General features: G+C 46.5%; 3 protein-coding genes and 1 long non-coding RNA gene across 8 annotated transcripts; 3 read left to right on the plus strand and 1 right to left on the minus strand.

The window, feature by feature from the left end:
• The first annotated feature begins 28,687 nt into the window (after nucleotides 1-28,687).
• On the plus strand, nucleotides 28,688-65,885 carry LOC309331916. The gene is made up of 3 exons (XR_014152012.1): nucleotides 28,688-28,792; nucleotides 55,544-55,667; nucleotides 65,738-65,885. It is a non-coding gene; the product is annotated as an uncharacterized lncRNA (long non-coding RNA).
• A 73,856-nt stretch (nucleotides 65,886-139,741) lies between these two features.
• Nucleotides 139,742-179,049, plus strand: CEP164 (centrosomal protein 164). Of its 4 annotated transcripts, none has more exons than XM_081844355.1 (31): nucleotides 139,742-139,875; nucleotides 140,226-140,337; nucleotides 140,497-140,608; nucleotides 141,655-141,868; nucleotides 143,307-144,863; nucleotides 147,014-147,166; nucleotides 147,301-147,408; nucleotides 148,125-148,202; nucleotides 149,231-149,305; nucleotides 150,232-150,333; nucleotides 151,646-151,725; nucleotides 152,851-152,991; nucleotides 156,756-156,971; nucleotides 158,144-158,275; nucleotides 159,301-159,517; nucleotides 160,333-160,410; nucleotides 160,970-161,101; nucleotides 162,266-162,388; nucleotides 162,541-162,684; nucleotides 164,111-164,194; nucleotides 165,923-165,991; nucleotides 166,694-166,872; nucleotides 167,746-167,875; nucleotides 169,557-169,618; nucleotides 169,846-170,053; nucleotides 170,852-170,956; nucleotides 172,129-172,243; nucleotides 174,297-174,650; nucleotides 175,747-175,813; nucleotides 176,606-176,713; nucleotides 177,623-179,049. In XM_081844355.1, the coding sequence occupies exons 2-31, from the start codon at nucleotides 140,250-140,252 to the stop codon at nucleotides 177,720-177,722; spliced, it is 5,331 nt and encodes a 1,776-aa protein (XP_081700481.1). In that variant the 5' UTR covers nucleotides 139,742-139,875; nucleotides 140,226-140,249; the 3' UTR covers nucleotides 177,723-179,049. The 4 variants fall into 4 exon arrangements, with proteins under 4 accessions (XP_081700481.1, XP_081700483.1, XP_081700482.1 ...); XM_081844357.1 differs by having other exon boundaries at nucleotides 175,751-175,813; XM_081844356.1 differs by lacking the exon at nucleotides 147,014-147,166.
• Nucleotides 179,050-179,180: 131 nt separating this feature from the next.
• Nucleotides 179,181-185,520, plus strand: LOC309331900 (uncharacterized protein). The gene is made up of 4 exons (XM_081844485.1): nucleotides 179,181-179,799; nucleotides 180,614-180,724; nucleotides 181,503-181,554; nucleotides 183,800-185,520. The coding sequence occupies exons 1-4, from the start codon at nucleotides 179,746-179,748 to the stop codon at nucleotides 183,916-183,918; spliced, it is 336 nt and encodes a 111-aa protein (XP_081700611.1). The 5' UTR covers nucleotides 179,181-179,745; the 3' UTR covers nucleotides 183,919-185,520.
• Nucleotides 185,462-241,707, minus strand: DSCAML1 (DS cell adhesion molecule like 1). 2 transcript variants are annotated; one of them, XM_081844361.1, is made up of 30 exons: nucleotides 241,561-241,707; nucleotides 239,643-239,921; nucleotides 237,859-238,134; nucleotides 236,309-236,605; nucleotides 233,643-233,915; nucleotides 229,932-230,210; nucleotides 226,256-226,375; nucleotides 225,745-225,921; nucleotides 214,548-214,747; nucleotides 214,148-214,244; nucleotides 213,139-213,267; nucleotides 211,508-211,675; nucleotides 210,136-210,206; nucleotides 206,924-207,164; nucleotides 204,877-205,023; nucleotides 203,632-203,787; nucleotides 198,678-198,817; nucleotides 196,918-197,071; nucleotides 196,699-196,816; nucleotides 196,450-196,613; nucleotides 195,968-196,066; nucleotides 192,785-192,973; nucleotides 191,257-191,544; nucleotides 191,001-191,156; nucleotides 190,366-190,396; nucleotides 189,897-190,015; nucleotides 189,076-189,228; nucleotides 187,391-187,585; nucleotides 186,597-186,908; nucleotides 185,462-186,044 (listed from the first exon to the last, which is right to left on the minus strand). In XM_081844361.1, exons 4-30 carry the CDS (start codon nucleotides 236,535-236,537, stop codon nucleotides 185,545-185,547), a joined length of 4,905 nt encoding a protein of 1,634 aa, XP_081700487.1. In that variant the 5' UTR covers nucleotides 236,538-236,605; nucleotides 237,859-238,134; nucleotides 239,643-239,921; nucleotides 241,561-241,707; the 3' UTR covers nucleotides 185,462-185,544. The 2 variants fall into 2 exon arrangements, with proteins under 2 accessions (XP_081700487.1, XP_081700488.1); XM_081844362.1 differs by lacking the exons at nucleotides 237,859-238,134; nucleotides 239,643-239,921; nucleotides 241,561-241,707 and having other exon boundaries at nucleotides 236,316-236,448.
• Between the last annotated feature and the right edge of the window lie 2,980 nt (nucleotides 241,708-244,687).

The following is a 244,687-nucleotide window of genomic DNA, read 5'->3' on the forward strand; positions in this document are numbered from 1 at the left end:
AGCCTCAGCTGTAGCCAGCGGCATTAGCGTATGGCACCAAGATCAGGGGTGGGGGTGGGATTGAACAATTGGCAGAGGTGGCATGGAGTGAGAGAGAGAGAAATTAATCGTCATTTAGGAAAGAGTCGAAAAAGGCTGCCAGGCTCCGTCAGCGCTGGCCAGTTTCCCTGCTCTCCAGAGTGCTGTCTGTGCCAGACCCATCCGTGCAAAGCTGCCTTGGGCTGGGTCCGCCGGGGCTCTCTATCCTCCTCTCAGCAGTCTGTTGTCACTTGGCATATTTTCACCCTATTACGGAGGCACGTGAGCAGCCTAACAATGATGCTCGAGGGTCTTCTCAAAAACAATAATTCCCAACTTGGTGGATCGATGTTATTTATTTTACAAAAAGTTGTTCCTCTGCAGCCATTAAGTTGTCAAGATTCTTCTCTCCTCGTCGTATTCATCTGCAGATGTGCCTACTGCTTCAATAAGACTACAGCTCTCCCCTCTCTTTTTTTATTCCATTTGAAAGTAATGAGATATAATCTGTTTAATTCTAGTCTTTGAGCTCATTTAGCGGCCCACTTTTTACTCCTCTCCTTCGATTTATTTTTTCATTTGAAAAGGAAAACTTCATGGCCGTGTTAAAAAAGATTCACTAATCACTGGCTCTAATTACAAAGTTGAGCAAATTGCTATTTTCCCCCTTCTTTTTCCTTTTCTTTTCCTTTCTCTCTTTCTTTCCTCTCTCTCTCTCTCTCTCTCACACACACACACATAAAACTTGTTCTATAATTAAAGATCAAATGGGCAGCTGTGGATTTGTCTGTGCTCCATGTAGGTCAGGCCACAGGAGACTGGATGGTGTTGGAGATTAGCAACTGGCTACAGACACTTTTCTTTGGGAGAGAAGGAGGTGACAGAAGAATCTATATTATGCCAAATAGCAGAAAAGTTGGGCTGGAGGTGATATGAAAGCCACAAACCTTGATCCACTAATGTGGGCTGTTCACGTGTCCAGCTGTTTGTGTGAATAACTGTACATGTAAGGAATTTAAAAGTAAAAAGATGGAGTAAACTAAAACATGTGGAGACTAGACATACAGCTGCACATGTGTTAAGTGCACTCATGCATGATTGTGTGCCTTGTTCTACAGAGATGGGGGAAATGTGTTTTCGATTTTGCTCTACTGGATGTTGAAGATCATAATTTGGTCAGGTCCATTAATTTCAGTGGGTCTACCTTGAGTAAGACTAGCACTGGATACAACCCTATTTTATGTATTGCATTTCTTTGGGTGACCTTCCCTATGACCATTGTTGATGAAGGGCAGGATATAAATCTTACAATTAATTAATAATAGAGAGGATTGGTCATTGTGTGCCCAGACTGCATGTGAGATCACATATGGCTGCACAGCGATGTACATCAGTTATGATGCGGATCTGCGTAAAAATAGACAGGCTTATAACACAGTCCTGAACATGTCTGCCCAGAAGTAAAGCCTACTGAGGCTTATGACCAAGTAAGTGGGCGTAGGTTTACAGCAATTCAGCTTAAAGCATAAATCTCCCTAGAGGCTTTACATTGCACACTGTATTCACAGCATTCTCCTCATTCCTCCAAGCCGGAACTAAATCACACTGTTCCAAGCTGGAGTTATTTATTAGCAAAAACACAAGCCTCCACAGACTTGGTTGGGTGTCTGGTCTAATGAGCAGAGCAGCTCATTCCCAGTGGTCTTACTCCATGAAAATCAGTTGCTGAGACCGAAAGTCCCCACCTCCTCACACAGCCATCAGTAAGCTCTCCACTATCCAGGGTTGTCCCCCCCCCCCCAAGCAATCAGACACTGCATCTGTATGAAGCCAACCTCTCTTCCAACCTTTTCATGACCCTTCTGCTTCTGGGAGACAAGTGGGGAGAGAACCTTGTCACAGAAGGAGAGGGGAGGCAACCACAACTCTTTACCAGCCTGGCTCATCTTTAGCTCTTGGCCTTCCTCCTCCCATGCTCCTTCTTCAGCTTCTGCCTCCGATTCTGGATTTCTCTCTGCTGCAGACTCTCCCAGCTCACTAAGCCCTGTTACCTCTTCAGCTTCCGACACCACTCCTTCCCAACCTTCTCCCTCTTCTCCCTGTGACCACTCAACATTGTCCCACCACTACTGGCTTCTTCTTTTAGTGGTTCCCCAGCTGGTTTCTCCCACCATTCCTTTGTGTCCTACCTATCCATGGCAACTGGGCTTTGCAAGCTCCTACAATGTATGTTTTGCAGCCTCCAGTCCTGCTTCTTACAATGCCACCAAATGTGCTAGCTGGAGCTGCTCTAAGAGGCTAGCCCATCCCATCCCAAGCAAAAGGGCCTTATGTTAAAGGGCCCACTATCTGTAAGCGAAGTAATTTAATGCACTACATTCTGCCGAATGTCAGCGAGGTTCTAAAATACAGCCAAATAAATTTAGAGACAGGGTTGTATAGGTTTATTACATGCATTGATAGTTTCATAAGGTTCATAAATCAATCCATTTCACAGGTGTCAAGGCCCTCTTTGGAACAGGTAAGTGATAGTGATTGTGTCCTTGCAAAGGATCAGGTGACCCAATTAAATTTCATATCCCCCTTTTCACTGGTGATATGATTCTGCAATTTCATTTGCTTAGTAAAGTCTGAAAGGGAGTTCGGCTATAATCCTGTCCTCCACTCCTCTCATATAACTCATATTCCAGAAGTATAAAGTTCCTCAAAAAAAAAAAAAAATTCTAAGCGAAAATAATGTAAGGGAACATGGCTGGATTGTGATACAATATGCAATTGATAATGTTAGTTGTGGCTAGTTGTTAAAGTGTCACAGGTGTGTTTGCTATTTTTCCACAACAGACCAACATGGATACCGCTAGGGCAAAGGTTTTCAACATTTGGGGGTCCATGGCGCCCTTGACTGACTACATTCTTCCTGTGGCACTCCTGTGGGGCCCAGAAGCCCAGTTATGTCACCCCTTGCCTGCAGAGCTGACAGCCCCTCACCCCTCCCTTGTGGAGTGTTCCCTCAGCCTCATGTCTTCTCCCCTTTTCTTGGGAGTCCTCTGGGCAGCTGCAGCTGCTGCCCCTGATCTGAGCTGCCCCCCTCCACAAAGAGAGGTGCCTCCTCTCAATGCCCCCACAGGGGCCTGAGAAGCACCCCCTGGCCAGCCCCAGGGGCACCATTCACCTGGGGAGCTTGTATCCAGGCAGTGGCGTAGTGTGGGGGTGCAGGGGGGCCGGCCGCACCAGGCGCAACATCTGGGGGGGCGCGCTCACCGCCTCCGGAGTCGCCGAAGGGCCTTGGGCGCAGGCTGTAGCAGAGCCCCATGTCTCGCGGAACCGACGAGCTGTGCGTGCGTCCGGGCTGAAGGTGTCCGGCAGGCAGCGGCTCTCAGCGCTCGCCGTGGTCCCCGTGCGTCAGGGCCGCGGAGGGCGCGCCAGGCAGCCCCTCCTCACAGCCCCGCCGCCGCTGCTGCTGCTGCAACTGCTGGGCCATGTTGCATTTTCCTCGCCTCTCTGCCCTCCTCCTCCGGGCAAGCGGTGTTGTTTGGGCGGCAGCGCCAGCGGCAACTCGCCTCAGATCACCTGACACAGACCCGCCGCCACCGCCGTGGCTACCTTACCGTAAATACCGCAGCCCAGGCAGCAGCAAGAAGAAGCTGGCAGCGGCGGCAGGTCAGGGGTTAGGGGCGCAAATTACTTGCCTTGCCCGGGTTAGGGGGCGCAAATTACTTGCCTTGCCCCGGGTGCTGACAACCCACGCTACGCCGCTGTAGCCAGGGTTGCTGCAGCAAACAGCTGTGCCTTTGGGAGGCAGAGATGCGAGAGGGCGTCAGAGGATGGAGGGAAGGAAAGAGGGACAGATGTCAGGGTTGCCCATGGCACCCTGACCATCATTCAAGGCACCCCAGGGTGCCACAGCACACTGGTTGAAACCCACTGCCCTAGGGGATTCCTTAGTGTGGCAGCTCTTCCCCCATCATCAGAATTCTGAGACTCAGCTTGTTACAGAGGAGAAAGCATGGAAGAAAGAAACTTAGCTGTTTCTGTGATGTGTCTTGCTTTCGTCCATAAAAGCCTTCTGTTCGAGGCACATATTAACAGACCCTGGGTTTATTTGGAAAGTTTGATATCTGTGGATGCCAGTTTAATACCACGTGGTTTCATGTAATTTAAAGGCATGCTTGCAATTTCTTTTTTCTTTTCTTTTCTTTTCTTTTCTTTTCTTTTCTTTTCTTTTCTTTTCTTTTCTTTTCTTTTCTTCTTTTAAGGAACAACAGCAGCTTCTAAGGCCCCCTCTGCATAATACATTTAAAACCATATCATACTATTTCAAGACATCATGGTTTCCCCCATATATTCCTGGGAGCTGTACTTTATGAAGGGTGTTAAGAAGAGACCCCCAATCCTCATCACAGAGATACAATTCACAGAGCAGTTTAACAATCAATCCTTTGTCAAAGGACATTTTGGGAACTGTAGCTTTGTGAGGGGAAAGGGGGCCTCCTAACTTCTCTCATCACCCTTAACAAGCTGCAGTTTCCAGGATTCTTTGGAGGGAAACCAGCAAAGTGTTATGATACTGCGTCAAATAGTGCTAGGGATTCTCCTTTGTAGTGTATAACTATTGACCTGGATTAGGGATGCCTCCAAATTTAGGACCACCTGAATTTGGTGCTCAGTTTTGACAAAAGCCAGCAAAAAATGGAATCAAGGCTTTCCAGAATCTATCAGCAGCTTGTGCGGTGAATCACTCAGGACCACGTTACTTGAAAGGCTGCCTGCCACTGTTTATGCCTATAATCATCTCTCCCTATATGAATGGACCCAAACCCTATGATCATCAGCTGAGGACCTTCTTCAGGTGGCTTCTCCATGGCAACACAAGAATGGGCCTGTTCTGTGGTGGCTCCCCATTTGTGGAATGCCTTCCCCAAAGCGGCTTGCCTGGCACTATATATATACAGTGGTACCTCAGGTTATGTACTTAATTCGTTCTGGAGGTCCTTTCTTAACCTGAAACTGTTCTTAACCTGAAGCACCACTTTAGTTAATGGGGCCTCCTGCTGCCGCCGCGCCACCGGAGCACGATTTCTGTTCTCATCCTGAAGCAAAGTTCTTAACCTGAAACACTATTTCTGGGTTAGCGGAGTCTGTAACCTGAAGCGTATGTAACCTGAAGCGTATGTAACCCAAGGTACCAATATATATATATAATCACCAGGCAAAAACATTTCTCTTCAACCAGGTAACATTATTTGGTTTTTTAAAATGTGTGTGTGCAGGGGGGTGGGGTTATTGTTTTGTTTTTGTTTTATTACATATTTTGCATTTTCCTGTTGTGATCTTCAGATGATCTGGGATCTTCGGATGAAGAGAGGTATACAAATTCAATCAATAATTATGATGGTGATGTCACTTAGAGCATACTCTCCAACATGTTGAGACTCAAAAGCAGGACACACATCTTCCCTTCCATGTTTACACGCAAATCACATGACCTGCACAAAATCACAGAGCTCAAAAGACATGCTTTTTCAGGGCCATGCTCTCACAGCTCCCAGAAATGTGTGTTGGGGGGCACCACGTCAGATGCTGAATTGGGAAGGGGGGGGATGATGTAGAATTTGACAGCAGGAGAAAAGAAAATCTGGTATCCTTAATGCATGGATTTTTCCTTTTTCCTTCTTGAAGGGATAGCTTCCTTCTTATGTGTATTCCTTCCCTGGGGGGGGGGGGTGGTTGGGGAGATAACAAAATCTCTGGTGGAGGATGTCAAAAGTTACTTTATAATCCGAGGATAATCAAGAAGGCCCTTCTATTCCAGCTTAGTGGTTCCGCCACCCTCAGACCTTGTAATTGCAGGCAAAAATGCTTTCCATTTTCAGGTCAGTTTTTGATAGAAATTAAATGTAACAATTAAAGAGGCCTGAGTCAGGGTTGCCATGGAAACAGGGTTTGTTTTTAGCCGTCATCTGGGTGTTCGGCAGTCTTAGCAGACCCCTTCTGGCTTTCTTTGCTGCCACTTCCAGCTCCAGCTAGACTTTTGGATGGGTGGGAGGGCTGGAAGAAGCAAGTTATTTTTCCCCCCCATATCTAAGAGGAAGGTTGATGCAAGGGCATGCAAGGGTAGGGAACTGTGCTGAGGATGGGGCAGAAATTCACTTCAGTTTGCATTTAAAGGGAAACCTCTTTAATTCTCACTTCCCATAACAACATGCAAACCGAGACACAGCCAGCCTTCAAAACCACATTTCGCCTAATTTTGCAAAGTAGTTTGCCCAGCCAAGTAGTGTGTACAAAAGTACATATACTTTGATAGCTGTGCATTTTAAAAAGCCTACATCAGTGAAAATTAGAGAGAGAGAGAGAGAGAGAGAGAGAGAGAGAGAGAGAGAGAGAGATAACATAATAAAAATATTTATTATATTAGGGGAAATTGCTTAGCAAAAGTGTGTGTATTAGGCGAAACTGCATTTAAAAATGTGATTGTTGGGAGAAATTTGCACTAAAAGACTGGTGAATTTTCATAAGGACCTGTTTAAAAAGAAGAATTGAAGATTGATGTGGAAATATGGGAGAATGGAATTGAAGACTGAAAATGCAAAATGCAGACCCTCCAAGTGCCTCTGTTTTCCAGGGATAGTCCCAGATTTACAGAAGCCATCCCAGTTTCTGATTTGATCCCTGAATATCACATTTCTCCTTAGGAAGTCCCCATTTTCATTTGAGAAATGTTGGAGGGTATGGAGTTATGTGACCATCAAGCCAAGGAGATAAATAACTATACAGTAGTACCTCTGTTGCGGATGGGATCTGTTCTGGAACTCCGGTCATATCCTGAGGTTTCCGCAACCAGAGGGACCGCTTCTATGCATGCGTGGAACGCGGTAGACCGCTGATGCACATGTGCGCGGTGTGGTAGAGTGCTTCTATGCATGCACGCGTGGTGAAACCCAGAAAAATACTTCCGGGTTTGCCACATTCGCATCCTAAAGGATACACAACCAGTGGTGTGCATATCCGGGGGTACCACTGTACAACCTTTAGAAGACATGTGAAGGCAGCCCTGTATAGGGAATGGGTTTTTTGTTTAATGTTTAATGTTTTATTATGTTTTTATATATGTTGGAAGCTGCCCAGAGTGGCTGAGGCAACCCAGTCAGATGGGCAGGGTATAAATAATAAAATTATTATTATTGTTATTGAATAGGACGTCCCTATTTTCATCAGAGAAATGTTGGGTGGTTTGGAAATGGAGAGAAACCAAAACTGACAGCTTTCAGTTTGGTTTCTAACTTGGCTTTGGAACAGAATGAACCTTGGTCTGCTTGGTAAATGATTTACAGGGAGATTAGACAGGGAGAGTGTGACCTCCTTTCAATACCATTGACCATGGCATCCTTGTGTCACACCTGCCTTCTCCAGGGATGCGATAGACCATGTGATAGGCCAGAAACACATCAATCTGCAGATCTGGGACTCCTCTTCCCAAGCAAGTCCCACCTCCGTAGTTTGTTCCTATTGGCCAGCTTATACAAGAAATGACATAAGAAGCCCAAAGAAACCTGGGGACAGTGTTGGGTCAATGGCAACTCTCCTGTTGCTCCTGAATAAGCAGATTACTTCCTCCCATCATGTATCAACTTTGATCTATGTTCCTGCTTAGTAGTTCTACTCAATCCCAGGTTCTGAGGCCTTTGAAAGGTGCTCTGTCTTATGCTTTCCGCCAGTTCTCATATGCGAGCTGCTCTGCCATGTCTGGAAAAGATGGGTAATGAAAGCACTGTAAGGTGTTAGGATGCTTCTGGTCATTCTTGAAGGGTAGGTCTTATGCAGGATTCTACTTTAAGGACTAATCTGATTTAAGAACTAAAGTTGAGGGTTTTCATCCAATCTACCGGTATAATTTTTCCTGCAAAAAGTTCCCTCAACTTCACTGCATTGGCCTCGTTTCTCCTCAGACACGAGAAATAGATTGTAAAAAGTATTTCCATAATGAAGAATTATCCCTGATACAGAAGTACAGAAATACAGTGGGTGGCGCTGTGGTCTAAACCACTGAGTCTCTTGAGGTTGCCGATCAGAAGGTCTGCAGTTCAAATCCATGCAACGGTGGTGAGCTCCCGTTGCTCTGTCCCAGCTTCTGCCAACCTAGCAGTTCGAAAGCATGCCAGGAAGCGCTGCAGCGGGAAAGTAAACAGTGTTTCCATGCACTCTGGTTTCCGTCACAGTGTTCCATTGCGCCATAAGCGGTTTAGTCATGCTGGCCTCATGACTCAGAAAGCTGTCTGTGGACAAACGCTGGCTCCCTCAGCCTGAAAGCGAGATGAGCGCCGCAACCCCATAGTCATCTTTGACTGGACTTAACTGTCTAGGGGTCAAAACAAAATAAAAAAATTCCTTCCAGTAGCACCTTAAAGACCAACTGAGTTAGTTCTAGGTATGAGCTTTCGTGTGCATGCACACTTCTTCAGATACACTGAAACAGAAGTCACCGGACCTTTCTATATAGTGAGAAGGTGGGGAGGGGTATTACTCAGAAGGGTGGTGGGAATGGGTGATTGGCAGATAGCTGCGATGAGCCTGTTGACGACTCTTAACGACTGCAATAGGTCTAACAGGAAAAAGCAAGGGGTGAGAAGGTGAAAAATGGCTTTGTCATGTATAATGAGATAAGAATCCAATGTCTTTATTCAAACCAGGTCTCTCCATAGTTTTAAGTTAACTTAAAACTATGGAGAGACCTGGTTTGAATAAAGACATTGGATTCTTATCTCATTATACATGACAAAGCCATTTTTCACCTTCTCACCCCTTGCTTTTTCCTGTTAGACCTATTGCAGTCGTTAAGAGTCGTCAACAGGCTCATCGCAGCTATCTGCCAATCACCCATTCCCACCACCCTTCTGAGTAATACCCCTCCCCACCTTCTCACTATATAGAAAGGTCCGGTGACTTCTGTTTCAGTGTATCTGAAGAAGTGTGCATGCACACGAAAGCTCATGCCTAGAACTAACTCAGTTGGTCTTTAAGGTGCTACTGGAAGGAATTTTTTTATTTTGTTTTGACCATGGCAGACCAACACGGCTACCTATCTGTAACTGTCTAGGGGTCCTTTATCTTTACCTTTTTTACCTGTATTCTATCAAATCAAATGCATTATAGTTACAACCAACAACAAAGCAACGTAGCATCTATGGGTGATGGGAATCCAGTCCCAGAATAGGGAGCTCTGAAAACCACCTCTCGTTCCTACCCCTGTTCCTTTAATCCCCTGCAAATCTATCAGCCTCACCCTTTCTAAGGTATGCAAGTCATTACACTAGCTTCCAGCATCTCATTGGTCAAACAATGCTAATCTAACAACAATTTAAGGTAATAACTTAGGCTCATTAATTTCCACATGTCTACTCTGAGTAGAACTTAGTGGGTTTTGAGAACTATTTGCATCCTTGAAAATGTGCAGAAATCTGGCAATACTTTGGGTGGTGATCTGGGGCCAATACTCATAAATTGCACTGGAAAGAGCAACTGAAGCAATGAGGCATGGAAACCTCCTCCTCGAAAAGAAATTAACTAAAAGTGGCACCAATCATTTTATTTACTTCGGCCATTTTTCTGCCCTACTCCGCAGACTTGGAGTGGGTCACAAATAAAAAATATTAATGTCAGCACCAGAAGCAGACATAAACATTGAGATTTAAAAAGGTCCTGTTGCACTCTCAGCCCTCTTGCCACATCAGTTGAACTCCATCCATTAAAAGCTGGCCAACATACACATGGCTAACATAGCTAGAGGAAGATGTTCAGATTCAGGGTTTGACAGATCTCCAAACATATTAATCTCACATGGCTTTACAGTAGTTACTGAGTATTCCAAGGAAGGGCCATAGCTCAGGGGATGAGCATCTGTTATGCAGGCAAAAGGTCCCTGGCTATTGAACTCTGGCGTCTCTTAGCAGGACCGGGAGAGAAGCCTGCTTCAATCCTGCTTTCAGGAGTGAAGCCTTGTCAGCAGATAACACCTATGCTCAGAGATCTGCGCTGGTTGCCGATCTGCTGTTGGGCCAAGTTCAAGGTGTTGCTATTAGTATACAGTAACTTGGGACCATTTTACCTGCAAAATCCCCTTACCCCACATGTGCCCACTCAACCACTTCAACTGGTGGAATTGAAATTGCTGCAGGTGCCACCTAATACCTAATACCTGATCCACATTTGTAAGAACTCAGTCATTGGTGTGGCAGCACCTGCACTTTGGAACTCCCTGCCTGTTGATCTCAAACTGGCGCCTTCACTGTATTTTCCTGCTAAAAATGCTCTTGTCTAGATGACCCTACCCAGATGCTTAGAAATGCTGCAAGTAGATAAATAGGTACCACTCTGGTGGTAAGGTAAATGGTGTTTCCGTGCACTGCTTTGGTTCGCCAGAAGCAGCTTAGTCATGCTGGCCACATGACCCGGAAGCTGTATGCCAGCTCCCTCGGCCAATAAAGCGAGATGAGCGCCGCAACCCCAGAGTTGGTCACGACTGGACCTAATGGTCAGGGGTCCCTTTACCTTTACTATGTTTTACTTATTGTCAAATTTTCCTGCTTTTATGATTTTATATTTTTGTAAACCGCTTTGAGGTGGGGTTTGCTTTTTTTACAATCAAGTGGTGCATAAATTTTATGAAATAATACAAACAAACAAACAAACAAACCCTGGGAGCCACTGCCAATAGATGGACCAATGGTCTGGTAAGGCAGTTTCCTGTGTTCCTGTTTATACACAATGATTTGGAGATAATTACTCAATAACTACCCCTTCCCTCCTTTTCATTGCTTGCTTGAGAAATGAAGTGCAGAATTTAGTGAGCGGTGGGCAACATCAGGTAGCCTGTTAGGTGATTGACCATTACAGTTTGCCAAAAAACAAAAAAAAACAAAAAAAACTGGAGAGGGTTTTTGTACTCCCTACTTCTCCTGTTCAGGTTTTTGTTACATTAAAAAATAAAATCTGCTGTGCATGTTTGCATACGGATAACCAATGAACTAAGATGTTGGGTGGATGGAATTCATGGGTTAGTCTACCAATAACCAAGAGAATCTATTGTCACCAGAACTTTCTGGATCAAAGACCCATCTAACTTTGAAGAGTGTCCTGTCGCTGATACACAAGAAGCTCACAATGCATAATGCAGGTAGCCCTTCTCACTTGATTTTTGTCTCCAGCATCTGACGTTTGAAGGTATACCACCTTTCAGCATTGTGGTTCCATTCTTCTGAAGCAGCCTTCTCCAATCTGATGATGTTCTAGATGTTCTTGGACTTCAGCTCCCATCATCCTTGACTATCGACCATGCTGGCTGAGGCTGATGGGAGTTGTGGTATAAAACATCCAGAGGACACCAGGTTGGGGAAGGCTGGTCTGGAGTCATGTGAGGCCTTCACTTAGCTCAAGCTGAGCTGGTCTGGATCTGGTTGACGCCTCAATCACCTGGAAACCACATGCATGCTAGCTTGGGTTCCATGATGGAAGAAAGGTGGAATAGAGTGTTAATGCATTCCTCACTAGTAATGTGGACCTGTAGAATGCTGGTCACCCCAAAAAAGATGTCCAACACCTGGGAGGAGAAGTGGGAAGCTGAAAACAGTATAATTATAAATTTCATAAGTGGTTTGGGCATAATAATGCATAATCAGTTTCATTGGGATTCTCCCAAGTTCTCATGTTTTGAAATTATCATGATGATTAGCTCTAGTACTCAAAAAACAAAAAAACAAAAAAGCTCTAGTAAAGTTGATGATATTTCTGGGGCAGATCCAGGAACATAAGTTAATGTTAAAGCATTCGTTTTAAATGTATGTATATTAGTTGGTTTATTTATTTATTTCTTTATTTAAAATAATAATAATAATAATAATTTATTATTTGTACCCCGCCCATCTGGCTGGGTTTCCCCAGCCACTCTGGGCGGCTTCCAACAGAGATAAAAAATACACTAAAATGTCACATATTAAAAACTTCCCTGAACAGGGCTGCCTTCAGATGTCTTCTGAATGTCAGGTAGTTGTCCATCGCCTTGACATCCGATGGGAGGGCATTCCACAGGGCGGGCGCCACCACCGAGAAGGCCCTCTGCCTGGTTCCCTGCAACTTGGCCTCTCGCAGTGAGGGAACCGCCAGAAGGCCCTCGGAGCTGGACCTCAGTGTCCGGGCAGAACGATGGGGGAGGAGACGCTCCTTCAGATATACTGGACCGAGGCCATTTAGGGCTTTAAAGGTCAACACCAACACTTTGAATTGTGCTCGGAAACGTACTGGGAGCCAATGTAGGTCTTTCAAGACCGGTGTTATATGGTCTCGGCGGCCGCTCCCAGTCACCAGTCTAGCTGCCGCATTCTGGATTAGTTGTAGTTTCTGGGTCACCTTCAAAGGTAGCCCCACGTAGAGCGCATTGCAGTAGTCCAAGCGGGAGATAACCAGAGCATGTACCACTCTGGCGAGACAGTCCGCAGGCAGATAGGGTCTCAGCCTACGTACCAGATGGAGCTGGTAAACAGCTGCCCTGGATACAGATTTGACCTGTGCCTCCATGGACAGCTGTGAGTCCAAAATGACTCCCAGGCTGCGCACCTGGTCCTTCAGGGGCACAGTTACCCCATTCAGGACCAGGGAATCCTCCACACCTGCCCACCTCCTGTCCCCCAAAAACAGTACTTCTGTCTTGTCAGGATTCAACCTCAATCTGTTAGCCGCCATCCATCCTCCAACCGCTTCCAGACACTCACACAGGACCTTTACCGCCTTCACTGGTTCTGATTTAAAAGAGAGGTAGAGCTGGGTATCATCTGCATACTGATGAACACCCAGCCCAAACCTCCTGATGATCCCTCCCAGCGGCTGCATGTAGATGTTGAAAAGCATGGGGGAGAGGACAGAACCCTGAGGCACCCCACAAGTGAGCGGCCAGGGGTCTGAACACTCATCCCCCACCACCACTTTCTGAACACGGCCCAGGAGGAAGGAGCGGAACCACTGTATGACAGTGCCCCCAATTCCCAGCCCCTCAAGACGGTCCAGCAGGATGTCATGGTCGATGGTATCAAACGCCGCTGAGAGATCCAGCAGAACTAGGAAACAGCTCTCACCTTTGTCCCTAGCCCGCCGGAGATCATCAACCAGTGCGACCAAGGCAGTTTCAGTCCCATGATGAGGCCTGAATCCCGACTGGAAGGGATCCAAATGGTCCGCTTCTTCCAGGCGTGCCTGGAGTTGTTCAGCAACCACTCGCTCAATCACCTTGCCCAAGAATGGGAGGTTTGAGACTGGGCGATAATTGGCCATCGTGGCCGCATCTAAAAAAAAGTAGACTGGCGATACATCTAAAAGAAGTAGACTGGGGGGGAGAGATTGAGAAACCCATATTTGTGACTGGTGGTGGAGATATCCTATTGGTGATGCGATGTTATATGCAGCAAACAAAAAGGTAACCGAAGCTGATAGCTTTTAAGGCTTTTGACAATTGGAGAAGTGATCCCCCCCTTTTTTTTTCCTTCAGCAATTTTTCTGTGAAAATTAGAAGCAGGAGGGGGTAGCATGTTAAGCAAACTGAGAGTGTGTTCCTTTGTTTTATGCACATTGGTTGTAGAGTCCATATCATAAAAAATAGATAAAAAGGAAAACAGCTTTGTTATCACTTCTAAATTGAACTTTGAATATATTTGCATAGAAATACTCCAAACAGAGACCTGATTTATACATTACGGATGCCAGCATGCAAGCAACATTGGGGGGGCACGTCCTACATGTTAGCACAACTGTAGTGACAAAGACAGGAACCATGCGGTGAGTGAAGTTTCCTTGTCAGCGTAAAGCTTCTCTGAGGGCCAACTGCGTTTGGCATGGGAAACAATGGTTGATAATTCCACAGAGGCAAGAGGAAATTGAAGTGCCACTCGGCTTGACCTATTGCCCTTGCTAAGCCCCTGAGCAAGCTGTTATTGAGTGTTTTATTGCCTTGAAAGCATACTCTGTTATACTTACAAGAAAGCACTACGTAATTATTTTCACAGCTAATATATGACATGATATCTGATGCCTCTTTTATAATCCCTGTTGAAATGATGGGGGAAATTCTCCCAAGCAGATGCAAATCTGATTAGGGGAACAGATCTGTCTTCCTCAAACTTCAGAAAGTGGTTCAGCTTATTCCACGCCCAAATCAGGTTCTGCTGTGTGCCCCAAATGATGTCATCAGGAGTTCCACATTGTTGCACGCCCAACAAAACCTGCTCCCAGTTAACCTCCAAGTACCGTGCCTCCTACCTACATAGCCACACTGCTGCTTGGGTGATATGCTTAGCTAAAGGGTGAAGCAGGTTCTGTGGTCAGGTGAGTAGAAACAAAGCTCAGTGTTTGAACAGACAGTTTTATCTCAGGCTAAAGAAAGCATTTGAACCAGAATCACTTATGCAATATGTAAATATGAATTTCCTCCAGTTTGCATGAATTATTTTGAACACAGAATCAAATTAATCTTGGTGCCTAATTCAGATTTCCCACCCCCCTCTTCCATACAAAAGTCTCACTGGCATAAACAAGTAGAAACATTAGGCTGAGCAGACCAGAAAGCTTGTTGTTTGGCTCTGATAAATATGGATGGCGTGTATCGCCAGGAAACACAAAGCCCACATCAATACAACTTGCCATATTAAGGAAAGTCATTTTGCAAATAAGATTTTAAAGTGGTATAATACACATCAAGATTTTTCAATACCTAATCAGCAATGTAGTCATTTGAAGTAACAGCAAAGGTAATTCTGCAATGGAAAGATGGGGCTGGGGCTTTAAACAAATGGCCTTTGAGTGGCAATATATCATTACATTAATCAATTGTTGGCACCTTGTTGCTTTCCCCTGTCTTCTCTCATCCAAATCTCATGCATTTGCTCTTTGCTTGTAACCACATGTGAGGGGGAAACCCTGAGCAAACCAAAGAAGAAATTTTACTGAATGCACGCTGGATAATTGAATGCACAGTGGATATCTGCAAGCAATTGAGTATACAAGGCTGCTATCTAGCATGTACAGTAATAAAAGCCATCAAGTCCAGGTCATGACCTGGTGAGTGATGGTCATGGACCTCCATGGTTCGTGGAGAAAAACCCTATCAATTGTAAAGCAGCTAAATTGCTGCAATGTACTCTGTGTTGAGCTTCTCTTAAGCCTGGCCCTGAAGCTTCAGCTAGTGCAGAATATATAGTGGCTGGACTGCTAATGGGGTAGATCGTTGGGTAGCACAGTGTTTCCCAACCTTGTGCCTACAGCTGTTTTTGGACTACAATTCCCATCATCCCTTGCCGCTGGTCTTGCTAGTCAGGGATGATGGGAGTTGTAGTTCAAAAACAGCTGGAGGCACAAGGTTGGGAAACACTGGGGTAGCATATGATACCTCTGTTGAAACATCTGCACTGGCTGCCCATATGCTACCAAGCCAAGGATCCTTGGGTCCAGGATACCTTAAGGCAGGCATCCCCAACCTTTGCCCCTCCAGATGTTTTGGCCTACAACTCCCATTATCCCCAGCTAACAGGACCAGTGGTCAGGGATGATGGGAATTGTAGTCCAAAACATCTGGAGGGCCGAAGGTTGGGGATGCCTGCCTTAAGGTGAGCCTTTATACCCCACCTCAATCACTGATATCATCCCAGTATCATCTTTTGTTACAGAGACCTCCTTGTCCTCACCCAAAAGAGAGCCATTTAGTGTTGCTGGTTCAATGCCATGGAAGCATTCTTCCAGCAGAAATTCAAAAAACATTCTTGCTTCTGACTTTCAGTGATGTCTTTTAGATTTTTTTTTTATGCCAACAAGCCCATGCAGCTGTTTAAAATTCTCTTGAGAAGCCTTCCATTTTAATGATTGTTTTGCACAATTTTTAATGGTTCTTTAATGCTTTTCTGTCACTGCACACAGCCCTGATATTTTATGAGAGGGAGGTATGTGTGTAAATAAATAGGACCACAGAGCTCCTTAAACTGAGTCAGACCATTGGTCCATCTAGCCGTGTGTTGTTTGTTTTAACTGGCAGCAGCTCTCCATCCTTTCTACTCAAGATGTTTCTGAACAGTGAAATCATGGATTAAGGCAGGCACCATGGACAAGCAGCCAAAGCCTGGGCTCTGTCACTGAACAATGTTCCCTTCCCCGAAAGCAGCAGACCTTTCATTATCAGAATATGTGGGCACACAAGAATGAGTGGCTCCAGCCAGCATTATCCTACGCTTTTCAGAGCTTCGTGGTATTGTGTGCTCACATGACCGTTCCCAGAATAGCTCCCCAGCTAGAAGCTGGATGCAAAGAGCTCTGCAGCCTTTGTGAGCAAACACAGAGCTTTCCTACATCTACTTTGAGGATGGAGAAAGGCCCCCTAGTGGGGATGGACAAATATGTCAATTCAAGTTCTCTCTGTTTATCGTAAAATAAAATAAAAATTTAGTTAAGTTCTCCACATTCCCACATCAATTTCCAATTTTTAAACCCTCGTGAAAATTCATCAGTATATTAGCATGAATTTTTCCTAATATGCATATTTTCGTATGCAATTTTGCCTGATATACACATTTTTGCAAAGCAATTCTCCCTAACATAATGCATCTCTGTATGTTATGTATGTGCATTCTTGTACACATTACTTAGATCTGAGAACTGCACTGGAAAATTTGGAGAAGTGTGAATTTTGAAGGGTGGCTGTCCTTCAACTCTTCTATTTCGGAAAGTGTGAATTCAGTAAGTTCACTTTCCAATGCAAATTGAATTTCTCCCCATCTCTACCCCTTGGTCACCTTGTTACTCCTACTCCAATTGGGTTGAACAATTTGTGGTGGTGGTTGGAATTCCTTGCTCCTCATGGAAGAAGCAGGAAAAAAGGATGATTATTTTGTGGAGAGTGAAGATCTTCCCAGGATGGATTGATGTGGGGATTGGTACAGGACTCAACCAGATAGGCCAGGGTTTCCCAAACTTGGATCTCCAGCTGTTTTTGGACTACAACTCCCATCATCCCTAGCTAGCCAGGGATGATGGGAACAGTAGTTCAAAAACAGCTGGAGACCCAAGTTTGGGAAACCCTGAGATAGACCCTTGGGTCTAATCCAACACAGCACTATTCAAGGGCAGATTATCATTAGGTGGCGTGAGGTGACAGCCTTAGGCAGCAGATTCTGGAGGCTGGTGGTGAGGTGTTGAAGGGCACCTGGTGGTTCCAGGGTATGGAAGGCCCATGGGCAAGACACTCTCTATGCCCCTCTCAACGAGTCAACCTAACCACCCTCCTTACCAGGTGTTGCTGTTGCTGTTCCTCATCGTTATTCCTACCTGCTTCTTTGCCAGGCAGAGAGAAACTCAGGGAAACCCTGGTCCCTCTAACTCACTATTGCGGACTGGCAGCTTCAGGCAAGAGTCACTCCCAGCCCTATCTGAAGATGCTGGGGATTGAACCTGAGACCTTCTGCATGAAAAGCAGATGGTCCACTGCTGCTGAGTGGTGGTCCTTCCCAGCCAGTAAACAGGCAAAGCAGAATGTGTTGTTTTTGCCGCAGGTGCTCATGCAGATTACAATGGTGATGAGGTAGTGTAGGTTCAGGGGGAAGGGCTCTTAACCGTGGGCCCCATGTAGGTATGTAGGACCTTGACAAATGCTCAACCATGCTACCCCTTGATGCTAGCCCCGAACTTGTGAACCAGCTCTAGTATCCTGAAGTTTGATTGCGGATGCTGTCACATTGTGAATGTTGAAGTGAGATGCAGCTGCCAGTCTGGTTGGCTTATGTGTCTAGAATGGTGGTTGTGGGGTGTGTGTGCATGTGTGTGTGTGTGTGTGCGTGCGTGTCAGTGTCAGTGTCACCTTGTCCTTCACCTCCAGCAATAAAATGTCTTTGGATGGTCCTGACAATTTCTTTCGGCTTCATATCCTTCGGAAGGAATTGCATTGCAGGATGAAGAAAAAAGCATGTTGGTTTTGAATGTGGGGGATCCATTTTCCAATTCCCATTCAGCCATGAACCCAGTCAGTAACCTTCAGCAAATTGTGAGAGTTAATAGGTCCAATAAAAATGGCTAATAATAATAATAAATTAGTTTGACAGCAACAGAAGAGGCAGCTGATCAGAGCTCATATGACTGATGGTTCAATCTAGAGATCCTGGAAGAGGAGGAGGATCAGCTACTATTATATTCAGTGCTATTTTTCTGGAAAAAGAGGTGCCGGAACTCACCATCAACACCTCCCTCATTCTCTTAGAATGGCAATGGTGCCCACCTGAGAGGTGCTGGAACTGAGTTCTGGCAGGTTCTGGCAGAAAAAAAGCCCTGATTATATTACTGTTCCCCCTTTGCAGTGATATGGTACGTATGGCATGGGAAAATCTAGAATAAAGCTGCAGGGGACCCTAAACTGAGTGGGTGGGCTGTGATCTATTATTATCGTTATTATTTGTTACATTTGTTAGTCTCTCTCTCTCTCTCTCTCTCTCTATATATATATATACACACACAGAGAGAGAGAGAGAGAGAGAGAGAGTATGAATTGATGTAATTAGATAAAATACAAACAGATAAAGAGCCATTAAACACCAGAACATTTTAAAAAATAAATGCAAAATTCATAAAATGCTCTTCCAACAGCACAATAAGGTCTATCCTGCCCCACAAAAGATGAACACCACACTAGAGGCTAACTTAACTACCAAAAAGCTGTGTATAATAATTAAAAGATGTCTTAACAGGGCATCTAAAAAATGGCAATGATGGTGTCTGGTGCTTCACTGGGGAAAACATTCCCCAAATGAAAAGGCTCATTCTTATGTGAGTGAGGGACACAGAGAAGGACCTCTGGTGAAGATCATAGAGTTTGGGCTGGTTCATGGGGGGAGAGGTGATCCTTGAGGTATTGGGGAAACTGAGCTCTTTAAGGCTTTATAGGTCAAAACCAGCACTTGAATCAAGCTGGAAAATTAATTGGCAGCCATGCAGTTAGGCCAGAATCAGAGTAATATGCTCAGAACCTCTGTTCTCAGTCAACAGCACTCAGACAATAGCCCTTATGGAGAATAACTCAGGTAAGGTCTCTGGATTCTGTTGAATGTATTTTTATTTTATTAATCCCGACTTTCCTTTTCAAGTGTGAAACATCCAAGGCAGCTGACATCAACAACATTTTTAAAAATCATTCACATAATATTATACAGCTGCCCCGCCCCGCCCCCCCCCAAAAAACCTCAAGATAAACTCAATCAGCAGATAAAATCATATTTTTTGCATTTCTGGGGAAATAGTCACAATCCCATATCCCTGTTTAAGCAATAGTTTAAGCAATAGTTAGTCATCAATAGGAGGAGACATAAATGAGTAGAGACAGAAAATATTCCATTAAGCTATGAAGCTAATTGATTGGGATATTTTACAAAGATGTAATTCAGCTTGTTGACTCTTCTGGCAGTCCTCTTTGCTGACTGGGCAATAGGGACAGTCTGGAGGTATCCTGGACTTATCAAAGCATTGAGAGAAAATGAAATCCTACATGCCTAAGTACCTAGTGACTGAGCGATGCAACACCCCCACCCCACCCCCCAGTGGGCAGCAGCAGAGCTTAACAGAGCAAAAGAGCCACTTTGCAGCCCATACCAGCTAGGGTGTTAGTAGGGTAGTAAAATAATAGAATCGTAGAATTGTAGAGTTGTAAGGGACCCCAATGGTCATTAGTCCAATCCCCTGCAATGCAGGAATCTCAGCCAAATTATCCATGACAGATGGCCACCCAACCTCTGCTTAGAAACCTCAAAGGAAGGAGATATTATAATATCTCCAAATCCTAGAGTTCTGCTGTGATAGAAGTCTTCCAAGTGAACCCCATCCCTTGAGGTTTTTCTCCAGATCCAGAAACAGCGAGTAACCATTCATATTCAAAACAAAGAGTTCACCACACTTTTTTTTCAGTTTGGGTAAGTTTGTGGCCAATGTTCTAAGTTAGTTATTTTACTTCTTTTATATTAGGCACCATATTCACTGTGCATTTAAAGTGGTAGTCTCATACCACTTTAAACAGCCATGGCTTTCCACGAAGAATTTCACAGTTCCTTCCTGAGAACTGTAGCAAAGATTGCTGCAAGTTGTTAGGAGAACCTCTATTCCCTTCTACCTGGCGGGGATTCCTCTTCCTAGGAAATTAGGAATTGTAGTTCTCTATGGTGAATAGGGACACAGGTGGCACTGTGGGTAAAACCTCAGAGCCTACGGCTTGCCGATCGCATGGTCGGCGGTTCGAATCCCTGCGGCGGGGTGAGCTCCCGTCGTTCGGTCCCAGCTCCTGCCCACCTAGCAGTTCGAAAGCACCCCTAAGTGCAAGTAGATAAATAGGGACCGCTTTCTAGCGGGAAGGTAAACAGCGTTTCCGTGTGCTGCGCTGGTGCCGGCTCGCCAGAGCAGCTTCGTCACGCTGGCCACGTGACCCGGAAGTGTCTCCGGACAGCGCTGGCCCCCGGCCTCTTAAGTGAGATGGGCGCACAACCCTAGAGTCAGACACGACTGGCCCGTACGGGCAGGGGTACCTTTACCTTTACCTATGGTGAATAGGGGCCTCCCAACAGCTCTCAGCACCAAACTACAGCTCCCTGGGTTCTTTGGAGGAAGCCATGACTGTTTAAAGTGGTAATCAGGTGGGTTCCTACTGTTCCCCAAGAACTAGGAACAGCACAATGCTATTTCCTCACTGGGAACATGATCCTGCTCATAGGATTGGCTCCATCACAAAATGATTGAAATCTGCTTCATTCGTTTCTTTTAAATATGTCTATTCAGCCTTTGAGAGTAAAAGGGGGGGGGGACTCTCCCAAGGTGACTTGCATACAAACAAAAAAACATAAAACTATAATATCCCATTCCAATAAAGTGCAAAGTCGTTTTAAGAACCAGCAGTTTAAAACATTTCACAACCCAGCAACCGACTGATATAAAAGTAGCTTAAATACTTGAAGAGGAAACAATTTAACGACAGCAAGTAATATAAAACCATTTACACCCAGAAATTCAGTTCAGTGTCTCAGCTAAAGTCATCTTAGAATAGATAGGTTTTCAAGGCCATTAAAAAGTTAATACTGAGCCAAATGTTTATCTCATGAGAGGAAATTTCACAGATGTGAGGTCACCACCAAAAAGACTCCTGCGAGCAAATTGAGACTGATGCAGTGCTCCCTGTATTATGAACCACAGTTGGAAACAGTTGTATGCTAGTAACACTTTATTATGCAGGGATACAGAAAACATGGCCCTGCAGATACTGTTGGGTGGCAAATCCCATCTTCCCATGCTAGCTGGGGCTGATGGGAGATGGAACCCAACAACACACCGTAGCCACAGGTTGCCCAGCCCTTCTTTATCAGGAGAGTACCCCAACTTCTCTCTCCCACTCCCATGTTCTGCAGCTCTCTACAACCCTTCCTTTGTAATCTCTCTCTGCCCATCTCAAAGGAGCATTACCCTCACTAATGGGCCAGTTAGTCTTGCAAGAGCCTAATGATTATTGGCTTGGGGTGATGCCACGGAGGTGGTCTTTTCCCTGGTGGCACTGCTGTTATGGAATGCATTACCGGCTGAAATACAAGAGGCCCCATCTGTATTGACATTTTGAGGTTGCACCTGTTTACACAGGCATTCTCTTGATCTCTCAACCTAAATCTTCTGTTTTAATTACTCTGTTATTTTAGTGGGATTATTGCATGTTTTAATCATGGAAGTTTTATATGATGATGCTTATGTACTTGGTTTTTAGACTTGTGAACCATTTAGATGTAATAATAAACATAAAATAATAATAGACATAGAGTAAGGTTACCAGATGTCCTCGTTTCGCGGGGACAGTCCCCAGATTTACAAATCAGTCCCCATACAAAATCCATTGAAGTTGAAAAGTGTCCCCTGATTCACTGAAAAAAATCTGGTAACCTTAACATAGAGTCAGGCAATAGCTGTTATCATCTGTTACTTGCATTACATGAGAAAGTAACAAACAGTAAGCTTTGACTATAGGATTAAGCCCATCTGAAGCCATTCAGCACCTGGAACTGGGAATGGACCTCGTAACATGGCTGAAAGCTATAGACAAACTTATTACACAACTTCCACTTTGTGAACTTTAAGCAACCATTCCTTATAATCAGAATTCACCCTTGGTCTGGCCTTCCAAAAGCAGAATCGTTTAGAACAAGGGTGGGGAACACGTGGCCCTCCAGATGTTGTTGGACTCCAACTCTCATCAGTCCTATCCAGCCTGGTTGATGCTCATGGATGATGGGAGTTGTAGTCCAACAGTGTGTTTGGACAGGTTCTCCCGTCTGGTTTAGAATGAAATAGCCTCCAGCATATCACAGTTAATTCCTGTAATTTTGGTGATAATTTTTTAAGTGGTCAGCAAACATCAATTTCACCCAGTATCATTCTTCCTGCACTGTGGGAAAACATGAGAAAGAGAGCATGGTTGTGCTTGTGTCCTATTTGTGGGATTCCCGTAGGTTGAGAACAGAATGCAGGTCTACATAGGCATCAAGTTCCACAGGTTGTCGGATCATTCCTCGCAGTAACGGCACAAATTCTCTAAAAGCTGGCTGAAGTCATAGAACTGGTTCACGCATACTTTGATACATATCACTCAATTATTTAGCACCTGATGATTCACAGCTTAATATTTTATCTCATTTCATTTCATTTATGAATTGCTGCTCATGAACCATCCCGAAGCAATTAATATGTGAACGGACTCCATTACAAAGTTTGGTTACAGGTGATGTGCAGTGATACAAATATCGAAGTGTTTCCAATGTAGCACTAAGTTAAAGTCCGTGTGCGGAATGTTGTTGTGAAAGGGATCTCTTGATGAAGGGCGGTATATAAATTTAATAAACAAACAAACAAGGAACAAACACCAGTATGCTACCAAAGATTGTCGTGCAACTGTTGCACAAGAAAAAGAACATTATCAAATATGGTTGGGCAACAGAATCAGCTGTTGCACCCAAGCTTCCAGTAGCACAACCGTTGCACTGAATTCCCATGTTGTGCAGCCTTTAAACTCTGCCATCTGCTTGCTGAAGGGCTCTTGCACTAGTGGACATAGAAAGTTGGATACTGCCCATTCTGTGGTTTATGAGCTGTGGTGGCTTATTCTAGAGATTAATTGGGTTGTTTTAGTTTGTGTGTGTTCATTATAAAGTCAATTTTCCATTTCTGCCTTAATCTGCTATTTTCCCCCTAAGAAACTTTTTTATGAAAAGGGTTTTTTAATGGTTAATATTTGAATATGTGTTTTCTGCATTTATAAATGTCTTTTTCTCTTCAAGTATGCATTTATAAATACATATCCTTAAAAGATGTGTTTTGTTCTTTTCAACATGCATTTTGGTACTTTCATTTTTGAACCACAAATACATGACAAAAATTTGGGGGGGGGGTGGCAGCATGCCTAATGATTTCACAGGGATGGGTGGATACTTCATCAATTACTTTAGAGAACGAGTATAAAAAGCTGTATTTATAGCAGTTTCTGAGAAATGTATTCACTATTTGTGCACCATAAGAGGGCAAACAGAACCAAAAGTGTGGTGGAAATTTATGCTACATATGAATAATCAACCTGTTCAATTTCTTATACCCTATAAATACACATTTGTTCAGAGAACTTTGTAGTAATCTACTTCTCTCTCTCTCTCTCTCTCTCTCTCTCTCTCTCTCTCTCGTGTGTGTGTGTGTAATTATAATCTGTTGTTGCTGTTGTTATTTTTCAGATAGTATGTACTTGCATTTTCCTTTATCATATAAAAATATATATTTTCCGGATGAGGAGGCAGGAAGTGCAGAATCCAAAGTATAATTGCAGAGGCAGATTTAGGGGAGTGCAACCGGTTCACCCACACTGGGCACCAAACCAATGGGGCACCACAGAGGGCACAGCCACAATGTCAAACAGTGGAAGGCAAGAAGCAGGGGGCACTGAATTTTGGCGTCACTCAGGGCGCCAATGGAATTTTAAAGCCCAACGTCCGCTTTATAACTGCTTTCTAATTCACTTACTAATTCTGGAGGCATGGAACAAACTCTTAAAGCTCCCCAAGCTTACGTTCCATCTTCCCTATCCTTTTAAAGCAGTCTTATACTGCTTATATGGTTATGGCTTTCTTAAAGAACCCTGGGAACTGCAGTTTGTTAAAGGTGCTGAGAATTGTTAGGAGATCCCTAGTCCCCTCCCAAAGCTACAATCCCCAGAGGGATTGATGGTTAATGAGAATTATAGCTCTGTGAGGCAAGGGGATAGGAGTCTCTTAAAGGCTCTCATCCTTAACAAGCTACAGTTTCCAGAATGCTTTGACAGAAGTCATGACTGTTCAGAATGATATGGGGACTACTTTAAATGTACAGTGCAGAAGGGGTCTTACTGCCAAATTCAAGTCATCAGATGATGCAGTCATCCATTGAGGAATATGCATGTATGAAAGCCACTTCCGAGCTAGAGAGGAGGTGAGGTTGCAGGCCCCACCCACTCCCTACGCACGTGGGGGCTGACTCACAGCCCCCACGAGAATGAGGGAATCCTTGGGCGTGTCATCGACCCGACCAGCCAATCGGCTGGCCGGGGAGGTGTGGCCAGGGTTATTTAGGGCTGGCGCGCCCGAGGATTCTCCTCTCTTCCACATTCCAGCTTCTCCGGTTTCCCGCCCCACCCACCCTCAGGTTTAGCTCTCTGACATTGCTATGGACTTTGGTTGGTCGCCGTCAACGGGCCTGGTAGGAATTTTTTTCACTTGGCAAATTGGCACCAGCCATTTGGTTTTTTGCCTACCTCGTAGCAAATCATCACAACTTTTTCGACATTGGCGGTTAGGCATTGGTAGGGGTATTGTTATGCAAATGAGGGGGGAAGGAAACGCCATCACCTTCCCCCATGTCAAAGGGTAGTCCGGTAAAGGATTTCGGGGGGCGTTGCCCTGTCTGAAGCTATTGGAGGTGTGGGCCTAAGGCACGCCCCTGAGCGGTGACCCCGGGGGAGCTCCTAGTTGATGTGCATCAGCAGGACTCCCCCTACTGGTGGTTAACCCTTGCCGGTCTTCATGCAATCGGGCTGAAGCCGGTTAGTTGATAGGACCAATGCCTAAGACAATACCGCTAAATTCCTGCAATCAATAAAGTTGTGGCCTTTTACGCCCATTAACCTTAATACTGTGTCCTATGTCTTATTTCACAAGGGGGGAGGGGGACTCACCACACAACCAGTCCGTGGTGAAGTGCAGTTGGGTTCTCATGCAGTTAACATCAGCTTAGGTTGCCACATCAAACCAGGGAACCCAAAGAGATGTGATGATCAGTTGAAAAATAGCCAGAAAAAGTCCAAACTTCACTTGGGGATGTCTTGCTTGAAGTGCGCAGCAGTTGTGCTGTCATTAGCAGATCCACCACCATCAGAAAACATCCTTCCACTGCCAGAAAGCTTTCTGTGTGCTTCTGAGGCTGTCTAAGCATTTCCTGCACACACACAAAGCCCCTGTAACCATTTGGGATTCTCCACGCTCAAGAGTAATGAAGATGTAACTTGCAATATTTCAAAGCAGTTACATTACTTTTAAGTCCAAGCGCAGGTGCGTTTGACATGATTGTGATATTCATTTAATGTGTGTGCCTGTAATTAGGTTGATTTAATGGGGAAGAAGGGCAGCAAATTGCTTTGGGGAAAAGTAATCACATTGTTTTATTAAATTCCTCTTTTGTATCCATTTCCTTCCAGGGCTTCTTGCTCAAGAAGAAAAAGGCAGAGTTTGACTTGGCACACCCCAGTTATGTCTATTTATTAATATTATAATTTTATAAATCCAGTGGAATTTGGGTTTGCATGCTGAGTGCAATACAGCCTGTACCTATTGATCTTTGCAATGATTGATCAGATGTCAGGGACTGGCTGGATGAGGAAGAGTGGTGGGAGCTGCCCACCCAAGAGCCCCCTAGGGCACAGAAGAAGATGACTTAGATCCTGGATCCTGGTGGTGGGACACTGAAGAAGAAGAAGAGTTTGGATTTGATATCCCGCTTTATCACTACCCTAAGGAGTCTCAAAGTGGCTAACATTCTCCTTCCCCTTCCTCCCCCACAACAAACACTCTGTGAGGTGAGTGAGGCTGAGAGACTTCAGAGAAGTGTGACTAGCCCAAGGTCACCCAGCAGCTGCATGTGGAGCGGGGACACGAACCCGGTTCACCAGATTACAAGTCTGCCACTCTTAACCACTACACCACACTACACCACTACACCACACTGGCTGAAGACTGAAGAGCAGTCTGAAGAAGGGACAAGCTGAGAGGTCTGAGAAGGAAGGGGTCTGAGTGATCAAGGGGTGTCAGGAGAAGGAGAGCCTTCCAGGACAGAGGCTAAGAGTCACAGTGTGAGCACAGACTCTAAGAGGAGTCAAAGGTTGGTCCTGCCACATAACAGCAGGACAGTCCCAGTCCTGCTGGCTCGCTTCCCTCACTGACACCCCACATGAGTCCTGCACGCTACTGAGCAATGAGCTGGACAAGCCCAGAGGAGAAGCCCTTGATGCAGCCTTCGTCTGCTTGGGAGGGATCCAGAGTGAGAGGCATAGAAATATACACAGCAGCCCTACTCATTGCTGTAAAGAAGGAATGGAGAAGCTAGGGTCCTCCAGATGCTGTTGGACTACAAGTCACACCATCCCTGACCTTTGGCCATGCTGGCTGGCACAGATGGGAGCTGAAGTTATACAACATCTGGAAGTTTGAGTCCAACAGCAGACTCACTAGCTTGACAGCATCACATGGTGATGACCACTAGATAGTTTGTTTAGGAGACATTAGTGGAAGGTAGACCTACCCCTGAATATTAACCATAGCTATCCAAATTGAGCCCCCATCATCAGAGGCAATGTGTCTCTGTTTCATGGATGCTGGGAGGAAGAAACAAGGCATCTTTCTATCCACTTTTCGAAAGACAATCCTGCGCTAGATGAAGCATTGGTGTGATTCACCGATCTAAGAAAGAAGAGCTCTGTTCCCTTCCCCACTAAAAAAAATAATGCAAAGCAAAGCAAAGCAAAAAAAGAAAATGTCTCTGCCTCCCATTGTACAACACATTTTTTAAAAATTATTGTAAGCTGTCAATTTTTTCTAGAACATGATGAGAAATAATTAAAGGCTTGAGATATCTTTAGGAAACTCCAAGATCACATTGGTTGAGTGGGCGATTGCTTTGTCCCCTGCCTTCCTCCTCCCAACACATGCCTCTCCTTGTAATGTTAAACTCTGGTTGCTCTGTTACTGACATCTTATATCAACACACACAGTCCTCCTCCCTCCCTCCCTCTTTTTCTTTCTCTCCCTCTCTCTCTCCCCAGAAAAGCTCGTCAAAGCCCTTGAGCTCATGAATAATTCAAGCTGACACGGTGCTTGGTTCAAATTAGTTTGGAGGAAATGCAAAACCTACAGAATGGGCAAGCGTAGGTGGCATTCACAGATGTGCGAATCCCCCCTCCTGATTCCTCCAGCAGCCTCCAGGACTTGCAGATCTCTCCACTTTGTCTGTCCATACCTCTGATTCAATATCGCCCTTCTCGTTGTGTTAGTAATGGGCAAGCACCGGACACGAGACAATGGGGTTTTCCTTTGCTTTTCGCTCGCCATCCCCAGATCTCCCAGATGAACAGCTCCATCATTTTTACTGCACGCACACCTACGCTGTTTTTGTACAAGACACACATCTCCTCCTGTCTCTTCTTTCTTAGGTAACTTCGGGAATGGATTTGTTAGGAGAGGCAAATTTAACCAAATATTTAGAGCAGTATTGGTGTCAGGGTCTCTCTCCTAAGGATGGGCAACCCCATGCATTCCATCTTGATTCACCTGGGCAAACTCAGTGCCCACCAACCAGAAAATAGCTCAATGAACACAGATGGGTGCATGCTGTGTTCCAAAGACATCATTGGGTCTGGTTCTCTCCATCCATGACTTGCCAACCCCCCATACTTGGTTGCTGAGCTGGTGGTGGCATTCTACTGCTTGGGAGTAGGTTGGATCTGGACTTGGTTTTGATTGTCATTCTGCTCAAAGTTGACCATTTGCCATTGGGTGGTAGTGGTGGTGTGTGGGCAGGTGGAAAAGAATCCAGATTAAATGTTACAAGGGGGCAGAGGAAACATCAAGCATTGCACATGTGTGTAATGTGTAGGTTTCCCTCCAGACCTTCTATGGACCATTGTTTCTAGCTACCACTGTGCCCGCTTGCATCCACACCATACATTTTAAAAGCCCTAATTAAACATTAGCCCTGCTCCTCAAATTAATTGAGTAGATCAGGACAGGAGAGCTTCTTCACACAGCTTTGGTATAAGACACTTTCTGCTCAGTAATTGAAAGCCAAACTCTCCATAGTTCTCATACAGTTCTGTACTTAAGGGGAATATTTCCTCCTTCCCCTCCACCCCCCATACACACAAATTACTAATTAGGGGACTTGATCCATATTCTAATACCGAATCTCTTTCCAGATTGCTCATCTTCCTGTATCTACAAATTGTATTGCCCAATTTGTCCCATAAAAATGAATGGGACCTTGCCCTGATCTGCATCTATGTTAAAAATATTTTTCTACTATTAAAGCTTTGTTTCGTATATATACTTGAGCTGTTTACTTCACTGGATGAAAAGACAAACTCTGCTAAAGAAGGAGAATGTGGAATATCTTATACTGGGTGTGTAAGGAGATATTTCCCTGACATGAGGACTGGTTTTTAGTTGCACACAACCTCCACAACAAAAACCTGAGTCGCATGTGGTTTGGCCCTAACCCGCTGTTATTACAAGCCCATTTGGGCACCCCCATTCTGCTCACATGGGAATCGGGTGTTATAAGCTCCACCTGGGCTTGCAACAGGGCGTAAATTTCTTTTATGACCTGTGTTCATCGCTTGGAGCAGCGTTTCCCTTCCACTGCAGTTCAGCTTCTGACAAAAAAAATAATCCATTATTTGTCTTGCTGTCATCTGTAGTGGAGTTTTACACATTTCATTTCATTATAATTATGTTATTCCACCCCATTCATTTCAGTGCAAAGGAAATGCGATGCAAATAGATGAGGGAGTCATTATGTGTGATTTGAGGACTGAAAGCAACTACTACTGATTGCATTTGCTGGATTGATTTCTGTTCGAGACATGGCATACATAAGCAAATACCTGCAATTTCTACTCCTGATTCTGTTTTGATAAGAACTTTCCAGCATCCCTAGGTCCACCCTCATGCATTGCTACCTGCATTGCGCTCCAACTCATGGAGAGCAAAGTCGGAAAGGAGGAGCTTGTTGCCGTACTCACAGAGGTCCCTGCACATTTTCAAACCCTGCGAGATCAGGATTCTAAATTGCATAAAGGTAAAGGTAAAGGGACCCCTGACCATTAGATCCAGTTGTGGCCGACTCTGGGGTTGCAGCGCTCATCTCGCTTTATTGGCCGAGGGAGCCGGTTTACAGCTTCCAGGTCATGTGGCCAGCATGACAAAGCCACTTCTGGTGAACCAGAGCAGTGCACGGAAATGCTGTTTACCTTCCTGCCGGAGCGGTACCTATTTATCTAATTGCACTTTGATGTGCTTTTGAACTGCTAGGTTGGCAGGAGCAGGGACCGAGCAACGGGAGCTCACCCCGTCGCAGGGATTTGAACCACCGACCTTCTGATCGGCAAGTCCTAGGCTCTGTGGTTTAACCCACAGCGCCACCCGCATCCCTCTAAATTGCATAGGGGATAGTAATATAGGAGTGGGTGGCAGAACTTAACATGCTTATCCCTGCTTGTTTGTTTCCGTGCAGGATTTAGACACAAGCAGAATGCCTAAATAGGACTACAGTCTTAAGAAATTATCAGTAATGATGATGTTGTGATAAGATGGTAAAATGGTGACATTTCCAACCATTTCCCCACTTCCCTTTGAGCTCCCCAACCTCATCTTCAGAAGCACAGAGAGCCCGAAGGGTGAGAAGATGAAGCTTAATGAGACAAGTTTTAAAGGTTACTCAGTGTAATAAACCCACACATTTTACTATTGTAACTTTTGAGGCATTTAAAACTTCAGGGCCATCCCAAGATGAGCTGTGTTGGCGCCAGCCTGACCCGCCAATTGCCACTAAGTGTTTTGCCTCTGGCATTATCTGGTTTCTCACATGGTAATGAAAGGTGGTGGAGTTTTCTCCTGCCACGAGGCTTTCTGCAACTCACCCGCCAACATTGCAAGATGAGAAAAGGGTGCCAGAAATAATTATCCATCTAATGGCACTGAGAGATAAATATTCAAACTTCAGTGCAAGGATGACTTAAAGTGAGGATGACTGGTGGCTTTAAAATGTTGGGAACTGTACGTGAGAAACCACTGGCTGAAGGTGGGTGGGATGCTGGCTTCAAAACTGTACCCACTGTGAAGCTTGCTGGTTCATTTTGTTTAGCTTGGATTCATTTCTAGTGCTGTGTCTGGCTTTTGAAGAGCCACTGTGAATTCTGGCTACAATCAATGGTGCCTGGTGCTCATGAGGACTGGTAGGGTCAGAGGCAAGGAGCTCAACAGCAGGTGGCGCCAGAGCCAATGTCAGGCAGAGCCAACTAATTCTAGCATTGTCCTCCCTGCTAAGTTCTACAAGAGCCACACTAAGACTAAGCTCACAAGCAGTGCCACCATACTTACAGCTAATCCAGGAGGAGACAGGGAAATGGGGTCTGGTTGGGGGCAGACAGAGGTTGGTGGGGCAGTGCCCAGTTCACCCCAGTGGGCCAGCCTCCACTGGCTGCAAAAAAATAAATAAATGACTGGGTATAAGGCAGGTGGGACTTGGATTACGCAGGGGTCAGCAAACATTTTCAGCAGGGGGCCAGTCCACTGTCCCTCAGACCTTGTGGGGGGCCAGACTATATTGGGGGGGGGTGAAATGAATGAATTCCTATGCCCCACAAATAACCCAGAGATGCATTTTAAATAAAAGCACACATTCTACTCATGTAAATACACACTGATTCCCGGACCATCCACGGGCCGGATTTAGAAGGCGATTGGGCTGGATCTGGCCCCCAGGCCTTAGTTTGCATACCCATGGATTAGAGGACACAGCCCTAGTAGCACAGAGCTGTGCGTCGGTGGCAAGGGATGTCAACTGAGCCTCCCTCGTGTAAGAGAACATTGACTTTCACTTCCAACAGACTCCTAGAACCTGCAACTAGAAATGGATAAATCTGACATTTTCAGGTTTTTTCAGCTTCTAATTTTTCCAATCTTAAATGCAGTCGGGCACATTTCTGCTTTGCAATTTTTTAAAAAAGTTCTTATTAAATTCATCTGCATTTTAGTGTGCATTTCTTCTGATATACAGTACACAAATTTTGTATGCAATTTCACTTAATATATGCATTTTTGCAAGTGTATGTGTCATTTTTTGTTATATATACATGTATATGTAGTTTGCCTAATACAGTCATACCTGTTGTTACGTTTGCTTCATGATACGGTCTTTCAGGTTGCATCCCGCGGCAACCCGGAATTACTGGAAAGGGTTACTTCAGGGTTTCACCACTCACACATGCGCAGGTGTGCAAAATGACGTCATGCACATGCGCAGAAGCGGCGAATTGCTAGCCGCGCATGCGCAGATGCGCAGACATGGGTTGCGTTCCTCTCTGGTTGCAAACGGAGCTCCGGAACGGATCCCGTTCGCAACCAGAGGCACCACTGTATAAGCATTATTGTACACATTATTCAGTGTGAATTTCTAAGGATATGTGAATTTTCGTTTTATGTATTGTTTGGGGAAGGGTGAATTAGGTAGACTTGGGTTAAGTTATGAACCAAACTAAATTTATCCCAGTTGATCATTGCTTCCTAAAGGGATGGCAAAGCCAGATTTTTTAGGGGGGGGGGACAGAGTGGTGTGGTGATTTCTGTGTTAGACTAGGACCTCTGAGACCAGGGTTCAAATCCCTGCTCAGCCATGAAACTCATTGGGTGACCTGGAGCCACTCACTGTCTCTCAACCTAACCTAACTCACTGGATTGTTGCAAGGAAAAAATAGAACCATGTATGCCACCTTGAGTTCCTTGGAGGACAGATAGGATATAAATTCGATAAATAAAATAAAATGTTTAGAGTGTGCTTCAGAGTTGTGAGACTGTAAGCTGTTACAAAGTTTTTTTATACTCCCTCTCGCCATTCTTAAACTGACACTGATAGGAATGCTGTATAACATTTGTGCCGAACTTTCCAACACAGCTGTCAATCACATTAAAAAGTGATACAGATATATTGATGTGGAAAGTATGCTGCAAGGGAAATAAATTTCAGATTCCAGAGATGTAACTGAACAATCCAGTTTTGTTTGTGTGTCTTTCCCCTCCTTTTGGCTTGATCAAATACTGGAATGACAAAGCTATGCTGCGGGATCAAATGAGGTCAACTGTAGCTTAGAAGTATGTGGTCTGGTAATGCCGAAGCCGACAAGGAAGTCTAGAACAGTGTGATGGGGTAGGGGGCCTTAGGGATGATAATAATAATTTCTCCACTCTATTCCTCTGTGGTTCCACTGGCTTGATCTTCTCCGAGTCCCATCCCTGCTGAGCCAGGAGAATTTCTGCAATTTGTTCTCAAACTGGCACCTGCGCAGTTTGACACCACTTTCAGTTCCTTTACATTCATTTGCATCTTCTTAAGGAAGCTTCCTCTTGATTATGAACAGGCAGATGAGTTTACCAAAACACTGCAATGAAGCAACTGGGTTGGGATTGTACTCAGAAGCTACTTGTAGGGTGGGAAGGAGCTAGTAATCTAGCTTCCCAGCAGGTGGGGTACTGTGGTTCACTGGGAGGGAGGGGTGAGGCAGTGAAGAGATCTTGATGGTGCAAACACACCAGCAGAACCAGTCCAGCACTCCTGCTGGTGGAGTTAACAACAACAACAACAACAACCATTTTTTCTCATGCCCAGGGCAACCCAAACCAGCTTGTTGTTTAGTTGTTTAGTGTTGTCCAACTCTTCATGACCCCATGGACCAGAGCACGCCAGGCACTCCTGTCTTCCACTGCCTCCCACAGTTTGGTCAAACTCATGCTGGTAGCTTCAAGAACACTATCCAACCATCTCATCCTCTGTCGTCCCCTTCTCCTTGTGCCCTCCATCTTTCCCAACATCAGGGTCTTTTCCAGGGAGTCTTCTCTTCTCATGAGGTGGCCAAAGTATTGGAGCCTCTGCTTCATGATCTGTCCTTCCAGTGAGCACTCAGGGCTGATTTTCTTAAGAATGGAGAGGTTTGATCTTCTTGCAGTCCAAGAGTCTCCTGCAGCACCATAATTGAAAAGCATCAATTCTTCGGCGATCAGTCTTCTTTATGGTCCAGCTCTCACTTCCATACATCACTACTGGGAAAACTATAGCTTTAACTATACGGACCTTTGTTGGCAAGGTGATGTCTCTGCTTTTTAAGGTGCTGCCTAGGTTTGTCATTGCTTTTCTCCCAAGAAGCAGGCATCTTTTAATTTTGTGGCTGCTGTCACCATCTGCAGTGATCATGGAGCCCAAGAAAGTAAAATCTCTCACTGCCTCCATCTCTTCCCCTTCTATTTGCCAGGAGGTGATGGGCCCAGTGGCCATGATCTTCGTTTTTTTTTATGTTGAGCTTCAGACCATATTTTGCGCTCTCCTCTTTCTCCTCACTGTTTTGCACGTCTCCCTCCCTGTATGCAATAGTGATGTACCTGCCAGGAAACCCCACCCAGTGAGCCATTTTTGATTCATCATCTTAGGTTCTGTTTTCTACATTTTGGGGGGGGGGTGTTTTTTGTTTTTTGTTTTTCATTTTAAGAAGTCCTCATGAAAATTTACCAACATTTTAGTGCAAATTTCTTTTTATACATATAGTTTTGTATGGCATTTTGCCCAATACACACATTTGCAAGCAATTTGTTGGGTAGCAATACGTTTCATTTTTGTATATTCTTTTCACTAACTAGCTACATTTCTATGCACACTTTATTTACCATATACATTTTTTGGACAAATGGCTTTGCAAAATGTGGAGAAGTGCACATTTTGAAGGATAACTGTGTTTCTGTTAGTTAGATTTGCCTTTAACTGGAAACGGGATCAAATTTCTCCTCTGTCCCTCCCTGCTTCTACTCAGGTAGATTCCTATCACAAGGTAGAGGTATGATTTTCCAGGGTTCTGCATTGCAGAGGGACCCTGCATAGCTTCACCCTCCAACTTGCAGAGGGGCAAGGGCAGAGCTAGTGAAATTATCCCCACAGGGCTGCCCCCATGTCATCTTCCTTCGTTTACAGAATGCCTCGAGAGGGCTCCCATTAAAATTCTTTCTAGGTCATTGCTTCAATGGATACTGGAATTCCAGATTCAGGGTTTTGCATATTCTTTAACTTGTTGGTTTTAAAGCAGAGAGTCTGGCCTACAGGTTTAGTAATGGCTTTCCATGTGATGTCAATGGCTTCTATTGGAAATGTATGCAGACCTTTTTATTTCTTTACCTGAAGGCTTTGTAAGTGATTGACAGTCTCCCTGGTGACTGGAAACTTGTGGAGCTTATCACTGATCCCAGGCAGGACAATTAAGAGCAGAAGGCCTCTAAAATATGTCCACCTACACAGAAAGAAACCTTGCTTTGCATAGGTCTATCATTCATGGTTGGTAGATAGGTAGGTAGGTAGATGATAGGTAGATGATAGATAGAGATAGATAGATGATAGATAGATAGATAGATAGATAGATAGATAGATAGATAGACAGACAGACAGACAGACAGATAGATAGATAGATGATAGATAGATAGATAGATAGATAGATAGATAGATAGATAGATAGATATAGATGATAGATAGATGATAGATAGATAGATGATAGATAGATAGATAGATAGATAGATAGATAGATAGATAGATAGATAGATAGATAGATATAGATGATAGATAGATGATAGATAGATAGATAGATAGATAGATAGATAGATAGATAGATAGATAGATAGATAGATAGATGATAGATAGATGATATACCTATTTTCAGTCAGAAATATGCCTTTCACTGCATTCAGCTCCCCTTAACATGCTATCTATGTACTTGCCTTGCATTAAGCTAAGAAGAACACTGTTAACTTTGAATCTAGCTGCATTATTTCAACACAAGCCTCACGCCTGTTGAGCAAGCAACTGTTGCAAAACTATTTGTGTTTAGATTTTTTTTTAAAAAAAAAATTGCAATTTGTGGGGGTGAAAAGAAAGTGTTTTTTAAAAAATATTTTTTATTAATAATTTCAACACACAAACTCTCAAAACATATAATATTCATTATTTTTTTCCTCCCCTCCTTTCAAACCCTCCTCCTCCTCCCCCCCCCCGACTTCCCTCAGCTCCTCTCTCTGATTTCTCAGCACATATTGTTCTCTGCATGTTATAAAATTATACATATCCTGACGTTATCTCTCTATCATGTTATCAGCCAATAAATTTGTGAAAAGAAACTGTTCTTGAAACAAAGGGGGAAGGAATAACACAAAGAATCTGAGGACAGGGGAATGGTTTCATCGGGTTCTCTCATATAAAAAAAGGAGGGACTTTTTCACAATCGCAGGCGGGTGGCGCTGTGGGTTAAACCACAGAGCCTAGGACTTGCCAATCAGAAGGGCGGTGGTTCAAATCTCCGCGACGGGGTGAGCTCCCATTGCTCGGTCATTGCTCCTCCCAACCTAGCAGTTCGAAAGCACGTCAGAGTGCAAGTAGATGAATAGGTACCACTCCGGCGGGAAGGTAAACGGCGTTTCCATGTGCTGCTCTGGTTTGCCAGAAGCGGTTTTGTCATGCTGGCCACATGACCCGGAAGCTGTACACCGGCTCCCTCGGCCAATAAAGTGAGATGAGCGCCGCAACCCCAGAGTCGGTCACGACTGGACCTAATGGTCAGGGGTCCCTTTACCTTTAACCACAAGGGAAGTTTGGGCCTGGTCTCACTTAGCCGAGGATGGAACAAGCAGATTTACGGTTCTAGGCAGTAGGTTCTTTTGAGGCAAGAGCTGGTCAGCAGGTCTCACCCAGCCCTAAATGGAGTGCACACTTCATAGAAGCCTAGAAACTTAGAAGTGGAAGGGACCCAAGGGTCATCTAGTCCAACCCCCCACAATGCAGGAATCTCAGCTAAATCATCCATGACAGATGGCTATCCAGCCTCTGCTTAAACACATCCAAGGACGGAGAGTCCACAACCTCTCAAAGGAGACTGTTCCACTGTCAAACAGCTCTTACTGTCAGAAAGTTTTTCTGTATGTCTAGTCGGAATCTCCTTTCCTGCAACTTGAAGTCCTAACTTCCAGAGCAGGAGAAAACAAATTTGCTCCATCCACAAGTTTTCGACTTTAAAAAAAAAAAAAAAAAAAGATTTCCTGTATCATAAAGGGATGGAAACACTGAAAAGGGGACTAATTCTTCTCAGTTGTGAAAAAAGGTCACCCCCAAAATGAAAAATTGTAAATCACCATATATGTAACATTACTCCTCAATGAAAATGACTTGCAGAACTTGTCAGAAATATTGAAACCTTAAAAAAAGCATTGTGGGTATTGGAGAATCACTGGAAGCAGCAGCCACCCATATTCCAGATACCAAGAAGTAATCCCCGTGGAACGCCCTCCCTTCAGATATCAAGGAGATGAAGAAGTACACAACTTTTAGAAGACATCTGAAGGCAGCCCTGTATCAAGAAGTTTTTAATGCTTAATATTTTACTGTGTTTTTATATATGCTGTAAGCTGCCCAGAGTGGTTGGGGAAACCCAACCAGATGGACGGGTATAAATAATAAAATTGTTGTTGTTTTTGATGTTGTTGTTCACAACGCACAACTTGATGCAGGAACTTTATGGTGCTTGCAGCAGAAACCAATATTTATTATGGTCACAGACCAGAAATACACAAAGACAAACTCCAACCTCAATTTATTCTAAGCAATAAGAAGTGATATACAACGTACAAAACATTGTACAAGTATTTGAAAAATTGCAAGCTCTATTTTTCCTGTACTGCAATACATAATTACAATTATTATGTATAATTACATGATACATTACACATTTACATATACAAAAATTGATTCATTGATTTTTTGGGGGGTGACCTTTTTTCAAAAGATTTGGAAATGACAGTTCATTCCTTTGTTTTTAGGCAAAAGTTCGTCTAACTAAACTACAGGAACATGAGGTTGTAAAAAAGTTATAACACACTCTCTTAAGGGGTCTCATTTCTCAGCTGTCACCACTCGGAAGGAGGAGGTGGGCTCTCATTCACTGGGGTTATTTAATCAAAGATTGTACAGCCATCTCTCAGATCTGCTGTAGCCGGATTTGATACGTCAAATAAAAAATTGGTTAGCTTATAGTACACATGCACAGACAGACACACATAAATATCAGATTTAAGCTTAGACCCACCACCCATTCTGTCTCATTCACATCTCACTAGCATTGCTTAAAATGGGGAAGTAAAACACATGAGTCCCATTAGTAAATAAAAATAACAATTCTTTACTTATGCAGTGGTACCTTGGTTCTCAAACTTGATCCCTTCCGGGAGTCCATTTGACTCCCGAAACCGTTCGAAAACCAAGGTGTGGCTTCCGACTGGCTGCAGGAGCTTCCTGCACTCAAGCAGAAGCCACATCAGATGTTCGGCTTCCGAAAAATGTTCGCAAACCAGAACACTTACTTCCGGGTTTGCGGCATTCGGGAGCCAATTTGTTCGGGAGCCAAGTCGCTCGACAACCAAGGTACCACTGTAGTTAAAAGAATGGCTTTGGTTTCTAACTCTACATCACTGGAGGATGTTCCATGGATGGGGAGAGGGAGAGCAGGAGGAAGGGTTGGAGTTTAGGTGTTTTGTGGGAAACCATAAAAGTGTATTTTCAGCCGTACCTTCTACTGACCAGAGGCATGCAAATTTGCTTATATCCAACAGGATTCTGCGTTGGCGTTTCCTGCACTAGATGCACTAGATGAACTACAAGTTACCTTCCAACTTTATAATTCTGATTAAACGGGAGCCAGAAAGCAGTAAACCTGGCCTATTAGTGCGCCCATAAGCTGTACCGATAAGTAAATTCGGTAGTGTTGGGTGGTTTTCTTTTTTTCTTTTTAACAGCACAGGAGTTTATTTCATCCCTAGAAGCTGAATTGATCCTTAATTGCTCTGTAGCTTAAGTGTGAAAAGTAATTAGAGCTTTGCAGCCTGACGCATATAGGCCAAATGTCAGAAGCAATATGAACTCCATCCTTGCATTGCAGTCTGCCTGTTTCGACACCCATCCACTCACCCCTTTCAAAGGGGAAGCAAAGTGGATGTGAATACAAATAGGTTTACATAGTTTACATAATTTTGGTCAGGTCTAAGCTGCAAACAGACGTGAAAGGCAAGGGAGAGATGTGTCCCAGCACATAAGAGAAAGCATTGGGAGTGCATTCATTGTTGTCTGCTGGTTCATTCACATCCATGTGGCTCTAGCACTGGGGTCGCCAGCGCTTTTTGAGGGCGGTCCAGTCCACTCCCCAGCAGACCTCTCCGTGGGCCGGAGCGTGCGCACCCGTGTGTGCCCATGCATGCACTCAAGCTTTTTGCAGCGCTCTTCCAGGTTGGAAGAGTGACAGAAATAGCATGTGTGCACATGCTATTTCCAGCGCATGTCCAGGATGGAGGAGCACCCATGTGCATGCGCACACACTATTTCTGGCACTCTTCCGACCCAGAAGTCGGTCCCCATGGCAAGAAAAAAAATGGCGCTGCAAAAAAAAAAGCACAGAATCCCCACGCCGATCCATGGAACAGCCGTGGGCCGGTTCCAGGAAGCTCATGGGCCGGAAATGGCCCATGGGCCTTAGGTTGCCAACCTCTGCTCTAGCACATGGGTAGGCAAACTAAGGCCCAGGGTCCGGATTCAGCCCAATCGCCTTCTAAATCCAGCCCGTGGACGATCTGGGAATCAGCATGTTTTTACATGTGTTCTTTTATTTAAAATGCATCTCTGGGTTATTTGTGAGGCATAGGAATTCCTTCTTCTTCTTTTCCAAAATATGGAATATTTGCTCTAGTAAAACGTGATGACTTGAATGTGTGAATGAATGAACCAGGGGAAATTCAAAGAGCAGGAGCCAAAGAGGAAACACCCACGGCACACACAGGTGGTGACGGCTCAGTGACACTTCAGGTTCCCAAACGAAACTGGCAATGAAAGGTGAGGCCCAGTGCAAAGACAATGAGCAGGGACCTAATAGCTTTGGATGCAAAGCAGACCCTCCCAGTTGTGTGCGATGTTGCTGAGCGTGCAAATGAGAACTCAAAGTAGGTTGCTACTTCTCTCTTTCCCTGACCAGGAGATGAATGAATGAATGAAAAAGGTGGAGAAAGATTTAAGGTTTTTTGAGGTGGGAGGAGGAAAGGCTTGGATTTTGGAACTTGGGGCTCTGTGTGACAAAGTGAGAAGCTGTAATGGCTTAAGGCATTTTCGTGATGGCCCAGCATTTTTGTGGCAATTGGAGACTATGGAGTGGTGGAGGAAGGAATGCAGGATCCACTCATTTGCAGTTCTGTTTGTTTTGCTGCCTGTCAGCTACATGGAGCAGTAGGCAGGCAGCTATTTTAATGAATGTATGTGCTGGGGGTGCGGGTGGGGGAAATCTCCTCTCATTCATTTTGCTCCCTGCCAGTCATGTAACAGGCAGCTGCTTGAGGGACTTTTGAAAGGGGGAGTTGGAGGAAGAAATGTGGGAAATGGCTTTGTTGTTGCGTTTCTTTTGTTACCTGCCAACAGGTGGCACAAGCGGCTGCTTGAAGGAGGCCTCAGTTGATTATGTGAGTGAGGGGAGAATATGGCAACTGTTTACTGTTTCTACTTTATACAGCCATGGTTGTTCCCCAAAAGAAGAGAGGGTTAAAAAAAAACCTCTGTCTTTTTTGGGTCCTTGTGTGTTTGTGAAGTTTCTCTCTAAATTGGAGTTTGGCATTTGGGACAGCATTCATTATGAAAACATGAATGATTGTGGCCAGATCATGTTTTCTTCTCCAGAAAAAGGAGCAGCTAGCACAGCCTTCAAAACTCCTTAAAGGTACTTGGAGATACTGAGAACACTTGTCAATCCATCAACAATGCTTGATTTAGTAGTACTTGCAAACTGCAGACCATCATTTAGGGAAAATATGACCCCATTCAGAATAGGATAACCCCCTACACACACACTTTCAGAGAGACAACCAAGAGAACCTATGTTTCATCTGGACTCATATGGTGAGTTATGATCCTGACAAACATTGAAAGAGGATTTAACATACCAAAACACACAGAAAGGGGGTGGGGAAGGGAATTAACATGTATTGACTGTCTAAAAATGATTGGGCAAATCAGTCCTAATTGGATGAAATTATAACTCCATCTTAAGCACAGTAGTATGATTACTATTGATGGTATACCAGGGGGAGTAATCAGAGAATTGGTTGTGGACGTACTTCCTTTGAAGAGTTAATATCAGTAGTACTATAAGTAGCATAACATCAAATTATCGTAATCAGTTCACATAACAAGCTTAACAAGGGAGTCATCAATAGTACTCGCCCCTGTTGCTGTCATGTAAATTGAAGCTGAATCCTGGTAAGACAGACGTGTTAAGTATTCTGAGTTATTGGACCTGAGAGGGCAGGTGTCTATTTTGGATGGGGCTGCACTTTCTGGAAAGAGCAGATCTGCAGCTGAGGGATACTCCTAAATTCAGTGCTGTTGCTGGATGCTCAGGTGGCCTCAGTTGCTAGCCCTTTTAGGACAGAGATGACTTGGCCACTGCACTCCCATGCCCTGGTAACTTCCGGATTTGATTTTTGCAATGCGTTCTATGTTTGGCTGCCCTTGAAGATGACTTGGAAATTTCATCTGATCCAAAAAACACAGCTGCCAGATTATTGTCTGGGGTTCCATTTAAAGCTCAAATAAGCCCTGTTTTGAAACAAAGGTGCTCGTGTTGGTTTTTAAAGCCTCGAATGATTTAGACCCCAAATATCTTAAAGACCAACTCCTTCCTTAAAAACCCTTTGGGTTGCTAAGATTGGCAGAGGGACCCTCTTGGTAGTCCCACCAGCCTTGGACATGTGGGGAATGTTGACCCGGGAGGGCATTTTCTGGGTTGTGGCAGCCCCTACATTGTGGAATTCCATCACCAAGAGGTGCATCTAGAACCGTCACTGTATAGCTTTGGTTGTATACTGCAGACACCTTGGCTTTGACACCTGACAATAGGTAGGTAGGTAGGTAGGTAGGTACTGGTAGGTAGGTAGGTAGGTAGGTATATAGATAAGGACTCTCCATTCTTCTGACTGTAATATTTAAATCTGATTTATAAATTGTATTTTTATATTGTTGCAACCTGCCTTGGTTTGTTATAGTGAAGGGTGGGTAAGAAATCCAGTCATGATGAGGTGATAATGATGATTATTTTTACAATAAGATGTATTGTAGTTTTACAATAAGATGTAAAACCACTAATGCAACGGTTTGACTTCACCCCTCAAGGCTCATTCCATTGTCTCTCAAGACAGATGGATGCCAACAACAAGGAAGAGTTTAAAAATCCAAATGATATGTTCCGTGGCTACAGAATGCTTACATAGGACACTGGTCATTTATAACGCTAAAAGTGAATTAACAAAACATAACACCAGATGGTGCTGTAGAGCAGCAAGCCTTCGACAATGGGAAACTGCATTGAGAGTTATATAATGTTATATTTAATAATGTCTTTGCAGATCAATGTAGATCCATCCTTAATGCTGCTAATTGCATTCCAAAGGAAGTCCCCTTTGAAATGAACTGGGAAAAATGAAAACACCTCTCTGAAGTCTTGATATCCTCCCCAAATACTGGCAAAAGGGAGAAAAAAAATAATCTGCTGCTCTACATTAGATCCCCAGAAAGAAGGAACACAGGAAGTGGCCTTATACTAAGCCACACCCATTTTGGCCACCCAGCTCAGTATTGTCTACACCAGGGGTCAGCAAACTTTTTCAGCAGGGGGCCGGTCCACTGTCCCTCAGACCTTGTGGAGGGCCAGACTATATGGGGGGGGTGAATGAATTCCTATGCCCCACAAATAACCCAGAGGTGCATTTTAAATAAAAGCACACATTCTACTCATGTAAAAACACCAGACAGGCCCCACAAATAACCCAGAGATGCATTTTAAATAAAAGGACACATTCTACTCATGTAAAAACATGCTGATTCCCGGACCATCCGCGGGCCAGATTTAGAAGGCAATTGGGCCAAATATGGCCCCCGGGCCTTAGTTTGCCTGCCCATGGTCTACACGGACTGGTAGCAGCTCTTCGGGATTTCAGACATGGACATTCCCAGCCTGGAATGTCAGCCTAGATAGCACAGTTGGTTAGAGCACGGTGCTGACAATGCCATGGTTGCAAGTTTGAACCCCGTATGGGACAGGTGCATATTCCTGCATTGCAGGCAGTTGGATTAGATGATCGTCAGTGTCCCTTCCAACTCTACAATTCTATGATTCTACCTGGAGATGCTCAGGATTGAACTGGGTACCTTCTACATGCAAAGCAGATGCTTTGCCACTGAGCTACACATGGAACGCAGAAACTGTTCTCTGTCTCCTCTCCCTTGTCTCTGCATGTGGACAAGCAAAACGAGGAAGGAGGGAGAGGGCTTGGAGACCTGAGGGGTTGTCAGTGGGCCCCTACAGAGGTGTGGGCCTTGGCACGTGCCTAATTATGCCCTCTCCTAACCCATTCAGTAACTTCACAAAACTTAAAACTGGGGAGCTCAGCAAGTCAAATCAAAGGGAGAATATCATAATGCCTTTAAGCAGAGGTGGCAAGGAAAATGACCTGCAGGCAGCCTCAATTATCTGATATGAATTTTTGCCTGCCTGGATCCCTCAACTCCTTAGGGTCTCCTAAAAAAATAAAAATAATGGTTATCACTCTAAGTCCATGTCCCACATTACAGTTTGTAATTATAAGAATAGGTTCACATGCCATAGAACAAATTTGAACCAGAACCTTCCTGGGTCACAGAGTTCACGTTGTTAGCTCACCGTGCTTGTATCAAATGTAAGTTTTTTGCATATCCCAGAGCTACCACCCCAAGAGTATAAAAGGCTTCCCAGAAGCCTTCTGAATTCTGTATGTTCTCTGGGCCTCATGAAGTGAGCCAGCTCTGCTCAGATATGCACTTTTATCTGCTCAGCTAATGAAGCCCAGGGATCATAATGGGAGTGTGGAGATGTATCCTAGGTGACTCTCCCCCTTAGGGTCCTCCTCATTGTTGAATGGGAAATGGGAAACAAAAACTAGGCAATGAAAGCCAAGAGTCTGCACATTCAAAAAAAAGCACGTGCATCAGCCCCTCCTGATTCTAACTCAGCCTTCCCCTGATGTGCCAATGCAGGGAATTGCTAGAAAACATGAGTGGTGGAAAGGGATGCAGGTGGCACTGTGGGTTAAACCACAGAGCCTAGGACTTGCTGATCAGAAGGTCAGCGGTTTGAATCCCCGCGACAGGGTGAGCTCCCGTTGCTCAGTCCCAGCTCCTGCCAACCTAGCAGTTCGAAAGTGCAAGTAGATAAATAGGTACCGCTCCGGCAGGAAGGTAAACGGCATTTCCATGTGCTGCTCTGGTTCGCCAGAAGTGGCTTAGTCATGCTGGCCACATGACCCAGAAGCTGTACGTCGGCTCCCTCGGCCAATAAAGCAAGATGAGCGCCGCAATCCCAGAGTCAGTCATGACTGGACCTAATGGTCAGGGGTCCCTTTACCTTTATGAGTGATGGAAGGAGTTCATAGCTCAGTGGTTAGCACATATCTTGCATGCAGGCAGCCCCAGCTTCCATCGCCAGAACCTCAGATTCAAAGGCTCAGGAGAGAAGCGATGGGAAAGACCCCTAGCTACACCCAGAACAGACCAAAGAGACATCTAGTCCATTACTCTTTTCTCACAGTGACTAGCCAGATGCCTATAGGAAGCACACAAGCAGGACTCGAGCACAGCAGCACTCTCCATACCTGACATTTCCAGCAAGGCATACTGCCTCTGACAGTGGAGGTACAGCATAGCCATCTTGCCTATGAGCCATGCATTTGCCCTGTGCTACTTTGCCCCCCACTTCCTAGCAGGGTAGATCACAAGCAAAAATGACCACACTCACTGCACTTGGGTGTGAGTCTGTGCACAAGGAAGCATTGCACCATGGACTTGAGTGGTTCCCACCTCATACCTTGGAACTGATTTGTGGAAATCTTTCCAAAATGGCTGCTCAATGGAAGCCATAAGACTTGTGCCAGTTAAAGCCGGATTCTGGCAGTGCCAAATACCTCTAGTTGCCACATACTACTGAACAAAATCTGATTCATTTATGAATAATGTACAGTATTCTGCACTCCATTTAGACTTTTTTTAAAAAAAAATGAGTACAGAAGAAAGGCTTCAACAGTATATATGGATGCATAGCATTTATGTCCTGCCTTTCACCAAAAGGCTGCTGGGTAGCTTACAATATCTTGCCAAATATACAATAAGTAATACAGTGGTAGCTTGGGTTACATACGCTTCAGGTTACAGACGCTTCAGGTTACAGACTCCACTAACCCAGAAACCTCGGGTTAAGAACTTTGCTTCAGGATGAGAACAGAATTCGTGCTCCGGCGGCACGGCGGCAACAGGAGGCCCCATTAGCTAAATTGGTGCTTCAGGTTAAGAACAGTTTCAGGTTAAGAACGGACCTCTGGAACGAATTAAGTTCTTAACCCGAGGTACCACTGTATCAAAATGCACAATACACATATTAAAATTACAAACTGGTGTGTTTCAAAATGCCTCGCATAGCTGAAAAGTAACAAGTGCGATACTACTAGCACTGAAAGGCACAGCAAAAGAAAAACAGGTTTTATCTACCACTAAAATCCTATCTAGTTCTCTCCATCCTCGATGTGGTATCTGGTTCAAGCAAGTATCTGCGAGAAGTGATGGTGATTTCTCACTCCCCAGTTGGGCCTGTTTTGATAGCTATCCTGCTGGAGGTTGGGGTGGCTGCTAAAGGAGAAGGACCCCATCAATCTGTGAAAATGCATTTAATGTGGCACATGTAACAACAAAGAGGCTATTTTAGCACATCATTTCCATAGCAACAGATGATGCTACTAACATACTTATTAGAGTTGGGAAAAGCTATTCCAACTTCAGTGCAAGGAGAGGAGATGGTTAGCTACAAATGAAGACAACTTAAAAGTTAGGTGGGCTGCCCAGGCTTTAGCTCGTGGTTTTTGGTTTTTGTTTAAAACGGATGAAGAGTTGAAAGGCCTTAGGAGACCCTCTTTCTCCCTTTCTCTCCCAGTCCTTCTTCCCAGGGAACTCTGGGACTTGTAGCTCTGTGGGATAAATAGGAGTATCCTAACACATATCAACGGGACGCGGGTGGCGCTGTGGGTTAAACCACAGAGCCTAGGGCTTGACAATCAGAAGGTCAGCAGTTCGAATCCCCACTACGGGGTGAGCTCCCGTTGCTCAGTCCCTGCTCCTGCCAACCTAGCAGTTCAAAAGCACGTCAAAGTGCAAGTAGATAAATAGGTACCACTCCGGTGGGAAGGTAAACGGCATTTCCGTGCACTGCTCTGGTTCGCCAGAAGTGGCTTAGTCATGCTGGCCACATGACCTGGAAGCTGTACGCTGGCTCCCTCGGCCAATAAAGCGAGATGAGCGCCACAACTCCAGAGTCGGCCACGACCAGACCTAATTGTTCAGGGGTCCCTTTACCTTTCCCTTTAACACATATCAACACCCTTAACAAACTACAGTTTGTTCCCAGAATTCTTTGGGGAAGTCATGGCTGTTAAAAGTGGCATGACGCTGCTTTCAGTGCGTGGTGTGGATGTGGTCTGAGGCAGGCTGTCTCCCAAAGCATCATACTGGGATCTGAACCAAATCTTGAGCTTGCTGCACATTCCTTATAATTATGGTTAGTCCCATCTCATAATGAAGTTTATATTCAATATATATTCTCCTGGGCATAAGTTGCAAGAGAGCAAATTTTGGATGGATATTAGGCGAGATGCCTCGATGGGTGGCACACAGTTTGACAATGAAACCAGCCACCGGTGGGTTTTTTTCTAGGAAAAAAAGTGCAGGTACTCACCAGCAAGCAGGGGGAGGGGTCAGCACATGAAGGAGGCACATGGCCTGATACCAAAACTGGACGGTGATGGCGGGTTAGCTGCTTGATGCTTCCTTGCCTTCCCACCCACCTGCCATCCAGGTGAAGAGGCCTCTTCCGCCCAGCTTTTAGAAGGAGGTGGCAGGTCTCCAGGACCCTGTCAGAGCATCGTGCCTCCTTCCCTAAGCTGGGCAAATGTTTCCTGGATTCGGGGAAGAAAGAGCAATGTTCTGATGGAGTCTGAGAGCCTTCCTGCCATCTTCCCACCCACCCATCCCCAAAGGTGGAGGTACAGTGTATCGCTGTGCACCGCCAGGAAAGAAGCACTGCCAACTACCATAGGTGAGTGGTGGTGACTTTTCTCTTGGTGGAGGTGTTCATAGAGAGGTGGGACAGACATCTGTTGGGGATGCACTATCTCTGGTTGGACTTGATTAGTGTGTAATTGAAATTCTACTCAATATTGATCCAGAGCAGATTCCAGTGTATAGTTAGCAGAGTAAACACTTGCAGGATTCCCAGAAATAGACCAGAGGCAGAGCTTTACTGATACTGAAGGCAAATGAGCATAATGGTTACAGATCCAATACATTCAGGATTGGCCCTGTCCATAAGAAATCCAGTTGCAGCAGACTTAAACTTACAATAACTTATAATAAGACTAAAGCATAACCCTATAGCATACTATGAACAGAACACCACACCAGAAGGAAAAGAGACAGAAAGAGAAAGGTGAAACCCAGGCTCCTTCTGGCCTATTATTATAGCCACCATGACCTTGACAGAAAGAGATAAGAGAACCAGTTTAAACCAGCTGCACTCAGCTTCTCTGAAGAAATAACCCAAACATCATGAACCTTCTGCTTGCTTCTTTCACACAGAGAAGCTTCCAGAAGCCTCTTGGATTAAGTAGAATAGGAAAGATCTCTGCACATCTGATCAATACTTTCTGTACCAAGAAATGAAAACTGACATAGTGTCCTTCAATCTTGGGTATCCAGATATTATTGGACTACAACTCTCATCAGCCCTGACAATTGGCTAAGCCTGGTGTGGATTATGAGTTATAATTCAACAACATCGGGGTGGGGGCTGAACTTTACTTGACTAAATGGCCTATAAAGTCCTCTCTCCAACTCCATGATCTTTCTACCAAAGTTCAGAGAAATTCTGCTTTTTTTCCATATCCTTTTGGCTGTTGGCAAGAGAGTTTGTATCCCGAGTAGGGCTGCAGGGGATTTAATTCACATCTCATTTGAGGCCAGATCTATCAGATTCACATTTTCAGAAACAATATGAGAACTAAAACTCAGCTATTCTTTGACATTCACACTCATCCAACTTTTGCTATACAGTTCACCTACCAAACCATGTGCACGGAAGTGCATGTATTAGGGGAAAGTGTGCATAAAACTAAATATATTGGTGAAATTAACAGATAAAAAATGTATATATTAGTCAAAGCAGCATATGAAAATGTGTTTGCACTAAAATACTGAATCACAAAATGTTGCAGAACGTGGAGAACTGAATCTAAGATCAGGAAACTGAGAAACTAAGAGAACTAAAATTGACAGATCCTTCCATTCCTGCTCTGGAAAGCAAAGTACAGATCAGCTGTTTGAACAAGTTCTCCCCACCCTGTGCATCCCCAGTCATTGGGCACCAGCAACTGAATCTCAGAATTTGCATCTGAGCCCCAGTTGCTGCATGCTTGCTCTTCCTCAGCATCACATCAAGGCGGGGGGAGGGGGGTCAGAAGTGCTAGTTGAATGATTTTGCTAACAAACTTGTGGGGAGGGGAGATGCTTGTGTGAACAGATGGCTGCTGCTTATTGTGTCAGGAGTCAACTTGCATCATTTCTGCGGAGGCTGTTAAAAGGATGTGAAAAACACACCCAATGAATAATTCAATGTGATTGTTTGTCAGAAAGGTAGTTCAGAATATTGTTCCCATTGTGAGTCTTGGGGAATGATAAGAATCCAGTACCTAGGAAGGAATGATCTCCTCTATCATACATATATATGCACACGAATGAGCACACACACAAACCAGAAAAGAAAATCCCAAGGTCTCTCTTCATGTACTTTACTTTGGAACAAATGTTCCAAACATTTAAAAGACTGTGGAGGAAGAAAAGACCCAGCTACACTAAGTGGGGAGTTTATTAGCATTTTAAAAGGTAGGCAAGAATTTTGTTCCCTAGTACATGCACACGCCAGATGCTAACACATTTATTCTCTAACAACCAAACCACTTTTCGAAACAATTGGTTTTAAAATGAGAAGGAATTGCTGCGACATGATCTGACAGATGCAAACTTTGGGATGCTGTCAGGTTTTCCTCCTTCACTTTTCTTTGGCTGTCCTCTGCAGTCAGGATTTAAGGAAGGGAAAGGAGGCTGCAGCCAGAGAACCTGCCATCCCACTTAGATTCATGTGACTTAAGGAGCACAAAGCAGTTTACATACAGTAGTGCCGGGGGGGGCGGGGAGGAACCCAATTTAGGGGCAGTTCCCCAAATCTGAAGCAACAACAAAAGGGAAGACTGGAGAAGGGAGTTCAGTGAGCAATCTCGACAAGGCACATGCCAGTTTAGCTTGGAATTGCCTGAGTTCAGGAGACTCAGGATCTGAGGCTCCAGAGAATTAACCCCACCTATGCATACCCTTCAACATTTCTCTGATGAAAATAGGGATGTCCTATTAAATGGTCTTCATCATCATCATAATTTTTTACTTATACCTTGCCTATCTGGCTGGGCCTATCAGCCACTCTGGGCAGCTTCCAACAGAATATTAAAAACACAATAAAACATCAAACATTAAAAACTTCCCTAAACAGGGCTGCCTTCAGATGTCTTCTAAAAGTCGGATAGTTGTTAATTTCATTGACATCTGATGGGAGGGTGTGGCATTTGCCCTCCCAGGTGTGTGACATCATACTGGGTTCATAAGGAAAGGGTTAACTAATTGTAAAATGAACCCAAGGGGAGGAGTTAGAGTTAGGGTTAGAGTTGTTAAGAAGTCAGTCTAGAGTTAGAGAAGAGAGAGGGAGGATAAGTCTGTGGGTTGAGTTACCGTAGTCTGATGTGAGAGACTGAGAGAATCTGTTAAGAGGAGTCAGTCAGACAGTTGAGATAATCAGACAGACGGTATTAGGAAGGTATAGGCCAGTAAAGAAACTAAGGTTAAGAAACTGACAAGAAAATTATCTGAAACCATAAACTTGTTAATGCTTATAAAATAAACTTGTTTAATTGGTTTAATTTTAACAACTGTCTGGACTCAGTGTGTACCCAAGAGAAACAGGTTGGTGGCAGCGGGGAAGCGAGCACAGTGGTGGCACAGGGGTCAATAGACCGTCAAATGTCCGGGAGGTCAGCACCAACACTTTGAATTGTGCTCAGAAATGTACTGGGAGCCAATGTAGGTCTTTCAGGAGCAATGTTATATGATCTCAGCAGCCACTCCCAGTCACCACTCTATCTGCCGCATTCTGGATTAATAATACTAGTAGTAGTAATAATAATAATCTCATCTTTTGTTTTATCTTCCAAGTTTGCCAAAGTGTTTCCTTTCCAACAGAGTGCTCCTGGATGTCTTAAAGGTAAAGTAAAGGGACCCCTGACCATTAGGTCCAGTCGTGACCGACTCTGGGGTTGCGGCACTCATCTCGCTTTATTAGCCGAGGGAGCCGGCGTACAGCTTCCGGGTCATGTGGCCAGCATGACTAAGCTGCTTCTGGCAAACCAGCTGGAGTGGTACCTATTTATCTACTTGCACTTGGACATGTTTTCAAATGGCTAGGTTGGCAGGAGCAGGGACCGAGCAACGGGAGCTCACCCCATCGCAGGGATTCAAACCACCAACCTTCTGATCGGCAAGTCCTAGGCTCTGTGGTTTAAGCCACAGCACCACCCGCATCCCTCCCTGGAGGTATTAGGCAGGAACAAATTCCAAGGAGAGGGGTAGGGAGCAAAGGGCATAGGGAGGATGCATAGGGAGAATAACACAGTCAGTCTCCCAATATACTTCAAGTACCAAAACAAACTGACATCATTAAATAGCCATGTTGAGAAAGATACAATAAGAATTGACACACACACCCCCGGGTGCAAACCTTTTGAGCTCTCTTGCACACTGGAGCCAGGCACCAATGAGGGAGTATGCCATGAGGGCTCCTGGTTGCGCCTCCTCCAAAAAATGCACCCGGGATCACAGCCACCCTCCCCCATGCTACGCCACTGCCATAGTGCGAACACAGATTAAAACCCAAAAAGTGGAAACACAGAGAGTACACAGTAAACAGAATTGTGAACACAGCCTGTCACTGAAAATGATTCTGGTGATCTTTAGGCAGTTGATAACTATCAGCTTCTGGGCCAAACCTCCCATTTCCTTTCCAGCAAGTTTCAAGTGAACATGCAGATTTCATTTTGGCTTTGTGAAATCCAAGCCTCCGCTTTTGAACAAAAGACGCAGAGCTCAATGGAAACTGATGGATTTTCTTGAGTTACAACTAGTTTGCTGTTGTTGTTTTCAGCTCAAAGAAGGAAATCAAAGCCAAAGTAGAAGAGGAGGCAAACTCAGCTGGACCTGAACCAAAGTGAATATTTGCACATCCCCCTGAGAAGGAAAATTGCTGAGCTCTGCCTGGCTCTAATGGCTTGTAATTTGCTAACAACGCCTTGAGGCTTGCAAAAGGCACGACATACATCATGTCATAATAATAGCACCTGTCGATGTGAAATATACAACTGCCGCTCCTTTCGGAATCCTTGACACAGAACCTAGTTAGGCAGCAGGAGTATATACCATAGCAGCAGTCACCTCCTCCACCTCTCCTTCCTATTTCTTCTAAATAGCTGCTAACAAAAGCTGGCGCCTGGTCAGGTTGCCCAGGCTTCCCATTGAGCTGGGGGGCCCATTTGCCAGTCATGCAAATTGAAGCTGGAAGACATAATGCTCTCCCAGACTAGACACTGATGTAAATTAAGTTCAGCAAGAATTAGCTCTGTCCCTATTCATGGAAGCATTATGTTGAATTAAGATATATACGGAATTAGGCTCGTAAGAGGCTTGGAGATGTCAGCTCCCTTAAGTTGCTATTATTTGTGTGTCATTTTGCATGGCAAAAAACACTCCACAGTAGCGGGTCTGTTCTGTTTAATCACAAGGAAAGGCACGGGTTCAGTAGAACTCTTATTCCCCACCCCCACCCCGTCTTCTCCACATACCAGATTTGATTAATCTAACAGAATAGCTGAAAGTCAGAAAATATTCTCAAAACTTGGAAAGCTCTGCCTTCCATCTGTTTTCTCTCCTTTCTCTGCTACAGCCTCTGAGAACTTCCAGGTCCTGCATTGAGAAGACACAGTGAAAAACCAGGGCTGAACCAGGATCCCAAGCTAAAGAAGCCATTCCTAACCAGATGCCCTACATTGGCCATACTAACTAGGGATGATGGCAGCTGTGGTCCTAAACATCTGGAGGGCACCAGGTTGAGGATGTTGGTGCAAGGAAAAAACAAGTATAAAAAGGAGAATTCCTTGGATGCCAAGATCGAGGTTTGGGGCAAGTACTCTTTGGTGAGAGAACCCCAGGAGAGATTTAGAATCACAAAATATTCAGCAAAGCATGGAAACGTAGGCTGTTAGACCTATAATATATATCCAAGTTTATTCAAAAGTTTCCTACTTCCACCTAGCATAAAAAAGACCACACATTTGGCAAGTTAAAAATGGTTTACAAATTCTCCAAAGATCAGATTCATATGCTTTTCCATACAACATTCAGAAAACATTACACAGGCAGTAAAACAGTGGTGAAAGTTCCTAAATTATAGTGGCTTTTAAGAGCCAAGTGGTTTGAGCTGCAGCAACCAGGTAAGCCTCTTCACACACTGAGCTGCTCAGGTTTACTGGAGGGGAGCAATCATTTGATTAACTCGTCCATATTGAAGTGAATTAAACCTGGCAGGACAGCTTACTCTATGGTCTTAACCCCTTCATGCATTAATTAGTCTTAAGAGTGTGGTTAAATGAGGGTGGTTATCCCACAGAGGAAGGCTGGTATGAAGGGACATGGGCTGGATCCTTTTGAAGCTACACAGGTCTGGGTTTGGTAAATTCCTGGATGGAATTGACAGCCTGAAAACCATATGAATGCCAACTTTGGTTCCATGTTGAAAGAAAGATGGCATAAATAATAATAATAAGTAAGTAAACAACAAAAAAACATATTCCCTTTGGATATGGACCAAAATAATACTACAGTAGATAGTCTTCTATTGGAATAGTTTTACTCTATTTGTAGAAGAGGCATGCATCCTGCCCACCTGATCTTGTTTGACTCCAGTTCCCATCATCCCAGCCAGCATGGCCAATAGCCAAGAATGATGGGAGTTTAATCCATTGCCCAGCCCAGCCAAACTCTCTTTCTGTTCTGTGCCAACAAGTATGAATGAGGAGTTAAGATCATAAACTGACTTCCTGCACTTCTGGTTTGGCTGTAACACTACTGAATTAATGGTATGAATTCATTTTGAAAATGAAATGAGAATGAAATGAATGAGCCCTATGGATTTCATTTGTTTCGTTCATGAAAATAAATAAATGCATTCTAAATGAAAATCCTTTCTTTCTTTCTTTCTTTCTTTCTTTCTTTCTTTCTTTCTTTCTTTCTTTCTCCAATCTGTTATACATTTGTTTAATGGGATAAAAATATGAAAGTCACTGCAACAGGTCACAATGCAGGGGGAGGGCAGTGAAAAGGATCCTTTATCTATCTGAAATCCAATCCCCTATAGTGATAAGAGAATTCACGGCAATGTCATGCTATTTGGATGAGAAAGACCAAGTTACTGGTAGCAGAACATTAACTAGGGCTCCCATGAAAATCAATGGGGGGGAAACAAAAAATGAAATGGATGCAATTGAAACAACTGGAAAACTAAATGAATTAAATGCCTAAAGTGAAAACTAATTGGGAAATGAAATTATTTTTCCCTTGTGCACTTCTGTGCTGAGCTAAGACTGCAGGAAGCTCCAATAGAGATGTGTCTTTGGTGCTCCATTACATTATAAGCATTTAACCCACTCCTCAGGAATAAAGATGCTCCCAAAGTAGCTCTCAAATGTCAGTGATAAGGGAGGTTTGCAAGCTAAAAGACATGACACAAAAGGCAATGGGAATGGGAGGAAGGAAGAAAAAAGTAAACTCAGGTGCCACTTCTTGGTTACAACAGGAGGTTAAAGCCACAGTGTAATTTCAGTGTGGTGTGTAGTCCTATGTGTTAAGTGTGGGCAATACTAAGTGGCGGCAGCAAGAATGGATAAAAGTTCGTCAATGCACACCCTTTCCTAAATACAGTGGTACCTCGGTTTACAAACTTAATCCGTTCTGGAAGTCCGTTCTTAAACCAAAACCGTTCTTAAACCGAGGCGCGCTTTCCCTAATGAGGCATCCCGCCACCGGTGCCCTTCCACCATTTGGATTCCATTCTTAGACCAATGTAAAGTTCTCAAACCAAGACACTATTTCCAGTTTTGTAGAGTGTATAAAGCAAATCGTTCTTAGACCGGACTGTTCTTAAACCGAGGTACCACTGTAGATAGCTGAGTGAACTCCAGATTTTCTCGTCTAATGAGATTACTGTTTGTATCACTTCTGTGATCCCTAACTCAGTTTCTGTTCTGGCCTCCGAAGCACTGGAAAAGAAGCAAGGAGTATAAATCATAACAGAGTTTACTGAGTACGGACTACACTCAGTTCTTGCTCATATGATAATTTCCTGCATGTCAAATCAGTTGCTGTGCTGCTCAAAGAGAAGCATGAGAACACAAAAACTTAAAATTCCTCTCATCCAAGTTCTGTTAATCCAGAGGTATGTCATAGATTCTCCCCAAACATTTCAGATCCACACTGAGCTTCTTACATCTGCACTGCATCATGAGATTTGCAGTGTTCACAATAGACTAGAAGTTAAAATGGATCTCGCAGCAAATGGTAAAACAATGAGCTTTGAGGAGATTGACATGAAAGGGGGGGTTAGTTTATAGGATTAGACTAGTTATTATATAGCTACTTTAGCTAAATTGTGTGTGTGTGTAAGAAAATGGATCAAGGGACGCGGGTGGCGCTGTGGGTTAAACCACAGAGCCTAGGACTTGCTGATCAGAAGGTTGGTGGTTCGAATCCCCGTGACGGGGTGAGCTCCTGTTGCTCGCTCCCTGCTCCTGCCAACCTAGCAGTTCGAAAGCACATCAAAGTGCAAGTAGATAAATAGGTACCACTCCAGCGGGAAGGTAAACGGCGTTTCTGTGCGCTGCTCTGATTTGCCAGAAGCAGCTTAGTCATGCTGGCCACATGACCCGGAAGCTGTACGCCGGCTCCCTTGACCAATAAAGCGAGATGAGCGCTGCAACCCCAGAGTTGGTCACGACTGGATCTAATGGTCAGGGGTCCCTTTACCTTTACCTTAAGAAAATGGATCAGGTATAGGAATGGAGGTCAGGAGGCCAATGTGCCTCAGTTGATGGACAGGAGCCCTCACAGGCGCCTTCCCCTGAGTCTGAGCAAACAAATGCCTCCCACCACATTTCACCAGTCCAGGAGGTAGCTATGGCCCAAGGAGGTAACTATGGAACAGAGGAGGGCTGCCTGTCTTCAAGCCAGAGGGTTGACCCTTGAAATCTGGACCACAGCCTAAACAGTTGGCCCTGGAGAAGTCTGGACCACAGTCTGCTCCCATCCTTTGTCAGAGCAAACTGCTCACTTGGAACTATCCATGGTCCTGAAACTTCTGGCCAGCCTCACCTCTTCCTCCATAAGATCCAACGTGGAACTTGAACTTGACAATACTATTACAGTAAATGGCAGTATATAAAGTACCCGGAATAAATTAATAAAATGTGTAAATCCAAGACTGAAGATATAATGAGGATGTATCATGTACTTGAAAGTCAGACTTGACACAAGTGACCCCAGATGTACTTGTTTTGTATTGTTAATCACATTTTTATCCCTTATTTATCCAAGGAGTTCAGGGTAGCATCCCTGTTCTATGTTTAACACTCTACTTACATGACCACATTGATTCTCAATTTGACAGGTGCACCATTTGGAAACATTTTTCTGAAAGTAAGACTTTTCAGACACGGAAATATTCTGGGAACAACTGCACTATCATTGCTTATACAGAATTATTTTATTGCAGTTGACCAAAGCACCTAATGCTTCATGGAAACATTTACAGCTGATAATAACAGTTGTAGCAAAAGAGGCCAGGGATAAGGACAACAAGACTTCGTCCTTCAGGGCATGAACTCATTATTGAAAGGGTAAGGGATCACTTTTAATCTCTGTAGAGCACTACACAATTGCTTAGGTACATTATAATGATTTGCTATATTGTCTTCTTTGATACTGGCTGGTACAGAAAACAAAACAAACCAGAACTGAGGGCTTATTCTCATTTTGCATGGACCAACATAAATGTGGAGAATCTAAGTTCCATCTGCTATGAGCATATCAACAGTTGCTGCTAAATTCTATCGAAAATACAACTTGGCAGCACAGTTTTAGCTTACATTAGCTTTTCAATTGTGTTCCAAAATTAGAGGAGGCTCACCAAAATCCAGATGGACTGCACAGTATCTATTGAGTGCTTCTTATTGAGTGTTTTGCTATTTGTGCTAGCTTAAGATTACAAAACCCATAATGTGCTGCGCTGTTTAGGAGCGGAAACACATCCACAAGAGCTACTGTTTATACTGCTTGGAGATCACAAAGGTGTGATTAAATGTGATTCTAAGCATGCAGAAAACATCCAAGGCTTAAAGCAGAAACAAACAGGCAGAACAAGACATTAGGAAGTTACCAAATGATTCCAAGATCTAAATTTAATCACCTGTTTTGTATTCAGCAGGTTGTATTCTTTCTGATACCATCTGCACTATACATTTAAAGCAGTATCACACCACTTTAAATAGTCATGGCTTTCTCCAAAGAATTCTGGGATGTGTAGTTTGTTAAGGGTGTTGAGAGTTGTTAGGAGACCTCTATTCCCCTCGCAGAGCTTGAATGTCCAGAATGGTTAAACAATTCAGGGAGGTCTTCCCAGGGAATACTCGGTCTAACAACTCTCAGCACTCTTAACAAACTACTTCCCAGATGGGGCCCCCTCCAGCCAGTTCTAAAGATGTTGCACAAGGATAATTTTAGGACAAAGGCACAATACTAAAGAGGAACACGTTTCTGAAGCTGCTATTATTTATTGTTATTGCTGTTTATGGAATAAAGGTAAAAGTGTTAATTATAACATTGTCCCACATTTTAAAAAACCACTGAAGGTTTTGCATAAGTTTCCTTCAGGGGTTTTGAATTTGGAATGATTGAGCAAACTTTGGTTGTAAATATTTGTGGGGAAAAGGGGGAAGTATTTATTACCCTGGCTCATGCATTGATTGATCTGATTGATCTTGAGCTTTGCCTCAAAGGCTCGAAACAGGAAACGAATCAGCAAAACAAAATAAGATTTGTTCCAAATCAAATAAATATACTTGCTCTTTCATTACTTCATTCCCATCCTCTAAAACCTAGGCCAAATAAGTAGATAAATGAGAGTGGTCACTTTGAGTCAACCTGTTTGTTGCTCTTTCATACTGATTTGTTTGCACATCAGCTGCTTATTGAACATTCATTTGGATCTGTTTGTGGGATTGCATTACAAAATCTTAAGCAACTGTCATCCTACCCTTTCCAATGCATTTCTCCATTATTTTCCTTTCAAAAAAAGAGTCTGATTTTGAGGGGAAGCAGGCTTGTTACACAAGAACACCAAATCAACTTGAATTGTGCAACTTGAATTTGTCAGTGTGTGATTGGACCCCATCTCCAAAAGAGTGACATTTGGAAAGCACCCAAAGTCACTGCCCCAAAACACTGATGGAGTATGTGTCAGGGTTCAGTCATGTCCAGGCCTGAAACCTCAAGTTACCTCAGAGGAGGAGCAGGGGGAGCAGGACAACGCATACCCTAGATTGCTTTGCAGATGCAGGGAACCCTTCATACCTTTTAGCTACATGACTTAAAGTCTTCACACCGCTTTCCTGGGTTCCCAGCCAACACTAGACACACATTCCTTACCTCTAGGATCAGAGGGGATGACACACCAAGCAGGAGCTCTTGGGCCACTGGAGAAGTGCCCAATTGGCTACAGATGTGTCTACTTAGGAGGAAAGGAAAGCTCATGTAAGCAACAGCCTGGATGACAACCATAAACAGGTGGTGCCTCCAGCTCAGTCTAAACCAAGTCATTGCTGAAGCAACAGCAACCTTGAAGCTCTGGTCCACAGCATTTTCTGAACCGGATACAGTGGTGTAGCGTGGGTTGCCAGTACCCGGGGGTTGGGAAGTGGACGGAGCACGCATGCACATTCAACGGCCTAATGGTCTCTGTGTCGCCACAAGATAGTAGCCACAGAGATAAGAAGAATCATTCTGTTGTCTGAAGAGGTCATTTCCTAGTTTACATGGAGAAGCCATTTTCCATGGAGCCCAGTGATGGAAGCACACACAACTTTATTGAGGCAGCACTGCATGTTGAAATTTTGTGCAATGTGCTTTGTTACATACATAGGTGAGACAGTGGTGTTGTAGTTGTTGTTGTGTTTATTGATGTGTGGCATGGTTTTGATGCTTACTTTTGTAAAACTGAATAAAAACATTCAGAAAGAATAAAAGAAAAGAAATTTTGTTCCCCCTAACAATTTTGAACCCAAGGCAGCCACCCCTGTGCTACACCACTGACTGGATAGCAAACAACATACCATTCAAAAACACAGAGAGATCTCCATCTATTTGCTCCCATGGATGAAATATCAGCCAGTCACCCTAAGACAGAGGTGAGGAACCTCAGACCGCAGAGGTGGGGAACCTCCGGGTCTCTCTAACTGCCCCTCAGAACTCTTTTCAGAACTGCCAAACCCCTCCCTAGCCCTGTTTCAGTTTTTGCCTGGACGAAATGTGCCTTTGAACTCTGATAACACCTCTTGCTTGTCTGCATGGAGGATAGGGGTGTGTGTGTGTAGAAACTAGCCTACTATACAAAGGTAAAAATCACATCCATTGCTCCACTCCTTTTTCCTCTAGGTACCCACCATTAGCACATGGCCCTCAGAAGGTTGCCTAGAAAGCAGTGTGGTCTCCAGGATGAAAAGGGTTCCCTGCCCCCTGGCCCTGCCCTAGACTATTAAATAGCAATCGAACCAGCAAGGGGATGGTTGGCTAACAAAGGAATGGTTGACCAACAGCTGAAACACAGTCTTTAATAGGTCATTACTGATGGATCCCAGAGATTGCAACAGGAATCAGTATAGATGCACTGGGCATTGAGATTTCTCTCCCTCTCTATTTTCTTCTCAATACAAGAGCAAAATTTTGTATCAGCAAGAAAACAGCTCTGGGGTGTACAGTTATAATGAGACTATTATTGCAGTGTCCCGTATCGCTTTTAAAGCTTGCCCTGTGGATCTGATTTCACGACCTCTCTGACCACCATGACCAGTGGTTAGCTCATTTAAGAGAAATTAAAAGTGCAAAGTTAATTGAGTAATATTTTGAAGGCACAAATTCTCTGTTCCCCACATTTTTTTATCCATGTGATTAGATTGGCTACTGCTGTTCTTCACATTTTACTTGTGAGCGTCTGAGATGTGCAGTAGAAACCTATCCCCAAAGGTGAGGGAAAGAATGCAATTCAATTAGGTCAAATCTTTGCAGTTTCATAAATGGAAGTAGGGCAGTCAATTCCAAGAGGGATCCAGGAATTTACTTCTATGAAGCCAGATAAGATTTAGAGTTGATTGCAAGCAGTCAAAACTCTTACTACCAGGACAAATCAGGTGCTTAAAATGAACAGGGCTTTTCCAATGACGATTCAGCCTAACATCTGCAGTGTTTTTTGAGACAGCCTTGGTTGGAATGGGATATAAGAACCAGGAATATTACTGAGATTTGTAATTACCCGATTTGGCACGCAAATTTACTCCTTTCATAATGGTTGAGTGTATTTCAACCCTGGGGCGCAGGAAGGGGGTGCGGACCACCCCCACTGAGGGGGGTGACAATATGCTGGGTAACACTCATCGTGGGGCCTGCAGCACGCCCAAGCCACATGTCTCTCCTGGGAGAGACATGGTGGCTTGGGCACTCGCAGGCTCCGCACTGCCCAAACGGTCCGCCCACTGCCTCCCCACCCCCCAGCTGTAGGGCGGCTGAGTGGAAGGAGGCAGGCAGACTCCAGAGGGCCCGTGGTGCACCCCACCCCATGGGCGACTCATCCCGCCCTCACCCCACCCCTATGGGCAGCTCGCCCCGCCACTGGGTGCACCGCCCCAGGTGCCCAAGCTGCTTCCTCTGCCACTGTTTGAACTCAAGCATCATTTTCCCAAGTCCTACTCTGACTATGAATGCAAAGTGAGATTGTTTGATGTGCGTGGTTGATGTTCAAGGCCTGTCAGGCTGTTTTGTAGGTGCATGCACAAAAGTAATTTAACATTAGCCCCATATACCACATAATTAATTTGTGGGATTCATTACTGTAAGGTGTGTTGATAGCCTCTAGCTTGCGTAGCAACATGGATCACACACACTTATGGAGAATAAATCTATCAATGACTAGGAGCTCCTGCTTGGGATAGTTACAGTGGTACCTCGAGTTAAGTACTTAATTCGTTCCAGAGGTCCGTTCTTAACCTGAAACTGTTCTTAACCTGAAGCACCACTTTAGCTAATGGGGCCTCCTGCTGCTCCCGCACCGCCGGAGCACGATTTCTGTTCTCATCCTGAAGCAAAGTTCTTAACCCGAGGTACTATTTCTGGGCTAGCGGAGTCTGTAACCTGAAGCGTATGTAACCTGAAGCATATGTAACCTGAGGTACCACTGTATATGCAACATCCAGGTTCAGAGGCCATATGCCAATCAATGCAAGCTGCTAGGAGCAATAATTGGAAATAGATCTTGCCTCCATGCCCTGTTTCTGGGAATCCCAGGAACATCTGGATCACTATGAGAAAGCTGCTGGACTGGATGGGCCTTCGGACTAAATCAAGCAGGATTCTTGTTATGTTGTTACATTATTCTTGATGGAAAATCTCATTTAAATTCATGCTGATTGTTGTGAAACTACATAAACTAAATAGCTTTGTAGCTCTATGCTATGAATTGCATTAGCTTGGTGAGCATTTCTTCTCTATTTGAGCCCATTCCCTTATTTGTTTCTTGCCAAGATTTGGTATGGTTGCTGTACTCAGCTGGTGCCAAAACACACACCCAGAGAAAGAGAGAGGCAGAGACAGATAGGTCTTTCAATAGCAGTGAATGTGAATTTGTGTGTGTATGTAGAACAGAGGACTCGGGTGGCACTGTGGGTTAAACCACAGAGCCTAGGACTTGCCGATCAGAAGGTCAGCAGTTCGAATCCCCGCGAAGTGGTCAACTCCCATTGCTCGGTCCCTGATCCTGCCAGCCTAGCAGTTCCAAAGCACATCAAAGTACAAGTAGATAAATAGGTACCGCTCTGGCGGGAAGGTAAACGGCGTTTACATGCGCTGCTCTGGTTCGCCAGAAGCGGCTTAGTCATGCTGGCCACATGACCCAGAAGCTGTACACCAGCTCCCTCGGCCAATAAAGCGAGATGATAATACAGTGGTACCTTGGGTAACATATGCTTCAGGTTACATATGCTTCAGGTTACAGACTCCGCTAACCAAGAAATAGTGCTTCAGGTTAAGAACTTTGCTTCAGGATGAGAACAGAAATCATGCTTTGGTGGTGCGGCGGCAGCAGGAGCCCCATTAGCTAAAGTGGTGCTTCAGGTTAAGAAGTGTTTCAGGTTAAGAACGGACCTCTGGAACAAATTAAGTACTTAACCCGAGGTACCACTGTAAACCCCAGAGTCGGCCATGACTGGACCTAATGGTCAGGTGCCCTTTACCTTTTAGAACAGAGGCAGAAGTATTTGAATGTCTGGCATTTCCCAGACTAGTATTTCCTCATCATGGTGGGTATGTGGCAAGTTTGGATAGAAATATTTCTCCAGTTTTGTAGACATGCTGCCTACCGCGTGTTTTCAATTACTGAATCTCCAAAGTGCCTTGGATTGCTTCACAGGTTCCTGCTTCAGTTCAACACACTTTGGAGAGACCCTGCTTCAAATTGGAGGAGCCCCAAATCTATCTGAAGTGGCACACTTTGGTTCAGAATTGGGGATTCATCTGCATCTGATGCAAATCACTACCCTTACTTCCACCTGCCATCCCTCTGCGGTCCTAGTCTGCATTTGGGAAAAGCTGTATTGGAAAGGGAAGACTTTTTTTCCTGAGACATTCCTTTTCTTCACCTCCATCATGGAAAAAGAAATGAACTTTGCAGAATTTTCTCACTTGCAGCAGCAGCAACAATAGCATCAAAAATGTAGAAAAAATAAGTTGTGAATTATAGGCAAGTAATGTCTACTTAGAGTAGATCCATTTACATTAATGGATTTAATTTAGCCAAGTTATTATTTTTCAGTGGAAAGGTATGACTAGTGTTGGATACCCCTGGAGAAATTCAACAAACTGATAATTCAACAAACTGAATTATCCAATTTATCTACTCACAAACAGAGAATTTCAAGAGGCTACTTGGATGCAGGATACATTCACAATACATGCCCACTGAACATCTGGAAAGGGCTATAGTTTTTCACTCAAAATGCATTTCAAGCAATCAAAATAATCTCTGCCGTGTGTGTGTGTTATGAGAGCTGGATTTTTGTCTGCATCCAAATTTATGACAACCCTGAAAAGATAAAACCCTATTAAAATAATTTGCATATCCACAAAACGGTGATAACATCATCAGACTTCCCACTGATATATTAACCAGGCATAACACTTATTCTTTCTACTCCGAGTCTTAGATAAGAATGTGTGGGAGTTAATAAGGTGTCAACATGACCTGTGTTTCTACTGCATATTAGAGGGGGGGCTTCAAGGAAAAGTTCCAAGTTTCTAAGTAGAAAAGCAGGAATAATGTTGCTAGGAAAAAATATAAAAATCAATCAGTTACAGCAAGAGCAACCCCTCCAAGTGTCCCTACTTTCCAAGGACAGTCCCGGATATACAGAAGCTGTCCTGTTTTTTGATTTGATCTCAGAATGTCCCATTTCTCCTTAGGACATCCCTGTTTTCATTGAAGAAATGTTGGAGGGTATGGAGTTAGACAGGGGCGCGAGTTGCACTGTGGGTTAAACCACAGAGCCTAGGACTTGCCGATCAGAAGGTCGGCGGTTTGAATCCCCGCAACGGGGTGAGCTCGTTCCTTGCTCCTGCCAATCTAGCAGTTTGAAAGCATGAAGTGCAAGTAGATAAATAGGTACCGCTCCAGTGGGAAGTTAAACGGCGTTTCCGTGCACTGCTCTGGTTTGCCAGAAGCAGCTTAGTCATGCTGGCCACATGACCTGTACACCGGCTCACTCGGCCAATAAAGCAAGATGAGCGCAGCAATCCCAGAGTCGGTCATGACTGGACCTAATGGTCAGGGGTCCCTTTACCTTTACCTTTATGGAGTTAGAAGGCATCTGAAGCTATCCCTATATAGGAAAGTTTCTTAATGTTTAATTTTTTTAATGTTTTTATATATGTTGGAAGCTACCCAGAGTGGCTGGAGCAACGCAGTCAGTTGGGCAGGGTATAAATAAATAACAATATTACTGTTGTTGCTGTTATGGAATAGGTAAAAAGGTAAAGGTACCCCTGCCCGTACAGGCCAGTCTTGCCAGACTCTAGGGTTGTGCGCTCATCTCACTCTAGAGGCCGGGAGCCAGCGCTGTCCGCAGACACTTCCGGGTCACGTGGCCAGCGTGACAAGCTGCATCTGGCGAGCCAGCGCAGCACACGGAAACGCTGTTTACCTTCCCACTGGTAAGCGGTCCCTATTTATCTACTTGCACCCGGGGGTGCTTTCGAACTGCTAGGTTGGCAGGCGCTGGGACCGAACAACGGGAGCGCACCCCGCCGTGGGGATTCGAACCACCGACCATGCAATCGGCAAGTCCTAGGCACTGAGGTTTTACCCACAGTGCCACCCGCGTCCCTATTTTCATCTGATAAATGTCATGACATGGAATCTGTGTGGATCAGATTCAGCCAGATACTGAATCTTGAGGTGAGTGGGCTTGTCAGGGACAAAAAGGGATCTCTACAAGGCCAGACATTGGGGTCATCCAATGTAGCTGAATGTTGAAAGATTCAGAACACACAGAAGGAAAAACTTTGTCCCACAGAGCATTGTTAAAATGTGTAATTCAGTACCAAGAGATGTAGTGATGGCTGCTCTTATGTTTCCAGGCATTGTAGCCAGGTCTTCAGGCCTCCTGGAGCTCAGGGGCTTCATCTGCATAACAAAGGACAGAGAGGATTCTAAAACCCACCATTGACATTGTTAGTAGCTGGCAGGCAGCCAATCCCTGCTGAGATAGGGCCAGTGTTGTGATTTGCTAACTGCAGCATTAAGGCGACCTATCACAGGTGGTGTTTGTGTTTTGCCTGGGCCAGCTTAAGGTATATATACTGGGCCAAGTGCTCCTGTTTGTCATTCTAGTTCTTCTGGTTCCTGATGTTCCAATAAATCCTTTTTGAGCTGAATCTCAGTCTTGGGACATGCCTGAAGCTACCTACACTTCAGCTGCAAGTTTTAAAACAGGGATGACAAAGGCATGGAGGGTAAGGCTATCAAATGGCTATATTGCCTCCAGTATCAGGGACAGATTGCCTCTGAATACCAACACAGGCCATTCTTATATTTTTACATTGTGATTATCACATTCATAAACAACAGTGAAAGGGGGGGCGGAGAAATGTTAATTCTTTCCTTCAGTCACAGTGCTGCAGGCAATTAGCATACAATGTACACCATTGTGGCTTTAGTATTTAACATGGATGCAATATTGAGAATTTATAGCGGCTTGTGGACAATAACAGCATTTAAGAGAGAATTTGATGAGGCACTATGGATCTACATTATGCAAATTTATTGCTTGGTTAACATGATTCGGATGGTACACGCTGGCACTTTAAAAAGAAACTGCAATCCAGTCAGAAAGCATAACTGTGCGACCCAAGCATTACAGACAACAAAAAGGGACAATTATAAAAAGGAAAATCTTGGGGGGGGGAGAGATGTCTAACGAGTGGGACAGAAGAAATCTTTGAACCAACTGAAATTGCATCTCACCAAGAAAGAACGGGGAAAGGATACTTTGGTGAGTGAGTTGCTTACTTGATATCTTTTTTGAATCTTCTTTTTCAGTTTCAGTTTATTTGATCTACAGAACTTAAACATCAAATGCAGAATAGCGTCTTAATGGTGTCTTAAGTAGAGATGGGAAGGCCTGGGGACAAACCAAGAAAATAGGGGGGGTAGGGTTTTTTTCTCAAAGCCGTTTTTTGTCTGGAAAAAGTGGGGGGAGGACCAGTTTGATATAGTTTGAATATTCCAAACACTCCCCCCCCCCCAGTTTTTCCAGAAAAAAATGGGGGAAATGGGTTTCCCCCCCCAATTTTTCCGGGGTTTTTCCAGACCTTCCCATCTCTATTCTTAAGCCAACCACAGCACACAAATTGTGTCTTTTAAAATAAAACAAAGTAAAATCCATTTAGCATTGAATGCCAGGGAAACTAAATCTTCCTTCAACAAATTCAGTTTTACTTTATATATATATATATATATATATATATATATATATATATATATATAATAAATCTGTGCCTAAGATTCATTTGCGCTAGCTATCCCATACCTCTTGGTGAGGCTACTGAGGGAGTGGAACCATCCATACACAAGCAGGTCATTTGATAGGATTTTTTGGACCCACCGTGATTCCTGGGGTGGGAGGGTGTTGATTTTTTTCAGGGGTTTCATCTGCAATATGTGCAGCAACTCCTTAAAGTGTGGGGATCCCTACACTCTGTCTTCAAACTAGATCCTTCACTGCACACATTTTATTTGCTTGTTCTTTCCATTTATATCCTGCCTTTGTTCCATTATGAACTACAAAACAGCATACAAAGTGGTTGGTTCCTAGGCAGTCACCCATCCAGACATTGACCAGGTGCAGACCTGCTTAGCTTCAGAAAGATGCTGGATGCACATACCTTCAGACTATACCCAGTTTACCCTCACAATGAGCCTGCAAGGGAGGATTGGGGGTGGATAGTGAGAGATGCTTCATGATGAGGAGGAAGGTCACACTTGAACCCATGTCTCCCTTTTTCTAGTTCAGTTCATCTGCTACATCTTGCTGGTAGCTCCTGGTGTTTGACTATTGCAGCTAAGGAAGCTATTCTATTTCTTATTTTTCAGGTTTGCTACTCTGCCAACAGGACACAAGCAACAACAATAACAGCGACAATAGAAAATAAAACCAACCTGCCTGTAAACCAGCAAAATATAATAGAATCCCAGTTTATATAACCTCACGTATTCTCTGCAAAACAAGGATACACAGTCTGATTTCCTCAACACAGCCCTACCTCCTAATAAACTATGAATGCAGCAGAACTGAGCAATATCTTCTTTACAAAATGCACAATGTAAATTGCGCATAATAAAACCAAACCCCCAAACCCCTCACACAGATTATATTCCCAAGCATAAAGCAAATGGCATGCCTACCATATAACTCAGCAGTTATATGGATTCCTGGGTTGTTAAGGAGGGGAGCCTTTCTCAGACTGCACACCTGTGTTTCTGTCACAAATTTACTTCTGATGGTGAGCAATTTAGTATCAAATGAAGGTTAATTGAGGAATATTTTAATTGCATTATATATGTTCCTCATGAGAACATTGTTGTGACAGAACCCAGGAAAAAAATTAAGGAAAAGATAAGTTGATTGGAACCGTACACACAATGCATACTGGGTAAATGCATAGTAATGAAGTCATAGTAATGAAGTTTTTTTCCATTTATATTGCTTATTAGTCATAGAGTAGTTCAGTTCCACTGAGCAATGGGCCTCCTGCTGAAGCTGCTTTACGGGCCAGTGGTCCTTCTTGCCAAGGGATGGGGAGCCTGTGGTCCTCCAAATGATGCAGGACTCCAGCTCTCATCCTTTATGAACTTTGGCTGTGCTGGCTGATGCTGATGAGGGTTATGGTCCAACAACTTCAGCAGGGCCCTGTCCTCATCCTATTGTCTAGTCTGGCTGGTATTCAGAACCAGAAGTCTTTCTCAGCCAGCACTACTACCCAAAATACTTCTTTAACATTAAACCTGGGATTAAACCTGGGATTTCTGTATGCAAAGCATATAGATTTTCCATATAGGCCATTGCATCAGGGTCAGCCAATGTGATGCCCTCAATATGTTGAACTAGAACTCCAATGAACCCCAGCCAGGGATGGTGTGAAGTGTAGTTCAGCAACATCAGAGAGCCGGAGGTTCCCCACACCTGTTCTAGATGCTGTTGGACTACAACTCCCATCAGCCTCAGCCAGCATGGCCAGTTGTCGAGGATTATTGGCATTGTAGTCCAACATCATCTGGAGGGTGCCATGTTGGTTATCTGTGCCTTAAATATTCAAATCAAAACCCATGCAAAACTGATTTAGAAAGATTTGATGCAGTCATTTATGAGCAGGGGGCATTTATACAGTTATTTACCTCTGCCTGGAAGCAACAGTAAAATCTCAGTAAGAAATAAAGAAAATATTGTGGTTAAACTTTCATGCATCCACTTATGCACTTGATGCAAGGCATTACTCTGCTGTCCTTCCCATTTAAGCATTCTCCCTACCAAGAATGAAGTTTGTAGATCAAGACGCTTTCTAAGCACAAGGTCATTGATTAGTAGTTAGAGCCCTTCTTTCTTTAGAACTACAAAATTCTCTTTAATGTACCATATTTTTCCGTGTATAAGACTAGGTTTCCCCCCCAAAAATAGTGTCAAAAATCAGTGGGCATCTTATACAGGGATAGTGCCAAGGGTGGACCGGCGATTGGTTGTTGCCCCCAAAATAAGGGGCGTCTTATACATGGGGGCATCTTATAGATGGAAAAATACGGTATTTGTGAACATTAAAATTTCCAGAGCATTTCTAATCACAGTTCTAAGTCTTCTGCATTTCTAATTTCTTATACATTTTATGGGCACGGACAAACTTAATTTATTTCAGAATAGAATATATTGTTTAGGCACCAAGACTTCCTAAACGTCTTCCAGGGAGTGGGGACATGTTTCTTTAAAATCTGAGAATATTTCACATCATCTTTTCCTAGCGCCATTTATTATATAAGGTTGGAGTTTGACTTTGGGGAAAACAACACTCAATAACAGTACCAATGAATGCATATTATATCAAGCAGAGAAAGACAAAATATTCCCACCCACCCCCCAGTTGTTCCTGGACTACAAATCCCAACACTCCCCTGACTTTCAGACATTCTGGTTAGGACTGACTGGGGTTGTAGTCCAACAATATCTGAAAGGATCAGAGACCTAGCTTGTAGCTTCCTTCCACTATAAGGAGTTTAAAGCACAGTACAGTGGTACCTCGGGTTAAGAACTTAATTCGTTCCGGAGGTCCATTCTTAACCTGAAACTGTTCTTAACCTGAGGTACCACTTTAGCTAACGGGGCCTCCTGCTGCTGCCACGCCTCCAGAGCCCAATTTCTGTTCTCATCCTGAAGCAAAGTTCTTAACCCGAGGTACTATTTCTGGGTCAGCGGAGTCTGTAACCTGAAGCGTACGTAACCTGACGTGTATGTAACCTGAGGTACCACTGTAATACCCCAGATACTCCATCCTGTTAGGAAACCAGGCAGCTGCCTATACAGAGTCAGACCATTGATGCATCTAGCTTAGCATCATCTATGGTGACTGGAAGAGGCTCAGGGTTTCAGTGGGAGGAACATTCCCAGCCCTACCTGGAGATGCCAGGATTGAACCTGGGACATTCTGCATGCAAAGCAGATGCTCTGCCACTAAGTTACAACCCTCAGACCCCAAATTCATAGTCAGAGAACTTTTTGTGGGGTGGGAGGAGGAGGTGGTCACCAAAATTCTCCAACCATTTTCAGGCAACCTGGAAAAGCAAATTATCCAAGAATTTGTCCAAGAATTTCTCATGAGGAGAATTTCCAGGGGAAATTCAGTCTTGATCTCTTTCCAGCAGATAGATGTCAAAGGTTTGACATGAGAAATCAATAGCAGTAAGTTTGAGTGGAATCCTGTGGTTCCTGCTTAATTTCGCTATTCATTTGCACAGCAGAAAGTGCTGAGATAGGTTGAGATGCTTCAGGACCTAGTCATGGTAGCTATGGAAACCCACCTGAGACTGGCTTTGGGCCCAGTGCTTTGGAACTGTCACTGTGGAGGATGACTGGTCCTGGTGCTTTACATGAGAGTGGTCTGTACTTCAGAGCTGTTGATCATGACTTCAACCCGAAAGCATGAACTCTGGGCACGTTCCAGACATAATGAGCAATTAGCTAACATTTGTAAAGGGCTTTGGAAGACGGTAAGTGCTGCATCAGTGTTAAGTATTGTTATTATCAGGGTGGATTATTTGCCATAACATTAGAGCTGTGTCAAAAGGGCTCGGCAGACCTGGATGAGCATCTTATGCAAGCATACTTAAAAACCTTCAATTGCCAAAGGCCTCAAAGGGGAGACTCTTTGCAGAGTGCTTCTCAAAACAAAGAGCAGGGTAAGGAGGAAATCTGGCTCAGACTCTTGTCAAACATTGGTGCTGAAACCAAATGGATGGCTAAGAATTTATAAAAATGGAAGAAGAAGGCATGCAAGGCTCGATCAGTTCAGCTCCTGGGCTCCTCTGCCAACCAAACAGAATGGCTAATGGCATTCAGCTCGCGTGAGGCAGCATAAAGATGAAACTTTACAATCTGGGGGAAGAGAGTGTACCAAGGCTAGTCTTGAAAGAGACACTTCTGAGGAAAGAACTCAGTGTGCCCCTTGAATGGGTGTTTCATTTGGAAGTGCCCTGGCAGGTCCCTGTGAAGCAGCAATGAGAAGATAATAAATTCCATGCTAGGGGACTCAATTTAAAAGTATTCTTGCCCATCAGCTTCTGAAGTCTACTATGAAAGGGACTAGGAGTCTCCGATCTTTTGTTAGGGAGCTCATTGACCAGCCAGTTCTGCAGCTATAGGTCAAATGCCTGATGGTAATTTTATCTTGGTATATGATTAGATATGATACAAAATAAATCATTCCAGGTTCCCTTCCTCTTCCCATGAATCGACCTGACCTTCTCTCCTGCACCTCTTCTCTCTCCCTCTGTTTCTCCTCTTCTCCTTTAAAACCTGTGTGTGGCATCTTCAGTCCATTCAGCCAGGTCACAGAGATGAAGCTGTCAGGGAATGCCTGCAGACATTGGCTGCTGCCCGACTTTCTGCATTGCCTTGTAGGCCTGTTGGGATACAATAAAAGCCCAGCCCAGACTCTTGGATTTTCCAGCAAAGAACATTTGCCAGCAGTTAAATCAAAGCACTTATGCTCCTTCCTTGGGTACTGACGCTATAATATCAAAAGCCACACAGACATCCAAGAGAGTTTTAAACAACTAGGGGATGCAAACAGTTATATCATTCTCTTTATTGTTTGGCTGCCTTATATTTTGACATCGTTGCTTGAATGGTGCTCCTGTGGCCCTGAGACTGATTGGTGTACAGGTAAAAAAAAAGCTTTCCCTTTTCCTTGATGTGGTCTCAGTTCAGGAAGAACAGGGGTCTTGAAGTTGTCTGTGAGCAGGTACACCATTCACTCATTCGCTTTCCCCTTTACAGGGGAGTTATTGTATTTCTATTAATATTTTAGTGATTATTTCTAAATTTGTCTCTCCATAAATCAGCATATGAAATTTTAATGTAAATCTGTACACTATATATAGGCAGGCTTTTTTTTCCCAGCCAGAACTTGTCGGAACTCAGTTCCAGCACCTCTCAGGTGGGCGCCATTGCCATTATAAAAGAACAAGAGTTTGTGGTGAGTTCTGGCACCTCTTTTTCTGGAAAAAATAGCACTGGATGTAGGTATGTCAGGAGGAAGTCATTTGCATCCTGTCCTGTGTTGCAGTCAGTGCTGTATCACTATTTGCTGTGGCCAAAACAAACATAACTGATCATGTAATTAATTAATTACGTAATTCGTTTCAATGTATTTCAATGTAAGGGAAACACCAAAAGCAATGCAGAAAACAATGCAATGAATTGCATAACATTTGCAAACTGAAAAGGAGGGAGGAAACCACATTGTGATAACAAATATCATCCCTATTTGCTTCTGTGATTTTCTTTCCTCATCTCAGATAAACATGCAAACTGTGGCAATTCCTACTCCCATCTCCATTTCTGATTGAATTTTCCAACACTCCTACTCTTCTGCATTGGTGGGTTGTTATTGTTTTGTAAAATGCAAATAACCACCTTGTGATCTACACTGGAGGATTCACAGTTGGGCTTTAAGAAACACATTCTTGCCCTCTGATTTGGTTTAGGGCATTTCTGTGGTTCTCATCCCCTGACTCAGAAGCTGCAGTCAGGTGCTTCTCCCCTGAATTTATCCTCCATCCCAGCATCTTCTTCCTCCCTGAGCATCTGACCAAGGCTGTCACTGATAAATAGAATCTGACTGAGGCTACATGCATGCAGCCCCAGCATGCAGCTGCATGCACGACTGGCTGTATCTAAATCATGGAGTGTGACATTCTGTCTGATTAAGAACTAGGCACTGGGCAGTCCATCTATAAGAAGGGGGAGCAGGTTCTCCTTGAAATGTTTGTTTACATGATGGGATTCTTTGAGACAGAGGTCGCTGAGATCTCCCAAATGGTTGTCATGGTCTTCTGAATTCTAATTATCTGCTCCATGATCCAATGAAGCTCAGACTGAATCTACTGGCCCAAACACAACCTTCAAATGTAGACTGAAGCACTGTTGATTGAGCTTTGAAGAGAGTGTAGGTGTATGAGAGAGAGATCTGCCCTAAGCTCTACCTCCAGCCGCTGATACCTTCCAAAGTGGGCTCTAACAAGCCAGCCCCATGCTTTTCATCCCCGCCATCAACACCCAATTAAAGGTAATTCTGCAGGTGGACTTGTTGAGCGCTTCCTGGCCATGCTCTTTATCGTATGCCGATGATTCTGAAAAGAAATCCAGCAGAACTAGAATACTGTTTGAGCACAATGGTCAAAGCTAATAGGCAGGCAAGCGTGTGTGACTAAAAGAGATCAGTGTCTGTGTTCAGGATACAGTGGAGGACCAGACTTCTCTTGGTGATGAAGGAGACAACACAGGCATGCAATTGAGGAGAGCTGTCGGAATAGTTGTGTAGAGGTAGACCGGGTGGCTTCTGCCTTTGCTTTCATTTTGTTACTCTTATGTTAATCTTTCTTTGCCCGTTTCAAAATGTTCTCATTCACTTTGACAGAAGGCTTCTGACTTCAGTCCAAGGGAATCCTAGAGGTATCGCCAAAGGGCCATGTACAAGGGTCAATCTACACAAAATGTTTAATATGTTGCCTACAACTCTGTGTGTGTGTGTTTTCTCAATCAAAGTAAGTGGCAGAGGGCCTGATCTGGATTAAGACCACAGAACACAGAGAGCTTTCGTCCTTCACTCCCCAGCTATGACCTGCCCCCTGAACCCCCCCCCATATGTCACTTAGCAGCGGGGGGGGGGGGGCTTCCATGGGTGCCAATGAGGACTTATTTATTATTGCTGGCTGTTGCACAGGGGTAGCATGACTGGGAAGGAAAACAGTAAACCTCCCATTCATTCCCTTATGCACAAGAAGTCCAATCCAGTTTAGGATTGGAGAGAAAGGTAAAGGTTTAATCCTCCGCATTCCAGCTGTGACATCCCTGTAATTCTACTGATGGTAAGCAATCCCCCCACTGACACCACGGTGAAGAAGGTCTCTTTGTACCTACTTTTGGGTAAACAAAAATCGCATGCATAGCTGAAGGCTATTAAAAGAAACGTGTCATTTGACCTTACCAAAATTCCCAAGATAAACAAAGGAAGCTGTACAGAGAGCTCGCCCATTTCCCTTCTCCCATAGATCTGACTGATGAGGTTTAAAATCCCCCTCCTTTGGAAAGATATAATAAACCTCTGCTCAATCATCGCTGCAGGAATACAGCATCTTCTCAAAACCAAAGGCAATCAAGAGGCATTAAGCAAAAGCTGGCAAGAAGGATTGAATGTAACATAACAAACAATTAGAGAAAATGTAGAAGAGATGCATGTTGCACCAGGTCATAGAAGACCAGAATACAAATCCATGCTTTGACATTAAGCTTGGACCAGTCAACATCTTTCAGTCTAACCTACCACACGGGGGGCGGGGAGGGAGAGGGAGAGGGAGAGGGAGAGGGAGAGGGAGAGGGAGAGGGAGAGAGAGAGAGAGAGATTGGGATAATATGTACATGTCTGCTACCTTGACTCCTTGTCTAGAGGATCAATGTGATTAAAACGCAATTAACAAATTAGGTGATATTAGGAAATATAAGCAAGGGCTAATACAAGAGGAAGCAACCCTTTACTATATCATGTGGATGTGACAATCTTCCCCCCATTTCTTACAATGTACCCTAAGGACATCTAACCCCAAAGTTCTTCTCCTGAAGGAGGAGTGAGCAATTGCTAATGTGGACAGAATCTCTGCCATTATTCCTTTCATCCTATTGTTGTGTCATTGATTTGGTTAGCAGTCAAGTGGTCTAATCTTAAACTACACTGGCAGATGTGTGGTTACTCTCTAGATGCTTCAAATGTCCCTTCTTGCTACATGCTAGCTCTGATTCCAGAGGTAATCCAAAACAAATTGACTGGACAGGAGTATTGATGAACAATATTTCATTACAGATAGGTAGCCGTGTTGGTCTGCCATGGTCAAAACAAAATAAAAAAATTCCTTCCAGTAGCACCTTAAAGACCAACTGAGTTAGTTCTAGGTATGAGCTTTCGTGTGCATGCACACTTCTTCAGAAGAAGTGTCTGAAGAAATCTGAAGAAGTGTGCATGCACACGAAAGCTCATACCTAGAACTAACTCAGTTAATATTTCATTAGGTAGCTTTATTCCATTATCTAGATTAGCACCCTGAAGGGATGGGAGCTATCATGATTCTAGAAGTTCATGGAATCAGGCAGTAGTTTGGAGACATGAGCAAATGGTGCCATCACAAATTGCAAAGTCCATAAGAAATAAGTCAGAACAGCATTGTTTGCAACGTTAGTTCCCTAACATTCATTACACTAATACTGGGTCTAAAGTCTAGTTTAGATGCTTATTATCCTCATATGAAAACAAGAAGATCCCTGCTGCATCAGGGCTACCAGGCTAAAGGGCAACCTATTCTCACAGTGGCCAAGTAGATGTCTATGGAAAACAACAGCAGTTCCCCCTCCAGTCATTTCCAGTAACTGGTATTCAGAGGCATACTGCCTCCAACAGTAGAGGCAAAACACAGCCATCACGTCTAGGAACCAACGATAGTCTTATCATTCATGAATTTGTATTATCCTCTTTTAAAATTAATCCAGGTTGGTGGCCATCACCACCTCTTGTGGGAGAGAATTCTATAATTGTGCATTGTGAAGAAGTCCTTTCTTTTGCCTGTCCAGAACTAACTATCCAATATTCAACTTCACTAGATGTTCAGCATCTCCCAATTGACTTTCTCCACATAATTTTATACACCTCTATCATATCTCCCACCCCTTATGCTCCTCTTTTTCCAAACTAAAAAGCCCAAATGCCAACAACCTTGCCTCATTTTGGTTGCTCTTTTCAGAAACTTTCTGGCTCTACTATCCTTTTTTGAAAAGGTGAGGAAAGCAGAGCTGTTCCATGTGCAGTCTCACCTTAGATATGTATAACTGCATTATGATGCTTGCGGTTTTATGTACAAGCCCTTTCCTGATGATCCCAACATGGAATTGCCCTCCATCCATGTGATGACTTGCATAAGCAAGGTCATTGCGGTAGATCATATGGATGCACTGATTGTACCCACTGGTGTCGCCACAACAGACCTATATGCATAGGCAGCACATCATTGTATTAGCCTGTGCTGGGCCTGGGGGTAACCCGTGAAACGCAGTCCAGGACCGGTCCAGAATCCAAAGGTTCCACTGAGAGTCAGTCCGACAGGGCCAAGGCAGGACACAAGGCAGGAAACCAGGCAAGGACAGGTACAGTATCTAGCATACAGCAATGTTGCTCCCGCAACCTGGGAGGGGGGTCCAACAGCCTTTTATCTTTGTTGGGGTAACGGCCTGTCCTGATCCCCCGGTGACTCACCTCCCTGTTTCACCTGAAGGCGAGCACTCCTCCTGCGACTACTCAGGTCTCTCCTTCTATCAGACCTTAGTCTCTGCAGCTCGGGAGACGTCGGTGGGTTACTACCGTGCTGAGGTTCCCATGAGGTTCTCCAAGTTCTTCCCCTACCACTGACACAGCCTAGGGGTAGCTGGTATTCACTTATTTTCCTTCAGAAGCTGCTTAATGGCTTCCTCTTCTGTTAGACAGCTGTCAGCTGGAGCTAATGTATTACTTATGCTATAGGCAGACTGACCCTGAATGCCACACTCTTATTATCGAGATCCTTGATACGATTCTGATTGGCTGTACCTAGCACTAGTGAGCCCGGCAATCAATGATGTGGAAGTAGCTCTATGAAACACTGCAGGCATCTGTTCGACACAGAGATGCATCTGGCTGGATCTTGCTGTTTGCTGCATATATTAAATGTTGAAGCTCAGGTTCGTTGAGTGAGATGCCAAATTCTACCTGGTGAGCAGCAATTTCAGAATGTTTTTCAAAATGAATAGACTAATTGGCAAAACCTCTTATTTTGATGTCCCACACTCCTGTGCACTGCTCAGCCTGTTCGCTTGCATCACATTAAATGCTTTGTTCATGCAGATGGAAGAGACATCATCTGAATGCTAAAATGGGGGAGTAAGGCAATAGCGCTTGGGGTACGTGCAATCTTTCACCTGGAAGGGAGCCGCCCAATTTTCCCTTCCCTCCACATACTAGTGCTCTGCACTGAATTTGACCAAGGCCTGAGTTCCGAGCCAAACTGAGTAAATTAGGAGGGAGAGATTTTACTTTCTTGGGTTCCATGATCACTGCAGATGGTGACAGCAGCCACGAAATTAAAAGACTCCTGCTTCTTGAGAGAAAAGCAATGACAAACCTAGACAGCATGTTAAAAAGCAGAGAAATCACCTTGCCAACAAAGGTCCGTATAGTTAAAGCTATGGTTTTCCCAGTAGTGATGTATGGAAGTGAGAGCTGGACCATCAAGAAGGCTGATCGCTGAACAATTGATGCTTTTGAATTATGGTGCTGGAGGAGACTCCTGAGAGTCCCATGGACTGCAAGAAGATCAAACCTATCCATTCTTAAGGAAATCAGCCCTGAGTGCTCACTGGAAGGATAGATCCTGAAGCTGAGACTCCAGTACTTTCGTCACCTCATGAGAAGAGAAGACTCCCTGGAAAAGAACCTGATGTTGGGAAAGATTGAGGGCACAAGGAGAAGGGGACGACAGAGGACGAGATGGTTGGATAGTGTTCTCGAAGCTACCAGCATGAGTTTGACCAAACTGTGGGAGGCAGTGGAAGACAGCAGTGCCTGGCGTGCTCTGGTCCATGGGGTCACGAAAAGTCGGACATGACTAAACAACAACAACTGGCATTGGGCGAGTCAGGTATAGACAGCCATGGATTGATACAGGTTGGGGAGGAGGGCCCAGAGTGATCCATTGCTGTCAAATGGTGGGGCATCAGGCAAGAAGAAGAGGGAAGCACTGATTATAAGGGGATAAGAAAAGCCTGCTGGATCAGGCCAATGGCCCATCTAGTCTAGCATCCTGTTCTCACAGTGGCCAACCACTGTGACTGTGGGAAACCCTCAAGCAGCAGTTGCGCAGTAGAGCCCTCTCTGCTCAAGTATTTTCCAGGAACTGGTACCCAGAGGCATTACAGCCCCCTACTGTGAAGGCAGAGCATAACCATCATGGCCATTGATAGCCTAATTTGTCTAGTCCTCTTTTAAAGCCATGTAGGTTGGTGGCCATCACTGTCTCCTGTGCAAGCAAGTTCCTTAGTTTAACTATGTGCTGTATGAATCAGGTGGCGCTGTGGTCTAAAACACTGAGCCTCTTGGGTTTGCAAATCAGAAGGTCGGCGGTTTGTATCCCCGCGACGGGGTGAGCTCCCATTGCCCTGTCCAACCTAGCTGTTCGAAAGCACGCCAGTGCAAGTAGATTAATAGGTACCACTGCAGTGAGAAGTTAAACGACATTTCCATGTGCTCTGGTTTCCGTCACAGTGTTCTGTTACGCCAGAAGTGGTTTAGTCATGTGGGCCACATGACCCAGAAAGCTGTCTGTGGACAAACACCAGGTCCCTTAGCCTGAAAGCAATATGAGCACCACAACCCCATAGTTTCCTTTGACTGGACTTAGCCGTCCACGGGACCTTTACCTTTTATGAAGAAGTACTTTATTATTTTTCTGCCCTTCATCTTCCAACATTCAGCTCTGCTGGTTGTCCATGATTCCTAGCGTTATGAGAGAAAGAGAAATAATTTTCTCTGTCTACTTTCCCCATGACTTGCATAATGTTATAAACTTCTATCATGTTGCCTCTTACTCCCATTTTCTCTAAACTAAAAAGTCTCAAATATTGTAACCTTATTTTCCTAGGGGAGCCACTCCACCCCCCCCCCCAAATCATTTTAGTGGCCCTTTTATGAACTTTTTTCCAAGTCTAGATTATTCTTCAGGTGGGAAAGCCCCACCTACCCTAGCTTCCAGAAGAAGGGAGCAGCCTGCCACCTGACTCTCTTTGCTGCATAGGCTGTTATGTACTGAAGTTCTCACCCTGGGCCAGCAGGGGGATACTGTAGATAGTTTTCACTCAGGTCCACATATGCGAATAAGGGATTGAAAGTGACGTTCAGTGATTGGATAGTTACAGAAAGTGTTACAGTTGCGTTGTAGTGGAGCTCTATATAAGCAGGCTGGCTGAACCCTTCAGTTCAGTTCTGTTCTGACCTCTGAATAAACAAGAGCTGTTTGAAGAATCACTGTGTCGTCTGATATGTTCACCCACAACTTAACATAGGCAAAGGAGCAGGATTGGTCCCAGGCCATTCCTTTGGAAGTGGCTTCCCTGAAGGGAATGTGTTAATTTGTGGGAAACAATGCACAAAATTTTGCTGTGTTGGGGGGCACCTATAAATTACACGGTAAGTTACATACAAAAAATGCACATGAAGAGAAACATGCAAGAAAATGTGTTTGGGTTTTCAGGTGAAATGAGGTGAACTGAACATATGATTGGGGGAAATGAGAATATGGAGAAGAGAGGAGGGGAGAAGGCAGAAGAGAGCTCAGCATTTTGCAGGCACAGCAGTGGAGGCATACTGACATCGTGCTGTGCCTGCATCCCACGGAGCTCCCTGTTGCCTTGCCTTGCCCCCTTCCCAGTAACAGGCAGTGATGTGCAGCAACAGGAAGCCAGGTCAGCAAGGCTGTCTCTGCCTTTGCAGTCCCACCAGCTGCTACTGCATCCTAATAACTTGGTGGGCATCTTACTAAAGACCAGCGATGGCTGGGAAAGATGCTATGTGTGCCTGTATTCTATTTATAAAGAGGGGAAAATAGAAATGGGTGAAAACAACCTAGAGGGGTTAATTGGAAATAGAAGACAATTTTTCAGTGGTGACAGTAAAGCTTTCTTTGTCATTTGAGAACATGTTCTTCTCTGTCTGACCCCACTATGTTAAAAGTTGCCATACCTACCTAACATCCTTTCTGGTAAAAATGTGTTGGTTCATTGCACCTTTTAAATTATTCACATATAATACTTTCCCTTTGATAAAGCACTTGAACCTGGAGAGAGTAGAGAAAGACCTCTATGATCTGTGCACTTTTCATAACATTATGGGTGAGTTTAGGCAAAAGATTCTTTTTTTAAAAAAAAAATTAAGTCAAAGATTTTTAAAATTACCATTCAGCAGAACAGTAAAGACAGATCTTATATTGATGTAGCTCTGTGAATGTGTGCTTTGATCCGTCAATGTAACTGATCTGCAAAGATCATATGTGCCAAACCATAGGAGCTGCATACTGAAATCTTTGCAGAAACTTTCTTGAATTCCTTAGGCTACCTGGAAAGTTGCATATCACTCCAGAATATATTGTTTCACAGTAGGGCAGGGATGGGTAACCTGTGTGGCCATTCCATGCTATTGGACTACAACTCCCATCATCCCTGACCTTTGGGCGTGCTGGCTGGGATTAATGGGATTTGGAGTCCAACAACATCTCGTAGCCACAAGTTTACCAAACCCGAAGAAGAGTAGCCAGATCCTCCTGATTAAGTGGTACAAAGCAAGGATGAGCACATTTGAGGCTTGCAGGAATTACTTTGGTTTTTTAAAGCTAAGTTTTGTTTTGGGGTTCACAAGCCAAAATGGTGGTTCAGAGGGTGGGGCCAATTTCCAACTCCACCCCATGAGACCAACCCATGAGGGACTTGCATAACAAAGCACACGTGTACATCTGAATGGCTAATAATCAGGGACTTTGGGTTAGTCAAGAGATGCACAAACACTTGTTTGAAGACACCCAATGAATGCTAACATCTTTAGGTGGGGAACGCTCAAGCTGAAAGACAAATGATGGGCACAAGACCCACCACGGCTGAGTTTAATAATAACAATGCTTGCAAGACCATAAGCACATTTCAAGTATAAAGTCCCTGTGAAGATTAGACTCAACTGGCACTGGCTTAGGGACATCTTTATCATCACCTTTATCATCATCAGTAGCAGCCTTGTTAAATGTACATATTGCTGAACGCTGAAACAGGATTCTTAGCAGTTCAAAAAGTATAAAAATCAGTCACACAACATTAAAATATAAACATGGATCATTAAAATGCACAATAAAACAATCATATTAAAATATAAGCATTCATCATTAAACTATGGAATAAAACATAGGAAGATGTCTTATACTGAGTCAGACCGATGGTCCGTGTTGCTCAGTACTGCCTGTGCTGACTAGCTGTGGTACACCAGGATTGCAGACAGCTTGTCCTGGAAATGCTAAGAATTTAACCCAGGGCCTTCTGTTTGCAAAGCAGGTGCCCTACTACTGAGCTAAGGCCTTTTGCATAAGAGGAGTGGGAATGAAGAGGGCATTTCCTGGGTTCTGTTTTCTTAGCAATAGCTATAGCAGAGCCCAAGGGCACAGCTGAAGTAGGAGCAGGAATTTAAGGAGGCCAGGTTTCTGAACTCATTGGCAAGCCGAGAGAGTGAGGAGCTGGATGCTAAAAGGGAGTGATGGACTTAAGTGGGGTTCTGTGTGGAAGGAGCTCCCTCGATGAGAAGGGTATTTGAACACTGGCTAAAAGATGGATGGACCCACCACATCTCCCCTGAGGTAAGGGGTGGTGTGGGGCTCTGAGGTTTCCCCAGTTCTCCTCACTCCACCCCACACCCACAATCATAGTGAATACCAACATTCCCATTTTACAGCTGGAAACACTGGGGCCCAGGGATTTTTTCCCCAATTATATTTTAGTAAGTTTCAACATTTCAAACATATACAAATCAAATACAATTTTGTCTCTTATTTTTGTCGACTTCCCACCAGTTTTCTATGGAGTTGTTGTTTCTCCCTTTCTGCTGCACCCTATCTATTAAATCATAAGCGCAATATTATAATCTAATTACTTCTGTTGCTCATAGCTCATATCCTGCTTGCGAGTTCATCATACTATAATATTTCTTTACGTAATCAGAAAAAGGCATCCATTCTTCCATAAAACACTCATCATTAGATTCTCTTAATTTTGCTGAGGCTCAGGGATATAAAACGTAGAATTAATTGACAGGATGTCTTTGTGGTCTCTGTCCCTTCATAGAAAAATCCATTCCTGTTTCCCTCCCACCACTGGCTGCCTTTGCTTCAGCAGCCTCACTGAGGGCCAGCACAGCGCCCTCTTCCATGGAAACCCACTTAGACCCACCAGTGAATGAAGGTTGGGACTCCCAGAGGGCGCATTACTCAGAACGCCCTCAAATCTGAAGCCAGCCCTGATCCCACCACTGATGTGCTGGGACACAAAATAGAAAGAGGCGGGGAGTCCAGATGCTACTTTAACAGCTCCCCATTTCCTTGCACGAGGGAGAAAAAGCCCAAACAAAAGAAGTAAACTCAACTGCAATGGAAACAAAGACAATCCTTATGGTAAATAAAGAGGAGAGGGGAACAAAGCAATATTACAAGCCTCTAATCTTTTCTGAGATTGATGTGTGGGAGAAAAAGGAGGAGGAAAGATTATGAACAGAGCTGACCTGCTGTTCAACACTGGTCAGCCACTGATGTAAGTGTGACCTCCACAAGACAGACACATCGCTCATATTAAGAGAGTCTTAAGTAACAAAAGCAGAAACAGATCAGGCCCCGGTTGGAGCTGCACTGGTCTGATAAGGCTTCCTTGTCACCCTCCTGCACAATTCCCAGCTTAAGCCTAGGCTTATAGTCCTTCTCTGTACTTGAACCTTTTGGAGATGCCTTGGCAGGTGGGATATGGGGTATTGGCTGAGAGACACCAACATAAATCCTGCATTTTCAAACGGCAGCTCAATTTTCTTTTCAGTGTCTCTATTGCCATTGAAAAGAAAAGGCTTATTTTTAATGTGTGTGCATGTGTGCACACGGCGCGCATATGTATACACACATGCACATACGGATAGATTTTAATTGCAAAAGCTTAATGCAAAATAAACACTATTGCACAAAGGGGGAAAAATGAAAAAGGAACCATGGGGATGAGAGATGACACAAATCACATACATTCTGTAGCAAAAGAAAAGTAAATTCAAGGGTTCACGATCCCATAGGAAGATAATGTAAGTTGTTCTGAGTGGTGTTCATTCATGTACAAGATAAAAGTCTACCAGATGGCCTAAAAATTTTCCAATGTAATTGTGTCTTGCAATGTTCAAAGATGGGAGTGTAACTTGTTCCAAGATGACAATATTGCAAACATTCTCTTACCAAAGTGTAAGTTCCAAGTCCTGTCATGCTTTCCCATTTCTGTGCAATGGACTTCTTCTTCTTCTTTGGCGATCACTCATAGCCGAGTAAGATTTTCTTCCATAAACACAGTTTTAACAATGAGTCCGTAAGTGACTGTGGAGGCCAATTCTGGATCTACACATCCTTCCACAGTGGGGACATTGGTTTCTGGGCGGGAGTTGATCACGGTGTAGATTTGCCAAGCGTGCCTTCCTCTTAGCACGTTTCTCCCTTGCGTCCTGAGTTCAAGTTTCTTCAAAGCTCATGACACCTTTGGTAAAGGCTGTTCTCCAACTGGAGCACTCGCAGGCCAGTGTTTCCCAGTTGTCAGTGTTTATACTACATTTTTTTAGATTTGCCTTGAGACAGGAATATGCAAAGCCTACTGAGAAATGTTAGATGATACAATTACAAGTCCTGTTTTGGGGATGAAAATGACCCATGGGGGAAAGTGGGTTTCACTGTACACCATGCACAAAAGCATGTAGAATCTTAATATTATGGGCATTACTAAGAAATGTGCTTCAAATATGTCAATGGACCACTGTTTCGGACATGGGGAGGCAACAGGAGAGTGGCTACACTGAAGATGAAAGGGAAGTGGAGTTGGGGTCTATTTAGTCATGGCAATAAGGGGGCTGTTGGAAGAAGCATAAATTGAGCAAGAAGAAGGGAAAGAGTTGGCAGAGGCAACAAAAAGACAGGGGAAAAGTCACCCCGCGTTATTGACAAGTTCTCTTATTTAAAGTGAGGGCTGCCATTTCTCAGTCAGTTCTGCCTCCTGGCAAGATTTTAATCTGCTGTTTTCTTCCCCACCCACCCTTTCACCCCCTTTCAGCCTGGCCCCAAGTTGTAATTTCAAGGAGGACAAAATGCAAAGTCTCTTTCCCTGCTGGCCTGCTTTCACTGTACATTTCACGTGGTGCAAGAAAGAAAGGTCAATCACTCATACATGATGCATGTGCTACCTTTGGAAGGTTGGAGGACATATTTATTTATTTATTGTGACTGCTCTCCACCTGAGGGTCCCAGGATGGAAAGTATATAGATATTTAAAAGCAGGACTTAAAAGTATAAAATAAAGAAATAACTATATTTTTGTGAAAGTAGTTATAATTGTCATGTTTTTCCTGTTTTGAATTGTTATAACCTGCCCTGTGGTGTTAGGATGAAGGGTGTGTATTATTATTATTATTATTATTATTATTATTAACAATCCTGGTACCAATCTATGCATGCAAGTTGTCCCACAGCCCAGTGGCTCTGTTCTTGCTCCTCTACACTAAAAAATGAAGCTGAGAAGTATTGCATTTGCTGTGGTCTAGTGGAGGGGTGCACTGCTCTGGTACTTTTTCCACAGCAGGTGCAATGATATCTACTGCAGCAATAGGATAAATAATGGCTCCTCCATGCTCTGGCAAGGAGGAATGAAGCGGCAGTGAGGTTTTCAAGTTTGTTTGTGACAGATTAGCATAGAGAGAAAAGGAAGAAAATAATCAAGCAGAGTCTATATACTTCTTTTCTTTTACTGGGTCCCTAATTCATACTAGCAGTTTAGATGGTGACACTTTTTGAAAGATTCTTCACATTTCTAACTAATAGCTAAAGGTTGCATTTCAACGGGCTACTTTTTTGTTAAACCTCAATGTGTTTGGCAAGGTGAATGTACACCGTCGGAAGTAAGCAGCACTGAGTTTGATGGCACTTACACCCAGGAAACAATGCATAGGGTTGCAGTCATGTTGACCCTAATAAGGTGGGTAATTGGGGCATGGCTATGAAAACTCATTGGGGTGTGTCTACTGGGGCTATCGTGATAAGCACACTTCAAAATGTACTGCTACTCCACTGTGCATTTGAGGAGACATCTGCTACAATGGGATTAATGATGAACTATGGTATTATTGGTGCAGGTTTGGTCCTCTGCACTCCACCCTCCTTCTGACCCTCTACAAGGAAGGAAGAATTTGGCAACTTTATATTCAGTGTTTGATTAACCATAGTTTAGTGTTACATGCCAAAACCTAAACTGTGGTTAGTCTAATTATAGTTTATTATAGCTTCTGATAGCCTCTTGTGCATGCTAGAGCAGAAAAGGTGAGGGGGGAGCGTAAATGAGCTGAGGGAGTAAATAGGCTGAGGCTAAACTCAGTTACTTAATGCTAAAACAGAATGCCATCTTTACTGGCCTTTACACAGTGTGGTGAAGATTTTTCTGTTCATCTGGGACTCTTACATTCAACAGTGCAGGCCTCTCGGTTTTAACTGTGTTTTAATTGTGTTTCAGTTTTAAATTGATTTTTAATAGTGTTTGACTCCTTTTTTCCAGTTCCATAGGGGTGTGCAAGGGTGCTGGCAGTATCTGGTCAATACTGCAGTCTAGATTAGACAGCAGACAGGAACAGTACCTTGGGTCCAGTTGTGATCGACTCTGGGGTTGCGGCGCTCATCTCGCTTTACTGGCTGAGGGAGCCAGCGTACAGCTTCTGGGTCATGTGGCCAGCATGATTAAGCCACTTCTGGCGAACCAGAGCAGCACACAGAAACACCGTTTACCTTCCCGCCGGAGTGGTACCTATTTATCTACTTGCACTTTGACGTGCTTTCGAACTGCTAGGTTGGCAGGAGCAGGGACCGAGCAATGGGAGCTCACCCCATCACGGGGATTCGAACCGCCGACCTTCTGATTGGCAAGTCCTAGGCTCTGTGGTTTAACCCACAGCACCACCTGCGTCCCTGTGTACTGTATGTTGTCATATCTAAGCAGTTTGAATCATCAGAATAAAAAATTAAAACCATAATTCTATATAAGCCTGTACTGATCACCAGGGAAGTATAATGCATTATATGCTGACCTCTTGTGTAAAATGGTCTGTGGTATTGTGATGAAACATATCCAGTCTATTCCAGTAGGATAGAAAAGAGGAGGAAGGGTCAGGAGGGAAGAACTCACTCACATTAGTAATATCTACCATATTTTTCGCTCTATAAGACGCACCGGACCACAAGACGCACCTAGTTTTTGGAGGAGGAAAACAAGGAAAAAAATACTCTGAATCCCAGAAGCCAGACAAGCAAGAGGGATCGCTGCACAGTGAAAGCAGCAATCCCTCTTGCTGTTCTGGCTTCTGTGATAGCTGCGCATCCTGCATTCCCTCCATAAGACGCACACACATTTCCACTTACTTTTTAGGAGGGAAAAAGTGAGTCTTATAGAGCAAAAAATACGGTATTTGGAGCCTGAACATACTCTTCAGTATCTGTACATGTTACAAAGTTGTACTACACAAATATAAATTTCTTTCTTTTGTTTTGTCCCTACAAAACCCTAACTTTTCAGACCAGCTTTTCCAATAAGGCTATTTCCCAGACCACTCGATAAAAGCATTCAATAGTCAGAGAGATTTCCGCAATGCCTGGATATGATGCTCTTTTTAATTAATACTGTATATTATACCATTTTATGCAAACTGCTTACAGATTTTTTTGCTATTACTAAGAGCCATATAAATCGTGTTAAATAAAAAATATATATGAATATATGAATAAGTAAGTATAAGCAGAGGAGTCTTGGCTAGCTCAGGATTCTGTGTAGCTTACATTCTCCTTTTCCTCCAGTGCTATGTTGAGCAGAGATGAACTGGGCTCCCTGCCTGAATCCAGGATGCCTGTCAGGGCTGTCCCACGAATATGTCACTATGACAAGTGCTCAGCATGGCAGCCAGTCTGTGTCTTGTTACCGTCAGAGGAATGTGCCGCTGTTGCTCTGCCGGGAGCGTTCTTCCTCACGCCTGCTCCCTCCTCATCCCTGCACTCCAAATGCGCTTGCCTTTCTTCTTTGGAGATGTTATGCTGAACACTCTTTTGCTTGTAGCCCAGGGACAAACCTCACATTTTGCTCTCTGCCATCTAATTAGAAGCAGGTTGCACAGCCCATGCCAAAAGAGCGCTCAGATGTCAATATGAGCTCCTCTTGTTGCAAATCAACGTGTCCTAGTTTGGCTTTTGACACTTGAATGTGCAATTAGTCATCCCAAGCCCTCTTCTCCACTTTCCTCCCCAGTTCTCTGATCACCCAGCAAAGCCTGCTCTATGTTACCCTCTGCATGGAATCCCAACCCCTTCCCCAATCATTCCATGTATGGGGCGGAGAAAATGGATGGTGCAGGGTGTTTTTTCCTCCCTCTCTCATAATGCTAGAACCCAAGGCCATCCAATGAAGTGGAATGGCAGGAGATTTGGGACAGACCAAAAAATGTTCTTCTTCATACAGCACAGTTAAACAATGGAGGACGCTACCACGAGATACTCATTAATTTAGCATTCTCTAATGGTGGATTTGGCAAATTCATGGAGGCTCAGGCTATCAATGACTACTAGCAATACCGTGGTACCTCAGGTTTCAGATGCTTCAGGTTACAGACTCTGCTAACCCAGAAATAGTACCTCGGGTTAAGAACTTTGCTTCAGGATGAGAACAGAAATCGTGCGGTGGTGGCATGGCGGCAGCAGGAGGCCCCATTTGCTAAAGTGGTACCTTAGGTTAAGAACAGTTTCAGGTTAAGAACGGACCTCCAGAACAAATTAAGTTTGTAACCCAAGGTACCACTGTATATTATCTCCAGCATCATAGGCCATATGTCTAAATATCACTTGCCAGGGGATGTAAGTGGGAGAGTGCTATTATGCTCATACCCTGCTTGTGGGCTTCCAAAACATCTTCTGTTGGCCACTGTGAGAACAGAATGCTGGGCTAGGCAGACCTTTAGTCCATTCCAGTAGTGGTTTCCTTATTGTCAGGGACTGGGCAGAGGAGGAATGGTGGACACTGCCTCCCCAGCCTGACCCATCCAGAGAAGAAGGAGACAGTTCAGAATTACAGTACAACAGGGGTTTGAGGGAGGTCACAGCTCAGAGGAAGATGAGGGGGAAATAATGGGAGAGGAGGAGGAGGCAAAGCCAGAGCAGCTGGCTGACACGTTATCACTAGAAAGCATTCCAGACCCACCATCTCCCAGAACCCGGCGAGTCCTAAAGGTAGGAGAGCAAAGAGCTCAAAGACAGAAGGGGTGGTGCTGTTGATGAATGACGGAAGTGGGAGAGAAGGGCCGTGGAGATTTACTTCGGACAATACCATTATTCCGAGAGGCTGCATTCCCAAGCCTCTCTCTGTAAATATTGAATAAAAAGCAGGTGGTAAGGACTTTTCCTTGTCTTATCCATTCCTGGCAACCTGCCATGGGGGTTGGTTCCTCTGCTGCCTGACATGCTCTTATATTCTCTACAGTTCTTCCATCTTGTTTCCCATATCATTTGACATACCAGATTTGACCTCCTCAGGTGAGCTTCATGCTACTGTACAGTGCCATGGTTAGAGTACTGAACTAGAACTGGGTCTCGCCAAATTCAAAGTCACACACAGCCATTAAACTCATTGAGTGACCTTGGGCCAGCCACTATCTCTCAACCTAACCTATCTTACACAGGCTAAGGCATGATAAGCTACTTTATAATCATAATAATTTTTATTTATACCCTGCCCTTCCCAGCCAAGGCCGGGCTCAGGGCGGCTAACAAGCAATAATAAAAACAAGCTGAATTAATACAACTTAAAAACAAGATTAAAATACAACATTAAAATATTGAAACATTAAAATATTAAAATGCAGTCTCATCACAGGAGGAGAAAGGAAAAAGAAAGAGGGGGAGGGAATCAAACTGGCTCCAAGCCAAAGGCCAGGCGGAACAACTCTGTCTTACAGGCCCTGCGGAAAGAAATCAGATCCTGCAGAGCCCTGGTCTCATGAGACAGAGTGTTCCACCAGCCCGGAGCCAGTGTTGAAAAGGCCCTGGCTCTGGTTGAAGCTAATCTAACTTCCTTAGGGCCCAAGACCACAAGGGTGTTGCTATTTATGGACCTTAAGGTCCACCGTGGGGCATACCGGGAGAGGCGGTCCCGTAGGTACGAGGGTCCTAGGCCCACTTTGCACTAAGCATCTGGCCAACTAGCTCAGCGCTGCCTACAATGACTGGCAGCAGCTCTCCAAGGTTTCAGATGCAAGCCTATGAGCCAGCTCCTAGGAGCTGAGGTCCCTTGCCCCACCCCACCCCATAAAATATTTGAGGGGTTATGTCTCCAAAACATAACAAATCTAGAATTCTTACAAGGGATTTTGATCCTTCTCTCTCCTATAGTTTGTAGAGGAAGCTCATTATTGGTGTTCAATGCTACTTGAGCAGAGGGGGCTTCACACATCATGAACCCTTTCAGGGGATATTAAATAGGACTTATGGAGTCACAGTCTGAGTACCTTCAGGTTGTACTCAGGTTCTGCTTGCAGGCTTCGAATGGGCATCTAGTTGGTCAATGTGAGAACCGGGCGCTGGACTAGGTGAGTCTTTGGCCTGATCCAGCAGAGCTCTTCCTATGTTCCTACATGTCAAAATATTCCCACATGTCTAAAGTTCCTGTAAATGCCCACTCATGTCCACGTCACCGCAATGTGTGTGTGTGTTGTGGGATGGACGAGCGCTGGTGTGATTCATGTTTGAATGGAGCAATCTCCTCCTTTGTTTCACAATTAGGACAACCCATGCCCAATGCAACGCTTTCACATCCAGGCTGGAGAAAAGAAACTTCCATTAATTAGATAAATTGAGCCACAACTGCAAGTCGGAACTCTGCTGTGTTGACATCTGCTGAAAATCTGGTCGGTCATGCTGAGTGAGGAGAGACTGGCTTGCCTTTCTGGATGTGAGGAGGAGGAGAATCTAAGATGCAGGCAGGCTCCAAGCTGAGAAGATCCGTGTACGCAGCAAGCGGTTGGTATACTGAGTGGAAGTGAGACAGCTCAAAGGCTGTCTCAAAATATCCAAGTGAAAAGCCAGAAATGATTATTGATTTATTCGTAGCACTGGCCAGATAAGTAGCAGGTGGGCAGGCGGGCAGCTTTCTTGAAGCTTTCCCAGAACAGAGTTGGGAGAAATCCTCAAATTTTCAGTGCCTTTAACCCATTGGGTTGTTGACACTTGGGCAGGTAAGTTGCTTTCTTCACGCTATTACAAGCTGGCAACAATCACACAATGCGAAACATCATAGCTAGTTTGTTATTTTGCAGAAGAGCTGTCTCGACAAGAGCAGAAGTTGAAAACCAGCCCAGCTTGTTTCCTGGCAATCACCTGTGTAACTGGATGGCTCTGCGGGGCTTGTAGGCATCCATGCATCTTACTTCCCATGACCTTCTGCAGAAAGCCTACTCTGCATACAGAACGTCTTAGATTCAGTACCCAGGTAGGACTGGGAGAGATTATCCCAGTTGGCATAGACAACAGTGAGCTAGACAGATAAATGACTGGTTTAGGTGTGTAAACAGGGGTGGGGAAGAAGTTTGATTCGGTTCAATTTTAAAGGCAAACATACCTAATTCATGTTTTCTGAAACAATGTGTGAACCAAAATGCAAGCATCCTTCAAAAGGGATAGGACTTAGCATGTAAGGCTTAGAACCCCTTCTCTCAAGCAACTGGAAAGCGTAGGGTTTGTCAAGAGATTCAGTCTGACTAATGGCAGCCTATCATACATATAGCTGACAAAAATAGAATCTGCCAGTGGTGAGTCTACCAATACGGGAAAATCTTCCACCTCCCAATCTACACACATAACTCCTTCCTCAGTTTATCTGCAGCAGCATTAGAGATCTGGCTATCATACACATAGACTATTTCTCATCTTTGGCTGGAGGCAGCTTTCTTCTTGCTCCTGGACCACTATTTGATGTTCAACCCAGACAATGTGCTTTGCATGCCAAGCTGTAAAATCAGTATGAGGAAATTATTATGGTATTTGTTCTAGTACCGTTGCTGGTTGGGTTTGGGGGGGGCAGTACTTTGTATGCTGATCCTATATGGTTTGTTATGTTCTTTATAGCAAATAAAATCCAATAATAATAATAGTAATACCGTGGTACCTCAGAAGTCAAATGGAATCCATTCCGGAAGTCTGTTCGACTTCCAAAACATTTGGAAACCAAGGCGCAGCTTCTGATTGGCTGCAGGAAGCTCCTGCAGCCAATCAGAAGTGGCAGAAGTCACGTCGGACATTTGGGTTCCAAAAAACGTTTGCAAATCGGAACACTCACTTCCAGGTTTGCGGCGTTCAGGAGCCAAAACGTTCAACTCGCAAGGTATTCGAGATCCAAGGTACGACTGTATTGAATAACATAAACTCCACTCCCAGTAACTCTGTGTAGAAAATGAAACCAAATATGCATTACCAGTTGTTCAAGAAGTCAAGACTCAAAAAGCAGAGTGCGCATTCCATAAAATGAGTAAGTAAAGGTAATGAGATAAATATTGTCCACAAGAGGATAACTTCTGTTGTATTCAGTGCTAGCCCTACTCAACATAGACCCATGGAAATCAATAGGCATAGCTAACATAAGTAGCAGTGAGTAACAACGTTGGGGGAACCTCACCCCCCCTTAAGGAGGATGTCAACGACCCGACCCCCCTCCTCCCAGAAAAAGCTAATCCGTCCAAGAGGGCAAGAGCAGGAACAGGAGGGATTCCTCCCACTCCTAACGCTGACCCACCTATGCCTCTAGAACAAGATATCAGAGGAGCCTGCTTTCAACCAATTCAGGATATGCACCCCTACCAAGAGATTTGCATGTTGTCTGCAGAAACTATGGTTCTGGTTCTCCAAACACTGGATGAAATCCTCACCAGATTAGTTAACATTGAGAAACAATTGGATACTAGTTCCTCCCCTTTAAATGCCCAAGGGCTTAAAAGGATGATAAGAAATGACTCTGTTAACAACTCACCAACTCAAACTATGGATGAAGTGAGGTCCTGTCAAGTCTTGCAAACAAACCAGATAATGCTTGAGATTCACCGATACACTCATAGGTGGATGAACCGCAGACAAATTACTATGTCCTTGTCTCAGCTCCTGAATTACCATTACCGAAATGTAGATCTAGAAAATTTCCACTTCCTGCCTACCTTGAGAAACACCATGCGCCTATTTATGACCTTTAGGTCATCAACCCTCCCATCTCGACTCATGGAGATAAAGGATACCCTATGGTGGTTCCATTCTCTCCGCCCAGTGAGGGTATTTAAGGACGAAACTAGGAGGCAATTGGTCCCTTGCACAGAGTCAAAGCTAATGCGGATAAAGGAAACCAAGCTCAACACTAGAAATACTAATTGCCCGAAGGAAGAAAAGAACTCTGTAAGCCTAGAATTACAAGACCTGAAGAAGAGGCTAATGAGTATAAAGACTGAGATTTCTACCCAAAATATAAGGACAGTAGAGCCTAGAGCACAATATTTAAAGACGTCCAACAGCTCTTTATCCCATCGAAAGACATCAGTGCAACTCCCTGTTCCCTTTTCAAACGACACCAAATTAGATGAGGAATTTGGCGCCTCCGACATTTCTATGGCAACAACACATAAAGAACTCTATGTTGCTGACAATCTGGAGATATCCAGCACCAAATCTACATCTGGACCTTTGCCTAATGTTCCAAAAACTTACCAGAATGATCAGCCTTCTCTACTGTACTCCTGGCGAGACAGGATTGACAGATCTTCCGAATTCGAATCTGGCTCTTTGTTGGCCAGTGATCCACATTTTATAACACATACCTCATTAATACTTCCACAGCCACAGATAGAACCAACAGTCCTCCAATTAACCCAGGAGGGAGAGGGGGATTGACAGTTAATGAAACACCATGGGACTGTCCCCCCCGCTTGGGGTGCGGTTGGTTGGGTTTTATCTTCTAGGGATACTTACCCTATCAGACCTCCACCTCTTTCCCATACCATTTTGACCCATGAGTCCTGGCCCAAGGATGACTTGTTATTGAGGGGATGTTACCCATTTATTGGGGACGCTAGTATGGGATCTGGGATTTCCACAATTGAAGGGCTAGGGAGGAATGGCGGTGGGGCTGGATATCTCTATCGGTGAAGGGTTTCGAGATGCAGTGATCCTCGAACCCCTTCCAATCTACGCCCCATCCCAAGGGATGAGGGTAGGAAGAGCAAGGATTACACACCTCCGTCATTGGTGCTGTGCAATGCCAGGTCCATAGGCAACAAAACCGCCACCATGCGTGACTTTTTTGTCTCGCAGGGGATTGACCTGGCTCGCGTGACGGAGACCTGGGTACGGGAAGGCGAAGTAGTCTCCCTACATGAGATAACACCCCCAGGTTTCTCTGTCCCCCATCAACCGCGGACTGTGGGTCGGGGGGGAGGAGTAGCGTTGTTATTCCGGGAGGGTTGCTCTTTCAGAGCTCTGCCATCACCGGCGATCTCCGGCATTGAATTTGTTGGTCTCGTGTGGGGCACCAAGGAGAGCTTGGCTGTCTGGCTGGTGTACCGACCACCCAGCACACCTGCAGCCACCCTGTCAGACCTGCTGGAGGTGGTGGCAGGCTGGGCCTTGGAGTTCCCAAACCTACTGGTTTTGGGAGACTTCAACGTCCATGCCGATGCCCCTCCCTCCTCACAGGCTCTGGACCTAGTGACTTCCATGGCAACACTAGGGCTCTCCCAGGTTGTTTTGGGCCCCACTCATCAAGCAGGCCACACGCTGGATCTGATCTTTGGGGCTGGCATAGATGTGATCATGCTCCCTGCTGTGGAAGTGCCATGGTCTGATCACTACACTCTGAAAGCCAAGATTGACTTCCTGCTCCTCCCCGGCTCGGGTGTCGAACCTATTTGGGCTCATCCGTGAAAACTGATGGATCCTGATAGATTCCCACAAGCCTTGCAGAACCCTGCTCCTCCTGGCGACTCATTAGATGACCTTGTTGAGGACTGGAATAACCGGCTCTTGGCAGCCATTGATGAGATCGCGCCTAAGCGCCCTCTGCGACCCCGTCGAAACCGGGCCCCTTGGTTTACTGAGGAGCTCCGGAAAATGAAGCGGGATCTCAGACGGCTAGAGCGAGTATGGCGACGGACTCGTGACGGAGCCTCAAGAACATCTTATAGGACGCTTATGAAAGCCTATGAGATGGCTATGAAAGCTGCTAAGAAATCTTACTTTGCAGCTTCCATTGCATCCGCTAGCTCTCGCCCGGCACAACTTTTTAGAATAATTAGGTCAATAACGTCCTTAGGAGGACAACCAAATTTAAGCACAAATTCGACCCACAGCTGTGAGGCATTCGCGAGTTTTTTTGCGGAGAAAGTCCTATTGCTCCGCCGTGACCTCCCTGCCAATTTAGATACAGTGACTGAACTGGAGGCCCCTCGACTGACTTCAGGTCCAGTGTTGGACCATTTCGATCGGATACTCCCTACTGATGTGGATAGATTCCTCCAAGTTGGTAGGCCCACCACCTGCCTCCTTGATCCGTGCCCGTCTTGGCTGATTAGGGAGTGTCCAGATGTTGCGCGGACCCCCCTGGTTGAAATTATCAATTTGTCCCTTGACACGGGGACATTCCCAGGGGAACTGAAGGAAGCAGTGGTGTGTCCACTCTTAAAAAAAACTTCATTAGATCCCTTAGACCTATCCAATTACCGCCCAGTTTCAAATCTTCCATACCTGGGTAAGGTAATTGAGAGAGCAGTTGCTGAACAGCTTGGTAGGTTTCTGGAGGAGACATCGGCATTAGATCCATTTCAGTCCGGTTTCTGTCCTGGTTTTGGGATGGAGACGGCTCTGGTTGCCCTAACAGATGATCTCCGTAGACAACTGGATCGAGGCGGGTCAGGACTGCTGATCCTTTTAGATTTGTCAGCTGCCTTTGACATGGTCGATCATGATCTTCTGGACCACTGCCTCACAGACGTGGGGATACAGGGCATAGCCCGTAACTGGTTGTGCTCTTTTATCTCTGGTCAGGGACAGAGGGTGGCACTAGGGAGGGAAATGTCGTCGCGCCACTCCTTGGTGTGTGGAGTGCCGCAGGGCGCAATTCTCTCCCCGATGCTTTTTAACATCTTTATGCGCCCCCTTGCCCAGATTATCCGGAGCTTTGGGCTGGGCTGTCACCAATATGCTGATGACACTCAGCTCTATCTGCTGATGGATGGCCACACCGACTCGACCCCGAACACACTGACCAGATGCTTGGAAGCTGTGGCTGAATGGTTTCGTGGGAGCCGATTGAAACTAAATCCTTCAAAGACAGAGGTCCTATGGCTAGGTCGGGATGGCATGGGGATGAGGGACCAACTCCCTTCTCTTGCGGGGGCCCAATTAGTGCCATTGCCTTCCATTAAGAGTTTGGGTGTAATCCTTGACACCTCCCTTTCCATGGAGGCGCAGGTTACAGCAACAGCCAAAGCGACATTTTTCCACCTTCGCCGCATCAAGCAGTTGGTCCCTTACCTTTCCCACCCTGACTTGGCCACAGTGATCCATGTGACGGTCATCTCCAGGCTTGACTACTGTAATTCGCTCTACGCGGGGCTGCCCTTGAAGCTGTCCCAGAAACTCCAGCGGGTGCAGAATGCTGCAGCGAGGCTCCTCACGGGGTCTCTGCCATGGGAGCATATTCACCCAGTGCTTTTCAAGCTGCACTGGCTCCCGGTGGAGTACAGGGTCAGATTTAAGGTGCTGCTTTTGACCTTTAAAGCCCTTCACGGCCTAGGACCTCGTACTTACAGGACCGCCTCTCCTGGTATGCCCCACGGAGAGCCTCAAGGTCCATAAATAACAACACCCTAGTGGTCCCGGGCCCTAAGGAAGTTAGATTGGCTTCGACCAGAGCCAGGGCCTTTTCAACTCTGGCTCCGGCCTGGTGGAACGCTCTGCCTCATGAGACCAGGGCCCTGCAGGATCTGATTTCTTTCTGCAGGGCCTGTAAGACAGAGTTGTTCCGCCTGGCCTTTGGCTTGGAGCCAATTTGATTCCCTCCCTCCCTCTCTCTTTTTTTTTTTTTTTTTTCCTTCTCCTCCTGCGATGAGGCTACATTTTAATATTTTAATGTTCCATTATTTTAATGTTGTATTTTATTTTTGTTTTTAAGTTTGTAATCATCCATCTTGTTTTTATTATTGCTTGTAAGCCACTCTGAGCCCAGCCTTGGCTGGGGAGGGCGGGGTATAAATAAAAAAAATATTAATTATTATTATTATTATTAACATAGGCCCTTTAATTTCAATGGATCTACTCTGGGTAGAAGTTGTATCTATCGACTTCCGGGTTAGCGCCTCCGGTAATGGCGGAATTCCTCTGATCGGGAGGAATTTGCTTTGTAGGAATCCGGGTCTGGCCGCCACGGCGAAGGCAGAGACCCACTAGAAATCACAGGCGGGTGAAGCCTGTGAATGTGGGATTCGGCTGGCACCTTTTGCGTCTCCCCTACTCGCGGGGAAACCCGGTTTCAGGGATCCGGAGCGACGTGGGGTGAGCGGCGCGGTGCTTTGAATTGACTGCTTCTTCCACGGAGCGAAGCCACATAGCTGTTGCCGGAGAGCGCTGACTTTTTCCTATGGACAATTTGATCTTAAAGCAACTACCCGTGAGTAGAGCGGAGAATTGGATTTTTAAACGTCTTAATTTGGTGCCGAAACGGGGAGGTCTAAAACAGGAAGTCCACCTTCCCCTTTTGTAAATAGATTGAAGCAATGAGGATGCAAGCTGAAGCCTCGGAAAGCCTATTGTAAAGGACTAAATTTCCATCAGTAAAAAATACTAAACCCCCCTTGGTGGCAGGAGAAGAGGGGGGGGAAAGTCTTGGACTGAGTATACCTGCAGGAGAGAGCGAACAGAGTTAATAGACCACCGCTCCGATCCTGGAAACGGGCTGCCAACAGGACTGACCGTGATTAGAACGTTCACTGACAGTTAGTTAAATAAGAGGAATACATTGTTTCCATGGTCTCCGTCTATGTTTAAAAAGGAGTAAAAGTAACAGAAAATTGAAACTAACTTTATTGTTTGAATTGAGCTTAAAAGGACTAATACAAATAGAAACTGTTTCCCTCTAGAGGAAGCTTTTGAAACTGTCACAAGAGTTGAGCTGGGGGAATTTCCAGCTGCAAGATAAAAACCTGTGAGATTCTGGGGACCTTGAATCGGTTAAGAATGTTGACAGAAGAGGCCTTAGTGGTTGTATTATGTAAGATAAGTGACTCACTGGAACAGCTTCACAAAAAGGTGGATCTGGTAACTACCAAAATTGACAATTTGGGACAAAAAGTGAACACCAATATAGAAACTATTCAGAAACTGACACAGGAATCTATTTTGACATGGCAAACTGCGGAGAAGGCTAGGGAGAAAGTTATTGCCGTTGAACCTAAAGTGACACAATTGGAGAGAGAGAGAGTCCCAGCCTTACAGATGCAATTTGATGACCATAACTTGATGCCTGCTATGATTGAATTTAAAGAAAATCAGATTTCGAGGATCAGAGCCCTACCTGAACTGGAGAAGGAAACCTTGATAGATTTCCTTACACAGGAATTTGATGACTTTTGGGACCGGGATTTGGGTCAAGAAGAGATTAAAACTGTGAGGGCTCTCGGACTTGGAAGAGGAGGGAAAAAAGAGAAGAACAAAATAAGAGACTGTTGGAACTACCAGAGGAACTTAGAAGAACAACAGTCAAGAGTGGAAATTTTGAAAGACGTCCTGAAATACCTTTCGGATCCTCGATTTAACTACGGAGATTTGGTTGCCCTGTCGAGAAGGAATAAAATCATCTTTAGGTGGGAGTTTCTCCGAGATCTACTCTTTAGTCTCAAAGGAAGGAAAATGAAAATAAGATCAGTGGAAGACAAAGTAAAGTTCATGTATAAATATGAAGAAGACTCGCAGAAGGGACTTGGAAAAGAGTTAAGAGCATCGGATAGAAGATCACCAGGTTGATGGACTATAGGGAATTGGTGGATATGACTGGCAGAATCCGGGACCAGGGAGAAGAGTCGGTGGAAGAAGATTGGAAAAAGTTTAAAGACTATTTATAAAAATATTGTAAAATTAATGAGTGTTAGAAAAATGTTGGAAAGGAGCTATATGGCTTTAGTAGAAATGTTACAAGGAATTAAGTACAAATAGATTATTAGAGTATTAAAGGGAAAATAAAGTTAAAATATGTTAAGACAATTATATATTAAAGGGAAAAATAAGGTTAGAATATGTTAAGATAAATTACAGGACAGAAAACAGAGAAAGATGGAAAGGAATTGCTGAAACAGTTAATTAAAGTGGAATACAAAAAGGGAGGTGTGAGGAGGTAATTGAAACAAGTAAATGAAAGTTAAGATACTGAACTTATTAGATGTGTTTTAAATTGTGTTTGTTTGGTTTTGTTAATTTAATGTTTGGGGGTTGGTGTTGTGTGGTGTTTTTGTTTTTGTATTGTATTGTATTGTATTGTATTGTATTGTTTAATTCTTTGTCTTTCTTTTGCAGTCTTTAAAATGTTAATAAATATTATTTTTTTAAAAAATAGAAGTTGTATCTATCCAGCTCCCAAAAATCTCGTTTTTTCTTTCCTTCCAGTGCATCACAGACAATGAAACAGACATGCATATAACAAGAGCAGGCAGAAGTGTTTGTGTGTGGGAGAAAGAATGAGAAAAAAAAAACCAAAAAAAACTAGAATAAAAAGCAAAAGGAGAATTCTTTTAGAACTGATAAATATGGCAATTCAAAACCACCTTTCCTTGCTTTCACATAATGGCCAGTCAGAATGTAGACACCATGAAGTTGATGCAAGTCGCAGCCCAAAGCGCAGGAACTTTCCAATTTCCCTGCAAAGCACCAAAGGCTGCATCCTGCAGGGCTGATTTTTAAGAGGCATCAAGCAGGCCGGTCTATCTGCCACTTTGGCATTCTCATTATGGCTAAGCAGTCATGTTGGGGGAAATGGATGGAAAATCTCTAAGGAAAGCCATGTGATCTGCAGAAATAAACCACTTGGGGACCATCTTCCCTGCTGCAATCTGGATTAAAGCACATCTGAGACACAGAATGGTTATGCTGAGGAAATAATGGGACAGGACAAATGGAAGAGAAGCTGAAAGAGGTGGATGAAAGTCAGCTGGCTAGATCCATGCAGAGTTCAATAAATGCCGAAGCGCTGGCAGGATTGCTTGGCAATTTACTTACTATTTATTATACAGGTCCCGCTCTGCTTCCCAGAAACTTATCTGTAGCTTACATGTGCTCCTGCTTCCAAGCAGCTGAACAGGACCCTATCCTTGTACTTGAAAATAGGCAAGGGCAATGTGTTTGTCTTTCCTCCCCTCTGCCAGAATTGTTTTTGGCAGCAGAAGCAAAAAGTAAAAGATAGCATCGCAGACTGATACAGATGCAAATGACCCCTTACCTGGTCAGCGGATTGGTCATTTAATGATGAGAAGGGAGGGAATTGATAGCACCCTCTCCACAAATGATCTGCTTGGAACAGCTGAGGAAGAGGGGCTGTGTGTCTCTGTGCATGCAAAGAGTGTAGTGGTGGCCACGCCCACTGTTAGCCGCACCTATCACTGGGATGTGGCCTCCAGAACCATTGACATTGGGTGCAAGTAGCCCTCGGGCCATCCATGATTTAAGTTTGACAAAAGAGCATTAGTTTTGCACATAAAAGGGCCCGTGCTCAGTCCCTGGTATCTGCAGTTCAAGGATAATGAGTGGCCAAGTTGGAAAACACCACTGTCTGGGACCTTTGAGAGGTCACTGCCAGCTGGGGAGATCATACTAGGCCAGACAGATCGGTGAGCTGACCCCATATAAGGCTGCTTCTTATAGTCATATATCATTTATGAACCTTCTTCCCCTCGCTAATAATTCTCCCAGTAACTTTCCATTTTTGTTAGCCTTCTACAAACTGCTTTCTTCCACAGAGTCCATGTGAGGCTTTAATCCCAATCAAGCGAACAACTGTCCCTTCCTTCACAGAGGCTGGACTGCGATTCATTTTAGCGCATGTGTTGTTGCCAGCAGCTTGTTTCATGAGCAGTTGGGATATTCATGGACATTCTGCAGCAGCTCAGCAGAGACTTCCCTGCTGCAGGTGCAATATAGACGTCAGAGTTCAGCCTATCAGCCGTGAGTGACTGCATTTTGCAAAGATAAAGCCCATTAGAATCCAAGAACCATCCTAATAATTTTAGTCTTACAATGTCTCGGCATCCTCAGACTGAAGCAAATTGCTTGCCATATTTCCCTACGTTTCATGTTTAGTTCAGTTGAGCTTAGCAAAAGCAGAAACAAAATTGCCCTTCAACTTAGACCATTTCCAATTATTACTGAAACATATCAAATCATGAAAACAAAGCCATCTTTGTGGAGGGAGATAGGGAGGGGGAAACAATACTATTGTTCCTTCCTAACATGAATAACATCAGAGAATCTTCCGTATCACATGGTGACAATTTCAAGAGCCGAGCTGGTGATAAAATATATTACATTAAAGGAAGGGAAAAGGGGGAGAGGGGATAGAGAGACTTCCCCTTCCCTTTCCTGCTGAGCTTGTCTGTTTGTTAATAATTTAAACTTGACAATTTCTAAACCAAATTATGTGCCGCTTGGAGCAGCCATCATCAACGGGCCTTTCATGTCAAGGCAATGATGCCAGGCACAGTCAGGTTTTTTTAATTGTGACACTGGCAGGCTGAATCACTAAACATTCCACCTCCAGGGGAAATGACAAAGCTACACATTTTTACCTTTCCAGGTGGGCCCTGCCGTAGCCTTCAGGAGGCAGGAAGCGGGAGGGACCCATCAGATCTGCAGGAGATTTCCATGTGTCTGCCTGAATGTGTGCTGAGAGAGAAGTGGGATCCTGTGAGCTTAATAAAATGGGGAGGACTATGTAGACCAATATTTAACTTATATGCAGAATTCATCATGCGAAAGGCTGGGCTGGATGAATCCCAAGCCGGAATTAAGATTGCCAGAAGAAATATCAACAACCTCAGATATGCAGATGACACAACCTTGATGGCAGAAAGTGAGGAGGAATTAAAGAACCTGTTAATGAGGGTGAAAGAGGAGAGTGCAAAATAGGGTCTGAAGCTCAACATCAAAAAACCGAAGATCATGGCCATTGGGCCCATCACCTCCTGGCAAATAGAAGGGGAAGAAATGGAGGCAGTGAGAGATTTTACTTTCTTAGGCTCCATGATCACTGCAGATGGTAACAGCAGTCATGAAATTAAAAGACGGCTGCTTCTTGGGAGGAAAGCAATGGCAAATCTAGACAGCATCTTAAAAAGCAGAGACATCACCTTGCCAACAAAGGTCCGTAGAGTTCAAGCTATGGTTTTCCCAGTAGTGATGTATGGAAGTGAGAGCTGGACCATAAAGAAGGCTGATTGCCAAAGAATTGATGCTTTTGAATTATGGTGCTGGAGGAGGCTCTTGAGAGTCCCATGGACTGCAAGAAGATCAAACGCATCCATTCTTAAGGAAATCAGCCCTGAGTGCTCACTGGAAGGACCGATCGTGAAGCTGAGGCTCCAATACTTTGGCCACCTCATGAGAAGAGAAGACTCCCTGGAAAAGACCCTGATGTTGGGAAAGATGGAGGGCACAAGGAGAAGGGGACGACAGAGGACGAGATGGTTGGATAGTGTTCTCGAAGCTACCAGCATGAGTTTGACTAAACTGTGGGAGGCAGTGGAAGACAGGAGTGCCTGGCATGCTCTGGTCCATGGGGTCATGAAGAGTCGGACATGACTGAACGACTAAACAACAACAATGTAGACCACCTTGAGCTCCTCGGAATAATAAAATAAAAATAAGTGATTAAGTGAATTTACTACTTATAGCCTGGGTGAGGAAACTGTGGCCTGCCAGATCTTGTTGGACTCCAGCTCCCATCATCCCTGAACATTGGCCATGCTGTGACTGATGGGAGTTGGAGTCCATACCTAGGCTACATTTGCACCGTACATTCAAAGCACTATGATGTGACTTTAAACACAAGAAAAAGAATGAGGGGGTCATCAAGGCTTTACTTATGGAGACCATAAGTAAAATCCTGGATTCTAGACCAAATTTTGATTAAAGCAGGGTGGGATTGCTCCGGTTGGATAGGGTTCACCTGGAGTGACCGAGGTGTGTCAAAAGGGGGACTGTCTGGCACTACGGAGAGGGTGGAGAAGGAGACATGCAGCAAGCTTGTATGCATTTCCTCTCCCCCCCCCCCAGTCCTCATGTACAACACCCTAAATTGATTTGGTGGCCAGATCTGGGTCAGGTCAGCCCTAGATCATCCCCAGATCAGATCACAACCACACTGAAGTATCAGATGAGGACCAGAATTGAATGTGGGGACCCGCACACAGCCCCAGTGAAAATTGGGGCGTCCCATTCCGTAATGATAATTTAGCTATTTATACCCCACACATCTTACTGGGTTGCCCCAGCCACTGTGGGCAGCTTCCAATAGGGACACCCTAAAGAAAAGTGGGACATTTCAGGATCAAATTAGAAACCGGGACAGCTTCTCTATATCAGGGATGTCCCTGGAAAATAGGGTCTGGTGTACAATTAATTAACTGTGCATGAATATACCACCCATATAGGGTTTTGCATGGTCCTCACCCTCTTCACATTCTCCGCCATTTGCCTCTTTCAGCAACTCAAAGGGGTAGGTCAAATTTGAGGCTGCTGCCATGTTAGGCTTACTTTGGGAGCACATGAAGGGATGCTTAGACACACTCTGTGTCATTCTTTCCTCAAGGCACTCCTTGCAAGAACCTGAATATCTGCTGGTATACAGTACAAATGGCCTCTCCATAAAAGCAGAGAGAAATTATCCTGTGATCAGTTCCTTCTTAAGGGGCCGGGGCTAATCTTTGCTTTCCAGAAGGACACAGTAAGACTGGGTGATTTCTTACCCCTTTTATGTTTTGATTAATTTTTGCTTTTTACTTGAATGTAATGAAGCTCTTTTTTCCCTTTGTTCTAATTGTGCTTTAATCCATTGTGTCATTAAACTAATGAACATTAAAGAGGCTTCTAAATCACTGTCTGGAACTGAGGGGGCACTGGAAATGGCAGAGCAAAAGTCAGGAAAAGTTATTCACTTTGCAACGACAGCAAGGGAATCCTTAGGCAAATACGTAGGCACTTCTAATTAGTGCTGTACCATAAAACTGGCCTCCGGTTTCTCCAGCTTCTTCACCTGCAAAAGAGGCTTCCATTTTCCTGCCAGTTTTGAATGAGCTTTAGAATTGTTTTACAGTGGGTGCAGTGCTGAGGTTACCTTACAGGTACAAAACGGATGTGGAGATGGTATGTGTGTTTTGCGGGGCCCAGTGCACCTGTGGGCAGTGAGACCCAAGCATGGCAGAACTGGAATAAATGCAGGACAACCACGTGGGATGTAAACAGGCTGCAACTTTATTGATTACAGATGTCAACAGGTTTGGGGGTAGGCGTTGGGTAGGCATCCCGAATCAACCAACCCATCTGGTGGTTGATTATTTTTGCAGGTATAACCAAGGTTACGGATCCCACTATGACATTCACCAAATCAGGGTGAGCCCACCCAGGATCACCATGGCGGAGCTATGGCCCCTGTCTGTGCATGTGGACAGAAGCACTTCACCCCTGGATCCCTTTAATAGGATACCCTGATTCCTTAGACCCATGGGGTGATTTGAAGAAGTGAAGAAAGGATGAGCCTACCTGGACCCTGAGATCATCTTCTGAGGCCCTCCCTTTGTGTGCCTCCTCCTCGAGAGGTCCGGAGGGTGGCAACACGAGAACGGGGCCTTCTCTACAGTGGCTCCCCGTCTAGGGAATGTTCTCCCCAGGGAAGTTCACCTAATGCTTTCATTATATACCTTTAGGCACCAGGAAAAAACGTTCCTTTTTAACCAGGCCTTTGGTTTATCTTATTGACATCCAACACCCTTTTAGAATGTGGCTTTTGGGGGGTGTTATTGGGTTATTGCTTTTGGTTTGATTTTATATGTTGTCGTCTTGTTGTGAACTGCCCTGAGACCTCCGGGTTTTTGGCAGTGTATAAGCTGAATAAATAAATAAGAAATAAAACAAATTAAAGAAAGGATGCTTGCAGGCATACCTTAGCCACTTTGAAAATAGCTACGCACAGCAGCTGCAACAACAACAGCCCTGCCTACCCATGAGAATTCCTTTCCCTCGTCCATATATAGATCCTTTGTCATTTTTAAATGCATTTTCTTTTCTCATTTGTTGATGGAGAACTGACAAAACGAATGCAGAATAAAGGCTTGGAGCAGCTCCATTTGTAACCCCTGGTATGACTTACCGAAACGACTCTATTTATGGTGCTGCCCTTTGAGAAGGTTTAAAAACTGCAGCTGAACCAAACCATGATTCATTACAAGTGTGGAAAGCATTAACATTTAGTACTTGAGCAGTTGAACTGGCTTCCAGTGAGCCAGTATTAGGTAGATTCCTATGTTCCTAGGCTGGGAGTTATATTTTCAATATCTGGAGGCCACCATGTTTGTTACCCCTAGTCTAGACTGGCAGTGATGCTCCAGGGTTTCCCACAAGGCCCTCTCCTTGCCCTGCCTGGAGAGGTGGAATTGGTGACTTCCTACATGAAAAGAATATGCCCAGCAAATGAACTGTGTCTGCTCTAGATTTTTTGCAGCTCTGCTCTTCACGGAGCCTCTGTCTATTAAAAGAATTAATAGCCCCTACTATTTTCACCCAGAGTGGAATTCCCAATGCTTATTTCTGCATGTTCCGTGTTGTTTTGGGGTTGTGGTTGTTGTTTTTTTTACTCTGAAAGCCACAAGCTGAAGGTTAACTCAGATGGGAACATTCACTAATGCTGCTTTTCATGCTGAATATTTACAGACAGCTCTGAATCCTCCGGCACCACCATTTGCAATTTGTCCAGAAGAGCGTATAAATAAATATGGAATACCTTTTAATATGATTACCTGAACTGACACTCTGCATTTAAAGAGGGCAAAATCAATGCAGCGTCAAGAGATCTTTCAGCTCAATTGACAGCCCTGCCTGGTGATATTTTTTTTTTCCTCTTGAACTAGCAGAATTAAAAAAAAAAAAAGCCCTAAAAGCTGCATTAGTTTTTAATTAAGACTCCGGCATTATCAGGCTTTACAAGACAGTGCCAATGCACAGATGAATTACCATTTAATTAAGCTTTCCAAGAAACTTTTGAAGACTTCAGATTAAATATGGACTCAGATTTCTTGCAGCTTTTTTTTTTGTAACCCAGCTGGGGTTTTTTTTTTCTTTATTTCTTTCTGAAAAACACACTTTTAATTGTTTTCTCTCTGCTTGGTAAATAATCAGGGAAAAGTCATTATCACGGAGATGATGGTTAGATCCTCAGTATACATTGGGGTGGGGGGGAGGCCTGCATGCTGCTACAGAGAAAGAGGCCCATTGCTGGATATTTGATACTAAGCTGCTAATTGAGGGAGAAAAGAAGTTCAGTCGCTTGGTGATAGACCCATAATAGCCTTTTATTTATTTCCATATTTTAAAAAGGAACAGACCAGAGTTTGCTGTGAAATGAAAACTCAATAGGCACCTTCAACAAATTCAGAGCCCCCTTCAAGAATTTTAGCCTGGACACATGAGAGCAAAAGTGTGTAGGGGGCATTGCTGGACCCCACACATTTTGCCGCCAGAAGCAAAGGACAAGATGGAGCCCCTGCTCTATTCCAAACACAGAATCCAACTGGACTGGCAGCTGAATCTTACTTCAACCCGAGTGATGGGATAGCATCCACCTTTGCATCTATAGGCTACACAGGCTAGCTTAGGAGATGTGCCACAGGCCACATGACACACACACAGCTCTGTCTTCCAATCTGTTAACACCACTCACTGGCGCCCAGTTTCTGTTGCATGAAGCTTCACTCACTCTCGTGGCAGGGCGGCCCTAGTAGAGGGCTAGGGGTACAGATGTCAGCCTCATCTCCAGGATCTCCTTACATACCAGTGACATCTACGCCACTCCAACATTTTAATATGTAGCACAAAGATTAGGGGGTGCACCCTGTGGCAGTGGGAGCTGGGTCAACATATGCATCCACATCTATACGTTTTTGCCGTCAAGTGTGCAGACTCAGCGCCTGGAGAAGGCTCCAGTGTGGGTCACATTCATGCTTCATATTGGGCAAGGCAGACATTTTCAGTTCCCCCAGTGCCCCCAGATGTTATACCCGGCAAGTTTGGAGAAAATAAAAATGGCAGCTAGACTCCATTCATAAAAGGGGGCAGGAATCAATAGTGGGTTGTCAGGGCTCTGGCAAGGCTTCAGGGAATTATGATCCCGCCCCCAGTAGTAATCAATAGACGAATAGTAAACAGATAGACGAAAAGGAGTTCTTACCACATAATTTATTCAGTATTCACATAGAGCAACAAAGGAACGCTGTCTCTGTAATGATGGCATTGCTCCAAGTAAAGTCCCACCCCTTCAGTGTCTCCTAATATACATCACCCCTGCGCATTTCTGCCTCTCAGATTTCTGTTCTGCTACTCGCACAGCCTGTCTAGTTTTGGGAGAAGCCGGGTCAGGAATGCTTTCAAAAGACACTGAGTCTGTTAACTGCTTATCCCCCAATGCTTCTCCTTCCTCCTGTTTCAGTGCCAGATTTACGTACAAGCTAAACAAGCTATAGCTTAGGACCCCACTCTCTTGGGGCAGCCCCCAAAAATTTCACTATTACTATACTACTTCTTAATTGTATTTCAGTTCAACAATTACTTTGATAAAATACATATTTTGTTATGTGCAAATGGCTTCAGATACCTATTAGGGCCATAAATTACCATATAGCATATATTCAACACAAAAAACAGTGACAATTTGTTGTTGACAAAGGACAGCTGGACATATAAAGGGCCCCATTACCTTCAGTAGCTTAGGGCCTCATCAAACATAAATCCGGCCCTGTCCTGCTCCCCCAATATATCCCAGCTTTTCCCCTCCTCAGCCTCTGAACTATGCCCTTCAGCAACCGCTGTTCTAAATCTACACTGTCCTGCTCTTCCTGAGGAGGTGCCGATAAAGGGGGGGGCTCCCACCATTCCTCCTCAGTCCAGCCCCTGACTTGGGTCCTGCTTGGGACCATCGTGCTGGCACCAGCCCTGGCATTAGAGGTAGGGTAGATTGCTCACCATTTTTTGAGCCTGGTCCAGAAATAGTATGGGAGTCAAGTGTCATAGTGACTAGGACTAGGGCGTCCCCAGACTGTGCAATACCCAGTTCTTACATTTCCAACACACCAAGGAGGTAGTTAGATTGACCACTCTCCTGATGCACAGGTAGGACCTGGTGTGGTCCAGAGTTTTCCCTCTCTGCCCCCCAGAAACCCTGTGTGCCAGACATTACTTATTTTTTTCTACAATTTTTATTAAATTTTCTGTTTTACATTTTAGAATGTTCATTTAAACAACCTTAAAATATCAATGACTTCCCTTCTTCTCTTTCCATGGTTCATTTTGCATAACAAATCCCTGCATATTTTATATAAACTAAACCATTCAGTATTCCATCCATCAAAACTTATTTATCTTAATGCTGCCCACGTTTTCAAATATACACAATTTCCCCCCATATATTCAACAAACATTTTCCAATCTTCTTTAAACGGATGTTCTTCTTGTTCCCTTATTCTATATGTTAGGTCCGCAAGCTGTGCATAATCTATCCATTTAGGCTGCCATTCTTCTTTAGCTGGGACTTTGCTCATTTTCCATTTTGGGGCTAACAGAAAGTCCAGAGATTACTTATTATTTATATTATTAATTAACTAACTAACTAACTAATTACATTTCTACACCAGTCTTCATTCAAAGATCACAGGGTGGTTTACAACACAAAAATACAAAATGAGAACACAAAACACATAATCAAACAGAAACAAACCAAATGGACTTTTCCATATGGAGCAATGTCACAGCAAACAAGGACCCATCAAGAACCCTTTGTGGTGATCACACAGGGTCCCCGGACGTTTCACCATCTATTGATGCCTGTGCCACCCTTTATTTCTCGCTGCCACCACCCAGGCCCTACCTGGTACAATACTGAGTCCAGTCAGGGTTAGATTGGAACATAAACTTCTGTTTATTTATTGCAGTTTAACAAGCGTGTGGTTTCATAAACGGTATAGGTCAATTACAATCATAGGGTGCCTATCCAGACCTATAACTTCCGCTACCTGCTCTCACTCACTAAACCACTTCTCAGATATTTACTCGTCTTCCTAGCTCCTAACTGTTCCTGACTCAACTTATTTCGCTACACTAACTCAACCTACCCACAGACTCTATCCCAATTCACTCCCACTCCAACCAACCACCCAACTCCCAACAAACATCCCTTTCGCCGCTCCCAGAGCTGGTTTTATAGTCCCTCTGACTCCACCCCCCCACGTTCTGATTGGGTAACTTGTTTAACTATTTCACCTCCAGCACTCTCATATGCTAATGTCACATACCTCCCCTCAGCTGCTTCGTAAACATCCAAGACCCAGAAACAGAAACACAATTTGCTTCTGTTTCAACAAACTCGGAGATGACCCAGAGATGAATTGGCTAGCTTGAGCCACTGGCATCGGAAGGGGGGTGCAGTGGGTGCGGGCCAACCCGGATGTCATCACTGAGGGGTGTGTGTGACAAAATAGAAAAAAATATGTGTGGTTTTTTTTTAAAAAAAAACTGGGCTCACGGCACTTTCTTTTTAAAATTTTTTATTTAAAACGAGTTTATTAGTTTCTTAATAATAATTTATTTCTCCCTTTATTAACTTTATTAACTTATTTCTCCATTTATTAATAATTAATTTCTCCCTTTATTAACTTCGTTTGACAATTAATTAACCTCAACAAGTCAACATAACACGTATTGAAACTTTTTAGTTCAGTCAAGAAACTCAACGAAACGGGGCTGCGAATGGGCAGCAGCACTGCTGCGCACCATCCTTGGCATTGGTGCCTTGCACCCAGCTGCAGTAGCTCCGCCAGCGGGTCATGTCTGACCCGACTGCGGAGAGCAGGAGGAGACTGAGCAGCAGGAGCAGCAGGAGGCTTCCCTGCCCCTCTCCTATCCTGAACTGTGGCACGTGGAAGGGCACCTTCCTGTTAGAATTCCTGCTCCGTGATTGCAGTCATAGGATTGTTGTCTATCACATGACGGTATATGTTTTGACTCCACAGAGTGGGAAATGACAGAGACAGGATGTTTGTGTTCTGTGAAGTGGGACTATTATCCTTTGTCCTTTCTCTTTGCTGTCTGATGCTAGAGAGAGAGGGAGCCATGTGGCAGTGCTCTGTGTGTGTTTATGTGTAAATAAAGTAGATTAGCCAACATGCTGAGTTGCTGAGGTCTGTGGCGCAAGTTGCGAAGACTCTGAGGATCCCTAAGTGTGCTGGTATCTGTTGGCATTGATCACTGTGATGTTCGGGCAGAAGAAAGCTTTTGAAGCTCCTGAACAAACAACCAGGAGGGAGAGAACATACCAGTCGGATGTCTCTACCAAGGTCCTACTCGAGTGTAGGCTGAGCTCCTGACACTTTCGTCCCCGCCCCCCTCATGGGTGTGCCCCATTTTCCCAACCCAGGCAGTGTGGGCATATGCTCCACCACTGGCTTGAGTTATGTATAGTCAGCTGGAAGCCTGAATATGAACATTCCTAGTGGGGCGGGGAAGTACAATGCAACAATTTCTTGCAGGTGCCGCTGGTTACAGTTTAAGCATTAAGTCCACCTGGCAAAATGTTATATAATCAATCTACCAACATTGGAGGCTGATCCACAAGGGCAAGTGGGGCAATGCCCCATCAACCTCCCTCCAACATTTCTCCAATGAAAATAGGGTACGCAGGTGGCCCTGTGGTTTAAACCACAGAGCCTAGGACTTGCCGATCAGAAGGTCGGTGGTTCAAATCCCCACGACGGGGTGAGCTCCCATTGCTCGGTCTCTGCTCCTGCCAACCTAGCAGTTCAAAAGCACGTCAAAGTGCAAGTAGATAAATAGGTACCACTCTGGTGGGAAGGTAAACAGCATTTCCGTGTGCTGCTCTGGTTCACCAGAAGCGGCTTAGTCTTGCTGGCCACATGACCTGGAAGCTGTATGCCGGCTCCCTCGGCCAATAAAGTGAGATGAGCGCCGCAACCCCAGAGTCGGTCACGACTGGACCTAATGGTCAGGGGTCCCTCTACCTTTTCAAGGAAAATGAGGACATTCCAAGATCAAATCAGAAACTGGGACTGCTTCTGTAAATCTGGGGCTGTCCCTGGAAAAGAGGGACACTTGGAGGGTCTTTGTGTACTATAAAGCATGGAATGCAATCCAGCAGAGGACAACGAGGTGGAGAAGTCGCAGCAGCAAGCTCTGAACAGAAGTGAGGGGAACCTCAGCCATGCAAAAATGGCAATGGCTGCAGGGGAAAGCCTGTGAGATGGGAGTAGGAAGGACACAGTTTCAAGCAAAGAGAACATTTAAGCAACCCAAAATAGACCTGCTGCACCCCACCCAGATGCAAAGGCTCAAAATGGGATTTGGAAAGGAAAATCCCAGCATATTGCTGGCATTTAATGTCTTTATTGTACCTGTCTTGCGCTCCCATCTCGTTTGCATTAAGATTCAGCCTGGGACAGTACAGAGGCTTGGGTGGAATTGCATTAGCTGTCCCCTGGGTGCAGCGTGGTGTGTGGTAAGCCCTCCAAGATATTGAATGGATAGCAGAGTATTCACTGTGCAGTGTATAATATCATTTGTCCCAGAGGCAGTTCCCTGATGTGGGTTTTTGGTTGGCATGATATTTTTTTCCACCTCCTCCCTCTTTGATAAAAATGCTTTAGATATGTGTTTTTTTCCCGAGCAGGATTTCTTTTTTCATCCTGGTGAGAAAACACTTTTTTAAAAATATAGATAAAAAATCACCTTATTAGTAAAAGTAACACTATCTGATCTGCCAAAAGAAAGAGGGAAACCTGAGGAATGAGAGTTGACTTGGATTCATGCTTTCAACATGCTGGGTAGGAATGCGCCTTGCTCTGCCCAAACTCTGGCATGTTGTTGTTGTTTAGTCATTTAGTCGTGTCCAACTTTTCGTGACCCCATGGACCAGAGCACGCCAGGCACTCCTGTCTTCCACTGCCTCCCACAGTGTGGTCAAACTCATGCTGGTAGCTTCGAGAACACTGTCCAACCATCTCGTCATCTGTTGTCCCCTTTTCCTTGTGCCCTCAATCTTTCCCAACATCAGGGTCTTTTCCAGGGAGTCTTCTCTTCTCATGAGGTGGCCAAAGTATTGGAGCCTCAGCTTCACGATCTGTCCTTCCAGTGAGCACCCGTGCCAGTGAGCACTGGCATGTTAGGTCTGCTCAACAACTCTGTCCGGATTTTCACTTTTGGAAACATGGCAACCCTAGACTAGGATTCTGTTGACCATGTTGGGCACCCATCCAGGTTTGGCTATCCTAGCATGGGCATGCCTTCCTGTACAAATGCTGGTACTTCAAGCATGGCACAAGATTTCAGGGACGGGGAACCCTTTTCAGCTGAAGGGTCACATTCTGAGGAGTGGGCAGATGTCAATGGTTTCCAGTGCCAAGGGGTGGAAATGGGTGGAGCAATAAATGTATATGTAGTTTTTAGTTTGGGTCTAGTTTATACAGACATTCACATGTCCTTCTCTATACAGGCAAATAAGAAGCTTTCTCTGAGTTCTAGAACACATCCCAACATCCTGTGATAAAGTGTTTTTATTCTGGAAAAAAGCTCTCCAAACAATCTCACTAAAAAATATGCCTGAACTGCTATTATGTCCTAAACTTGTTCTTCTTTTGATTTCCGATGTGGACCTTCCATTCATGGCTTCCAAAGAACTCATTATCCATCTTATTACCGCCGCCTGACTAGTAATCGTGAAACATTGGAGATCACTCTCTGGAGACAATGCTGGAACGGCCCTCTCAGGATTGGCAGGTTACATTTATGGAAATATTGACTTATGAAATAAGAGCGAGATGGAAAAACAGTACAACCAACAACTTTTATTTTGCATTGGCCTGGTTTTTATTTCATACGCAGTGATGAAAGAACATGGTGTTGGACCACCTATTGCTCATGGAAATTTATGGAATATCACATTGGTATAAGAATAGTTATGGGTATATTTATTGTCTCGGGAGAGGGGGAGGGAAGGAAGGAGGATGGAAGGGATACAAATGTTTGCTGTTGTTGTTCATATATGTGCAAAATTAATAAAAACTTTTTTAAAATACCCCATTCAGGGAAAAATACTCAAGGAGGGCTTGAGAGGGGTCTGACTAAGGGGGGTGTCTGGGGAGAGTCCTGGGGGCCAATTAAGACCCATCCCTGCTCTATCTGCTCCCATGGGTGCTTGTGGGATCTTCCTCTGCTGCCTTTTGGGAAATGGTGTTTGACACTAATACTCAAAGGAGGCAACTGCTTTTTCAAGTGAGCACACCTAACCAGAACCCAAGCACCTTCCCCAAGCTGGTGCCCATCCCTGCCCATTGACCATGCTGGATGGGCTGGATGGGTGTTCTAGAGCTTGGGAAGAACTGCTTCTGCCTCTTTCCTTGTTAGGAAGGTGTTCCAACCCCTTAATCATGTGGCTTCCCTTTCGGTGTGTGTTGCTTTTGCCCATGTGACTCCAGGAGGTTGAAGGAGGATTACAAAATATTGGACGTTGAGAAATTGTTTGCAATATGTATGTATGTATGTATGTATGTATGTATGTATGTACAGTGGTACCTCGGGTTAAGTACTTAATTCATTCCGGAGGTCCATATGTAACCTGAAACTGTTCTTAACCTGAAGCACCACTTTAGCTAATGGGGCCTCCTGCTGCTGCTGCGCCACCAGAGCACGATTTCTGTTCTCATCCTGAAGCAAAGTTCTTAACTTGAAGCAATATTTCTGGGTTAGCAATATCCTGAAGCAAAGTTCTTAACTTGAAGCAATATTTCTGGGTCTGTAACCTGAAGCGTATGTAACCTGAAGCGTATGTAACCCGAGGTATCACTATATGTATCATAGTCCATGCTGCTGCTAACTCATGAGCTCAGGGTGCCATTGTTGCAATTATTATATCAAAACAATCCCCTCCAAAAGGTTTGCAATCTAATTCAGTGATTTTCTAAGTATGTTCTGGGGAATCCTGACATTCTCTGGGAATTTATCCAGGGATGTTTGGTGGAAACAAAATCAATAGTAATGGAGAAGCTTATTCTGTAATGCTCAACCCCAAAAGAGTATTGAGCTTGTTCTAGGATATGCTCTCCATTTGCATGTGGCCGGGGTGAAGTGCAACAAGCCTGACAGAAATCCTGTGCATGAATTAAGTCTGCACTTTAGAATGTGCCTTGAGTCCCATGCAGTGCACAGGGCTACGGTGGAAGAGGTGCAGGAATTCATTGGCAGGCAAACTGATGTACAACAACAGCCAAGGGAAGTGTAATCGAGGAGAAGCAGAATTCCTGGTATTACCTGAGGGGCAGTGGTGGAGGCAGGGTGGCAATCAGCACCATGCAAGCTAATTGGATGCCCATACCTGGCTCATCTGCAGACTCTTCATATTGGGAAATATAAATGTGCCACATGTCAGATCAGAACACTAGTCCATCTAGCTTGCTTTCATCTGCACTGACTGGCAACATCTCTGAAAGGTTTCAAGAGGGGTCTTCTTCTATCCTACCTGGAATGCCGTGCTATAGTTTCCTCTGGGATTACAAAGGCAGCAACTATGTCTGTCCTTCCTTCCTTCCTTCCTTCCTTCCTTCCTTCCTTCCTTCCAGCGTGGTGTAGTGGTTAAGAGCGGTGGACTCATAATCTGGTGAGCCAGGTTCGCTTCCCCACTCCTCCACATGCAGCTGCTGGGTGACCTTGGGCTAGTCACACTTCTCTGAAGTCTCTCCGCCTCACTCACCTCACAAGTGTTTGTTGTGGGGGAGGAAGGGAAAGGAGCCGCTTTGAGACTCCTTAAGGGGAGTGAAAGGTGGAAGATCAAGTCCAACTCCTCATCCTCTTCTTCCTCCTCCTCCTCCTCCTCTTCTTCTTCTTCCATTTCTAACCTTCCTCTTAATTACAATAATTTAGGATATGCTCACAATTTACAAGTGGGACCTGCACCAAAGTATTGCAATGTGGAGTTCTTCTTCTGGAGGCTCCTCCAGGATATCTGTTCTGCATGAACTCCTGATTTTCCATCCTTTCACCAGCCCTTCCCAAAAAACCAGACCTTCAGCACTCTTTGGCCAATGAGTATGCCCAGTTCACACAGTGTTGTTTTTGTGGGAATTCCCCCCTCCCTTAGATTCCCACCCTCCACAAAGTTGTTTTTCTACTTCTGCAAACCTCAGGTTTTCCCAAGACACGCTCCGTGGCCCAGTTTGACTACAATATGTCAGCACTCACCAGCTACGCTCGCTTTTAGAGGGAGTGATAAAAGTTGCAACAAAACTCCCCATAAAACCTTAAGGCAGCAACAAAAGAAACAATCCATGTGAGTGAATTAAACAGAGCAGCAGATGAAACCGCCAGCATCTTTGGATTCTAGAGTTGGAGAAGGCGGAGTGTAAGAGATAGGAAGGAGGCTCCAACCAGAGGTGGAGCTGCTGGGGCAATTGCCGCAGGGACAAAAAAAAATCAGGGGTGTTCCTCTGCAGCTGCCTCCCCAACTGGAAGCGCTCCCCGTCCCACCCGCCCACCTCACCTGAGCAGCACACCAAGCAGGAGCTGGGAGAGGCTGGGTCCTTGCATCCCTCAGCCAAGCAGTGCCCCTTGCCAGCAGGGGAGGCAGTGAGACTCACAGTGCTGGCAGTGGCAGCGGTGGCACCCCAGCCCAAGTAGGTCTGCATGCATGTCCCACCTCTGCTCTGAAGCTCCATCCAACAGTAAGAGCAGCAGCAGTACTGCATGGAGGCACCAGTTAGGGGGTGCAATACCCTCCCTCCCCTGGGCCCACACAACCCACGCTATGCCACTGGTTCCAACAGCAAGGTACACAGATCTTTTCTTCACTGTTAGTCTTCAGCAGCTTTGGGTCCACAGGTATTTCCCTTAAAGCCCTGTCTAAGCAGTTTCCATGAGCCTAGAGAAGTTCTGTTAACACAAAACACAAGGAGGAAAATGGCCCTGAAAAATGGGTTCTAGCACCCTAAATAATGCAGCCAATTACCCATTTAAAAAACTGACACCCACCCCCAAGAATTTAAATTGGGAATCCCCTGGAAATAGCAGCTTTAGGGGAACCCCTGCTGGCATGAACTGGGCTACTGGGGAAATCTTTTTCTGCTATGTAAAGAAGAAAAGAGCAAACCCAATAAATATGGGACTTGTCTACCATTCCAGAGCAACCATTCAGGCCTCCTGGGAGATCATTTCTCAGCTCCACACACACACACACTCCACACACATGAGCTCCAACCATTGCCTCCACTCAGCTCCCAGTTTAACATGAATTGCAAGTGCCTTGCCTAATGAATGCAATTTACCTGCTCCTTCCTCCCCTAACACAGCCAGGCTCCTGGGGCCAATTTCCCTCCATTACGTTCAGTCAAGCCGAGAGCTGCCAGAGCCAAGACTAGATAAACGTAGGCAGCCCTTTTCATATTGTATTTGTTGAATGAGGGAGAAATAAATTGAGTTCCAGCCACGCCTAATGAACAGCACGGAGGTGCTTTGGTTTATCATAATGTACAAGTGCTCGCTCACTCTCATTCACGGCAACGGAACAGCCCCCATGCTTGGTGGGCTTCCCAGAGCCAAATCTGAGCTTGAGCATATTAACAGGATAACTGTGCTTAAAGCACTCTTACCTCCTCCCTCTTCCAAGGCTGCTTAACATATTGCTGCTGCTTCTGCTGCTTGCGCAAGAAAGCTCTGAGCTTGCTGAAACATTATCAGAATAATACGATACGTAAGTAAATAAAAAGCAAGCAAGCAGGTTAGCAGAGACAAAATGTCTATGAAACCAAAGTTCATCTTGAAAGATGGAGAATCCAAAGTAGGTCACCACCTCAAGGCAAATAGGTCCAGCGTTTGACCCTTGCATCTCCAGGGTTGGGTCTTGCAGCTCCTAGATGCCTCTCCCCTGGGGGTATGCAGGGGTACGGGTACGCCTAAACATTTTGTGAATCTAACGGGAGAAGAAACTTTAAAAAATGGTTTCTTCTCTAGCACGGTGAATCGTCAGTTCCATTGCTACCCCCGATGGTGACCTCATTTCCTGTCATGGTGTTTCCTGAGTCTCAGACGGAAGTAAGAGTACCCCTAAACATTTTTTTAAAGAAAAAAAGCACTACCCCTCGCACTCAACCTCCCTGCTCCAAGATTTGATGGCTGAGTTGAGTTCCAAAGGGTTGAGTCCCTTTGTTGCACTCCTTCAGCATGCCCTGTTCACTACTTTAGGCTGATTATAGTGAGGGCCGGTCCTATCATTAGGCAGAGTGAGGCGAGAAAGGTGTACCTCAGGCCAAAAAAAGCATACAAAATGTGAACATAAGACGCAATTCATATTAAAATGAATTTTTTGTGAGTACCGTTTCTTTTTTAAAAAAAATAATTAAAATGGTAAACTGAACTTAAAGCTGGAAAATGACACGCAGAGAGAATTTGATATGGATAGATTTGCTCATAACTAGCCCCTCTACACCATGGTTCAGGGACCAAGAAAGATTGTCCCAAGGTTCCACATTTAAAGACCCTTCCCTGCTCATACATTTATCTGCATGAAAGCTCAAGAAGCAAAGGAACCCAGACCTAGGATTCCAGAGGGGCTGATGCTGAGGTGAGTCACCTCCCATAGTGGACAATATTCTTTCGAACCAACATGAGCCGCCTTTGTTTTTGATAGGATAGAATTTGCTGCAATAAAAGTTTGAGGATTTCTGGCCTAGCCCAGCACTAAATAAATGGTCCATGCTGTCACTTAGGAGTCAGCTTAATCCTTGGAGACCAGGGCTCCACAGATTTGTAGATGACATTGGCCAGGTCATGGACAGCACAGGTTATGTCTCTAGTCTCTGCTTGCTCAGTTCTAGGTCACTCCCATCTTGGCAGGAGATAAATCAACAGCCAGCCCAAATGACCCAGAGGCTTCCAGGTCTTAATGGAGTTGCTCAGCAGGCCAAGGTGAGACTTCAGGCTTGGCCAGCTGAGCGGTGGCTATCCTGTTCCAAGTTCTCAGAAGCACATCAGGAGGTGAAGAGGCCTCCACTGTAATTTGTTAGGGAGCAGATTGCTGGAATGACCCATTACCTAAAGTGCTAAATGGTGAATTTCTGCCTCTGGGCTCATAGATCTTATTTTATGCTGTCATATTTGAATGTGGGTGGTGGTGCAGGGTGAGAAGGACACCAGACTTTTATTTTACATGGGAGTTCCAGACAGAAAAAGTGAATTCTAGCAAACCAGGGAAATTTCAATGCTAAAGTCACACAGACAGACCACGATACCCTGGCCAAGGGTTCTCAGGTTGCATTCTCAGGCACTGAAATCTTAGTGGTAATTACATGATGAGAAAACTTAGGAGACATAGTGGGAAAGAAGGATCAGAATAGCTGATCAGGATGTTGCGTGTATGAACACCTTGTTTTGTCTGATGCTTACCAGATGGAAGCCAGCCTTCAATGCGTTTATAGTTTTCCAGGAAAGCAGTGCTATGCCTTGGAGCAATGAATGCAAATGGAGTTGAGGTTGATAACTCCATCAATCAAGACCAACTTTAGTTTGAAGTAATATGGAACGTTTGCTTCAGTCAGTAAATTGGGGGGCGGTGGGGAGAGACGCATCAAGGATGTTCATTAGCTCTAACCAAAGGAGTGATGGGATAGGATCAATGCAGATACAGTATGCGCATGTGTTGCACAGAATATCAATTCTGGGAGGCAGTAAACCTGATATGATGTAGGAACTTAGGGCTGTGCGATATAGCGATATATAATTCAAAACCGGTTTTAAGGTGATATCAGTTTCGTAACTTTTTTATCTGGCTGGCAATATATTGCGAATCATGATGTGTGTGTGTGTTATGCAAAAATCACCATGTCCAGCCTTTGCTCCAATATGTGGGATATTTAAAATACAGTCAAAACCAACAATTCATGTTTTGCTAGATAGACACATGATAAGAGCTGAAGCTCACAGAGTTTTCCTATACGTTTGCTAGAGAAGACTCTGTGAGAGACATTCCTGTGCCCTGATATTCCCCTACCTGTCTGGGCATGCTCTTCCTCTCCTCATCTTTCCATCTCTTTCCACATTGCCAGCAATGTGGAAGCATCTGCAAAGTCTGAGACTACATTTTAAGCTAGACTTAAGTACGTCTTTGTAACCGAATTATCATTTTAAGCCTGCCTGAACAAAGCTGCTGTTATCTGTTACTCTTCAACAAGCATTCTTGGTGAGTAAATGTTAATTTTTACTTTTTACAAGAAGGTTTGTGTTGTTATTGTTTTAAGGGGCAGAAAAGAGGGAAATACCAGGAGAATTCAGTCTGCCTTAAAGCATCCTGGATTACTTAAACTTAAAGGCAAGAACTAGCCTGAGTTTCCCTTTAAGCTGAAAAGGGGTGGCACTCTGCTGAACTCACAAACATGAAGAAGGAGGGATAATATCTAATAACTATATTGTCTCCTAGCATCTATTCACAACACAAGACAAGACCTCCAGGCTGGGAAGCAAGATTCCAAAGGAAGGACATGCTACAGTTGAGGGGAATTAATTCCTCTTCATATTTTTTGCAGTCTTAGCACAGACCAACATATTGAAAAGTGCTATGTCTCCAAGGACTATATGGTGCAGGAGCTGGGCAATAGCAGATTCATTCATGTCCTGTCGGTAAGCTTTCCAAGGGCTTCTAGGTGGTCTGCTGCTAGAATCAGAAAGTTGGACTTAATGGCCCTTTTGTCTGACCCCAGCAGAGCAGGACATATATTTAACTTGCCACAGGAGGTGAAGAAGGCCTGTGCACTATGCTGGTGCCAAGATTTTTATGGCTTTGGAGGTCATAGACCATGCCTTGAACTGAGCCTGGAAGGCAACAGGGCACCAGCATAGCAGGTGCTGTCTCACATACATATTGTGCTGCATGTGACCCATCCCTGTTGTGAACTACTATGGATGCCCAACTAGCAAAGCCAAATACTGATGAACTGGTGCTGAGTTCTGCAACGTCAGTAATCTTCAAAGCTGGCCTGAGATAGATGTTGGCTATTGACCCTGCTGCTGGACCTGCCAGGTTCCTCTAAGCACAATGAGATTTACCTTTCCTCTCTGCCATACTCCATCCAAGATGGTAGTGGTGTTGGAAATAGTCTTTATTGAAAACAAAGGTTGGTAATCCTAGAATAAGGGTCCCAGTGTGTTTTGCTCTTGGTGGAGGTTCTGTAAAACACATTACAGTGGTACCTCGTGTTACATACGTTTCAGGTTACATACGCTTCAGGTTACAGACTCCACTAGCCCAGAAATATTACCTCAGGTTAAGAACTTTGCTTCAGGATGAAAACAGAACTCGTGCTCCAGTGGCGTGGTGGCAGCAGGAGGCCCCATTAGCTAAAGTGGTGCTTCAGGTTAAGAACAGTTTCAGGTTAAGAACGGACCTCCGGAACGAATTAAGTACTTAACCCGAGATACCACTGTACAGCTTGTTGTTGTTGTTGTTTAGTCGTTTAGTCGTGTCCGACTCTTCGTGACCCCATGGACCAGTGCACGCCAGGCACTCCTGTCTTCTGCTGCCTCCTGCAGTTAGGTCAGACTCATGTTTGTAGCTTCGAGAACACTGTCCAACCATCTCGTTCTCTGTCGTCCCCTTCTCCTTGTGCCCTCAATCTTTCCCAACATCAGGGTCTTTTCCAGGGAGTCTTCTCTTCTCATGAGGTGGCCAAAGTATTGGAGCCTCAGCTTCATGATCTGTCCTTCCAGTGAGCACTCAGGGCTGATTTCCTTAAGAATGGATGCATTTGATCTTCTTGCAGTCCATGGGACTCTCAAGAGTCTCCTCCAGCACCATAATTCAAAAGCATCAATTCTTTGGCAATCAGCCTTCCTTATGGTCCAGCTCTCACATCACTATTGGGAAAACCATGGCTTTAACTATACAGACCTTTGTTGGCAAGGTGATGTCTCTGCTTTTTAAGATGCTGTCTAGGTTTGCCATCGCCTTTCTCCCAAGGAGCAGGCGTCTTTTAATTTTGTGACTGCTGTCACCATCTGCAGTGATCATGGAGCCCAAGAAAGTAAAATCTCTCAGTGCCTCCATTTCTTCCCCTTCTATTTGCCAGGAGGTGATGGGCCCAGTGGCCATGATCTTCATTTTTTTGATGTTGAGCTTCAGACCATATTTTGTGCTCTCCTCTTTCACCCTCATTAAAAGGTTCTTTAATTCCTCCTCACTTTCTGCCATCAAGGTTGTGTCATCTGCATATCTGAGGTTGTTGATATTTCTTCTGGCAATCTTAATTCCGGCTTGGGATTCATCCAGCCCAGCCTTTCGCATGATGAATTCTGCATATAAGTTACATAAGCAGGGAGACAATATACAGCCTTGCTGTACTCCTTTCCCAATTTTGAACCAATCAGTTGTTCCATATCCAGTTCTAACTGTAGCTTCTTGTCCCACATAGAGATTTCTTAGGAGACAGATGAGGTATCAGGCACTCCCATTTCTTTAAGAACTTGCCATAGTTTGCTGTGGTCGACACAGTCAAAGGCTTTTGCATAGTCAATGCAACTTTCTGGAACTCTCTAGCTTTCTCCATAATCCAGCGCATGTAAGCAATTTGGTCTCTGGTTCCTCTGCCCCTTCGAAATCCAGCTTGCACTTCTGGGAGTTCTCGATCCACATACTGCTTAAGCCTGCCTTGTAGAATTTTAAGCATAACCTTGCTAGCGTGTGAAATGAGTGCAATTGTGCGGTAGTTGGAGCATTCTTTGGCACTGCCCTTCTTTGGGATTGGGATGTAGACTGACCTTCTCCAATCCTCTGGCCACTGCTGAGTTTTCCACACTTGTTGGCATATTGAGTGTAGCACTTTAACAGCATCATCTTTTAAAATTTTAAATAGTTCAGCTGGGATACCATCACTTCCACTGGCCTTGCTATTTGCAGTGCTTTCTAAAGGCCCATTTGACTTCACTCTCCAGGATGTCTGGCTCAAGATCAACAACCACACTACCTGGGGTGTACGAGACATCCATATCTTTCTGGTATAACTCCTCTGTGTATTCTTGCCACCTCTTCTTGATGTCTTCTTCTTCTGTTAGGTCCTTTCCACTTTTGTCTTTTATTATGGTGATCTTTGTACGAAATGTTCCTTTCATATCTCCAATTTTCTTGAACAGATCTCTGGTTTTCCCCATTCTATTGTTTTCTTCTATTTCTTTGCATTGCTCGTTTAAGAAGGCCTTCTTGTCTCTCCTTGCTATTCTTTGGAAATCTGCATTCAATTTCCTGTATCTTTCACTATCTCCCTCGCATTTTGCTTGCCTTCTCTCCCCCCCCCCCCCCCGCTATTTGTAAGGCCTCGTTGGATAGCCACTTTGCTTTCTTGCATTTCCTTTTCATTGGGATGGTTTTAGTTGCTGCCTCCTGTATAATGTTACGAGCCTCCATCCATAGTTCTTCAGGCACTCTGTCCACCAAATCTAAATCCTTAAACCTGTTCCTCACTTCCACTGTGTATTCATAAGGGATTTGACTTAGATTGTATCTTACCGGCCCAGTGGTTTTTCCTACTTTCTTCAGTTTAAGCTTGAATTTTGCTATAAGAAGCTGATGATCTGAGCCACAGTCAGCTCCAGGTCTTGTTTTTGCTGACTGTATAGAGCTTCTCCATCTTTGGCTGCAGAGAATATAATCAATCTGATTTCGATGCTGCCCATCTGGTGATGTCCATGTGTAGAGTCGTCTCTTGTGTTGTTGGAAAAGCGTGTTTGTGATGACCAGCTTGTTCTCTTGGCAGAACTCTATTAGCCTTTGCCCTGCTTCTTTTTGAACTCCAAGGCCAAACTTGCCAGTTGTTCCTTTTATCTCTTGACTCCCTACTTTAGCATTCCAATCCCCTATAATGAGAAGAACATCCTTCTTTGGTGTCATTTCTAGAAGGTGTTATAAGTCTTCTCCATGGACAAAGGCAACAGGCCACTGTACAGCAGTTGATGCTAAAAAGCACGATTAAATTAAAAAGCAGGGGTGGGGGACTGGGAAGCCTCCAGCTACTGTTGGATCATGACTCCCATAATGCTTGACAATTGGCCGAGCTGGCTGAGGCTGATGGGAATTGTAGTCCAACAGCATTTAGAGAGCCACAAGATCCCATCCCCTGCTAAAAAAACAAAGAACCCCTGATCACCCTTCTGCAACAGCTGCACCACTCACAGCTTGTGCTGCTGGATCAACAACAAATCTGTAAGCGTCAGAAATGTTCCAGCAAGCAGATCGGGTTCAATGAACAGGCCCCCCTCAGATCCTCCACACCCCCTTTCCTCTTCCTTCTCTCAAATGCAACCCAATTTTTCTCATCAAGACTGTGTGGTGCATTTTTTTCTGAACTGACTTGCCACTGAATTTTGCTGTCAGAAAAGCATGCTGCAAATTGGGAGGTTGCTGCTTCATGTGTAGGTGAAGCTCTGAGGAATTTCCCCCCATTGACTTCTACTGCTTCAGCATCAGAACGTAACATCAAGTGGGCCATATATTTCTGCTGCCCAGTCACTTGGGAAACAAACTTTTGTGGGAAATCTGGACATTCTTGTTTAGACAAGGCATCAAAGGAGAGGAAGGAAGGAATTAAATGCAAAGAGAAACAAACAAGCAAAACAATCATCTCTGGGTGATCAGAGAGGGGGGGGGAGGAGGAGGTTTTCCATCCATTCTACAGTGGCAGTAAACATCAGACATTTTCTGCATCCTGCGTCAGCACCTCAGCGGGCAAACCGAATGAAAGAGTTCCTATCCAGGCCAGGAATAAAAGGTCCATTGAGCCATCATTCTGACACCAGACACGCTTTCCTGCTGCTGATACCATCTTGTGCTCCAGCCCCGGCTGCAGCTGCATTGCAAACCTCTCCAGCATGTAAACACTTATTATTATCGCTTCTGCTGAGCAGCCCATAATGTCTGTCACTCTCTAATCCCTTCCCACACTGCTGCCTTCAATCCTGCCAGGCGCTGACTCTTTATTCTGGGCATGATTGGTTTCTAGAACCCTATACAGCCATGCACTCCTGTCAACACCCATCAGCTGCAAATATGGTCCGTGATTTAGTCAGTCAATAATATACAGGCCAGCACCAGGGGACTGAAGGAACCACCCTTAATGTGCTGTTCAGATTGTCACCTTTCCCATTTTTATTTATTTTATTTTTTACTAGCACTGCTGCTGTGCCTTTAACAGAACCCCGCCACACAGAAACTGAGCATGGGAAACTAAAATTAACCTGAGAATTGCAGATTTCAGCAAGGGAAGGGCCTGGTGCTCAGCAATGTATAGAAAGGCATCCTCTTTGAAATTTACCTGCAGAAAAATAAGGAACAATTGCAAAAGCATTTATTGTGATTGCTTTTTCTCATGGAAACAATTGCAGTGTTATCAACACAGATCAATCCTCTTCCATACTCTATTTCTTATCTTATATATATATATATATATATATACACACACACACATACATACACACACAGAGAGAGAAAGAGAGAATATATTTAAAATACCTAAAAGGACATGCATTAATTTGGGTTTCCCCAGCCACTCTGGGCGGCTTCCAACAGAATATTAAAATACAATAGTCTATTAAACATTAAAAGCTTCCCTAAACAGGCCTGCCTTCAGATGTCTTCTAAAAGTCTGGTAGTTGTTTTTCTCTTTGACATCTGGTGGGAGGGCGTTCCACAGGGCGGGTGCCACTACCGAGAAGGCCCTCTGCCTGGTTCCCTATAACCAGTTCAGTTTCAATGTTTGGAACAAGAATAGCCAGGCTGGTGCCCTTCTGATGTTATTGGACTCCAAACTCCCACCAGCCCCAGCCAGCACAGCCAATGGTCAGGGATGGTGGGGATTGGTGTCCAATTCCTGAAGGTGCTGATCAATAGTCACCCATCAAACCACTGTTCTGGCAAGAGAGACGCATGTGCTTTTGAAGCATGGTCTGAGGATAGCTGATGCAGCCACCTTGCATAGCTCTACATCTGGTCAGTGCCTCGACGGGAGACCACCTGGGACCTTGCATGATGGGTGAATGGGAGAACCTAAACGTACACCAAATAAGCAAATAATCTCTGAAAGGCTCCCATCTCGTGGCTTGGTGGTCTGACTTGCCCAGCCAATTTAAATGGCTAGACCAGAAGCGCCCCAAGGTCATGGGTGCCAGTGAAGGATGAAGGTCTCTTTTTAATAATGGGGGGAGGCAGAGAAAAAGTCAAGACAGTGTCTGGAATGGGGAAATCCAGGTGTGCCCTATTCTCCTGGATGCTCCACGGAAGGAGGCAATGGAGAAGCAGGCAGTTATCTATCCTGCTTTCCCTGTCCTTGAGAATGAACCTTTTTCGGGCAGAAGGGATGGGAAGACATCAGAAGGCAAATGAAGAGTTATCATCCAGAAAGTTGCCTTTTGTGGACAACTTGAAAATTGCTGGTGGTCGTGGTGAACCACCACCAACATAAAAACTAGCAGTTTCTGGAGAATCATCGCCCTAAGCCAGGCACGTGTTAAATCCAGGCCCAGTCACAATGACCTCAATCTCTGTTATGGGGGGAATCAGTCCCGTGCAGAGCCAAGTACAGATGTCCTTGACCTTTCATGGAGAACTGTGGTCTGCAAACCATTGAAAGCCTCTGGGCCAGGAGAAACCCCACCAAGCTCTTTTCCCTGTATCATCTCATCAGGCAGGTGTCTCAGAGTACCTTGTGGGCATCTATCCATCTCCAAATACAATGGAGTGTGCCTCCGGAGATGAAGTCAAACCACTGCGTTAGCAGCACCGAAGTGACCTCCCCAGGGCAGTGTGAATGCAGATCTTGGGCTGCCCAAACAAGAAGATCCCATTGATGTAGACCAAAGGAAAGGAAAGCAACGCTAATGTTCTCTGAAGCAGCCTGCAGGTTCCTCGCAGTACCTTTAGGGACACAGGAAGCTGCCTTATACTGAGAGTATTGGGCTCAGTACTGTCTTCACTGACTGGCAGCAGTGACTGGGTCTCTCCCAGCCACATCTGAGGAAGCTAGAGAGTGAATTTAGGACCTTCTGCATGCAAGCAAAGCAGATGTTCTACCACCAAGCTATGCTTACAAACATAAGATTTACATACATTATCTGATCCATAAAATTTTGCACTCGGCAATAAGTAAACAAGGGATACTTACACAATGCTGCCAGTATTCTGGACTTTTATCTCAGAACTAGCCTTCTGGAGACTGGTATGTGTGCTTTTACTATACATCTGGGGCAACAGAAGCAGAAGAGGGCCTCTGCCCCTTTTGAGACAAGCTGATTTCATGTAACTCGGAGGACACGACGCGACGGTGTCTTAAGGGCTTCTGAGCGCGGGTTCGTATCTTTCCTCGGACTTTATCAGGCTGTGTTCCTTTTTGCTCCAACCTCACAGCTCCCAGCCCAGCTGGCCCCTTATCTGATCAGCAACTGTTTCCCCAAGAAAATTAAACTGACTTAGCCTGTTAACCTGAAATTCTTGGCAGGGCCAGTCAACTGTCTGCAAGAACTTCCTTCGGTAGCAGGCTGGACAAACAAAAAGATCTAAATCTGTGCAACAATCGTGGGTTTATATGTGGTTCTACTGCCACCTGGCGGTAGCATGTTGACAGGAGATGCTGCTCTTTCAGGGCAAAAGCAGAGAATGTGAGGTTGTTAAATGCAACCGGAACAGGTTTTTCGCTTGTGGTGTGATCCCAGATTTGCAGTGTCCATTGGAGGGAGCCATACTAGCAAAGCTTTGTGAGCTTGCCCACCCCCTCATGTATCAGATCAGCCTTACGTTTGTTTGTTTTTTAAAAAGGCAGGTGCACTCTTATCTTTGCTAGGGGGCTCTGCCCCCCTGCTCAGTTTATTGAGCACCCTGTTTTCTGTAGAGAATAGACTGTATGTTTCAAACACACAATATATTGTAAATGTAGCACTTACCGTGAATTATCGCACACGCTGAAACACTTCTTGAATGCATAGGATGCAGAAAGGCAGGAAATGAGTTGCAGAAATTAAATAAAAAATGCATTTCTGTGTGCAGGGTAGGGGGAATGTTGGGTGTGTATAAGGGGGCTTGGTGACAAGCTATGGAGCCTCAATGGGGCAGGCAAGAGTGGTGGGGACGGGAGGGGGAGGAGGAAAGAAAGAGAAATCATGTGGGGTGTAAAATCCTTCTGCTCTTGAAAATGTGGGGGTTGTGAGGAGTGGAGAGAAGCGGCTTGTGATGAAGTCTCTGTGTGGAGAAGGGAACATTTCTGTTCAAGTGAATTGTCACCTGCCTGGCAGTGGTAGCCATACCACAGATGCCTCCCCTCAGTCTTTCAGGCCTTCCCAATGCAGCTGTGTTTCGTTCTCCCCTCTCTCGCTTCCTCTCAGGCCGGCTCGGCCTAATCAAAGGAGGCAGTTGAGGAAACTGTCACCCTCTCCGATTTCCTCAGCCCTGGCAGCTGCTCTGGGGATGTTACTGCTGGATGTGGGCAACACTGCCACCAGCCCAGGCCCTGTCATTGAGCCCCAGAGCTGGTCATCCACATCTGCATTCCAGACAGAGGTGAAATGGTGTCCAGCCCTCAGCTCAGCTGCTAAACCAGGGTGGGCTTTTGAGTGAGTCACGCAGGGAGAGACTGCACAGAAGTAATTCTGGGGACCCTTCCCCTTTATCCAGGCTGTTTGGTGCCAATGAAATGGGGAGGGGTGTCACTGCCCTCTTTTACAGGGCTTTCCCATGGAAATGCGCACAATATGTACCAAGCATCTTGGTAAGAAGGCCTGCCTGAGCTCTTCCCTGTGTGTGTGTGTGTGTGTGTGTGTGTGTGTGTGTGTGTAGAGACTGACAGGGAACACCAGCTGCCAGTCGCACATGCACACAAGAGCAATAATGTGATGACATGCCAGAGCAAATATTATATATATGGTAATTATTTCACCTTATCTCCAAAATTCACAAAGATTATTATTTTTTTAGGTTGCAAAACTGCATCATCATCATGATGTCAGGATTTGCCAAAACTCTGTGAGGGTGGGGGTAAGGAAGCTATACTGGCCCTGAACACAAGTCGGGACCCTGAAGGGCCACCTGCAATACTGTACACTTCTTAATGCTTTGTGGGGCACAATGCTTGCCTTGCCCCGGGCCCTGGCAACCCACGCTATGCCACTGGTGTAAAAGCCAGTGCTTTTTTCTTTAAAAAAAAAATAAATGTTATGGGGTACTCTCATTTTCCTACTCATATTGAAATACTGCCCCGCAATGAGGCCAAACTTAGATTCACAAAACATTTAGAGGTATGCGTACCCCTGCATCCCCCCCAGAAAAAAAGCACTGGTAAGAGCAATGAGTCCCTGGCTGCTTACTCCTGGTGCATCTCCATGACTCCTCAGCCTTATAGCTCCAACCCTTTGTGGGCCAGTGCTCCTGTTGGCAATGAAGTGGATCCCAGCCAATGTCATCACCTGCAGCGTAGGGATCCGCCTTATAGTGAGACGATTGGTCTTCCTGCCACAGTATTGTCTACACTGACTGGCAGTGCCTCTGCAGGGTTTTAGGGAGGCATTGCTCCCAGCCCAACTTAGAGATGCCTGGGGTAGGAGCTGTGACCCCCCCCCCAAGCAAAGCAGATGCTCTACCACTGAGATAATTTTCCTTTCAAGCTCAAGCACTGCAATAACTTTCTGAACTGCCATCTGTGCTACTCTTTTATTTATTCAGTATGTGATGTATCTGTAACATTGTAGAATTGTGTTGGGATATTTTTGTTTTGAAACTGTACGGCAAGCCACCTTGAGGGTCCTGAAGGGGTTGAAAGGTGGGATAGAAATCTCTTAAATAAGTAAGTAGATAAGTAACAGGCTTTTCCAGAACTGCAGGAGAGGGAAAATGTTGACTGAGAAGACATGTTGTCATCCAACTGCCTGCTAGCTTGCAGGTGTGACACTCATCTTAACCCTCAACTAGCTGCAAACAGCCTTTTTATGTGCAGGTGCCTTTGGCAAAAGGGCAGCAGGTGATGTCTGTGTGATGCTCTGGTCCTTTTGCATTTAAAGTTGTATACACATATATTAGAGTCATTCAAGTATAAAGCAATAATGGTGTGTTGCTGTTGTCCGCATCTGCCTGTCTCGAGAGACAATGGAGTGCACCTCGAGAGTGCAGGTGAAGTCCAACTGCTGCATTAGCAGCACCAAAGTGGCCTCCCCAGGATGCAAGCCTGGGCAGTGCGTCTGGAGGTCCTGGACTGCCCAGAGGACAAGACCCATCTCTCAGCCTCACTGATGTGGTCCGAAGTAAAGCAAAGCAATGTTTTTGGCACCAGCTTAGCTGTAGGAGTTGCTGCAAGGGGGCATACAAGGCATCATTCAACTGCCTTAGGGCCTCCACTCTGAATTTGTGTAGGGTTTACTCCTAAGCCTTTTCTTCTCCTGAAGATGTCCCACAAGGCAGTGGTTTAGGATCAGGGTTTTCCTTCTTCTGGAATCTAGATGGGGTACCTTCCCAGGTTAACAAGCCTCACTTTACTCTACAGCAGGCACGTCCAGCTCCCAAGAGACTACAATCTACTCCCAGTATTAAAAAAAACCTGATCTACTCAACAGGGTTGTTGAGCTTTTTGCGGGGAGGACTGACCAGAGTTGTTGAGCTTTTTTAAGGGGGAATGACACAAATCGCTCGCCTAGAACTCCACCGCTAACCAACACACATGGCGCTAAAGCCAATCATCATATTCCCAATCGCCAACAGAAATCGCCAAACACCGCCCACTGGATGCGACAGAGGGACAGAGAGGGGTGGGAGGGGGGGACAGAGACATTCATTTCCCAGTTCTTTTCATCCTGTGATTGATAAGGATCTAGCGATCGATCAGAATCACCTGGGGATGTACTTGTTGATCGCGGTTGACCAGTTGAACATGTCTGCCTTACAGCATGTGCAGAAACAGCCTTCTTGACCACTGGACTCACTATTGGTTCCATCCACTTAATCTACTGGGGCCTGTCTTTGCGTGCAGGGGAAATCCCTAACTCCCCGAGGACTTCAGGCCCATCAGCTACCCTTACCTGGTTCAGTCAAAGCTGTTCCTGGGTATAATCATCGCTGACTACTGACATCATCTGAAGGGCCACAAGTTTCCTATGTTTGCTTTACTGGCGTTATCTATACAGTAATATCTATTTCTCTAACTGCCACCAGGTGGAGATACTGCTTTATTTAAGTAGCTCCATCGGCAGACAGTTAAAAGAATCATATAACACACTTAGAAGGAATTTCAAGACACCATGAAGAATCCTAGGTGAGGCTTGGTTTTTCAGCAGGACCTAGCATGCAGCAACTAGGGATGAGTTTAATTAGAATTATTACCATAATTAGCATGTCACTATGTATGTCCTCTGGGACACGGGTGGCGCTGTGGGTTAAATCACAGAGCCTAGGACTTGCCAATCAGAAGGCCAGCGGTTCGAATCCCCACGACGGGGTAACCTCCTGTTGCTTGGTCCCTGTTCCTGCCAACCTAGCAGTTCGAAAGTACGTCAAAGTGCAAGTAGATAAATAGGTACCGCTCCGGCAGGAAGGTAAATGGCATTTCTGTGCACTGTTCTGGTTCGCCAGAAGCGGCTTAGTCATGCTGGCCACATGACCTGGAAGCTGTACGCTGGCTCCCTCGGCCAATAAAGCGAGATGAGCGCCGCAACCCCAGAGTCGGTCACGACTGGACCTAATGGTCGGGGTCCCTTTACCTTTATGTATGTCCTCTAAATCATTATTTACTATGGTTTCAGAATTTCTCTCCTTTGAGTCAAGGCAGCTGGTGAAACTGGCCATCTGGCCTCAACCTGTAAGTTTTGACAAGGGAAAACCATCAAACACCCACAACCATCATAACAGTTACACTTGCAGTTTGAAAACTCTGAAGGCTCCGCTATGATCGGCACCAAGATGGGATCCTGGCCAGCATGAACAACGGCAGTGTGGGTATTATATGCACAAAAATAGGGAGACAAGGCTATACCTACAAAAGAAGAGTGGCAGTTAAATTGACAGAATACAGTGGTGCCTCGCAAGATGAAAATAATCCGTTCTGCGAGTCTCTTCGTCTAGCGGTTTTTTCGTCTTGTGAAGCATCCCTATTAGCGGATTAGCGGATTAGCGTTATTAGTGGCTTAGCGGCTATTAGCGGCTTAGCGGCTTAGAAAAAGGGGGGAAGGGGGAAAACTCGCAAGACTCGCAAGATGTTTTCGTCTTGCGAAGCAAGCCCATAGGGAAATTCGTCTTGCGAAGCGCCTCGAAAAACGGAAAACCCTTTCGTCTAGCGGGTTTTTCGTCTTGCGAGGCATTCCTCTTGCGGGGCACCACTGTATGCCGAATTGGCAAATCTAACTGAAAATTAGAGACCAAGAAGAGGCAGGTTTTGAGGAGGACTGGAAACTTTTTGTAGAATATTTAAAGAGTCATTGTAAACATGTAAAAACACAAGTAGGGTTTGAACAGTGGTAAAGTATATATTTCGTAATAAACACAAAGTACAGGGCATAGAATATGCCCTAATATGCAGCAATATTAGAAATTATGGGAAAACCGTAGAGGTGAAGTCAAATGGTAATTGAATATTAATTGCAAGTATGTGTTTGGTGTTAAATTTGTGATTTTTTGAAATTTATAAATAAAATTCAAAAGAAGAGGAAGAAGAGAGATCCCAGCCAGCATGGTTAGAGTTTTGTTCATTTAATGTCTGTTAAAATATCCTACATTGAACATCATTATATTGCATAGATATTCCACTAGATGGCAGCTAAGCTCTTCTGAATAATATCCCCCTTCCCCAGAAAAGTTTTTTTAAAAATCAAGTTTTTTGTGGTGGAAAAAACCCTCCCTTTTCTACTCGCTGGTTCCTTTATCCCAGTGGCTGTTACGACATTAATTATTTCCCAGATCTCAGACAGTTTCAATGCCTGCTTTCCCTACTTTAGCAATTATAGTACCTTGTGGGCTGGTTGTACCAGTGGCGTAGCGTGGGTTGTCAGCACCCAGGGCAAGGCAAGTAATTTGCGCCCCCTAACCCGTGGATTTGCGCCCCCTAACCCTAACCCCCAGATGTTGTGCCCGGTGCGGCCGGCCCCCCCTGCACCCCCCACGCTACGCCACTGGGTTGTACCAATGACTGTTCCAGCACGATGCCACAGGTTACAGGTCCATTAATCTGGCACCTTGTACCAATGGGACAGTGTAAGGATATCAGGCTGCTGATGACCTAAAAGCTGCAGTGTTTCCTTGCACATGGCCACAATCAACAGGAGAGATGTTTGGATTGCAGGCAGAAAGCTTGGTCCAGGTAAGCATCCCCTCCAAATGTCCCGCTTTTCCAGGGACAGCCCCAGAATTACGAAAGCCATCCTGATTTCTGATTTGATCTTGGTATGTCCCTATTTCCCCTGCCAATGCCGAGCTCAGGGAGGAGGAAGAGCAGGTGCTTGTTCTGAGCATCAGTGGTGGTTGCGAGAGAGCATCCCATGGCCTCTGCTGCCGGCCTCCTCCCTGCGTAGCTCGTAGCAGCTGGAGAGCAAGCAAGGAGGAAGAGAGGCTGTGGCCACCAAAGTCCAGCCCTGCGTGTCACACTGGCTCTGAGTGCAGAGCCACCCTGGGCGGAAAGAAAGGGGGAGCAGAAAGGGAGAACCCTGCTTTGTGCAGCCACATCCAATCTTGCCGCTTTCTAAAATTTATATATTGGTGTGTGTTTTGCTTTTTGTAAATCTAGTAAAGAAAATAAAAATAAAAAGTAGTTTTCTCTAACCCTCACCCGCTAACCCTTTTCACCTACTCCTCCCACCCTCTCCACGAGCAGCTGCCACTCTCTAATTTGTTTGTTTTTTAAAAGTAAAATAAGATGCCCAAAGGTTTACTGCTTTGCTGTCAGTCTCCTGGGGTGCCAATCATACGGAAGCAATTAGTCAAAACTTCATTAAGAAAGGAAAGAGGGAAAAACATTAAGGTGATTGTAGCACTCAAGTGATGCATAAGCTGGAACCATAATTCACCAACACTTAATGGCGGTTCCCCTGCAGATGTTCTTTTTATACAGAAATATCAGCTTACCACTTAGAAAAATTAGCCCACTGAAGGCTATCACGCTTGGGGCACACTCTGTGGGACATTATAGGTTGGCTGAGCAACAAAGGGATGGCAAGCAGAGATGGAAATGGCTTCATATGGTTGTAAGGAATTGGATTTTGTTACTTGCCGATCTGTGACTTCCTTGCATTTCAAAACTGCAAGTGAAATACTGAAATACATCACAGTGGTCCCCTTGCATGCTGGGTACTTGAAGACCTCTGCTTAACCCTTTGTCACTCATCGTTCGCTATTGGGGATTTGTCACAGCTTCAACAACAATGCTAAATGCTGTCACTAATACTCAAAAGTGTCCATCCACCAACAAAATAAAAAGGGAAATACACAAGTGTGCATATTAATGCTTCTTTACCAATTAAAAGACATCAATGGCACTTAAAACAACTTAATTTGGGTTGGATTGTCCCACTGCTGAAAAGCAGACAGATCCTGACAACAGGCAATCACTGGACGAATGTTTTTAACAGCTTTTAATTTTCTTAAAAATGTATTTGTATTGATGTGTTTGTTTTGCTGGGCTCCTTTGGGAGGAATGCCAGGACAATAATTGAATAAACAATAGTAATATTGTACTGAAAACTCAAAGAGCCTCCATCATACTTTTGGAAATACATGTTCTCCAGATTCAAGCATGCTTTTCCCTTCGGGAAACCCAACATGTTGTAACCTCTAAGATTCAAAATCAACCTTCAGCATGGGAGTTTATGAGAGGACTGCAAGCTGAAAAAAGATCAAACCTTTCTCTTTTAATGCCTTTCATTTATGAGGCACAGGGCTCCTTTGTTCCTGCAGTTCATGACTTTTCCTGTGCAAGAGCTTAGATCTTGTCTTCCAAATCTCTTTGAAGAACAATAAAGCACAATATATATTTATAATGCACATGGATACATATATCTTGGGGGGGGGGGAATGTAATGTTATCTGGAGCTGGCCTCACAATAAAAGGAAAAGCAAGGAGACCTGGTATCTGAAGGGCTGACCACAAAGGCTTGTAACGGAGACATCACTGAACAGAGGTCGACTGATGAGTTGGCACATACCATTCTAAGTTCACTTTGAAGATGAAGGGGGAGGAAAGGCGATTGAATATGGACAGCTTAGGGGCAAGAAAAGCAGCCAAAAAATTGAAGGTCGCTTGGCCTCTTAACCTTTGCTGAAGCAACTAGGTGGGCTTCGAGTGCAAGGAAAACTCATCAAGCGACGTATTTCCCATGCTTTTATGTCATGGTATTGAGAGGTCAGGTAAGTGCCGCTGCCACCACCCCATGCCATCTGCTACTGGGTTTACAATTTACTGGTCTTCTGCTTGTTTTAAGCCTAGCATATGCTTTGAGAAGATGCTATAATCCACAATAGTTTTCAACAAGAGTTGCTTCCATTTAGTCTTTTTTAAAATGGTTCTTTTCTTCTTCTTCTTTTGCCAGGGTAGAAATAACATCCCCTATGTTTTCCTTGGGGATAGCCTGCTTCAGTTCCCCCATCCAGTTCTCCTGACCAGTGCTTATCATTGTTAATAACCATTTTGCCGGTTGGATCAACTGAGTTCTCCGAACAGAATGCTTGGGTTATTTTAAATTGTGTTGCTTTAATAGCTAGGTTCATTCAGAACGGCGTCCCCTGGTGGACTGAAGCCCTGGCTTTCTTGTATTTTTCTGTGTGGTTTTACACAAACGTAGGCCGCTACATGAAATCTTTCTCTTCAATTCCGCCTGAAAGCGTTCTGCGTGTATTTAAACCCAGATGGCCTTTTTCCTGTCAAAAGTATTAACTGTCAGAGCAGTAAATGCAGCTGCTACATTAGGTTTTGGATTCTCTGCACTTAGAGATGGAACCTTTAACCCTCTGGAACTAGGAGGAAAACATTTAAACAAAATACTTAAGTTGACTCAGGATTATCCTTTTTTGTAGTGGAAATGCTGTCTTGTTCCCACCATCATCATCATTGGATTGTATTCAGCATTCTCTGTCCGCTAGCAAGGGATCTCATGCTTGGGGGAGTTTTAATGATGAGCAACACAGAAAACCAATGCAACAGTTGCACTAGTAGTTGAAACTCACAAACAAAGTTACCAGCAATTTGCTTATGCGTTCCCTTGCACAACTACCGTACTGGCCTGAATATAAGCCACACCCAAGTATAAGCCACACCTTTAAAATTCAAGGGAGGGGAGGGAGAAAAAAAGGCAATACCCAAATATAAGCCGCTCCCTTAAAACACCCGTTCCGTTTTACTGTTTCAGCAGCAATATCGTAAAAGCCAATTTTTGTAAGGTTGCAAATTTAAGCCACACTTTAACTTTTCACGGTCGGAATTTGGAGAAAGAGTGAAGCTTATATTCTGGCCAATACGATATATTCCGCTGGTGCAAAATATTTCAGCAGTGGAACAAATATACCACTTAGTGAATTTAACTCAATGCTACATTGTGTCTAGGGCAGCTGTCTACCAGCTCCATCTAGTATGCTGGCTGAGACCCTACCTGCCCGCAGACCGTCTCGCCAGAGTGGTGCATGCTCTAGTTATCTCCCGCTTAGACTACTGCAATGCTCTCTATGTGGGGCTACCTTTGAAGGTGACTTGGAAACTTCAACTAATCCAGAATGCGGCAGCTAGACAGGTGACTGGGAGTGGCCGCCAGAACCATTTAACACCAGCCCTAAAGGATCTGCACTGGCTCCCATTACGTTTTCAAGCACAATTCAAAGTGTTGGTGCAGACCTTTAAAGCCCCAAATGGCCTCGGCCCAGTATACCTGAAGAAGCGTCTCCACCCCCATCACTGAGGTCCTCCTCCAAGGGTCTTCCGCTGGTTCCCTCGCTGCAAGAAGTTACAGGGAACCAGGCAGAAGGACTTCTCGGTAGTGGTACCTTCCCTGTGGAACGCCCTCCCTTCAGATGCCAAGGAGATAAATGACTACATAACTTTTAGAAGACATCTGAAGGCAGGCCTGTATCAGGAAGTTTTTAACATTTGACATTTTACTATGTTTTATAAATGCTGTAAGCCATCCAAAGTGGCTGGGGAAACCCAGCCAGATGGACAGGGTATAAATACTACTATTATTATTATTATTATTATTATTATTATTATTATTATTATTACATTGGAGGCCAATATCATTGTCATCATCGTCTAAAATAAAGTAAGCTTACAAAATTGTTCTTCCTCTTCCAAGCAAGCTTACAAAATCACCCATATAAGAACTCTCCACAAACTTTCCACCATTAGTTATTAAATATATTGCATGCTGTCAAATATATCAGAAATTGAACGCCAACTCAAGTCACTGAATATATCAGATACTAAACACCATTGCATGTCAACAGACAATGATGGTCAAATCTTGAATGTTGTTGCCTGGTTAGTTTCAAATACTGTCCAATACCCAATACCTGTTGCATGTCAAGCACTGCCAAATAGCCAATATTTAAATTAAATATAACTGAATATCAAATGCAGATCCTGTATATTCAAGTTATTCATAAACTTGTGTGTATTGATTTGACATCAATATTCACTGTGTTTTTGGAGGAAAGAACTTTCTTTCTACTGTAGCCTTGTGAGTGGTGACCAGTTTCCTTAAAATCCTATTGTATAGGCACCTTTAAAAGACATCTCCAATCCTTATATGCTCAGGCCAGTATCTCTTCCCACCCTGCCATGCTGGACTCTTTCTTTTTAATGAACCACAGATGATTCAATAGAACCAGTGCAGTTGACCCACTGTGGCCCTCTAGATATTGCTGGACTACAACACCCATCATCCTTGTCTATTGATTATGCTGGCTGGGGATGAGGAGAGCTGAACAATAACTTCTGGAAAGCCAACCCTACAGAAAGAGGAAACGGCAGTAGACTTAGGCAGGGAAAACATTTGCTACAATGGCCCCCTGGATCCAGTTGGTTTCATCAATAAACTTACTCCCATCAGTGAAATATTTTAATGACTACTCAGCACTCATTGCACTTTGGAAGTTGTTATGTTGAATGAGAGTCAAGAAACCACATGAATATCCCTCTGGAGAGCTTGTGTGTCGGGAGCATGGGCCAAATTAGGTGTGATGCCACCACTGCACTGTGTGAATTGCTTTCAAAAGTGAAGGGGTGGGGAATCTGGATCAGAACCACAAGCCTGCCTATCTCCCACCACTTTGACTGCAATTAACTTTTTTTTTTTTAAGTGTTGATTGCATGAATGGCATTGCATTTTATTTTGAGAAACATGTTTTCAAACACCTCTTTTGTCACATTCACACTAGTAGGTGTAAACTTCAAATAAAAAACGATTAGGTGTATAGCTTTAAAGCACATGCACTCTAGGAAGAAGCCCTTGGCAGCCTAGGGTGGTGATGAACAATGCATAAATGACAGCGGGGAATGGGTGCTCATTTGAGCAATCAAACACTGGTGTTTCATCAAACACCAGTGCCAGCTGGTGCCCATTGTTTGTGCATGGTGAGAGGCAAAGACAACTAATTCTAGTTTTATCCCCATCCTCCTTTCTGCTGAAGTCTACAAGGGCAACACTCACAATAAGAACGGGGAAGCTGATAGGCAGTGTCAGCCCCTGGGTTGGTTGTAAGAACAAAACCAGGAAAGTGGGAGCTGCCTGAGGTCGTTGGGCCAATGCCCCGTTTGCCCTAATGGAGCAGCCTCTACTGTCAACCACTCAAATGCTTCTCTGTTGAATACTCTCCTGTTGAATATTCATGCACCTGTTACCATAGCCGCCTCCTCTGACCAGGTGCATCCATCATCACTGCTTCCTCACTACCTTGTCCCTGCCTTCTGCTGCTTCCAACTGCATCATTACTGATTCATTGAGAGGAAAGAGGCCATAGAGGGTGCTGGGAGTGTCAGATTCACATTAGGGATTCTGCTGGGGACTGGGAATGCCCACCTGCAATTCAGTATGTTACTTTCACTGATGAATGCTTTTTAATGCACATTTTGCCCTAATATACACACTTTCGTCTGTCTGTTTTGGTTAGAGAGAACTGCAGATTTCAAAGGGTGGCTGGGTTTCAGTTCCCATATCGTTTCCACAGTTCCCATATAGTTTCCACCCTGCTGCCTTCGTTGCCTCTGCCATCAATGCCAAGTTATGTTTTTTGGAGCAGAGAGAGATGGTGGATGAGGGGTGCAAGCATAATTAAAGTGGTTGGGGGCAGGGGCAGAGGAAGGGGTGTGTGGTGGGGACGGTCAGCCCCAGGTGTCACCACTGTGGGGGGGGTGACAAAATGCCGGGTGGCACTCACCGGGGGGCATGCAGCGTGCCCGAGCCACGTGTCTCTCCTGGGAGTGACATGGTGGCTTGGGACCTTCAGGCTCTGCACTGCCCTAAACGGTTTGCCCACCGCCTCCACCTCAGCTGTAGGGCAGCTGAGTGGAAGGAGGCAGGCAGATTCTTCAGAGGCCCCATGGGCAGGGGCAGGGCACATGCGCCGCCCCAGGCACCCGATCAGCTTGCTCCGTCGCTGGTTGGGGGGGCAAGCATGGGGAAATGGCGGAGGTTATGCTGGGTGAAGATGGGAGCAATCAGCTTGATGTGGCCATCACCATTCCACTCACCAGAAATTTAAACACATACATAGGTGATTACATCACTTTCTCAAATTCTCCTAAGTACCAGCAAAACTATATCCTCCAGATGGAATTCCTCCGGCATGAGTATTTCAACAGACGTCATGAAGCCATGACTCTGCAGCTCATGACTTCTCAGTTGGTAAGGATGGGGGAGAAATTTGGTTTAGTTCCCATTTTAATGTGAACCTATCTCATTTGCAGATGGGACGCAGGTGGCGCTGTGGGTTAAACCACAGAGCCTAGGACTTGCCAATCAGAAGGTTGGCGGTTTGAATCCCCGTGACGGGGTGAGCTCCCATTGCTCTGTCCCAGCTCCTGCCAACCTAGCAGTTCAAAGGCACATCAAAGTGCAAGTAGATAAATAGGTACCGCTCCGGCGGGAAGGTAAACGGCGTTTCCGTGCGCTGCTCTGGTTCGCCAGAAGTGGCTTAGTCATGCTGGTCACATGACCCGGAAGCTGTATGCTGGCTCCCTCGGCCAATAAAGCGAGATGAGCGCCACAACCCCAGAGTCAGCCACAACTGGACCTAATGGTCAGGGGTCCCTTTACCTTTACCTTTATCTCATTTGCACTTCTGGAAACTCAGTGCTTTTTTCAGGGGGTACTCAAGGGTACACAGTACCAGCACCTCTTTTTTGTTGTTAAAAAGTGTGGCACTTAACAACTTCATGGTGAGTACTGGCACCTATTTTTCTAGAAAAGAAGCACTGCAGAAACTATATGGGAACTGAAACCCAGCCACCCTCTGAAATCTGCATTTCTCTCTAACCAAAACAGACAGACGAAAGTGTGTATATTAAGGGGAAGTGTGCATTAAAACGTATTCATCAGTGAAAATAACATACTAAATTGCATTATATTAGGGTGAAGGTTCTTACAAAACAGCCCTGGGAAAACCGCATATAAAATGTGTATATTAGAATATATATGCATTAAAATGCTGGTGAGAATTCATGAGGACTCTTTAATGAAATGCAAATTGTTGGGGATAGGTGGCAAAAACTTAAGTCTGGGAAAATAAGAGTGAGAAATCATGTATAACCACAGCTTCTGTTTACTCACTGCTGCCATTTGGTGGCATAATAGTATAACTGCAGCCTCTTGCCAACAGGTTTAGAGCAACCGATGAAATGTTACATCTCAAAATAGCACAGGAAAATACCTGGTTCCACAAATCGCCTGTATTTCAGCTGAAAGCTTCTTTTGCACAGGTGCATTTGATACGTACAAGCCACGTGACACATGCCAGATGTTCTTGTTTTTGTTTTGATTATGTATTGTGCAGTTTTATATCATGATTTTATCCTGTGAACTGGGGATGCGGGTGGTGCTGTGGGTTAAACCACAGAGCCTAGGACTTGCCAATAAGAAGGTCGGCGGTTCGAATCCCCACGATGGGGTGAGCTCCCATTGCTCGGTCCCTGTTCCTGCCAACCTAGCAGTTCGAAAGCACATCAAAGTGCAAGTAGATAAATAGGTACCGCTCTGGCGGGAAGGTAAACAGCGTTTCCGTGCACTGCTCTGGTTCACCAGAAGCGGCTTAGTCATGCTGGCCACATGACCCGGAAGCTGCACGCTGGCTCCCTCGGCCAATAAAGCAAGATGAGCGCCGCAACCCCAGAGTCAGCCACGACTGGACCTAATGGTCAGGGATCCCTTTACCTTTTATCCTGTGAACTGCCCTGAGACCTGTTGTATAGGATGGTATACAATTTTTTAATAATAATAATAAGGAATAAGTGATTCTAAGGTGTTCATTGTCCTCGTATATCAAAACCATGCCCCCCTTTGCCAAATCCACAGCCTGCATGTTTGTGACTCATAATATTTAAGCTTCTGCAACCTTGTGCACTGCATCTCTTTGTGGGCTGCTCTCTTTGGCCCTCAGAAACTGTTGTAAGTCTGAGAGCAATGGAGAGGATTCTGAGGGTTGAAGGTCAGAGAGAGAGACTGAAGGAATGAGAGGAGGTAAAAAGGAGCCACCTGTGGAGAAGAGAGTAGCAGCTGCCCAAGACACCCAACACTTACACCCCAAGGGGTATGCAGAGTGACTCTGAATGTTCACCTTAGCCTAACTCCATCCAACCCTCCTCTTTTTATTTATGTAGCACCATCTCTGTGTAGGGCATTTTGCAAAGAGAAGTTATGAGAGGCCAGCAACATATCATGAGACAGCAGAGGAAGGGAGAAATGAAAGCAGCATGTGGTAGGCAGGGGAAGAATTTGCAGTCAATCCAACTGCACACGCTTTGCCTTCACTATGGTGATGGGGGTAGCCTGTGACCCTTGTCCAAGTGTTGGTCCAACCACAGCTGCCATCACCATCACCCATGCTGGAAGTCAGAGACCCATCACATCTTGAGGGCTACTGACTGCCCAGCCCTGGACCTACGTTATAGGGGCTCGGAGGGTGAGGGAAGAGAAGATCCAGGGGGAACAGAAGGGAAGGAGCCAACACCTAGGGGCCAAGGGGGCTTCGGCTCCCCAATAAAATATTTAAAGGAGCTGGACCACCCTCTCCAAGTTGATGGGCACTGCCATTCAAGTGGAGTGCTTGCACAATGCCATGTGATCGACTATGCAGGGGCTTATCTGGGCCCCCGCAATATTTTATTCAAGTTGGCACCTCTGGGAAGTAGAAAATAGGCAGGGGTGAGGAATAGGAGTGAGAATAGGAGGGGGGCCATTCTCTCCTGCCACACCCTTTGAGAGCTGCTGTTCAGGGGAGTTTTTAATGACTGATGTTTTAATGTATTTTTAATCTTTTGTTGGAAGCCGCCCAGAGTTATTATTATTATTATTATTATTCGTTTCAGGTGCATGGAATACAGTATTTTGAGACAAACCGGGCAAGTACCAAAGGGATGGGCTTCACTTTTGAATCGGGATGGAACCAGACTGCAGGTGCTTAAAATAGAAATGGGGCGGGTCTCATTGGGCACTCTAATGAGGGGGCGGGCTAATGAGCCTAATTAGCCTTAGGGTTTGTTTTTAATTACGACCCGGCGCTGCTGCTGCTGCTTATGTGCCACAAGTCTCTGTACCAAGCAGAAGTAATAGGTGCCTCTTGTGATCTCTCGGCTGACGCTAATTAGCCGGGTAGGCCGCAGCTGCAATTACTACAAACCTTGAATCAGCTCGGAAGAACGGAGGCACCTAATTAGCCCTGAATCAGATCTCCCTCCGTGGTGGAGGAGCAGCTTTTCTCCATCTCTCTCTCTCTCTCTCTCTCTCTGACGTCTCGCGGCGTCGCTTTGCTGGTCCAGAGACTACAACTCCCACAAGGCCCCGCAGCGATCGGCGGCCCTTCCCATGCTCCTTTTCGGCCAATGGAGCGCCGGGCGGCCTTGTTGCCAAGGTTGGATGCCGGAAGTGAATCCGGCCGGGCCGGCGCGGTGCAACTGCCCTGGGTAGCCATGGCAACCGCAGAGTCGCGCGGCTGGTTGCCTGGGCCCGGCGTTCGCGCTGAGGCCCCGCACCGGAGCGGGGTGAGGAGGGGGGCCGGCGGGCGGGCGGGCGGGCGGAGGGCGCTTCGTGGGGCGGGGAAGGCGCTGCAGGGCCGCTCTCGGAGGCGGCTCCTCTCCGTTCGCGGCGCGGGCGAAGGAGCTCGCCTCTGCCTGCTTTTCGTTCCTGGGCAGCCCGGCCATGAGGGCCCCCAAGCAGGCAGCGAGGAGGAGGAGGATGAGGGGGGGCAGGCGGGGGCGGCCCCGGTGCCTTGCTAAGGCGGGAAGCAGGGCCGCTCCCTGACTCGTGGGCTCGGTGGGAGGGTGGCCCGCTTGCCCGCCTCCCTTGCGCTGGCAGACGGTGTCCTCCTTCCTTCCCGGCTGGTGCCTTGCAGGTGTAAGCAGACTCCGCTCCGGGGATGGCCATGGCTGGGCCTGCAATACGGATCGGCGACCAGCTCATTCTGGAAGAGGACTACGATGAAACCTACATCCCCAGCGAGCAAGGTGAGCGCCAGCAGTCTTCCCCTCCTGGAGAGGGCCCTGTGGCTCCAGACAGGAGCAGGATGACGCACCTGCAGGTGGTGATGGAGGAGGGTGGGCCTAGGTAGCTCCTGAGGACAGCTGTCAGCCTGGCCGGCCTGATGCTTCTTTTCTCTTCTGCAGAAATCAATGAGTTTGCTCGAGTGATTGGGATCGACCCAGAGGTCGAGCCAGAGCTGATGTGGCTGGCCCGAGAAGGCATTGTGGCCCCTTTGCCCGCTGAATGGAAACCTTGGTAAGGCAGAGATGCCCTTTGAGCCATCCATCCTTATGCTGCTCTCTCCCCACCCCCCGCTGCTGCATCTTGGCTGGCTCATCTCACACTCCACAGAGCCTGCTAAAGCAGGTGTGATTTGATCCAAGCTAATGTTAGGCTTGGAATAGTGAGGAGCAATATTTATTTCAGCAGTGGAATTAAGGCCCAGCCTGTATATGTTGCAGAATGAGGTGGCAGAACATGGGAGGAGGGTGTCATTTTTGTTCACGTTCATCTGTATCTCTGTGGCATAAAGACCCCCAAAGCCCACAATCTGTGAGTGTAAAAAAATAGTGTATGTACAAATAGTGTATGTGTACAACAGAGCAAGGTTAAAACTTAGCCTGTTTCCTTCCTTTGGTAGGTCTTTTTTTTATATATCAGTGAGACTTTATGTGAGGGGACAATCTGAAAAACAACAATCACCCCTCCCTGCTGTTTGAAGTACAGAGTACCATTCTGTTTAGTTGCTCTGCTTTGTGTACACCTGATTTCACTCATAGACTACACACAGGCTAACTTTGAATCAAAGCTGAGTATCTACAGTTGTGATATGTTTCTATAATGTGCATTTGGGTGGTGGCTCAGGTACGTGTTGGGAAGGGATGATGCTCAAATTTCTCCAGTATGGGCTGTACTGATTACCCTAAGCCATGAGCACCCTTTAAAACAAATCTGTTTTCTGGCTACATTTCTAGAGCATAATCCTTCCAAACACTGTACTAGCTGCTTTATACCTTCCTGATAACTGTGGGGGAAAGTGTAATCACATCACATACTCTTCCTTGGGAAGAATTACCATTACACTGGGAGGCTCAAAGGCAACTGTTCACATCTAGCTTTTCTTGCCATTTCGCTTGCCTCTCACATAGGAAGGGCCGCTTCCAAGCTATTAGTGGGTTTGGGGGGCCTTGGCAGTCCCTTCAGATTAGGAAGGCAAGGATATTCTTGAGCCTGTGTAGGTATGCGTGCACACGCATGTATGCATGTATATGCAGCTGCTTAGATTCCATGTCCATCTTCAGCCAAGATATCACAGGGGACATCTATTACTTCAACTTTGCCAATGGTCAGTCAACGTGGGAACATCCATGTGATGAGCGCTACCGACAGCTTGTGATCCAGGAGAGGGAGAAGCTCCTGGATCAGGGAGGTCTCAAGAAGAAAGAGAAGAAGAAGAAAAAGGAGAAGAAAGAGAAGAAAGAGAAAAAAGAGAAAGACCTGCTGAAACATCCAGTTGTGAGTACCTTAGTTGGATACAGGGCCGGATGGAACTGGGTGTTAGAGGAAATGCAGACTTCTTGCATGTTTCCTGCTGTTCCTGCTTCTCTCCCATCCCTGTATCTTTTCTCTGTAATTGGTGCCTGTCCAAGTTAAAAGAGGGCCACCTTATTTCAGCACAAGAAGAGGGATTTAGTCTTTAAGTGTCATTATTATTAATTTTATTCCACTCTTCCTTAAAGGAGCTCAGGATGGTGTAGACACAACTTCTGCCTCCCCTTTACCCTCACTGCAACCCCACATGGTAGATTAGGCTGAGATAAATTAACTGTCCCAAGGTCACACAGTGAACTTCTTGGCTGAATGAGGATTTGAACCCAGGTACTAGTTGCCTGGACTATTGCAGTGCAGAGTGTGGCTTGTGAATTTGGCTAGAGAGTAGACTTTACCTGTTGCAATCACGCACAGCAAGTTACTTCTAAAGTAAGAAAATAACAAAGCTGTGTCTTATAGGAGGTACATAACTTAGATCAAAATGCTTCTTGTTCTAAGCTAACTATCTAATCTAGAGAAGGCAAAGGTAGCTATGCTTGCTCCTTTGTTTTCAGAGGACATTTCCAAGATGACCTCTCATCTTGAGGTTGTGAGAAAGAGATGGAAGTTGGGAGGAGGATGCAGCCTAAGACATATCAGTCTAAACTGATAGAGAGGTCAGCATAGAGATCAAAGGTACAGGGATAGTTTGGGAATCTGGAGGTCTTTTAATCTATCTGTTTTAGCCCTATGCAACCCCCTCTCTGCAAGCTGAGTTTCATCTAGACTTCTGGCACTAGTTCAGCACAGGAGGTGTGGGTCAGTAGTCAAGGCCAGCTGCAAGGCAGCTGCTAAGGTAGCACTGTCACCCACCCTAATCAAAACATGGCTTGTTTTGTCTGCATCTTTTCAAACATAGCTGAGCAAATAAATTGTTTTTGAGCTCAGGGCTCAACAGGGCACCTTTTTCTTAAGTTTCTGTCCTTGTGCAGCTCAGTGAATATGGCTATTAGGATCCTATCCATATTTTTGTGTGTTTTCTGCCAGACATTCAGGGGTTAAGTCACATTTGACTACAGCATGTTTTCTCCCATAATCCACACTGTAGCAGTTGCATGTGGTGATCTCCTCCACCCCATCCTGCTTGGCCATTGCAGCTGATTGGGGAGTCCAGGTGGGAAACAACTAGGCTGTCAGTAAGAACAGCTGGTTTATGTGAAGATCTCTGAAGACCAGCCACATTTGGGGCAGCAGAAATGCAGGGGGAGGATATGCAGGCAGAGTCATATTATTGGGAATTCTGCCATGGGTATTCCTACATGTAACTTGTCTTCCTTGGGAGACTCTGTCCTAGGGAGAAAGACCGGCACCTGTACAAATTATACCAATCTGTAAGTCTGCTTAATGGCCTTTATCTGCTTAGGAGACGCAGTCAGAGCCGGGGATTCTTCCTTCAACATCCTTTTATAGAGTGTCATCCCCTGTCCTGTCATCAGGCCACGCAAGTCCTGAGCTGGAGCAGCAGGGCAGCTTCATGACAAGGAATGAACTCTTCCTGAAGAACCGCAAAGGAAAGGCTTCAGGGATGTCTCCTGATCCAAGTGACCCACCCCGGCTGCACTCGGGTCCTGTCCCTAGTAAGCTGCAACCTATTCTGCCAGCCAAGTCAACCCCACGGACTCGCCAGATCCTGGCAGACGTGGAGAAGATTCTTGGAAGAGCTTCATCTTCTAGCAAACCAGATCAGTCATGCCAAGATGTGACAGCAGAAATCAGAAGTACAGCTGCTTGTGTTTTTTCAGATTCAGAACCTGATTTAGATGGCTCCAAGATTGCTGTGCCACTTTTCCAAGCACTGAAGGAACCCACTGATGATGGGACTGTGCTGGCCCTGGAGACACCGAAGGTGAGAACCCTGTTCTTCGAGGGTGAAAATCTAGGCAAGGACCAAGAGAATAGTTACATGGAGGAAGGTTGCCTCTGCCAGTCACCTGATTCTTCACCCGGAGAGCGGGTGATGGGGCCTTTCAGCTGCATAGGACGGGACAGAGGATTCTTGCATACAATTGAAAGGGAAATTCAGCGGTTTCCTCCTGCTGCTGTTTCCCTTGTGTTGGCTGGTGAGACATACGAGCCCAACATCATGGAAGAAGGTGACATCCATTCTTTGCAGAACGACCCGAGGCCTTTCTCTAAAGTGAAGGAGAGCAGAAAGGGAAGGAAATTCCAAGAGCAGTGCCATGCCACAGAGCTCAGCATGAGTGGAAGAGGGGGCACCCAGCAGCAGACTTCTGCCTGTGGGCTGGGAGTAGGGACTGGAACAGGTGGGGAAGCTAGTCCTCTGTTGGCTGCTGCAGGTTTGTCAGTTCAGCTCAGGGGTGAAAGGAGACATGGTGAGCGGCTGCACTCTGGTGGTGGTGGCAGCGGTGGCGGCAGCGTGACAAGCAGCTTGGCCGACCATCTTGATTCTGAGATCTTGGGAGAAGTTGACAACTTCTCCTGGGACCTACAGAGCACTCATGGATCTGACCGCCCCATGGGCCTTCTGGCTGTTGCCAAAAGAACTTTCCTGGAAGCTTCCCATACCCAACCACAGAGCATCCCTAATGACCGTTCAGAAAGCGAGTGCTACACAGAGGATCAGAAGTTTTATCGGCATATGGTCCATATGGTGAAGAGGTCCAGAGGAGCAGAGCTGGCTGTACCTGAACCACTCAAGCAACAGCAAAGTGGCTCTGAAGAGTTTGTCACTGGCCTGAACATGGAGCTTTACGTTCCTCAGGAAGGGGCTGCGGAAGTGGAGATGAGGCCTAGGCCAGGAGCTGCAGTCTTTAAGGCAGGGGTACTCCAGAGTCCAGTCGAGGGTCAGGTGTTCTTCATTCAAAATAGGCAGGCAGAAGGAGAGCAAGTGCAGAGCAGAACACTGGCAAAGAAAGACAGCTGGCCTGAGCTTACACCAGGAGGAGATGGAGGTGAAGAGGTAGGCAGTTTAGATTATACGTGTTTATTTTATAGTATCTCTGCTCTTCTGCGGAGCTGAGGATGCTGCATATGGAGCCCCCACTCCCTTTAGTCCTTCCATCATCACTGCAAGGTTGTTAGGCTGAGACAGAGTGATCAGAAGTAATCCAGTAGGTTTTGTGGCTGAGTGGAGATCTAGATCCTGGTCTCTCTAAAGGCCGCTGCAAGGTCTTTCCCTGGTATTGACCCAATACTGACACTCGATGGTTGCTCATCTTGCCAGTCCTTGGGAGACTGTGGATAAAGAGATAAACCTATCCTGCTTATAAATGAATAATAACTGAAATAGTTGAGTAAATTAATATTCGTTTATATTATCCTGCTGTTCCTCTCATAGGAGCCCAGGGAGACAGTTTATTTAGGCAGTTTTCAACAACATAATTTCACTAAATTGTCAAGGAGGGAGTCACTCCTCTCCTCCCCCTGCACTATTCCCAAAGCTGCTGTGAAGTGTTGTGGGAAACCCCCAAAACAGCTTTGGGGAAGAGCAGAGGGGAGAGAGCCTGCAAAGGTTCCAAAGCTGCCTTCAAGGAGAAATCATTTTGCTGCCAGAACATTCTCATTAGTGCTACTGCATTGAGTACAATCCTTAATAATAGTCTCATATAAAATCTGATGGGAAGTTTAGGATGGGTGAAGGAATGGTTAATGGTTATTGTGTGACAGTTGTTGAGTAGAATTGCAAGGAATCTGCTTACCCAGATCTCCTCTGGTGTCTTAAGGTTGCACCTTTCCCCATCCTTGGGTTTCCCACATAATTCCTAGTCATTGCATCTGAGGAGCACCTGAAAATAATCTTGTGGCTACCCAGTTGCATTCATGCACCACAAGGCCAGTGTGTTATCTAACTAGTGTGTTTATTTGAACACCTCTGGGGGAGCCAACCTGTACTGGTGAAGACAGGCCCTTTTTGTAGTGGGACTTCCTCCAGTCGAGTCCCATTGGAGCATATAGGCAGAAAGAAGTCATGTGCCTATAGTTTCCCATCACATGCATGGCATCGGTAGGCAGCACAGGCTGGTCTGCAGCTTTCTCCCCTCACATAGTTGATTGGTGGACTTTATGCATCTTGCTCAGAGGTTTGTTTGGTTTTTTGTCGCTCTCACAGTGCTGTGATGTAAATTTGATTTACTGTTGTTGTGGTTTGATTTTTTTCAGATTATTCTGCCTTGTTTTGTGTCATGTATTTTAACGCTGCACTCTACTCTGGGATTGACCATAATACAGGATGAATTATAAATCTCAATAAAAAAAAGTTCCTGTGTTTTTAGTTGTCTGCCTGGTATAAACTTACAGAATAAATAAGTGGAAGGGTTAGTTGTTTCAGTTCTTTCAGAAGTGAACTGAATATCTTGTGGTGGCCAAGGGTGCCATCTTCTGCAGGTGGCATAGCTAGTGGCTCTGGTGGTTGATGTAGCCTTCTAAGGTATCTGTAGCATTTGCCAACTGCTGATTCCTCTAAGCTTGTAGACAATCCCTTTACATGCTGCAAATAAATAGATGCTGCACAGTCTGGCTGTGTTGCTTGGGCATGTCGTTTTAATGTGGAAATGGAGATAGATGCCTCCCTGTTGCATTGCTTATTAGTTCCTGAAAGAGCATTTGGCATTTGAGTGAATCAACCTGATTTGACCATTGGGTTTCATTCTCATCTTATTTCAAGGGACAACTGTACTGCAGTTTTTTCAGACAGGTGTAGTTTTTTGTTTTGTTTTTGTTTTGTTTTTTAGACCTTAACACAGAACCTGGGTCTCCAGTTGTTGTCGGACTGCAGCTCCCATCATCCATGGTCACTGGTCCTGCTAGCCAGGGATGATGGGAATTGTAGTCCAACAACAGCTGGAGACCCAGGTTTGAGAAACACTGCTAATGCAATCCACACACTTGTGTGCTTGCGTTGTTGTCCCCTCTCCAAAATGAGATCAGCTCTTGCTGACACTTCAAACTTCAGTCTGTTGTGATCCAGGAAAGCAGTTCTATTATTGAGGTGGGAGGTAGAGAAAGAGCGCGTAAGAAGCCATGTCAGACTGCTGTTGAACTTCTAGCATAGTCATAGACAGCTTCTGCTTACCTTGTTACTGTGTCTTCCCCCTCCCTGAAATCTTCCAGTCTCCAGGACCTATACTAGCCCCTGTCCAGTCTCCCCTGGGGAGCCTTGCTCCATTACGTGGGTTTGTGGATGCTCCAGTCAGTGCACCCTGCAACTTACACAATACAAATGGGAGAAGTGCCGTGGAACCGAAGGCACCAGCACATACAATGGTAAACAACTAAAATCTGGCTCGTGTGGGTGTGCTTATGAACATGCAAAGTTGTTTGTGTGGCTTTTTGCCTCTTTTGCTTTGCATTATCTACTTAATGTCCTTCTGATGTATGCATGTTTTCGTCTCTTAAAGCTTGGCAGTTGCAAGAAAAGTCTCTTTCAGTCTGTGGACGAAGAAGAGGAAGCATCCTTAAACCAGCTGACCCCTAATGGGGCAGAAAAGGAAGATTGCAGCAATGAGGTAGTAGTGCTTGATAAACAGAGTTGCTCTATGAGATGGGGAGGGAGGGCTGTGCGTATTCCTTTCTTATCTGATAAATGGTGGACACATTGGAACATACAAAGCTGCCTTTATACCAAGTCAGATCATCTATCTCAGTACTGCCCTCACTGATCACTTGCAGCTCTCCAGGGTTTCAAATGGGGCATGTTCTGTACCCCACTGGAAATGCCATTGGGGATTGAACCCGAGTCCTCATGCAAAGAAGATTATCCGCCACTCAGCTATGATGCTTGTCCATTTCAAGTCTCCTGGCTTCCCTGCACAGAAAGAAACACAAGAGTTGGTGCAATGCCTATTTTACTGCATGCTTCTAAGTGGAACGCGCAGCAGGACAGATAGGTCTTTGTATAAGTGGTGATTCTTGCAGTTTTAAATTCTTCGCAGAAGGGCGCAACTCTTGATACAGTAATCAGACTCTGGCTTCATTATGCCCATGTACCTGTAGGCTCACCAGCCTTGAGAAGGGGCCAATTTGCGCATATAAATCCAAATCCACACTCTAGTTCTTCTAGCCCTGGTTCCCCCAAAGATCCCTACACTACATTGCTTGTGGTTAGGGTGAGGGAGCAGATTGGGACCCTCTCTTGTTGCCTTCTTTGTCCCCAGTGTCAGTTCTTCAAGTATGGCTTTGGATGCACAGCTGAACATTTCTCTGCTCCTTGTTGCATGTCCAGAGTCCTCGTGGGACAGGTGGGCTTCTCAAGAACCTGCATATGGATGTTAGTGCCCTTGGTGCCAGCTTTGACAATGAGGTATGTACTTGGGTGGATTTGATTTAAATCAAATTGATTTAAATCACTAGTCAGTAAGACTTGATTTAAATCATTTTTTGTACAGAAAGACTCATTCTTGCTGGTATAATATTAGTATTTACAACGAGATGAAGATTTCATTTTTGGAATAATAAATTTTCAGAGTAGTTTTTACAGTTATATCAGAAATTACTGATTTAGTTATAATATTAGAAATACATTGACAGATAATCATGAAATTATTGTGAGGTTTAATAAGTTAACTGTTTATATTTGGACAACTTTTCTGCTGTACTTTATTGAAAGGAGAAAAATAATTATTTCCTTAATAACAATTTAAATAATTTATTTAACTAAATCAAAAATATTATAGCATATGTATCCATGTTTGTTAGCTGATGTGATTAAATTATTTTTTAAAAAAACGAAAACCTTAGACTGAGTTTTAGCACACATTAAAAACTTAAAACAATTCCTTATTTCCTAATGAATAGCCTTTGGACTATAATGTAACTTAAATAGAAAACTATCTGTAGAGAGATTTTTCCTCCAAATGCATTTTATTTTAAAAATCTGATTTAATAAAAAAATCCGATTTTTTAAATTTTATTTTATTTTAAAAAATATAGATCATTGATTTTTATCCACCCTGCTTTTTGGATAGTTTCCTGGTATTGGGGGCTTAAAGTGCCTGCTTCCCAATAAAAGCCAATCCTCAGATCATCTTTAAAAGAGGAACAGCATTTGGGCTATAGTAAACACATCAGCCCCAAATGCCATGGATGTGATGTTGGATGACCAAGAGAGAAATTCCCTAGAAGAAATCTGGCAGGGTTTGAGGAGCAATTTGACATCTCAGATACTTTCGCTGCTGCATTGGTGGTTTGTGTATTTTTGTGGGTTAAAATATTCAAGGCATTCACCTTAGAATGCTGTGGGTCAGTCACTCCTCACCTTTTTTAGTTTGCTTTCCAGTCAGTCAGAGTGTGCAAAGCTGGTGATGGGTGTGTGTCCCTTTGCTTTTGAAGGTTTCTGAAGGCAGCAATCCAATGAAGGAATGGCAGGTTTCTGACCATTTGGACCCTGAGCCGCATAGCGTTGTGGTGAGTCTGCCATTAACATGGGTAGTAAGAGAGTAGGAAGAAGAAATAGAAACTTCTTTGAAAAAATAAGATGGAGTTCTTGGTGAGCGCATAACTCTTAGGCTGGTCCTTTTAAGGACTCTCCTGGTCTGTTTTTGTGTGGATGAAGTTCCAAGTACCATTGCACCTTGCTTTGTACCCAGTATCAATATAATTGCTGGCTTCAGGTCCAAAGCCCCGGTCTCTTGGCCTAGAAGAGGGTCTGGAATAACTAATGGGGCCACACACTCTCCCACCCCACCCACACCCCAAGTTCGTTAGCCTTGGTTGTCTGGGTAGATGACTTCTACCATCTCCACCCCCAAACTAGGTCTGATCCAGACAGTGAATATCAACAGCACTGCTTGGAGTTGACCGGTCTTCACACCATTTCCCCCCAAGAATGGCACATTCAAGACTGGCTGATAGCTCATCTCAGGCTAAGATATCTAAACCAGATTTCTTCAACAGAAGCCTCACTGCTGCCATCTTCAGAGCAGTCAGAACCACTCCATTCCTTAAGGAGACATTGGTAACCTCCAAGGCCCCTATGCCCCTGTTCTGACATATTTAAGTAGATTAAGATGAGTCACTATCTGCTCCCCCAGTCACAGATCACCCCCCTTACACACCACCATGTTCAAGTCAGAGGATCAGATCTCAAGTCCTGCGCTGTGTATTGGTCCAGTGTTCATTTGAGACAGGGTGTCATGTTTGTCACAGAGGCCTTGGTCGTGAGCTGCTCCAGAGAAGGTAGCCGAAGCCTGAATGTTTGGGACCCCCAGGGCTATCAGCCTGAGGATCCTCAGCACCATATTCAACACTACCTTTGAGAGCTCAAGCAGGGAAGCCTCTTGGAATGCCAATCTCTCCTTACCCCTTTGTTTCTTGGGGGCTTTGGTTCCCAGAGCCCAAGCTTTGAAAATGTCATGGATGTGTTGCCTCCAGTCCTGGGAACTCCAAAGTTTGCAGTGAGCAGAGCCATGGTTGAAAGCACTTGGAAGGAACAGGTAAGTGGCATTGTGGAGCTGCATGGGCTCCTCTTCGAATATGTTGTCTTGGAGTTTGCTCCTACAGCCGACTTGCTAGGAGAGTGAAAAGTAATGTGTGAAGAAAAGGGACAGGTCTCATAGAGATTTAAGCTGGAACAAATGTCCACTTTTAACAGGCAGTGCTCCCAAGCACCCTAAAGTTGTGAGCCTGTCTCAGAAGTCTTGCTATATACTCCTGCTTATCCAGCAGGTCATTTCCAGGCATGCAGAGAACTGCTGGTGAGGAGGCCACACAGACATATGAGGTGCCTATTCTCATAAGTCGGTGGTTGAAACTTGGACTGCAGAAGCTCATGATTCTAGGATAGAATAGGAGTGAAGGAGTGAGGTGTCCTATACATGCCGCTCAGCTGCTCAGCGTTTAGAGCATGCCCCACAGGGATTGGCTGTGCCGTGGAGTTCCTGATTACGCACAATCAATACTAGTGGTAACTTGCCGCAACCCTTGCTTGCCAAGAGTCACCAGAAGAGTACTTTTGCTGTTGTCTTTGCAGCCACATTTTTAGCTTCCCATATATGGCAGCAGGTGGGTGTGATTTTGTAGGAAATGGCCTTGTAGGCCAGATTAGAAACCCCATTAAGCCTGATTTTTACCAGTGGGCTGGAGGTTCCCCATCATTGTATGTGAATAATAAAAAACTAGTATCCTTCCTTTTTGCATCTTAATGTTGCTGTATCGTTTTCCCTGGTGCTTTGGAGCAGAGAGGACCATGTAGGTTGGGGGCTATTTGGAGTGTAGGCCGTGTGTGATGACTGGGGAAAGAGATTGCAATGGGATATCCATACAGAAGCTGGGGGCACGTCTGCAGACCCGTAGCCTTGTGTTTCTGGCTTCTCATCCTTGCTTCTGCAGTCTCTGTATTGCCTTATTGCACATTTCATGGAATCTGTTGCATCACAGCAATTGTTCGTGTGTGTGTGAAAGCACCCACTATTGAATCAGCCAGCCAAGTGGTGTGTTAGGTCTCTTGTGGGGTAGTCATTGCTGGTGTGCTTACCATCTTCCCAAATTCATTCATTCTTTCTAACACACAGTCAGTCATTCTCTCTAGACACAGATAGCCTGATCCAGCGAAATAATCCTGTCCCATGGAAGACAGTAGCTGTAGGCTTCACCATCTTGTCTGTACTCTGGAACTGTCTTTCAGCAACACTTATTGTAGGCTCAGCTCAAGAAGGATCAATTCTGTTCATGACTGGCTGTCTCCACCTTCCATTGAAATGGCAGTATTGTGGCAAACCCTTCTTTCTGTTTTTATCTTTCTGGTAGACTAATGACTGGTCAGGACAGGAGAAGGACCAAAGCAGAGGCAGCCTAGCAGAGGACAAAAGCCAAGGATCAGCTAAGAGGTACAGCTCTTTTGCAACACTTCTCACCCGTTCCACACAGTATTGTCACAAAGCAGCCAGCTATCAAAATCCCTGGTTCTCAGGGGCACATTCTTGCTTTATTTCCTCATTCATTCTCTCCCTCTGCAGAATCCCTTTTGTGTCTTGACAGCAGGTTTTGCTCTGTTCAGGGTGGGATGTGCTTTTTATATAGCAAGGCCCTAGGTTTGTCAGTTAAGCAACACCCCCCCCCCTTTCCCTCTGTTACAGATGCCACATTAAGGAGGCAGAGAAATAATCTCCTCTCCATATCTGCACACCGAAATTTAGGATCCAGGGATCAGCCCCAGGCATAAGTTTAGTTGGACCTGTTAGTAATGGCCTTTAATTTCAGTGGTTCTACTCTTGAGTGCAACCCCATGTTTCCTTTACTTAATAAAATTAGTTGAACATTACAGAAGAGGATAAATGAGGTTTGTCAGTAGCATAAGAACATAGCAAATTTGATTGCTTGTATTTGGTTATACGTTGTTCTTATATTCAACTAATAAAATATTCCAAAAAAAAGAACATAGCAAAATACAAAAGGCATTACAGATTTAAAGTATTGATACAGAGTTGAGGTACAATTCTTAATTACCTGCCTGCAAGCTGTAAGCTTCTTAGAAGGAACTGAGTAGATGTTCAAGGGCAAGGGTGTTTATACTAAATTTTCATTTGAAGAATATACATTTACAGTACATTATAAATTGCCAGCTACAACAATTACTGGAGGAAAACAAACTATTCTAAATTATTTCAAGATGATAAATTCCACATGATATCCAGATATTTGAAAGAAATACATTAAATCCCAGTATCTAGATAACATACATTGGGTTGTCTCCAACTAAGTTTAAAAAAAATGGTGATATGCATAATTAGTGCTGTATGGCAATGGTTCCCCTCTTGGGGCTCCCTCCCCGTGGTTTCCAGGCACCCAGTAGTGATCAGCCCCCCATCTCTCTCTTGCGTAGAGAAGGCCCTGTCTTGCCTCTTTGGCTGCAGAGCTGCATGCCAGAACTCCACCCTGTTACTAGAGGCTCTGCCCTCCATAATTAGGCAAGCTGTAAATCCTTGTTCTTTTATATTTTTATTGCCACCAAGGGAGAGGAGCAAAAGCTGCCCAAGTGGTTCTGAAGGGTCTGAAAAGAAGGCAGTCTCGGTAGGTTCTGGCACCTTGGAAATGAAGATGAGAATTGAGCACCAGCTGGTGAACCTGAATGAGCGAGACCCATCCTGCAAAGAGTAAGGGGATGCAATGGCATATGCTTCTGTCTAGGGGGCCCTTTTCTGCAAGAGGAGGGAGGGACATTGAAGTGCACACCTCCTTTGGGTTCTGTCATCCTCCCAGTAAAGTGTCTGCACTGGATTCATAGGAAGCTGCTCATACTGATGCCGGGGATTGAACATGGCAAAGCAGATGCTCAGTCACTGCCCTGTGGCCCTTCTCCAAAAGCAACTACTTATAAATACAGGGAGGGGGGGCAGGGTTTCTAGAAGAGAATGTGTATTTTACAAACTTGTGTCCTAATCCATTTCCTAATTGATACTTAATGGTGGCAAGATGGAGGTGTGCTGTGTAATGTTTCTAGAGCTCAGGCCAGCCTGTATTTCTTCACTATGAAATGGTTCACTGGGATAATTGGGCAGTGTGCTCTTCATCCCTGAAGGCTCAGCTGAGCCCCTTCTTTGCTCTCCTCTTCAAGTTGGTTATCACAGGTTTTGTTTCATAAAACAACATGCATTTGATGTAAAACAAGTTAAGTGTGTTTTGTCTAAAAGCATCTCTTATTGGCTTTCCGTGCATTTTAGGAAGAGAGGAAAGTTTCATAGCTGCACACAGTCCAACTGGCCCTGTGCAATATAGTCTCTCCTCTTGGTCCCTAGCTCAGAAACCCAAGTGAATGCAGTGTCACTAGTAAAATAAACATAACTAGTCATGGCCTTGAGTTTTGTGTTGAAAATGTAGCAGTCCTCTAAAAGCCTGGTAACCTGGCAGGGATCCAGGCTGTGTACCATGTGGACAGTTGCCTGCCCTTTCTGAGCCTGGTGCCTGCTCCATCTAGTGCCTGACAGTCCAGTACCATCAAAGCAGCTTTCATGGATATACCTTAAGGCAGCAGAATTATCAAAGCTCTGGACTAGGAAATGTAGCTGTATGGCACCATTACGTTTTCAAAGTAAGTTCTGAACTGTAAGCAGCTGCCATGAATTTGGAATTCTAGATTCTCTTGAATGCTCTAATAATAATAGTAATAAGAATTTATTATTTATTATTTATACCCCGCCCATCTGGCTGGGCCTCTCCAGCCACTCTGGGCGCCTTCCATAGAGACCAAAAATACAGTAAAATATCACACGTTAAAAACTTCCCTGAACAGGGCTGCCTTAAGATGTCTTCTGAATGTCAGGTAGTTGTTTATCGCTTTGACATCTGCTGGAAGGGCTTTCCACAGGGCGGGCGCCACTACCGAAAAGGCCTTCTGCCTGGTTCCCTGTAGCTTTGCTTCTCGCAATGAGGGAACCGCCAGAAGGCCCTTGGCGCTGGACCTCAGCGTCCGGGCAGAACGATGGGGGTGGAGATGCTCCTTCAGGTATACTGGACCGAGGCCGTTTAGGGCTTTAAAGGTCAGCACCAACACTTTGAATTGTGCTCGGAAACGTACTGGGAGCCAATGTCGGTCTTTCAAGACCGGTGTTATATGGTGTCGGCGGTCACCCCCAGTCACCAGTCTAGCTGCCGCATTCTGGATTAGTTGTAGTTTCCGAGTCACCTTCAAAGGTAGCCCCACGTAGAGTGCATTGCAGTAGTCCAAGCGGGAGATAACCAGAGCATGCACCACTCTGGCGAGACAGTCCGCAGGCAGATAGGGTCTCAGCCTACGTACCAGATGGAGCTGGTAAACAGCTGCCCTGGACACAGATTTGACCTGTGCCTCCATGGACATCTGTGAGTCCAAAATGACTCCCAGGCTGCGCACCTGGTCCTTCAGGGGCACAGTTACCCCATTCAGGACCAGGGAATCCTCCACACCTGCCCGCCTCCTGTCCCCCAAAAACAGTACTTCTGTCTTGTCAGGATTCAACCTCAATCTGTTAGCCGCCATCCATCCTCCAACCGCCTCCAGACACTCACACAGGACCTTCACCGCCTTCACTGGTTCTGATTTAAAAGAGAGGTAGAGCTGGGTATCATCCGCATACTGATGTACACCCAGCCCAAACCTCCTGATGATCTCTCCCAGCGGCTGCATGTAAATGTTGAAAAGCATGGGGGAGAGGACAGAACCCTGAGGCACCCCACAAGTAAGAGCCCAGGGGTCTGAACACTCATCCCCCACCACTACTTTCTGAATACGGCCCAAGAGGAAGGAGCGGAACCACTGTATGACAGTGCCCCCAGCTCCCAGCCCCTCATGACAGTCCAGAAGGATGTTATGGTCGATGGTATCAAACGCCGCTGAGAGATCCAGCAGAACTAGGAAACAGCTCTCACCGTTGTCCCTAGCCCGCCGGAGATCAACCAGTACGACCAAGGCAGTTTCAGTCCCATGATGAGGCCTGAATCCCGACTGGAAGGGATCCAAATGGTCCACTTCTTCCAGGCGTGCCTGGAGTTGTTCAGCAACCGCTCGCTCAATCACCTTGCCCAATAATGGAAGATTTGAGACTGGGCGATAGTTGGCCATCGTGGCCGCATCTAAAGATGGTTTTTTAAGAAGCGGTTTAATAACTGCCTCTTTCAGCGGGTCTGGGAAGGCTCCCTCACGGAGGGAAGCATTCATCGCCCAGTCCTTCCCAGCTAGCTTTTATAAGCCAGGATGGGCAAGGATCCAGGAGACAGGTGGTTGGTTTCACTCGTCCAAGCAGCCTGTCCACATCCTCGGAGGTAACAGATTGGAATTGATCCCACTCAACTTGACTAGACAAAACTCTAGCACTCTCCCGCCCCGGCCCTGCTCCCACGGTGGAGTCTACTTCTTCCCGAATCTGAGTGATTTTATCTGCAAAAAAACTTTGCAAAATCATTGCAGGAGAACATGTGGCCCGTACTGGGCCCCGATGTTGCAGGTGGTTCCGCTAAATTGTGAACCACCTGAAAAAGTCTCCTGCTGCTGTTTTCTGCAGATGCAATAGAGGCAGTGAAGAAATTCTTCTTTGCCATCGCTATCGCCACTTGGTAGGCTCGACGTTGAGCTCTAACCTGTGTCCGGTCAGATTCAGAATGAGTTATCCGCCACCGGCGCTCTAGCCGTCTCAGCGATTGTTTCATTGCCCTCAGATCCGTGGAAAACCACGGGGCTGTCCGGGCTCCATGCAATCGGAGAGGGCGCTTCGGAGCCAAACAGTCAATAGCCCTGGTTAACTCCACATTCCAGCGGGCCACCAGGGAATCAGCTGAAAGGCCATCAACATGAGATAAAGCATCCCCTACCACTCTCTGGAAACCATTTGGATCCATTAAGTAGCGGGGGCGGACCATCCGAATCGGTCCTACCTCCCTGCAGAGGGGATGGGTCGCGGAGAAGTCCAGTTGCACCAGGAAGTGATCTGACCATGGCACTTCTTTCGTTTCGCTTTTACTTAGTGTCAGATCACCAACATCCATAGAGGTAAACACCAGGTCCAAGGCATGTCCACGGCTATGGGTTGGGCCAGACTTATTCAGGGACAGCCCCATGGAGGCCATGCTTTCCACGAAGTCCTGAGTCTTCTATGGCTGTGGTGCCTAGTAGCCTCCTGAGATTCTGAGAAAATATGATCTTGAAATCTGTGCCTTGCTGTGCATGGTAGATGAGATTTATTCTACCTGTGGCAGGCAGGCAGCATATGGTACAGCTGTAAGTTCTTCATGCCATACATGAAGCTGGGACAGTAGGTGGAGATAGTAGTGTATTGGGAAGGCTGACTTCTCTTGTGGAAGAAGACAGCTTTGTGAAGTGTGCTTGTTGCTATATTGTTCCCTGCTAATCTGAGTGTTTAATGTGGAAAGTTTCTCTTAATGGCAGGAATTTTGAGGCTGAGGGTAAGCAAATGTCCTGGGAAAAGCATGCTGGCGATTCCCTTGAGGAAATAACCAAAGCGCATCACACTTTGCTGGAACAAGCAAAAATACATTTGCTGCAAGAAAAAGAGACGCGAATGCAGCAGCTGCAGGAAGAACTACAGCAAGAAGAGGAGCAGGAGATCCAGATGCTCCATCAGCAGAAAAAGGATGCCCTCCAGTGAGTTCCATCCACATACAGCTGTTTTGCTTCTTTTCCTCCCTGCAGTGAATCCCCTGCAGCTAATAGAGGGTGGAAGGCCTTTTGAAGAGATGCTAGTCCATGGGAGTGATATGTCTTACAGCTTGCAAGTATTCAGTTCTTTTTAGGCACCCCCACCCCCACTTTGCAAGGGTAGAAAGAAGTCTCTGCCACATTCAGTGTTGGACTCCAGATTCCCATCAAAAAAGTTCAACAGAAGCTTCCTATTTGGAGTTCATTAGGAAGTTCATTTGCTCCTCACTAGAGAAAGTTGCATATTGCTTTCTTGGTGCTATTCTATGCAGCTAGTCTTGCTATGCCTGTTCATCAACAGCTGCTACTTTGGAGCAAGTCATGACAGGATAATCTCATTTGATTCTCTACTCACTTGGGCTCTGTATAGGACTTTAACACACCTGCAATGGCCTCTCTTGCATTGCTTGGCCTTTGGGGTCAGAGTCAGCAGTTAAGCTAGGCATAAAAACATTTTCTGCCACATACAGCAGAAGGCTACTGATAAAACTTTCTTGAATAATCAAGGGTAGTCCACTTAAACAATGACTTTAGTCAGGAAGAGAAAGAGGCTGGAAGTAGTAGGACAAAAATACAGAAAATGGTGCTCTGTGTGTGTGTGTGTGTGTGTGTGTGTGTAATTTTGAACAGGATCCTCTGTGGCAAAGGTGTAGAGGGAGATCCTAATCCTAAACCGAGCCACTGAGTGAGGCCTGAATACAGCTGGTGGTTCAGTTTTCATGGCTTAGGTTCTAGTCAAAGGGCTTCCTGCATTCTCCTCATCTGTCCCAAGCCTGCATGGAGCAACATCTTCATTTGTAGCAGTCTTAAAACAGCATATTGTTACAGGTGAAGCTTGAGCACCTGGCTGACATCTGAAGGACAGGGCCAGAGTTGTAAGTGAAAATGCGGAGAAGTCTGAATGCTAAACTTATGGAAGGTTTCTATTGTAGAATCTTCTGCAAATCTCAGTTGCTTGGATCAGTCTCACACTTGGATTGCTTGGGAAATTGCGAGCAAGTTGTCTTCGCTTTTGCTGCACACTACTGAGGTTGTCTACTGGACTTCAGCAGTGCTCCCATTGCTGCAAGGAGATGTACCCCCGCCCTCCAAAAAATCACTTTCTGCTTGCTTCTTAGATCATTAAAAGCTGAGTTGGAGGCTGCTAGGCAGAAGGAGGAGGAGCGCTTGAGGAAGGAGCTGCAAGATGAACTTCTGAAACTCCAAACCCAGATCCATTCTGAAGCAGAGGCAGAGAAGGCGAAGATCAGGTGCTGGTTTGAATAGGCAGGGTTTTCTGCAAATATTATCCTTTGCTGTGGAGGTGGAAGCTGGTGGCCTTGGCAGTGCAGTGATTAGCCTTCTGTTTAAACCAGATTTGTGCAATGAGTGGAGTGTACCCTTTCCAGCCTAGGAGACTATTGAGAATGTACACTGTTTACAATTCGTTGTAAAAATCACTGGAGGAAAAGTCACTACCAAGGTAGCCTTCGTTCCAGACCTGTGACTTTGGTGTTATGGCAAGATAGTGCTGATTCTGCAGCTTCAACATTTCCCGAGACTCCATAAAAGTCTCGAGTGAAAATGGTAGTGGTTGAATGAAGGACAGTGATACCGTGTGCTGCTGAGCTCTCCAGTGTCTTCCTGCCATTATAGTTGTGGGCTTCCTATCCCTTGTGACACCATAACCTTCTAGCAGTCAATGCCAGGGAGGTTTTTACAACTGAGAAATCCAGGGCCCGGGTGCAGGCCTTTGCCATCTCTCCACCTTGGTGCTATGTTTATGCTCTTAAAATACAAGAAGGCACAGAAAGGGGTGTACTTTCAGTGGCGACATGGGATAAGTTCTCTGTGATGGTGCACTATTTGTGGAATCGTCTTCCCCATGAGTCCAGCTGGCCCCAATACTACCTATGTATTTGCAAGCATATTTGGGGGTTATTTTTGGCTCCAATTAGAGGCCACAGTAGGTTCTATGAATGCTTTTATGATGGAAAACTTTTGCAGTCAGTCTATAGTTTTCAAGCAATTGGCCAGTAATGCTTGGGGATCATATCCAGCTACGTAGATTTTTCTTTAGCAGCAGGTGGAAGAATTTGACCCTGTTGTTGGGTCACATAAATTATGAGGGGGTGCCACATTCCATCTGGCATCCCGGCTGCGTTTCCCCAGTCAGCAAATTGGCAAACTCAAGGGCCTGAGGTTTGCCACCTCTCGTTGGTTTGGTTCATGGTTTGGCAAGAGGGGAAGGGAGAAAGGGTCTGCTTCTGTCTTAGTCTCACTGGCTGCTTTTCAGGCTGGCCCAGGAGGCTGCTCTGCAGAAGCTCAGAGAGGAGCTGGAATCCTTTCAGCAGTCTGAAGAGGATGAACTGAAGGCGCAGAAGCAGCTTTCTCTGGAAAGGGTGAAGAAGGAAGCAGAAGCTGTTGAGCAGGCAGAACAAATGGAACTGGAGCAGGAGATCAAAAGAACCTTCAACGAGCTGAAGAAGAGGCTGGTCAAAGAAAATGAAATGGTGAGCTTCTGTGAATTTGCCTCTAGAAGAACCCAGGTTGGCAAACTAAGGAGAGGAGGGCGAGGGCGGCAGTAGGATCCTATACCTGCAAGCGCTTGTATTAGCTCTTAATTACGGCTTTGCTGCTGTTGTCAGCCCATGTCTACAGTATATGGAGATGGGCATCAGGGGTTGTCTGTTCACTCTCTCAAAAGGGTGGGTTGCAGGGTAAGTGTTGGTAGGCATGAGATCTTGGGTAGTCAGCATTGACTGTATCTGGTGCAAATGTTGTTGACCTGCTTGGGGGTAGCTGTCACACCCACAAATGCCTAGTTTACACATTGCCAAGCCATTGTCTGAAACAAGCTGTAGTTTATTGTGAATGGGACCAAAGTAAGGGGTAAATGATTAGCTAAGAGTACTGAAATTAATGATGTTCAAGGCCACTCGGGCAGTGGCAAAAAAGCAGTGTGTCATAGTGGCTAAAGTTTGACTAAGATGGGGAGATACGGATCCAGATTCCCACTCAGCCCTGAAGCCAGTCAGGGCTGTGGGCCAGTCATGGTTTTTCAGTCTGACCTGTTTCACGGTTTTTGAGAAGATAAAATGGGGAACAGAAGCACACTGGCTGCGCAGTGGAACTTTCCTGCCTCTCCTCTCCCCACACATCCCCTAAAGATGTTCTGGGTTTTGCTCCCAACCCTCTGGAGCAGATTAGGAAGGGTTCCAGGTTGGGGGTTGAATGTGCAAAGGGAAATACTACCCATAGACACTGACTGAATGTGTGCCTTGAATACAGCCCATAGACACTGACTGACTACTTTATGCTTTTCCAGGCTATGCAGGAACTAAAGGAACAGTTTGCAGAAGAGATTCAGCTGCAGAAATCTGCAGCAAAAGAAGAACACGAAAAGGTAAATTATCGGGATGGAAGGTGCTGCCTGCATGCCTTTTTCTGTACCTACAACATTTTCATGACCGACAAGCCGCACAGCCACTGCCGAGTTCAAGTCAGTCTAGTAACCCAGACAAGAAACCTCTTTCTTCCTTTTAGCTCTCTATTTTAAAAAACCCTGTCACTTTTCTGTTTTTCTTTCCCACTTTGCTCCCCTTTCTACCAAGACGGGGCCTGCACTCATTCAGATGATGTGGGCCAAATATTTATTATATTTATTATTTTAGTTTTATTTTATTTTAAAAAATTATATCCTGTTTTTCACCACATCTGGATTTCAAAGCAGCATTTCAGACAACTTGATTGCAGATCAAACTGGCAATCAGTCATTTTCCAATAAAAGCAGATTAATTGTTGTAAGAATTGCAACAGCCAATATAGTCAGCGATCAACATTCCAGTCTCTCACTTGAAAACTTCTAGCTTTACCAGCTCAGAGCATGTTGGTAGGAAACAGCAAGCTGCCTGCTTTACACATTCAGTGACAGTTCAATAAAGATTTCCATCCTTTTTTGGCAGGTTGTCTCAGCTCTCCAGATGCAGATAGCAGAAGCCCATAAAAGGGAGGAGGCAGAATTACAGAAGCAATTGGAGAGTGCAGAGCAAAATGTTCAGCAGAAGAGGAATCAGGTGGCTGAGTATGAGCGAGAGGTAATGAGGAAGAAACAGAGCCTGGATTTGCTGAGTGTATTCCACATGTATGCAGAGTCCAAATTACTCTGAGCCAGCCTGTGCTATCTGCTTGCAAGGGTGGGGCATGTTGAATGGTGTGGAGGAACCATTGCATGAACTAACTCCAAAAAAACCAAAATCCAGTGCATGATTAAGAGCAGCAGCACCCAGAGCCAGCTTTCTGTCTGCTGGTGGACACAAAGTCCTGCCATGAAGGCTCAATTAGGCATCCAAGAGAAAGAGCTGAGCATTCCTAGCCTAGAAGTTGCCAAGCACTAGGAATAGTTATTTGCATATCCTCACTTTTACCTTGCGGTGCAGAGAATACCTTCAGGAGGGTTTCCCTTGTGCTTCTCATCCAGTGAAGAAAAGCAGCCAGGAACGCTGGGCATTGAAACTGCCTTGGCCATCCTGGTTTATGAGAGAGGCAATGGTGGGGAATGTGACTCTGCCCATTCTTCTCAATCTCTCAGCCACTTTTGAATACTGTTGAACATTGTGTCCTTCTAGAGCATCTCTGGTGGTAGGGGGCACTGTGCTTCCACACCTACCTTGAGGCCCATTTACAGAAAGTTATAGGAGGCTACTGTTCATTGCCATGGGACTTGTACTGCAAGGTTCCATCTTGTCCCCCATGCTATATGAAGCCTCTGGGAGCCGTCATTGGCAGATTTTGAGTGAAATATGCAGGTGCCATCCCACCTTTTATCTCTCTGTTCCATTTGAATCAGGAGAGGCAATTGAGGTTTTAGACCCACAAGTTTCCTTTCTCCAGCTACTGGTCCTTGCCCTGAACCGAGACCAGAAAGGTGGGAATCAGTCTCTGTGCTGGCACCCCCAGATCCTCATGGAGGTGGCAAGGCAACTTGGAGATCTCTGTGCTTCACAATATCCAGATGAGGCAGTTGGATGGTGGTGGCTTGTCCACATGCACAGAGCCAGCCTTTCAGAATTTTACAGGTAGCAAGTAGGATCTTAGATTGTGTCTAGAAGCAGCACTCTGGCTACCCACTCAAGCTCAGAAGCACCATAGGCAAGGGGCTCCCAGCAGGCCATGTCCGCTGAAAAGTAAGCCACTGCTGGAATGGCAGCTTAACCACTGGGATTGTTGGCTTAGCCAGGGTTCCTTTGACATCCCTACAGCTTAGTGACCTCCTGAAGGAGAAGCGCCAGGAAGTTGAGCGCAACCATGCGAGGCAGCTGGAAAAGATGCAAGAGGCACACAGGGAAACCATAGCCGAGATCCAGGCACAAAATGAGGATGAGGTAAGCCTGCAGCCAAACCATTTGGTGGGGAAAGTGAGTGCTGCATGTGGCTAGCATGCGGCTATGTCCTTTTTGCACACCAGTAACCTAGATGTGTGGGTGAAGGTACCACTGTATGGCTAGAGCTAACTCTTGTGTTTGATGTGTGGCAGGAGAGGAAGCGGAGGGCTGAGCTGCTGGCAACCCTGCAAAGTGAGCAGGAGCGTTTGGAGCTGCACCATAAAGCAGAGCTTGATGCCTTGCAGAAAAAGCAGGCTGAACAATTGAAGGACTTGCACAAGAGTCATTTGGACCAGGTAGGGAAGGGAAGTGGTGGTGGAAAAGGGCGGGGAAGAATGGACAGCATGAGAGTCCCTTCAGAGGGGCATGTGGATCTTATTCCCCCACTGTAGTGTTGTGGCTGGGGGGCAGAAACATAACTAGACCCATTGGAGACGCTTTCGCACCAGCAGTTTAAATGACTTGTGTGCCCGCACGTCCCAGCCACAAAATCTGCACCCGGCTGGGACACAAGACTACTAACTCCATGGAAAGCTCTCCTGGAATTAGGTCTTTAAAAATTGCACCAGCTGTGTGGAAACTGCTCATTAGAGAGCAGTTCCCAAGTTGTATCTCTGAAGTGGAAATTATTATTATTATTATTATTATTATTATTATTATTATTATTATTATTATTATTTATTAATACCCTGCCCATCTGGCTGGGTCTCCCCAGGCACTCTGGGCGGCTTCCAACAGAATATTAAAATACAATAGTCTATTAAACATTAAAAGCTCCCCTAAACAGGGCTGCCTTCAGATGTCTTCTAAAAGTCTGGTAGTTGTTTTTCTCTTTGACATCTGGTGGGAGGGCGTTCCACAGGGCAGGTGCCACTACTGAGAAGGCCCTCTGCCTGGTTCCCTGTAACTTCGCTTCTCACAGCAAGGGAACCGCCAGAAGGCCCTCGGCACTGGACTTCGGTGTCCAGGCAGAATGATGGGGGTGGAGACGCTCCTTCAGATATATTGGGCTGAGGCCATTTAGGGCTTTAAAGGTCAGCCCCAACACTTTGAATTGTGCTTGGAAATGTACTTGGGAGCCAATGGAGGTCTTATGAGACTGGTGTTATGTGGTCTCGGCGGCCGCTGCCAGTCACCAGTCTAGCTGCCACATTCTGGATTAGTTGTAGTTTCCAGGTCACCTTCAAAGGTAGCCCGACATAGAGTGCACTGCAGTAGTCCAAGCGAGAGATAACTGGAGCATGCACCACTCTGGAGAGACAGTCTGCGGGCAGGTAGGGGCTCAGCCTGCGTACCAGATGGATCTGATAAACAGATGGATCTGGACACAGAATTGACCTGCGCCACCATGGACAGCTGTGAGTCCAGAATGACTCCCAGGCTGCGCCCCTGGTCCTTCAGGGGCACAGTTACCCCATTCAGTACCAGGGAGTCCTCCACACCTGCCCGCCTCCTGTCCCCCCAAAACAGTACTACTGTCTTGTCAGGATTCAACCTCAATCTGTTAGCCCATGATATGGTGCAGGAAGGGTTGTGGGTACTGCTTCCCCCCCTTAGATATTGCGAGTTGTTTTGTCATAGTGCTAGAAGTCTTCCTCTTCATTCCATCCCATTTGACATGTGATTGCCATGTTCTGTGTGACATTATTGACTGACTGTTGCTGAATATTTGTGGAAGATTTCAGTACCTACCTGCATGTCTGATCACTCTCTTTGTACCAGGAGCAAAAGATCCAGAGCATGAAATCAGAACTGGAGCTCCAAGCCAAGGATATGGAGGCAAGACTTTCTCAGCTCCATGCCCAGGTGAGCACAGATGTGCTGCTAATTCCACATTGATAGTTGTGAGACTGACATCCTTGAAGATTGGAACAGGAAAGGTCCTGGCCTTTGTGGGAAAGCTCCCTACTCTGGATTTTAGCCTTGCCACCAGCTCCTGCATCTATGTACATTTGTCCTTCTGTTCTCAGCAGAGGATGAGAGAATACAGGAAAGTCTGTAACACACTCCTGGTAGAGGAGCCACATCCCATTCTTGACACATGCTTCTACAGGAGATCTAATTGTTTGCTCCTGGGCTTCTCCAGAACTAGATGAAAGACCACCAACCCTCTCATGCCAGAAGAGGTTTCAGCCAACATTTCTATACATTCTAGACCTTTTTGAAGTACTTGGCCCTCCTCAATCTGGTCTTCACCCAGCAGTTTTCAAAACCAGCCGACTATCTAGCACTCCAGTTGAGAAAGCCAACAAAAAAAGGCCAAGTCATCCTCAACATGACCCAGGGCTTTCTCCCATGGAGGGAAGCTTCAGCATCTGTCTTCAGGCAGCTGGATCCTGTAGACCAGAGGTTTTCAACCTTTTTTAGTCCACGGTTCCCTTGACAAACTACATTCTTTTGGCGGCACCCCTGTGGGGCTCAGAAGCCCAGTTATGTCACCCCTTGCCTGCAGAGCTGGCAGCCTCTTACCCTTTTTCAAACACCCTCCATTTTGGAGTATTCCCTCAGCCTCCTCTCCTCTCCCCTCTCCTTGGGAGTCCTCTGGGGAGCTGCAGCTGCCACCCCTGGTCTCTGAGCTGCCCCCCAACCCAAAGAGAGGTGTCTGTTTACACTGAGAAGCACTCCCTGGCCAGCCCCAGGGGCACCATTCACCTGGGGAGCTTGTAGCCAGGGCTGCTGCAACAAACAGCTGTGCAAGCCTTTGGGAGCCAGAGACACGAGAGGGCGTCAGAGGATGGAGGGAAGGAAAGAGGGACAGAGGCCAGTGTTGCCCGTGGCACCCCTGACCATCATTCAAGGCACCCCAGGGTGCCACGGCACACTGGTTGAAAACCACTGCTGTAGATTATACTGCATGAGTATGTGTTTGAGTTCCATTCCTCTGGACAGATTTGTTGCTTTTCAAATCTCCCAAAAATCCAGCACCAAAGATTTATCACAGCTGTTTGATATCTTCTGAACATAGGTGTCATTCTCTGGGTCTTCTCCATCTCCATGTTCCACAAAAAGAACAGGGCCTCAAATTTCTGAACTGCTTTATGAAGGAGAAGGGGTTCATTTTGGAGGCATACAGCCAAGGGGTAACTTGGGCAGCTACAGACAATGCCTTGCTTGGAAGGAGGCTTCTGCCAGAGGTGCTGTAAGGACTTACATCTGCCAACATCTGGAGTTACTGCATTTGGACATTTCTCTTCTGTCTGCTCCACTCCCTGCTAACTGAGAATGGGAAACTGTATTTACCATGCTCTGGTTAGCTTGGACTGGAACAGACAGACTCACCAGGGAGTTCAGTGTTGTCCCTAAGTAGTTGTGTTTGGGGGGCACCACACAAACACATGAAACACACGTGCACACCACCAGGAGCCCAGAGAATTCCTGGGTGAATCTGTCTGCTCCATTGTCAGTGTGGCAGGCTGCCACCAATTTTGCGAGTGTGTGTGACTCCAGAAAGGGCTTGTCAGTTGTGCCAGCTGCTGGGCCTTCCCCAGTGACCAATTTGCCTTCTTCATTTTCTTGTTCTTTGTTCCCATGCAGGAGGAGATCCTGAGGAAGAAAAGGCAGCAGGTGCTGGAACAAGAAAAGGAGCTGGAGCAAGAAAGAAATGTAGGTGTTGCCAGCTCTGACAAGGACTGAGAGCCCCTTTTCTCCTGTGCCAGGGCTGTGTTAGTCAGAGTAAGAGACATCAGGGAGGAGACCAAGGTTCTGAATGCCTGCTTCTGTCAATCCAAAACTGAAGCTGGAGTTTGGTTTCCTGTTCTAAGCCACTTCACATAGGGCAGAGGTAGGCAAGGTTCCCTGACTGGCCTGGCGTGTACAGTGGTGAGCTGCTGTCTGTTTTAAGTAAGGCCATGGGTCCTTCTAGCCGAGCTGTGTATACACAGAGTTTCCCTTGTTCATCAACATGGTGGATCGCCTCTTCCATAGATAAGACCAAGGCTTTAGTTCCTGGCAGGGGTAAGCGAGCCCTGAGCTAGAAACCTGGGCTAGCCAGCCACTTGGAGTTAGCTGCTGTGTTGGCCAAGTGACCAAGGCCACTCACCTCCCCTTCCTCTCATCATTGATTTGGAGGTTGAGGGATATAGGGTTGGGTTTGTTTCCTTCCTTGATAAAACAGTCGTGGCCATTGCAGAAGCAGAGAATGGCTGCTGTTGGGTTTTCACCTCCCCAGTGGTCTTTCCTTTGCCGTGACATGTGCAGTAAGAGCTGCATTTCACCACCTTTGAGGATTATATGGTGGCGCTTCAGGTTCATCATAACCTTTATACGTGTGAGAAGAAAAACAACAAATGCTTGGAACTTTCTCAGGAAGCAGCTTTAGCAGCTCAGCGCTGCCTCGAGGAATCCCAAAAAGAGCAGGAGGATCTTGCTGAGACAACACGGCAGCTGCGTAGGGATCTGGTGGAGCTTCAGGACCAGAAATCGGAGCTGGAGTCCCAAGTGGAGATGCTACAGCTACAGAGTCAGCAGCTGCAGAAGAGGGTCAGGTGTGTGTGCTGGCACCAAATGAGTCTGTTCTTGGCTAGACCAAGCTGGTTTTGAGAGATTACCTTATGAGCCACAGTTACTACCAGGTCTTGGGAAATATCTGGGAGTGGTGATGAGCTCCTCTTTCCCCCCAAAGACCTTTCTTTTTGTAAAAAAAAATAAGTAAGATTTTTATTAAAGTTTTTAATAGTACAATAAGATCTAGAAAGCTAATGTAAATAAATATTTTTTAAAAAAAACAAACTACAAAGGTACAAATAAAGTAAGTGGAAAAAACTTTCTCAGAGAAACTTAATCTGACCCATAGGCCAGCTGCAGCATGTAGCTGAATTTCATCTGACCCTCTGAATCGTCTCATGCCCATCTACTGTTGAGACAGGTGGGAATCAGCTGAGGGAGAAGATGGTCTTAATATTCACAGTGTGCCTTTCTAACTCCTTCCTCTGCAAGATCTGTGGCAGGCAGATCAGAGGGAGAAATGTCTCAGGAGAAAGCTAAACGTGTTGTTTTATTGTATTTTTAATATTTTGTTCGAAGGTGCCCAGAGTGGCTGAGGAAACCCAGCCAGATGGATGGAGTATAAATAATAATTTATTATTATTATTATTTCCTTGCAAAAGTGCTAAAAGTGTCCATAATGCAGTTGCATCATGCACACTCATAGAGGTGCTATCCAAAAGGTATTCATTCCCCTTCCCGCCTTCATGGATGGAGCTGCTCCAAGGCATCTCCTTTGTGTTAGTGTCATGTCCCCAACCTTTAGCCCACAGGTTTTGGGTGAAGATCTACCAGAGCTCGATGCCAGGTGGAACAGCAGGCAGTTCTAGCTGCTGTGTGCTTTTGCTTTATCTCTCTCCCTGTGCTGTTTATAGTGAGCTGGAGACAGCCATCGAGAGCAGGCAAGAGCTGCTGAATAAGGTGGAGGTGGAAAGCAGCAAGACGTCTCCAGAGAAAAAGGAGGAAGCCCTCCGGGTTGAGGACCTGAAAGAGAGTGCCCAAGCGGTCAGTGGAGTATTGCTGGTGTGTTGGGTGGGGAAGTGGAGCCAGTCCTTACTGTTGACCCAGTTTTCAGTTCCAGAACTTGGACTTGGATTTGTAGCGGGAATGGATGATGTGCAGCTCCATCCCCTTCAGTGACATAATTTTTGTCCATACGATGCAAACAAGTGTATAAATAATCACCAGTTATTGGGTTGGGAGGATGGGAGTTGTGAAGATGAAATAACTACCCCAAATATCTATTCTTTCATTTTTTAACATGGTTGGTTAGGGACCCAATCCCAATATCTAATCTGAAATAAATAGTTTTGGGATTTTATGGTGCCGAGACTCAAATTTTGATTTAATGTATTTAGGTAATAGGAGAAGTTGAATTTTGGTTTCCAATATTGAACTGTTATTAAGCAATAATGTTAGTTGCATTGACACAGAGGTTTCAAGTACTTAGGGACACTTGCCCTTGGATAGCAGAGCAATTTGGGATTGAGACATCATTGTCAGGTTATATAACAGACAATATTGTTGCATCTTCAATCACACACAAATGGGGGGGAAATTGCTTAATCATACCATACCAGAGGGAAAGTGGAATTGGATGTGTGAATATGGGTCAGAGCATTTGATAGGTGCAACATTAAAGGTAGCTTTTTATAAAACCATACATAGGTGGTATATTATATGCCAGTAAGATTCTCAGTAATGTTTTCTATAATGTCTGAATCGGTAAAAGTTAGTTCTGCCCACATTTGGGTGGGACAGCAGTTTGATAAAGGAATTTTGGGAGGAAAGTAATGCTACCATCAGAGAAATAACAGGATCTGACTTTAAAAACATAAAGTACTAGATAAGAAAGGTTGGTTGTTTTGGTATCACATATGCTGATAGCTATTTGGATCGCCATTGCCAGGCTTTAGTGAAGTGGTACTGTTTCAACAGTACATCATTAGCTGAGAAAGATTTGAGATATTTTAAATAGTTATTTTATTCATTAGAATGAACAGTTATGGGAGGCCAGTTCAGAGTTTTCAGCAGAACACGATACTATTTTGATTTGGTATCAGTATAGAACTGATGAAATGGTTGTAACTAATATACTGAGCGTATGGCATAATGTTATATAGTTGTTGTAAAGAGATCTAAACAAATGCAAATTTTAATAAATAAATAGCAATAATTGCTCACTAATGCCAGTATTCTTAAAATGTGTCGGTTTCAGTTATCAGTGACAGCAGACTTGTGAGCTCTTTGAAAATGAAATTTATAGTGGCAGAATGTCCTATCCAAGGGTTTTAGTAGTGAGATCATTATTTATGTGCCATCGTTATGCATGGATTTTTAGAAGTCCCCTAGGAAGATTCCATGTAAATGTGTAAAGTAACACTAAGGAAGAGAGGGTCTTTTCTCCATCCCTGAAAGGAGGCAATTTCATCCAATGCTTCGCAGGCTCCAGAGAATTGGGGCTCAAATGTGATTTACAACTGCAATGATGGATAGAAGAGGATGAACTTTGGGAATGGGCTGTGTTCTCAAATAATTGTTGGCCCAATTTGAAATCTAGGTCCACCTTGTTGTTGATGATTGCATAATTTTGGTCCCAGGTGCCATCATTTTCTGTGGGCATAATGGGGTTCAGCATTTATTTGCCTGTTAATTAACAGACTTTAATAATCATTAAACCCTCCAGCCCTCCCCTGGAGAGATGTCGACTTCAAAGGGCAATGAAGAAAAGAGTGTCCTTCTGGAACAGTAAGTGAAGGAAACCTGTGATGCTCCATGAGGAGCCGAATGTGCTGCTTGGACAGTTGTTGAGGGCAAAGCTGTGGGGTTTGGCTGGTTGGCCTCCTCATGGGAGTCTGATGGTCCTGTTCTCTGAGAGCCCCACATAGCATGGGCTACTTCAGAGTTGAAGGAAAGTGGCTTGTTGTTCCTTGGGACCCGTCAAGAAGCCTTGCTCAAATCTTCCCTCCCTGCAGGGTGCAGCGCACTGTTTTTGCCGAAGGAGCTACCTTGAAGACAGCCAAGGAGTTCTTGGTGCGCAATACTCGCTCCATGCACAGAAGGCAAACTGCCTTGAGAGCAGCAAAGCAGCATTGGTCTTTCGACCCACAGAAGGCACCAGGGACCGCTCAAGACTTTGGACGCTTCCAGCGGCTGGATGGCGTATGCAAGAGCCTGGAAACGGTGAGTTGCAGCCCTGGAAAAAAATGGCCTGATTCTGATTAAGCCTGCTGGGTAGTGGTGGTCAACCTTACAGGGTGGGTGAGGAGACACAGACTGACCCTCCCTCCTGGACTCCAGCACGGTAGACAAGCTGGATTTGTGCTATTCTCCAAAGAGAATTGGTTGGAAGGGAAGACTGTCTTACAGTGTGGTGGATGTGCACGCCTGTGCCCATCTTGGCATTTGCCTCTTGGAGGAATTAAAGCAGCTCTTTGGCAGTAGCCGTTCTGCTGCAAGTCAGGGAGGAATGGAACAACAGCAGCAGGTGGAAGCAAGCCGTAGAGCAGGAGCTGTGTGGGTGTTTGCACCCATAGGGTTCCCATAAACCTTGTGCGTTTCATTTATTGTCATATAGACAAAAAATCTGAAAGGTTCAGTACAATAAAATCACCCGGCAAAATCTGACAATTAAAATATTGTTGTATAACATTCACAAATCCTCACTGTGTGTTGCAGAAACCTGGCTTCTCTCTCCAATTTATCCCCATCCTGAGACAACACTGTGTGTTTCATTTTGGCCTTGACATTTCACCATTCTTACTTGTTTGTTTGTTTGTTTGTCCACTCTCAAGGCACAATGCAAACAATACTAAGTGAAATAAAAAAGCAGCAGAAAATTAAAATCGTGGCAGAGTTAAAACTAGCTCAAAACACACTTTTTAAGGCCGGGGGGAAATCAAGCGGCATATGTTGGTTCTTTCACTGCCATTGTCAGCAGTGCTGATGCTGAAAAATAACGAGATGGTTCCTCCTCCCCAGGAAGAGAAGACGCTGGATGAGATGAACAACACCATGCAGAAGGGGAAAGGGCTGGTGAAGCAGACCGAGGAAGTGCTGAGTCAGCTGATGTCCTCGCTGGAAGAGGTATCTCCACATTGCTTGAGCCATGCCTTTTCTTGCAAGCCAGAGTGGAGAAGAGGTGTCAGGAGTAGAGCCCACCGAAGCAACTGGTCCAAGATCTTGCCAGGATTGTCTTGGGAAGGAACCTTAGCTGCTTTCCAGGGTGTAAATCCCCTGGGGGTGCTTGAGCCACTCTGCTTCCATTTGTGCTTTCCGACGTGGGTGGCACTGTGGTCTAAACCACTGAGCCTAGGGCTTGCCAATCGGAAGGTTGGTGGTTCGAATCCCCAGAACTGGGTGAGCTCCCGTTGTTCGGTCCTAGCTCCTGCCAACCTAGCAGTTCGAAAGCACGTCAGTGCAAGTAGATAAATAGGTACCGCTCTGGCGGGAAGGTAAACGGCGTTTCTGTGCGCTGCTCTGGTTTTGCCAGAAGCAGCTTAGTCATGCTGGCCACGTGGCTCAGAAAAACCATGTGTGGACAAACGTCGGCTCCCTCGGCCAGTAAAGCGAGATGAGTGCCACAACCCCAGAGTCGTTTGCGACTGGACTTCACTGTCAGGGGTCCTTTACCTTTACCTAATAGGGGTGCCTGCTATCTTTGGACCAACCAGTGGCCATCTTTGTCTTCCAACCTGCCTGGAATAGCATGGAGTTCAGCTTGTAGAAGAACTGGAAGAGGCCAGTGGCCCATCTAGTCCAACATCCTGTTCTAACAGTGTATGACCAGATATATGACCAGATGCCTCTGGGAAACCCAGAAGCAGGACAGGAGCCCCAGAGCACTCCTGCTTTGTGAGTGTGTCCTGGAAAAGGCCAAAATGGGGAGTAGCTTTTAGGATCTATCCTCTGGGGGTAGGGAGAGAGTTTCCATCCCTACTTCTGCCAGACACCTTGAACCCCCGTTCAAGGGTTCAATCCAATAATTCCTCATAAGGAAAAGTAGAATTTGTGAGTAAGGGACAAGTTAAGCTGGTTATTTTATAATGGTTTTTATGGGAAACATTTCAATGGAGCAAAATAAAATGAATATTTAAATAATAAGGAGCAGGGGAAGAGACACGTTAGTTGTGAGAACCTGAGTTTGCATCCTTTTTCCTGACTGCTTGGAAAAGTTGGCCCTGGAGCCTCTGCTTTGCCTTCTAGCTGGCAGGAAGTGCTCACTAGAGTTGTAAGGAAATCCTCTTTCCTTCCCCCAGCTCTCTGATGAAGATACACTGAAGGGAATGGCCTGCAAGAAGGTGGTGACCTTTGATGTCACTGACTCGGAAGACACCAGCGGTGTGATGAACACGGATGAACCTCTCCGCAAAGGTAAGAGTTCGTTTTTTCGAAAATGCTCTGAGCGACATCACAGTACCAGCATTCAGTGTCTTTTTGCCCATTTTACACCAACCTGCCATCTGTCAGGTGCCCCCTAACTAGCTGTGTTTTAGAGGGAAACATGTTAGAAGTTCCTTTGGCAGTGAAATGGGTCTGGTGCTTTCCCTTCCTCTTGCCCTGCCCCAGTTCTCAGCCTCTCAACTGGGAGATGTTGCCTTCCATTTTGTCAGCACTCCCTCCCTTCTGCTCTCCTGGGGTGACCAGAAACGCCGTGTGGCATTTTGGGGTCAGCACATTTCATGATATGAGGTGAGAATATTCTCTGCTAGAAAATTCTCCGGAGAATATTCTCCACAAACTGTAAATTCTAACGTAAGAACCAGTTTTACAACCCACATTTAAAAAATCTAGTAAATAATAAGTCAAGTTGTGATATTGCCAGTGTAAGCAATGAATAATGATTTTTTTTTGATCCAGTTACATTACTGAGCATTGTGTCATTCACCATTGGCAATTCTGAAATGTGAGCTGCAGAAAACTTTTTTTTTCTTTTCTAGTTTTAAAAATTCTATTCATTTAATTCGATGAACATTTGAATTCGTATGTATTTCAACTATATGTAATAGCCTTTTTTTGTATTTTGGTGTGACCTTATTCTTAGCAATTCTATACCCTTGGCCATACACTGTGATTATTATTTTTTTACAATAAGTAGCTTTAATGCTTTATACACTTAAAGTACCTAGGCCTATACAGTTATGTGCAACAGCATGTGAGGTGGCCTTGATTTAAACAGTTGACGTTTCTATATTTTTATTTAGTACCAGTAACTGGTTTTTGCAGTGCCATTCAATGGTACAAGATGCCATTTAGCAGAGACTGACATACTGAAATATATTATCATATAATGATAATATATTTAATGTTAATGGCTTCTTTTTTATAGTATGCATATAGTTTTGTTTATCAAACTGTGTTTAATCACCAACAGTTATTAAGCATTAGAGCGGGGGTCAGCAAACTTTTTCAGCAGGGGGCCAGTCCACTGTCTCTCAGACCTTGGGGGGGGGGGCGGACTATATGTTGAAAAGGGGGGGAAAGGAATGAATTTCTATGCCCCACAAATAACCCAGAGTTGCATTTTAAATAAAAGGACATATTCTACTAATATAAAAACATGGTGATTCCTGGACCATCTGTAGGCTGGATTTAGAAGGCGATTGGGCCGTTAGACCTATTAGAAGCACAAGATAGCCTATTACTGGATTTACTTGTATCAAACCTTAACATGCCAATTGTATTTTTTTACTTATCCTATAATATGTACCTGTTCTAATGGAAGAATAAAATATGATTTAACTACTGAGTTTTCTTATACCAAACCTTAACACGACAATTACTGGTGCCATCAACTTAGCATGGTTTAACTTTAACTATAAGACATGTTTTACTTTTTAATTTGATATTTGCAAGTGACAAGTAGGCTTCTGCTTATATATTTTCTCTGTGGTTCGTTAGTGGCAGGCTTAGTGATTAATGTGAGTCATTCACATTGAATTTTCAATTTCAAGTTTGGTGCAAAAAAAAAAAAAAAAATCAAAGAATGTGAATTTGCTGCATTGCCCCATTGAATAAAAGTATCTGTACAGTTTTTGGTTGCCATCTGAACAAGTTTACCCATGAATTAACATGTATATTAACTAATTATATCATTTTCAATGCATTAAATTTATATCATTTTCAGTGCTTTAAAATGTATATTCTACTTTAAATGAAAATTCTGTAATATTCTCATTAATCAAGAATATTCTTGAGAATTTAACATCACTAAGCACATTCTCACTTGGCTACTGAGCTTTGCACACCTATCCTAGGAAGCCACGATAAAGTCCAACCTTGCCTCTTTTGTCCAGGGATGGGGTGAACTACTTGGACTCTGCCTGTCGTGTGTGAGCTGTGGGTTGGTTTCAGACTTGCAGGTGAAAAGGTTCTCTACTGCATAGTCTCTAGCTACGTCACTCTCTCTCTACCTCTCTCCCCACAGTGGCTGACTTGAAACCGGACCACCCGTTCCTCCACTTTGATGAGATCCAGTACCTGGCCAACTCGCTGCAGCGCCTCACCAGTGACCTGATGGTTGTCCTCCAGCACCTGAGTTCCTTCTGCAACCAGCCGCTTCCCTTCTTCACTTCCACCCAGGGTCCCGCCTCCACATTGCCTAGAGATAGAGTTCCCATAGCTACCTGTAACCCTCTGGCAGATTCCCATTCTGCCACACCGTCTGTACCCAGCACTATCCCCCAATGGGTCTGGGCTGGCTCAGGTCCCAGCCCCTCTGCTCCGGCAGGCCAGTCAGTGGACGCCATGCTGATGGAAAAGTGGCGCAAGTATTTCCCAGGTGAGAATGTGTCAGTGTTTTGTTCTTTTGGAGTATTCGGAGGGTCCTAATGGCAGTTATGAGCCAATGGGAAAAGGCAAATACACATGGAGTGGAGGGGGCTTAGGGCAGAGGTGCAAGGAGAGAGAGGTTTCCTTCTTTGGTTTTTGAATGCAGCAACAACACCTAATGGCCTGAGATCTTCTTTTCCAAAGGGGAAGTGTGATACTGGCTGTTTCATTTTTCAGTCCCTTTGCTAATGGGGCCTAACATAGAATTTGCCTTTTGCACGGCTTCTGCACACCAGATTGACATCTTCATTGAGCTATGCACCATGGCCCCAAGGTCTCATTCCTGGTTAAAGGTAAAGGGACCCCTGACCATTAGGTCCAGTTGTGGGCGACTCTGGGGTTGCAGCGCTCATCTCGCTTTATTGGCCGAGGGAGCCGGCGTACAGCTTCCGGGTCATGTGGCCAGCATGACTAAGCCGCTTCTGGCAAACCAGAGCAGTGCACGGAAACGCCGTTTACCTTCCCGCCGGAGTGGTACCTATTTATCTACTTGCACTTTGAGGTGCTTTTGAACTGCTAGGTTGGCAGGAGCAGGGACCGAGCAACAGGAGCTCACCCCGTCGCGGGGATTCGAACCACCGACCTTCTGATCGGCAAGTCCTATGCTCTGTGGTTTAACCCACAGCGCCACCTGCGTCCCCATTCCTGGTTAGTTACTGCCAGTTCAGACTCCAGAAACATATATGTGAAATTAGGAATTTTTGACCCGGTATTCATCACTTTACATTGGCTTACATTGAACTGCATTCGCCATTTTTTACGGTTTTTGTTTCATTGGGTGACCAACTTGTTTGCAAGAGAACTTTTTGCTCTTTTCTGTTCAGCCTGGGAGCTTGAGAGCCCCTCCCAGACAGAGGAGTCACTTGACAAGCCAGCCCTGCACCCTGCAGGGACCCTTGGAGGTCCTTGAATGCCCTGCTTCTTCTCTCCTTAAGAGGGAAAGCAGGAGTTGCTTCTGACCCATGCGCATGCACGGCAAGTGGCAGGGCAGTGGTAGCCTGGCAGTCCCATGTTGAGCTAAAAACTGATGCTCTCTTCTGTTTCAGGCAGGTTCCCTTTGTCCTCTGGAAGTCCTGGACCTCTGGATGGCACGCTGGGCTACGTGTCACCTGGGTAAGGCATTTTTATACTGCTGACAACTGGCCAGTCAGGCTAAATAGTTGGATATTCTAAGCAGGGGAGGCCAACTCTCAAGAAACTGCTATCTACTTTCAGAATTAAAACTAGCAGTGATCTATCCCTGTTTTGGGGGGGGGGGTTCATCTGAAGGTTGTTGAGCCTTTTTAGGGTGGGGTTTGGGGGGGGAGTTCTGTTTTTCTGGGGTTAAAGGCAAGGGACAAAGGGGTAAAGTCACTCACAAACAGATGACTATGGATCAAAACAGCGGCATAGAGAAAGCTCTGTCTTCCCTTCCAGAGATCATACAACAATGGAGGGGGAGCTGAGGGAGCATGGCAGGAGTCAGTTTTAGCGACGTTAAGGAAAGGGAGCCAGGGATCGACTGCGATCCACCAAAACCTGACAGGGATCTACCAGTAGATTGTGATCGACCTGTTGGACATCCCTGTTCTAAGGCACTACACCCTGTTCTAGAAGAATCATTTTGTCTTGTGAAATGCCCTTCTTCCCCCTTCCCTTCACATTAGGGGAAGTGGGAACACCTTGTATCTGAAAGGGCCAGCAGCACATTCCTTGGAGAGGGCAGTGGCCTGGGATGTCTCATTCTCCCTAACCACCTCCTCCACCACCACCATGCTTGACTGCTGCACTACCTCATTAGGGCACTTGGTTGATTCTTGTTGGCTACTGTGAGAACAGGATGTCAGACTAGGTGGGCCACTGGCCTTATCCAGAAGGACCATTCTTCTGATCATTATTCATCCCCCCCCCTCTGCTTCTTGACAGTGAGCAAGTCCGCCTGCTCCAACGCCGTGGGGCAGAGAAGCCGAACATCCAGAGCATGATCGAAGCCAACAAGAAATGGCTAGAAAGCTTCAAGCAGGATTCCAGAGTGTATCCTTTTGTTCTTGCCTGGCCTCTCTCTTAGGACCAGAACCTCAAAGCACTTAGTTGCCTGCTCAAACTTTAGCAACCTCCCCAAAGAAACAGAGAGCCTGCAGAAACGATGGTTGAACCCATCTATATGGGTGGGTGTTAAACAATCCAGCTATACATTCAGTCTGTACTTGGCCACAGTTTTCCATGTATTGGTAACCTCAAGGTTGGATTACTACAATGAACTCTGCGAGGCTATCCTTGAGGTTGGTTGAGCTGCTGCAGAACAAGCTACTCCCCAGCATATAGCGCCTTGCTTGTGGGACTTGCATTGGCTCCCAGTCTGCTACTGGGCCAAGTTCAGCGTGTTGGTGCTAGCATGTAAGGCCCTATACAACTCAGGACTAGGCTACCTGACAGGCTGCCTTATCTCTTATAATACCCAGTAGGTCACTGCTGTCACTGCAGAAGAGTTTTTCTTAAAGGTTCCCAAGAGATCAGCAGCCTGCTCCACAGTAACTCGCAGCAGGTCTTTTAGTGTGGCCCTGTTCTGTGGAATGATAGGTTCCCACGATCTGCACTTTCTGAAAAGCAAATGTGGACATTTTTGTCTTTCCCAACTGGGTGTCTACTTGGTACTGTTTTAAAGTTAAACCATTTTATTGCATTGTGCACATCACCTTGAGCCTTCTAAAGCAGTATAGCGGGGGGGGGGGGTGTAAGCAGGGAATTAATTTCTTGATAGCAGAGGGCGCAGTCTGAGCTGCCTCTCATGGCTTCCTGTAGCAGTTTCTGGCACTCCTATGCAGTCAACCATCACTGTTAAGGATTGCTGAGCTACATCACCTTTGTCATGAGTGGAATGCATCCTCAGCCTCTGGTCCCCTCTGCTTTGTTCTTTGACTTTTCCTTCACCCAGACCGCCAGCCCTCTCCTGCCAAGTCCCTCAAAGCCCTTGACCAGCAGCACTGGTTTGCTGCAGCTCAGACTGGACAAGAGCAACCGACTCGAGGTCTACAACTTCTGAACCACTGGGCGAAGTCCAGCTGAAAGGCAGTTCCCAGCAGCAAAGACTTGGGAGTTCTCCCTGCTTGACAATACATGGCATTTCCCCTGTACCTGGCAGCCTCCTTGCCTGCTTTCTTGAGCCGTGTCCGGGCCATCGAGCCTGGCTCTTTGAAGAGAAGGGCAGCTGCAGGAGATTTGCCTGGTCCAAATGCACAAGACAGGCCATGAATTCAGTAGGGAAAACAATCAAAGCATTATTAACCAGTAGCTTTCTGGTTGGTCTTCTGTTAACCCAAGGAAGTGCCCGGGAGGTGAAATCACTTTCCTTGAGGGAAGGAGGTGATAATTTCTCAGAGGAGGAGAGTGCCTGAGAGCATGAACAGCAAAATGGCAAAACCTTGAAGCCTTGAGCTGCTTGGCCTGTGCTGCTGCTTCTGCCTCTGCCTCTCCCAGTCCTGAATGCAACAGTGTCTTCTGGCTATTGGCTTCTATTCCAAAAGATTTTTATCTGAAGCAAGTCTTGTCTTCCAAAGCTGCAACACACACACACTCACAGCCAGCCAGCCAGCCCAGATATCCTACTTTGGACTTGGGTGAGCAGTTTGCAACTCTTACGAGGGCAGAGAGCAGTGGATGCTGAAGCAGGCAAGAAAAGCTGGTTGCACTTGAATTTCCTAGTTTGCCGAATCTTCCAGTTTTCATTGGGTCTCACAGGCTCCCTTCCCTGCTCAGGTTTTCTAGCTTTCCAAGCAGCAGAGTTGGCTGGGCAAACGCTGCTGAGGGCTACAGCAGGGGCTCTCCTGTATTCCCAGCTGGTGCCAGAGCCACATGTTCTTGTGCTGGAGCCACAAAATCAGGTGGGCAGCGGCCACATGTGAACTCCAGTGTACCTACTGAAAGTAGTGGAAGCTCCTTGCCGAAGCTTCCTCTGGAAAATTTAACCTTGTGTGTGTCCCTCATTTTTTTTAGGCCAGATGTCTGGCTGCTGCCTTACTTTTGAGGTTCCAGCTGGCTCTGGCTTTTAAGGCACAAAGAGGGCAGCATGCCCCTAGAGCTGGTGCTTCAGCAACACCCACGCTCAGCATGCCCAGGGGCTCCTCTCCATTCTCTTCCCTCCGTTCCTGACATTTCTCCATGCAGATCTCTGCTGCGAGTTGTCCTGCTGCTCTCCTGTGGTTCCTTCACAGCACCTTATAGCTTTATGAGGGTCCCCTTTGGAGTGTACCCAGGCAATAGAAAGGGCTTACATCCTTGTCTTGTGTCAAAGTGTGTGTTATGGCAAGAGAACTGGTGTAGGCCGTCAGCTACTGGCTGTATTTTGTATACCAATTAAATGGACGCTTGTACATCTGTGTTGGTTTTGCCCCTTTTTTTCTCCACTGCATTAGATCTAGTGGGTATTTGCTCCCCCTTCTGCCCTTTCACCTGGTATCCCCCATCCACTCACTGTTTCTTGAGCCTTCCACTTTTCTAGCTGCCAGATTTCTGTTCTGCAGTCAATGCAGAAGCCCTCATGGAGGATGGTGACGGAGGAGCAAGTTGCTGTTACTGATAGCTACATCCACAAACATCTGAAAAATGTGAAATGTACTCAAACCACACTGCCCTTTTGCTGGCTACGGAATTCTGATAAGCCATAGATAGAGAATCCCTTTATTGGCAGATTTTTTTTTGTACGCTTCCTCTGTTTTCAGTGGCAATGCATCCCCTTGCTCGGAGTGCAATCCCTGGGAAAGCAAATAAAACCACAAGCCTCCCTCTTGACTCCTAATCCCTGATCTGCGCATCTACTCCTGCCCAGTGCTTTCCATGTGTGTGCGAGACAGAGAGTGAATGGGAACGTGACGCTCTTTGGGCCTAAGTGTTTGGGGATTAGAGGCTCCCAAGGGCAGCAGGTTTTTCAAATAGGACAGGCCTTCTCTCTAAGCTCATTAGGACATTTGGCAGCGGCTGGCCCTGTTGACGCACCAGGAGTGTGGCTCGTCACGGACTGACCTGAGGCACGCTGGCCTTCTGTGGGGGGCCTCTTGACTTCTCCCACCATGCTGGGGACATTGATGACAGCACTTTATTTCATGGTGAAAGCATTGGGTCAGGTCAGTACTTCTTTCATTCTAGAGCAAGGCCTTAGGAAGTAATGGCAGAAAGCAAAGCAGAAGATGGTTCCCTTCCCTGTGGTTTATTTGGGCATGGGAGGGGGGATTAGTTTTTCTGTGATATTACTAGAAAGGAGGGTGCCGGTTCTATCCAGCATGGCATTCCTGAAAGCTGGAGCTCGAGGCTTCATTCTAGGAATTTTATCTATTGCAAGCTGGGTGTTGCCCAGCAGTACCATGTGTGATACCAACAGAGGAGCAAGTGGGGCAGCTTGATATGGGCTGCTGAGGTGGGGGGCTCCAGCAGCTGCAGGGCCATGCCACCACCTTACTGGAGCTTTTGCGCAAACTGCAAGCCTCTGGCTGCCCCAAGCTTCCAAGTTGCAGGAAGAAGAGTTTGCTGTTTCCCATCTGGATGACTTGCTTGAGGGTCCAGGCGCTGCCTTGGGGCCCAGCTTCCCTCTTGTCTGGCTCTTGCTAAATCCCGTGTAGGTGGGCTTGCCTCTGTGGCCCAAGAGGAGACTCTGCCAGAGAGGCCTCGAGGTGCTGGGCAAGCCACTCGGGGACCCTTTGTTGTCAGGAATCGATGCTGAAATTGCAGTCCCATAAATGGTAGGGCTGCTTCTATTTTTCTGCTGCACCAGGAGATTCTGGACTGGGCATTGTGGTTTCTTTGTCTTCTGAAACATGGGGGTCCCTCGTGATAGTGACACCTGTAAATGGGTAAAAGTAGGGGGTATGTTGGAGGGGAAGGGACAAGGTGGAGCCCTGGTTTCGCTTAATATGAACCTGTACTCTTCTGCCTTCTGCCCAGCTTGGCAACAGCCTGTTCCAGGAGGAGCCGCTGCCCTACCTTGTCCACCAGCCCTTGCCATGGCAGGTCCAGTGTGTGACTCCGGGTCGCCGTGCCAGCAGAGACAGTGGGGTATGTGTCTTTTCCTACTAGTGACGGCCACTGGAGGCTTTGGAAATGAGCATGGCTGTTCCCTTTCAAACTTGGGTTGGCCCCTCTGTCTGATGAAGATGGATGCAAAGAGAAGGGCAAGGGAGGCAAAGGCTCAGTTCCTGGAAAGGTGTCAGGATATTTGGAGGGAAATGCTGCAAATGAAAGCCAAGAGAAGGAGGAGGAATAGGCCCTTTTGAGGGGGAGGGGGCTACAGAAGAGGATGCTGCTAGTTGCAGCACAGTAGCTATTGTGGCTCTCCCCCCCCCCTTAAGGCAGTTCTTAAGGCAGAATATGGAACTGTTCATGCATGAATATGCATGAAGACTCTCTTGGTCCATGTTGCTGCAGCAACAGTGATTTTTAACCCTGAGCGAAAACCAGACCAAACCCACTTGGGTCTTGTTTCCAGCTTGCTTGAAACTTGTACTCAGCAGTTGATGCTGGGATTGCTTCAATAACCAGACTTAATAAAGGGAAGTGCCACCAGAGGCCTCTCCCCAGGGTCCCTTTGTAACGGGGTCAAACTAATTCATGCTCAGGAACATCTGTTATCAGCAGCTACTACCCAGGTTGGTGACATGCAGCTTTCCGGCTGCTAAATGCTGCGGGGTCATACAATGGGGGTGGCTCTTTTCATATTGCTCTGCTTGTGCACTTCTCTGGAGGAAGACTGGCCAGCAGTGATCATGCTGGCCCTTTGGCTGAGCACCACAGTCCCCCCTTGTCTGTCTGTTTAGACTTTGCTTCTTCTTTCCAGAAAGGTGGGTGTTCTCGGCAGAACAATATCTACGGGGTCGCAGGACGAAGAGGTGAGAGTGCTGCAAACTCAAGGTCAACAGGCACTGAGTGCCGGGGATTTCTAACTAGCCTGCCACTGCTTTTGGTGTATGAAGGAGCCTCTCTTTAAATGAAAAATAAAAAAGCAGGCACCCCCCCCTCCACACACACACTGCTTTCCTCCAGCATTTATCTCAATCAGTGGATCTATTCAGACCTTGCTGGATTCTTCCCCCACCCCCAAAAACACACACACACACACACACACTTTGTGCATTCAGATGCTTCCCTCCTCCATGAGACATCTCCCTGCCTGCCCTCCAATGCCCGTGGCCACACCTCACACCCCCTTTGGTATAGCTGGACAATTTGCAGCCATGGTTCAAAGTCATGTCCTGAGCAAATAGGCTTTTCATGTTGCTATTCTCAGTGCCTCTTGCATGATAATCGGATTAGAGGTGGTGAGCTGGAATGGTGGGTGCAGAGAATGCACTCTTTTTCTGCAAGTGACCAAATGAGATTAAATTTGTAATGTCCACAGAGAAAATTAAAGAGTAGGGTTGTTGTTGTTTTTTTAACAAAACACTGGTGAACAAGCTAGTCAGGTCTCTCGAGTTGATGTCACTAAATTCCATATTTTTACTCCCCCTTCCCCCTTGATAGTGGGTGGTAACTTCTGCTCCTGCCATGCTTTGGCGTGATGGGCTTTTTGTGAAGTTGCATATTTTTTTAAGGGAAGGGGAGAGCTTGGCCTTGCTACACTGATAACTGCATGGGCGCAGGGAGACTGAGTGCAACATGGGTGCAACAAGGCAGGGCTTGGAGTCAAACACTTTGCAGGAAACAACCTTTGTCCCCAGAAGAATGATACAGACCTGGCTTTGAGTGATCACTCCAAATTGGAGTGTGGTCTATAGAGGAGTCTATTCTACTTTGGCATCCCGCATCGCACAGCTACCTTGTACAAGAAGCCAAGGAGGCAGCCCTATGCCATGAACTAGGCTGCCCGCACCATAGTAGACTTGAGCTCGGAATAGGAAAAGGCGAGAGGAGCTTCTTTGCTTGGCCAATTGCAGCATAGTCTCTGCACTAGGTGGAAGCAGCTATACTACTGAAGGGCTTTGCCAGAATGTCTCCTTCCCAAAACAAGCCTACCTTCAGACACCGGGAGTTTACTAATTTTTTTGCAGAGTGTTGTCTTTTAATTGATTTTACCTGTTTGTATTTTGTCTGGTTATTAAGTTGCTTTGAGATTCTTTTGTGAAAAGCGACAAACAGATGCTTAATAATAATAATAACAACAACAACAGTAATATATTCTGTACAGCTGGAGGTGGGAAGACGCTTAAGGTATTGCATTCCAGGCTTCCCCTCCCCCCTTTTGGGGGGGAAGCACAAAGAGACCTGCTTTGTGTTTTTGCTTTTCTCGGCAGCACCATCTGCTCCTAATACGCGTGGCTGTGCAGTTCATGCTGCAGATCTGCAGTCTGGCGGGGGTGGTCTCCAGTCGCCTGCTGGTATTAGAGCCCTCCTCACCTCAGGTGCTAAAGTTGGAGGCCTCCCAGCCCCACAGATCACACATGAGCACACCACCTTTTCTAGAGCTGTCTCTGGGGCCTAGCTGTAGCCTAGAAGAACACCTTCAACCATGACGTTGAAGGGGGACTTGGATAAGCACCCATTCTTTGCAAGGACAGTGACCGACGTAAGCGTTACACTAAAATGCTCTGCTCTGTCTGCCATCTCGTTGCTTTGCTACCTCCATTGTGTCACTTGCAGGGTGAGGGTGTTCAGCCAGCATCTCCCGAGCCAGACAGTTTTAGGCAGAGAGCAGCTTTCCTGTAGGGCAGCTGGCTGGGAGATGATGCACACTGGTCATTGTGTGAGGCAAGAGTAGTGCCTTGGACTTTCAGGGACATCTCAGCAGCAGGGGCAACCCACTGCATGCCCTCAGCATTTCAGTTTACAAGGACAGCCTGAATGCTCCAGGTGTTGTCTCGCAGGAGCAAGGGCGGTCCATGATCCTTGGCAAGCTCTCACTGCAGACATGCTTCCAAGCGCATGGATCCTGTGGGTGGGAAGCTCAAGTAATCATTACCATGAACATCCAAATACGGCAAGGGACCCACACTGCATCTCTACTCCCAGCTGAACTTCGCCTCTTCAGTTCTGGCTTGTTTTCTGCCTTCTCCATCCTGGCCCAGGTGGTGTTGGCTGCTCTGATTTTGCCAGCAATGCCCTTTCTCCTAGTGAGCTGTCCTTCCCTTGTATCCCTAGGTGACTCCAGCCCTGTATCCAGCAGCAGGAGCGAGGAAGTGAGTGATCCAACCGAGAGGGCAGCTGTGACCATCCAGACTCACTATCGTAAATATCACCAACACAAGCATGGAAAGTAGAAGCCAGCTTCCGCCATATTGGGAAGCAAGAGAAGGATGGGTTTTGGAGAAAGGGGTGGGTGGGACGAAAGGGGGAAAGACCCTTGTGTGCTAGTAAAGCCTGTCTTTACTCAACTTTTGGACAGCTTTTCTGTATAGCCGAGTGTCTTGAAGTTTTCTGCCATCCTCTAAAAATGCGTTGCAGTCTCTAAATCACACATAAGGGGCCCTGACCACTTTGTGAGTAAGACAACTGCTGGATGGGGATGGCCTTGTGCCACATTTGCTGATGGCTTTCTAGGTGAGGTTTTATTGCAAATTGGTGCTTAGGTGCAGAGCTTTGGTTAAGGATGAGCTACAGCACAGTGATAGAAGAGGCTAAATGTTTACCCTCCTTGAGTGGAGGGTGGCAGAATGCCATATCTGGGGCAGGAGGTTGGCCCTCTGGTATGGAACTAAGGGAAACGCTTCTAAAATTGGTTTTTGGAACATAGCCCTGTTCAATTTGACACTGTCTTGCACCACTGCCATCTTCTTGTGTGCAAACCTTCATGCCCTATGAAACTTGGTTGCTAGTAAGCAGGGCTAGCAGAATAGTTTAGGTGCCTGATGTATAAATGCCCAGCTATTTCCCCCACCTGTAGAAACAAAAAACCAAGACTGATGGTCATTTGCCCTTTATTGGCACCTGCCCATCAGAAGAGCTGGCTCTATTTCCAGGAAGCAAATGGCAGCATGTTGCCCCTTTGTGCTGTATAACTAGCCCCTTTAGACAAGCTGGATTTTACTTGCTTTGCATCTTAGAAAGGGAAACAGCCTTTCTAAGGCAGGTAGAATTTAATCTGAGCTTTTGAATAGTTGGTAATGTTTAAGAGAAGGTGTTTGTATAAAACTACGAACCGCTTCATGTGTGCGAGTTCACATGCTAGCTTCATGCAGTGACATGCACTGCCTTTTTAATAACTGTGCAGGTAAAGAACTACAGGGCATACCTCTGGGTCAAGTAAACTCTAAAACAGCGAGAGGTCTTATGCTATAGTGTCCCTTCTGACAGTTTCCTTCTCTTCTGCAGACGTTACTGCTGTCGTAAAAGGGAAGTTATTTTTCCCGTGTAACTCTGTGGATACCCCCACCTTGTGTGATCTTTTTCCACATTCAGGAGAGTTCTTGACTGCCCTGCATTACATGCCATTATGGATCTGGCCCCACCGCAAACAAAGGGCTCTGATGTTATAGAAACATAACTTTTATTGCACACTGCTGGCTTTTTGTTTTTATATAAAAATGTATTAACACAGAGGCAGATGCAACTTGAAGCAAATCCTATGGTTTTCCAAACAGTAAAACAACATGCAGTGTCTCAAAGGAGTCTCTTCAAAACCAACAGGGTTGCTTGATAGGGGGAGAGAAGAGAGCCACACAGTCTACTTCTGTGCTCTCTTCAAAGACAATGTGAAACAGCAAAACCTTCAGTGAAAAAGATTACCAAATGCTTTGCACCCTTGGCTGATTTCCCCCCTCAGGTTTGGAGAAGAAGAAAATAGTTTCATTTATACAAAAAAAGTCCATTCTGTACAAGAGCTTCTTTTATTTCAATATAAATAACTCAGGAAAAGAGTAAAAGTCTGTGTTGTCTTGTGTCCATTGCTACACCAGTGTATAGGATTTTGAGTAGGCGCCAGCTCCCTGTTTCTGGGACCTCCCTATACCAGAGGTGCTCATTTCTAGTAGCGAGTCTCTAGACCCCCCCATTTTGGTGTGGGGAGGCAAACGTGGCTCAGCACTGGGAGCAGCAGCAGGTTCAGTGCTTGAGGCAGGGGCAGCTACGGGTGCAGTAGCCGTGGTGGTGGCGGCAGCGGCAGCAGCGGCGGCGGCGGCGGCAGGAGGAGGAGGAGGAGCAGCACTTGCTGAGCCAGGCATGGCCAGAGTCCGCTGAGGTAAGGTAGTCGTGGTTGCACTCACATGGGGCACAGCCAAGGCTTTGCTGCTGGGGTCTAATGTTAGGTGCCTGGCCTGCGTGTGGTAGGCCCGGGCCAGGTTCCGGATGGAGGCCTCGCGGGGCGGCACTACTGGGCATGGGTCATGAAGGTCTGGCTTGCGGAAGAAAGTTTCGGATTTCATGTACAAAGGCAAGTTGCAGTAGTCGCCTGCAGAAAGAAGAGGGTGAAAGGAAAGGCAGCTTTCAGTCGGAACGTGCTCTGTCAAGCGCTTGGAAGCCTGCAAAGCCAGACCACATTCAGGGGAGAACACAAGCGGAAGGGGGACAAGCAGCCCAGTCCGTCAAGACCGGCTGTGAGTGAAGGAACAGTGGCTGCCAAGATGCCCCTCACTTTGGTGCAAGGGCCATGGTGGCAACTGGGGGCAGGGATGCTGCTGAAACAGGAAATGCTACCCTAAAGAAATGTTAGGCCAGAAAACAGTCTATGTGAGAACGGCATCCTCTGACTACAGCTCTGAGGATTATGAGCTACACCAGGCATCCCCAACCTTCAGCCCTCCAAATGTCTTGGACTACAATTCCCATCATCCCTGACCACTAGTCCTGTTAGCTAGGGATCATGGGAGTTGTAGGCCAAAACATCTGGAGGGGCGCAGGTTGGGGGTGCCTGGGCTACACAACTGCCCACACCTTTCTCTCATTCAGTGCAGCCGTCTCTATAATGCTCTCCATTTCAGGACTGCAGTTGCCTAGTACTTACTTTTATTTGCTCTGTGAGGGATGGGCACAGCTACCCCCTTGCCGCGGTCGCTGTCCTGCGGCTTGGGCGGGGAGGCCGTGAAGCGGCAGATGCCGGGCTCCGATGGGGTGCTCATGGAGGTCATGCTGTCGGCGTTCTCGTTGGTGCCCGTGGTCATCTGGTCAGAGGAGCTGTCGGAGATGAAGCACTCGGTGATCTCAAACTTGGCGTGCTGCAGCTGCTCCTCCAGCTTGGCATGTTCATAGGCACGTGCCAGCTCCTCATAAGTGGAGGAGGCGCTCTCTGTGGACACCATGCTGTTCCGCCCTTTGTCTAAGGAAGCAAGGAGAAAGTAGGAGTTAAAGAACCAGTGTGAAAATGGGAGGCCCTGTCAGTGCACCCATGGGAAAAGTTCCATGGTACTCTAGTCACCTCTTCCTGGGTGTGGCAAGATTATTTGGAAACTGAGGAATGCATCCCTGAGGTTGGGGCAAAAAAAGCCTGTGTTTCTTCAGGGCTGGGTGGTATATCCAAAACCAATATATTCACCTGACAATATACTGCAAAACATGATTTTGTATGTGCAAAAATCACAATGAGGGGAAAACCGTGAAACCGGCCAATGCCTCTACCTAGCTCCATCCTTATTTCAGACATGGTGATATATCACAGTGTTGAAAACCAGTTATCACCCAGCCTCACTCTCTGTGGAGGTGCTGAGATAGTGGGGCTTGGCTCCAGAGCAAGAGAGGAGGGCCTGTATTTATTCCCCAGAAGAGGCATGCTCTGTAGTCCATGTGCTTGTCTTGACTCACCTGTATCCTGGGATAAGCTGGCACTGTAACTGTCGCTTTCTGTCACCGTGATGCCATGCTGGGAGCCAACTGTCCTCCAGTCAGAGGTGAGGGTCCGTGCTGGGGTGGAGGCCTGACACTTGGTGAGGGTCCACTGGCTGGAGTATCTGTTCCTGGTACTATGTGCGGACTTCACACTTTTCCTGGAAACCGGATCTGGAAGAGGAGAGAATGAGCACCACTTAGGCTCTGCAGACACAGACAGGTACTCCCATGTAGAACTTGATTCTGCCACTGCGCTGCTGTTGCTTCCATAGTCTGCCGCTGCAGTGAGATCATATTTATGCAAGTCTGTGGTAGGTGATGTTCGATTTAACTAGCTTTTCATCAGGCCCAATAATTTGTGCTGCACTATCTTTAAAGAAATCAACCCTGAGTGCTCACTGGAAGGACAGATCATGAAGCTGAGGCTCCAATACTTTGGCCACCTCATGAGAAGAGAAGACTCCCTGGAAAAGACCCTGATGCTGGGAAAGATTGAGGGCACAAGGAGAAGGGGACGAAAGAGGATGAGATGGACAGTGTTCCCGAAGCTACCAACATGAGTCTGATCAAACTGCGGGAGGCAGTGGAAGACAGGAGTGCCTGGCATGCTCTGGTCCATGGGCTCACAAAGAGTCAGACACGACTAAACGACTAAACAATATATTTAAAAGGTATTTCCTACACTGGGGTGGGGAGCCTGCAGCCCTCCAGATGCCGCATACTCCCATCAACCCTGGCAGCCAGCATGGCCAATGGTTAGGGATGATAGGAGTTGTAGCCTAGCAAGAGCTGGAGGCTCCCCACAGATCCCCCACTCCTGATCTTGCATCATTTTCCAAAGACTTAACTACAGCAATACCACAGCCATCCCATTTTTCCTGTACTCTTAAGGTTTCATGTACAGCAGGCTTACAACTCGGGGGGTGGTTTACGTTCCAGGGGTGTGTGTGCAAAGCCACAATCATGGATAGAGCAAACCTGGAGCTGCTGCTGTGCAACCGTCCCTGCCTTGTGCCCCACGCAAGGCAAAGATCTCCTGGAGCCATCTGAGATCTCACAAGAGCCTTCCAGAGCCCGGTAAGGCAGACAGCTTAAAAGCTTTTTCCGCACCAAGTTGACTGTGGTAAGAAATTGAAGGCCAAGTCCCAGGGTGGATCACGAGGAGTGTGGCTCATGCATGCATGCCTACCTTCTAGATGGCCCCTTCAGCCTAGAGTTCTGGTTAATATGCTTTTTGGACTAGTTTGCCATTGACATCTGACATTCCTGCTCCCGTCTTGTAAAAAGCCATTTGTGCAGAAGTTGTGTTAGGGATTGGCAACGTTCCTTAGCCTGTTTGCTACCTGAAACTTCCACCTACCTGGCTGGCTTCCTTAGTGAAGTGCCACTCCAGTTATTCCACCCTAGAGGCACCATGTTAGAAACCCAAGGTGCAATATACAGACTTAACATAGGTCAGAGGGACTTCCTTCCCCACTGCTGACATTGCCACAAGTCCTAACAAGGCCTTAGTGGTGCCTGATCTTGGAAACACTTGATCTGAACTGTGGCCCACATTTGCTACTTGATAGGACATTGTGAGCCTTTCTCATGTTTGGTCCAGCTAGGGCTAGAGCAGAGGCAGAAGAGGTTGGCTGTTGAAGCTGTCCTCCAGTACTTACTGGTGCCAGGGCGAATATCAGACATGTCTATTAGGGGTCCTGTGTTCTGAATGAGTGCTGGATGGTGCAGGGAAACACCAGTGCAGAAGCTCTGTGGGTTCACAGCTTGGTTGAATTCTGTGTCCGTCACTGGGATGGTTGCCTTGTCATCTCCTATGGAAAAGGAGTTCGGAAACTGAGCTTGCATCTTAAAATCGGTGTTAGAAAGCCCACTTTTTGAGACTTAGCTGTGTATGCCTCAGCCACATGCAAAGATCCACTGCAAATTGCTGAGCCTTGTCTCTTCCCATTGCCCAGGGTGCAGTGTGAGGCTTTGCCTACTCCCATCCTATAGAAATATATATATATATATATATATATATATATATATATATATATATATATATAAAATTGTCCAGTAGCACCTTAGAGACCAACTAAGTTTGTTCTTGGTATGAGCTTTTGTGTGCATGCACACAAAAGTTCATACCAAGAACAAACTTAGTTGGTCTCTAAGGTGCTACTGGACAATTCAATTATTATTTTTATATATTTCTACTGTGTCAGACCAACACAGCTACCTACCTGAATCTAGTCCCATCCTATAGGTTTGGCAGGAGGAGAAACTGCAGTGCTAGTTTCAAACAGCCCTTGCTTTGTTGGGGCGGAGCCTGCACACAGGTCAAAGGCAATTGGCCTCAGACAGGGGCTTGGCCAGAGGAAGCCATACTCTGGACCAGGGACAGGCAGTGACCAGAGCAAGATGCAAAAAAGGAGCTTACAGTCCAGCATGTGACCTTTCAAGACCTGCCGCAAATGGCTGCTGAGGTCTGGGAGCTCACCTATCTGCTTGATTCCTTCCTTGTCCTCAATGAGGAGTTGAACACGGGGAATGTCAATGTGCAGTCGAGGGCCCTGCGGGGGCCCCTTCACTGGCGTGTCAAAACTCCGGTTATTCTTACTGCAAAGAAGAAAGGCAAAGAGCAACCATGAAGTGGGGCTGGGTAAACCCTTCCTGCAGCCTTGCCTTGAAACATCTCATATGAACAGGAGGTGGCCAGCTTCCTGACTGAGGCAAGAGGCTGCAACAGTCCCTGTTATATGGTGCTCATATGGTGTTCTTCAGACCAGGAAGAAGGCCTGATTCAACTGTGGGGGAAACTTGGGCCCATGCAGGTAAGAGGACCTAAGTGAAGTGGGACTGCACCCTCGCCCCATGCAGAAAAGTTTGTGAGAGCATCAAGTCCAGAAGCTACCAATGTATGTGTCTTACAAGAGTGTCGTGCTAAACAGATTCCTGTCAATACCCACCTGATGAGCATTTCAGCCAAACTTTTGGCATCTGCAAGAAGGGGGAAAGAGTAGCTGTTTATGAGTGGAGACACTGGAAAAAGGCAAAGTCATGTGTCTTCCCCCACCCCAAACCCCAGCTGCTCCTCTAGGGCTTGAACCCTTTGCAACTTGGCAAAACTAAGCCCCCCCCCCAAAAAAAAGGATTCCAAAGGCAATAGTGGCCATATTCTGCCTGAAATAACCCCAAAAATACTTTACAATCATTTGTGGGAGGAGCGCTAAGATCCCTTAGTGCTTTCCAGTCCTGTGGGGGCAAGTGATATCACACTTCCCCCGCCACCCCGCCCGGGCAGCCAAGTTCCAGCCCTGCTCAGCCTCGTTTGGCCTAGCCTTGCATGGAGTTGGCTGATGGAAAGCCCAGCGCAAACCCCTGTAGCTTCCTGCCCAGGGCTGCTGAAAGTCCACAGAACCTCTCCAAGGGCTTGGGCTCCAGCCCATGTGCTGCCACCTGCAGCAACCAAGCAGACAAGCCGCAGACACTTCTGGCTACCGTGTGTGCACCCATCTCCCTCCCATGGGCCTCTCTGCTGCTGCTACTCAGTCCCTCTCTCTGGAGTGTTTCTGTGGGGACCCCACGAGAGCCCAGGCCTCACCTCGCAAGCGTTTCAGGCGCTTCTCCTTCCGCTTCTTGCGGACGACAAAGAGCAACGCCACGCCAAGCGTGGCCAAGATGACGGGACACGCAATGGTGAAAAGCTTCTTCACGTCGTCGCCCTCCCCCTGGGCAGACTTGATGGGTGGGATGGTACCTGTTAGGGCAGGACAGGCATTCAAGCCCTGGCTCAGAGGGAGGCCTCCCCCACCCTGCCCCCAGCCCCTCCCAATTCCCCCCGCCCTGCCCCCACTCACTGCCATCGTAGTCCAAGGTGGCAAACTGCATGGTCTCATTGCCGCAGCCGGCGCTGTTGCATGCCTTCATGCGCAGCTCGTACCACGTGGCTTCGCGCAGCTCCGTCAGAAAGACCTCGTTGGAGTAATTGGCCCGCAGGCTCTGCCAGACCCAGGTGCCCTTGGGCCGGTATTCTAGGACGACGGCCAGGATGGGGCAGCCACCACTGTTCCAGCCTTGCAGGTTCAGCCTGGCATGCGTGGAGTTAATGTGGGTGAACAGGTGCTGGTCCTTGTTAAAGGAGGGCTCTGGAAGGGAAATGATGAGGGTTTCAGTAGTCAGAGGAGACACTGGTTCTTCATGATGGGTGGGCACTGCCTGTTGAGGCCAGAATCCAAGAGCCAAGCTGAGCAAGCATCAGTTGCAATGAAACTTACACGGGTCACATTTTCATTCATGCTTCACACCCCACATTCGTTTTACGGTATTCTTAAAATGGCCTTGAAAACTATGCAGCTGACTTAGAACCAATTAGAAGTGAAACACACAACCTATAATGGAACTCCCCTTTACTTTTCTTGCTCTTGAACCTCTGGCAGCTTTGCAATCACAGTTTTCAGTCATCTCTTTTCATTCACTCACATTGATCAAAGCGCTGGTCTCATCTTTTATAGCCCTTAACAGATTGGGATATGGGTACTTTAGGAACCACCTTTCCCCCACATGTTCCTCCTTGCACACTCAGATCATCATCTGAGGCCTGGTCCCAAATCTGTTACCCTTGGGAGAGGAGGCTGGTGTCATTTTCCCGTTGTTGTTGCAGCAGCACTTATTCTGTGCTGAGCAATGTCTGTTGGCGCCTGTCACTATACAACTTCAGGTAGTTAACCTGACTTTTAAAAACACACCTTTGGTTAATTGCTGGCTCAGCTGTGTGTTATGTTTGTGCTGCTGGAATTTCTTAATGTGCACTGCTAGGTTACTACAAGTAGGGCATTGCATTGGTTTTTTTTTACTGTTTTTGATTACTGTTATCTGCCTCTGAAGATATAGGTGGGGTATAAATGTTTAAAATAATTCAACATGTTGTTGATGCAGGTGTGGGTGGAGCAGCACCAAGTCTTGGAGGAGGGTTGTGGGCTCTTGCTCATTTAGGGGAATGGGCTTCCACCTACGCTAGCCAGATGGGATGGGCTCATCAGGCACATTCTCTTAGCTGCTTCTTTTTTTCAGTACAAACACCCCAGCCTTGACTGCTGCCACATTAAGGAATGAAGGAGGGAGCCACATCCATGAGCAAACATTTCTTTCTCTCCTCCCATCCACCCGCTTGCCCAAACCAACAATCCCCACCTAGGCTCAAACTCTCCAATCTTCCTTAAAAATAAATAAACCCAATTTCTTAAAATCTTCATATCCAAGTGTCTTATTGGGCACTTCCAAGGCTTTCATGGAAGTTTTGCTTCATCTCGACTTCAGGGCTGACCTCCCTGCCTGGCCTGGCTTCTGGTACTCTAGCCCCAACCTCCCCGTCACCCCCCTCATCACCTCTGCCGTGGGTCTTGGCCTCGATGATCTCACTGATGCGCCCAGCGCCAACGCTGTTCTTGGCCGCCAGCTTCACCTTGTACCAAGTCCCGCATTTCAGGCTCTCCAGCTTGAAGGAACGCTCCGTGGAAGTGATGAAGACGTCTTTCCACTCCTCGCTGTTGTCAACAGAGTACTGCAGCACAAACCCTGCAGGGGTGGCAGAGATGGGTTAATGGGCTTGGCGGGGGGCCATGTTCAAAGGAAGAGCTGAAGGTAACACTAGCCAGAGAACCCTACTAAATGGAAACCCCCAGAACACTAGGTTTATTATTTATAATCTTAACGTTTATATTGTGCTTTTTCTTCCATCATGAAACCCAAAGCAGGCCCTAAACTGCCATTTCTTCTGCCCCAAACCTCCAAGGCACTGAGCTTCAGGGTACCCCTGATGATCCCACCAACTTGTCCAGGAAGGGAAAAGGTTGGTGCTTGCAGGTATTTCTTCATTTCAGGGTAAAGGCTCCTCAGATACTCTGCCACTGCTGCTGCCTTGTGAAAAGGCTGGGCTCAGCCACCCAAGCAAGCCAGAATGTGTCAGGGCTGTCTCAGGACAACCCCAAACCAAGAGTCCCAGCTAAGAGCAGCAGGAGAGAGAAGGGGGCCACCTGAAAAAGCCCCCGCCCCCACTTTATATCCTGTGATACAGGAGGAGGCAGCAGATGGGTAGAAGGTCTAGGATCAGTAAAAAAAACATGCCAAGCCACAGCAGAGCTGGATCCGCTGCTAATTTTCTCATGCAGGAAACTGCTTCCTGCCTGAGGGCCACACTCCCTTCTGAAGGACACATGCTGTTGGTGGGCAAGGCCAGAAGCAAAAGTGGGCAAAATTGCAATGAGAAAGTCTCTCGCCACTCCAGCAGGTAGCATCACTTGGTCATCTCCTGCTTGGCCCTGAAAGGCTCCTCCCTTCGCCTGCCTGCCTCCCTGTGGGAGCAGGCGGGGCGACCACAACCAGCCTCTTTCCTAGTGCATTGCTGGTTTCCGTTGCACAACCTGGCTGTTTTCAGTAGTTCCAATCCAATTAAAGGAAATGTATCAAGCCACTGGAGTGAGAACTGCTGGCTAGGGAGACGGGCTTGTAATTACTTCCATGCTTTTAATTAATTGCAGCAGGAAGGCTCCATCCTCTACCCTCCCCACCCCCTTTCTGGGGTTGCAGCTGTTGCCCTGGGAGCACTCCAGAGCCGAGGGAGGGGGCAGGGGACAAAGATAGAGGCTGCTGTTTTGCATGGAGGCATGAAGTCTCCTCCTCCATGAAGGAGTCTGCCGGAAATGGTTAAGAGGCATCTCCTAAGCAGGGCACTGGGCACAGAGCAGGGAGGCCCAGCTTCAAATCCCCACCTAGCCACAAGGCTGGTTGGGCCAGGCTCTCTCAGCCTGGGTGCCTAAAATGGGTTGGAGGTGGGTGGAGAGTGACTCCTTGGAAGGAGGATTGGAAGCAAATTAGTAATCATCATAAACACAGACAACAGCCAGTCACCAATACACAGTTCGGGGGAAGGCAGCAGAGAGGGTGGTTGCAGAGCAACTTCAAGTTCCTGGGTGGCATGAATTATTTTGTACCCACTTTGGTCTGGGTTCAGGCTTGGTGTCAGGACTGAATCAGGCTTAGTTGCCCTGGATCGGTCTTGGCTACGGCTATATCTAGATTGGGGAAAACTTGGCTGCTGTAGTCCACGCACTGGGAACCTCGAGACTGGACTACTTCAATGCACTCTCAGTGGGGCTGCCTTGCAGTTCAGAATGCACCAGCTGCTGATGGGGTCAGATGGCCGACAGTGTGTGACATCCCCTGCTAAGACCGATGTCTGGCTGCCCACCATATGCTCCTGGCCAGCTTCCAGGCTCTTGTCCTGATACAGAAAAGCCCTGAACAACTTGGGTCCAGGATGCCTTCAGGACAGCCTGTGCCCTTATATCAGTTCAAGAAGGACACTGACAAACTGGAACGTGTCCAGAGGAGGGCAACCAAAATGGTCAAAGGCCTGGAAACGATGCCTTATGAGGAACGGCTAAGGGAGCTGGGCATGTTTAGCCTGGAGAAGAGGAGGTTAAGGGGTGATATGATAGCCATGTTCAAATATATAAAAGGATGTCACATAGAGGAGGGAGAAAGGTTGTTTTCTGCTGCTCCAGAGAAGCAGACACAGAGCAATGGTTCCAAACTACAAGAAAGAAGATTCCACCTAAACATTAGGAAGAACTTCCTGACAGTAAGAGCTGTTTGACAGTGGAATTTGCTGCCAAGGAGTGTGGTGGAGTCTCCTTCTTTGGAGGTCTTTAAGCAGAGGCTTGACAACCATATGTCAGGAGTGCTCTGATGGTGTTTCCTGCTTGGCAGGGGGTTGGACTCGATGGCCCTTGTGGTCTCTTCCAACTCTATGATTCTATGATCTCAGCCTGATCACTCAGATCAACCAGAGGAGAATGTTAGTCTCCCCCTGCATTATGGAGGCCCATCTGACCTCAGTCAGAAGCTGGGTATTTGGTGTCGCTGGTCTCCTGCAATGGAACACTATTCCAGCAGAGATTCAGCACAGGCAGCCTCACTTTTTTCTTTCTGCTGTCTCTTTTTCAGCCTGACAAGCTAGTCAGTTGTTTTAACATTTTCCTGAGTAGTCACTGAGTGTTCTGCACTGCTTTTAATGGTTTTCTGCTTTACGCAGCTGTAAACCACCCTGATATTTATGAGAGGGCAGTATATAAATACTTGTATCAATAAAATAAAACAAACCAGACTCAACACGGAAGCCCTTCTGCTCCAGCACTTCTGCACAAACAAGGACAGTGGTGGGACCGGAGCTCTTCTGATATCCTTGGGCCCCTTGCTAAGCCCCTCTTGCCCTCCAAAAACCAAATATAATTCAAAACTTCTATTTACCCATCTCTCTCCAGCTCACATACACAACCCTCCTACAAGTGAATGCTCTATGGGGCTCTCAGTTGGGAGTTTAGGAATAAAAATATTCTCTCCCACACCCCAAAAAGCTTTTTGAGAGGGTCTGGCAAGCCTGACAGAACAGCTTCTCCTGCAGCTGAGGAGCCCAAGTTATTTCCTTCACCACTCAAACCCTCCTGATGCTTGGGGGAAAGAACTGCCTCACAGACTGACAGAGGCACTCTACACAGCCCCTGTGCTTACCTCGGATGGAGCTGCCACCATTATCACCAGGGATCCAGGCCAAGGTGATGGAGGAGGCCGAGGTCTTTGATACAGTCAGCCGGGGCTGGTCAGGGGGGACTGGAAAAAAGACAAGCAGCATGTTGGCCAAATCCAGTTTTAGTACTCTGTTCAGCACGTGCTCTGTGGAGCTTGCGGGGAGGCCTGTGAAGGTGGACCCAGGAAAAACTGGCAGGACAGCGTGGGAAATGGTGGTGTGGGCAGAGGGCACCTCTGCGGAAAGCCCTAATGGGGTTGTTTCAAGGAGAGACTTCCCCTGCAGGAAATGGTGACAGGGTTGAAAACAGGCTTGCCACTCTGGCCCAAACACATGCACAGAGACTTGTAGAGGCAGCCCAGGGTCTCTGAGAAGGAGGAGGGCCCATTCTTTGCGCGATCTCTGCTGGATGGGCCAGTAGCCCCTTGCTGATCTAGCGACATCACCCTTCCCCCCTCTGGCTCACCTTGCACCAGCAAGTTGACAATGATGGTGTCAAACCCCCATGTGTTGGTAGCTGTGCAGGTGTAGTATCCAGAGTCCTCAGCTTTCACAGAGCGCAGAATCAGCGTGCCGTTGGTCTGGATCTGGCGGTGCCCATCCACGGTCACCGGAATAGCAGAGTCGTCACTGCAAAGGAGGAGAGCCGTGTGGGAAACAGCTCCAGCACAGAGATGGATCAGCTGCCGGGCATGGGATTCCCTCCTCCCCTTACCTGTCCTTGGTCCATTTCACTGCTGGGGCAGGCTCCCCAACTGAATGGCAGGGCAGGCGCACATCCTTCATCCACGGGGTGGTGACAGTGCCACCAAACGAAATTATCTTGGCTGGGGCTGCAAGAGGGAGGAGCGGGAGGTGAGGAAAGTGCCGCCCACCTCAAAACAGACTTCCCCCAGCCCCACCCCTGGGGTGTCCCCCACCTCCTGGGCCAAACCTTTTCCAGCAGGCTCAATGGTGACCTTTTCACTCATGTTGCCACGTCCCGCCGAGGTTACGGCTGCAACCCAAAGCATGTACTGCTGCCCACGGTTCAGGTGCGCAATGCGATAGAACAGCTGCTCAGGGCTGGTTTCGTACTCGCTGGGAGCCTGGGAAAGAAGTCCAAAGAGCAATCTCTCATTGGGGTCCTGCCCAGCCAGCCAGCAACCTTGCATTGTGTTTTAAGGGAAATGGCTTTTCATGTGCGCGAACACATGCATGAGGAATCGCAGGTGGATATAGTTTGAAAAACGCTCTTCTGAGCTTTTACATGTGGCATTTCGAGCCCAAGTGCACATCAATTAATGCAACTCAGTTCATATCTAACCTGCTTTACTGAGCATTTTGGAGAAAGGTTCTACGAATGTGTGTTTGTGTGCTTCATCTGCAGCCAGGCCATGCATCAGTAAGAAGGGAGATTATTAACAAAACCCCCACGCTGCTTTATGAAGCCCACTGCAGGTAAGCAGACAGACCCAGCTTCAATGCCAACTTCAATGCGAAGCAATCTGGGAGAGGCCAGCAGCAGTCTAAGGCTGCTGTTGGCCTTCCAACAAGACACTGCAAGGCTGTGAGGAGCAGCTTGCTTTCTGGGCTTCAAAAGACAGAGCTGACTCTCTGCAGTTACTCCAGACATCATCCCTGACTGGCGTGCATGCATTTTATTCATGCGCTCATCAGGAGACTTGCACTTCACACACACGCATGTACATTGTGAGTATATTTAAAACCTAACCAATATTTAAATATGCAAACATAAATATTACATTGCATACATAATTTTTAAGCCAAATGACAGTCTTGACAAGATGCCAAGGAAACAATATTGGGTCCCAGCGGTTTTACCAGTTGCTTTGATGAAAAGATTATGTTGCCCTGGAAACCAGCAGTTCAGATATTGAAATGAACCTGAGTAGGAGGTTTTGATAAGCAGACCCTCCTGCCCAGCCTGCCTCCCTTGCAGGACTTCCCTTGGGGGGCTCCGGAGCACAATGGGCTGGGACAGCAAAGGAGACTGCGAGCGCCACACATGGATGCCCCTGCCCCCTGCAAGCCTGGGGAGGGATTAAGATTTACCCCCCTGGTAGGTGGGTGCAGCATTTCTCCTTGCTGCCCCCCACCATTCTCCCCCACTGCATGGGGGCGGCAGCGCAGTGACACACCACAAGGCAGAAATGGTGCCAGATCAGAGGCCAGGACAGGCAACTGGCCTCTCCCTCTCATTCCCATCCAAAACAGGTTAGCTGGTACCCTCATGCCACCCAAGCAGTTCCTGTTGCAGCTGCTGCCTCTAAATCTGTGCAAGATTCTAGCAAAGGAGCCCACGGCTTTGCTCACTGCCAGTATTGCACCACCACATAACTGTGGCATGTGTAGGCCTGGTTACCCAAGGCAGCTCCAGCCCACTGCAGCCCTCAGCCTGATGGGAGGTGGCCCTGACGGTGCTGCCACTGTTTGTCAGAGCTGGGAAGGGTGCAACCTGCAAGGTTCCCCTCCCCCCCAAGCAAGCCCAGGGATGTCATACATCACAACATTGTGCCTCTTCCTCATCCCAGGACTGACTGAGAACATCCTCTTGAGTAGGTGTGCTATCTTTCCATCACGCAAGCATCTCTCACTCAGAGGAACATGGCATTGCATGGTCCTAGTCACACCTCCCTCCCTCCCTCCCTCCCTCCCTCCCTCCCTCCCAAAAGCTCATTGTGCCCAACTCACCGGCTGCCCAGAGCCTGGGCTGGAGCAGAAGATGGTGTACTTCCGGATGATTCCATTGGGTTTGGTGGGGGGAAGCCAAGAGACCACCACGCTGCTGGAGGAAGAAGGGACCGCTTTGATCCCAGCAGGAGGACCGGGAACTGGGTGAGAAAGAACGAGAGAGGGGAGAGTGACTCTTGAGGAGCAGAGATGGAGCACAGCAGGTCCTTCCTTCCCAACCAAGCGGCGCAAGAGCTGACAGGTGGGAAAGGGAGGTTCTGAACAGGTCACTCCCAGAGAGGTCTGCATCTTCTGAAAAATAGGTAGCCCTGTGGGGGTAGCACACCTGCAGTACCTGGGCAGGTAGAGGGCAGGAGAGCTTACCGGTTCCTCTAGGACAGCCATTGCCAACCTGGTGCTACAACTCCCATCAGTCCCATCATTGTGCAACCTTGATGGCTGGGGCTGATCAGAGCTGTAACATCTAGGGGGCACCCCATAGACCAAGGCTGCTCTAGGAGGTGCGCCTGTTTGGATTTTTACACTCCACAGGTAGTTCTGCACTGGAAGCCAAGGAATAACACACAGAGACACACACCCTAGTATTGTGAGCAAGTGGCTTTTAATCCCCGTGCCTTGGATCCTTGCTCCCCACACCCCCCACACTATCCTTGCAGGCAGCCGGAAGGCTCCTCCTTGCACCTGGTGCCTCCATGAGGATGGCAGGTCTGGGACTTCAAAGCCACAAGGCTGTTCCCTGCCACAGGACTAGGCAGGCTGAGGGGCACCTGGGAGCAGCTTAATGGACTCCAAAGTAGGCCAGGCAGGCGGTGTAAATATTTAAGCAATGAGGGGCTCCAACAAGGGCTTCTTGTGCTGCTCCTCGCTGATGGTGGCAGAGGCAGCTGAGGAAGCCTGGCATGGCCAGTCAGGGAGAAGGAAGGGCTCCTAAGCCCACAGCCCCGGGGAAAATGCATGGAGCAGGGCAGATGGGGGAAATGGTGCAGCTTTATAGATGTAATAAATGAACAATAGGTCAATAAGCAGGTTGGGAAAGTGATTTATGTACTGGATATTCAGAATTTTCAGCTTGTATCTAACTATTTTATGTGTACCAATTTTGTACTGTATAATTTTTAAAAATGGGGAGGCATGGAGGGGAAGTATTTATATTATTTATATTATTTAATTATTATACCACCCTTCATCTAAAGATCTCAGGGTGGATCTCAGCACAAAAACACGAGATAAAAAACACAAAAATGCATAATAAAAGCAAGAACAAAAGCAAAACAAACTCAAAACCACCACCCCCTCCTACAAACACATTTAAAAGGACAGATTCAAGTGCCAGAATGTGGAGCTCCACCAAGCAGGTGCCACAAGATGCCCAGGATGCTGAATTCTGACTGCACAATCCGCTCCCACATGATGCGTTGCAGATGTGCGGAGTACGAGCACACCAGAGCTCCCCACTTCAAAAAATGCATCTGTGCACCTGCTGACCTGGGCAAGGAGAGGAGGCAGGGAATGGTCAAGCGAGTGAACAGTCGTCCTCTTGGATCTCTTTGTGCCAATCAGCCACAGACCATCTGCTTGTCCAAACAGCCTTTGCCCCAGCAGCCCAGCAGAGACCCATTTGTGGGGAAACAGTACAGATGTGGTTGCTCTGGCAAAGGATGTAGGAAGGCTGGAACTCTGGCGGGACATTCCTGAGTCTCTGTTGGGACTGGCTAAGCAAACAGGGGACTGGGAATGGGAAAACAGCAGTGCCTTTCCAAGTGGGAGGACAGAATGATCAACAAATGCCCTTCCTAGCTGCTTCTCTAGCAGAAGGACCCTTGGCAGCATCCAGCAGAAACAAATGACAGGACAGGAATTCATCCTCACCTCTAGGGCACAAGACAGCAGAGGCTGCACCCCCGGAGTCATCCACAGGGGCTGCATTCCCAGGCCCTTCCCCAAATATTTTATTCCTGGCTCCTACCCCATGCCACATGCCCAGGCTTCTTGCAAGGCACAACCTTAATACCCATGTGTTCCAGGAATTTGACCCTGGTGCCAACATCAAGCACACCATGACATTTTCTTCCTGTAAAACCCAGGAAAAGAAGGGGGGAGGCAGCAGAGCACCCCTCTTTAGAGATGTCCTCAGCTGAAGTTGCTGGTTATCTGCTTTGGTCTACAACAAACCCCTGACCATCTGCTTGGACCTCAAATGGTGGATCCTGCTAGTTTTTCCTGCTGAGCTTCTTGGTTGTTAAGGAGGATGCCAGGTGTTTAAAGCAGCCAACCAGGGGAAGGCCTGGGAAGCACCGCATGCCCAGGATGGGGTCTGCTTTGACTCCCCAGCAGCTCCACTAAAGAGAGGGCCAAGAGAAGAGTGCAACAAGGACAAAACCCTTTGTCTGAGCTCCGGCAGGAGGCCTACAAAGGGATGCCTGGCAGGTAAAGGAGGCCCACACCCGGTTGCTCCTGCAAATATACCTGCAATGGTCCCTGCAATATGCAAGAGCTCTACTACCCTAACTTTCTTTTTTTGGAAGAAAAAAAAAAGACATTGCAGGCAACCCCAGAAATACACATAGCAGACATGCCTGTATTGTCTAATTTGGGTAATGTGTTCACATGAACCCAGACAGTCTTAGCATCCCTATTTGTTGGCAGGGGTCAACAAACTTTTTCAGCAGGGGGCCTGTCCCTCAGACCTTGTGGGGGGCCAGACTATATTTTTTTTGGGGGGGGGAGAACGAATTCCTATGCCCCACAAATAACCCAGAGATGCATTTTAAATAAAAGGACACATTCCACTCATGTAAAAACACGCTGATTCCCGGACCGTCCGTGGGCCGGATTTAGAAGGCGATTGGGCCAGATCCGGCCCCTGGGCCTTAGTTTGCCTACCCATGGACTAGGAGTTTCTCTCAATGGCGCATCCCCTGCCCTCCTCTGCTGCTGTTCTCTCCCCATTGCTGCCCCACAGTCCCTCTTTGGATGGGGGAAGAGACTCTGAAGATGCAAAGCATCTGGTTCATGCAGCCCCGCCACCAAGTCCGACTTCCAGCTCAGCTCACGCACCTAAGCTCAGGCAGAAGCAGAAGCCCAGGAGGACCAAGGGCAGAAGAGGGGGTGCAGAGAGGAAACAGTGACACAATTTGTTCTGGCAGAAGCAGGCGCTTCAGTCTCATGGCTGAGGCTGAATGAGACAGATTTTAATTTTAAATGAGGGCACTGAGACCCGAGCTGACTGGGATGATCCAGCTGGGGAGGAAGGGGTGGTACTTAAGCCACTCAACCACTCCATGATATGGAGATGTGGGCGGCGGGGAGGGGGTGGCAGTGGAAGGGAGTGAGGCTGGCGCAGGCCCAAGACAAAACCTACAACTCTTGGCAGTCTTGCCTGCCATTTGGGTGGAGCAAGGGGCCAGAAAGCAGCAGAAGGAAGCCAAGACTTCAGGGCAGGGCACTCGTTGCAGCCCACTTGACAAGAGGCTCCAAGCAGGACAAAAGGAAGCACCTGGCAGAAGCAGAAAAAAGCCCTCCTCCATTTGGCATCTTCCCCACTATAGTGGCTCAGACCAGGAACCCGGCTCATTTCAGACTGCTGTTCCCAGGCAAGGGCTCCCAGGCTCCTGCCCTTTGGCTGAAGCCCCAAGGAAGGTCCCTGTGACTTGTCCACAAGGTGGATCATCCCCCCTTGAACAGGAAAATAGCAAAAACCCTGAGCCATGCCTGGGTGAAGAAAAACTCTGCTTAGCCCTTCTCAGATACAGCCAATCCCTCTGCGACACACAATGGGCTGATCTTGCAAAATTCAAAATCATGAAAGCCATGGGACCCCATACCCATCCATCCTGCCAACGATGAATTCTAACCACTTATTTCCCTTGGCTATCCCACCTTCCCCTCAAGGCCTTCTTCATGCTGCCTGCAGGCCAGAGCCTCAGCTGTCCGGAAGAAAGCAAAGGTGTGTGCCCTCTGCTTCCCCACAGGGTGTAACCTGCAGCCAGCAGAGGCAACTGACCTAGCAGTGTTTGGAGAGTCCCAGTGAGGCCCCTTGCTCTCTTTCGCCAGAAGGAGATCCATCCTCCATGCCTGGCAGCGAAGGTGAGGGAAATGGCAATCACACTTTCCTCCTTTCCTGGATTCAACCTGCACCAGGCTTCTGGCACTTCCATTCACACTCCAAGGGAGGAGGGAAGTGGGGGGTGGAGAGCACATACTAGCCAAGGATGGCAATAAGCTTTGTCCACCTGCTTTGAGGTTTTCTGAAAGAAGGGGACCCTGAAAGCTACCTGAAATTTCCCATTCTTTCCTGGCCTGCAGAAAATTAATAATAATCATAGTAGCAGCAATAATAAGCAGCAGCATCTCTTCAGCAGAGGACAGGTTGGGGCAGGAGGGAGAGAGAACTGAGCAACAAGTCAATTTGACACACACACCATACCCTCTAAGTGTCCCTATTTTCTAGGAACATCCCTAATTTAGAGAAGCCATCCCAGTTTCTGATTTGATCCCGAAATGTCCCGCTTTTCCTTCGGACACCCCTAATTTTAGCAGAGAAATGTTGGAGGTTATTGAATAGAATGTCCCTATTTTTATTGGGACATTGTTTTTATATATGTTGCAAGCCACCCAGAGAGGCTGGGGCAACTCAGTAAGATGTGTGGGGTATAAATAGTGAAATTATCATTATGGAATGGGACGTCCCTATTTTCATTGGAGGAATGTTGGAGGGTATGACACAAGACACATACAGAGCAAGGCACCATTGTCCACTTCTGATAAACAAGAAGCTGCATGGACAGGCAGCAGGCAGCAGAGGGCAGCAGGCTGCCACGACTTTTCTATGGAGGCCAATGAAGAGAAGCTATGGCCACATCCAGGTATCTCTCAATCTCTCTCTCTCTCTCTCTCTCTCTCTCTCACACACACACACACACACACACACAGACACTCAGAGTCCAGCACTCACTGTCTTCCTTGGTCTGGATGTGGAGCACGTTGCTGCGGACACCGTCACCCGCCTGGGTGTAAGCCAGGACCTGCACGCTGTAGTTGGTGAACTTCTCCATGCCACGCAGCTCTGCTCGCTCCCGGACGGTGGTGATATTCTGCATCTCCCCCCACTCTGTATGGAAAGTAGAAAGAAGTCAGGCCCACAGACGTTTCAGGGGCTGGGAGCACACGAGGGTCCAGCTTGAAGTCCAGCACCGCACAGCCGGGGGGGGGGGGCACCGCAGAGAAGAACAGTGATCCTCTGGCAGAGCATGCCAACATGAACTCCTGCACAGCCTTTCCACAGCAAGCACAGAATGAAGCGCACCCCTTGTTCCAATTGGATATATATTAATGAAAACAGTGAGCATCTTTTAGATTGGCCTTTCTTTTATCTTCTATGAAAGGTGCCTCTGATCACTTTGACTGGGAAGTTTATAGGTGTGTAGATTAAGTTCAAGGCTGGCAGGCCTTGCAGGGGATGTGTGGGCAGGTAGCCATCAGGCAGCCACACTTCCAAGGGAAATGAGATCACTCCTAAAGGTAAAGGTAAAGGTAAAGGGACCCCTGACCATTAGGTCCAGTCACAGACGACTCTGAGGTTGCGGCACTCATTTCGCTTTATTGGCCGAGGGAGCCGGCGTATGTCCGCAGACAGCTTCCTGGTCATGTGGCCAGCATGACTAAGCCACTTCTGGCGAACCAGAGCAGCACGTGGAAATGCCGTTTACCTTCCCGCCGGAGCAGTACCTATTTATCCGCTTGCACTTTGACGTGCTTTTGAACTGCTAGGTTGGCAGGAGCAGGAACCAAGCAACGGGAGCTCACCCCGTCGCAGGGATTCGAACCGCTGACCTTCTGATCGGCAAGCTCTAGGCTCTGTGGATGCCAGGCCATGCCATGTTGTCACCTGAAAAGCTCCAACTCAGGCACAGCCTCTGAACCTTTTGTGCAGTGAGTTCCAAGCTACCCTGTGCTTGCTGTGCCTGGAGGTGTGCGCATCAGGTTCAGGTGCTGGAGGTACAGAGGAAGGAGAAGGCAGATAGGTCCCCTATTCCCTCCCCGCCTCCCCTTGTAGCCAGTTCTACTGGCACAAAGCCTAGAAGGAATGAGGGCCTTTGTGTATAAGAATCCTACTAGGGGTGAGAGATGTGCACCATCACTATTGTTCTGCAGACAGAGACCTCTGAAAGGCTCTGAGAGGGTGGCATTGCCAACTCACCTCCATCCATGTAGAGAGACCAGAAGATGACACGGTATCCCTTCAGGACACCGTTGAGGGTGCTCCTTGGCGGCTCCGACCAGGAAATCACAGCCACATCGGAGGTGATGGACAAGGCCCTCACGTTTTCAGGCGGTTGGCTGGGCACTGAGAAGAGAAAGGTGGGTCAGGGAAGGGAGTGCAACCCTAAGTCCCCGTTGCTGCTGCCAACACTGCTCAGGCAGCTCCTCCTCCTTGGCACCCGTCACTCAGAGGAGAGGGTTGCACCTGCGGGGCTCCTCCTTCTCACTCCTCAGCAACTCATTCATTTGAAACAACAGCCCCCCCAAAAGTTCCAGAAGTCCGCTGGGTGCTTGTGCCAATGTCACAGCTCATCCACTGGCATATATATTTTTACAACACACCCCCCCCCCCAAAATTTTGAGAGAAACCTTGAGAAGAAAAGAACGAAAGACAGAGCAAGGAAGGCAAGCAAGCGGGATGAAGGTAATGAGATCCCACTGCCCCCAAAGACAGAACTCTAATTTTTATGAGCATTTAAATGATGATACATCATCCTAATGATCTGCTTTGAAAATGATTATTGTTTCATATTACTTAGGTGTAAAACTGTAAGCACCGTGTAATTAGGGGCCGGGTGCTATAAACTAATAGAGAGTCCGTTTGAACAAAATGAAGGTAATATAATTATGGAAAGACACTATTGCTAAAACAGGGACCCTTGAATACCCCAGGAGGAGTGCTAATCTAGCCAGGAAATGATCGTGCTCTGACAGGCTAATGAGGGCCTTAATTAAGTATGAAAAACTGCTGAGCAAATGGAGGAAGAAACTTTTATGTTGCTTTTAAAATGACTCCAAGGCCAGTGCCGATCTGTCCCTGGCGAAACCCCGGAGGAGGTGCTTCATGGAAGAATCCTGGGAAGAAGAAGAGGAGGAGGAGGAGCAGCAGCAGAGGCAGCAGCTGCCATGACTCGCCCAGCTGCAAGAGCAGCCTTTCCCAAAGGCTGCGCCACTGATCAGCATGCCCAAGAGAAAGGAGGAGCCATTTGGCTCAGGAAGCCCAGCCGCCAGCCAATCAGAAAGAAGTGTACACACACACACACACACACACACACACACACACACAGACAGACAGCCAGAGATGCCTTCTGGGGACCAGGGGGCCACAGAAAACCAGCCACAGTACTGGAGACACACCTACCTCTGCACACCACCCCTTCTATGCTCAAAACTGACAACCATATGAGAAAGGAGTTATCTGACCACAGTGAAGACACAGGATAGTTTATAACGTGATCAGGCTTGGAAACAGGCAGGAGAGCTACCACCTGCTATTAAGTGCCTCCCTGCACCATCAGCCTGCCCCAGCAAAAGGGAAGCTTTTAATGTTTGATGTATTATGGTATTTTAATATTTTGTTGGAAGCCGCCCAGAGTGGCTGAGGAAGCCCAGCCAGATGGGTGGTGTATAAATAAATTTATTATTATTATTATTATTATTATTATTATTATTATTATTATTATCATCATCATCATCATCATCATCATCATCATCATCAACCTCACTGGCCGTGGATTTAGAGCAGCATTGGCAGAGCAAAGAGCCGCATGACCAGATGGCTTTTGCAGCTAGCGAGACCAACCGTGTGGCTTGGCTTGCCCTCCTGGTTCATTTTTCACCCCCACAAGGTAGAAGGGGTGCCATACATTTGCAAGCATCTGGAAGCCCCCTGCCAATCAAGAGTGGGTTGAGAAGACCAGGTGCAGTGCTCCCCCAAGTCCCACCTTCTTCAAAAAATGGAACAATGAGGAGGCTTGCACATGCTGGAGCTGGGAGACTGGAGTTGAACTGAAATCTGAGAGTCAGCGCTTTGATGTATCACGCGGCTTGGATGAAGGTGCGTGACAGACTGCGGAAACCTTTGGGGATACTGCAACCTCTGGTGCAAGTGGGAAAGTGCTGTGGCACCTCATACAAACCCTGGCCTTTCCCAAGACAAGGAGAAAAAGGTCCTCAGAACAGCCCGGAGACTTCTGGGCACTCACCATCCTCCAGCGTCGTGGCGTTGATCTCGCTGGACGAGGGGCCAGTGCCTGCACGGTTGAAGGCCTGCACCACCACACCATACTGGGCAAACTTCTTCAGGTTGTCAAGGGTGTAGACCTCGCTGTCCCCTGTGGCCTTCATCTCAACAATACTGTACTGCCCGTTGCTCCCAGGGCTGTTCTCCCGGTAGCCAATTTGGTAGCCGCGGATCACCCCATTCTGGAGTTCCTTCTTAGGGGCCTGCAGAAGTAGAGAGGGCATAGAGCATGGGTAGGCATCGGAAGGCTCGTGGGCCAGATCTGGCCCAATCGCCTTCTAAATCCGGCACATGGACAGTCCGGGAATCAGCGTGCTTTTACATGAGTAGAATGTCCTTTTATTTAAACTGCATCTCTGGGTTATTTGTGGGGCATAGAAATTCGTTCTTTTTTCCCCTCCAAAATATAGTCCAGCCCCCCACAAGGTCTGAGGGACAGTGGACCGGCCCCCTGCTGAAAAAGATTGCTGACCCCTGGCATAGAAATACTGTGGGGCAGTAGTGGGTGGGGTAGGAGGGCAGAGGGCAGAAGAGTGTTCCAGGACAACCTGCAAACCTGCAGGTTTTGGGTGGGTAGGAGCTTCTCTTTCCAGAACCCAGTCTGGACTTAAAAAGTTCGAAAATAACTCAGCCTCTGGTATGAAGCACCCATAATAAATGCATTCTGCGAATTTAGAATTGTTTTTCATTAGCAGTGGCTACATCCTGCAAATACGGTCCCATTGGTGACTGAGGCAGAAAGGCCCTAAGTGCCAGGCTGCCTTTGTGGGGCATTCAGCCCTCTGAAGTGGCCCACTCTGAATAATGGCCAGAGTCTTTAGTTGAGCCACAACTCTCCAGCATCTGGCTTTTTCTGAATTGTTTGCTAGGGTTACCCTTAGTCAGCTTCGTATTTTAGAAAAACAACAACTGTTTATGCTTTAGATTCTCAGTGAGCTACACTCACACAGTAATCATAAACAGTCTTAATAATACTAATGTTAAAGACATACAGGATGAAAACTGTCTTTAATTAGCTTGTAAAGAGGGTGCACTTCATAGGAAATTTCATTTATGTTATTTATTAAAATATTTATATACTTCTATATCCTAAGTGGTTTACAATATTAAGGTAAAGGTACCCCTGACCATAAGGTCCAGTCGCGACAACTCTGAGGTTGCACACTCATCTCTCTTTATAGGCTGAGTGGGCCAGCGTTTGTTCGCAGACAGCTTCCAGGTCATAACTAAGCTGCTTCTGGCGAAACAGAGCAGCACACAGAAACACCATTTACCTTCCTGCCAGAGTGGTACCTATTTATCTACTTGCACTTTTGAACTGCAAGGTGGGCAGGAGCTGGGACTGAGCAACAGGAGCTCATCCCGTGCGCCAGTATTCGAACTGCCAACCTTCCAGTCGCCAAGCCCTAGGCTCTGTGGTTTAGACCACAGCACCACCCGCGTCCCTTTTACAATAGTATCTAGATAAAATAAAAACACTTAAAAAATTAAAATCAGGTATCATTGGCTAACTATCATGGAAAGTTGAAGGAATAGATGAGTTTTCAGAAGGTGTTTAAAAACTGAAACAGAATCCCTATTGGCAGAATATTTCACAAGACTGGGCTGATGAAGCTAAAGGCTCCATTTCGTCAGAAGTTGTTCCAAAACTGGATGATTTGGATTGGAGGTGGAAAAACCCCACACAAAATCCCAAACACAACCAAGTCTGCCGGCCTTAAAAATGCAGAAGACCAGGTCTAAATCGATCTTAACAATATTTCTTTGAAGCATTAACAAATCAATAGGGCTGATTGCAAATTTATGTTACAAAGCTGGAGTGATCCATCTTGTTGAAACAACCTTAAAGCAGAGTGACTTATGCTTCAAGTGAATCTTATTTTTCATTAATCTGTTTTTCATCACTGGAGAGGCGGAAGCAAGCAAGAGATGCTGGGACCCTAAATTTACCGACTGGCCGCTTCATTTTGATTCCTAACTCGCTAATCAATTTTATTTTTCATTATACAGCTTCTGGAAAATAAATCAGAGCCTAAATTTTATCGACCTTTGCCTGAGCATGTTGTAGGCAGGCAACTCGAAGCTTAACATTTCTGTCCTCGCCTTCTGCTCCATCCTTGCCCTGATTCCACGTGCAAAAAAAGAAATAAAAATCTGTGGAAGAATGAGAATCTGGCAAAGGTGAGATACCTGCATGGTGGCTTACCTCCATAGTGAGGCTATCCAGGCCAAGCCTGCCATGAAGGCAGAGTGCAGGACTATGGTCCAAAGAGGCCCTGAATCCAAATCTCCACTCAGCCATGGGCTCAGCGGGTCACCCCGCTTGGGGGGACTTTTGCCCCAGTCCTGGCCACAATGCAGACAGAAATGGGGCTGGAGGCTCTTTATGAAACCTTCACACACACCCCTAGCATGACTTCCTTTTCCCCAGCATAAGCCTAGCCAGCATAGGAAGCACCTCCCTTTCTGCTCTGCAACAGGCAATGGGAGTTCAAATAAAGGGAGCATCCTACATATTTATTAGTTGCTTGTTACCAAGGTCTCCCTTATATTTAAAAACATAAACATAAATGCATTATATCATGAACATTCTCACACGAGCACATACAATTCACACAAACACACGAACAACCCCACTACCACTATAGCAGCCAGACTTTGTCAGGGAGTGGCTATACAACGAGGAATGGTTGGATACTGAACAAGCAACAGGCTTGAGTGAGAGAGAGGAAGAAGAGGCAGAAAGCACAGCAGGTACCGGACAGACAGCTGAGGAGGAGGTGGGGGCTGAGGCTGCAACAGATTGACAGGAGCCTGCCAGTCCTACTGTATTCTGCTCGCCTCTCCCCTTGACTCCAAGGTCTCAGAGACTTCTGCATGTAGCAGAAGAATGAACACAGAGGGCGCAGGGGGGTCTCCCCAAAGGAGTTTAAGACTGCAGGGGAAACAGCCGAATGGGGAGGAGACTTAGGGCAAAGTGGGAGGCCCAGATCCCCAGCTCTGGCAACTTCTTTACCGGGGCCAGTTTCTCGTTAGGTTTCTCTGTTTCTTTGAATAAAGAGTCAACTTTACTGCTCGTCTCTGAGTTTCCGTGCTGACATGCAGCTGAACCAGCCCTGACATCCACATAGTAAATGATTCGAATAAGTAACTAGCATCTGAACATGCACATACCTTCCAAGTGACCTGGATGCTCTGGGATGTCATGGGCTGCAAGGTGACATCCATGGGGGGACCATCTGGAGCTGTGAAAGTAGAGGTGGAGTCACAAAGATGCCTTGTTTTTAACAACAACATGGTTTTACTTATTTATGGTGCTTTGTATTGTTGGTACACCACTTAGAAATTTGGAAGAAGAAAAAACACTAAGCAGCTGAGAAGTACTTTTATTGAGGCACAATGAACTTCAGTGAACTGGAATCTGCTTCATCCACAAAAGCCTCTGCCATAACAAGGTGCCACAAGAGTCTGTTATTGTTTTTCCGCAGGCTTTACTCTGTATGGCTGAGAAGCAGAATGTCCTCCTAAATATTATTTGCACAGGCAACAACTGCCACTGGACATTTAGGCATTGGTGTGTTTGCCTCATGTCACATAATTTGCAAGCATGACCAATGAGCACCAGAAAGTGGCAGGTGGTGTGTACACACCCAAAAAACCCAAAAAGTAGATTGAACATTCCTACATAGAACCCTACTGCTGTAGTCTTGTGATGCAGCTAAGACTTCTCAGGGTGACATCGTGTCCCAGGATTCTTAATCAGAAAAGCAATGGTGATAACTCTGTTCAAAAGGAGAAGCCTCCTTTCAGCATAGCCAGGACCATGGTCAGCGTTCATGGGGCCAGGAAATGTGCTCTCCAAATGCTGAACCTTCTACAGAGCAGGAAGAAGAGTTCTCTGGCTAAAGCACGAATCCTGCTGAGGTCCAGCTCTGAGGGTCTTCTGGCGGCTCCCACATTGTGAGAAGTGAGGTTATAGGGAACCAGAGAGTGGGCCTTCTCGGTAGTGGCGCCCGCCCTGTGGAACGCCCTCCCATCAGATGTCAAGGAAATAAAAAACTATCTGACTTTTAAAAGACATCTGAAGTCAGCCCTGTTTAGGGAAGTTTTTAATGTTTTATTGTGTTTTTAATATTCTGTTGGGAGCAGGAACAGCTGACAGGTGGGGAAAGAGGGAGATCCCCGTCCTGCCTTAAGTAGGGCAGGCCACGCCCCCAGAGCCAGCCGGTTGGCTGGCCAGGGGATGACGCAGCCGGGAATCCCCCCAATCACACAGGGTTGGGCTCCAGCTGCCGCGCATGTGGTGGGGACGTGAAGCCCGCAACTCCACCTCCTTCAAAGGGCGGAAGTGGCTTTGTTGTTGTTGTTGTTAATCTTGGGTTCATCCTCCCTCTTTCCCACCTTTCCCCCATCACCAGGGTCACCGTATTTATTACCTGTTTGAGTTTACATCAAGCTGTGCAGGGTGGGGTGGGGGGCTAGAGAGTGAGCTGCAAGCTGAAGAGAGGCAGGTTGAGGCCTGCCAAGGAGGCATGAGGAAAAGTACCTGCTTCCTCGGTGCTAATGGTCAGCTCCTTGCTGGGTTCGCTGCGGCCAATCTTGTTGAAGGAGTACATGCGGATGCTGTAAACGGAAGCCGGGTGGAGGTCCACAATGTTGGCTTGGTTAATAGTTGGGGAAATGTTGCGAGTCGATTGCTTAAAATCCCAAGAATCTGGAAGGAAGAGGGAACTAGTGAGGGACGGGCAGCCCACCATTCACACCCAGATGTATAGCAGAGTTGCATGTGCTGAGCTCCTTGCCTTCCCCTATGACCAGAACTGGCAGTTTGATGTGATGCACTGGGGGGGGGGGAGACTTGGCAGTGGCCCCTGCTTCTCCTTGTGTCTGCATACGAGGAGATCCCAAACTGTGATATGGTAATGGTCAAACACCTTACAGGTTTGTTGCAAGGATTAGAACAAGGACGTTGTAGGGGTTTCTTTGAACATTTGACAGTACTGTACACATTCTTTTTGTTGCTGATGTTATTAATTCTGCTTATTTGAGGGCAAAGGTGTGAAGTGGGCTGTCTGATCCACTCACAGCCATGTGATTTTAAACCCCGATTGTCCTAGATCCAACACAGCTACTCATCCTTACTTTCAACACCCTCCGTGGCCTTGCCACCCCCTCATTATTCGCCCCTGATTTCTCCAGCTGCCCCAATGCGCTCTTTGCCCCCCTGTGGCCCCTTGGGTTGGCAGTGGCATTGGGGAGTGGGGGAGGTAGACGCTGGTTATTGTCATGAAGGAGGGTGTGGTGCCAGAGCAGATTTTCACCACTGCTTATACAGGAACCAGCAGCTTTGGTAAAACAGATGCTGCTTTTAAGACACAGGAGCCTGCTTCTGATGGTTCCTGGGCAGCAAGGGCTTGGGTTGCAAGGCCAAGTGGCTGCCTCAGCTGGAGGTATTCTTTGGAAAATTTAAGCACCTTTTCCCGACATGTCACAACAGTTTTGTCAGTACACTTTGCTGGGTATCGCAAGGGAGGAGAGCGCTGCTGTTGCGTTCAGGTCCTGCTAGGGGGCTTCCCAGAAGAGGTAAGAACTGTAAGAACAGGATGCTGGACCAAATGGCACCATTTGGTTTGATCCAGTTTATGTCCTATGGCAGACTTTCTCAACCTGTGGGTCCCCAGATGTTGCTGAACTACAACTCCCATCACCCCTAGCTAGCAAGGCCAGAGCTCAGGGATCATGGAAGTTGTAGTCCAACAATATCTGGGGACCCACAGGTTGAGAACCACTGTTCTATGGGATGGGGGGGGGTGGAAGGGGGCTTTTGCTACGCAGTTTTCCAACAACACTTTTTTATTGTCAACATTATTCAGTTGTCCTCATCTTACTCAGCATCCTACAACACCAATGCAAGGCAAGAAGCCCCCAGTTTGAATTCAACTTTGGTCTCAAGGCAAGCCTCTCTCTCCGAACTTCACCCCTCCCTCCGTAGCGCTGCTGCTAATAAATGTAACAACAGCATTTCTTGCAAATATGACTGAGATGAGGTTTGCGAAGCTTCCTGAAGCGCACACAAGTTGTGTGCTAGACTACCTCTTCAAAGCAGAAACAAAGCTCATCATTCAGCGCTTTGCACCCAAGCACACTCATGGCTCTGCAAGAAGCAGAGCAGCTTACCAGACTTGTTCTTGTACTCAATATCAAAGCCAGTGATGATACTGTTGCCGTCGAACCTCTGCGTCCAGCGCAAATTCATGCTCCGGGCCTTCACCTCCCGGATCTCCAACTCGGGAGGGTCTGGTGGCTCTGCGAGGGGGGAAACATGGGATCAGAAAGAGAAATACAACCATTTGGTCACCCAGTCCCAGAAGAGTTCTGTCTGCTTGCTAGGCTTGACTGCCCATCCGCCTCCTGAAAAGAAGCGGGGGCTGATCAAGCAATATTAGCCTCCATAGAATAGCACCACTTCCACCACGTGAATTAAGAGGTTCTCTCCACCCCTTGACTTGTAAACTACTCATTCACATCTTGCTTTGGGTTGGCTCTGGGTCTACGTAAAAGGCTGGGCACACAAACACAAACACACACACACACACACACGCTGTGCTCAAGTTCTTCTTTCCACAGGTCACAGAGGAAAAAGAATGTGAGCAGGAAATTAGAAATTTGTATTCCTTGACGTTTCTCATTCTGTTGAACAGGCAACAGTAGCGCTACAAAACTACTATCAGTAAAGGACTGCAATGGGTGGTTGCAATCTTGATGGCCTGCGCAAAGAAGAACGTGCCATTTTCTTACTGGTGCTCTTCTGAAAGTCTTTTTTTTTATGTACTCTCTCTCGCTCCCACGAGCACAGACATACATAGAATAAATTCACACCTCCCAAAACAATATATGTTTTGCAGAATAGTTCTCAAACCAAAAAAAATATTGTATATTAATGGACAGCATGCATAAACATGCATAATTAGTGAAAATAATGTACAAAAATGCAGCATATTAGGGAAAATGACTTGCATCAAAATGCTGATGAATTTTCATGAGGACATTAAAAAATGAATCATAAAGAGATGCAGAAAGTCAAGTCAGGACTGGAAACATGCAAAACTGAAGGCGACAGATTCATCCCTCCCTCCTCCCTCTCACACAAATACTCACTAGAGTATCTCCACTGGAAACACAATACCTTGGACAGTGAGCTGAATGAGACCTCTGTCTTCACCATACGAGTTGATTGCATGGCAGGAGAAGAAAACGGAGTCCCCGCGGTCAGCTGGTTTGAGCTGCGGACAAGACACCCTCTCTCAGAATGAGCCCCTGTCTGTCCAGGGCAGGCCTGAAAAGGCTGCAATCTCCTTCCCATGCCCCAACTCATAGGTACACTTGTCCTCCCTTTTCCTTCCAACTGGATCAGAAAGGAACACTTCCACATTGACCAGGCAATGGCAGCAACTTGCAGAGGACCGGGGTGGCAGGATGCTCTCAGCAGCCACTCCCAGTTTGCCATGGGAATCAGCCAGGATCATCAGGCCCTACACACAATGACAAGATACCCAACACGACCCACCCCACAACCCATTGCTCACTTTAAGTGTGGAGATGACCTCGTCGCCATTGTCCTTGGTGGCGATGGCATATCGGACGTTGCGATCTGGGTCGATGACGGTGTCCCCTTTCTCCCAGCGGATGATGATGGGCCGCTCTCCGCGGGCCGTGCAGTTCAGCTCTTTGGCCTGCCCCTTGATGGCGATGGTGGTGTTGGGGTGAGAGGTGATCATGGCAGGGACTGTGAGAAGAGGAAGAAACAGAAGACCAGGGCACTGGTGTGTGTTGTACAACTAAAGAGGGGCTTGAGGAAGGTGGAGCAAAGGGGTGTTATGTCACGGTGGGGGGAGCCAGGGGAGGAAGGCAAAATCTAGTTCCAACAAACCAGGAAAGAAGGATTGATCCCAGTTTGGCCTGTGCTAAGCAGCAAGACTAGCTTTGTCCAGAGCTGCTCTCCAGGGTCTTAGGCAGACCAGAAACCCATTGACTAAACTCAGCTGCTCCACACCCCTAGCAACCCCTAGCATCACCACCACACTCCTGCAATGCTCCAAGCTTTTTAAAATAGAAAAAGTTAAGTCCAGTTAAAGGTGACTATGGGGTTGCGGCGCTCATCTCGTTTTCAGGCTGAGGGAGCCGGTGTTTATCCACAGACAGCTTCCCGGGTTGTGTGGGAAGCATGACTAAACCGCTTCTGGTGCAGCAGAACACCGTGACGGAAACCAGAGCACACAGAAACACCATTTACCTTCCCACCACAGCGGGACCTATTTATCTACTTGCACTGGAATGCTTTCGATCTGCTAGGTTGGCAGGAGCTGGGACAGAGCAATGGGAGCTCACCCCATCGCATGGATTTGAACCACCAACCTTCTGATTGGCAAGCCCAAGAGCAGGGGTCGGCAAAATTTTTGTGGCTTGGCCAAGTTCACGGTCCTGCAGACACCGCGGTGGGCCCCAGTGTGTGTGTGTGCGCACACATGCGTAAACGCCATTTCCTGCAGCCAATGGGAAGCCGGCCAGCATTGCAGAAGGCAGTCCCCGCTCTGCTCTGTGCCGGTTTACCATGGCGCACAGGAGCTGACCGAGCGGGTGGCGGGGGTCCATGGACCGGTTAAATGACCCCCATGGGCTGCTTGTGGCCCATGGGCCTTAGGTTGCCGACCCCTGCCCAAGAGGCTCAGTGGTTTAGACCACAGCGCTACCCACATCCAAGCTTTACCCTCTGCTATGTCACCATTCTGGTTCCACAGGCTAGCCAAGGCAAGACTGGGGAGACACTCAGGCCCTAACATGGCCCAAGGTGTGGGGGGGGGGAGTCCAGGGGCAAGAGCCCAAATGGGGATGGGGAGGGGCAGGAGTCCAGCTGCGGACTCTTCCTCCACCCCCACTCACGGCACAAGCATTAACTGCATCCTATGTGTTGGAAGTGTAAGGAAAAGGAGGGGACATTTTACCATATGTGGTGGGATTGTAATGAAATTTAAAAAATTGGGAAATGATATACAATGAATTGAAGAAAATGTTCCATCTAACTTTTGTTAAGAAACCTGAAGCATTTCTGTTAGGGATTGTAGGAAAAGACCTGCCAAGGAAGTTGAAAAATATCTTCATGTATGCGACAACGGCGGCGAGAGTTTTAACAGCACAAGGATGGAAGAACGAGGAAACCCCGACTAAAGAACTATGGCAAGAGAAACTGATGGACTATGCAGAATTGGCAAAATTGACACATAAACTATGGGACAAGGATAACTGTGACTTTAAAGACAAATGGGAACCTTTTACAAAGTATTAGCAACAAAGCGAACTGGACTCCTTGGCAGGCTTTGAATAAACATCCACAAACTTTTTATTGACAATAACCAGACAGATAAATTAAGGATTTATACAATTTTGTAACATGCAGAGAATAGCATCTATAGAGAAACCAGAGATTGGAACTGAGGGAAGTCAGGGGGGAGGGGAGGGTGGGTTGTTTTACGGGGGGGGGCGGAATGGGGGGAAATCAAGGATGGTATGTTGTAAGCTAATATGTTTTGTTTAAATTCCTAATAAAAATATTTAAAAAGAAAAAGCATGAACTGCATCCATTTGGCTGAGCACAGGGACCTGGGAGTCTCTGCAGATGCCTTTGGATATGCACAAGTAAACAACTAAGACTTCATTCTAATTCCCAGTTTGGGGGGGGGGGTGCTACACGTAGGGGGGTTCCTGCTCCTCGGTCTCCATGATACAATATCACCAGCTTTGTCAAGGCGGCCAAGCACCTCCCCAACAACCAGAGACTTTCAGTGCTGAACACTGCAGCCAGAAGTGGAGACGTTGCCTGGCATTATACAACTAGGGATCATAAAATAATGAAGCAGATAAATTTTATAATGCATAGTATTACACCCAGATATACAATAAAATGTGAAAGACAAATAACCAGGCGCAAGTTATAATGAAGAAAAAGCCGCAGCCAGAGACAGGCGAGTATGAATTATTGACTAAGGTTTTACACTCTCAAGGATGTGCCCTGGAATATTTTTCCATCAGAGATTTGCATAATTCACTCAGAGGAACCTGGCCAGAATACAGAGGGAGATATTCACAGCAACAAGCCAGCCTGACTTTGCATTGCAGATGCTGGAGATTTAATGTGCAGGGCCATGATTTAAATAAAAGCCAAAGGAGGGACGCTTCCAAATCTGTTCCACCCCCTCCAACACCTGATAAGCAGGAGGATGATGAAGATGTTGGGGTATTGGGGAGGGGAGGAAAGGAGCAGGAACCAATCAGCCCCTAAAGAATCATAGAACTGAAGAGTTGGAAGGGACCCTGAGGAACATCTAGTCCAATGCAGGAATAGGCAGCTGTCCCTTACAGGGGTCGAACCTGCAACCTTGGCAATGCTAACTCTGACATCTGCTGGGCCCCGTCCTCTGTCATTCTGATCAAGCAGGGCTACAGGACAGAGCAGGTCCTACCAGTGCCTGGGGCGTGTGCCCTCACTGGGGGTGGAGCGCGGAGGGTGAACAGAGCCCACTGCACCAGGCTAGCCCTGGCTACCAAAGCGCCACCAACCACAAGAATGACACCGCCCGGGGCTGATATTGCTTTAGTGGCGAGGACTAGCCTGGGGCAGCAGGCTCCACTCGCCCGTGCCCCACCATGGAAACATCACAAAGCCACTTAAAGGAGTGTTTGCAAGGCAGGGCACAGAGGGCGAACGGAGGCAGCCCTCGCCACCGAAGCAACACCACACAAAGCAGCACAGGGCTGGCTCAGGGAAGGCGGTGTGAGCAGTGCACCCCCTATGCCAAATGCACCCTGAGCAATCACCCTGGAGCCCCCCCCCCCAGGACAGAGAACTGGTAGGTGCAGCTTCTCTAACCGCCACCACATGCCAAGAGGAGAAGCCACCTTTGCCCTGCTGGCACTTTTTCTGCAGCTCTTCCTAGCCACAGTGCACATAGCCAACCTGGGCATGCCAGTTGGGATGAAATGGCGGGTGGAACAAGTTCCCACGTCCCATCGCCTGGCAGGGCTGGGACAGACTCCTCCCGGAAACTCTGTCAGCATAGACCAGGGGTCAGCAAACTTTTTCAGCAGGGGGCCGGTCCACTGTCCCTCAGACCTTGTGGGGAGCCGGACTATAATTTTTTTTGGGGGGGAGGGGCAGAATGAACGAATTCCTATGCCCCACAAATAACCCAGAGATGCATTTTAAATAAAAGGATACATTCTACTCATGTAAAAACACGCTGATTCCCGGAACATCCGCGGGCCAGATTAAGAAGGCGGTTGGGCCGGATCCGGCCCACGGGCCTTAGGTTGCCTACCCATGGCATAGACTGTAGATAGGAAACCTTTTTGGCCAGTGGGCCAGTTCTTTCTCTCTTCCTACCCTGTGCGGTCCCCACCTGTCAGAGTTGACCATGGGGGTCTGCTCCACCAACATGTTCCCCATAGCTAGCAAGGCCAGAGCTCAGGGATGATGGGAGTTGTAGTCCAACAACATCTGGGGACCCACAGGTTGAGAACTACTGCCGTAGGAGATGCACTGGTGAAGAAGCACCCAGGAGGACCAAATGCCCCCCTCTTTTGCCCACCAGCTGACGTCACCCAGTTTGGGGCAAATGGCCTCCAGACCAAGACTGGCCACAGGTGGGGGGCTCCCCACCCCAGGTGCAGACATTTCTGAGCTAGGTGGCACTATGGTCTGACTCAGCAGAAGGAAGCACCTTATGCTCTTCCTCTTCTTCCACATAGGTCACCGCCACCTGTGCAGGAGAAGAAAGGAGAGATGGTCCTCTCTAGCCCAGCTTCCCTCCCTTCCACCCTCTTAGAATCCTTTTCCTGCTGCCAGGGAGCTGCTCCTTGCAGCCGGCACGTCAACAAGCACACCCGCTCTTGGAAAGGTTCTGCTGAGGAGCAGCGTTCCTGGCAGGCCTCCTGGAGTAACGAGCCTTTAATGACCCTCCTGCTCCAGTTAATCAAGACGGAGCTCGGCTGGACGCCACACTCTGGCGGGCAACCCAATCGATGCCGGGGTTCCCAGGCGCACCCACCTGGATGCTGCCTGCCAGCTACAGAAACTTTCTGCCCAAGAGGAAAGGAGAGTTCAGAGAGAGGTGGCTGCAGCCCAAGAGCAGGGAGAGCCTCCGCAAGTGCAGCTTTTCATTTGCTTCATTTTAAAAGAGTTGCAATGGATTGCTGTAACGGCATGGTGTCAGATAGACAACACGGTGTAATAGTTCAGAGTGCTAGATTAGGACTCGGGAGCGAATTTGTCCCCTAAGACAATCCTTCCTCAAAGGGATTGTGATGGTGAAATGGATAGATGGAGAACAATGTACTTCGCCTTGAGCTGCTCTGAAGAAAGGAGGGGTATAAACTGACAAATAAACCAAGTATTGCTGCTCTTGACATTTAATTTCCATGGGTGTTAGTACAGTGGTACCTCTGGATACGAACAGGATCCGTTCCAGAGCCCTGTTCGCATCCTGAAGCGAACACAACCCGCGTCCGTGGGTCGTGATTTGCCGCTTCCGTGCATGCGCGTGATGTCATTTTGACTATCTGCGCATGCGCGAGCGGCGAAACCCGGAAGTAACACGCTCCATTACTTCCGAGTCGCTGTAGAGTGCAACCTGAAAATGCTCAACCCGAAGCTACTTCAACCCGAGGTATGACTGTATAGCTAATGTTGTGAGCTGGGTGGGCTATGCCCCCCCCCCAAAAGCGGCAAGTGATCACTAAATCAATGAATACGTCCCAGGCTAGCCTCCTGCCCTCCTCCTCAGTGGCCTGACCTGCAAAGAGGCAAAGTGGAGATCCAAGGAGAATGGAAAGCCAGGCCAAAGTCTGCTGCTGTGGTGGGTGTGGGGGGTGAGGCAGCACCTCCTAATCCTCCTGGCCCACAGCCCCACTTCTTTCCTGCCTGCTTTGGGGAGGGCTGCATCCATCGGCTCCCTGCTGCCCACCCCCTCGGCTCATGCAGCATCAGCATCAGGGGGGCTTCCTCTGCCCACAAGGCCGCTTCAGCCCTTCCAGTGCCTGCAGCATCACAGCTGGAGCTGCCCTGATGCTTCTCCATGTACTTGCAGTTACCCACTAGGCACCACAGCAACGCACGAATGCCCCCATTGTGGCTTTTGCTCCTGGCTCTTGCTTTGCCGAAGAGCACTGGGGTGGGGAGCCGAACACACAGCCAAGCAGGCTCAGGGAGCAGAGATTTAAAAATGCACGGCATACACAAACAGTGCCATAATATATGGTAATGACAATCCGCAAAGGCAACACACACTGTTCTAATGGGGCACAAGAGGGTTTAATGAGCTACGGCTCCTCTGCTTTCCCTAGCAATGGAATTCAATTAGCAGCCGGGGAAAGCTTGGCTTGCAGGCGACTCCCGTTTGTGACGTGTGGACACCGCGGAGGGCGTATCGGGGAGCTGCATGGACTCCCAGCCTCAGAAACTCCCCACACAAAACTGGGCCTGCAGAGGGAGATGCTGCATGCAGCCACAGACTGTGCAGAGGAGCCAGAAGGGATGGGTTGGGGAGGAAGCCTCTCGCAATGGGGAAAAGCCACCAGCTGGTTTATGAGAACAGAAACAAGCAGCCGCCTCTGGGTGTCACAAGGAACACAAGGGAAAATAAAAATGGCGCTGTGAAAGTCACAAGGGAAGAGAATCAAGATGGGAAATGGAGGGATTCCTTTGGGACTGATGGGCAGAGGAGAATGCTCCTGACAGGTGTCCTTTGGACGGTGGGCAGCCTCCATACAGCTATTGCTTTGGGGCCACCGCCACCCTGGACCACAGACCTAGGTGACTTGGAGGCACCAAATGGTTTCAGTTTTCCCACACTTTTAATAGGATGATTCATTCCACTTTTACTCTGCCTCCTTGTTCTTTTACTGATGAGTAATTACTCCTTTGCTCCTGCTTTGATGATGTTTGCTGGGGATTTTAAAATCAAAATGTTAACAAACAAATTTTGGTTAGCTGGCTTCCACAGCTGGAGTGGCTAACTGCAGGGTGCATGTGGTCCCCTAGCAGGTTCTTTGTGGTTCTTTAAATCTTGACTGCTTCTATGGGTTACCTGCAGTGATGCCATGAAGACAAAACGAGTTTAGTGTCTGCCATTTTGGTTTTTTATTTATCAAAAATATCTATCATCTATCTATCTATCTATATCTATCTATATCTATCTATCTATCTATCTATCTATCTATCTATCATCTATCTATCTATCTATCATCTATCTATCTATCTATCTATCTATCTATCTATCTATCTATCTATCTATCTATCTATCATCTATCTATCTATCTATCATCTATCTATCTATCTATCTATCATCTATCTATCTATCATCTATCTATCTATCTCTGATCTCATAGGTCTCCATTGCAATATTGTGATGCCAACAGGATTTTGTGCCCACCCACACCAGCACTTCCAAATCAGCCCATTTTATTTATTTATTTAAATATATATTACTCACTGGTGCAAGAGGTACTTTCACTGCAATACTACTTTTTTCTTGTCCCCCAGAACCCTCCCAACCTGCATCCCCCTTTTAAAAGTCGCCATTCCTGCTGGCCCTCTGCTCTGATTCTGTTATATCAAAATGTGTTTTTACCCCTTTTATAAATAATTAGCCACAATCACTTTTATACTTTGGCAGTGCCATTTTGAGCAAGTGGCCCCGGGAAGGTTGATCATGGATCAATGTTGCCCTCAGCCTGAAAGAAGATAGCTGCCCATTGTGCAATGCCTGCATTTTGCCTTTTCTTTGGGTAGCATCCAGGTAGAGCTTTAGAAAATGGCAAGATGTAAATATTCTAAATTTTGTTAAGAAAAAAGGCAGAGAGGGAAAAGGTCAACAAAAGCAACTTAACCCACAGCACATGCAACCACCCAGGAGCATGAACGGCTCTGGCATTCCTGCCCCCCCGCCAGGCTTGTAACGGCAAGAGAGGCACTGCCCGCTGAGAAGAATGAGATGTGATTTAAGGAGCAGGCAAGAGCTGGCATGAATTGGGGAGGGTCCAAGAAGCTGGGGCTGGAAACCAAGTCTACTTGCCCCCACTCCCATCTTGATCTGGATGGATGGAGGCATGAAGAGGACAAAGCCACCCTTCATCCCTCCTGGTCTTGAGAAGCTCTGAGGCTCCAGATCGATGCCCACAGTGCCACCTCAGCACTGCCAGAGGAGGAGAGAGGAGCATGGCAAGCAGCCAGCCAGCTGCTCTCCTGGGTGGGCAGACATACCTGGAGGGGGCAGGCCAGCCTTTTGCAGAAACCTCTCTCCCCGCTTGGATCTGCCTGAGGGCCACAGACACTCCCCCTTGGAGCTAGGCCTCACAACAGTTCAACACTTCAAGTGGTCCGAAGCAGCAGCCTCCCTTGGGAAAGATGCCTGGCCTTGTCTCTTCGGTGGATGTCCCACCTCCCAAACCCAATTGGCTGGGTAAACAGACCATAGTATGATGGGTTGGCTCCGGTCTTTTAACAGTGGAGCAGCAAAGGGGACCACATATCAGCCACTACTTTGGGTGGGGTGCTTACGATGCTCCCAAATAACTGACTCATCTGCAATCCCCACACATAACTGCTTTCAGCCTGACTGGTGAAGAGGAGCTCACTATAGAGTACATCCACCACAGCCTTCTCTTCTTCCCAGGCCAGACATGCTGCCCAAACATCAAGTTCCAAATGGCACAGCTATAGCTGCTACCAGCTCCTTTCCTTCCCTATAGGACGCCTTAAGGTCTACCACTCATGTTACACTTTGAAGGTGCAAGATCTCCAGTAGTTCTACCAGCAGCAGCAGCTGCCACCAGAGAGAGAGAGAGAGAGAGACTGTGTGACAGACAGCTGTCTCTGAGTTAGTGACTTGCACGAGCAGGGCAAGCAAGACGCTGCCCAGACAACAAAGCAGGAATGCCTTTGGGCACTAAGGAAATTGAGAAGGCTGGCCTTGGTGCTGCTGAACATCCCACATAACACTGGTCTTGAAAGACCTACATTGGCTCCCAGTACGTTTCCGAGCATACCAGTAATTCAAAGTGTTGGTGCTGACCTTTAAAGCCCTAAATGGCCTTGGTCCAGTACACCTGAAGGAGCGTCTCCTCCCCCATCATTCTGACCGGACACTGAGGTCCAGCACCGAGGGCCTTCTTGTGGTTCCCTCACTGCAAGAAGCCAAGTTACAGGGAACCAGGCAGGGTGCCTTTTCAGTAGTGGAACCTGCCCTGTGGAACGCCCTCCCACCAGATGTCAAAGAAAAAAACAACTACAGTGGTACCTCGGGTTAAGTACTTAATTCGTTCCGGAGGTCCGTTCTTAACCTGAAACTGTTCTTAACCTGAAGCACCACTTTAGCTTATGGGGCCTTCTGCTGCCGCTGTGCCGCCGGAGCAAGATTTCTGTTCTCATCCTGAAGCAAAGTTCTTAACCCGAGGTGCTCTTTCTAGGTTACTGGAGTCTGTAATCTGAAGCGTATGTAACCTGAAGCGTATGTAACCCGAGGTACCACTGTATCAGACTTTTAGAAGACATCTGAAGGCAGCCCTGTTCAGCGACGCTTTTAATGTTTAATAGACTATTGTATTTTAATATTCTGTTGTAAGCCGCCCAGAGTGGCTGAGGAAACCCAGTCAGATGGGCGGGGTATAAATAATAAATGTATTATTATTATTATTATTATTATTCCCTAGACTATGGTCAACTATTACAGTAGGGAGCTGCACATGTTAATGGACAGAGGGATGAACACCCAGAAAGGAGCCCTTCCCTTGTCTGCTTTCCAGGAGAGTTGGGTTTTGCAGCACACTCAGCGAGGTTTCCATTTTGAAACCATGCCAACAATTATGAGGCAACATGGGCCGAAATGGACCAGGCCATTCCCACCGTAAAAGCTCTCTCCGCAAAGGGCACTCGCCAGAGCACTTCCCTTCACACCCGCCAAGCAAAACGTTGTTCTCCTTTCAAGCTCTTCCTTTCTGTGCCTTGTTAACATGATGCAGACAAGAGGCTGATCCCATTTGGTGGGCTGAGATAAGGCGGCTACAAAGGGAATTGTCACAGCTCTGGGTGTTCTTCCATCCTGAGCCCAGGCTGGAACGGCAAGAAAATGGAAACAGCAACAGAGGAAGGGGAAGGAGGGGAAGAGGGTGGGCTTTCTGAAGTGCCAGCTCTGTGATGTTAATTTGATTGCACCCATTTCAGCTTCTTGTCTACACTGATTAGCTGCATTTCACCTGAAGCATGAGATTAATTCAAATTGCATGGAAGCAATCAGTTATGCTTACAGAGTAGTGAGGGCACCTCTCCAGGCACACCCTGCCTTGTGCACCTGCTGACTAGGGGGAGCTCCTGAGCAAGGGAGTGGTGAGCCTGGGCCTTTGCCCAAGAGAGAAGGGTCTACAGGGCACTGCTCAGCTCCCTGTCAAGGGAAGTGTGAACTGGGCAGCAGCAGCCCTACGGACCAGACACCTGGAAGGCCAGTCAAAATGGCCCTGGATGCCTTCAGATCCAATGACTCTCAGGGAAAGCCCTCCCAAGGCAGTGTCCAGGAAAAAATATAAAACAGTACAATAAAACCACACAGTGGCTAATGATAAAAGCAACAGCAAAAAGGACAAAGCACATGTAACAAATGAAATCCAGCAACAGGGTCACTCAAAGGCCTGGCCCTCTCATTTACAGCAATCCCATCCATGTTTCCCCTCTGCCTGGTAAGTGACCCTGAAAGGGGTTAAGAAGCCAAGGGCCACTCCTTCCCCTTCCTTGACTTGCTACCTGGATCTTTTACCAAGTAAAAGATGCAAAAGGTCTCCTGTTTAGGGACCTGTCTGAGCCGTGGCCCCTGCTTTCCATGCACATCAGCCTTCACTACACTCCTATCTTCACTACAGCAGCTCTGAGAGAAGCTGGAAACTGCTGACTCTGCCAAGGGTGGCCAAGGCAGAATCCGATCACGAACGAGGTTGCTTAACAACACTTCCAGGCCACCGTGTGGGGAATTAGCAAGACGGCTGCCCTGCCTCCTCTCTGCGCCACCACGATGTAGATTGATTGCCTGCTTTTATTAAGGACAAAGTGTTTTTTGATCGTGTGAGGGAATCAGGTCCCCAAGGGAACAGGAATCAATCCAGCGCTCCATTCCTTGCACATCGACTGCCGGGAGCCCACAGAGGAGAGCTCAAGCTCCGCAAGTGATGATAAAGGAGCTCACAGTGCAAACACAGGCGGCAATCAGAGGATATAGAGGCCGCCAATCTGCCAAGACACGCGGGGCCCACCGCGACAAGCCCTTGGCTCGCAGCCAGAGAGGCAGAGGCAGCTGCCAGCAGACGGAGCACGTTGGCAGAGGCAGCAGTGCAGGGTTCACGTGGAGGGAAGCAGGTAAACTTAGCAAAGAGCCAGTGGGAGGGACAGAGCTGGGTACAAGGAGCTTCCTGGGTTCGAGAAGTCAGGACTGCCAGACAGTGCCGGAAGTGTCCAATGCCAGCATGACCCTCAGGAGACTGGGGATGGAGTTTCAAAGCCCTACGTTAATCAGATGCTCCACAGCACCTCAGGGGCAGAAGCAGCCCTTGATTGGCACCCATTTTCAATGGAGGGAGAAGGCTATCTCAGGCTGTCCTGCCCAAGGCCAGGCAGAAGGCCTGTGGGAGACCTGCATCTATTTGGACTGAGACCCCTGACAGGTGAACAGGCCCAGCCGGCATACTCACTTTTCACCGTAAGGAACATGGACTTGCTGATGTCTGTACCGACTCCGTTGCTGGCCTGGCACAGGTAATAGCCGATGTCCTCTTCTAAAACATGCCGAATGAGCAGTGAGCTGTTGGGCAGGATCTGGATGCGGCCAGTGAGGGGGACTGGGTGGTATTGCTGGGGGTTCCCACTGCCTGGGAGGAAAGAGAAGGGTGAGAGATGCTGTAAGTGCTCTTGGTTGACCAAAAGATGCCATGGGGTCCTCTGGAGATCCTCTGTGCTGTGCCTAGCAGAACCTACACAATCTCTCTCACTAGCCCTTAAACACGTCCAACACTGGCAGAGCTGAACACCCCTCTGTCCCTTGCACATAGCAGCTGCTATACCTGAGCATGCCCCCTACTGAGGGCAACCCCTAGAGAAGATGTGTTGGATGGTTTCAATCCCCACCAGTACAGGCTTCCCATTAGCAAACCTGAAGGGAGAATGAATGGGGGCAATATTGAAAGGAAATATTCAGCAACGTACCTTTAGCATGTTTCCACATGACTTTGGGAGGGGGGTATCCATCCACAGAGCAGTTCAACACCCCTGCTTTGCCATAGATTCCATCCTGATTGTTGGGTTGGACAACAAAGCGAGGAGGGACTGTGGAGAAGGAGTGCCTAAGATAAGTACCACCAGGAACAGCAAGCTCACCACCCACTGCTGACATGTTTTTCTTTTCTTTTCCTTTCCACATGCACGCACACCCTAGTCCCATGCCCTCAAAGCTCCTAACTGGTCTGAAAGACAAGATGTGACCACCTCTTGGGCAATGCCTTTTCTGCTTTTGCAGAACTCAACACCTGGTTGACCTTAAGCTTTCAATTTTGAAAAACACCAGAAGAATCCAAAAGCATCTAAGAGGTTAGAAAGTTATTGTGAAGAAAACATCACGCAATACTCCACTCTCCTCTTTAGTTGGCACATACCGTATTTTTCGCCCTATAGGACGCACTTTTTCCCCTCCAAAAATGAAGGGGAAATGTGTGTGCGTCCTATGGGGCGAATACAGGCTTTCGCTGAAGCCTGGAGAGCGAGAGGGGGCGGTGCGCACCGACCCCTCTCGCTCTCCAGGCTTCAGGAAGCTCTGAGCAATCCTCAGGAGCCTGGTGCGAAGCTGCGCCGGGCTCCCGACGGTTGCGCAGAGCTGCCTGCGCTCCCGGGCTCCATGCAGATCCGCGCAACCCTCCGGAATTCCCCCTCCCAAATCTAAGTGCGTCCTATGGGCCAGTGCGTCCTTTAGGGCGAAAAATACGGTATATGTGTGCATGTACAGAGAGAGGCACCTGTACAGAATAAGCCACAGAGTCACCAAAAAACTGTTGTCATGTGCTTGGATATGAGAGGGTAGAACCAGAGTTTCCAAAACACAATAGGTAAGAACATCCGAAGAGCCTGGCTGTAGCTCGACTGGTCCAAGAGGAGCCAATCTAGTCCAATGCTCTGCTCTCACAGTGGCCAACCTGAAGCTTCTTCTTGACTCAGAAGGTTACTAAAGAATAACAATATTGCTGGGTGAATTGGGGCTACTGCTGTTGCTGCCTTCTAACATACCAGAGTTCTGATAATTTGGCATATTTATTTCTCTAGCAAGCTGTAGGTGGCTTGCCTTTAAAAATGTAGTACAGAAAAGCCAGCATGGTTTGCCAAGCTGCTCTAACCTATTTTTGACTGAGTTACTAGCTTAGTGGATGGTAGGAACGTCGTGAACATAATTTATCTTGATTTCAGCCAAACACTTGACAAAGGCCTCACAATATTGTGGCTAGCAAACTGGTTAAATGTGAGCTTAATACTACTGGAGATTTGGGGTTCTATCTTGGGTCGGGCATAAATTCCCCCATTCAGAGTTCACATACACAAATCACCCTGCTTGCTAGTTGGGAGTGCATCACCTGCACTCTGAATGGATATTTTACCCCTTGTCCTGAACATGGTTGACATTTGACCCTGCACAGTAATGGGGGAATGCTTCTCTCTGGGTCACCAGGCTTCAATTTGCAATGCCCCCAGTGGAGAAAAAGATCTGTTCTCCTGCCCTCCATCAATGTTGAGCAAAGCAAGCAGGTATCCCAACCCAGATCCTGAATTTACAAGCCCAGAAAAAGTTCATCTGGCAGAAAATTTGAGAAATCCTGATGATTTACACCAGCAATAGCCATATCTGCTAGTTGTGGGGGTGTCAGCCATGTCCCCTATCCCCAAATGTGTTAATCCCCTTTATCTGATGAACATGACAAGCACTCTGATTGATTGAAAAGAGTCAGGTGCTGATCAAACCTTAAAAACGAGAAGTGTTGTGTAGCTTTTTGTCCCCCACATTCCATCCTCCATCACTGACCATCAGAAAACCTGCAACTGACCACCTATGCTGTGTAATGCATGAGGAGACAAGAAGCCTTTTTGCAAGTAACTAGATTCAAACTAAAAGAGCACATTTTATTTTCATTCTGCTTTGTCCACTTGTCTTCCTCCTTTCCTTCTATTCTCAATAAATCTCATATAGGTGGGCTGTTGGGGTCTGAAGTGTGTTTTCCCAACCTCTAGGATTCTGGTTATCCCTCATGCACCTGTGCCATTTGATTAATGCTACAGGAGTATAAGGTTGGAGTTGTTAAAGAACAACAGGCTGCTCTGGTCTCTTACAGGGTAGGGAGGTGGAGGTGGAGAGACAGAGAGAGAGAGAGAGCGCGAGAGAGAGAGAGCGCGAGAGAGAGAGAGCGCACATGCTCTGACTGCTAGCTTTGCTCCCTGAGCAAACTGACAGGATCTGGGTGGGAAACATTGAGTGTGTTGTCTCAGGATCTCATGCACCCTTGAGAAGGTTTCCCTCCCATTTGGGTGCTGTAAACTTGACAGGGAGTGATGGCAGCAATTAGCAGGTAGTTAAGATGCCACTGGTCAACACTGCAGGGCTCTTATGCAGCAGTTGTGCAAGCAAGGGTACAAGGTGGCTCTCCTAGCTTCCCCCCTCTGTTAAATGCCCCCCTCTCTTTCTGCTTCGGACATCTGTTATTCACTAAGGAGCTACCAAAAGATGACTATGATGGTTCCCCCTTGAGAAATCGACGCTCCCAGCTCTTCAGGCAGTGAATGGCCTGGCTTATGCAGGCAGTGCCATGTCTGGGGCACCAAGGGTTGTGCTTCTGTGCTCTTTGGGAGTCTTTTGCCCTCACAAGAATGTAAAGAGAGCATATCCTGTTCCCCACAGTGGCCAACGAGACACTGACAGAAAACCCTCAAGCAGGACTTGGAGGAAGCAGAGCTCACATGTGCACACACAAGCACAGTTCAGCCCCCAGCAAGTGGCATTCAGGGGCCTGCTGCCTCTGGCCCAGCAGGTTCCATGCAGCCATCATGACTAACAGCTGCTGACAGACCCGCCCGCCCGCCTTCCTTCCTTCTCCTCCATGAGTTGTCTAATCCCCTTTTAAAACTGTCTAAACGAGTGGCTAGTGGCCATCACCTCTGGGGCAGCGAGCTGCATAGATCAATTGTGAGGAAGTACTTATTCCCAATTAAAAGGTTCACATTAGCAGCAGGTTCTGAGGAAGACTGCCCTCACTGCCTGAGACCATCCTGGGGAGCCACTGCTGTCAGCCAGAGTGGAACAAGCTGAGCTAGATGGACAAAGAGCCTGGCCTGGAATAAGGCAAGGGAAACTTCCTGAGCTCATCCCCCACTTCTGCCCCCTCTACTCCAATTGATTTCACTGGATGGGCCAGAGTGAAGGAAGGAAAACTTCTCCCACTTTCCATAAAGCTTTATTGGGTCACCTTTTCCTAAACTTCAAAGCCCCAAATGCTGAAGCTCTTCCATACAGGGCAGGTGCTCCAGCTGCCTGATAGTTCTGTCCACTTTTGTGGGCAGAGAAGCCTCGTGGTGCACCTTTGCTCCTCTCCTGCACCACAAAACTGGACTTTTCTTTCCTTCACTAGAGGACTTAAACAACCACCTTCCACTCAGTTCATGAAGCCAGTTTTCCCACCCCAACCGGCACTTTGTATGGCCCTCACAGCTTTCCACAGGACATTTTCTCCACTCACCTTTGAGATCAGATGGGGAGCACAGCCAAAGAGTGACGACCACCCCGCACTGGGCAACTCTGCCAGTGGCTCCTGAACCTCAGCACATCAAAGCCCAGGGGCCGGCTACTCACCTCGGACAATGAGCTGCCGCTCACGGCTGACAGTGGCAGCATCGTTGGTGGCAATGCAAGTGTAGTTGCCGTTGTGCTTGAGGGAGACGCTGGAGATCTGCAGGGAGCTCATGAACTCCTTGCTCTCAATGGTGACGCCGGAGCCGGAAAGGATCACCTGCCCGTCTTTCCTCCACGTGATGCGGATGGGCATGTCACCCGAGGAGACCACGCATGGGATGTACAGGAGCTGGCCGATGGAGGCCGGAGGGAATTCGAAGGGCTGGATGAGAGGTGGGACTGCCAATGAGAGGAGTGCATTGATCACACCTGTTCCCAAACGACCGGGAAGCCAAGAAAAAGGAGATTTCGTCCAGCTCAGCCTCCAAGGAGAACAGAACTTAGGCCCAGGAGACTCTGCAAAGCCCTGAGGAATTCCTTACCCTCAGCTCCCCACGTGAAGAAAGAATGAATTTATAAGTCAACTGGACATATTCCCTTTCTCTGTGTGGTTTTTTTTTAAAAGGTGGGGAGTGTGGGGAGTGTGACAAGGCTGTAGTGGTGAGTAGTGCCTCTTTTTGGCCACCATCCCAGTGAGCTCAGGACAGATATTTGGACGGGTGGATGGAGGTGTCTCCTGGTTCACAGAGTGGCCTCTTAGTTTCTTGCACTCCACTAACTCTTCATCACTCCTCTCAAACTCTTTTTTCTCTTTCAGCCTGCAGTACTCAACCACTTGAAAGGGGTTCGACAAGATAAAAGAACGTGGAGCACTTTGAACACTCTTGCCAGGTGAGCAGCAGGCATGCAAAGAGATCAGATCTGCAAAGCAACAGTCGGCTTTCCTCACACCCCATCAAGAAGAGAATTCGTTCTCTTCTGCAGCAGAGAATGCCATTGCAAAAGGACTTGGAACTGGTTCCTCCAGTGACCAGAATGGTTCAGTTGGGAGCCCCGGGAGCCCCCTAGGAATACTAAATGAGGTAACTCCTGACAAGCAGAGACCACTGGTGGTTCTGCCCAAAGCTTCAAAGTAAGCTGGGGACACTGCCCTCATGGTCATTGGACCAAGAAAGATTTAAAGCCCTACCTCAGAAAAATAGGCAGAATCCCCATCCCACTGACTGGGGTGGCAAAAGGGGGTGTGAGGGGAGCCATCTCCTGAAGTAGCAAAGGACAGTTCTTGCTGCTCTTAAGTGCGGGGGGGGGGGGATCCTGAACAAGCAGCAAAGCAAGTGAATTGAAGGAGCTGAGGATCAGCTACTGACCTGAGTGCAGCCTCGGCAGCAGATGCCACATTTACAAATCAGCCCTGCCAGCCAGTAAATCACCCTTGATCTTTAAGGGGCCCAAACAGAGACGTCTGCTGCGTTAGCCTCCCAGCTTTGGGTGTGGGCTTCCTCACCAGTCCTGCCTCCCCTGCCAACTGATGTTCTTTCATCCCTGTGCTACTCCAGTAATGAATACTGGTCGCTCCCTTGCCTCTGCTAGTTCCAAAGGCAGGGACTTCCTCCACTGCTCTCCCTTCTGGGAGAGAGGAAGGCAGCCGGGTGCTTTGTCCTTTTGCCCCCCCCCAAAAAAAAACCTCTTCCCTGCAGAACAGCCTTGCACCCTTGCAGCAGTTCGCACAGAGCAAGGGGCTCCCGGGCTTCCAAGCAAAGCCTCTGCTCAGCACCACCCTCACTTATGTAAAGATCAGCCCGAAAAGGTTCCTACAATGGGGAAAGGAGGGCAGGAGCAAGTGTCCGAGAAAAGACAGCTCCTCAACTGCCTTCTGCAACCAGGGAAGAAACCCCAAAGATTCTGAGAACAAAACTGCCGAGTGCCACCCTGCTGACAACAAAGCTCGCCCTGGAAAAAAGAGGCTCCAGTTGCTGTAGTGAAAGGAGGCAGGCTCTGAAGAATCATTTGTAAGCTAATCTAAGCTCCTTGGAGGAAAACTAGAGGGGGAGCGCTGGGGGGGATTTTATTTTTTTTAATAAAAAAACCAAGAACATCTTGGCTGGTTTTCCAGTGTGTAAGCACCCCATCGAGGTCTGCTGGCATCAAGACAAAGGAATAGGGAAAGCCCCAATACTCCCACTACCACCTCCCTCCCACACACACACATCCAGACAAGCTGGAGGAGCTGTCAGAGCCACCTCTGGGTCCAGCGGAAGCACCATCCTAAGCAAGAGAGGGCTTCTAAGAGCTAAGCCATGCTGCTGCAGCAGCAGCAAGTTCTCACAACAACCAGTGACCTCCCCAGCCCATGCAGCCTCCTGCCTATCTCCAGGACACTTTGCACCCTTCATAAACTGAGCAGGGCAGCAGCACATGGGAAAGGGAGGCAACATCCACACAGAGCAGACCATCTCACTCAAGCTCCCGGTTTGCGAACCTTTAAAGTGGGCAGCGCCTGAGATGGAGCTCAATCTCAGCAAGTCACTGGGATGGAAAGGACGGGATTCTCCACTACTGCAATTCATTAGGGCTGATGGCTCCCTGAATGGGGCTGAATAATTGATGGGCTGGAGAAGCTTTTAAGATGTTCTGCGTGCTTGGAAGACAGAGAGGATTATTTTTTTAAGAGCTACACACTGAAAACCACCAACAAAGGTGCTCTGAGCAAAGGTTAGATGTTTTAATCTGGTATGTTTACACTGTACATTCTGCTCCGCTGCTTGTCAGGGGAAATGGATACTCCAGGGCTGGCGACAGCCTGGGGGAGGGGGTGCACCTGGGCCAGTAACCGAACTAATGTGTGGGCAGGGCAGGAACACAAACCCCACATGGTTCTCTCTGCCCAGCTCACTTGCCTTTATCAGAGAGGGGGGTCCCTCTTCCCTGGGAGACAAAGATGCTCCTTCCATTCCCATCCCCATTCCACCAACCTGGGACAGCTCAGGAGTGAACCACAAGGTCACACTGCACACAGGGAGGATAGGTCAACACAGACGCCTCTGGCGTGCCAAACAAAAAGACTACTGGAGTAGAGACTGATGGGATGACTCTTCAGCAGGCTGGATTGCAAAGGAGGGCAACAGAATCAACAGTCTAGCCAAGTGTGCCCAGGTTGCCCAGTCAAATTGCCCTGGGCATTGTTATTTATCTATTATCAGATTTTGATTCCTCCTTCCAAGGAGCTCAGTGCAGCAAACATGGATCTCTTCCATCACTACGCTGGCCTGAGACACATGGACTGGTCCATCACAGTCACCCAGGAAGCTTCACAGCTGCACGGGAACTGATTCTGGCTTTCCCAGATCCAACCCTCTTAAAGAGTGAGGCCCTTTCAACAGGGCTGTATAGTTTGTGGTTTCCAATTCAGCTGAGCTCCTGGAACACACCCAACAGCAAAGCCTGGAAGAAGCCTCTGTCTTCACTTGCTTACATCTGAGAGGAGGCAGTTCCCTCTCAAAGCCCTCCAGTGCCAGAGAAGGGTTTGGTAGCTGGTTCAAAAGACCAACATCCCACAGCCAACATCTGAGCCTACTTGGCTTGGCCAAGGTCCTGCTGTCTTCAGGCTCCCCTTAGACCAGGCAACTGCACAGCAACACCTGATCCTAGTTTTGAATCCCATCCTTTCAGCTGTGACTGCCTACCAGCAAAGAAGGCACAACCATAGCCGCAGCATGTCCAACTCTCCAGGAGCTGGCTGAGCCACTGCTTGGACTAGAGGGATGTGGACAGCACTGGGAGGGGGCTGGAGATCCACCAGCCCTGCTGTGGCTCCTGCCTCCAGCCACTCACCTTTCACAGTGACATGGACACTCTGGCTGATTGAAAGCTGTGGCTGAATGAGGACACTGCATAGGTACTCCCCTTCATCCATCCCCTTCTGGACATCCATAAGCTTGAGAGTGCCATTTTCAAAGACCACTTGCCGGTGGTTGTCAGGCAGGAGCAGTGAGTCCTTGTACCATTTGATGGAATAATATGGGTAGCCAATCACCCTGCAGTTGATGAAAGTGTCCCTTCCTGCCACGGCTGTAATGTTCTTCATTGCGCGGATGCTGGGGGGGCCTAAAGAGAGGGAGGAGGGGGAGGAAAGGAGCAAGCTAGGTGAATTCCAAAGGCAAAAGGCTTTTGCATGCAGAAGACAGAACTGGAGGCAAGGTTGCTCAGCAATTGGCAGAAGGTGGAGCCTGGGTGGCTGCGTGGAGAACATCACAAAATGACTTTCCATTAAACCTGTACACATCTTCTGAGGGCCCTGCTAGTCCATGGGGCAAAAAGACCCACACAGTGCCACAGCCCCAACCCTAATACCTTGCAATGTTCAGTTCCGTCTTGAGGGCCCCTTCAGCCAAAGGACTTGGCCCTTCACCATCCTCAGACTCAGAGGATGAGTCCACAGCAATACCTCCAGGCTTACAGAAGTCAAGACCGCATAAGGACCTAAGAAGAGCCTGCCACTGGATCAGGCCAAGGGCCCATCTGGTCCAGCATTCTGTCCTCAAAGTGGTCAACCAGATGCCTGTAGGAAACCTGCAAGCAGAACCTGAGCCCAAGAGAACTCTCCCCTCCTGCAGTGTCTGGCAACTGGCATTTAGAAACATATTGTATTTGACTGTGGAGGCAGATCGTGGAGATAGAGCTATCTTCCATGAATTTGTCTAAATACTCTTTTAAAGCCATCCAAATTGGTGGCCATCACAGCCTGTTGAGGAAGCAAGTTCTATAGTTTAACTAGATATTGCGTGAAGAAGTACTCTCTCTCTTTTTTTATCCGCCCTGAATCTTCCAACATTCAGATTCTCTTGATGAATCACAAGTACTAGCATTAAGAGAGAGGGGTACAAACTTCATTCACTTTGTCCAAGGCATGCATAATTGCATAAGCTTCTGTCATGTTACTTCTCACTCACCTTTTCTCTAAACTTAAAAGTCCTGAAAGCTGCAACTTTTCTTCATAGGGAAGCAATTTTAGGGAGGTGGAGCTGCCCACACTACACGTCTTCTCAGCAAGCACAAGGGTTTAGTTCCTACCGCTATTTCAGGAGAGACCTTCAGCCAGCAGGGTTCAACTGAAGCTAATAGAGGTCTTGTTTTCCTCTGCCCTCTGCACAGGAAAGCTTCTAAGTGGACTTTTCCTGCCTTGATCTGCCCTTGTATCCCATGCCTGGACTCCCTATCATGACTAGACTTTATTGACTTGGTTTCTCCTGGCATATTATGACTTGACTTCAGTTGCTACCAGCTTCCCTTGTGAGACTCAAGTGCCCACAGAACAGGATGCCCAGCATGATATCAACATGTTCTCTTACAGTGATCTCCTATTTTCCCAGCATACAGAAACTTACTTGTTGCGGGAAAGGGTATAATCTGCCCTTTCCACCCACCGTATCTGCCCAAAGTGACCTTGAGTTCTATGTAGAATATGGAAAACTCACAGTGGAGGCTGCCAGGATATGCCCTCAAGGCAATGCCTTGGTTAGTAAAAGTTGGGTTTTAATTATTTCTTTGTTTTATTACCAGTGTCTGTTGAGTTCTTTAATGACCAAGAAATCTGCCACTGTGCTTACAGAGCCCTTTAAATATGTTTTTAGGATACTTTGTTTAATTTATATAGCTGCCAATCAATAAATATTCTCTAGCTGCCTTCAAAGTAATGTTAAATAAACTTTGAATAATAGTTAAAATCAATAATAAAAGTCAGCAAAAAAACTTCTTTACAACAGAGGTAGCAGAAAGCAACTTAAAGCTTGGATTTAAAACTTACTTGATGGATAAAAAGGTGTTCACTTGACACTGAAAAGACCATGGAGAAGGGGCCTGGCAAGCCTCTCTGGGGAGGCTAATCCATATCAGAGGAGGAAAAAGGCCTTTTCCTTGGTAGTCACCTGCTCCATTTCATCTGGTCAAGATCAGGGCCTCCAAAGAGCCTGTTGAGGTTTGGGTAAGTGTTTGCCAGAGGCAGCAACATTTTGTGTAATCTGGTCCTAAATCAGACTTCCACAACCTCAGCCCTCCAGATGTTTTTGGCCTACGACTCCCATGATCCCTAGCTAGCAGGACCAGTGGTCAGGGATTATGGGAATTGTAGTCTCAAAACATCTGGAGGGCCAAGGTTGAGGAAGCCTGTCCTAGGCTATCAAGGGCTTTCCCTGCCATCTCTCTAGATCCCTTTGCCTTCCTGGAGCTTCCATCACCTGTAACATGTCAAAATATAATATCACCAATATATATGCTGGGATCCCTGCAAAACTGTCCTGGTGGTCAGGAGTTCCACCATCCTCTAGCATCACTTTACTCTGTAAACTGCTGGATTGTCTTGTTGCCAAATAGCACTGCAGAGAAAATAAAAGGGGGGTGGGGGTGGGGAGCCACAAAGAACAAAGGGGACATTCTACCAAACCAGAACCAAAACCCAATGCAAGAAGAACCTATTCTGATATTTAAAAGTAGACAGGCACCTCTTACGTTTATTCGCGCTTGGTATTCGGCGCTGCCCACCGAGTTCCGCGCGGCACAACGGTACACCCCTCCATCCTTGATCTGCGGGCTTGTCACGTTCATGTGGCTGACGGTGGTGCCATCTGACATGGTGTACTGGTTGGTGCGGTGGCTGCCGTCCCTCTGAATGGGCTCGTCATCCAGTGCCCAAGTGACCGTGGGCGGAGGGGCCCCCTTGGCAGCACACATCAAGGAGAACTGTTCGCCTGGGTTCACCACCTTTTCACTGAAGGATGAGATGATCCGGGGGGTCCCATCTAAGAGAGGCCCACAACAGGGGGAGGGCGTTTAGATGAAGAGGTGAGGGTAAGTCTGAGCACCCATTTCTCCTCCCACCCACATATCTGCAGCAACAGGAAAGCTGGAGAATTCTGAACCTTCTAGCCAGGTTGAGTAGGTCAAATCCTGCAACCTTGTCCAAGGCCTGTGAGGGAGCTCCAGCTACCACATTTTGCAGTGGATATACCTTCTCGGGGAATTCTCCCTCTCTTCCCCTCCCTACATTTGAGCCTCAAGTAGGAGAAGAGGGGAAGCATTGCAGTTCAGTTCTGTTTTGCATGCAGAAGGTCCCACATTTAAGCCCTGGCAGCATCTCGAGGTAGGGCTGGGGGGGACCCATGCCTGAAACCCTGGAGAAACACTGACAAGTCAGTGCAGTGTAGACAATACTGAGTTAGATGGGACATCTTCCTATGTTCCTAAGTGTGCTATGGAGTTCCTGGAACGATGTCCTATACATCACCTGCCAGCTGCAGAAATGCGCAGGCCCTGCTTGCCGATTGGCTGCCTTCTTCTAGCACTCCATAGCTATAAGAACATACAAGCAGCTGTACTGCTGGATTGGACCTAAGGGGGACCACCTAGTCCAGTGGCCATCAGGAAGCTTGCAAGCAGAGTTTGAATGCAATAGACCTCTCTAACTGTTGCTCCAGGTCGACCACCATCAAACACAACCTCTGAAAGAGGGTGCCTATCAACTTGAGGACTACAGTGGTACCTCGGGATGTGAACGGGATCCGTTCCGGAGCTCTGTTCACATCCCAAACAGAACGTAAGACGTGACAGCATGTCTGCTTGTGCATGGGTCACGTTTCGCTATTACTGTGCATGCGCGTGATGTCATTTTGACTGCGCATGCGTGAGCAGCGAAACCTGGAAGTAACGTGCTCCGTTACTTCCGGGTCACCGTGGAGCACAACCCGAAAGCGCTCAACCTGAAGCATATTTATCCCGAGGTATGACTGTAGTAGCAAGTGACAGACCTCCAAGTTTCTTCCATGCCTAACAGCCCCTTTATAATCATCTAAGCCCGTGGAGCTACTTTGATATGTTCATCCACAGCAAAACATGGAATCAGGCAGCCAACCTGCCAGGAGAGAATCTCCTTGCCCGCTTGCCCGCTCTCATTTTCTCTCTCTCTCTCTCTCTCTCTCTCTCTCTCTCACACACACACACACACACACACCCCAGTATGTCAAGGATACTGGAACCACCAAGGAGCCAAACTCACCCTCCAGCACAATGATGGCAAAGTCCTGAGCAGTTTGAGCCTTCCTGCTGGCAAAGCATTGATAGGCTCCTGAATGGCTCTTCTGGGCAGCTGTGATGAGCAGCGTTTCATTGTTGATTCCCCGGATGGAGATGAAGTCATCTGGTGCCACCAGCTCTGTGTTGCGATACCAGCGGAGAGTATATTCTGGTGAGCCCAAGAGCGTGCACGAGAGGATGACGGTGCTCCCGATGCCGGTCTTCAGCTTCTTTGGTGTGAGGGTGACGTGCAGAGGGTCTGCGGGAAAAGCAGGGTCCCATGCTCAGAGCAGCCAGCCAACACCATGCAGAGTAAGCGGCCATCCCACTAATGGCCCAAGGAGCACCACCCCTCCAACATTTGCCACAATGCAAGGCTCACAGAGACGCCAACGCAGGGTAGGATGGAAAAGACAGCAGTCCTCAAGGCAAGTACCAGCCGTTTATTGCTTGGTGTTAGGGATCACTGGGCGCAGTGCAAGGGGCTGGGCTGCCTTGCTGAAGGGCCAGGGGGAGGGGAGCAGATGCTGCTCAGAGCCCATAAGGCAGAGAGAGATTCACTGCAATTCCCCCTTGAAATCCCAATGCCTGTCTCTGACCCACATCAAGCCACACTCTCTTCTTCCTGTCATCCATTTGCCTGAGCAATGGAAAGGCAGAGTGGCCTTCATTTTTCGCCCCCAAGCAACCAAGGCCTTCCATTGGAGAGTGCAGGCAAGGAGATGGCAAGTTGAGGGTGCCCTTGAGAAACAGAGGCTCCTCTCTCTCACACACACCCATCTGCAGAGAAATGTCACTGAGTAATAAGGCAGGTGCACACAGTGCTCCCCCTGCCCCGCCTCCTGCCAGCAGTTTCTTCTCGGTGTATCAGTTTCCCTCCCAGGCTATGAAGGAGTTGTCAACTTAGAGAACGAAGGAGCTGTCACACCAGGGCTGACATACAAGGTGTGACAGACCTGCTTGGAGCAAACATCACCTCCTTGCACGGCACATCACCATGCTGCACCTCAACTCTGACCCTTCATCTCCTCAGGCATGGAGCCAATCTAGGGGAGGGAGTGGGTCTTCAGAGGGTTGCCTGTCTCCACTCCATTTGCAACTGTTGAGGGCTCAAGAACATGGGAACCTCTCTTGCAAAAAAAAGAGAGAGTGGAAAGAACCCTTCTTATGAGTAAAACACTGGCTAGCACAGCCCAGAGAAGCGTACAGCGGGAGGGAGAAAGGGGAAGCACAAAGAAAAGCAGCCACTACATAGCAGGACCAGTCCTTCCCTCACCCCCAAAATAAGTAAAGTGGGAAATCTTGAGGGTGGCAGCAAATGTTTGCTGTGAAGAACTTCCCACCACCCAGGCTTTGAGTAGGAAGGAACGAGGCACTGGGCTCCAGAACCCAGTGCTGGGCTGCGTCACTCTTATCCATGCAAAGAGCTTCCGTGCACTGAGATCCCATGAATGATGCCTGCAACCTTCTTTCCTAGGCCAGGGCTGCCTCCTGCCAGCTTGGCAATGCCTGCAAGAGAAGGAGGCACCACACCACTGGCCTTGTACCCTGGAGCAGAATGAAACTGCACTACATGAACACAGCTCCCACAGGCTTCCCATCTTAAGAAATATAAGGTGTGTCATTGCTCAGACAGGACATAAGAATATCTTTTAAGGTAGATCAGACCAGAGGAGAGCACATCTCATCCAGCGCTCTGTTCTCACAGGGGCCAACAACCTGATGCCTCAATGGGAAGCCTGCAGATCCGGCTCTTCCTCCACCTACCTATCACTGTGAGGGTCCCGGTGACCTCAGCAGACCCAAAGGTATTTGTGACTTCACAGATGTACGTCCCGCTGTCCTCTACTCGCAGGTCGCTGATCGTCAGCCCAGTGACACGTTTGGTCCATCGGCTGTCAGCAGGCAGTGGCCGACCACCCTTGATCCATCGGATGGCTGGGTTAGGGTAGCCAGAGGCTATGCATGGAAGTTCCACCAGCTGACCTGCCTTTGCTTCCCGGGACTGGAAGCCATCTAGGATGGTTGGGATGGATTCTGCAGGGTCTGAGAGCAAAAAAAAGGAAAAAAGGGAAAAGGTGGGGGGAGAACTTTCACCATCAAGCACTCAAGCCCTGAAATTCTGTGAATGGAGCACATTATACAAGCTTGGAAATCTCAAATCCTTTTAAGTACTTAGTCTCCCCTCCCCTTAATCGTCTTTTCCTCTCTCCTCAATGGATTTGCATCCATTTGCAAGTTCGTATCCTTTCTGAACTGTGGTGCTCCAGACAGAACTCCAAACATGATCTTTTGAGTTTTCTCACTGGGAGAACAAAGGGGAAGGAAGCCCAATACTGGGAAATTGTTCCAAATAAGAGGGACAGGATGTCTGCACCTTCTCTTACCTAAAAAGCCACCTTCTGTAGGAGCTGGTGACAAATGGACACACAACTTATTAAGAGTCGCTCAAGAGCATACCCAACTGGTGTGACATTCACAACTTTCTCAATACATTCTGAAATCCACAAGCTACTAATCAGGCTACCATCGAGAGCGGAAGATCAATGACCAAAACTCACACATGAAATACAGCTTGGCGGGGTTTGGGGTGGGCAGTAAAAAACCTCTCAAGTTGCTCCAGGTATGGAGAAGGGAGGAGAAGGCAACTAAGGGCCACACACAGGGGCTGCTTAGGAAGATTTCAAGCTCTGGGGAGGGCACTGCTCCTTGCCTGGGGCAAGGTAGGAGACCCATGCAAGGGCCTGGATGCCCACTGCCAAATGCCTAGCTCTTCCACAACCCTAGGAAAATGCAACCACATATACACAAAAAACACTCAAGGCTTCTTTTCTCCCAGGCTTCCTATAGCCTTCATTTGGGCAAAGGCCTGCCTGTCTGCTCAGCTGAAGGAGAGCCCTTTAGGGTTTTTTTCAGAATCTAAGCAACACTAAGGGAATTTTACCCAGGCATGTTGTTATGGCCATGGGTGTAGCGGGGGGGGGGGGCGGCAGAGGGGCAGCTGCTCCCCCTAAATAAATACAAATCTGAGGTTCTGCCCCCCACTAACAAAAGCCTGCCCCCCCCAAAAAAACCTGGCTATGCCCATGGTTGTGGCATTTTCTTTTAGGTGCCTGAATTTATATCCCTGAATTTTATGTTAGACTAAGGAAACTCAAGGTTAGATTAAGGCTTCCAGAAGCAATTATTGCCTAGTTGGGCAGGGGGAAGGAGTATTATGCCAAACACAGTGGAATGGTCAGGAAGCACCAGAGTTTGGTCTGGAGTTGTCCTACAATCAGACTTGCTTATTGCTGCTCATGTTCACCCCAGAGTGGTTCTGAGAGCCATGAGGGCATTGGTAGTCCAGAGGAGACACTGGGGAAGCCAGTGCTATGCTACACATTCCACAAATCCAATGCCTCCTCTTTATTATATCATGGGCTCTCATCTTTACCTGACTGAGGGAATTAAGAAGCAGAGCAGCCTTGACAGGAGAAGCTGTGAGCCTTACAGTGCAGCCTTGTGGAAAGCCCAACCACAGACAACCAGCTGTTTCAACAAACAAGATAAGGCCCATCGAATCCCAAGAGCAATTCTAAGCCTTCCAACATGCCCCAATCTCACATGCCCCTCTTCTCTTGGGAGGGACACAAAGGTTCAGATCCAGCTTAAGTGACCTGGGAAACAGCCCAGCAAGACATACCTGAGACGGACAGTCGGGCTCCATTGCTCTGCCGCGTCTCGCCACTGTACTTGTGCTTGGTGATACACCTATAGGTGGACAAGGCATCTTCCTTCTGGACGTCTGATATGTACAACCCACCATAGAAAGTAATGAAAAACCTATTTTCTGAAAGAGATAAATAAAGAAAATGAATGAAAACACATTAGTGTTCTTGCTCATGTGCTGAGAAACCAAACCCCCCTCTGCCTGGCTATGGGTAGGGAAGAAAAACAGGGAGACAGCACAGTACTGCTAAGCTAGGCAGGTCTGGAACTTCCACAGAGTGGTCTGAAGGCAAGAAAGCAGAGCTCTTGCTTGGAGGGCAGGCAGCTGCCAGGAGGAGGCACCCACATTTTCCTTTCTTGCTGGCTGGATGTCTGCTTATATTGCAACAGCACATCCTTGCCAGGCTGGAATTTTTTACCAACCACTTCTATTTTTTTTATTTTTTTTGAATAAAATTTTATTAGGATTTTTTTTTAAGGTTACAGAAAAAAGAAGAAGATATAAATCAAAACAGAACAATCAAAAAAGAAAAAAAGAACAATACATAAAAACAAACATCATCCAAAAACAGAAAAAACAAACAAAGAAAAAACAAGTCAAGCCTTTACATCACTTGCTTTCATTCGCTTACTTTCTTGACCTCCTCGCACCTCCCATTTTTGTATTCTAGTTCAATTAGATATTTCAGCAAATCCTTTCCAACTTTGTTTTTATTTTAATAATTTATCTTAATATACTGTGATTTTACATTCCCTTCTTTCACCAATTCATTTTTGCTTAATCCTTTATATCTTTTCTGCTAAAACCAACCACTTCTATACTAATAAATGATTAACAAATTTATGGTGGCAGGATCCTCCTTTGATAGATACACAAAGAGGACAGCAAGAACTATTGTGTGTGTGCACGTGCACAAATTCACATATACACCCAAACTCCTTCTCTCCCATCCAATGTACTGTTTTGCCATTGGTGAGATACCGGCTGTAGGGCTTGCTTCACCATCCATCCACCCACCCTCTCCTCTTATGACAGCAGCCTCAGAGTCATTTTGGTTTCCACCCTCCTTCTATGAATGGCAACCGGAGACCATTCAGGAGAGCCACTTCTGGTCTTGGAGCCCCAGATCATGCACAAAGAACGAGCCTGAACAGAGGAAGCAGCAACCTAAAGTTTGCTGACATCTCTTGCACACTACCCCATCCCTCCGCTGAAACAACCACATTACAATTAAAAGGAAATCCATCCTGCTGCGTTAATAATTTGCTCAAATTACTGAGGAGCCTGTGAAAACAAATAGACCCTGAGGGAGCCTAAAGGAGGCAAACAAAGGCAGGCTCATCTGTGGCTTGCAGGCGGCGGCGGCAGCTCCATGGCTGACCCGGCCAGATACTATCTAGTCCCCAGCACTGCCAGAAGGCAGGGCTCTCACGTAATCATGTGCAGGCAAGAGATGCAGCCACCCCAGTGGTCCTCGTCTGCTTTGAGCCCATCTGTCACTCAGAGATTGAGACTGGTCCCAAGCACAAAACTGGTACAGGACCCAGCTCTGGCATACAAGGAGGAAAGGAAGTGCTGGAAACAGCCTGTAGAGAAGAAGAGTGTGGAGAGAAATGAGACCAGGAAGGGAGATCTCCTCTCACTCACACATGCCCTGCTGCATCTTGGTCTAGCCTGCAAGCAACACATTTGGAACTCCCCAAATACTTAGGCAGCCTCGAGAGTTTAAACCAGAGGAGCAAATCATGCCAGGAGGGAGTAGCAGGAAACCAAAAGAGGAGAGGGGCAGAGTGGGTCTGCATGCCTCCTTCTGTCTTGCAAAGGGAAGGCAAATACTGTGGTTGGGAGGGACATCCCAGCAGCACACACAGCAGACAAGCCGGCCCAGAACCTCTTATCAACCAATGGGCACGGGAGCTTGGCTGCCCTGGAATTTTAAGGAAAGGGTGGAGGTGAGGGATGTAGTTGCTATGGCAATGAGCAACTGCTGCTTTGCAAATTGCTGCTTCTCTTCTCCCCCCCCCTTCCCATTTTTTGTGCACATTTAATTGATGGTGCTTTTTCAGCAGCATCAGGTCTCTCTTCTAGGCACGAAGGGTTTTGCAAGCAAAAGCAGCTCAAGGGAGAAGACCCAAGAGAGATCTTTGGCAGCACCAGCTAGCTCAATGCTCCACGCTCAACAGGAATCAAGCAGAGACCTACTCTAGAGTGATAGGAGAAGGAACTGAAAGGATTGGCAGCTGAGTATCACTGCTACAAAAGGAACATCAGCCCAAACCCCCTCTACCAAAAGGGATGGGGGGGAGGAGAGAGGAAAAATGAAAACCTTTTGCTGATCAGACACCCTTGAATCTGGGGAAACAAGGCTGTCTCATAACCCCACCTTAGCCTACCACCCCTAGAAGACTGCATTAAAGGCTGGCTGGCTGGCTGACTGACTGTGAGCTACCCTCAAGAGATAAAATGCAATCATATTATTTTGTTCTAGTAAGAAATACATGCATTTTGTTGAATAAAATCATAAATAATAAATAAATCTGACAAGGAGCTAGTTCACCTGCCGTTATTCCTTTCCAACGGATGTCACACTGTGCCTCAGTTTCCCCATTTGTGAAATGGGTGTAGGAATCAGTTTCCCTGCTGTGTGTCTTTCCCTGCCCCTCTGGTGCTTTTACCTCATGACCTGCAGGGCCTCAGAGGTAATGGAAAGGACCACTTTTCCCCATAGAAACCTGCCTGTTGTTTTCTTCTTTCCGAAGTTAGGCAGGCATGGATGTAGCTGGTGGGGTGCAGGGGGGCAGCTGCCCCCCCCAAATAAAAATACTTAAGTAACTGACCAACTGGTTGCAGATAACTTGGTTGCCCCCCCAACATAAAGCCCCCTGCCCCCCCAAAAAAATATCCTGGCTACACACATGTAGGCAGGTAGTATGGTGGGGATCTCTCTCTCTCTCTCAGCATCAGTCTGGCATGTTCCAGGTTCAAGCCCCAGTGACATCTCAAGGTACTGCTGGGAATGTCCCCTGCCTGGAGAGCCACTGCCAGTCAGTGCAGACAATACTGAGCTAGATGGGGCAATAGTCTGACTCAGCATAACGCA

The sequence above is a fragment of the Podarcis erhardii genome, assembly GCF_964252035.2.
Source record: "Podarcis erhardii genome assembly, chromosome: 16".
Lineage (NCBI taxonomy): Eukaryota > Metazoa > Chordata > Lepidosauria > Squamata > Lacertidae > Podarcis > Podarcis erhardii.

What these genes read in the sequence shown, in the direction of transcription:
- CEP164 (XM_081844355.1), top strand. Translation starts at nt 140,250, where the DNA reads ATGGCCATGGCTGGGCCTGCAATACGGATCGGCGACCAGCTCATTCTG. An exon ending in GAGGAGATGGAGGTGAAGAG is followed by an intron (nt 144,864 to 147,013) that starts GTAGGCAGTTTA and finishes GAAATCTTCCAG; the next exon opens with TCTCCAGGACCTATACTAGC. An exon ending in GTGCCAGCTTTGACAATGAG is followed by an intron (nt 148,203 to 149,230) that starts GTATGTACTTGG and finishes TTGCTTTTGAAG; the next exon opens with GTTTCTGAAGGCAGCAATCC.
- LOC309331900 (XM_081844485.1), top strand. Translation starts at nt 179,746, where the DNA reads ATGCTGGGGACATTGATGACAGCACTTTATTTCATGGTGAAAGCATTG. An exon ending in TGGTGAAAGCATTGGGTCAG is followed by an intron (nt 179,800 to 180,613) that starts GTCAGTACTTCT and finishes CCTTCTGCCCAG; the next exon opens with CTTGGCAACAGCCTGTTCCA. An exon ending in CGGGGTCGCAGGACGAAGAG is followed by an intron (nt 181,555 to 183,799) that starts GTGAGAGTGCTG and finishes TTGTATCCCTAG; the next exon opens with GTGACTCCAGCCCTGTATCC.
- DSCAML1 (XM_081844361.1), bottom strand. Translation starts at nt 236,537, where the DNA reads ATGTGTGCTGCCAAGGGGGCCCCTCCGCCCACGGTCACTTGGGCACTG. An exon ending in CAGCTTATCCCAGGATACAG is followed by an intron (nt 186,909 to 187,390) that starts GTGAGTCAAGAC and finishes TTGCTTCCTTAG; the next exon opens with ACAAAGGGCGGAACAGCATG. An exon ending in CCCTCACAGAGCAAATAAAA is followed by an intron (nt 186,045 to 186,596) that starts GTAAGTACTAGG and finishes TTCTTTCTGCAG; the next exon opens with GCGACTACTGCAACTTGCCT.